This window comes from Pleurodeles waltl, chromosome 2_1 (assembly GCF_031143425.1).
Source record: "Pleurodeles waltl isolate 20211129_DDA chromosome 2_1, aPleWal1.hap1.20221129, whole genome shotgun sequence".
Classification (NCBI taxonomy): domain Eukaryota; kingdom Metazoa; phylum Chordata; class Amphibia; order Caudata; family Salamandridae; genus Pleurodeles; species Pleurodeles waltl.
In genome coordinates this window covers 461,101,545-461,328,061 of record NC_090438.1, presented here as the reverse complement: position 1 = coordinate 461,328,061, position 226,517 = coordinate 461,101,545, and the positions used below count along the sequence as shown (strand labels likewise).

At 45.5% G+C, this 226,517-nt stretch overlaps 1 protein-coding gene across 2 annotated transcripts; it reads left to right on the top strand.

The window, feature by feature from the left end:
• Nucleotides 1-1,901: 1,901 nt before the first annotated feature.
• LOC138258899 (aryl-hydrocarbon-interacting protein-like 1) lies at nt 1,902-203,020 on the top strand. 2 transcript variants are annotated; one of them, XM_069206216.1, is made up of 6 exons: nt 1,902-2,361; nt 54,242-54,415; nt 93,330-93,518; nt 120,331-120,507; nt 174,356-174,497; nt 202,028-203,020. In XM_069206216.1, the coding sequence occupies exons 1-6, from the start codon at nt 2,266-2,268 to the stop codon at nt 202,669-202,671; spliced, it is 1,422 nt and encodes a 473-aa protein (XP_069062317.1). In that variant the 5' UTR covers nt 1,902-2,265; the 3' UTR covers nt 202,672-203,020. The 2 variants fall into 2 exon arrangements, with proteins under 2 accessions (XP_069062317.1, XP_069062325.1); XM_069206224.1 differs by lacking the exon at nt 93,330-93,518.
• The last annotated feature ends 23,497 nt before the right edge of the window (nt 203,021-226,517 follow it).

The window sequence follows — 226,517 nt, the reverse complement described above, 5'->3', positions numbered from 1 at the left end:
TCGACCACAAATAGGAAATTCCAAAGCTGACAAATATCAAAACTAATGTCACCCACTTACCATCACACTCCTATAAATGACAAGTAGGACTTTACCAGGTGGACCTATAGGTATAAGAATGGCCTGTGCACACTAGCGTTATCACAGATATTGGATTATTAAACAGTTGGCTCCTGTGCTCTTTAAAAAAAAAAAAAATAGGCTGACAGTGCCACCACTTGGTGGGCTACATAAATAAGTGCCAATGTCGAGCACTGGCAAACACTAGTACAAATTTAGCACTCTTCTCTGTCGTGATATTTTTTTTCTTTTCCCTTCTACTCACTCTTTTCATTTTGTTCCACCCAGCTGGTTCCTTGCCATTCTTTTGTCTTCTATACTACCCTTCCTTTACTCTCATCTTTTCTATCTTCCAGCTTTCCTCTAATCACCCCCTTCCACCTCTCATCTGTGTGCCAATTCACCTTTTCCTTTTGATCAGATTCTCGAATATTTGATCATGGTCTGAATCCTTTAGCACACAGCTGTGAAAAAGGTGGCCTTGTCTTTTTCAAAACCTCTAATTAAAGGACACTGCCACGTCCAGAGCTGCTAGTTGCTCAACAGCTAATAACATTTGGAGATCCAAGTGCGGTATGCACTCTACCGTTCAAAATGTCTCAAAACATCACGATTATGTGAAACACAAATAATTGTGTTTTTGAGCTTAGGGATACATGACAGCTCAGATTTCTTTTATCGTTGACTGGATATAAAAGTATTTACAGTGCTTACTTTCCCACATTTGGGTTGGAAATAAAAGGCTGAGTAGCAAGATTTAAACTTGTGAAGCCACAGATTGTAGGAGCATCTGGGCAGCAAGTGAATTAGCTAACTAAATTATCTTATCAGTTTAGGACCTGTTACAACAGTGCTGTGATCCATTTCTAGCCACTGATATAGCCAAAAGAGAATGATTTGGCAGTGAATAAAACAGTCATCGGGGCCACAAAGTGCGTTAATGTGTCTTAAATTTCTTTTGATAATATTAGGAGACAAGGGATATTGAGAGTAGGCAGGACAACAGCAGCACGTTGCCAGTCCTTCCACAAGAGAGCCACCGTTTCTGATGAATGTTAGAGAAGCCTGGCTAAAGTCTTTTCACAGCAGGAAAATCGAAACGTGTGACATTGGCAGCTTTTTTTTTTTTTTTAATATAAGCTGAAGGTTAAGCATGATGGCTGTTATCATGCATATGTGAATAGCAGGGTCACAGGTTCCATTGCTGTTCAAGTATCCCAAAGCATTGGTGCTATTTATGAAAGCTAAACAATTCAACTGAGAAAGTGAGGCTCCAGGCGACTTATTGAGAAAAAGCAAAAAAGCTGATTTTCTAATTGTAAAAGGCCTTGGGTGGGCCTTGGGGCTGCCTTGAGAGTGCTTGGCCCACCCCCTAGAACCGGGCCTTATTAGGAGGGAAGGAAGATTGTACATCCTTTAGAGTCAACATGAATAGTAAGTTATTGTCTTGGCTTGTCATGGCACGATAGCTTCTTGATATTTTGTGATACTGCACCCTTAGCCAGATCAGTGCGAGATACATAAATAGTGGTGTTAAATTGAAAGGGTATTACCGGTGACTTGGTAGGTCTGTGTGTGAAGCTGAGGGACAGCCCGGGTGGAGCGTGGCATTCTGCGCTCCTCAAGTTTGACTGACTGGAATGCGATTAGAGCCAAGTAAATCCGGTGTTACAAGGACAGATGGAGAGGATTGAGGATTAGAAAGGCATTCGCATCCTTCAGGGGTTAAAGAGCATCAGACATTCATCAGAAAAAAAGAAAAGGGGCACCGGGGTGCAGGAGCAGAATAAAGAGGCACTCGATGTAAAAAGAAGGTGGTAAACTGGGGATTATAGACTGGAGCGAGAGGGAGATAGATATGTGCACTCTGGGCCTTCACTGAACTCTGGCGTTTGTGACTCTGCCTAATTACCTTGAGTGCCATCTGGAGAGCGTGCTAATTTGAAACAGATCAGCACGAGACAGGATAAGGTTTTGGGGTCAGTCCTTTGTGCATCTATATCCCATAAGGAGGAAAGGTAACTGATATTGCACACACACGTAAATCACCTGGAGGCGGTGAGGAAAGGCAAGAGTGAGGCATGTCGCATAGACTCTTCTAGGAGCAGATATAGTGGCTTGTCCCAGGGTGTAAAGAGAAGAAACAGTTGAGAGAGGCCAGAAGAAAGCGACCTGCCGAAAAGAGGCACGGCCGAAGACGAGGCAATGGACGACATGTTTCTGCTTAACACGGAGGGAGTGAGGAAGAAGATTCTACATGGTGGCCACGGAGACCTACCGGACTTTCAAGATGGCAGCAAGGTAATCTGATAAATTTGGGGCTCCGTTGGGGTGCACATGAGAGCCCAGCTTTTGTTCATATTTGCTTGCGGATATTGACCTGAAACCGAGGTAGCATTTGAATGAACAATTTGACCGCCTTTACGTTCGACCAGCCGTGGCCGAACACCATGGTGTGATTCCTCTGTGATTCACACGGCAAATCTAACACTTTATTGCCTGGGTGCAACAAGCTTGGTATAAGGCCTGGTTTCAATTACAAATGCAACCAGTGACTTGTCTGGGTATAATTAGGCATCATGGCAGCAACTTGATGTTCACATGCGTCAATATACCGCTTTGTTTCTAAGTTGCATGTCAGGAGGAAAAGTTATGGAATTCCTAAAACCGAAATTTACAGTGGGTCACCGCTTTCAGCATTATCGCAATTAATACTGTAACCGACAGCAGGTGGAACAATAAGAACACGTCCCTATAATAAGATCATACACAAGTCTTTGTAGCCATACTTTTGTAAACGTGTGATTTTGTGTGGTTTTTTTTTTTTTTTAATCAGCTAACTCTTCCTATGGAACTGTATTATGAATGGCTAATGGGAGTTCGCGGTTTTAACATAATGTGGTTATTGGTTTCAAATTAAAATGTCGTCCTTGTTTTCTCCAGTAGTGTTGTAATTCTGCCTTTGGTTAAGAGGGAAAGAAAAATCCCTTCGACCCTTGACATATCAGGTGTGTTTCACGGCACAGTCTAAAGTGTTTTTTTTTTATCCACACTGTAGTCATTTGTGCAACTAGAAATGCAGAACATTTTTTTTTTAGCAATGTATACTACTGAGTACTGACTGGTACGTATCAAAATTGTGTACTCGAAATCTTAACTGATGCAAAATGAAACTAAGCAATAAGTGGTTTTGAAAGATGCAGCTGGTTTATTGTCGCCCAGCACCTGGCCCCACGGAGGCGAGTAGGTAACCATTCAGTTTCTTTCTTAACAAGGATTGACAAAACCAATAGGTCTCGGCTTCATGATTTGGTTGCTTTGCGAAAGGTTTTAGGCCATGCTGCACAGCATCTCCAATGCATTTGATGCAACTTGCTTTGCATGTGTGGTGCGTAGGCCTACAAAAATAACGCAGGCACGTTTTTTAGGTCGCGCCTGCAGGCAGTGCGCATGCCTTGTCACTATGGTGACGATCTCTTGTCTCTTAAAAAACATTAAAAAACCCTAAAAAGGGGATTTTAGCCTGCCCACGGCTTGCCATTTGTTGGCATCATTATCAGTTCTTCTTTGGTGTCTTCTAATTTGGCAGCAAGTGCTATGCCCTCACTTCCTTTACCGTGTGTGGTGCATGGACCAAGTACAGATCAATTGAAGTCAATTAGTGCCCACTCGTTATGATTGAGGTACTGTTTTTTATTTTTTGTCTTGTTTTCTACTAGCGCTAATATTGACACTTTACATCAGTACCAGTTACATTATACATTCATTTTTTGTTTTCTAGGCCTGGAGAGATTGGGTGATGTAGTGTCCTGTTGGACACATTCTAGTGTTTTCACCAGCCACTCTGCTGGGGGCTGGCTTCCACACCCATCCATCACAGGCATCACCAGTCAGGTGACCCTGATGATAAAAAGGGCCGGACGCACATGCCCTGGGCCAGTTATCCTACTGTGGTGTCTGTGTCATCTCATAGTAGCATGAGGGCCTAGGGCTCCCAACACTACAGGTGATTTGCCCAGAATCACAGGATGTTGAGGCGGCACTGAGACTGGAGCCTCGTTTCCCAGGTCTGAAGTTGGCAGCCCTGCTTGTAGCGCCACATTCTTCTCCCCCCCCCCCCACCCCCTCCCACCTCTTCCTTCTCCAATATTCTGTATCCCTCATTACTCATAGCAAACATACACCCAACGTGCGGTTCTTGGCAGTACCAGAAATTTGCCACTTGTAGAAAAGACTGCATATTTTAAAATGGTTTATAATCACAAAAAGCGTCTATGTGGAATCAAGTATAATGCATAAACCTTTAATATAAGTATGTGGTGAGCACAGTTTTGTATTAGGCTTTCTGTCTGTCACTTTCCTGCTCTTCCATAAGAAATGTTTGCAGGAGAAGAGCACCGGGGCATCCCAACCGTATGTACCATGCCCTTTCGGTTGCACTTTGATTCACTTTAGGGCTGCAGAAGTTTCCAGAGCCTACACATATCTGCATTAATGTGCCACTATTTGTGCACAAAGGTCTGTGTGCGTGACTATTGACTGTTGCTGATGGGCAAAGAGGGTGCTTTAACTACCGCCCACCAATGTACATCTCCAGGATCTGTTAACTCCTTTATTTCTTTCTCTCTATTGCTCACTTATCCCATTTTTCTTATTATTTCTCTCTCCTGCCTTCTGATTTTTCTCCCCTCTCTTTCACTCACCCTCTCTTAGTACCTCTCATTGATCTCGTTGATCAAATCTTTAGTTGTCTCACCCACTTCTTTCTCTCGTCGCTCCTGCCTCACTCTCACATTCTGCTCTTGTGTTTGCTGCCCTCTCACCACCAGCCCCTCCAAAGCCTTGTCTCACTCATTCACAGACCCTTTCATTACAACTTTATCAGACCCTCTCCTCACCCTTTCACCATCTCACCCATCAATCAGCTTCCCTCTCTCCACTTCCACTGAGTACTCTCATCTTATTTTTCTGTTAGTGACTCACCACCTTTGTCCTAACCCCACAGTTAGTTCCTCTCTTCGCCCCTCACTGTACTTCATCTGTTAGTGGATCACCCTCCTTGTACTGACCCCTCACCTATTTCCTCGATTTGCCCATCACTCAGCGCCCCTCTTTTCACCCCATACCTTATTGTTCTGTTAGTGGTTCACCCTCCTTATTGTGACCCCACCCCAATTCTTCACCACTCCATTCGCCATACATTGGCTAAAGCCCACCTTTGGGGCTTAAACCCCTGACTAACAGCCCCTCTCCTTTGTTTCCCGATCCTCTCCACACCCCCAAACTCACCCACTGTCTCCCAAACCTCACTTATGAACTACTCCCTAGTTATTGTTTATCCAAGTGTTGCCCATTTCCCCTACCCTCCTCTGTTGTTAGCCTCTCTGCTTATCCCTATCTAAGGATGTCCTTTGCTCACCATTCACCCTTCCAATTTACTATCAACATCTTCCACTGTCCTCATATTACCTTTCCTCACTGGCACTCAAACTGGTGGAATTATGCTCTTTTGCTCCACCCCCTCTTATATCCCTTACTACCAACATCTTTTCATCCCTTATTCCTCTTTTCCCATCTCACTGACTGCTTTTACCGCTTTTCCTTCCACTGCTATTCCCTCTGTACAACACTCTCCCCTTCATCACTCATTCCATTGACATTCTTCCCACCTTCAACCCCCCCTTCACCACCTTGCTGTTACCCTTTGTTCACACACCTCTCTGCAGGAGAAGTGTGACTGTGTGTGTGTGTGAGTGTGATGTACCTGAAATGATTTATCCCAGCGTACACTGGAATGCGAGGACGTGTGTTTGTGTGTGTGATATGTGTGCATGTGAGTATATATATTTGTGTTGAGAACTCATCCGTGCGTGTTTGCATTGAAAGTTGTGTGTGCACGCATGAGTGTGTGTATGTCTACTGTGTATGCATTCAAAGATGTGTGTGTGTGTATATTTTAAGATATGGCTGAGGCTGGGTGTTAACCGATCTCTGCGTTTGCATGCAAGAATTGATCGGTCTGTATTTTTGTGTATAAGGAGAATCTTCTTGTGGTGGTGGTATCTGCCTGCGTGTTTTTGTGTATGCATGAAAAGATGGAGAAGGGTGTTTTATTTTGAATGCAAGAATGTATCTTTGTTTTATGTGTGTGTATCAGTCCGCAAGCCCGTGTGTGTGTGTGTGTAGCGGATAGGAGGATTCATCTGTTCAATTATATTGTCTCACCTACGTTTGCGTAACATACATATGCCTTCGGCATGCCTTGTGAAGTTGTGGCCTGTCTTGACTATTAATTTCTCTAATGCTTTTGCACAACTGAGCAGATCGATTTTGTGACAGTTACTGTGTCTAATGCTCTGTGTGTATCAGGGGCTTTTATATGGTGCTGTGGCAGAAACTGAAAGCCATTAGCCGACCATTGTGTGAGGTCCTCTCGGGGTTGGAATCTGTCTAGGAAGAATAGTATGTCATTAGCGACCCTCACAATTATTATTACCGCTTGATAAATATTGTTAGTGACACGATGGGCATCATTTACCTTAAGAGTGAAGAAAACACCATGCCACAGAATTGTGGGGTGAAAACACTCACTACTAGAAACATTTACACAAAAACAAAATACACCACAAATATTAAATCAATGAAAATAATTATATTATTGATTTTGATGTATCCGAGAACCAGACACCTTTGTGGTTTTATTCATGCAGTGTCCTATTCTCCAGTTTAAGGTTCGCTTTCTCTTATAGCGACCAAATACTATAACCTTGGTCTTGTCCTGTTTAATCTTGTGAAAGATTCTCTCGTTATAGTTGTGGAGAGTATTTAATGTGTGCTGCAATCCTGATTTGGTATGATCCATTATAACACTGTCATCCGCGTATTGCAGTAATTGAAGGGAGGTATAGCTGAGTTTTGGTGGACCCAGGCTGCTCTGCAAGGGCTTTCCCCATATCTGCGTGTATAAATTAAAGAGGAGCGGGACTAAGACGCAGCCTTGTTTCAGGCCATCCATGGTCGCAATTCTGGAAGTGACTGTATACGAGCCTATTTTGACACGGGCCCCCGTCTGGGTGTACAGGGAGACAGTAGCCCGCAGCAATTTTTGGGGAAATGCCCCACGCACTGAGTTTACTTCATAGCATTGGTCGCTGTACTTCATCAAAAGCAGCACTATAGTCTATAAAAACAGGCGAAAAGTTGAAGCTGTCCCCTTTGGGCAGCTCGTTGACTTAGTGCAGCGAGAGCTATGATATTATCTATGGTTGATGCCCTTGCTCAGAAGCCAGTTTGAGCCAGTGGAAGTATGTTGTTATCTTGCACCCAGTCATTTAGCTCCTTAATCAGTAACCATGCAGAGGCCTTCCCTTCTAAATCTAGGCTATAATTGGATGCTACTATAGGATCCCACTTCTTGAAGATTGGGCACAGAATTAAACCCCTACATTCCGCTGGAATCTGTGCAATCTGAAAAGCATGATTATACAGGGGTGTTAACAGCTTAGCCAAATCCTTCGCTGCAGATTTGAAAATCCCAGACGGGAGCCCATTTGGTCCGGGGGCACCATCGTTTTTCATTTCTTTAATTAGGTGGCGCACCTGAGTTGAGTTTGTAAATGATGACAGGTTCCCCGTCGGGTGGGTGTCCATTTCCATGGAACTGTAATATATTAGGGCCGCGCTATTGCTCGAGTACAGTGCAGTTACATGAGAAACCCAGTCTTCTTCTGAAATTCCATGTTCTCTAGTACGATACAGAGATTTTAATCTGACATAGTTCCAGAAGCATGTTAGACCTCTTTCCTGGCACATGGTATGTACCTTTACTTATTCCTTTTCTGCAGTAGGGTTCTTCAGGGCACATACCTCCTTTTTATATGTTTTACTGGCTGCACCTAAATATTTGCAGTTATTACTGTACCATGAGGTTTATGAGCGTGCCATGCCCTTCGTAGCTGAATTCGTACTTTTACAAGGACTGGGTTGTATGGCATTGTATCCTGCACATTTCTGGCTTTCTTTGAGGGTAGCATGCTGGCCCCTGATGGTTGGAGAGTCTCCATAAGGTCTGTTAAAAGTGTCTTCCATCTGATGAGTAGTTCATATGGCAGGCATCTTAGGCCTGTTAAGACCTTACTAAGGCATTTCTTCACCGATGAGGTGTCCACAGTCCTCCACTTCAGCCTCCTAATTAGTTTAGATACTTCAGTACCTATGGAAGCACCCACTGTTAGATGTTTCTTAGGTACATGAGATCCAATTTCTATGGTTAATTATAGTGGATTATGGTCGCTTTCTGGCCTATTATGTATATAAAAATTGGCGGAATTGTTAGCCAAATGTTCAGAGATGAACATATTGTCTATTGTGGAGATGCCCCTGAACGTTTGACGATGTGTTTCGTCTGGTACAAGATTTGGAACTCAAGCTGCTGAGACTAGTTGTAATGTGTTCAGCAGAAAGTTCAATTCTTCCTATGCTTTGCTGTCTCTGCTGGCCACTAACTTTGAACCCAGGCCTCTCAGGTTAAGTCACCAGTTAAAAGGACCTCCATGAAGAGGGATTCCAAGCTGTGACAAAGAGTATCTGTTGCATGCTGTTTCAGTATTTTAGCTATGTTATGATAGCAGTTGATCAAAAGCAGAGGCCTTTTCCTGTGACCAATGGTCAGCCCAGTGATTAGTGCCGCATGCAAGGCCAGGGTGCTTTAGTGTTAGGGGCACAACCTTAATTCAGCTGTTTTGTCTGATGTAAATGGAATGACCTCCTGCGGGTCTGCCAAATATGCTTAATTTACTTGCTGGTTTGAAGAGCTCCAAACAACCATAACGTGTTGCTGGGCCTGATGACCACGTTTCCTGCAGGCAGGTGATATTGCTTCCTTGCAAGAATGAAACTGCCAATTTAACATTCCGCACAATTTTATGATTTGCCATGAGGTTATTCTAATCTTGGATTTTCCTAAGGTTACCTGATATTGTTTTGGATCTACAATATACTGGCTAGGAAAGTATCTTATAAGTCCGCCTTTGAACTGCAGTCTGCTCGTTCCAAGTACCAAGTTCGCTTCTCTTTGTTACACAAATGACCTTTCTTTGATTCTGAGCAATTTGGATTTCCAGGTAATTTGTGTTTTTTGTAGCGTTAGGCAGCCAATCATGCATATGGTCCCAGGCCCCTTTTCTACATAATCTCTGGGGGCTAGGCTTCACATGTGGGAGCAGGACATGGGGGTATTTGGGAGGCTGAGGTTTTAAAAGTTCAATCCCCCAGTCCTCGAAGGTCTTAGATTCCCTCAAGATGGCTTCAACAAGATCAGGACTTTGCCACGCAGTTATTGTAGCATCTGTCAAGGCTTTCCCTGGTATCATTGCAAACTTTACCAACGTGATTTTTTCAGAGGTAGTTGTCTTCAGTGCTGGAATACAGTCAGATGGAGTAAGTTCCCTCTATTTAATGTATCATGTACTCCATTTGGGATGTAGTGCGGGATAAATGCAAGATCGAGCTTGTCAGTGATCCTACCTTGATTAAAATCCTTTTGCCTTGACTCGCCGGCCATAGTTCTCCACTGCGAATTCTCCTAATTATATAAGGAAAGACTAACTTGTTCCCAGAGAAGGCAGTGGGCTGCGTCGGTGGCCTGCCGGATGCCCGCTGTGGGCACGGATCATTGCTGAGGGCACCTTCCTCATGGCCATGGTCGTGGGAAGGGGCCATCTGTTGTTCACTTTTGTAGTTGTTCGTTTTTAACACTTGTGTGCAATAGGGGAGATTTTTGTTCGCCAATGCAAGGGGTCTGAGAGATGGCGAGGCTCCATGTGTACAGGTCATGGACTGTTTCACTTGGTCCAATTATTGAGACTTGAGGCCTGATAGAATACTGCTGTAAGCAGGGGTACTTGTAAGAAGATCTCGCCTCGTGGCCCCAATCATTACACGTGCCAGTCTTTTGCTCATTCCCGCATTTATTCATGTTGGGTGCCGATCCACGTTTAGCAGGGTTCAATTCCGGCCAGGGGGACTGCTCAATAGAGTGATTGGACAGTTAAAATCGTGGTTATGTGTGTACATCTGGCTACCCATCGGTTGCACATATATATTAAACAAAGTAGAGGCAAAAGAGGAATCTTGTAGGACCCTGTAGCCCACACCGGAAGGTCGTGCAGAGTAACATGTTTGAGCCACTGAATGTGTTTGAACTCACAGGTAAGATAACATCCATGCCATCTGGGCCATTACTACCTATATGGTCAGAGAAAATTCTGGATAACAGGCTCCCATAACACTCGGAGGTAGTCCCTGCCAATTCCATAAAGGGTGAGGGAGGTGAGTGGTGACGTTTGCTTGTGGGTTTCTTCCACTGGTGGATGAAATTGCTCAGCTGAGCTTTGTTAGAGGGTATTCATTTTCATAATTGTACAGTGGTGTTCTTGCCCCCTTCTACTATTAGCCTGGAACACCAATTTTGAATTACTGCGATAGTGATGACAGGACACACTGCAAATCTTACATCATCAAATTGTTTTTCTAATTCATAACCAGTGGTTCTCTGCAAAACCTACTGCAATGTATTGTGGTCCCAAAGGACACCTACAGTTTTCAGGGAGGGGCCCAAAATGGCTACTCTCCCAGGGGACACCACACCGCCACATCCGACTGATGCTTCACTGGCCTAAAAGGTGGAAATAGGTCAAAGAGTTTTCAAGTTTAAATTTATTATTATTGACTTCACCTGAGTTCTACAATTATCAACTTATAAAACAAATAAAATCAACACACAATAATGAGAGTTCACAATACATATAATTCCACAAATATATTTATATCTCTTTTATTAGAAAATAGGTAAAACATTTAAAAATGTTTAGACTTTAAACATCGTATACTCATTACAGGGATTTTGTAGCAAATCCATCAAAGCTTGGTGCTTCTCTGGATTGTATCTCGGTATTAAAGGTAGTAAATGTTTGTCTCTAACCTATTTTAGTGCGAGACAGGTGCAAAACATGAAACATATTTCGGGGTTCTTTATGGCAGAGATCACAAACAGAAGAGTTTTGGGAATTCTTATTCCACCTTGCTAAGATGATGTTTAGAGGGATATTTCCTAAATGGAGGGACATAGAAAACATCTAATACAATGCGGGATTCGAAAAGAAGAACACGGCTGGGGCGGTCTAAACGAAATATCATTAAATAGTGTTTTATACAATTTTAAAGAAGCACAAAGGCCATAATACATTATGGGGGTCATTTAGTCCCTGGCGGTAAAAAACGCCTACCGCCCGTGCGACGGCCGCCAAAAGATCGTCTCCGCAGCTACCAGCCGTCCGCCATATTATGACCGTAGCTGGAATTCCGCCAGAAGGATGGCGGAGTTCCGGCTACGATCATGGCGTCGGATGGCGGTGAGGTGGTGCTGCCGCCAGCAGCAGCGCCACACCAGTGGACCACCGCCAACCGTATCATGACCCATGAGGCAGCCTGGCGGTGTTCTGCTGGTGGATGCTACTGCTTGCAGCAGCGCCCCGTCAAGTCTCCTGTTGGAGAACCCCCTGCAATCAGGTAAGTTGGGTGCTCCGACAGGGGAGAGGGGTGATTAGTGTGTGTGTGTGGGTGTGTATGTTTGTGTGTGCGTGAATGCGGGTGTGCGTTGTGTGTGGCATGTGTGTATATGTGTGGATGTGTGAGTGCATGTATGTTTTGTTGTGTGAATGCGTGTGTGTCAGTGTGTTTGGATGTGTGTGTGAATGGATGTATGCATGCGTAGGTGCATGTGGGTATGAGTGTGTGTGATGGTGCCTGAAGGTGCATGTATGTTGGGGGAAGGGTCTGGAGAGCGAGGGGGGTGGGGGGAAATCTGGGGAGAGGGAGAGGACAGGGAAGACCCCTATCAGTGACAGGGAATTCCTTCCCTGTCACTGATAGTGCCTACCGCCATGGTTTTCATGGTGGTAAGGAGGCAACGAAAATCATGGCTGTAGGCGGGGTCATAATCCTGCGGGCGGGCTAGTGACGGCCACCTGGCTGGAGACTGAAGTCTCCAGCCCGGTGGCTGTTATCGCATGGCAGACGGAGTGGTACATTGGCGGTTTGGCTTGAGGCAAACCGCCAATGTCATATTATGGGGAAAAGTACAGCCAGCCTGTTGGCAGTACTTTTCTCCATGATACCGCCGTCCGCCAGGTTTATAATGAGGGCCTATGTGTTTAAGTTGCAAAGATTGGGCTCTAACAAAGAGTCAGAGATTCCCTGACGACTATCCCCTTTCACTATTCAATATTACACTTTACTCTTTTAATGATCAAGCTTCTCCCAAAAACTAACTAAGCTGTGGAGTCTTGCAATATTTCTGCTGTAAGGAGGGATCTCAAAGAAGGATTGAGAGCATGAAGCAGTTTATAAACCTGTAGGAAGCTGGCTCTTTATATAGTGGACTAAAATGAGATACACTGTGCAAAGAGTCCAAGCAACCCACAGAGGTATCACAAAGGCACAAATTACATCCCAAATGCTGGTCGAGCAGTTGGGTATATCAGAGGGTAGTGCTAAGCACGCATTCATGCAGTAAGTGAGACACACACTTAATAAAGAAATCCAATACCAATTTATAAAAATAGCACATACTTTTATATAAACTTTGATATCAAGATCACTGGAGTAGGTGAGTACTTTTTGAGTTAATCATTTATGGAGTTTTTAAAAGTAGATGGCGCATTTTTCAGATGCAGTAATGTTATCCTATAGAGGAAGAACAAGCACTGCATACAGATAAAGTACAGTGACTTACAGGACCAATCTCCTGGAATTAGGGTATGTATGGGGCAAGGTACAAGGCCACACCAACAGGTCACCTCAGGCAGCACAGAGATGGCCGGTTGCAGTGCTGCAGTTCAGCGTCAGGTGCCCCATGTAAGTCTATGGGGATAGGCCCAGTCACAAAGTTGCTGCAGGCATGGTCTGAGTCCAGCCTGAGTGCATAACCGAGGGGGGTCTGTTCTTGCGATGCTCGGGGATGTAGAGACACCAGTGGTCCGGTTCTCCGTGGTCCAGGATGTCTGGGTGCAGAGGTGGTTTGGACTGATGGATTTACCATCACCGGAGGTGGTCATGGTGCAGGAGGCCCACAGAAACAGGCTGCAGGCATCGACTGATGGGCCAGTCCGGCCGGACCAGCAGGTAGGCTAGGGTCTCATGAACCTAGGGGACATAGGGATATCATTAAATAGTGTTTTATACAATTTGTGCTGCGCTGGTCCTCTTCTCCCCGGTCTAGGGCGTCGAGGTGCAGGGGTGCAATGAACCGTTGGGTCTGTCTCACCAGAGGCAGTCACGGTGAAGGTGGGGTCTGCAGAATCAAACTGCAGACATCATCGAGAAGTCCACAGAGGGCAAGCTCAGGTGGGCCTCGTCTCTGGAGGCCCTGTGGACGACGCTGACACTGTTGGCCCACTTCAGCTCGGGGTAGGTGGATCGGGAGGGCAGTGGTGATGTTTGCGTCGGGTTTTTGGCGGTCCCGGTCCTCACAGTTCTTTCTTGGGTGCTTGCAGATGCAGGAGCGCAGTTATTCTTGGTGATTGGCGAAGCACTGGCAGCTCTCCCAGTTTCTTGAAGGCTGCGGTGGCAGGACAGGTCAGCTGCTCCCCGAGGGTCAGTGTAGCAGACAAGCCAGCAGGTTTCACTCCAAATCAGTCAAGCTCCTCGGTTCTCGGGTTCAGCAAGCTTCTTGTCCATTCCTTCTTTTACAGCAAAGATCCATGGATCTTACATCAGGGGGTCCCCTAAATACTCAATTTAGGGGGCATTAAAGGGAGTGCAGGGAGGTAGCCAATGGGCTTCTTACCTTGGGGGGTCACTACACTCCCTAGATGACCACTTCCTATGGGGCGTGGGGATTACCCTATCCAGAGTTCCAAAATTCTATCACACGCAAGATGGCAGAATTTCCTATGTTGTGTCCACTTTAGGCTAGCCACCCTAGGGGTGTTCCCAGTATGGAAGTGTGACACACCTGTCCAGGTGCCAGATTGGCCCTGGGACGGGGGGTCGACATCTTCCTCTGAGGAAGGCCAGTTCTGCATATCAAAGGCAGTGGGCTTCTTTGAAGCTCCTGCTTTGGACTGCAGGTCATCTTGTGGGAATTTAATACTAATTGCCGCAGCCTGGAGAGGCTTTTGTTTTTGACCTCTCGAGAGCAAAGGCTCTCCTCTGGGAGGTCAGATTCACGTCTGTTGGTGGTAGGCTGTCCAGAACCAGTCAGTGAGCTCACCAGCAATTGGTAGGTTTTTCAGGGGACACCTCTAAGGTGCCCTCTGTACATGTCTTAATAAATCTATCATTGGAATCAGTGAGGGTTTATTAATACAAGATGTTTGATACCAAACACCCCTAGGTTCAGAGAAGCCATCATGCAGCTGGGGAAGCTGTAGTGACCCTATCAAATTATGTTGGCTAGGGACTACAACACATGTGCTCACTATTCCAAGCTCCAATCTGAGTAATTGTATGGGCAGAGACAAACTTTTAAAACAAAAGTTTCTCAAAATCTTCCCTTCACGTTGATTTAAAAATGATCAGGAGAGAAAAACAACATTCTTGATCAGAAATATATTATTTTTGTAATCACTCTTGATTTGGATAACATGTATCCTCTCATTAGCCTGTTGTACCTCCTCTGGATCTCCTGTCGATCCTCTACCACATAAAATTTGGAAAAACGTTGCATCTGATTCTCTCCTGTTGCTTCACCAGATTTGTTACCAGTCACTGATTACTGTCACTGTCCCTTTGGCCCGGAAGAGAGCTATTGTTTCACCCATTTTAAAGAAGGCCTCTTTGGACCCATTGGTGCTGAGTAACTTCAGACCCATTTCCCTGCTGCCCTTTTCTATAAAACTGCTGAAACAATAGATGAGCCAGAAACTTTCGTGCTATCTGGAATCGCACTCCCTACTAGAGCAAGAACAGTTCAGCTTTAGACCCAGCTGTGGGGCTGAATCAGCTTTAATTATTGCTATGAAAAAGCTTCAGATGTCCGTCACTCACGGTCATTCTGTGATTTAGATTTTTCTTGGTTTATCTGCTGCACCGAAAGGTCAATCATTATATTCTTCTTGACAGACTTGTGGAGGCAGGTACTGATGAGCCTGCTCAGCTCAGACCTATCAGAGCGGGGTCAAGCCATTGCTCTTCGAACTTTTAGTTCCGCCTTTTGGGAGGTGAAACGAGGCATAACCCAAGGGTAGACACTTAGTCCAATCCTGTTTGATCTGTACAAGAGACCTTTGGTGCTCATTAAACCTTACAATATCAGACTACTGAAGTACACAAATGATACCCAATTGACCTTGTCTCTAGAGAGTGACCATCAGAATACGATGGGAAGCTTTCATGATTGTGCAAATGACATTGACAATTCTCTCAAATTTAACAGAGACAAAATTGAATTTTTGCGCTGTTCAGTGGACAAAATACCTCTTGATCTCTATACTCATTTCTGGCCCTTGGCAGCCAAGACGGTACCTACCCCTTTAGAGTCAGTTTGCAATCAGGGAGTCCTTTTTGACAACAAGCTGACCTTGGAAGCACATATTTCTAAAGTGGCAGGGACCCGTTTTGATCTGTGTGGGTTGCAGATAATCCTCCCTTTGATGAACCTATAATTATGCGCTGTGTGATTATGAATAGGCTCTATTACTCCAACTGACTTTTACTGGGTACCCCATAATACCTTGTAAATAGACTCCATAGAGTGCAAGCTGCGGCTGCCAAACTGACCCTGAATTATCCTAGAAGGTCTTTGGTTTCTGTTGCCTTTTAGGAGCTACACTGGCTCCCGGTCAAACAAAGAATTGCCTTTAAATCGCTCTGCATTGTTTTCAAGGCGATTCATGGCCTTGAACCCTATCCTCTACAGCTGGGTTTCCAAAAATATTCTTCTGGGAGACCTGTTCACTCCTCATCTGCTAATTTCATATGTGTCCCTAAATATAAGAAAATGAGACAAAGAGGCCGGACCTTTGAAGTCAAAGCTGCTCAACTCTGGAATCAGGTTCCCATCCATCTCAGACTCTCTGTTGATCTCTATTATTTTAGGAAGGCCTTGAAAACATGGCTGGTCCCTTGATAATCTCCTAATCAATCTCACTTTCTATGCAGTGGTCCATTCTCTCTGGTATTTCTGGCTCTCAGTGCCATGATACCCTTTGGGTGATAAGTGCACTTTATAAATATAAATACAAACACAAATGTATCTGCTTAAAAAATACATTCTGTCCAGGCATAGGTTATGTTTTTTGTAGTGAGAGCCCAGGAATTGCCTACATAAAATTAAATGAATGGAAGAAGGCTGCTAATAACTTGCAGTGAAATGCCCACCGCCTCAAGCTTGAAACAAACATAGTGTATTCCTTTAAAGCATCAACAAGCATGACATGGTGCCGACAAAAGTGAAAACAGGATATGGCGCACATTCGGTGTGCCATGCCTACTGACACTGCATGCAATATATGTAAATCACCTCTACAACAGGCCTTATAGACCTAAAGCAGGGTGTATTAGACAACATGTGTGAACATATCTGCATGAGCAGATATGCCCCTGTGATGTCTGTCAATTTTTAGTCATTACGAGTGAACATTGAAGCCATCTTAGGTATGTACTGGGAATTGGTCAAAAAGAGTGCCCCAGCCACATAATGGCCTCACTGAAACCTACAGTGTTTGGTATCAAACACCTCGTATTAACAAACACTGATTCCTGTGATGGATTTATTAATACATGCACCCAGAGGGTACCTTAGAGGTACCCCCTGAAACCTACTAGCCCTCTAGTGTGCTGGCTGACTGTTACAGTCCAGTCTGCAACCTCAGAGAGGTTTCTGACCCCTGCAAGTGATAGCCCACACCCTCAGAGGCCAGGAACAATGCCTGCTCTGGAGGAAGGTGTTCATTTGCCATGGCAAATGATTTAGCATACCAAGGCCAGGGACTTCAAAGTGTCTTCTGCCTTTGATATGTGACAATTGCATCCCCAGACCTTCAGGATGCCTCCCCCGGCCCTAAGGCCTATTTGGCACCAGGACAGGTTGGAAATTTGCTATACTAGGAGGCGTAGAGTACACCCAGGTCAGACATACCCCTAAGGTAGGCTGCCTAATGTGAGCCACTCTACAAAAATTCTGCCATCTTGCTGATAGCAGAATTTAGGAAATTCGGACAGAGTTATCCGCACTTCCCACAGGAAGTGGTCATATAGGGGACATAGTGACCCCAAGGGTAGGTAGCCCATTGGCTACTACTCTCCACTCCCCTAATGCCCCTACATTTAGTATTTAGGGGGCTCCCTGAATCCAGAACTTCAGATTCCACTGACAAAAAAGAAGAGAACAATGAAGAGCCAATTTCCGCAAGAACTGAAGACTGTTGTGGACTTTGGCTCCAAACCCTGCCTGCCACACAGAAACTCGACAATTGCAAAATACCCAACTTGTCCTGCAGCTGTGCATCTTCCACCAGCCCTGGAGAGTTGCCAGCACTGTACCAGGCAGCCAACATCTCCTTTGGAGTAGAGGAGCTACTCCCCTGCAGCCTCCAGGCACCAACCGCAATGTCCGGTTTAAAGAAGCTGCTGTCCACCAGGTCCACCAAGCAATAGCTGCCCAGAAGAAGGTCAGTACTCTCGCAGATGTCAGATCCATCTACCTGCCAAGCCTGAAGGTGCCATTACCTCCACAAGCCCATCAGCACCAATACCTGAAGTACCGGATCCTTGCTGCAACCAAAGCTTGTTGAAAGTCCAGCCCGGACTCCGACAACTTCACCGACAGCCAGCTGACAGGGGATGTCAGCACTGCAGAGGCCATCCCTGAGAGTGGCCCAGCCGTCCTGCTTTTTGCCTTCCCCTTGCCAGTCCTGACCAACAACAGTGAGTGCCTTCAAGCATGAAAGCCAGCCAACAATAAACACACTGCACCCGAGCTGCCTGGCCCAGACCTAGGGAAACAAACTGCTTCCCCCAGCCCCCATTACCCTCAAGAACCGAGCCCCCCCGTTGGGAGCTCCCGAACTTGTCCCTACGTTCTTCTTTGCAACCTATTTTCAGGTGGCCCACAATTCCTTTCTACCACCTAGCATGCACGGCTACCAATCCGTCCAGCACCTCTACACCCGGACTCACCTGGGAAAATCATACCGATCTGCTGGTGGCACTTTGGCCCTTGTCCCCCTACCATCTCACAACCGAAATGGGTCCCATGGAAACACATCCCAAGTATATGTATGCAGTGAATGTTCTTTCTCCCATAGGAAAGCATTACACCTAAAAACACACTTGTGGTTAAAATTGCTGTAGGAGGCAGGCCTGGTGTGTGGTGGATACCTATGGTACTTACACCAGGTCCAGTTATCCCTTATTAGTGTAGTGCAGGCAATGTCTAGAAGCCAGGCTCTCTAGAGGTAGCTGTGGCTTAGCAGCTAAGGCTTATCTAGGAGACATGCAATATCACTGTAGTCACACATACTCACACACAAAAGAAAATACTCAGGCCCGTATTTATACTTTTTTTGTGCCGCATTTGCGTCGTTTTTTGACGCAAAAACAGCGCAAACTTGCAAAATACCATTGTATTTTGTAGGTTTGCGCCGTTTTGCGTCAAAAAGCGGCGCAAATGCGGCGCTAAAAAAAGTATAAATACGGGCCTCAGTGTTATAAAAATAAAGGTACTTTATTTTGGTGACACAAATACCATACAGACTATACTCTTATAGGAGGTAAGTAATACACAAATTATGTACACTAATATGCAGAAATAGGCATAAAAACAGTTAGAAAATAGTGCAATTAGTGAAAATAACAATAGTTAGAAATGGGCATGGGGTAGCACAAACCATATACTAAGAAAGTGGAATGCGAAAGTCGGGCCCCCATCTAGGCGTGTGTAGAGTGGAGCTGGGAGTACTAGAAAACCCCAAAGCTAATTACAAAAACCCACCCCAGTGACCAGGAAAGCAGGATTAAATCACAGTAACTTTCTCAGAGCACACAGAGAAACGAAAAGAAGAATTATGCAAGAACCAGAAGAGACTGCAGGACACCAGCAGTGGATTCATGGACAAGAAGTCCTGTGGAAGAGGGGACCAAGTCCTAGAAGCACAGAAGAGTCCAGTAAGAGAAGGAGCCCCTGGTAACCCAGATGAAGATGCAAAAGGAGAACCACCAGTGAAGAAGAAAAGTCAGCACTGCACCCAAGAAGACAAAGTTGAGTTCCTGAAGGATGCAAGTGATGTCCCATGCCGGATGGAGGATTGTAGTCGGGTTTGCGTCATCTGAATACGACAACAAGCCTTGGCACATGCAAAGCTCACCGCTAGCGGAAAATGGCGCTGCCTAGGACCAGAAAGAACCAGGAGGACTCTACCTAGAGTGGGAGTCAGAAGGGGCTCTCAGTAACTCAAAGAGACCACATAAGACCAGGCAGTGCACACAGGAGTCCCACAGCACGGGGACAAGAAAGTTGCAGAAGAGGCCCGCGCAGCACTACAACAAAGGCTTCCACGCCGCTGGAGAACCGCTCAGGAAGCTGTTTGTCGCAGGGTAGAGTGTTGGAGGCCAGAGCTTTGAGATGCACGAAGGACTTGGAGGAAGGATGCTAACAAGCCTTGGCAGCTTCAAAAGATGCAGTGCACGGGCGAACTGTCTTGAGGAGGAAAGGTCTTACCTCTACCAAAGTGGGACAGCTGAAAGAGAGGACTGTGGGGACCACTTCAGTCCACCACCCGTGATGCAGTATCCACGCAGCTCAGCAGGAGAGGGGATCCACACAGCCGGTCGTCATCGCAGTAGGTGCCTGCAGAAGCAGGGGAGTGATTTCTTCACTCTTCTGATGCAGGCTTAACCTCTTCTGTGCCTTGGACGAGATGATCTCGTCCAAGGCTACAGTTCCCCTGTGCCTTGGACGAGATCATCTCGTCCATGGCACAGGGGAACTTGGGGGCGTGCTAGCGCGCCCCCTGTGCACCCCCATTCCCCCCCCAAGTCGGGGATGGAAGGGGAAGACCTTCCCCTTCCACCCCCGACCCCCCCCCACCCCCCCCCCCCCCTGTGACGTCAGCGCGCGCGCGCTGATGTGTCACAGGGGCCTCCCTCGTCGCGCTGGAAGCTCTGCTTCCAGCGCGATTGAAAAAGAAATGCAAAAGCATTTCTTTTTCAATCACTTGGGAGGCCTGGAGGGGCTTCAAAGGGAAGGAAAAGTATTTCCTTCCCTTTGAAGTCCCTCCGAGGGTTTCAAAAGCCGGATTGCTTGCAATCCGGCTTTTGAAACCCCACTAGACACCAGGGATTTTTTTTTTTTTCTTAGAAATTGACAAAAGGGAGCGACCCCTTGGGCAAGGGTCGCTCCCAGGGGGGGCATTTTTTTTAAAAGGCCTTTTCTGCCCCCCCCTGGGGGCAGATCGGCCTTATTAGGCCGATCTGCCCCCAGGGGGGGCAGAAACCTCTAGGCACCAGGGACCATTTTTTTTTTTCTTTTTTTTTTTTTGTTTCATTTTTTTTTTATTGAGGTGGGGAGCGACCCCTTAGGCAAGGGTCGTTCCCCTTGGGGGAAAATTATATTTTGCCCATTTCTGCCCCCCTTGGGGGCAGATTGGCCTATTTTGATGAGGCCAATCTGCCCCCAAGGGGGGTAGAAACCACTAGACACCAGGGAGTTTTTTCTTTGCGTGAATTTCACGCCAAGGGAGCGACCACTTAGGCAAGGGTCGCTCCCTGGGGGGGAGGGAAATTTATTTTAGGCCATTTCTGCCCCTCCTGGGGGCAGATCGGCCTATTATTAGGCCGATCTGCCCCCAGGGGGGGAAGAAACCTCTAGGCGCCAGGGCAAATATTTTTTTTGTGTTTTTTTTTTTTGTTCTTTTTTTTTTTTTTTTTAGAGATGGGGAGCGACCCATCAGGCAAGGGTCGCTCCCCTGGGGGGCAAATTGTATTTAGACCATTTCTGCCCCCCTGGGGGCAGATTGGCCGATTTTAGGTCAATCTGCCCCCAAGGGGGCAGAAACCACTAGGCACCGGGGATTGGTTTTTTGGCGCCAATGTCACGCAGGGGGAGCGACCCCGTAGGCAAGGGTCGCTCCCGGGGGGGTGGGGGGAGGTGGAGGTTGGGGGGGCAAATTTATTTTAGGCCATTTCTGCCCCCCCGGGGGACAGATCGGCCTATTATTAGGCCGAACTGCCCCCGGGGGGGGGGGCAGAACAATCTAGGCGCCAGGGCAATTTTTTTTTTGTGTTTTTTTTTTTTTGTTGTTTCTTTTTTTAGAGATGGGGAGCGACCCATCAGGCAAGGGTTGCTCCCCTGGGGGGGCAAATTGTATTTAGACCATTTCTGCCCCCCTGGGGGCAGATTGGCCAATTTTAGGTCAATCTGCCCCCAAGGGGGCAGAAACCACTAGGCACCGGGGATTTGTTTTTTGGCGCCAATGTCACGCAGGGGGAGCGACCCCGTAGGCAAGGGTCGCTCCCGGGGGGGGGGGTGGGGGTTGGGGGGGCAAATTTATTTTAGGCCATTTCTGCCCCCCCGGGGGACAGATCGGCCTATTATTAGGCCGAACTGCCCCCGGGGGGGGGGGCAGAACACTCTAGGCGCCAGGGCAATTTTTTTTTTGTGGTTTTTTTTTTTGTTGTTTCTTTTTTTAGAGATGGGGAGCGACCCATCAGGCAAGGGTCGCTCCCCTGGGGGGGCAAATTGTATTTAGACCATTTCTGCCCCCCTGGGGGCAGATTGGCCAATTTTAGGTCAATCTGCCCCCAAGGGGGCAGAAACCACTAGGCACCGGGGATTTGTTTTTTGGCACCAATGTCACGCAGGGGGAGCGACCCCGTAGGCAAGGGTCGCTCCCGGGGGGGAGTTGGGGGTTGGGGGGGCAAATTTATTTTAGGCCATTTCTGCCCCCCCGGGGGACAGATCGGCCTATTATTAGGCCGAACTGCCCCCCGGGGGGGGGCAGAACACTCTAGGCGCCAGGGCAATTTTTTTTTTGTGTGTTTTTTTTTTTTTGTTTCTTTTTTTAGAGATGGGGAGCGACCCATCAGGCAAGGGTCGCTCCCCTGGGGGGGCAAATTGTATTTAGACCATTTCTGCCCCCCTGGGGGCAGATTGGCCAATTTGAGGTCAATCTGCCCCCAAGGGGGCAGAAACCACTAGGCACCGGGGATTTGTTTTTTGGCGCCAATGTCACGCAGGGGGAGCGACCCCGTAGGCAAGGGTCGCTCCCGGGGGGGGAATGGGGGTTGGGGGGGCAAATTTATTTTAGGCCATTTCTGCCCCCCCGGGGGACAGATCGGCCTATTATTAGGCCGAACTGCCCCCGGGGGGGGGGGGCAGAACACTCTAGGCACCAGGGCAATTTTTTTTGTGTGTTTTTTTTTTTTTGTTGTTTCTTTTTTTAGAGATGGGGAGCGACCCATCAGGCAAGGGTCGCTCCCCTGGGGGGGCAAATTGTATTTAGACCATTTCTACCCCCCTGGGGGCAGATTGGCCAATTTTAGGTCAATCTGCCCCCAAGGGGGCAGAAACCACTAGGCACCGGGGATTTGTTTTTTGGCGCCAATGTCACGCAGGGGGAGCGACCCCGTAGGCAAGGGTCGCTCCCGGGGGGGGGGTGGGGGTTGGGGGGGCAAATTTATTTTAGGCCATTTCTGCCCCCCCAGGGGACAGATCGGCCTATTATTAGGCCGAACTGCCCCCGGGGGGGGGGGGGCAGAACACTCTAGGCACCAGGGCAATTTTTTTTTTAGTGTTTTTTTTTTTTTGTTGTTTCTTTTTTTAGAGATGGGGAGCGACCCATCAGGCAAGGGTCGCTCCCCTGGGGGGGCAAATTGTATTTAGACCATTTCTGCCCCCCTGGGGGCAGATTGGCCAATTTTAGGTCAATCTGCCCCCAAGGGGGCAGAAACCACTAGGCACCGGGGATTTGTTTTTTGGTGCCAATGTCACGCAGGGGGAGCGACCCCGTAGGCAAGGGTCGCTCCCGGCGGGGGAGGGTGGGGGTTGGGGGGGCAAATTTATTTTAGGGCATTTCTGCCCCCCCCCCTCCTGGGGCCGGCTGAGCTACAGGCCAAACACCACAGGTAGGCACCTTGCAAAAAACACCTCTGTTTTCTGTGAAAAAATATGTTGTGTCCACGTTGTGTTTTGGGCCATTTCCTTTTGTGGGCGCTAGGCCTACCCACAGAAGTGATGTACCATTTTTATCGAGAGACTTAGGGGAACGCTGGGTGGAAGGAAATTTGTGGCTCCTCTCAGATTCCAGAACTTTCTGTCACCGAAATGAGAGGAAAAAGTGTTTTTAGGGCCAAATTTTGATGTTTGCAAAGGATTCTGGGTAACATAACCTGGTCAGAGCCCCGCAAGTCACCCCATCTTGGATTCCCCTGGGTTTCTAGTTTTCAAAAATGCACTGGTTTGCTAGGTTTCCTCAGGTGTCGGCTGAGCTACAGGCCAAAATCCACAGGTAGGCACTGCTTTTTATAAAAAAATGTGATGTGTCCACGTTGTGTTTTGGGCCCTTTCCTTTCGTGGGCGCTAGTCCTACCCACACAAGTGAGGTATCATTTTTATCGGGAGACTTGGGGGAACGCTGGGTAGAAGGAAATTTGTGGCTCCTCTCAGATTCCACAACTTTCTGCCACAGAAATGTGAGTAACGTGTATTTTTAGCCAAATTTTGAGGTTTGCAAAGGATTCTGGGTAACAGAACCTGGTCCGAGCCCCGCAAGTCACCCCTCCTTGGATTCCCCTAGGTCTCTAGTTTTCAGAAATGCACAGGTTTGGTAGGTTTCCCTAGGTGCCGGCTGAGCTAGAGGCCAAAATCTACAGGTAGGCACTTCGCAAAAAACACCTCTGTTTTTTTCCAAAATTTAGGATGTGTCCACGTTGCGCTTTGGGGTGTTTCCTGTCGCCGGCGCTAGGCCTACCCACGCAAGTGAGGTATCATTTTTATCAGGAGACTTGGGGGAACGCTGGGTGGAAGGAAATTTGTAGCTCCTCTCAGATTCCAGAACTTTCTGCCACAGAAATGTGAGGGACATGTGTTTTTTTAGCCAAATTTTGAGGTTTGCAAAGGATTCTGGGTAACAGAACCTGGTCCGAGCCCCGCAAGTCACCCCTCCTTGGATTCCCCTAGGTCTCTAGTTTTCAGAAATGCTCAGGTTTGGTAGGTTTCCCTAGGTGCCGGCTGAGCTAGAGGCCAAAATCTACAGGTAGGCACTTCGCAAAAAACACCTCTGTTTTTTTCCAAAATTTAGGATGTGTCCACGTTGCGCTTTGTGGTGTTTCCTGTCGCCGGCGCTAGGCCTACCCACGCAAGTGAGGTATCATTTTTATCGGGAGACTTGGGGGAACGCTGGGTGGAAGGAAATTTGTAGCTCCTCTCAGATTCCAGAACTTTCTGCCACAGAAATGTGAGGGACATGTGTTTTTTTAGCCACATTTTGAGGTTTGCAAAGGATTCTGGGTAACAGAACCTGGTCCGAGCCCCGCAAGTCACCCCTCCTTGGATTCCCCTAGGTCTCTAGTTTTCAGAAATGCACAGGTTTGGTAGGTTTCCCTAGGTGGCGGCTGAGCTAGAGGCCAAAATCTACAGGTAGTCACTTTGCTAAAAACAGCTCTGTTTTCTGTGATATGTCCACGTTGTGTTTTGGGGCATATCCTGTCGCGGGCGCTAGGCCTACCCACACAAGTGAGGTATCATTTTTATCGGGAGACGTGGGGGAACGCTGGGTGGAAGGAAATTTGTGGCTCCTCTCAGATTCCAGAACTTTCTGCCACAGAAATGTGAGGAACATGTGTTTTTTTAGCCAAATTTTGAGATTTGCAAAGGATTCTGGGTAACAGAACCTGGTCCGAGCCCCGCAAGTCACCCCTCCTTGGATTCCCCTAGGTCTCTAGTTTTCAGAAATGCACAGGTTTGGTAGGTTTCCCTAGGTGGCGGCTGAGCTAGAGGCCAAAATCTACAGGTAGTCACTTTGCTAAAAACAGCTCTGTTTTCTGTGATATGTCCACGTTGTGTTTTGGGGCATATCCTGTCGCGGGCGCTAGGCCTACCCACACAAGTGAGGTATAATTTTTATCGGGAGACGTGGGGGAACGCTGGGTGGAAGGAAATTTGTGGCTCCTCTCAGATTCCAGAACTTTCTGCCACAGAAATGTGAGGAACATGTGTTTTTTTAGCCAAATTTTGAGGTTTGCAAAGGATTCTGGGTAACAGAACCTGGTCCGAGCCCCGCAAGTCACCCCTCCTTGGATTCCCCTAGGTCTCTAGTTTTCAGAAATGCACAGCTTTGGTAGGTTTCCCTAGGTGGCGGCTGAGCTAGAGGCCAAAATCTACAGGTAGTCACTTTGCTAAAAACAGCTCTGTTTTCTGTGATATGTCCACGTTGTGTTTTGGGGCATATCCTGTCGCGGGCGCTAGGCCTACCCACACAAGTGAGGTATCATTTTTATCGGGAGACATGGGGGAACGCTGGGTGGAAGGAAATTTGTGGCTCCTCTCAGATTCCAGAACTTTCTGCCACAGAAATGTGAGGAACATGTGTTTTTTTAGCCAAATTTTGAGGTTTGCAAAGGATTCTGGGTAACAGAACCTGGTCCGAGCCCCGCAAGTCACCCCTCCTTGGATTCCCCTAGGTCTCTAGTTTTCAGAAATGCACAGGTTTGGTAGGTTTCCCTAGGTGGCGGCTGAGCTAGAGGCCAAAATCTACAGGTAGTCACTTTGCTAAAAACAGCTCTGTTTTCTGTGATGTGTCCACGTTGTGTTTTGGGGCATATCCTGTCGCGGGTGCTAGGCCTACCCACACAAGTGAGGTATCATTTTTATCGGGAGACTTGGGGGAACATAGATTAGCAAAACAAGTACTATTGCCCCTTGTCTTTCTCTACATTTTTTCCTTCCAAATATAGGAGTGTGTGTAAAAAAGACATCTATTTGAGAAATTCCCTGTAATTCACGTGCTACTATGGTCACCCCGGAATTCAGAGATGTGCAAATAACCACTGCTCCTCAACACCTTATCTTGTGCCCTTTTTGGAAATGCAAAGGTTTTCTTGATAGCAATTTTTTACTCCTTATATTTCAGCAAATGAATTGCTGTATACCCGGTATAGAATGAAAACGCACTGCAGGGTGCAGCTCATTTATTGGCTCTGGGTTCCTCGGGTTCTTGATGAACCTACAAACCCTATATATCCCCGCAACCAGAGGAGTCCAGCAGACGTAACGGTATATTGCTTTCGATAATCTGACATAGCAGGGAAAAGTTACAGAGTAAAACGTAGAGAAAAATTGATGGTTTTTTCACCTCAATTTCAATATTTTTCTTTTTCAGCTGTTATTTTCTGTAGGAAACCCTTGTAGGATCTACACAAATGACCCCTTGCTGAATTCAGAATTTTGTCTACTTTTCAGAAACGTTTAGGTTTCTGGGATCCAGCATTGGTTTCATGACCATTCCTGTCACTGACTGGAAGGAGGCTGAAAGCACAAAAAATTGCACAAATGGGGTATGCCCCAGTAAAATGCCAAAATTGTGTTGAAAAATTGGGTTTTCTGATTCAAGTCTGCCTGTTCCTGAAAGCTGGGAAGCTGCTGAGTTTAGCACCGCAAACCCTTTGTTGATGCCATTTTCAGGGGAAAAACCACAAGCCTTCTTCTGCAGCCACTTTTTCCAATTTTTTTGAAAAAAACGAAATTTTCACTGTATTTTGGCCAATTTCTTGGCCTCCTTCAGGGGAACCCACAAAGTCTGGGTACCTCTAGAATCCCTAGGATGTTGGAAAAAAAGGATGCAAATTTGGCTTGGTTAGCTTATGTGGACAAAAAGTTATGAGGGCCTAAGCGCGAACTGCCCCAAATAGGCAAAAAAAGGCCTGGCACAGGAGGGGGAAAAGGCCTGGCAGCGAAGGGGTTAAGACAGGCTGTCCTCAGAGGATGCACAACCGGGAAACTGTTGCAATTGCTGGCAGAAGCCAGAGATACAATGTTGCAGAAGGCATCTTGCTCCTTTGTTGCAACTTGTAGAGTTCCTGGAGGGTCCAGCTGCAGTTTCTTCAGTGAGAAGTCAAAGTGGAGGATGTAGAGGATCCCTGCTGGAGTCTTGCAATCCTAATCTGAGGAACCACCCAAAAGAGAGACCCCAAATAGCCCTGAAACGGGGATTGGTCACTTAACCAGGTAAGCACCTATCAGGGGAAGGCTCGGATGTCACCTGCTGGCACTGGCCACTCAGATGCTCCTAGATTTCCCTGTCAACCTTGAATCCAAGACGGCAAATCCCAGGGACCCTCTGGAGGAGCTCTGAGCACCACCTTTGGGGTGGTGATGGACAGGGGAGTGGTCACTCTCCTTTCCTTTGTCCAATTTCGCACCAGAGCAGGGACTGGCAGTCCCTGAACGCGTGTAGACTAGGTTATGCAAGGAGGGCACCAAATGTGCCCTTCAATGCATTTCCATTGGCTTGTGGAGGCTACTCTTCTCCAGCCAGTAACACCTATTTCCAAAGGGAGAGGGTGTAACACCCCTCTCCCAAAGGAAATCTTTTGTTCTTCCTTCCTGGGCTTGAGCTTCTCAGGCAACAGGAGGGCAGAAACCTGTCTGTGATGTGGCAGCAGCTGGGGGTGCCTGGAAAACCTCAAAAGGCTGAAATCTCAATACTGGGTGTCCTCTAAGGAGCCCCCAGAGTGCATGGAATCATACAACCAATGCTTGCAAAAGCCTTGGGGTATGATTCCAACATGTTTGATACCGAACATAGGCATGCATTCAGAGTTACCATTATGTAGCTGGACACAGGTACCTATGTCCAGTACATGCATAAAATGGCGTCCCTGCACTCACAAAGCCCGGGAAAATGGGCCTGGAGTTCATGGGGACACCTCTGCTAGTGCAGGGGTACCCTCACACACAGGTACTTTGCACCCTGCCATCACGGCTGGAGGGCCTGCTATAGGGGTGACTTATAAGTAACCTGGTGCAGTGAAAGGGTGCTTGCACGTTTTCATGCAGGCTGCAATGGCATTCCTGCAGAAGCCTTTGCATGGGCTCCCTGTGGGTGGCAAAATGTATGATGCAGTCCATAGGGATCCCCTGGAACTCCAATTCCCTGGGTACCTAGGTACCATACACTAGAGACTTATAAGGGGGCACCAGTATGCCTATTGTGAGTGAAATACTGTGAATACCATAACCAACAACCAAATTTAAGGGAGCAAGACCATAATCACTGGGGTCCTGGTTATCAGGATCCCAGTGAATACAGTCAATCACACTGGCATCAGGCAGAAAATGGGGGTAACCATGCCAAGAAAGAGGGTACTTTCCTACAATTGCTAAAACTGTAAAAAGTCTATTCCGAAAAATTACTTACCTGTTTATGAAGTTCTTGGTCTTAAAATATATTTTAATTCCGGTTACTTTTTCTCTAAATATGTGTGGATCTCCTTTTTGAGTGTGTGCATCATTTATTGTCTGTGTATGCAACAGATGTGTAACACTCCTGTCTGATAAGTTTAAGGCTGCTTGACTACACTACCCCCAGATAGAGCACCTATGGATAGCTAAAGCAAGCCTCTGTCCACTTATAGGGAATACCTGGACTCTTTGCACAGCATACCTGTTTTTGTATACTACAACAGGCTGTTGGAAGGGAGCTCGTTGAAGAAGAAGTAAACATTTTTCTTTACACTCACAATAGATTGAGCAGACAAGGTTTTCATAACATGCTGTTTTTTAAGAGATGCAGGCCCAGATTTATGCTTTTTACCGCAATACTGCACTAACGCAATTTTACGGCTAAACGTTTAGTGCCGGCTTGCGTTATTCAACAATGCCAGCCGGGCGCCAGCTGGCGCTCAACTTGGGCTAGTGTTTACAAGAAAGAAGCTAGGCGGTGGGAGTGGCGGTAGGAAAGGAGGGGTTTGAACATCAAAAATGACGCTAGCCTGGTTAGAGGCAAAAAAAAACCTTTAACCAGACTAGCGACATATCCTGGTGCACAACCAGCAAAAACATGACTCTTGTCTTAGGAAAGACAGGAGTCATGGCCACCACCCCAATGGCCAGCACAGGGGACATTTGTCCCCTGGGCATGGCTATTGCATCCTGTGCCATGCAGGAGGGCCCACGTTAGGGCCCCCGATGGCAGTTTCATTTGTTTTTAAAATACTTACCACTACTTACCCTACTTATCTGGGATGTGATCCCCCATTGTCTGATGTCCCTCTGGTGTGGGTGGGGGTGTACCTGGGGTGTGGGGATGGCACTTGTGGACCCATTTCATGGTGTTTAACTATGGAAATGGGTTCACAGGTCCCATAACGCCTGGTCTGACCCAGGCAATAAATAATGGTGCAAAGCTAGTTTTACACCATTTATTTAGCCCCTCCTCCCAACCATGCATCATTTTAGCACGGAGGGATAAATATGGGTCTATGGGGATAGCACCATTTTTTAAATGGGAACACCTACCTTGCATCTCATTGACGCAAGGTAGGTGCACGCATCCCAAAAATGGTGCAAACTCCTATATTTTTACGTTAGATGTGTCTAACATCAAAATATAAATATAGAGTTAGGTTTGCGCCGAATTTGCTTAAAAAAAAAAAATATTACTCAGACTGCACAACTGAATTATAAGTATGGACCTTGGTTTCTACCTGTGATAACCCCCAGTTTTTTCACTGTGGATCACAGGTTTTTAACCTCTGTTGTGGCTTGAGATTCCTCAGTCAGGTCTCACCTACCGAACGGCTTCCTTTAAATTGATTATGAGCCGCAATCTCCAATGCTGCCCCTTTACCATAATGCCAGATGCTCATACCTGCAGTAAGGGCTCTGAACAGGTGGAGAGTGGCATATCTAAACAATTATGTGCATGCGGAGTGTGAGTTGGGAAGAGTGTTATCTTACTCAACCTGACATCTGTATACAGGAACTGCTATAGCAAATGAAGCTCATTCTAAGTTGGTTTAAATCAACTGGGCACTTAAAGAATCTGAACCATTTATTTTGGGTAAACGCAGGATGTGTAGTATTTTTCAGTTTGTGCATGATAAGTTTAAACTGTATTCAAATTGCAACTTTATATTGGCATTTATACGTTTTCCTGGGTTTAAAATCCAGATCTGTTTATTTTTACAATTTATGTGTTTGTGAATATATTTATGAAAGAGAATACATATCTGAGCTATCCATTAATGCAATTCACCCTTTGAGCTAGATGGCTGAGTGTAATTAATTATTGTACTCACCACCCAAAAGTGGGTACCCGGGGCATTCTCACCCTGGGTGACTTTGTGCAGATGGCACAGGCCACGATGTGTGAGGGCCAGGGGTAGATTGGGGAGCCTGTTGTGGACTTCACCTTTGGCAAATGGAAGCAGGGAAAACATTATTCCTAGGGTGGTGCATCTTTTTAATATGGGTAGATTTCACATTATTTCTGGGTATCATGTCTCAGGGTCCTTGAGAGGTTGTGATGGAAGCTTTGCACACGTTTTGCTCTTCCTGTAGAGATAACCTTATTAGGCTGGGTGTTCTGGAGCAGGCATGGATGGGCATTGTGAGGCCTTAAAGGGAGGCTGCTGGAGGTGTTGTGGCACTGATCACCACTTTATTGCCACAGCAAGGTAGGAGGTGCTCAGGGAGACCCAGGCAATCGGGACAGTAGTGACTGTGTGGGGTATACAGATCAAGTAACCATTAAATAAGAAAAGGCCTTACTTACTGCACAAGGGCATGCTTCTCGGTGTTGGTGCTCAACAGGCAGAGGTGGTTCAGTGGGAGTGATGAAGGCAAGAGTTTGGCCATGATAACAAGTGTAGTTATTTCAGATAGCAGCACCCTTGGTGAAGCAAATGTCTCAGATAGATATGCAATGGTGGAGGGTATACCAAGGGTCACGAAGGTGGCTAGGAGGGGTAAGGAAACTGAGGTAAAACAGAAGAATGGGAGGAGAGGTGGGCAAAAGCATGTGCTTTTAGAGAAAAGGAAACACCCACAGCAATGCCTACACCTACAGCAAGAGAGTTCAAGGGGCATGTAACAACACAAGGGCAGGTAGGGAGAGACAGGAGTATAAGTGTGAGGTAGCACATAGTCAAAAAGGTCAGTGGGTTTGGCTCCAGAAGCAGGAGAAACATACTGCAGACAAACGAGCTGGAGCGGCTTGTGTAGCCAATTGTGATGGTTCCCCTTCTGGTTGGAGTGACCTGAAGGGTGAAGCAAGATTGACCTCAGTCCAAAGGGCTGTCAGTAGTATGCAGATGCCAGCGGCGCACATTACAGCTCCTGGATATTGACCCAAAGGCATGGAAAGGTCCTCCTCAGCCTTTTCATCACCAAGAGATTGTGAAACTTCATGTTTGTCTCGCACGACTATAGGATGTCTGTAATATGGTGGTGATGTTTGAGATGGCGTGAGACCAGTTGTGATTGATTGCTGTGGAATGGAAGAGGCAGATGTGTTCGAGACGGATTATGGTGATTAGAGTAATGACTTGGAAAAGGGTGAGGTGCGTAAGAGTGGGGTGGTCTTGCATGAGGGAAGGAAGGAAGGAAAAGGCTGATGAAGGGTTATAGGTGGACATAAAGAAAGGAAAGAGGAGCTTTGGTGCCTTTCAGAGGTCACATGCAGACAAAAGAAACACCTTAAGATGTGCTTGACAAGTATGGAGGAACTGGTCAGAGGGCAGAGACGTTACCAGTGGTGAAAGAAAGAAACTGCAAAAAGGTATGGGGATAGTGATGGTCAGTTTGGGGGCTGCTGTGTTAAAGACGAAAGACCAAATAAAATCTGTGAGAATGGGTGGGGGCATGATTGAAGTAGAGGGCTGAGAAAGAATGTCCACCAAAAAGGGTATGTAAGGTCAGAAGGTTACAAGTAATGGGAGCTCTAAGGTGAAGAAAATAAGGTCTGCTAAGGAAATACATTGTGTGGATAAGAAGGGTAAAAAAAAGGAAGAAGATATAAAAGGTGAGGTTGAGGAGGGCAAAACAACATAGGAAAAAGCTGTGGTATATGGGCATAGTGATGCCTTTGGGGTGTGATTTATCTGAAAAGACTTAAAACATGATTTGTAAGCATGACTATGTTGATGTATTTAAATTGCTACTCAGGAATTTGCAATTGAAATAAGGGTTCAAGGAGGATGAGTGGGACATAGAGAAATGGCCAAGGGTTCCAATGACAGTCGACAGTTGGACATCAGCTTTTCTAATGTATACTAGCATCTATTGTGAAAAGCATGGGACTGGGTACTTGTGCTTTTAAAACATATGGGTATAATTTGCACTGCGCAAAGGCATTTTAGGGGACATGCATGTTTAAAGGACTATGAGTAATTCAGGGCATGTTTGACAAACATTGGGGGGAATAGATTCAGAATTATGGTTATAATGAATGTCATCAAAGCACCCATTGGCAACAACACATACAAGTGGGCTACCAATTACATTTTGGCCCTTTTTGGATCTGCCCATTCAGCAGGGGATGGGCTCCTAGGTAGAGGACAGGGTTTTAGCATGTTGTGGGTTTAATAAGTTTTTTCCCCTTGCAATTTTACCGTTACAAACATGAGTGTTTTAAATGTGCGTGAAGGCACCCACTGGAGCAGAGCCGTGCTTACAATGGGGATCAGTAGAAACCAGCAGGGGACAGAGGACAGCAGTCTCAACCTATGCCTAAGGGCTCATACTCCAGTTAACGTGGTAAGGTTGAGTTTGAACCTGGAATTGTACCCTGATAGGAAGACGGCCTGATACGAATTCAAGTGGGGGTTTCAAAGGGTTTCGCTTGCGGTATTGTGAGAAATTGTGCTGTTGGTTGACTGGGGTGACTGGACTAAACCACAAAAACCCACAAAATTAACCTGTGCTTGACCCTGGGTAGCTAGGCACAAAAAGCAGTCAGGCTAAACTTAGAGGCAATGAGTTAAGTATCTTTGCAGTACACAAACAGCAACACAGTGAAAACACAACACAATAAAAATCCCAAACCAATTTAGAAAAATAGAGAACATTTTAATACATTATTGGACACTACAACCATGAAAATCCAATTACTAGAATCAGAGGTCTGAATTTTTAAAGTTTAAAGTTCAAAATAGCAAGTCCTCAGTTTTGGAAAATGGCCACCTGGGCACTTTTGCACCATAATCCAGTGTTCAGGAGTGGAGGGAGACCTCTTCGGTGTGCAAGACTCACTCAGACTGGGTTCGGGTACAGGTTTAAGATGGTGGAAGCCTGTTATGTCCCTGTGACTCAAAACTGGAGACCAGCTGAACTAGCCCTTTAGGTCACTTCTGGAGTCCTGGGCGTAGGTGGTGATGCAGGGTCCTGCAGCAGGTCTTGTCTCTGAAGGTCCCGTGCAGGCCCCAGGCAACAAAGCAGTCCTTCTAGGTACAGCAGCAGTCTGGCAGAGTGCACAGCAAGTCACAGCATCAGGCAGTCCTCAGAGTCCTTCCACGGGTCCAGTAGTGAACTGAGGAGCAGGTCTGAGAGTGCTCTTTTTATACCCTGGTGCCCTGCTCCTAGAAGTTGGAAGAAGTTTCCAGAAGGGCTCTCTGAAGTTTCAGGATTTTTCTGCCTCCCCTGCCCTGGCTCTTAGCTGACTGCTCTGACAATACAGGTTTGTTACGCCTATTGTGTGGTGGCAGAGCCCAGCCTATACAGTTGCAAGTGGAGCTGTGCTTAGCTATGCCACCTATCAAATCAGTTAATGGCCAATTCAGGCTCTGCTAATACTCCTATTTTGTGACTGTCTGTTGTAAATTCACAAAGTCCCAACTGTCAGTTACACCCAGTCATGTGACCTAAGGCAGGTTATAGCCATAGAGGGCTAAGGGCAGGAAAATGCCAACTTTTTAAGAGTGTCTTTTTCAAACTAGTGTTGATAAATCTGACTTTATCATCGAAGAGGGTTTATCATTGCAAGTTTCATAGTTACCAATCACAACATATCTACCACCTCCAGTTTAGGAATTACAACTTATTAATTTTAATGAGGAATCCCCAATGTGAATCTACGTGAGGGGTAGGCCTCTCAGTAGTGATAAAAAAAAAATTGGGAGTTTTTCAGTACTGCAACATGTAAAATGAAAAAGTACATGTCCTACATTTTAATTTCACAGCAACCTGCCCTATGGGCTATTTAGGGCCTACCTTAGGGGTGACGTATATGTAATAAAAGGGGAGTTTACAGCTTGGCAAGGGGTTTTAAATGGCAAGTCGACATGAGAGTGGGACACTGCCTTCAGGCTGCAATTGCAGGCCTGGGACAAGTTTTAAGGTGCCACGTAGGTGGGTGGCACAATACAGGGAGTGCAGAATTATTAGGCAAGTTGTATTTTTGAGGATTAATTTTATTATTGAACAACAACCATGTTCTCAATGAACCCAAAAAACTCATTAATATCAAAGCTGAATATTTTTGGAAGTAGTTTTTAGTTTGTTTTTAGTTTTTGCTATGTTAGGGGGATATCTGTGTGTGCAGGTGACTATTACTGTGCATAATTATTAGGCAACTTAACAAAAAAAAATATATACCCATTTCAATTATTTATTATTACCAGTGAAACCAATATAACATCTCAACATTCACAAATATACATTTCTGACATTCACAAACAAAACAAAAACAAATCAGTGACCAATATAGCCACCTTTCTTTGCAAGGACACTCAAAAGCCTACCATCCATGGATTCTGTCAGTGTTTTGATCTGTTCACCATCAACATTGCGTGCAGCAGCAACCACAGCCTCACAGACACTGTTCAGAGAGGTGTACTGTTTTCCCTCCTTGTAAATCTCACATTTGATGATGGACCACAGGTTCTCAATGGGGTTCAGATCAGGTGAACAAGGAGGCCATGTCATTAGATTTCCTTCTTTTATACCCTTTCTTGCCAGCCACGCTGTGGAGTACTTGGACGCGTGTGATGGAGCATTGTCCTGCATGAAAATCATGTTTTTCTTGAAGGATGCAGACTTCTTCCTGTACCACTGCTTGAAGAAGGTGTCTTCCAGGAACTGGCAGTAGGACTGGGAGTTGAGCTTGACTCCATCCTCAACCCGAAAAGGCCCCACAAGCTCATCTTTGATGATACCAGCCCAAACCAGTACTCCACCTCCACCTTGCTGGCGTCTGAGTCGGACTGGAGCTCGCTGCCCTTTACCAATCCAGCCACGGGCCCATCCATCTGGCCCATCAAGACTCACTCTCATTTCATCAGTCCATAAAACCTTAGAAAAATCAGTCTTGAGATATTTCTTGGCCCAGTCTTGACGTATCAGCTTGTGTGTCTTGTTCAGTGGTGGTCGTCTTTCAGCCTTTCTTACCTTGGCCATGTCTCTGAGTATTGCACACCTTGTGCTTTTGGGCACTCCAGTGATGTTGCAGCTCTGAAATATGGCCAAACTGGTGGCAAGTGGCATCGTGGCAGCTGCATGCTTGACTTTTCTCAGTTCATGGGCAGTTATTTTGCGCCTTGGTTTTTCCACACGCTTCTTGCGACCCTGTTGACTATTTTGAATGAAACGCTTGATTGTTCGATGATCACGCTTCAGAAGCTTTGCAATTTTAAGAGTGCTGCATCCCTCTGCAAGATATCTCACTATTTTTGACTTTTCTGAGCCTGTCAAGTCCTTCTTTTGTCCCATTTTGCCAAAGGAAAGGAAGTTGCCTAATAATTATGCACACCTGATATAGGGTGTTGATGTCATTAGACCACACCCCTTCTCATTACAGAGATGCACATCACCTAATATGCTTAATTGGTAGTAGGCTTTCGAGCCTATACAGCTTGGAGTAAGACAACATGCATAAAGAGGATGATGTGGTCAAAATACTCATTTGCCTAATAATTCTGCACTCCCTGTACATACTGCTGACCCACTGGTAGCATTTAATTTACAGGCCCTGGGTATATGGTATAGTACTCTACAAGGCACTTACATGTAGATTAAATGTGCCAATCAGGTATATGCCCATTAAACCATGTTTGAAGGAGAGAGTGCACGCACTTCATCATTGGGTAGTAGTGGTAATGTGTACATAGTCCTGAGGCCAACAGAGCAAAAATCCATACAAAATGGAGACAAGGAGGCAAAACGTTTGAGGGAAGACCACCCTAAGGTTGACAGGTCCAACAGGTATCGATAGCCTAGGTTTCAGAAATGTGTATACTGTTTGAAATCAGTAAGGAAGTCACCACATATTTTTGAGCACAAATGGAGTAAGGAATTGAAAGAGGGGCAGGAATGTGGGACCTTTTCAGGATTGGCCTCTCCCTAACTTGATGATCTTTCCCCTGTTCGGGTAGTGCCCGAAAAGGCCAGAGGAGGGTATTACCTAATACATCATCTTTCATGGACGGAAGGGGCTTCAGTTAATGACTATATAACAGAGGAATATGCTACGGTTGCCAATGCATTGGTGGATGCTGCCATGAAGTTAGTGAGGTGTGGGAGAGGGAGAGGTCCAGGATCGGAGCTTCCAAAAAGTGACATTCAACCAACATTTCGTCTATTGCCTGTCTACCAAGCAGATTTTCCATTGCTGGGGATGCAATTTGGGGAAACATTTTTGTGGTTAATGTTCCATGCATGGGATGTCTGATTTCCTGCTCATTCTTTCAGATGTTTAGCACCTTTCTGATATGGGTTTTCACATAGAGCAGTGACCACAGAATGGTGTCTCATTACCTAGATGATTTTTTGTTTGTGGGGAGGAAAGAGACGAGAATGTCACAAGGTAGTATAGTGTTTAGAGCAATTGTCACATGAGTTGGAGTGCCCTTGGCACCTAACTAAATGGAGGGAATGACAACATCTGGGGACTGAGCTAGCTACAGTGAACATGATTGCTAAGCGACCCAATAGCAAAGTGACTAGCAGGATCCCAGTGAGACAGTAAAAACACACTGACAAACAGTCCAAAAAAGGGAGTAACCATGCAAGAAGAAAGCCACCTTCCTACAAGAGGTGCAAAGAGGCTCACGCCCATGGACAAAGCCAGGCATAAGTTAAATAGGGCATATGCGTTTTTTGACAGCACTTTAGAGAGCCCTCAGAAGACATGGAAGCACCCACGGGAGTCCCAGGACACGGGGACAAAGGAGTTGCAGAATGCGGTTGTCGCAGCACTACACAAAGAGATCCCACACAGCTAGAGAACAACTCAGGGAGCTGAGCATCACAGGATAGAGTGCTGGGGACCTGGGCTACACTGTGCACGAAGGACTTTTGGAAGAAGTGAACAGAAGCCCAAGGAGCAGCAGAACACCCGGTGCACAGGGGTACTGTCTGGCACGGGGAGGCAAGCTCTTACATCCACCAAATTTGGACAGCTGGACCTTTGGACAGTCATGATCACTTCGGTCCACCACAGTGCAAGTGATTCTGCCACACAAATCCAGTAGTCTCATTAGGATAATGAGAGCCTACGCTACAAAAGCGTTTCCAGATGCTCTGGGAGGATACCCTTAACTCTTAACACCTGTTTCCAATGGAAGAGGTTGTAACACCCCTCTCCTAAAGGAAATGCATTGTTCTGCCTTCCTGGGATTGAGCTGCTCAATCCTCAGCATGAAGAACACAGATAAAATAAATTCAGTGAATCGCAGGGTCCTGTCCATTCAACATAAACGTCCATTTAATCTGAAACAAAAACACATGCTTACATTTACTCGTTCCCGCAAATAAAGTGTCAGTACGTGATTTAGGTCTGTATATAGAAAGTTTCCCTAGGTGTTGTGCATCTAGAACTAAGTTCCCTTGTGTTTTAATTGCACTATAAGCATATTCATTCCTGTAAGTCCTTTTCTCTAAGCCTTTTTCTAACTTCTCCTTCAATGCCTTTCTCCTGTCATCTGTGTGATCTAAGAAGCTTTTCTCTAAAGGTATAAGCATGCATGTCAGATTATTCCTGTGCGCATAAGCTGTGCCAAACGTCAATGAAGGTTCAAAGAAACCTCTAACTATTACTATGTCATTATCCCTAGCTACTCTACTCCAATACCTAATTATAGGCACAAACAAAAATACATCATAATTTGAATAAAAGTACTGAATGTTCTCCTAGTTAAAAAAAAATCTTGTTAGTAGCAGACTACAACTTATTCCATATGTTAAGGGCAAGCTATGATATGTAACTCCTTCCTCAACTGATGAAGGAATCTGCGAATACACATAACAATTCCTTGCATCCATCGTCTCAACATACTCACTCAACAAGCGATAGAAGACATTAGAAGAAAGTTCTCTTTACGCATTAGTATCCTCATGCAAATACATCTCGTCTAACCTAAAAGTTTCTATTGCCATTAGTGCAGTAGTCGTCTCAAAAGCAGAAGTATGGTTTGCTTCACTCTTATCAAGAACAGACATACCAACACTCAACACCACAAACACCACCCCACACAATTGCCGAACCAATACTCATATCTTTACAGGGCCTAGTATTTCTACCCTATTGGCTAATGTTACTCATGATCTGTAAAGAATCAGAAAGCAGAAGAAAAATGTAGAAAAACTGCAGCAAAAATTAAAAATAGACAACTCTTCTTCCAGCAGTTATTTACAGCTCTCAGTCTCACTTCCAGGATCCCTTGTCAAAGTCGGTAAGCAGCTTGTCAAAATCAGGTTACAAAAGTCAAATCAGGTTATCAATGTCTCTTCCTGTTGCTTTCAAAGGTCACCTTTTCCAAAAACGTTTTTCTCAGATTGTTTCAACAGTTAAGCTCATCAGCTTCCTTCAAGTGCCAAAATACTGACCCGGAATGTCTCTATCAAAACAAAAAGACATAAATTCTTGCTGCCATTCACTTGTAGTTGCATATGCCCATTCAGGACCTGCGTATTTTCGACTTCCTTTTCTCTTCCTTTTCAACTTTCGATCACCATTCAATTCTTCTTTGTTGTATCTACTTCTTCCTTGAGTATTGCCTCAACAATCAGTTCCTTTTCTCTTTCTATTTGTGACTCCGGCCACTTATCTCCTTTCAGTGGACCTTTTGTCAGTGTTCTCTTCAGAGTCAAACTTGAACCTTCTCCTTGTGCTGCAGTGTTTTCTCTTGACGGACCTGCAATCGGTTTAGGAGGAGTCAGATCACAGTGACTTTGATCCACCTCAACTCCTTTCCCCTCTGGGTCTGGCAATTGTTCTGTTCGTCTCTCAAGATCATCTGCTTCTGGGAAAGGCTCTCCTGCTTCCTCAATTGAGATAGGCTCTCCATCCCCCTCCTGAAGATCTTCTCCTTCGTCTCTCACAGGAGTGACTGAACCAACCTCAACAGGCTCAGATCTGTCTCAGTTACCCTTTGTTTTCTTTCTGGACCTGAGACTTGTTTCACTGTTGTTGGTACTCTCAACAACTCTTCTTCCTCATGATCCAGTGGACATGCCTCTTTCTTCGTGTGACTAGCATGAATCCAGTTTGGAATTCCAGCGCACTTCACAGCTGTAGTAGTTGTCAGAACTACCTGAAATGGTCCCTTCCAACGAGGTTTCGAACACATTTTCCTCACGTGTTTCTGGACCACAACCCAGCCTCCAGCTCTCATATTATGCCCTGGGTTATGGATCGGTAGCACTGTCGTGGCTTCCACCTGCTGAGAAAAAGAGCAAACCACATCAGCCAGACCTTTGCAGTAGTCCAACACCATATCATCTGTAATGTTGACAATTGCATTTGCAGGCACCTCTGGCAACCTCATGGCTCGGCCCATAAGGATTTTGTGCGGCGACAATCCTGTCTTCCTGACGGGTGTGTTTCTCATTGACATCATAACTAAAGGCAATGCGTCAGGCCATTTCAAATTAGTGGACACACACATCTTTGCAACTCTTGACTTCAAGGTACCATTCATCTGTTCTACTAGTCCTGATGCTTCAGGGCGGTAACTACAATGCAACTTCCGCTCTATGTCCAATGCTGCACACAGTAATGTAATTACTTCATTGTTGAAGTGACTTCTCCTATCTGATTCTAAAGAGATCAGAAACCTGAAACGTGGTATCGGATCCCTAAGCAGTAGTTTTGCTACTGTGAGACTGTCATTTCTTTGTGTAAGCTTCAATCCAGTGACTAAAAATGCAAACAGTAACCAACACATATCTCAAACCTCCACACACAGGCATCTCAATAAAATCCATCTGCATTCTGCTGAATGGACCTCCCGCTCTTCCAATGTGGCTCAAATTAACCACTGTCCCTTTAGTTGTTGACAAATGACACAACAATGGCAAACTGCTTCAGTAACCTGTCTAAACTTTGGGTTAAACCAATCATGTTTGAACGACCAAATCATTGTATCTCTCCCAATATGTGCTTGACCATAATACCTTGCCCTTTGAGACAATAGACTAGTTGGCAAAACCAATTGACCCTCTTCCAAAACCAACAATTCATCTAGTCTTTGCACACATTTTATCTTGCTCCATGAACGCTTTTCCTCCCTGTCAGCATTATTCTGCAACATTTTCAATTCCTCCGAGGTGTCAATTACTTTCAATGCATAGCTTGGGCAGGTTTCATCTTCTTCTGATAACATTTCCCTCTTGTCTTTGAATGATATACAGTTCAATGTGTGAAACCTTGCAACTTGATCCGCATATCCATTTCCCAATGAGACAAAGTCCGGGGACTTCAGGTGTGCACTACATTTCACCACGACTATCTTTTCAGGCATTTGAATAGCATGTAACAGTTCTTTAATTCTTTCACCATTTCTCACTGGTGAACCAGAAGAGGTCATGAAACCCCTCTGTGACCACAACTGTCCAAAATCATGGACTATTTTAAATTGATACTGGCTATCCGTATAGACCGTAACTTTCAGCTGCACAGAAACATGGCATGTTCTAGTAGGGACTACCAGTTCCGCTACTTGGGCAGAATACACTTCTCGAAGCCAAGAAGCTTCCAAAATACCAGTAATTGTGCACATAGCATATCCTGCTCACAGTGTCCCTGCATTGTCTCTTAGACATGAAGCATCAACAAAGATAATTTGGTAATTTTCTTCCAATCGCGTGTCTCTAATGTCAGGTCTCGGTTTGGTGCACAAATCAGTTACTTCAAGACAATCTTGCTCGAAATCTTCCAATTTCTCAATTTCAACATTTTCATGTAGAAGAAAGGTTGCCTGGTTCAGCACTGTACATCTTTTCAATGACACATTTGGTGACTCTAGAATACTCATTTTATATCTGGTCAACCTCGCACCAGTCAAATATTGTGTTTTCGTCCTTGTAAGTAGAATCTCAATAGAATGAGGGACCATTATAGTCAGGGGATATCACAATGCCTTCACACTGTGTAAGGCTTTGACCAACCACTGCAACTGCAAGCAAACAACCTGATAAGGCTGCTGCAACTGGGTCCAAAGTAGCTGAAAAATATGCTACTGGGCGGTTTGCACCTCTATGGACTTGTGTCAAGACATACAAAGAACATGCATCACGCTCATGACAAAACAATGTGAAAGGTTTTGTGTAATCAGGCATACCCAAAGCTGGAGCCTTGCACAGACTCTCTCTTAATTCAGTGAACGCTTTCATTCCAGCCTGGTCTAACACTATAGGATCAGTGACTTCCTTGTGAGTCAGCTTCTTCAATGGTCTCGAAATGACTGAAACATTTGGAATCCATTGGGGACAGTAACCTACCATCCTGAAAATCATCCTGACATCTCTTTGTGTGGTCGGGGGACTAATCTACAATATGGTTGTAATCCTTTCTCTGGATATCTTTCTTGAACCCTTCTCAGTCTGGTGACCCAAATATGTCACTTCTTTTTGACAGTATTGCAATTTAAGCGGAGACACTTTGTGGCCATTCTTCCCCAAATGGTTCAACAGGGCAATCGTATTATACTTGCACTCATCCCTTGTTTTGGACGCAATCAGCAAGTCATCAATGTACTGCATCACGGTCGATTGGAAAGGCAATTCTGACTCCAAATTCTTCTTCAAGTTCTGAGTGAATATGGAAGGTGACTCTGAAAACTCTTGAGGAACTCTGCACCAACAGTAAACTCGATCCAAAAATTTTAAACAAAAGAGAAAATGACTATCCTCATGAAGAGGCACAGAAAAGAAGGCTTGCAGCAAATCAATAACAGTGATCCACTCGGCATCACATGGAACCTGAAACATTATCACAGCTGGATTTGGTACTTTAGGACAACATTTGACTACAATCTAATTTATTTTTCTCAAATCCTGGACAATTCAAACTTTCCCACAGGGCTTTTGCAAACCCATTATCGGTGAATTGCATGGACTGTTCAATACTTCCTTCAAAACCCCTTGCTTTACAAAATCAGCAATTATCTGGGCTACTTTCATAGGAACATCTTGTGGCATGCGGTACTGCGGAAGTTGAGGAAAAACTGCATTCGGCTTTACAGTAACTTTAACTGGCTCAACTCCCTTTATCAGACCTACTTCTTTTCCTATCAAATCCCACACTTTCTCCTTAACTGTTCCCTGCAAATCAGGATGAAGCTCTTTCACTGTGAACATCGGGAAAAATTAAATCAGAGGATACTCCTCATTCATATATTTCCCCTGTATCTCTGGGGTTTGGTTATCTTCATCATCACTATTCGTCTGAATTTCAATTCCATCATTTGAACAAGTAATCGAACACTTTGTTTTACACAGAAATCCCAGTAGGGATACTAGACTTGAATCACAGACTACGAATTTGTGCAGTCCCTGGAAGTTGCCATTTTTAACTTGAAGTAGTTCTATAATAGGGTTGGTCAAATACTGATTCGCCACTCCTACAATCTGAACTGTTTTACCTGAAAGGGGCAAATTTGGAACTTCTGCACTTCTCACTGTAGAGCGGGTAGCTCCTGTGTCAACCAAGAATGAAAGTCTATTACCCATAACTTTTCCTTTCACATAGGGACCTCTCTGATCTACTTCTAAGGAAGTTGTAAGCACACATGGCTCCTCATCCAAACTGTCACTCGTCCAATCATCATTTATTCCATTCTCACTTTGTAAAGGGAATTGGTGCACTGTGTTATTACTTTGGTTAAGCTTCTGATCTATGACCTGTTGAGAAAGCATCTTCTGTTGCTGTCCCATTGGGGCTTAAGGTATTTGAATTTGCTGTCTAGGTACCATGGGAACCTGCGGTTGCATTGGCTGCAACTGTGTCATTTGTACACGTGGCATTTGCACCTGCTGCACGGGTTGAAAAGTCTGCATGTGATTCACATTATTCTGAAGATTTGGATTAGGACCTCTCACTCTCGGCCCTTTCATGTTCTGGAATGAATGGTGTAATTACTTTGCTGAACAACACCTTCCTGCACCATCATTGGACCCTCCCGTTCCAATGTTCAACGGCTCCACAAATGTGACATGGCAATAACTTCTTAATTCCCTGCACATCATTCTGAACCCCTGCAGTATCCAAATCTGGACCCCGATTCACATTACTGCCACGACATCTACTTCTCATCTCATTCCCTTGCATTCCTGTTTGAGCTGCTTTAATCTGCATCACCATTGCCTTCTCTTTCACCTTTCTCTGTTTTTACTCAATCTCATCACTACAGTATTTTGCATACTGCAACACCTCAACAATCGGCTTTGCTTTCCAGAAAATTAAATGACTCTTAATTATCTGACCAGTTTCAGGTCTCAACCCTTCACAAATCTGAACACAAATTGAATCATATCTTTTGCCTCAATGGTCTCTGTACCACTGTAATGTTTGAACACCTGCAACAAGCTCTCATAATATGCATGTATCGACTGCTTTGCCTCCTGAGCTGTCCTGTCAGTCCTCTGCCAATCAATATTCTTGGGCGAAATTCTCATTTTCAAAAACTCAATCACCTTTTAGTAACATTTCATTACCTCAGGAGATGGTACACCTGTATTCTTGTCTCTCTCTGGTTTGCTTGGCCAATCTACACTCCTCTTACACTCTATCCACAGATCAGCTGAAGACACTATCTCTAGTAATGTGTTAAAGTCTTCCCACAGGCACTTCGCAAGTTTCACAAACCTGTCTGTCTGCTGATACCACTCTACTGGCTTCTCTCTCAATTTTAGATAATCATTTGTAAATGATAGAATGTCACTTCTGCTCCAAGGGACATTAACAAAGTTCCCTCCTGGAATCTCCCTCATTGGTAAAATGTTGACTAGATCTTTATCCTGCTGCACATTTGCAGTCAGCTCCACAGAATCCCTTTTTCTCTTGTCTCTTTTCTTTACCCATCTGTATTGCCATTTGTCTAGAGCTCCCGAAGTCTGGGCACTCTGAGGCAATTCCTTAAGGTGTGCCTTCATTCCGGCAGATCTCATGTGTTTAAAATCTTTAGCCTCAAAATCTAATCTGTATCTCGTCTTCAAATGCTTCGCTTTTTCTATTTCTGTGCCGTACTTCTCTGCCAGGCCTGCTAGTTTCTGATGCACATTGTTCACTTCCCTCGTAATCTTCGGGCACAAATATCTCAACTCTGCCTCTGTGTAGGATTCTAACCTGTTCACACCCACAGTTCCCTCAATGAGTTCACCCACTCCCATGCTTAGCCTAGCATAATTCAAACACTCCCCTCCCTTAGGAGCACTCTGTGGGGTATTCAGCTTGTCTAACCATTCAGTCAGCTGCTGAGCTGTCAAACCTTGCCACAAAATGTTACCTGCTTGGACTGGTGGCACCTGCTCTGCAAATGTATTCGGTGGCTGTGGTGTCAATTTCAAACTCTGGCTAAGGTTTGACCCTGCCATAGTATCTGGAAGTGCTATGAATGGACTAAGGTCTAACAATGATCTTGATCCGTCGAATGTCTGTCCCACAGGAGAGACTACTCGAGCATTTTCATTATGACCTCCCCTCATTATACTCTGGGACATGGCTGCCTGTTCACCTACAGTCGTTTTCTTCTGTGCAAACAAGGGTACGGCTGGATCAATAGTAACAGGTAGCGATATAGCATCTGGGGTTGGTCTGCCACTTACACTCTGTGGGAGAGTAATTCCCATGTTCTGATTCATTATTGGACTCATGTCTGACTGTGTCCCTGTGACTGGAGTAAATCTTGGCTTTACCTGTGGCTGCACTTGGGGCAGGAAAAATGGAGTTGGTTCTGGCTGAACCAAACATCGTTCTCGGGTAAACCTGTTGCGTAGGCACCATTAAGTTTGAAGTGGTTTCCAAAATGGCCACATCAGGATAAATTCTCTGAACCTGTGGTGGTTCCACCTGATTTTGCATTACAGGAGTAGTAGGCACATTAAGACCTCTCTGCATCGCATTCCGTGTCAAGCTAACATTAACCTGCATCGGATTCATTGTCCCATTAACCTGTGTCGGAGCTGTTGGATCAGCACTGGTCCTCGGATCACTCTCGTGCTGTATATGGCAGTGGGCGATTTCTCAATAACTGTGTAATAAACTCATCATCATCTGATTCCTCCTCCACCGTTGAAGACTTTCTAGCCTCGCTACTTCCGGACGGGCTTCTGTTAGTCTTCCTAGTAGCTTTCCTTCTTTCCTTCTCATTGTCCTCCAAAACAATTCTGTGCAAAGTCTCCATCCCCCAAACTCTCTGAGCACTGTCCCACCTAGCCTCTATTAGTCTTTTCTGCCTTTCTCATTCTCCTCTCGAATTTCTGCTGCTGTCTGGCTACTAGCTCCCAAATTGCTAATGCCTCAAACTGTGCTGGTCTCGGAAGGGACTTTGATTCATATCGCACCAATCTCAAATGCTCCAAAATCCTCAAATTGAACGTCCCATTTCTAGGAAATGCTAAATTCCCATCCTTTTCTGTCAATTTTCACCATTGCTTTATCCAAAGACATGGCGCAACACCCTTCTCTTCCATTACAATGTAAGCAGGTGTACCTTCTGGTGGTGTAGCTTCGCTTATACTCGTTGTAATATGCGTATCTCCCCTTAAAGCACTCTTTAATGCTTTGAAATATTTCTTCTTTTCGACCTTTTGTTATTCAAAATCAAATCAGTAAGTGACCTTTAGTCCCAAGATTCCTTTTACCTACTCTCTCAATTGCCTCTCACGGACAGCTGCCAATCCGTGCGCGACCCTTCTCACTAACCGACCTATCCCAGCGCGGCTCGAAAGACGTCGCACTCACACATACTGCGGCTGACAAAGTTTTGTGGCTTGTCCTCCCAAACTTCAATTCACACAAACTAATGCAAAAATTGTGAGCACTAAGTCAAAAACCAAAAAACAAATCTGCAGGTAAACTACAGGAAACCTAACACAATCGCTTCAGAAACCTTACGGATTTTTTACTGATGGCTCTTTCCACATTTACAGCTACTCCTTCTTTCTTGGTCTCCCAGATTCGCAAGTAAAATTAGACCTGCACATTTTTCTCTCAACTGATCAGTGGATCTGTCCTGGTGCACATAGGACTCGCCAAATCTCAGTCAAAATTTTCTTTCACTCACACTCTGACTTGCCGACCACGCTCAACCGACCTACTAAACCAGCCAGCTTACAACATAAAACCAAGTGTCTCATACACTTTTCAATATACTCCGGAGTCTTAGACTATGCAGGGTCCGTACATCAACAACCACGTGGACAATTTTTAAGCACAAAGCACCACACACATATGAAGTTCAACGTCTTCCCTACTCACACAATGCGGAGTACACACACTCCTTCTACATCTTCATTTGGAGTACGTAAACTCCCTAAACCCTCACAAACCTCACAATTCACCTGCGATTTGCATAAGCTGTGCAAGCGCAATCTACTTCATTCACAGTCACTAGAACGCTGAGAACATCCTCAAACAACCATTAGCAGGATCCAGGATTCATGGGAAAGTCATTTCAGGACTTAGGGGAACATTTTCTCTCCAATTAGCATCATTGAAAAATAAAATCCAAATCTCGATAATAATGTTCCTTCGCCTCTGTTACTATTTCTGGACATCTATTATGGGATGTTAAGGAGACAAACCTTCCCCTCTTTTTACTAACACTGTTAACCCCTGTTTCTCTGTACCGGATGTCTCCCTGCTCTTACTCTCTACTGGACGTCTATGGTGAGCTCTTAAGGAGACTAACCATCAGTCTGCTACCATCTCTGTTCGCGCGTCTGACCTTAATAAGTAACCTTACAGGGGGACGTGAATAGGCTGATGAACCTTTTGACTCGCAATTAAGATCTTCTCACCATAGCTCCAGTATATGCAGACCAGAAATCAATAACCAATGCACATCAATAATCAATTACAATCAATAATATCAACATCCAATGGGGTCAGTAATTGTCACACACTATGACCTTTCAGTCATGAATAACCACACCTTTTAGTAAAAGCTAGAATATTTATTTCCCTATATATTAACAATGCTAAAGACATGTAGATTAATCTCAAAATCAAATGATAGACATACAGAAACAATACTGGCTGTCCAAAGTGGCAGAAGAAACTTAATCTAATCAAAGCTTAAACTACAACACATTCTAAGGTTACAGTGCAAATTAATAACAAAATCAGCAGCGATAAAGTGATTACATACATTGAGTTCAGCAGAGGAATTCATCAAGCATTTTTCCCTATTAGCAGATTTCCATTAGTGAGGATCCTTAACTAACATCAGATTAGCATCAGCATGTTGGGCTTCATGCAAAACAATTCAGTAACATAAATTTGGAAAAACATCTAACTATGGCCCTATCAAAACAGTGGGGTTGGTACCTAGAAAGAAAAAAACAAATATGCATGATAATCAATAGTCTAATTCATAATACCTATCCTCAGTGTGGATTAGCAAGCAGAGTCAGTCTTTGTCCTCAAGACATCAGTCGATCAGCAAGGCATCAGGATTCAGCATCAAAGTTCAGAAAATGCTAAATCTTTAACCATTAAAGTTAAGCATGTCTCTTGTCAAGACACAAAATAGGCAGGAATCTTTTGACATTTCGGCCAACAAGAAAATGAGCAGGACCTGCCTTCTCTCAATGCGGCGTCATTAAATCAAAACTACTATTTCCCAAATCCCTATTGGTCAAGGAATTGCATGTTCACACTTTGTCCAATAAAACTGAAATTCCAAATCTATGAATTCGACTATTACTCCATTCACATGTCATTGATTGGTTGTCCTGCAATGTCCTCATCATTAGGCTCATCAGGAAACAATATTGTTGCAGCTTCCACTCCAGTCAGTATCTCCATTGTTCGCCTCCTGAGAAAGTCAGTCTCACACCCATTACACACAAAGGGGCATATTTATAGTCTGTTTGCGCCGGATTTGCGTCATTGTTTGTTACGCAAATCTAGAGCAAAGCTAACTCCATATTTATATTTTGGAGCTACACACGACAAGCACCAAAGTATTGGAGTTAACATCATTTCATTTTTTGCCTGCAGAAAACTACCTTGCATCAGTGAGATCCAAGGTAGGTGTTCCCGGGCAAAAAATGCCTCAATTTATCCTCCCATTCAAAAATCACACACGGGAGGAGGAGGGCCTTAAATAATGGCACTAAGCCTGCTTAGCGCCATTATTTAATGCCTGGGTATGGGCAGGCGCTAGGGGACCTGTAGGCAGATTTCCAGGGTCGGAGACCATGGAAATTGCCCACAGGTGCCCTTCCCTGTCCCCAGGGACACCCCCACCTATCTCTACCCACACCAGGAGGTCACCCACGAATGGGGGACCCATCCGTAGATAAATCCGGGTGAGTAATTATTTTTTTATTGTCCAGCGCCCCTCGGGCCATGACTTGGGACCCCCTGCATGGCCATGGCACCAAAGGGCTATTTGTCCCCTGGGCATGGCCATTGGGGTGGTGGGCATGGCTCCTGTCTTTACTAAGACAGAAGCCATGCCCATGGGGCTTGTGCGCCAGAAAATGGCGCTACACTGCCAAGAGGCAAATTTCTTTTTGCCTCTAAACAGTGTAGCACCATAAGTTGGAGCAAAAGCCCCGGTTCCCCCTGCGCCTCCTTGCCCTGTTTGCATCCTTTACAAGGGCGCTAACAGGGCCTTAGCGTCGGCTAGCGCTATTCCTTAAATATGGCGCCTGGCTGGCGTCTAGGAAATGCGCTAGCCGGTGCTCTAGTTTTTGCCACAAACCTGCGCTAACGCATGTTTGTGGCAAAAAGTATAAATCAGGGCCAAAATGTTACATTAGCAAGAACAGCATCTTCTAGTAGTCGGTTCTCATGAGAAACTTCTCATCTGCAAGCACATATAAACAATGCAAAATGAAATCACTCTCTAGGACAGCCATTTATTAAACGTTAAGAAATACAGCTTGACATGAGGCCTAGCAACTAGGCCAAGACCTACGCTAAGTTAAGGCGTACAATTAATAAAGCTAAAGTATAATGCATAACCTTTAATATGACATATTACTGCAGTAGTCAAGCATATGTTCAACATTTCACATTAATAATCAATTGATTAGTACAATTCGGGAACATTGGCGGCCACTCATCGTAATCACATTTTCAAATGCGTGCATTATTTTTCTACGTTATTATATTTTCTACATAAGTCTACTATTCAGAATACGTGAACACTCATTAATAATTTTCATTAGAAGACCTGTGCTAGCATAACTCAGGATTCAGCAATATACCACAATAACATTGAATAAATCAATGGCCAGTCAGTGTTTTTACTTTAATGTAAACATATGTAACTACTACAAATAACATCACAAATACATATGAAGTTAAAATTAAATGGTAAAAACATCTGGATCAGCTCCTGTGAGGGTTTGCAAGAAGAACTATGGTGCAACCGGACCCTACAGGTTAATCAGAGGAAGGAACAAACACCATAAACTGTGTCTGTTTCTGAAATTTACAAGCGTATATGCAATGATCTATGTGCCTGTGGGCTACAACATTATAAACCAGCGAAACTTCCTTAGAGACACATAGCACTAATCTCAGCTGTTAAACAAAAAGGCAGACCTACAGGATTTGTTGTGCTTTTCACTATTGGTAACATAGCCCTACACCTTTAACAATCACTTATCACAATCAGTAAATTAGACCTGGAACATTACAATTATCATAAGGTTTCAACCAACATTCAGCCAGACCTAATGCATTCAAAATAGAACGAGGTAGCTCTCAAAATACACACATTGCATGTGGACAGACCTAAAAGTGTAACATGTGAACATAAAACCTTACTAAATATTTAACTAGACTCAAATTTCTTAAACTGGACCGATCCTATCTCTAGATTCCTGGTTGCCTAGCAAACAGGATACTCCCAGTAAAATACATGCCAATGCTATGTTGATGCAGCCAATCAGTCTTTATACTTTTTTGTTTCCTCTCAGATCCCTTGGAGAAAGCGCATTAACCCCTAAAGCGGGTACCCACAGTTTCCAAGGAAGTGTCAGCACTTTTGTGGAGCATCCGCACAATTCCTCCTTGGGGCTGAAGTTGTTGCATGGTCTTCTCAGCTTCCTCACCTGCCTAGCAATTCTCTTTGGTAGTTCTTGTCTGGTGCTGGGATTGCAGCTGTCTTTTCCATTCCTTCTGCCATCCTGTTTTTAAATCGGTCCACTTCAAAAGGCCTTAGACTTCTCAGCATTCTCAGCAGCAAATCAACCAGTTGCAATTTATTTTGATAACCAAATTTTATTGATTTTATGTGGAATAGGAAAATATACAGTGCAGTTGTCTACCCAGCAGATCATTTAGGGATGAGGGGAAAAGACAAAACATTCAGGGCACAAGTACGTGGTAATAAGCCCACCATCTTCCCCAGATCTTTTGTTGTTTAAGGCATCAAATTACTGTGTTGAATGATTCTTCAGGTTTCACACACCGGTCCATTGCCACCCTCCACGTAGCTTGAGACTGGGCATGGGCTGATTTCCAGTGGCACGCTATATCTCACTTTGCAATAATGATGCTGATTCCCACCAGTGTACGTTTCCTCTAGAGCCTCCTACATCTTCCAGGATCCCCAAAAGGGCAATCCAGGGAAAGAAATCAACCGGTTGGGATATTATTTGGAAAAGTGTAGAGAAAATCTTAGCCCAGTCATAGGACAGTTCCAGACCATATGGAAGAACCTGCAGCCATCGATGACGCATCTACAGCATGTAGCACTTGTGAGGGACCCCATCTTCCCAAGCCACCTAGAGGTGAGGTAAGCCACGTGGAAATAACTAATTCTTTTGGGGCCATCTTTGCATCGCACTAGTCACTCGCGTCCAGAAAGCATACCCAGCCCCCCCAACATTCCCTTAGGGCCGTGAAATGGTCAGGAGTATTGGCAATCAGAAATTTGTATATCCATGAAACAGTGCCCCATTCCAGCTGGCCTAGAGTGATTTTGGTTTCCAGGGGGTTGTATTCCGGCAGATCAATCAGTGGGGATGGTAGGTCATCATAGCATGATGCAATTGTAAGTATTTATAGAATTGCGACTTATGTAGCACAAAGTCTGCTTGCAGCTCCGCAAAAGAAGCCATATGGGAACCATTCTAAACGTAACCTAGCTTAGAGATACCAAAAAGGTTCCAGCAATCAAAGCCCTCCAAGAGAACTGTTTGCAGGAGCCAGGTGCCATGCCAAAGATGTGTCTCCTGTGTGGGTCTATGGTCCCAGCAGATCCAGCAGAGGGATGCTCACCAGCACAGGACAGGCACAAGTGTTAACTCGAGCAGTGACCCAGGAAGGGGGTCACCAAAATGCTGATCTTCTAAGCTTTGTCTGCCAATCAGGGACCTCAAGCCAAAAGAAGTGGGACTCCCAGTGGCAAGGTCTCAGGTCAGTCATTGCCATTCCCTTTCATATGTGGACTGCATGCATTTGTGAAATGGGATTTTGGAGGTTTTAGCTCCCTAAAGTAAGACTTGTATTTTTGTGGTGAAACTTTTGAACCAATTCCGTGGGAAGTTCTGAAAACTGTGGAGCAGCTGGGGCAGGAAAATTATTTTAAAGAGAGCTATGCGCCCGAGCAAGCTAGCCCACCTGGCCATGCATTGGGCTTGGGTTATTCATGGGTGAAGGTTGAGGCTCCAGGTCAGCCTCTGTTCTAGTGTTCTCATGAGAACCGACTGCTAGAAGATGATGCTCTTGATAATGTAACATTTTGTGTGTAATGCATGTGAGACTGACTTTCTCAGGAGGAGAACAATGAGGATACTGACTGAAGTAGAAGCTGCAACATTATTGTTACCTGATGAGCCGGATGTTGAGGACATTGCAGGACAACCAATCAATGACATGTGAACGGAGTAATAGTAGAATTCATAGATTTGGAGTTTTAGTTTTATTGGACAAAGTGTGAACATGCGATTCCTTGACCAATAGGGTTTTGGGAAATAGCTTTAGTAGTTTTGATTTGACGACTCTGCACAAAGAGAAGACAGGTTCATTGCCCATTTTTTTGCTGGCCGAAAGGTCAATAGATTCTTGCCTATTTTGCGTCTTAACAAAAGACGTGCTTAACTTTAATGCTTAAAGACTTTGGGGGTCATTCTGACCCTGGCGGCCGGTGACCGCCAGGGTCACGACCACGGGAGCACCGCCAACAGGCTGGCGGTGCTCCCGAGGGCATTCTGACCGCGGCGGTTCAGCCGCGGTCAGAAAGGGTAAACCGGCGGTCTCCCGCCGGTTTACCGCTGCCCCAATGAATCCTCGCCATGGGGATTCAGACACCCCCTACCGCCATCCTGTTCATGGCGGGAAACCCGCCATGAACAGGATGGCGGTAGGAGGTGCCGCGGGGCCCCTGGGGGCCCCTGCAGTGCCCATGCCAATGGCATGGGCACTGCAGGGGCCCCCGTAAGAGGGCCCCGCAAAGTATTTCAGTGTCTGCTTTGCAGACACTGAAATACGCGACGGGTGCAACTGCACCCGTCGCACCCCTGCAACTACGCCGGCTCAATTCTGAGCCGGCGTCCTCGTTGCAGGGGCATTTCTGCTGGGCCGGCGGGCGCTCTTTTGGAGAGCGCCCGCCGGCCCAGCGGAAATGTCTGAATGGCCGCCGCGGTCTTTTGACCGCGGTGCGGTCATTCGGCGGCGGAACCTTGGCGGACGGCCTCCGCCGTCCGCCAAGGTCTGAATCAGGCCCTTTGCATTTTCTGAACTTTGATGCTGAATCCTGATGCCTTGCTGATCGACTGATGTCCTGAGGATGAAGACTGGCTCAGCTTGCTGATCCACACTGAGGACAGGTATTATGAATTAGACTGTTGATTATCATGCATATTTGCTTTTTTTCTTTCTAGGTACCAACCGCACTGTTTTCATAGGGCCATAGTTAGATGTTTTTCCAAATTTATGCTACTAAATTGTTTTGCATGAAGCCCAACACGCTGATGCTAATCTGATGTTAGTTAAGGATCCTCACTAATGGAAATCTGCTAATAGGGAAAAATGCTTGATGAATTCCTCTGCTGAACTCAATGTATGTAATCACTTTGTCGCTGTTGATTTTTGTTTTTAATTTGCACTGTAACCTTAAAATGTGTTGTAGTTCAAGCTTTGATTAGATTACATTTCTTCTGCCGCTTTGGACAGCCAGTATTGTTTCTGTATCTGTTTCATTTGATTTTGAGATTAATCTACAAAATTTTAGCATTGTTAATATAGGGAAATAAATATTCTAACTTTTACTAAAAGACTGAAAGGTCATGGTGTGTGAAAATTACTCACTCCATTGGATGTTAATATTATTAATTGTCATTTATTATTGATGTTGTACATTAGTTATTGATTTCTGACCTGCATATACTGGAGCTATGGTGAGAACATCTTAATTGAGAGTCACAAGGTTCATCGACCTATTCGCGTCCCCTTGTAATGTTTACTTATTAAGGTCAGACGGGCTAACAGTTCCTATACCACAGCACCTCATCGAGTTGGTCTTTGATTGTGCTGCCTTGCTATCCTGAGAATCAAAGTAGTATGTGGTCTCCAGTTTGAGGTTCTTTGGAAAGAGGCCCTAGGACGACATAGGTTAAAAGACTACATTGTCACACTTTGTCCTAGTGCCCCTGACACCAGACTTCTCACTTCTAATTTTATCTACTTTAGACCAAGTGTTACCTATAAAGTAGAATGGTTGCTCTTTACAGCACATACATCTAACACTAACTTTACGTTCCTTTCTTCCTTTTCCTGTATAGCTCACTTTCCATTTCCAGACACTGACAGCAGGGAGGACTGTGATTGATGATAGCCGGAGTGTTGGCATCCCTATGGAGATGATCACTGGAAAACTATTCAAGATGGAGGTGTGGGAGACGTTGCTAACCTCAATGCGTATTGGGGAGGTTGCAGAGTTCTGGTGTGATGTCATTGTGAGTACTGTTCTTGTCCTTGTTCAAGTCACTTCTCATGTGCACTCTCTAGATATTCGCATCAGAGACAAATGTCTGATTATTAATGGTGTATCGCAAATTGATAGAGTACTCTTGGAAACTTTCTATGGTTCCCCTAAAATTGTAAAATAAGGGTAGCAGCTGAACAGATATACATAGGCTTTGGACAAAGTGGGAGTCCCATTAGGAATCGGGGTCCCTGTCCAGCTGGGATACAAGGGCCTAATTTATAAAATGGAATGAAGATGGGGACATAGGTTCTATACGATCTTTGGGTAAAAAGAACTTGAGACTCTTTGGCATACCTGTTTACTTGAAAGTTTCACACTGAGTAGCCTGCTAAAAGTTCATGAATCTAACTTGGTGAAATCTGGATTTCGTCTTGAAAGTTTCTTAATTTGTTTCCTCTAGGATCACATAGATGGTATCACCTCATGCTTTATATTTCCCCATATGTATTTCATTGCCCTGGGTGCCTTCCTCATAGGGGATTACTGGAAGGGGGGTGTGGGTGTATCAGAGAACTCTTGATTTTTGTCCTCTGGCAAATCCTTCATATTCCTTTTGCTTCTCCACTTTCATTTTAAGTCTGGCTAGGTTTAGTTGCTTACCAAAGCTCATGTCAGTACCACTCCCCTTCACACATTTTTTCATTGAAGTATCTTTCGTATATGGATCTGCTCATGGGTTACTGTGCAGTTATAGATTCACTTTTGCAATAAATGCAAAATAGCCTATCTTTGGGGTCTGACAACATTTCCTCTCATTCCTCTTCCTACTAAGAAAGGTGACAACTGTCAGTGCTCTCACCCAGCCATTCGTGCCAAATCTCAGCAGGGGAAGGCAAAGGCAAACAGGCACCAACTGGCCTCTAGCACAGAAAAGAGGACGTGTGAAAATGACAAATGCATGGTGTATCAAGCATTGTTGTGGAGGCAGGGCCATCTTAATTTTGCCTTGAAGTTTGCATTTCATGCCATGGAATGTGAAAGGAAACTCTTCATGCAAGATTGTCACATAAATAGGATTAAACATACAAAAGGTGATGGGGGTTCCTAGCAATAAGTGTAACCAATGGCAGTTGCTCGGGGAAGCATTCCAACCCATCATTTGTTTGCCCACCATGCCACCTCAGATCAGAACTGAACTGGAACGCAAGCAACTGAAGACTGATTTCACCCTAAATGGGGCTCTTCAGCCTGGTGAAGCCTAGTTCCAGAGGTACAGTGAGCAAGGTAACCACATTTGGGCATACCCTTTGCCATTTAGGGTGTTGCACCAAACACACAAAAGGTGATGAGAGGATGATTGTAAAAAGTCTAACCAGTGGCAATCACTCGGGTAGCATTCCAACCCATCATTATTTTGCTCACCTTGCCACCTCAGACTAGACCCAGCCAGAATGACATCGGGGACCATGGACCACACTATGCTCCCCTGAAGCTGGCAGTGATTTATATATTAATTTTCTACTGTGTGATATGAGGAACACAGTGCCAAAACATATACCATCAGAGGAACAGTGAAAGATCAAGACAGTAGCAATAAAGGTGCAGTGTTTACATATGTAGAAAATGTATTCCAGGTTCTTAAAGTAGCATCAGAGAAACAATAAACTACTGTTTGAGTGTTTTGTTTTAATTCATGTCCTTCGGTTCACCAAACGTCAGAAATCTGGTGAAGCAAGTTGTATTGTGATATCTTTATATTTTCTTGTCAATACACGGTGGTTGTGTCTGGCTTGGCTCTAAAATAGAGGACACCTTTCGGGGAACACGATCCGAGCCACCAAAAAATCTGTCATGTAAATGATAAAGCAACGCTATGTAACAGTTGATAAAGATAAATTAGAAATAGGTTATTTCTTGAATGCTTGTGTACTAGATTATATGACAGCAACGACATCTAGTAAAGTAATATTGTTTAAACGTGACCCTTTCCCCACCTTCAGTGCCCTGAGCACTGCCATACATAAACCAAGAGATGTCAGTTATGTCCTTCATATATTTCACCAATGTTATTGTGTGGAGCAAAATCGTTGTCTATTAAAACATACATAAGTGAGTTTTTTATGTAGTGCACATCCTGTGCTGAATTTCTTTAAATTGGTCTCAGATATGACCTTCAATCAAGCTGAGGCTCAGTGAAGGACAGGGACAGTTTGATCAAGTGGGGAGACCAGGATTTGAACCTAGGTTTCCTGGTTACACATTATGCAATAGAATGAAATGAATGAAAGAAAATGCTATTTGATGAGGCAACGTTCACCTGATAACCATTGTGGTGCTACTGAAGTAAAGGAAGAAAAAATATTAAAAAGAAATTAGAAGTGAAGCCACGGGAGACCAATGCTCTAACCAAATGGATGAATACAACATCAATCAATCAATGAATAAAAAGGATTTACATTTTCTTCAAAAAAGGGAATGATCCAGAGTGGGCCCCACAGCTTTGAGGCCACACCAGAGAAAGACATACTTCAGTTACAAGTGAATCTGTGCCTAAGAATTACTGCAAGGACGAAATGAGTAGATTTTAAATTGCATCTTGGGAGGTACCTATTTATTCCCGCCTTAAATGTCAGCGCTCCTTTGTGATAAAGGGCTTGATGCACCAGAGAGAGTGCTTTAAATTAAATTGTCTGTCAAAAGGAAGCCACTGCAAGAGTTTGACCACATAATTTTTCCAGATGACTGGTAGAGTGCTTGTCTTAAAACAAAAAATCTGAATTCAAGTTATGGCAGGCACCAAAATGTCTGCCAGTTCATGCACCACCCTCATGGGGCAGATAATGTCAAGAGACACATATTTAGTAGACATCAGTATCTCACACGTCTTGCCATCTTGAAGATGGGACAGAGTCCTATTCTAGGGGCGGTGGGTCCTTGTTGATACTGTGATACACGGTTTGAACTTTGTAAAATAAGGAAGCAAACTGTTAGATAGTACACGGGTGGAGTGGGTTTATTTGATAAATAAAGAGGACTAGTGTTGGAAATGACCTTTCTGCAGGGTCACCCCCAAACTTTTTGCCTTCCTCCTTCTCTTTTTCTGACCTAATTTTTGCTGGCTTTAGAACTCTGCACAAGTTACCACTGCTAATCAGTACTAAAGTGCATATGCTCTTTCCTTAAAACATGGTGACATTGGCTCATACACAATTGGCTTATTTAATTTACTTGTAAGTCCCTAGTCAAGTGCACTACATGTGCCCAGTGCCTGTAAATTAAATGCTACTAGTTGGCTGCAGCACTGGTTGTGCCACCCACATAAGTAGCCCCCTAACCATGTCTCAGGCCTGCCTCTGCAGTGCCTGTGTGCGCAGGTTCACTGCCACTTCGACTTGGCGTTTAAAGGTACTCCCCTTTTTCTACATATGTCACCCCTAAGGTAGGCCCTAGGTAGCCCTTAGGTCAGGGTGCTATGTAGGTAAAAGGCAGGACATGAACATGTATGTCCTGGTAGTGTAAAACTCCTAAATTCGTTTTACACTGCTGTGAGGCCTGCTCCTTTCATAGAATAGCATTAGGGCTACCCTCATATACTGTTTGAGTGGTAGATCCTGATCTGGAAGGAGTAGCCAGGTCATATTTAGTACGGCCAGAATGGTAATAGAAAATCCTGCTTACTGGTGAGGTTAGATTTTATATTACTATTTTAGAAATGCTACTTTTAGAAAGTGAGCATTTCTCTATGCTCAAATCCTTCTGTGCCTTCCAATCCACGTCTGGCTAGGTTTAGTTGACAGCACCCTTGTGCTTTCACTCACCCAAACACAGGATGCTCAGTCACACTTGCATACATCTGCAAATTGAATGGGTCTTCCTGGGCTGGGAAGGTGGAGGGCTTGACACTTACATGTCAAAGGACAGTAGCCTGCCCTCACACAAAGGACTGCCACACCCCCTACTGGGACCCTTGCAGACAGGATGGAACCCAAAGGGGACCTAATGCACTTCTAAGCCGCTCTTTGAAGTCCCCCCTCACTTCAAAGACACATTTGGGTATATAAACTTGGTCTCTGACCCTACCAACTTAGACACTTCTGAACTCAGACACTTCTGAGGTAGACACTCTACCTCACAGACACTTCCTGGAGAAGAAACCTGAACCAGAACATGCAACCTGCCAAGAAGAACTGCCTGGCTGCCAAAATGACTCAGATAACTTCTTTTTGTGAAGGACTGCTTCCTTGCTGTTGCCCTGCTGCCTTGCTGCTCTCTGGCTGTGATGAAAAGTGCTCTCCAAGGGCTTGGATAGAGCTTACCAGAACCAAAAAGACTTTGGCCCTCATTAGTAACACGGCGGTAAACACCGCACCACCGGCGGGGGCGGTAATAACCGCCAACAGACATGCGCTCCGAACCGCCAAATAATGAACCAACTGAAACACAGGCATCCTGAAAACCACTCACTGCCAGCAGAGGAGTGCCAACAACAATGGCAGAGCCCGCCCACAGGCCGACGGAAAGGCCCTACCCGCCCATCAAATGATGAAGCACCAGACTGCCATCAGTTCTGGGGTGGGAACCACCACCACGCAAAGCAAGACAGAAACAAACCAAATATAAGGAAACACTCACCGGAGGCTCACACAACAGGCCGAAGCAGAAATGGAGAGAGAGTTGCAGGACATGCCAGCCCTGCTCCTTGCCAAAAACCTCAACGACCAAGACCGCCGCCGACGGTAAGCACTGCAACCTACTAAATAAGGGAAGAAAGGGCACAGTTACATACCCGCCCACTCCACCCACCCTGCAATGCTCCCACAACCCTTCACAGCAGCACAAGCCATACATCCCACAGCAAGAGGTACTTACCCGACACAAGGCAAATCCAACCTGCCTAAAGTACATACATGTGCCCAACACCCTTAAACAATGAAACGAGAGACCAAGGATCCAGAGTGTGCCTTAAACAACACAAGCTACACATCAACCTTTATTCTGCTCACTGAGCAACAGACGTGCATATAAGGCCAATGGCCAGTCCATAGGTGAATAAGTCCAAAGGGCCACAATGGCCCCAACTTGACTCCCACAAGTGCAACGGTACTCCACCTCATAGGGGCAACAATGGGACATTCAGGCACCCCAGGGAACAGGGGTGGGGGGTGGTGGGGACTTATGACAGGGAAGGGGGGGGCTTAGATTTCCGAAGGTGGAGTGGGCTTAGGTTTTGTCACAGTAGCTGGTAGAGCGGACTTGGCCTGGGGTACAGCAGATGTTCCTGGGCCAGCATGCGGTCTCTTCCTCACAGAGGAATCTGCTCCTCGATTCTGGGATCTGGCGATCTGATGCTGAATAGGAGGGAGATGAAGCAGTGATGCTGTTGCCTCATGGTGATGCATATTTTTTAATTCATTATTTGCTTTGCATTATAATATAGATACATATATTTGCTGTGTATATTGCAGTAGAGACTCATTTGTACATGTTTTCATTTCATTGCTGTGATAATTTTTAAACACGTGCTTTCAGCATGCTAATTTCGTTTTAAGAACCTTGCGTCGTGAAATAATAAAAGTCTTCTTTGGACTAAGAAGTGCATTCCAGAGATTTTTGTCAGAGCATGAGTGTTTCAGGTCGGTCATTAGTGAAGCAAAACATTTTGTCGTAGTCGGACAGTCTAAAGGGAGGTTGGAAGTTGAAAGTGTACGATTTGAAAAGTGAAAATATGGTTTTATTCAGAGAGTGAAAGGAAATGCTGCAAACCATGTCTGAGAATGTATGTGAAATTAAAATGCCTTATGACGTGTTGGCAAATGTGTTTTCTTGTTTATCAGGACTTTCAAATTTTTGGGATGGGTGCTTTGATAAAACAGAATTAATAACTGTACTTATATGTTTAAAAAAGGTGCTTTTTGAATGGAATGATGACCCTTTTGTTCTTGACAGGAGGGTTTGGATACTTTTGTCTGCTTTCAGAAAAATGTATGAGAGATGTAAGCAGTTAGAACATGAAAATCAGAAATTAAAAGAACAAATTGACCCAAAAAAATACTGTAACTATGCTGTCTTGTCAGAATAAGTTATTACAAGATAAGGCTGATCTCTACCAAGCCATAACAGGGAAATCTGATTTTTCACATTCCAGTAATGAGGAGGTCAAAAAAGGTGGGGGCCAGTGTGAGCTACATGAGCAGAACGTAGTTCGTGTTGAGCCAATTTTTGGATGCAAAATACAGAGTAGCCCACAGTTTTTGGCAGGAGTTGAAATGCATTCTTTATAAGATTACACGCAGCAAGACGTTAAGGATGTTAACGATAAATTCACTGAGCTTTTGCAGAGTAAAATGTGGCCAGGACAAAATGAGATGTTGCCACAGGTATAACAAAAGATTTTGGAGTTTGCTACTTCTCGCACTAAGCAACAGACCCAGCGATTCATGGAATTGTTTGATTTTTAGAAACAGCATGACCCTCATCTGAGTAGAATCTTTACCCTTTGGTACAAAGTGTCAAGAAAAAAACTTGAGTTTGAATGGGGTGAAGAGCAGCAGTGTGCTTTTGATTTGGCAAAATAAATAATTCAACAGGCCTTAGACTTGTGGACAGTGCAGGAAGGAGACATTATGCTACGTGAAACTATCCAGGGACAATATGTAGATTGGAGCAGGTGGCAAAAGCAGAGAAGAACAGGAGTGTCTCAGGGGTTTTGGACTAAAAAAATATTTGATGGGACTTTGAAAAACTGGAGGGAGCATTTAACTGAAGCTCTCCAGATTCTGAATAACAAACAATTACAAAAAGCTGAAACTTCCCTGATGAAAATGGTAACCATGATACGACCGCATGTGGCCACCAACACCATTGGTACCATTGTACTGGGAAACAAAACCTGGAGCTTCAGCTCCTCACAGAGCCACACCAGAATCTGCAGGTATTGACCTAAAAGCATATAAAATTGCCCAACGTGTCATAAGTCCAGTGTATGGAAGATTTGTGAGGAAGGGTCCCAGCCCTTCTGACAGTACAAGAAAAAGGAGGTTTTGATTGCTGCTGCAGCAGAACCTGGGCGTCGTGGGGGCTGCCTCTCTGACCCTCTTGGCACCTACCAGGAGGGCCCCTATTCCTCATGCGCCTCGGCCGGTAAGCCCCGCCCTACCGAGGACATCTTGCTGCCGGCGATGGAGAGCCGCGTGGTCCCACATTGTGCGCCCCCTGGCTCTGCGATCATCGTGCTGGCCTGCGCTGCCTGTGGCTTCACTGGTCAGGTGTTTTGAACCTGGAGATGACTGCGGTAGCGGCCTTTGCCCTGAAGCACGTCGCCTGTTGATGGGCACTGTACCCCCCTCGGCGGGGCCTGGAGGCCCTTCCCTGCCTCATACAGAGAAGCACAATAGGTGGCCACAGTACACTGCATCCTCTTTGGCCGGCTGGCCCCCGTGTGTGTGTTCCTGGGGTGGCATAGTGGCAGCCCGGTCCATTAAACCCACCCACCTTGTCTCCTCTGCTCTGCTGAGCACCGCCCGCCTTCCTTACATCTGGTGGCTTCATGGGAGCCCTCCTGTCCATTCACTGCATGGAATGACTGTGGTTCCCTAATTCCCGACCCTGGTCGTCTGAACATCTGCAATGCAGGTATGCTAGGGATCCTTCGACTCCTCCTACACCGCGGCCTGCCCATGCCATGACCCTGCTGCTGGTGCTCAATTTCTCAGCCTCAACCTCATCGGCCTCTGCCTATTCAAATTTGTAAAGCGTTTCTGCACCGCCCCCGACTGGTCAACGCTCCAGCTTCTGGCATCACTTGGCAACCGTGCACCTGCAGTCTGTGTGGCTTGAGACTTTAACTTTTACCCCTCTACAGGGCAACACAACTTGACACTGGCCTTTTTCAGCCGTGGGGTACCCTTCGCTACTGGTTCATCTCACTGACGTGTGGCATCCTCGAAGTGGGCAAAACGGACCTTAGACAGCGGAGGCTCAACTTTGATAAAACTCGACCTGCTGGGTGAATATCCCACCTAGGTGCGGAAGACCCCACCGACAAAGACACGCCTACGATCTCATCCCAAGATGTGCCCGCCATTATGATAGAGCTCGAGGTGGGATTCCACACAATGGAGGAGAGATTCAACACCATAGCACAGGCTGTATTGACAAACCAGGCAATATTCAGGGAATCAACAATCCACAGAAGCAGAAACAGGTATTATCCTATTTGACTAGACAGAACGTAGGGGTAGCCTTCCTATAAAAGACACACCTGCCCCCCAGCAGCGACCCTCCGTTTCCTAGGAATTTGGGCACACACTGGTATTTTTCCTGTTCCAGTTCCTGTTCCAGGGGCACCTGCGTTCCAGTACACAGGCGTGTCCCCTTCACGTTCCAATCATGCCATTCTGAGCCTGATGGATGATATGTCCTTGTTCGGGGCATTTTTGCATATAAACACGTGCTATTGTTTAATGTCTATGCCCCAAACATGGATGATCCAGTATTTTTCCAAGGATTGGCTACCCACCGGAATGATTGGAAGCGACTCATCTGATAGTAGGGGCGATTTCAATATGCCATATTGCTTGCAACTATATTGCACTAGTGTTCAGCCCAGTGATAAAACTCGGGCTTCTACTATTCTCTAGAACTTCATCAATACCTATGCATGCACGATGCCTGGCGATCCAGATACCCGAACACCTCAGGTTTTACATTCTACTTGGCCCTACATTCGGTATGGTTCCTTTTGACCAGCACTTATCTATGGGTCGCACATATAGCCCCCCTTCCATGGACTCTGTCGGATCATAGTCCTGTTCTTTTTTAGCTACAGATCTCTTCTGGTTGCGACGCAGAAAGCACCTGGAGGTTTCATGGTGGGCCCTCTGAGACCCAGTTTTTCAGGAGGAAATCCTTAAAGCGGTGATGGAGTGTTTTGCCCTGAATACTGGCTCAGTCACCACACAGGTTACTTTGTGGGAAGCCTTCAAGGCTTATAGTCGTGGAGTATGCATTTCCAAACATGTCTGTATCTTACGGGATATAAGGGCCCAGCTCCAACAATGTCCAAACTGAAAAGCAATCAACTCGACTAAAGGGCTTCTTTGTTTTCTAGCCTAATCGCTTGCCAATAATAGTTTTGATAAACTTGCTCTATTTCCGATCTCCTAATTCTCAGGGGAGAGCTTTTTACAGGAAATATCTTTCCTTAATGTCTGTGTAGCGGTATCTTGGATTCCCACCCAAACAATAAATCACGCTGGTTCTTGTTATAAATTATTTGAAGTGAAGTTATTTGCTTGAAAACTTCAGAAGCACCTTTCTTGTTTTCTCTCTTTTACAGGAAATATGGGATCATCGGAAGAAGATGGAAGAGGAGAGCTGTGACTCCGCAGGGTGAAGATCACTGGACCTCAACTGGAGGCTGTCTGGAGGATGAGAAATGCTTGAACTCGACTGGAAGCTGGCTAGAGGACAAGGAACTTTACTTGCACTGGAGACAGCTGAGTGGAGCAATAGGTACGAAGCCAAGCAAGCCCTCAGACTCGCATGCATCCTTAAATAATCAAATGTGAAACATGTGCCTTTTGTCAGTTTATTGCTTGTTAAGGAAATTAGCAATTATCCTCCTGATCGTGGCACATGTTCAATACAGATCACATTGTGAAGAGCACATTTTTTGGCAGTTACAGTCGGCACGAGTTTAGCAGTTGGGATACAATGTGCATAATCAACAAGCATTGGTTTTTAATAAATGAGACATTTAACAAGCATTGGTGATTGCAAACTTGATATTCAAGGATGTAATGAATATACCCAAATAAGTCTGAATGTTGCAAGCAACATCACCTTACTGTAATCAAGCTCTTGGACATGCAAGTGTACCCACAGCACTACTGTCCCCTCTCCTTGTTAAATCTCGCTAATAAAATACTAGCTAAAATACTCGCAGCTAGACTGTCCCTCCTGCTGGAGCGGATCATCGCTCCCACTCAGTCTGGTTTTGTCCCTCACTGCTCGACTTCCCTCAACCTCTGCACCATTCTTTCAGTTCTACATCGGATATCCCCTTTTATCCCCACGGCAGTTGCCCTCTTGGATGCTGAGAAAGCCTTTGACTCTCTGAAGTGGCCCTTCCTTAGGGCAGTTGTGGGTCGACCTGGCGTCCCTTCCCAATTAATATCCTTAATTATGTTATTGTACGCCAACCCCATGGATCGTATACAAGTCAATGGATCACTCACGGATAGTTTTCCGATAATGTGTTGTACCAGACAGGGCTGCCCCTTGCCCCGTCTTCTCTTCAATATCACAATGGACACTTTGGTCCGCCACTTACAAGACTCATAGAGGACTCCAGCTTGCACATGGCCCCCTCTTTCTCGCTTTATACGCAGACAACATCCTACTACCAATCTCGCCCCTCTTATCCAGAATTTCTTTTGCTATGGTAACCTTTGGGGACTACATATTAACTGGTCCAAGTGTGGTGTTCCGCCCACCAAATCCAGCAGTAGCCTTGCTGGCGGGCAGAGGCACATGGGCGGTTCCACCACTGGCCCTGACCCCTAGGAGAACACCACCCGCTGCATTATATGCAATAATATGGCATGGCAGTGTCCTGATGGCGGGCGCTGCCGGAGGTGGAAGCGCCCTTTCCCGTTCCCTGCCGGACAACCTCCTCCCCGGACCAGGTAAGTCAATCGTTCGACAGGGCAGGGGGGTAGGAGGGTGGGGGGGGGGTTGTGTGTGCATGTGTGAATGGGTGTTTTTCTGCATGTGTTTGTGTGTTTATGTGTGTTTGTATGGGTGTGTGTATGCATGTTTGTATGGGTGTGTGTCTGTATGGTTGGATGGGTGTGTGCATGCGTGGTTGAATGCGTGTATGAGTGGTGAGGTGAATGCGAGTATGTATGCATGTGAGTGAATGCGTGTATGTTAGTGTAGGTGAATGAGTGTATGCGTGGTGCGTGTGGGTGTCTGTGTATGTATGCGGGGAAGGGGGAAGAGGGTGCTGTACCTGGAAGGGGTTTTGTGCTTGCTGGGGGGTTGTCTACCAGTGAGAGGGAAGAAATTTGCTGTCACTGGTAGCCTTTCTGCCAGGATTTTCATGGAGGTGCTACAGCAGCAGAAACCCTGGTGGAAAGGCGTCTCCTAATACTGCCTGCGGTCTCCCGTGGACCGCCGGGTCAGAGATGCTCATCTTTGGCCCAGTGGGTCTGACCGCCTAGGCGGTATGAGTGGAGTATGTGGCGTGTTGGCAGAGGCCAGCCTGCCACACTCATAATGTGGTGGTCTTCACCGCCAGCCTCTTGGCGGTGAAAATGCCACCTTTGCCCTGGGCGTCAGAAGACTGCCAGTGTCATAATGACCACCTAAATATTTAGGCATCCGCTTGCATAGGGACAGGGACCCAATACTACAACTTAATTATAGCCTGGCTATGGCTCAGCAAGAAATGCAGGTGTCATGGTGGATAAAACTTTCTCGATCAATGGCTGGATAGGTGGCCATTATAAAAATGGTAATCCTTCTGTGTTTTCCTTTATCTCTTTCTGAATATCCCTACTCCCTTGATGCTTGGTGTCTTCCCCACATTGCGTGGTCATCTTCTGTGCTTGATTTGGGCTGAAGGTCACCCGCTGTTTTGTTGGGCCACCCTGGTGCATTTGTTGGACAGTGGGGGGTTTGGAGTCCCAGATTTCCAACTTTATTATTTGGTAGCTCAGTGTCAATACTCCTTACACTGGTACCAACCAGATACTCATGTCCCATATCTTAAACCTGAGAAAGATCAGGTACATGGCCTCTCCCATTCTCAAATTCTTCTAAAGGGTATTCTACTAGACCCTTGCGACATACAAATGGTTTCCACGATGTGTTGGGCATGGCACCAGCTGCGAAGAACGTTGGGTGGTGGACCCCTCTACTCTTCTGCTATTCCTCTTCATAATAATCCCTGGCTCCCTCCCACACGGGAAGTACTGGTGCAGCGTACGCTCCATCGCTATAACGTGTCCACAGTAGGAGATCTCTTCCTGGATGTCCTCCAGGGCATCAGCAGGCACATAGTATCACCCATATGGACCTTTTCATATTGACAAGATTACATTGTACCCTTTGTTCCCTACTATCCACATACCAATTGGCCCCCGAGGACTTCCCCCCCATTGAAGCATGTAATCTCGGATGAGGAGGGGGACCGATTAGTTTATAGAATGTCTCACTATGAGGCCTGACACTATGACCCGAGTGTGGAAAGCGTGGGGGGAGGAGCTGGGTTCCCCCATTGCTGATAAAATGTGGTCTCATTGATGTTCCCAAATACGAGGCATTTCAATTAATTACCTACATATATGATTGCATTTTAAATTTCTCCACTATTGCTATTTATCCCCTGTGGCTATTGCAAGGTTTGACCGTGACAGGACAGATCATTGTACCTAGCACAACATACCAGGTGCTGATGTTACACATTCCTCCGGGAAGTGTCCAGAGAGTTCTCGCTATTGGATGGCCGTTTACACACATATTTCTTCTATGCTACATATAAGCCTGCAGCCTAACCCTCTCTATGCACTCTTGGGGAACAGCAGAGAATTCCCTCGGCCAATGCGCCAACTTACGTTTATGGCATTCCTGTTGGCTAAGAGGGATGTTGAGATATACTGGGGGGCCATAGGGCTCTGACATCTGTAGACTGGCTTAAAAGCATGATTTTTTGTGATCAAGTCAGTGAAGATTATGCACTCTTTCAACCTCCACGTCCCCTCCCATTGATTTATGGCAACCCTCCGGGATTATCTTTCCAGTCATGATCAAGACTCAGATTAGAGTGGGTCCTACATTCTCCCCTACATAAGTTTATTCACCAGAGATTGCAGTTCTATTCCAATTATGGGTATGTACACATATTGTTTCCTTTTGTTTTTCATTTTGACATTGTGATGATGAGACATGGTGGTTCTGGGAACCTAACGGACAGCGGTGATGTGAGCTATACAAATTTATGATTGTTTATTGTATGTGATTATCTAAAATCTAATAAAAATAAAATTCATATGTATGTATATATATATATATATATATATATATATTCCAAAATCCCTCCTCAAAGAAAGGCAAGTTGCACTCACGAAGTTGCAGTAAGTCGAATTTATTTTCATGACAGCAAGTTTCAGGTCTTAAATCTTTTCATTTGAAACGGCAATCCTGACGCGTTTCAGTCCTCACGACCTTGTTCACAGGAATAAACTGCCAGAGCAGAGCCATGCTGTCTGTTTTTAAGTTATCGTGGCCCCCTAGTGGACCCCCATGATGGTAATAAAATTCATCACGACAGTGACATCTGCCATCAGTTCCTTGCCATAGTGAAAATGCTTTTACACGTTAATACGTTTTTCTAAAACGAGATGAAATGTTCATTTATCAAACGAGGATCACATTAGCAGTTTCCATCATTTCACTGTTTAAACCCTCTATTGGATTCATTTTAATAGATTGCACATGCACTGCATTCTGGAACTCGTGGTCCTCATCATCCATTTTGTAACCCTCCAGTGGGCAATATCATTATTAGAACATTGTCTCATTTGTAACAGTTACTTACTGCGCACTTTGTTTCTCTACAGTCCATTTTTAGGGCTGTGCAGAACCCATTTCCACAGTAAATCCGTGGTGGCAGCCTTCGCCTAAAATAGCGCTCCTCAAGCAATCAAAAACAAAGCTGGTCCTCTTGTAGGCATATGGCGCTCTTTGTTGGTGGTGCAGTCTTTGCGGTAGAAACAAACCGCTAATATGTTCCAAAATCCCTCCTCAAAGAAAGGCAAGTTGCACTCACGAACCTCCACGTCCCCTCCCATTGGTTTATGGCAACCCTCCCGGGATTATCTTTCCACTCATGATCAAGACTCAGATTAGAGTGGGTCCTACATTCTCCCCTACATAAGTTTATTCACCAGAGATTGCAGTTCTATTCCAATTATGGGTATGTACACATATTGTTTCCTTTTGTTTTTCATTTTGACATTGTGATGATGAGACATGGTGGTTCTGGGAACCTAACGGACAGCGGGGATGTGAGATATACAAATGTATGATTGTTTATTGTATGTGATTATCTAAAATCTAATAAAAATAAAATTCAAATATATATATATATATATATATATATATATATATATATATATATATATATATATATATATATATATATATATATACTTTATTAATCCAGTAATAATATTTAATTTTGTAAGCAGTCGGGGACCCTCTGAGTAAGCATCCTGGGCCACCGAGGTCCCCAGACCACAGGTGAAGAACTGCTGCCCTAAGGTTTCCACAGGGGAGTCATGTCGCCTGTGGGTAAGAAAACAATAGATGGACAAAGTTGATGAAACAATTAGGATAACACAAAGTACCTTCTCAAGGGTGAGAGTAGCACATAGAAATTCATCAGCCATCACCAGTAATGACTAAGTAGGCCCCTGGCAAGCACCCTCGCCTGCCTACTCTGTTCTTGTGAGCTAATTTATAGGCAGTAGCAATAGCATCATTCAAATTTGCCTCCATTTTGTAGCCAGGTTTTGGTCATGAAAACAGATCACACTTACACTCTTTCAATAGAAGTTTTATTTCTTGTGTATTTCAGGACTGGGCAGTCATGATGCAAACTACAGTTGATACAACAATTAGATGAATGGATAGGGATCACATGGGCCTTTCTACTACCAACCAGAGACTGTTAGAGGGATACAGCTCTGGATGCTGCCACCCTACAGATTGTGTTCAGTAACAAAGAATCCAATGGGAATCTCGATGACGTGCAGTTCATTGTGGAATATAGGTTAGCAGGCAGGGTTCTCTACATGATCTTTAGGACTCAGTAAAAATGGGTGCAGACAGGCTTGCCACAGACATGCCATAGACATGTCAGCACTATGCATGCATTTATTTGATTGGGTCAGAGGTCCTGGTGTAGCTCTTGAGCTGGACTGTAACCCGAGGAATAAAAATGGCTGCCACGGACTGAACTGGTCTGGTAACAGCCTCACAAGGAGAAAATACAACAATCTGATTATAAACATGATTCTCCTCCAGAATAAATCCATGTATAAAAGACATTTAAACCGTCAATACATAAAAACAAACCGGAATTAATAGCAACCACATTTAGGCGCAGAGAGTAAAATGCAGAGAATAAGACAGGAAAATAGTAATAGAAGTTTAGAGTACAGAAACTGTGGCTTGAATGTGAACAGCAGTAGTTAGGAAGAAACCCTTCTTGCTTCAGTTCAGCTACAGACTGAACTGGATTAATATTACGACTCCCTTTCACCTTCAAAGGACAATAATTTGCGTTCAATTATTTCATAACTTAAATTTATGGATTGTGTTCAATAAATGTCATATCATATGGTAACTTAATCGGACATGATGTAAGTATAGAATGTATTCTTGAGAAAAGTTGAGTGTAAGAGAGTGGAGGATACTAGTTGTATGTTAACCCTATAGTGCGGGTTAGAAAGACCCCTCTGGTGCGTTTTCCATCTTTATCTCCGACGCTTGGGCTGCTCGGAAAGAGCTTCCCGAGCAGTCTGAGGGCTTTTTTCTGTATCCATTTACGAGCGCGCACAGCACGCTGATGTCAATACATACGAAAGTTAAAGTAAAATGACCCAACGGGCTGGTTTCACTTTCTCTGAACCAGTGCTCCCGTGATATCTCAAACCAGAGCACTGATTCTTATGGGAAAGGTATCATTGGAAAAGGAAGAATCTCCCCTTTCCAATGGCTCCTGTTGAAGCAGATATGTTAATTAGAAATATTAATGAGTGTTTATGTGTTTTGATTAACAAGAAAATGATAGAAAAAGTAAACAGAGAAAAATTAATGTATTCGTTTGAAAATGTGCCCACGGAGGTTGGCCTCCGTAAAATTCACGAACTATGCTAAAAATGATTAAAAATATGTGAAATGTTGAAAATTTGTAATAACATTGTAGTAATATGTCATTTTGAGATGCACAACATATGTTTTACATTATATTGTAGAGTTAACTTAGCTGAAGTTGTGGCCTAGTTCTGCCAGGCCTTATGCAGAAGCTGAATAATCATGCACTGTAGAGAAGCAAGCGTGCCGAACTGACCCTGAACTACTCGCTGTTAATAAAGTCTGCTTAGCTAGAATTTTGTGCAATGTACAGACGGACAGGAGATGAGGGAATCAAACTTGCAACATATACTGTGTAGAGCAGATGAGATGTACTTTCCCAGGACTCGAACAATAGAGACACTGAATAGAGAAGAAGATGCAACGTTTTCGATACCTGAAGAGCCGGATGATGAGGACATCGTACAGTGAACCAATCAACAACCTGAGAACGGCGAAATATTAGAATTTGTAGATTTGTAAAATAAAAATTATTGGGTAGAGTCACATCGGACGACTAATTGACCAATTAGGAATTAGGGGATGGACTGGGTAACTTTGATATAATGTCGTGACAAAGGGGTAAATCTTCAGAACTGTTGGGGAGACGTTGGAGGCAGATGATCGGGGAGAGACCTTTGCCGAAATTGATGTGAGACTTTGGCATTGGGCTCATGCTCTTGAGAGCCTGATGCTTTGCTGATCGATTGATGACCTGAAGACGAAGACTGACTTTGTTGCTGATCCATTCTGTGGATAGGTAGCTATGACAATGTGACTGATTAGCTTTTGTGCCCTTCTTTGTAGGTACCAACTGCGCTGTTTATATAGTTTTTCTCTTAGCTTGACGTTTTTCCAAATTCATGTTCTAAATTGTTTTTGCATGAAGTCCCACATGCTAATGCTAATCTAGGTTAGGTAAGGACCCTATGAGTGGCGGTGACAGTGACAAATGATTGACGAACTGGTTGCTGAACTCTGCTATTAATGTTGATATATTCTTCATTGTTGGCTTATGCTGAAGCATTAAAACGTATGGTTTCTCAAGTTCTGATTAGATTATGTTATTGGTGGTCACTAATGAAGTTGATTGAATAAAGTTTTAATTAACTCCATGAAGTAGAATTGTAACTAATAGGGAAATAAAATTGTTAAAACGTATATTGAGTCGTGGTTAATCGAGAATTGTCGATGCTTTGCTTAATGTTTATTGATATGTGCATTTATTATTGATGAACCTTGGTTACTACATAACTAGGATACTCCATGCGAATCAAAAGGTTCATCGGCCTATACACGTCCCCTTGTAAGTTTACTTACTAAGGACCAGGTGCGCTAGCACTCCTCTGCCCAGTGGATCTTTGCTTGGAGATCATCACAGGAGAGTGATCCCAAGCAGTGATCCAACCACTAGACACCAGGGAAAGGTGGAGCAAGAGCTTGTGCTCACCTTTAATTATTTTTATATTGAAGTCATTCTGCCCTCACTGGGGGTCTGTTGGACACAATAGCTCCCAATCTGCTCCCCCAGTGGGGACAGAAAACCCTCTGGACACCAAGAATTACTTTTTTTGGATTATAAGGGTGGGGGCTCCCATCCATATACCCCAAAAATAAAGAAACATTCTTTCTGCTCCCTTCTAGGGGAGACAGAAAGCACACTAGACACCGGAAATTACTGTTTGAAGGACTTTAGGGGTAGGGGCTGCCCAACATGTGCATAGCTATGCCCCCTCACCCCAAAAATGGGGAAACAGTCTTTCTGTCATACCTGGTAGGCAGATGGGGGTCATTACCTCTGATCTACCCACCAGTGTGGAAAGAAAGGCCAGTAGATGCCAGGGATTTTTTTATCCATGGGGTGGGGCTACCCACCATGGGCATGGCCATGCCCTCACCCCAACTAAATGGGGCAACAGTCTTTCCCCCCCCCCCCCGGGAGGCAGATTGTGGTAATTACCCCAGATCTGTCTCCCCGGAGAGGGCGGCAGGAAGCCCACTAGAAGTAAGGGAATGTGTTATTTTTAATATGGGGGTGAGGGTTGCCCAGCATGGGCATGGCTATGTCCCAACCCCAATTAAACGGGTAAACAGTTTTTTTGCCCACTGCCCCCGGGTGGCAGTGGGAAAATTACCCCAGATCTGCCGCTGGGGGACAGAAAGCCCACTACACGCCAGGGATTAAAAAAAAAAATATAGATATATAAAGGGGCGATGGCTGCCCACCATGGGAATGGACATGCCCTCTCCAACTTAGGACCAGATGTAGCAAGGCATTAGCGCCTCGCAAATGGTGAAAAATGCCATTTGCGAGGCGCTAATGCCCTCACGCGATGCAGAAACACATATTGCGAGTCGCTACCGACTCGCAAAATGTGTTTCAGACTCGCCAATAGGAAGGGGTGTTCCCTTCCTATTTGCTAGTCACACCGCGATATAGAGTTGATTTGTGACCGCGATCCACTTGAAGTGGATGGTAACTCATTCGCAAACGGGAAGGGGTCCCCATGGGACCCCTTCCCCTTTGTGAATGCTCACAATAATTTTATTTCAGAGCAGGCAGTGGTCCTATGGACCACTGCCTGCTCTGAAAAAACCTGAAACTAAAAGGTTTCGGTATTTTTTCTATTTGCAGCTCGTTTAAGGAAAACGGGCTGCAAAGAGAAAAAAAAAACTGCTTTATTGAAAAGCAGTCCCGGACATGGTGTTCTGCTGTCTCCAGCAGGCAACCATCCCCGTGAGTGCCCAGACTCGCTATGGGGTCGCAAACTGCGACCCACCTCATAAATATTTATGAGGTCAGTCTGAGACCCCTTTCTGCATTCCCTTTTGCGAGGTGCAAATTGCGAGTCGCTGGGACTCGCAATTTGCACCTCGCAAAAGGGAACCTTCCTACATCTGGCCCTAAATGAGGCAACAGGGTTTCTGCTCCCCTTGGGGGTCAGATTGGGGTAATTGCCCCAGATTTGTCCCCCCTAGGAGGAGCAGAAATCCTACTAGGAGCCAGGGATTTCTATTTTAAGTATGGGGCTGGATCAACATTTTTTCTTCCCCCTCCCTGGGGAGCAGACTGGGGTAATTACCCCAGACATGCCCACCCAGGGGAAGCAAAAGGGGGGGCAGAAACCACACTATGAGCTGGGGATTTATTTTTAAATATAGGGATGGGTTTGCCCAGCATGGGCATGGCTATGCCACAACCCCAAGTAAGTGGGGAAACAGTCTTTCTGCCCTGGGGGATGGTGGGGTAATTTTCCCCAATCTGCCCCCTTGGGGTCAGAAAGCCCACTAGACGCCAAGGGGCATATTTATACTCTGTTTGCGCCGAATGTGCGTCAAACTTTTTGACGCACATTCGGCTCAAACCCTGCCCCATATTTATACTTTGACGTCCGACGCAGCGGGCGTCAAAGTTCCACCATGTGCGCCATTTTTTGGAAGGGGGAACCTGCCTTGCGTTAATTATATGCAAGGTAGGCGTTCCCTTCCAAAAAATGACGTTAAGACCTGTGCCCCATATTTATACTGTGACGTCATTTTGACGCACAGGAGGGGGCAGGCCTTAAAAAACGGCGCCCAGCCTGATGGGCGCCGTTGTTTAACGCCTGGGTCAGGGCAGGCGTTAAGGGACCTGTGGGCTCAGAAGGAGCCCAGAGGTGCCCTCCCATGCCCCCAGGGACACCCCCTGCCACCCTTGCCCACCCCAGGAGGATACCCAAGGATGGAGGGACCCATCCCAGGGAAGTTAAGGTAAGTTCAGGTAATTATTTTTCTTCGGTTTTTTTTGTGACATAGGGGGGCCTGATTTGTGCCCCCCCTACATGCCACTATGCCCAATGACCATGCCCAGGGGACATAAGTCCCCTGGGCATGGCCATTGGGCAAGGGGGCATGACTCCTGTCTTTGCTAAGACAGGAGTCATTTCAATGGGGGTTGGGCGTAAAAAAAAATGGCGCAAATCGGGTTGAGGCCAAAATTTTGCCTCAGACCTGACTTGCCCCATTTTTTGACGCCCAAGCTCCATTTTCCCCTACTCCGGCGCTGCCTGGTGTGAGTCATTTGTTTTGACGCATACCAGTCCGCAGCGCCGGCTAACGTCATTCAATAAATAAGGCGCCCGCATGGCGCTTTGGAATGGCGTTAGCCGGCGTCAAAAAGTATAAATATGGGCCCAAGAATTAAAACATATATATAGGGGTGGGTGATGCCTATCATGGTCATCACTATGCCCCTACCCCCAACTAAATAAGGCTCAGTCTTTCTGCCCCCATCTTTGGGGAAGATTGGGGGTAACCCCCAATCCTTCCCCCCGGTGGGGCCGAAAGCCCACTAGAAACCCAGGATTATTTTCAAATATAGGGATCGGGGCTGTCTAGAATGGGTATGGTTATGCCACCACCCCAAGTAAATGGAGCAGCAGTCTTTAATTGGGTAATTACTCTCGATTTGCACCGCCCAGTGAACAGAATCCCACTGTATGGTAGCAATATATATTTTTTGCAAAATAATGCTGTGGGTCTTTCCCAGCCTCACAAGAGGCTGCACCGTCACCCTAAAACCTCAGCAGTCTTTCTGTTCCCCGGCACACTAAAGCATCCCATCCCAATGGCAAGCGAGAGGGCATTTGATTCTTTTGGGTGTTGTTTTTACAAATGGGCCAGGAGAGTTTGGCTAACTCCCAGTATCATCCCATTTGCAATGGTGAATGGCTGTAGTTTTTGGGCTTGGTTAGGCTGCCCCTGAGGAAAACCTACCAGACCCAGACAGTTCTGAAAACTAGACCCATTAGGGAGTCCAGGGTGGTGTGCTTTGCAGGCATTTCACGTAATTTTCTCATCCACAATGTTCTGCAAACCTCAAATGTTGACTAAAAACACATTTTCCTCACATTTCTGTAATAGAAAGTTCTGGAATATACGGGGAGCTGCAATTTCCTACCACACAGCATTCCCCCAATTCTCCTGATAAAAATGTTACCTCACTTGTGTGGGCTAAGGGATCTAGACACAAAAGGACCGAAAGTGCTGCATGGAGACATCAGCACTAAGGTTAGCTGGGGGCATGCTCAGCTGCCACCCATTGAAACCTACCAACCACAGACAGGCTCCGATTGACCTTGGTTTGATCCATTCTTGTCAAAGGCAGTAGGCCTTCCCACACAAGGGGGCAATGTTTTTATTGGGACAGGTGGGGCAATGCTGGGTGGTAGGACTTTTGTGGATTCCTGCAGATTCCAGAAGTTTCATCACAGAAATGTGTGGAAAATGCATGATTTCAGGCAAAGTTTCAGATTTCCAGGGCATTTGTGGGTAACAAAACCTCATGAGATCCACACATGTCACCCCATCCTGGATTCCCCTAAATATCTAGTTTAAAAAAATGCACAGGCCTGCTATGTTCCCCCAGGTGTCAGCAGAGCTAGAGCCAAAAATCCAGAGCTACCCACTTTGCAAAAAAAAAACTGGTCAGTTTGAGTGGAAAAATATGATGCATGCATGTTGCTTTTTGGGCCGTTTTCTGATGCGGGCACTAGGTCTACCCACGGAAGTGAGGTACCATTTTATTAGATGATGTAAGAGAATGCTGGGTGGAAGGATGTTTGTGGCTCCCCACAGATTTTAGAACTTTCCATCAAGAAATGTGAGGAAAATCTGTTTTTGTCAAAGTTTGAGGCTTGAAAGGGATTCTGGGTAAAACATCCTGGGGAGGGCCATGCAAGTCAGTCCATCCTGGATTCCCTAGGTGTTTTAAAAAATGTACAGGTTTGCTAGGTTTCCCCTTTGTGCCGGCTGAGCTAGGGCCCAAAATCCACAGCTACCTACTTTGCAAAAAAAAAAAATTGAAAAAAAGGTCAATTGTGAGTGGAAAAATGTTAAGTATCCATGCTGTATTTTGGGCATTTTTTGTCACAGACACTAAGCCTGCCCACACAAGTGAGGTACCATTTTTACCAGAAGACGTGAGAGCAGAGAATAGTAGGATATTTGTTATTACCAATTGGATGCTGCTACATTTATGCCTTCCAGATGTAAGTCACTATGTAAGAAAGAAGACCTTTTGAAAAATACCCTCTAAATCATATGCTCCTGCAGTTGCCCACAAGTTCAGAGATGCACAAATAACTATTGTTCCTAGATTCTATATCTTGCCCCCATTTAAGAATACGTAGGTTATCTTGATACCTGTGTTTCACTCTACATACTTCACCATATGGATTGGTCTATACTCAGTAGACAATGAAAAATCATTGTAGGGTGCAGCTCATTTGTTGCCTCTGAATACCTCAAGTTCTTGGAGAACCTAAAAACCCTATAAATGTTCACTACCAAAATGGTCTGGCAAATGTAATAGTACATTGGTTTTGCAAATCGGTAAATGGCTGTTTTTCCTACCCGTTTTCAATATTTATTTATTTCGACACCTAGTTTATTTGGGAAACCCTTAAAGGATCTATACATATGACCTGAATTCAGAATGTTGTCCACATTTCAGAAATATATAGCTTTCCTGGAACACCCATTAGTTTTACACTGGTTTCCAACACAAACTGGAAGTAGGTGGAAAGCACAAATAAATTGAAAAAATGGCTACCTCTTTGAAAAATGCAAAAAGTGTGGGGAAAAATTAAGTGTGTGAAAGCTAGTAAGATGGATACTTTAGCACAGTGATCTGATCATTGATGCAATTTTTATGAAAAGGCTGATACTTTTATCCAAAGTACTTTTTTCCGATTGTTCTCAATAAAAGCACAATTTAGCTATATTTTGGCTATTTTCTCCGTCCCTTTCAGGGGAATTCACAAACTCTTGGTACCTTTGGAATCTCCAGGATGTTGCAAAAGAAGGACACACATTTGTTGTGGATACCTTATGTGGACAAAAGGTTATAGAGGCCTAAGCACTAACTAACTGAAATAGCCAAAAAGTGCTCAGTCCTGAGGGGGTGAGGGGATGGGGGAGGGCAAAGGCCCAGCAGCTGAGGAGTTAATATCACTGCCTTCCCTAATTTAATAACAATATAGGGGGACTGGGCCAGCAGCCTTATTGACAGAAATTACATAGATTAGGAAACTAATGATATCAGTTATTCAGTAAGACATGCAGAATCCTGCATGCAGACACAACAGCGAAGCATCTTTATAGAATGTGTGCACTCAGCTGTCGTGTGTGGATGTTTGACTCTGCTTTATATTAATTCACAAGTCTCAATATAGCAAGGGCCGAGCCTAGAGTAACCACTGCCCTCCAGATCATTATAGGCACTGTTTCCAGCCCTGAACCTTCATATGATAATCTAATGCAGCTTGGTTGTTGTAGTCTCAGTTTGTTTCCATTGAACTGATTAGAGCAGTGATATTCTAAGTACAGTCGGGAGCTGCATGTGGCCCACTTGACTTTTAAATGTGGTTCCCTGCTCAGCAGCATCACTGAGTTACTATTTACTCAACTCAGCACTAATATAAAAATATGTTAAATGAACAGGCAAGCATTTATTTACAGGTTAATTGAGGTTAAAGAAAGGAAGCAACTAAGGTGTTCTGCACCCCTTAACTGTAGGAACACTTTAATTTTTAAATCATCTTGCAGCAAAAGTGTAAAAATGTGATCAAGCTACTGAAAAATTTAGAAAGTATATTTTAGTAACGTGCAGAACCGTTTTACCTTAGTACACCAGAATCTATCAGGGCACTGAGAAATATTTTTTCAAACAAGAATTTAAAAACAGTAATTCTTTCTCCCACTCTGACAACAATGCCAATAGTGAAGGTAGAGGCAAATCATCCATTATTTGCAGTGTTTGGGTGGCCCGGGTTTCTGTTATGCACGAACAGCATTATAGTATATTAATTCAAAGAGTGGAAAAGGTTTTGTACAGTGCTCATCTTGAAGTCATGTATTTTGTGTTCCCTTTATATGTGATATTGAAGAAAGAAGGGAAAGTGAAATAAAACAATTACCTAGGATCACACAATTTGGTAAAGTGGGGAAGGCGGAAGAGCGCCTTACATGTTTGAGATACGGACCAGGCAGACAGAGATCTCCTCTCTTTCAGTGGACCGACCATGGCTATGCTGAAGGCACTGAAATTTTGTCAAGTGGGTGTCATGTTTAAAGCTCCTTCTCTGCAAAGTTTTTTGTTTTTCAATAAGAAATACTAAACCGCTGAGTTCGGTATTAAAAATAAAACAATAATGGCTCTGACATACTGTGAGTTTTCTTCTAATGCCTGATGTTTATTTCCCTTGTTTCCAGTTAGGACTGACAGGCTTTCCCTGATGGACCCAAGCAGAAACAAGCATTTGCAATGCAATAGGTCTCACATTTGCTTGAGTTAGAGCTATTGGCATTGTGAATTCTTAACTGAACTTTTCTTGCCACATAAGTTGGTCAACCCTGCCTCACAATTAGGTCTTTTCCTGCCACATAATTCCAGTGGTCCTGCATATAACTAAAGCACTTCCATTTACCTTCTTCCTCTATCTGCAGAAATAAATGAACATGTTGCCATTTTGCATCCTAATTTGAATCTGTCAAGCTACTTTGTAAAAGTTCCAACAGAATGATAATCTTCCAGTATTCAGGGAATGATACATTTGTAAATTTGATATCAAACTCTAAAGCAGCAGACAGGTTCAAGCAAGATGATTAAAGGAGGATTAAAAACAAAAAAACAGCAAAAGATCAAATAAATTGTTTCAGATTAGGCAGTGGGTTTCTGGTGGAAAGAACATCTTGACAGTTAGGTGCATGTTCTTTGGGAAGCCCCCCGGCTGAGGTGTCATAATCTGAAGCAATGTTGCAGGCAGCAGCTTGTAGCTGCCTGGAATGCAGACGTTAGCAGGACTGTCACAAACTTTACTTGACACTCATTTGTCTCAGTCTGTTTCAGAGCAGAAATGCAGGTGCTGAAGACGTCCTCGGGCTCTGACAACAGCGGTTTGCAGAGAGATGAAGATTGTACTTAGGAGAGTCCTATTTTAGCCAGCTCACAAACTTGCATGCCATCTCCTCATTTGACCTAGAAGGACTCACAAAGGCCTGTTTTTTATTCACAAGTTAAGAATCACATGAATTTATATCAGTCGCTGTATCTATTAATACACCAAATTGTGTCTCTTTTGCTTGATGCGTCTACTTTAAAAGTGCGACCTGCGAGTGTGCGTGCAGTTTTGTGCAAGCATTTGTGGTGGTCACGTGACATAGGGCATTTATGCGTGCGAAGTCCTGGTTCCTTTCCATTAAACAATAACAGGTTAGAACAAGTAAATAAATAAAAAATGGAGGAGGTAAACATAAAGTGTGGCATGCCACGCTGTCACAATGAAAGGAACAGTAATGACTTGTGCTCCACTGAAATGTGGTAGAACAGGTGAAATGTATAGCACAACGACTAAAGCTGCTGACTTTGGAACTGAGGACCCGGGTTCATGTCATGACTTTGGCTCAACACAACTTAATCCTGCTGTGCCTACAAAAAAATAATATGTCCTTGTGTAATGTAGCTGGTACTTATGTAAAGCCTCCAATACCGTTGGGTGGAGTTTGGTCTACTTGGCAAACAAGTCATTAAATAAACACACCAGACAGGCACACTCAATAAACAGAATCCAAACCAAGGAAAGGTGGGAGCCCGGCAGCGGAGAGAGAGCAGTCAAAGAGGGCGCAGCATGAGGAAGAACAAATGTGACCAAGATTACAGCCTTGTTTACAGCGAAGCTAAGTTGAGAGTAAAAATGCTCTGCAAATGAAAAGGGAAGATTCACCGAACAGGTGCAAGAAATGAAGAGGAAAAAAAGTCTCCCAAAGAACAGATTAACACGACAAAGTGTAATTATGCAGTAATTGGTCCCTACTCCCAAACAGAAAAAGGAGGGACAAATAGGCATGACTGGCCAGTAGCAAGCCAGAATTTTTAAATGACGCAGACATGAACAAATGAAATGGCTTTAAGCCCACAGTACAAGTATACTTAAACGTATACGAGAGGCCATACACTTACACTCAACATAAAAAATTAACATTGGAATGACTGTCCTAAATAGGACAAATATTCTGACAAAACAAATATTCAGTGCTTGATTTGTAAAAGTAAGAAGCACCAGGGGACTTGTCAGGAGGCCACTGCAGCTTGCACTACTCATTGCCCCTGTGAGTGCTACCTGTGACACTACCAACACAACTACAAGTGTGATGAGTTGACTTTTAATATACATTAAAGATGACAAATACCTGCTGCACGAGCTGTTCATATAGCTTTGGGTGGCAGTTGTGATGAATTTTCATGTATATTGACTTTTTACACAAGTGTTGTTGTGCTCAATACAAAATTAGACAAACAGTGCCAACATGAGGCAGGCTGTCGTGCGTGCCAGTGTTGACAATAAAGTGCTCGTGCCAAGCACCAGAAATCACCAGCACAAATTAAGCACTGCAGATATTCTGACATATATTTATTCATCTGGCAGCCCTTTGGTGGATGGGCTGTTGGTCAAAGTTTTCCAACATCTGAGGCTCTGCTGTCAGAAACCTCATGCTTCCCTTGACTCTAAGTAGAGCAAATGATCTGCAAATATGGTGGATGGGACATCTGCCACTTGTTGGCCGATGCTCCACATCCATCAAACTGTAAATTACCTCCTCACTGCCCTAACTTTCAGTTGCTTATACATCTTTGGTAACATAGCATAAAAATCATTGTTAAGGCCAACACTTTAGACCTCCGTACGATAAAACACTTCTGTTGGGCTGTGGAAAGTGGGAGGGAGAAGGAATTTGATGGAGGTGGAGATGAAGAAGTGTGAAGAAGGGGACTGACCAGGGGAAAAACTGGGGATTTAACAAAAGGATGTGGTCTGAAAGGCCGGAGGTCTAGGGCAGCCAGTCATGTGCTGGACTGACCTTTAAGGGAAAGAATAAAAGGACCATTGGCTAGGGGTTTGTTAATGGACAAGGAGCTCAGTCTCTAACCTCTGTGAGGCAACTGCGGCTTGGGCACAGACACATGCTGAGCTTGCCAGGAATGGTGTCAAGATGTTTACTGCTCTTTACAAAATAGATTTTGCTTCCTGGAAGGCTTCCCATATGTGGAAAAATGTATATTTTCTGGGCTACATGAAGTAATTTGATCCCACCATTAGATGGCACCCTAACTGCTATGTTACATAGTCTAATAGCAACAGCCATCCTGAAGCTTATGTCATGGTGTATCTTGATGGGGGTAAATGGGGTATCCCACCCGCCAAATAAATGCATTCGCGCATATATACTTCTCAAGAGTTCCAGAAGTTTCTGTTTCGAGTTTCACCTGGGAGAAACATAACTTGCACTGTAGACACATGGCACCCTAAAACCTGTATTTGTGTGTTTTCCTCCACTTTACCCACACACCACTGAGCCAGGAAATAAAGGGGCTAGTTTCTGTGCAGTAAGTCCAGCTGATCTCCACAAAAGTTTCTCTTTTCAAGGTATCCTTATTTCCCTTTCTGTATGGTTATTTCCACTTAGTTATTTTTTCATCAGCAACTTGGCTGGATGCTCACAGGCCTACAATATCAAAATATGTATTTTTGGAGTGAGAAAGTGGAGCGGAGGAGATATGCATTGTTCCCTAGTTAAAAAGCTCAATTGTTACTTGGTGGGGTTTTAGGTAGGAGAATTTGACAAATGGAATAAAAGTACATGACATCTCTCTTTGTATATGTATTTCCTTCAAGTTGCCAGAATACTCTATGCCATCTTGGACACACTTTAATGCTTTCTAGGATTTATAGTCTTAGTTCACTTGAACCAAAGTTTTTACCAATAATTGGAAGGCATCCTTTCCTGTTGTTGGAGAGTGAAGCAGCACAACCAGTAATATGTCCATTGCTCACAGACTCCTGCACTAGCTCCCTCAAATCTAACAAACAACATTTATTAATACCATATCAAATTGTAACCATTGTGTACCTTGAAACCTACTGCTTTACTTACTTTCTAACCCCAGTTTTGTAATATGACCAAACATCACATATTGTGGGAAGCTCAGAAATCAATCCAATGTGTAATGTAACAACAGACTATATTGTGCTGTGTATACTGTTTTGCTCTCCTTCAGTGCTTCACCACTTATCACATTATCTGTTTTTTGTAATATGATTACCACAAGGCCCACCTCACACAAATACTCTTCTGTGTTTATCACTTTGTTTTTAGATGCTCCTGCCACAAAATAAATGTTTTCTATAAAGCACTCTTCCACTCCTTAAAGTCTGGTTCATGCTGTCCCAAATATGTAATAGGGATCCCTGACAAACTGGAAGGGACAGAAACGCATTCTAGTGCGGTGGTTCCCAACCTTTTGACTTCTGTGACCCCCCACTTTATCGGTACTGGAACCTAGTGACCCCCACTGAATAATTATTGGAATCTGGGTACCCCCCCACTAAGTTATTACTGAAATTTGGGGAACTAATCTGTTAATATGATTTAATTTTCCAATCAGTCACAGACTCCCTCAGGAAGCTTTGCGGACCCCCAGGGATCCCCAGACCACAGGTTGGGAATCACTACTCTAGTGCATCAGATGTGTTAACAACCAAGTTATTGTACTTGTTTTGGGCAGTGTGACTTCAGGTTTCACACACATTGGGCCTCATTTACGAGGCCCTATCGGTACACTGCGCCACCGGACCGTCATTTTTTTTTTTATGTTCCGTTGGCTCAGTGTGCCATCCCATATTTAAAAGGCCACGCAAAGCCACCGGGTGTGACTTTTTATGGCCTTGTAAATATGGGCTCCTTTCACGCATAACACTGCGTGAAAGGGACGTTCACTGGGTGTAGCTTGGGGTAGTCCCACGCAACACCTATAGAACGCTGAGGAATCTGATGCATTCCCAGATTTACATGTCTGGGAATACATCAGATTCCTACACCATAGAAGTGATGCAACAGGGAGAAACATGTTTATTTCTCCTCATTTGTTCCTCTTTACATGTGTACTGCATTCTGCAGCACACATGGAAAGAGGAAAACACCTCTCTTGATTGTTTTTGTGTAGGGAGGTTTACCTTCCTGCACAAATGCAATCATCCTCACAGCCCAGGCATCCTTGCACCATGGTGCAAAGGTGCCTGCGTTGGTGCTAGTCAGCAATTTGTGCACATACGCAAGGGGAGAAGACAGAAGTGCGCTGTATCTTGTAGATCTGGTGCATTTCTGCCCTTTCTCGGTGGTGCAGAGAGCCGCAGCAAGACACTTGCTGCGCCGCTCTGAACCACGGGGCTTGCAAATAAGCCCCATTGTGTCCTGGCCTATTGGAGAAGAAATAAGGCACATTTGCGTGTGATTGGTCCCTTTCTGTAATGGTGAAGATAAGGAAAACAAAAGAAGAAGCAAATAAACTAATTCACATTCTTTCTCACATTTCCTTATGCCCCTTTTTTCTGTCTGATTTGCATTATAGCCCTCATTACAACCTTGGCGGTAAATGCCGCCTACCGCCGTGCTGACGGCCACCAACATACAGTGACTACAGTGGTATACCGCTACTGGTATTATGACCCACACAGAGAAATCTACCACTATACAGACACCCACACAAGTCTGCCAGACCCAAGGTCAGTGATAAACTGGCGATACCAAAACTCACACCGTTACGCCAACAGAACTACTCCCACAGTATCAGGACCCACGAATCACCGCGGCGGTCTTTCAACCGCAGTAAACCATTGGCGGTACAGACCGCTGTGCTCAAAATACACACACACACTAACAAAACTACACCACTTTGGAATATTCAAACTACATACACCTGACACACATACACACCCCCACATTGCCCACAACCCTTTCAACAAAAAAAAAGATTGCAAAGAGAGAGAGAGACAAGCCAGGAGCACCCACTCAATCTGAGCCACAGAACACCATCACCCATACACCATCCACGCACTTCACAGCACACACCACAGCACATCACCCCACACATCACCCCACACATCCTCACACATACCACTCACACCACATCCATGGCATCCCAAAGACACCTCAGGTTTTCAGAGGAGGAGCTAAGGGTCATGGCAGAGGAAATCATCCGAGTAGAGCCACAGCTATTCGGATCACAGGTGCAGCAGACGTCCATTGCTAGGAAGATGGCGCTATGGCGGCGAGTCGTGGACAGGGTCAATGTCGTGGGACAGCACCCGAGAACAAGGGATGACATCAGGAAGAGGTGGAACGACCTACGGGAGAAGGTGCCTCCTGTGGTTGCAAGACACCAGGTAGCAGTACAGAGGACTGGCGGTGGACCCCCACCTCCTCCCCCACAACTAACAACATGGGAGGAGCAAGTCTTGGCGATCATGCATCCTGAGGGCCTCGCAGGAGGACTGGACTCGGGTAAGTCAAATCTTTCCTACTGTATCCCCCACCCTACCTTCAAGCCATCACAAACTCCTACCCCTACCCTCACCCCCATCACTCCACCACCTCACATATACCCCACTATCACAACCCACCCATCCCAATACCAAGCCATGCATGCCACACCAATGCATGGACCCCCATCACAGACCTGCATGGATACCCATCACTACAGCATGCCCATTAGAGAGAATCACCATACAGGGAAACACACCCATGCACAAGATGGCACACGCAGATATAATAACACTGCATTTTCATCCCCATTGGACCCCCACTCAACGTCACCGGAGGGGAGGTGCCACGAACATCCAGTCGCCCCACAGAAGAGGCCCACAGTGATGACAGCAGCACTGCACGCCTGGATCACGATGACCAACCCAGCCCATCATGGACCTCTGGACAGTTGGTTACCCTGCCACCGTCCAATACTAGCACAGAGCCTCCCCCCTCAGGAAACACCAGCACAGCACCCACCCAGCTGGCCCATACCACTGTCCCCAGGACACGTCAATCAGCAGTGTGTCTACCACCACAGGGACCCCAGGCAACCCCACAAACCCAAGAAAATAAGGGACCTAGGGTCAATAGCAGTGGGAACACGGTTCAGGGGACAGAGGCACAGGACAACAGGGAAGCTGGGAGGACTGCTGTGCGACAGGGGGAGGACAGGCCCAGGGAACCCACTCTCCACGAGGCACTTGCAGGGATCCTGGGAGCATACCAACATTCCCAGGAGACCTTGGGCCAGATACTGGCCAAGTTGCAGGAGACCCAGCGGCTGCAGGAGGGACAGTACCTGGGAATCAGGGAGGATCTCAAACCCATCCATACCATCCTCGTCACCATTGCAGGGGTACTGACTGACATGGCTAACACCATGAGGGAGGCAGTGGCACAACAACTGGCCCCTGACACTAGCCACACCGATGAACAGCCCTCCACCTCAGCTGGTGCTAGTGGACAGGAGACCCCGCCAGTGGAACAACAGGCCACCAGCATCCCACCCCCTACAGAAAGAGAACCACCCTGCAAACGGTCCCTGTGATCCAGGCAGAAGCCGGAGAACTTTGCCAAGACCCCCGCCAGGAAATAAGACTCTCCTGATTGTCACCCTTCTGTCCCACTCTGTCACCCTGTCCACCTTGAATTGCCATTACTCCCCTTCCTATGCCCCATTGGACAATGCACCTGTGATACCAGGAGACTGGACTCTAACTGTACATTCCTCCACCATCTCCCAGCCCATTGCACATCCTCCTCTACTTATTAGCACTTAAATAAACACCCTTGGAACAAGTACAATTCTGGAGTCTGTCAATTGATTGAAATATGTATTAGCACAACATTCTGAAAACATTGCAATTCATATGTACAGCAATTTATACTTTGGTATGACCTGTAGTGGGCAGCAGTAAACACACCAGGAGCCATAGTGGGGCACATAGATCTGAAAATAGAGATGCCAAAGGGTACAGTAAGTGGCCATAGACATATGGGAATCATGCTGACATGTATACTGTCCAACAGAAAACTGAAAAGTAAAGTGAAGTTACAGTGTCTTACCTGTGTGTCACTGGAAGTTCTGCTGTATGATATTACTTCTGTTGTCCACATCTTCTTCCTCTGCCTCCTCTTCCTCACTGTCCACAGGCTCCACCGCTGCCACAAGACCATCTCCAGGCTCATCCTTCTGCAGAAAAGGCACCTGGCGTCTCAAGGCTAGGTTGTGCAACATGCAACGATGATCTGGCACACCTTCTTGGGTGAGTAGTACAGGGATCCACCTGTCAGATGGAGGTACCGGAACCTGGCCTTCAGGAGGCCGATGGTTCTCTCAATAATCCTCCTTGTTCACCCATGTGCCTCATTGTAACGTTCCTCTGCCCTTGTTCTGCCATTCCTCACTAGGGTCAGTAGCCATGAGAGGTTGGGGTAACCAGAGTCACCTGCAAATATCGAGGGACAACTGTTAGACACACTCTAACCCTTAGGGACAACCCCATACCCAGACACCAACATATACTGGGTGGCGACCTTGGGCTCACCTATTAGCCACACTCGGTGCCTCTGGAGTTGAGACATCACATATGGGATGCCGCTATTCCTCAAGATAAAGGCGTCATGCACAGATCCAGGATACTTGGCATTCACATGGGAGATGTACTGGTCAGCCGTACACACCATCTGCTCATTCATAGAGTGATAGCTTTTTCTATTCCTGAACACCTGTTCTTTTCTCCGGGGGGGGGGGTACAAATGCTACATGGGTACCATCAATGGAACCAATGATCTTGGGGATATGTCCCAGGGCAAAAAAGCCAGCTTTCACTGTGGCCAAATCCTCCACCTGGGGGAATACGATGTAGCTGCGCATGTGTTTCAGCAGGGAAGACAAAACTCTGGTCAACACGTTTGAGAACATTGGCTGAGACATCCCTGATGCCATAGCCACTGTTGTTTGGAAGGAAAACTTGCCAGGAAATGGAGCACTGACAGGACCTGCACTAGAGGGGGGGATAGCTGTGGGATAGCTGACATTAGGTCTGGCTCCAATTGGGCACACAGTTCTTGGATTGTGGCCCGATCAAGTCTGTATGTTAGGATAATGTGTCTGTCCTCCATTGTCGCAAGGTCCACCAGGGGTCTGTACACTGGAGGATGTCTCCATCTCATATTCATCCTCAGCCGTTGAAGCCTAGGGAGGAAAACAGTGAGCAGAAGGTCATATTCACACATCTATTGCAATAATGATGCATCTCTTCATTTACAGAAGCAGTATGTGAATCTGAGAGTCAGTTGATGTGCCAATGTCTGCTGTAACACAGGTGCCATTGCATGTGCCCCCTTGAAATGGTGGCTGCCTGACATGTGAGGAGGGACAAGTGGAAATGAGGTAATTTCACTGGCATTGTGTGCCATTGCGGTAGGCGGTAGACGACCGCCGCACAACTTTGCATTGGTTATCATTGGGCCCTATAGGTTCCAGGAGCCAATGGCGATCTACGCCAGCGGTGACGGTACGCACCTCGGCAGACGTGACCGCCATTTTCCATCTATTCACTCACTTGCTACCTGACCTTCAACAGGAGAGGACCTATACTGCAAGTGCTGCTGTGACCTGTGTCTGGAAGCTACAATGGCTCATGTGTCTGGGGAAAGGGCCCCTGCCTTCACTTCGGAGGAGTTGGAGAGACTTGTGGATGGGGTCCTACCCCAGTACACTTTACTCTATGGTCCTCCAGACAAACAGATGAATACACTGTGAGCATGATGCGTGGGCCATAAATGTATGGAGTGCTCTGTGTGTAAGCCACATGTACGGGGGCTGAGGGGTCCTGGGCAGAGTGCTGCATGTATGGTGGTCAATGTAGGTGCGTTACTGGATGGAAGGGATATGGTGGGCCTTGAGTGTGACAGTCCGGACAGGATTACTAATCCCTTTTCCGCTGTATTTTTCCTGCAGGTCAGCGCCCATCAGAAAAAGGGTATTTGGGGTGCCATCGCTAAGGAGGTGCGGACCCTGGAGGTCTCTGACAGGCGGAGCACCCACTGCCACAAATGGTGGGAGGACCTGGGCCGCTGGGCAAGGAAGACGGCGGAGGCCAACGAGGAAGGGGTGCCCATCGTACCCTGACCCCCTGATGTTCCGCATCCTGGTGGTGGCCTATCCGGAGTTGGATGGGCGCTTGAGGGCATCACAGTAGCCACAAGGGTTGGGTACAAATTCAGATTCATGAGTTGGCGCGCTTTAAGGTTTTACCTGGGTAGGGGATGTGGACTGTGGGTGCCCCTAGGCCAGGGCGAACATGGCAGGGTAGGTCCCTTGTTGGGCAGGCTCTGAAGCACTCCAAACCCAATGGTGTTAGTGGGCATCTACTACTGGGCATGGTCCTATGGGTTTCAGGTGTGCAGCTGATGGCGTTATGCCATGTCCCCCATGGGCTGGTGACTAGCATTGTAACTGGTAGTGCATGGCCTAGTGCAAATGGCAGTTCTCTGTGTGTTGTGTACACCAACAGTAGTGTTGTTGCTGGCATTGACCAAGTGTATCCTCTGTCTCTCCTCCCCCTTTTTGTTTTGTCACTCTGTCCTTTTGTGCATTAGCATAATCTGGCAGAGGAGCAGAGGCACTGGCGACGGAGGGAGCTGCATCCCACATGGCCCATGAGGCCGAATCCACCGAGGGTGAGGGCACCAGTGGGACGGAGGGCGAGGGCTGTACCACGACGGAGACAGGAGGGGACACTACAGACAGCGACGCCTCCTCCGACAGAAGCTCCCTGGCGGTGGTGGACACCACTGTGCCCACCTCAACAACAGGTACAAACGCCACCCCCCCCTACCAGCACCACCCTCCCAGCAGCCCCTCAGCATGTTTCCCGTGCCCGCTCACCCAGGCGGGTGGGCGTCTCCTTCGCCCCAGGCACCTCAGGCCCTGCCCCAGTCAGCCCTGCTGCCCTCAGTGAGGAGGCTATTGACCTCCTGAGATCCCTCAGTGTTGGGCAGTCAACCATTCTGAATGCCATCCAGGGTGTCAAGAGGCATTTGCAACAAACAAATGCATACCTGGAGGGCATTCACTCTGGCGTGGCGACCCGACAGAGAGCATTTCAGGCTCTGGCCTCTGCACTGATGGCAGCCATTGTCCCTGTCTCTAGCCTCCCCCCTCCAACTTCCTCAACCTATTCCCAATACCCTCATCCCCAGCCTATCCCAAGCACACCTTCAGACCAGCATTCACCCAAATCAACATACAGAAGTGGCTCAGGCAAACACAAGCACTGCACTTCATCTCACAGGCACTCACACAAGCACCATCCCGATGCAGACACGCCAACATCCACTGCCTCCACTGTGTCCCCCTCCTCCTCCTCGTCCACCTCCCTCCCAGTAGCGTCTGCACTCACACCTGCATGCACTACATCCTCATCCACTACCTCCATATCCAGCACGCCCATCACTCTACACCCCTCACTGGCAGTCACCACCCCCACATCCATGCACACATCCCCTGTGTCCTCTCCCACTGTGTCTGTGACCCCTCCTCCCAAAGTACACAAACGTAAGCACACACCCACCTAACAGCCATCCACCTCACAACAGCATCCAGCTCATGCACCTGCACCCAAACACAGCAGACTGACACGTCCTGCAAGCACTCCCTCTTCCTCCACTCCCAAACCTTCACCCTCTTCCCGCCCCAATGTCCCTAAGAAGCTTTTCCTAGCCAACATTGACCTGTTTCCTACCCCTCCTCCCCCCGTCCTTCCCCTCAGGCCAGGGTGGCCAAAACCCAGCCCAGCACCTCAGCCACCAAGTCCACATCTGCTGTGGTTCCTGCAGCTGTCAGAGGCTCAAAGGGGGCACCGGTCAGCCCAGCCAGTGTGCCACCAACCCCTGCCAAGGGCAAGAACATTCCGCCACCTGGCAAGGTGAAGAAGGGGACAGCATCCAGCAAGTGGAAGGAGCCACAACCACCCAGCAAGGCAACCTCAAAGACTCCAGCTGCCAGACCCAAGGTGACACCACTATCTGCCAAGGGCAGGAAGGGGCACAAAACACCAGCCAAGGCACTTGAGCTGTCCGAGCCTGCAGGTGAAGGCCCTTGTGGCTACCAGCACAACTGCCAGCACCACCACCTGTACCGTGGGCAGCACCACCGCAAGCACTGCCACCTGCCCCGCTACCTGCACCCCCGCAAGCACCACAACTGTCAGCAGCAGCAAAACCCGTGGACAGCCGTCCAAGGCTGCAGGAGAAGGGCTGGGGCCTCCTCCCACCATTGGCAGCACCCCCACCACCACCGGCACTACCACCACTGTGCAACTGTAGCCGCCGGCAGATGGACTGAAGCCCTGCCTCCATGGACTATCATGCATCCTGACCACTGAAAATCTCGTGACCTGGCACCCCCATGTGCTGCATCACTGGGCACAAAGGCCCCTCCAGAACCAGTGGAAAAAGTAATCCACTCACCCTATCCTTGGCAGGGATGAAGCACACTGGGCACAAAGCCCCCTCTAGAACCAGTGGAGAAAGACATCCACTCACCCTATCCTTGGCAGGATGAAGCACACTGGGCACAAAGCCCCCTCCAGAACCAGTGGAGAATCCATCCACTTGAGAGACTGTGGCCTTGCACTCCCCAGGACCAAGCAGTGGGCAGACCACCCACTTGAGAGACTGTGGTTTTGCACTCCCCAGGAGCACGCAGTGGACAAACCACCAATTTGAGAGACTGTGGCTTTGCACTCCCCAGGAGCAAGCAGTGGGCAAACCACCCACTTGAGAGACTGTGGCTTGGCACTCCCCAGGAGCAAGCAGTGGGCAAAACACCCACTTGAGAGACTGTAGCTTTGCACTCCCCAGGACATCGCTGTACGCATGGAGCCCCCTCCAGGAGCAGTGGCGTTGTACCATCTTCTGGCTGAGGTGCCCCCCCAATCCCTGTCCCCCTGAGGTGCCTGTGTGATTTTGACCTGATGCCCCTGCACTGTTCTCTCCGTATTGAGGCAGGAGTCAAGTGTGGGCTTGGCCTATGTGTTTTGGCCCAGTGGGCCATGGACCTTTTGGGTGGACATTGTCCCGCCTTTTGTACATATTGTATATTTTGCAAATACAGATTTTGAGATATTAACGTATTTCTGAGTCTTTCTAATATAACACTGATTTGACTCAATTACTTTTGTCCTTGCATTATTCCAGAGGGTTACAGGGTGTATATGTAATGTTGCATGTGTTTGTGTGTATGGTGTTGGGGGTGAGGGTGGGGGTGGGGATGTTGCGTGTGTGTGTGTCACTCTCTTTTTCCTTCTCCCTCCCCTGTCTACTAGGTGCTGTACTCACTGTGGTCGCCATCACCGCCGTTGGTACTCCTGATCTATGAGAAGATACACCAGCATGGGCAGGATGTGCAGCTCGGGCTCCATGGCATCCTGGTTCTTTCCTTGAGTGTCGAGAGGTGAGTGGTTTCTCTTCCAAGTACTGTTTCTGCCGTGCTTTTGGTACCACCCTGGAAAAGCTGGCGGATGGGGGTGTTGTAATGGGGTGGGTGATACATTGTCTTCCACCTGGCTGTTGGCGGTTACCGCTGCGGTGTTTGTTGCTACCGCCGTGGCGTTCGGAGTGTTAAAGTGGCTGTGTGTGTTGGCGGATTCCGCCGTGGTCGTGATTCAAATTTGTTTTACCACTGGCCTGTTGACATTATTACCGCCGCTTTAACACCGACCGCCAGGGTTGGAATGAGGACCTATGATAGTTTTATCGTTTCTATTGCATGTAATCTACATACTCATTTATTGACAGCTTTTTCCAACCTAACTGTTTGGATAAGTATGATGGACTTCAAGAATATACTTTTTTCATACTGACATCCATAATACACCCCATACAACCCTGTCTTCCAAAATCCCTAATCCCCCTCAATTTTCACAAGCATCCACCATACCATGTTTAGGTGAGTACACTGGTTTGTTTGTTGGGAAATATTATGCTTTTACCATCAAGTATTGAGGCCATTTGAGGGTTGACGGAGTAGCAGCTGCAACCCCTGGCTTGCCCCTTGCAACTCCTGGCACTGCCTTTCCAACCCCCAGTCCTTAATGGTGGCAAATACAATTCCAGGAACGGAAGGTAAACAGTGCTGCAGTGTGCACTGTTTACTTTCTGCAGCTCCAACTGTGAATAGAGGCAATAGGCTTTTAGTTTAGTAAAATAAATAAAAGCAGCAGTGGAACATATACTCTCCTGAATAGAATAAAACAATGAAATAAACAATACACATTTTTAAACACAATATTACAAGGTTTCAATATTGTGAACATGTGAAAAATGATGTGTTAGAATAAAAACCTCACCTGTGTGCTTTAATGAGTGAGAGTGCCTTCCTTATAAGTGATGCTAATCAAAATATATTTATAACTGAGTTAATTATGTAGTTCACACTCAAAAAATTGTTCACATAAAACAATACAAGTGGGCAATGCCATTATTATTTCATAAATATTTTTGATTCTCTTTCTGAAATATACCAATACATTTTTACATTGAAGTATATATTAGGGAAACCATTGATTTGTGAGAGTTTGTGGTACAAATAACATGGCTTCACAGAAAAAGAAACATAAATGTCTAATGTTCCTATCATGTCAGCAACCTATTTCAAATGAAGGTGGTATATGAAATGGACATATACCTCTGCTACGAACTGTTGTGCAATGATAAGAATGTGTTAAATATGGTTCTTACTTCAACATGCTCATCACTTCCTTGGAGGTTACAATGTTGAATATCATATAATGCTCCTTCCTATTAGATCGAAGGGTGGTTATGTGATATAATATCTGCTGCCCCTGGCATTTTGATGAATTGGTGCACAAGCTAATAAGCATATTGCTACGCTCCTGTTCTGCCATCTCAAAGGCTGAAAGAACTTGAAATGTTAGCCACATGCGAGGCTCTGCTTTGAATTTCATTTCATTCAGGGCAAGATCAGAGAACCTCTTAAAGACCACCATGTCTGGGGGAATGTAAGACAAACATCTGAAATAGGAAGTTGAGATATATCTAAAAGTTGTTCCAACAAATGACAATAGAGATATTTTCTGTTTCAGCACACAGGCATGTATGCTTTGGTTTCCAAGGGCATGCGGAGGATTGCAGAGGGAAAGGATCCTCTGGAAGGGCAGAAGCACCGCTGTGGAATGGGGAACATGTTTGACTATCATACAACAGGTTACAAGGATCTGGATGAACTACAGAAGAGCCCGCAGCCCCTCATCTTCATCATGGAGCTTCTCAAGGTAGATGCATGAGCTGCTTTCCAGAGGACTGTAAAGGGATTAACAGTGACAAAGAGTTTGGAACCATGAAGGAGGATCAGAAACAAGTATAGACAAAAACAATTGGTTTTCCTCTGTAAAGTGTAACTCATTAGTGTGCTGGGCACAAGGTTGCCAAAAGTTTAGTTGTTGTAAGATGTAGTGTGTCAAGAAGAGTAGAGCACTGGCCTTCAGTGTGATTGGTTGTTTCTGCTATTTTTTCCACATAATAACATACACGTCTGTGTGCTTGTATCACACAAAATGCAATAGTATAAACACCCATATTTCATTGAAAAATTTGAGACATATTTCACGATTACCTATGAAATATGGATTTTAACATCCTAGTGACATCCCCCAAAGCACTCTGTAGAACTTTACCATCGTGAAGGGTACTGGAAATTATGCAGCAAAGGAGACTAACCATATTGTAAAAGTAAATACAGGCCCAGCGATTAACCATAATGCTAGAGTAAAGGCAGCCTTGGACATTAAGCATGATGTGAGAGCAAACAGAGGCTTGAGACTAGCCATATTGTCAGAGTAAAGATAGGCTTGTAAACTAACCATAATTTGAAAGTAAAGACTGTTCTGGACATTAAGGTCTGTTGTGTTGTAACACAATGGGAAAGGCCTCAAAATTAAGTATTCTAAAAAGCATCTGTTTACTTTTTATTTGCTTGAAATCATTTGAACTCTGTAGACCCAATTTAAAGTTGTGTTTGTGTTAAAATTAAATGTTCTAAGTAGGTGGTTAAAAAATCCACAAACCAGGGATATTTCCTCCTGGCAGACCCTTTATCTCTAGCAATGGGCCCCCCACAGAACATATGGCAGAATATGTAGATAGTTTTTTACAACCCTTTGTCAAGAACTTCCTGTCCTCTCTGAGATTGCAAGGACTACTTAATAAACTTGAGGATTTCCCATGGGATAGTACTGATTGCAACCATGGATGTTGAAAGTTTATATACATGCATACAAATGGAATGTGGACTTGAAGCACGTAAGTTTCATCTTTTTAAATGCAATGCTAGCTATTTGGAGCACACACTCATGCTGCCAGATATAGCTAGAATGATTTTGCCCAAGAATGGCTTCCTTCACAATTGGACATGGTTTTTATAGAAAGAAGGCACTGCGATGGGCTCCAGATTTGCTCCGTCGAATGGAAACCTTTTTATGGGTTTATTTGAGGCGGAGCATGCCTGGGGTCCCAAAGCACATGAATAGATAGATAACATCATCTTTTATAGACAAAAAGTACATGGTATTCTAATCATATGGAATGGCAGCGTATGTGATCTTTTGGCATATCATTCCTTTTGAATTTAATGTAAAACTCACCTTAAAGCATGACAAACAAAAGACTAAGGCCCTCATTCTGATTCTGGCGGGCGGCGGAGGCCGCCCGCCAGAATTCAGCCCTCCATAATACCGCTCCGCGGTCAAAAGACCGCGGAGGGTATTATGAGTTTTTCTCTGGGCTGGCGGGCGGTCTCCAAAAGACCGCCCGCCAGCCCAGGGAAAAACTCCCTTCCCACGAGGATGCCGGCTCGTAATCGAGCCGGCGGAGTGGGAAGGTGCGACGGGTGCTACTGCACCCGTCGCGTATTTCACTGTCTGCTACGCAGACAGTGAAATACTAGCGGGGCCCTCTTACGGGGGCCCCTGCAGTGCCCATGCCATTGGCATGGGCACTGCAGGGGCCCCCAGGGGCCCCACGACAATCCTTACCGCCATCCTGTTCCTGGAGGGCGAGCCGCCAGGAACAGGATGGCGGGAAGGATTGTCAGAATCCCCTCGGCGGCGCAGCGAGCTGCGCCGCCTTGGAGGATTCTTAGGGGCAGTGGAAAACCGGCGGGAGACCGCCGGTTTTCCCTTTCTGACCGCGGCCAAAGCGCCGCGGTCAGAATGCCCAAGGGAGCACCGCCGGCCTGTCGGCGGTGCTCCCGCCCGCGTTGGCCCTGGCGGTTCTCTACCGCCAGGGTCATAATGAGGCCCTAAATGTTTGGATTTGTATCTATACATACTGAATAATGTTATTAACAGTGATATTTTCAGAAATCCCACTGCCTACAATAGAGTACTTCGTGCCACTAGTGCCCATCCGAAAAAAACATTGAATCCATACCTTATGGTGAAATGATAAGGGCTAGACAAAATTGCTGTGAGGAAAAGGATTTTGAAAAAAGATTATTGGCAATGGAGTGTGATTTCCGGAATAGGGGATATGATGTGGAGATTCTTAAATAGGCTAAAACTAAAGTCAGAAAACTGGATAGAAAATTCACTTTGAGAGAAGATTGTGAAAAAAAGAAAAACAAGGAAAGAAACAAAAGACAAGAAGTACTTTTTTATGACAAAATACAATGTATATAGCAAATATATTCTCAATGTGCACATTTTGGATTCTACCATATTACCGGAAGGCATTTTGCCTAAGAAGCCCAAATAGTTTATTGTAAGGGCAATATATTAAGAAATATGACATGCCCCAGTTATGTTAAAAGTAATTGCAACAAATCAACTATAGAGATATAGTTGCCAGATGAACCTAAAGGTTTCTTCACTTGCGGAGACTCCTCTGTATGCCAAATAGGAGTCAATAAAATAAATAAGTTTAGGTATAGTACTCAGATTGAATATACAATTGAATCATTCATTAATTCCAACACCACTTATGTGGTATATATGTGTTAGGATGTGCATGTGGAAAGCCCTATGTATGCAGCAGTGTTCGGAGTTTATAAATAAGGATAAAGGAACATGTTAGAGCCATAAAAAACTGTGATGAAAGATACACGGTGGCCATGCATATATGTTTGGTTCATCCTGCCAACAAATAAATGTGGTTTCATGGTTTAGAGCACGTAACACATCATGAAAGAGGAGAGAATAGGGAGCTCTCGCTTAGACAAGCAGGAGCAAGATGGATATGTTGTCTAAGAACAGTAGATGAGGGCTTGAACATCAATAGTGAATTTCATCATTTTTTATGAGTTTAAAAGGATAGATTGTAGACAATGGATCATGGAGAGGTAATTCTCAGAATCAAATATGAAACTTACTCCCTCCCTCAATTGTCCATCTCTGTATCATATCTTAATGTTTAGACAGTTTTTAATCCTTTAAGATATATCTTCTAGATATGAATATATATAATATTATTTAAGATACAAACATCCAGTCGAAGATGGCAGCTATTTTTTTAACTGAGTTATGCACACCAGAACATTAGGTTGCTCTTATTTCATGTATACATACTATTCTGAATGACATTTTATAGTATTCTATTATATCATCTATTATTGAAATATCATATTTAATATTGACATCATTACAGACAGAGATATGAGCAAATGAGATCCAAAATGCACATATGTATTCCAAGATGGCCACTGGGACTGTTACAGATCTGAATAACTAGCTAAAGAAGCCGTTACATCACTTTTACTTTGTGAATACAAATAGCATTTTAAAATAAGTGCTCATAATATATAAAAACGTACATGTACAATCCAAGATAAGTACCCTAACGTTTATAGACACAGATAACCAGTTAAAGATGGTCACCCGTTTTCTGAATTCATAGTGTGATTGTGCACACAAGAACATGACATCGTTCTCACTCTGTGAATATATATATAGTATTTTAAAATAAGTGTTCTTAGTACCCCAATATGTTATATATTATTAAAACACTGATATACCTACAAAGATACGAACAAATGATATTGAAAACACACACATGCATTTCAAGATGGCCTTTGCAATTGTCAAAGATATAAATAGTCAGCTAAAGATGACCGTTCATTTCCTAAATGGGGCTATGCATTCGTACATTTGCTCGCTTTGTAGCTATGAGCACAAATAGCATTTTAAACTAATTGTCTGTAATTTTTATTATATTACATGTTAATGAAAGAATGTATTTAATATTGATATGTGCATTTATGGAGACACGAGTTATTGCAATTTGAATTAGATACATGCACTTTAAAATGGCTGCCACAACCCCTTTTGCTTTGCAGAAGTACTTGCAAAAGTTTGAGGTGATAGTAATCACTCCTGAATATAAAGACATGTAAATAAATGTAGGAATATTTTCAGCGATAGCCACAAGACAGGATGCTGTTGTAGAAATACCAGAGAAGGGGCACTTGAGGTAGGAGTTTGTGCCGGTTAGACTAGATTATATAATGCTCTCAAATCTCTTACTTAGGTTACTACATTGCATTTTGTTGGAATATTTTAATATATCATAGTCTGTTGAAGTATTATTAAGAATATGAATGACAATTTAGATGAAAATATGGTAATACGGGTAAATTCCTTTAAAAATATGTACACATTTCTTTTAGGGTGGCCACCATAAACGTATCTTTTTGGGGTAGGTCTGGATAAATACTTTATATGAATGTGATTATTTTTGAAATATAAAAAAGAGTGAAGATAGTCAGAAGTAGCTTTAATGATCGGTACTAGATACAATGTCTTAGTAGAAATGCCTAAGAATGAACATTTGAGTCAGGGGTTTATGTAAATGACTTTAGATTATATAATTTTTCCTTCCCTCAATGTTAAATATTTTGTTTTAGAATGCTTCTCTAAATACTTAGTGGAGTCTGAATTCAAAAACTTAATATATTTAAACTGGGTTTGGTTTGATGAGTTACACAAATGTAAACTATTGTCATACCATTGTTTGTTCTTAGACCTTTCACAACCTTTTCGTTTGTTTGGATAAGGAAATGTGGAATTACGATTATGAGACTATGACCCTCATTACAACAGTGGCGGTAAATGTTGCCTACCACCGTGCTGACGGCTGCCAACATACCGTGCCCGCGGCAGTATTCCGCCACTATACAGACACCCACACAAGTCCACCACACCAAAGGTCAGTGATAAACTGGTGATAGCACAACCCACAACGTTGCGGCAACAGGAATACGCCCACAGTATCACGACCCACGAATCACCATTGGCGGTACACAGCACCACGCTCAAAATACACACACACTTACAAAACTACACCACATTGGACAATTCAAACTACACACACCTGACACACATACACACACCACACCCACACAATCACACCGCTATAAAAAACACACCCACATTACCCACAACCCCTTACAGCGAAAACATCAGGCAGAGAGAGACAAGTCAAGAGCACCCACTCAATCAGAGCCACAGAACACCACCACCCATACACCATTCAGGCACATCACAGCATACACCCCAACACATCACCCCATACATCCTCACACATATCACTTGCACCACATCCATGGCACCCCAAAGACACCCCAGGTTTTCTGAGGAGGAGCTAAGGGCCATGGCAGAGAAAATCATCCGGGTAGAGCCACAGCTATTCGGATCACAGGTGCAGCAGACGTCCATTGCAAGGAAGATGGAGCTATGGCGGAGAATCGGGACAGCACCCAAGAACCAGGGATGACATCAGGAAGAGGTGGAACGACCTATGGGGGAAGGTGCGTTCCATGGTAGCAAGACACCAGGTAGCAGTACAGAGGACTGGCGGTGGACCCCCACCTCCTCCCCCACAACTAACAACATGGGAGGAGCAAGTCTTGGCGATCATGTATCCTGAGGGCCTCGCAGGAGTAGCAGGAGGACTGGATTCTGGTAAGTCAAATTCTAACTACTTTATCCCCTCCACCCTACCTGCATGCCATCACAAACTCCTACCCCTACCCTCACCCCATCATGCCACCACCTCACATATACCCCACTAACACAACCCACCCATCCCGATACCAAGCCCTGCACGCAAAAACAATGCATAGACACCCATCACAGACCTGCATGGACACCCATCACCACAGCATGCCCAGTAGAGAGACTCACCCAGCCCACAAAATCACCACTCACACAAGGCCAAGCTGACAGGGAAATCATCATCATACAGGGAAATACACCCATGCACAAGATGGCACACGCAGACACATTAACAATGCATTTGCATTCCCACAGGACCCATACTCCACGTCACCGGAGAGGAGGTGCCAGCCACATCCAGTCCCCCACCTGAAGAGGCCCACAATGACAACAGCAGCTCTGCACGCCTGGATCAGGATGATCAACCTGGCCCATCTGGAACCTCTGGATAGCCGGTTCCCCTGCCACAGTCCCAACCCACCACAGAGCCTCCCCCTCAGGAAACACCAGCACAGCACCCACCCAGCGGGCCCATGCCACGGTCCCCAGGACACATCAATCAGCAGTGTGTCCACCACTACTGGGACCCCAGGCAACCACACAAACCCAAGACAATCAGGGACCTGGGGTCAGTGGCAGTGGGCACACGGTTCAGGGGACAGAGGCACAGGACAACAGTGAAACTGGGAGGACTGCTCTGTGAAAGGGGGAGGACAGGCCCAGGGAACCGACTCTCCATGAGGCACTCTCCAAACATCCTGGGAGCTTACCAGGAGACCATGGGCTAGATACTGGCCAAGTTGCAGGAGACACAGCGGCTGCAGGAGGGACAGTACCTTGGGATCAGGGAGGTCCTACCAAAAATATACACCATCCTGGTCACTATTGCAGGGGTGCTGGCTGACATGGGCGCCTGACACTAGCCAAACCAAGGAACAGCCTTCCACCTCCGCCGGCGCTAGTGGACAGTAGGCCCTGCCACTGGAACAACAGGCCACCAGCACCCCAACCCTGCAGAAGGAGAACTACCCCGCAAACGGTCCCTGCGATCCAGGCAGAAGCCAGAGAACAGTGCCACGACCCCTGCAAGGAAATAAGACTCTCCTGATTGTCACCCTTCTGTCCCACTCTGTCACCCTGTCCACCTTGAACTGCCATTATTCCCCTTCCTATGCCCCATTGGACAATGCAACTGTGATACCAAGAGACTGGACTCTACCCTGGACTTTCCTCCACCATCACCCCAGCCCCTTGCACATCCCCCTCTACTTATGAGCATCTAAATAAACACCCTTGGAACAAATACCAATCTGTCAAATGATTCACAAATGTATAAGTACAACATTATCAAAGCATTTCAACTCAAATGTACAGTGAAATATACTTTAGGATGACCTTTGGTGGGCAGCAGTACACATAGCAAGAGCCAGAGTGGGGCACAGAGCTCTGCAAATAGAGATTTCAAAGGGAGCAGTCATTGGCCATAGACATAGGGAAAGAGGCTGCCTTGTACAATGTCCAACAGATAACTGAAATGTGTGGAGTTACAGTGTCTTACCTGTGTGTCACTGGAAGTATTGCAGAATTATATTGGTTCTGTTGTCCACATCTTCTTCCTTTGCCTCCTCTTCCTCACTGTCCACAGCCTCCACCGCTGCCACAAGACCATCTCCATGCACATCCTCCTGCAGAAAAGGCACCTGGCGTCTCAAGGCCAGGTTGTGCAACATGCAACATGCAATGATGATCTGGCACGCCTTCTTGGGTAAGTAGTACAGAGATCCACCTGTCAGATGGAGGCACCGGAACCTGGCCTTCAGGAGGCCGAAGATCCTTTCTATAATCCTCCTTGTACGCCCATGTGCCTCATTGTAACGTTCCTCTGCCCTTGTCCTGGCATTTCTCCCTGGGGTCAGTAGCCATGAGAGGTTGGGGTAACCAGAGTCACCTGTAAATATCCAGGGGTACCTGTTCACCACACACTCACCCTTAGGGACAGCCCCATACCCATACACCAATTCATACTGGGTGGGGACCTTTGGCTCACCTATTAGCCACACCCGGTGCCTCTGGAGTTGGCCCATCAGATATGGGATGCTGCTATTCCTCAAGGCATCATGCACAGAGCCAGGATATTTGCCATTCACATGGGAGATGTATTGGTCCACCAAACACACCATCTGCACATTCAGAGAGTGATAGCTTTTTCTATTCCTGTAAACCTGTTCACTTCTCCGGGGGGGGGACAAATGCCACATGTGTACCATCAATGGCACTAATGATGTTAGGGTTAGGTCTCAGAGCCTTCACTGTGGCCAAATCCTCCACCTGGGGATACACAATGTAGCTACATTTGAGTTTCAGCAGGGCAGACAACACTCTGGTCAACACGTTAGAGAACATTGGCTGAGACATCCCTGATGCCATGGCCACTGTGGTTTGGAAGGAACCTCTTGCCAGGAAATAGAGCACTGACAGGAGCTGCACTAGAGGGGGGATTCATGTGGGCTGGCGGATAGCTGACATCAGGTTTGGCTCCAATTTGGCACACAGTTCTTGGATTGTGGCACGATCAAGTCTGTAGGTAATGATAATGTGTCTGTCCTCCATAGTCTCAAGGTCCACCAGGGGTCTGTACACCGGAGGATGCCGCCATCTCATATTCTGCCTCAGCGGTTGAAGCCTGTGGAAGAGAACGGTGTGCAGAGGATCATATTCACACATCTATTGCACTAATGATGATTTGTTTTCTTTACAGTAACAGTATGTGAACTCGAGAGTCAGTTGATGTGCCAATGTCTGCTGTGACGCAGTTAGGTGCCATGCCCTGTGTCCCCCTAAATGGCGGCTGTCTGACCTGTGAGAAAGGACAAGTGGAAATGACGTAATTGCGCTCGCGTTGTGCGCCATTGTGGTAGGTGGTCGATGACCGCTGCGCAAAATCGCATTGGTTATCATTGGGCCCTATGGGTTGCAGGAGCCAATGGCGATATACGCCAGCGGTGACGATACGCACTGCCACGGATGTCACTGCCATTTTCTATCTATTCACTCACTTGCTACCTGACCTTCAACAGGAGAGGACCTACACTGCAAGTGCTGCTGTGACCTGTGTTTGGAACCGACCATGGCTCATGTGTCTGGGGAAAGGGCTCCTGCCTTCACTGTAGAAGAGTTTGAGAAACTGGTGGATGGGGTCCTACCCCAGTACACGTTACTCTACGGTCCTCCAGACAAACAGGTGAGTACACTGTGAGCATTACACTTGGGCCATGAATGTATGGATTGCTGTGTGTGTAAGCCACATGTGGAGGGGGGGTGCTGAGGCGTCCTGGCCAGAGTGCAGCATGTAAGGTGGTCATTTTATGTGCATCAGGGGATGGGTGGGATCTGGTGGGCAATGAGTCTGACGGTCCGGACGGGTGAATAATTTCCTTTTCTGCTATCTTTTCCCTCCAGGTCAGCGCCCACCATAAAAAGGGTATTTGGCATGCCGTCGCCAAGGAGGTGCGGACCGTGGGGATCTTTGACAGGCGGAGCACCCACTGCTGCAAGAGATGGAGGACCTGCGCCGCTAGGCAAAGAAGATGGCGAAGGCCCAGCTGGGACTGGCCTCCCAACGAGGAAGGGGTGCCTATCGCACCATGACCCCCCTGATGTTCCGCATCCTGGCGGTGGCCTATCCAGAGATGGATGGACGCTTGAAGGCATCACAGCAGCCACGAGGGGGTGAGTACACAATCTGAAACCTGACTTTGCTCGCGCTAGGAGGTACCTGGATGGGGGATGTGGGCTGTGGATGCCCCTGGGCCAGGGCCAACATGGCAGGGTAGGTCCCTTGTTGGGCAGGCCCTGGAGCACTCCTACCCCAATAGTGTTAGTGGGCATCTACTACTGGGCAGGGTCCTGTGGGTTTCTAGTGTGCAGATGCTGGTGTTAGGCATTGTACCCCATGGGGTGACCAAGTGTCTCTTCTGTCTCTCCCCCCTTTTTTGTTTCGTCACCTTGTCCTTATGTGCATTAGCATCATCTGGTGGAGGAGCAGAGGCACAAGCGACGTAGGGAGCTGAAAACCACATGGGCCTGGAGGCCGAATCCACTGAGGGCGAGGGCACCAGTGGGATGGAGGGCAAGGGGAGCACCACGACGGGGACAGGAGGAGAGGCCATAGACAGGGACTCCTTCTCCGATGGAAGCTTCCTGGTGGTGGCGGACACCTCTGTGCCCACCCCAACAACAGGTACAGCCGCCACCCCCCCACCAGCACCGCCCTCCCAGCACCCGCTCAGTGTGTTTCCCGTGCCTGCACACCCAGGAGGGTGGGCATCTCCTTCGCCCCAGGCACCTCAGGCCCTGCTCCAGTCAGCCCTGCTGCCCTCAGTGAGGAGGCTATTGACCCTCGGAGATCCCTCACTGTTGGGCAGTCAACCATACTGAATGCCATCCAGGGTGTTGAGAGGCATTTGCAACAAACAAATGCATACCTGGAGGGCATTCACTCTGGTGTGGCGGCCCAACAGAGAGCATTTCAGGCTCTGGCCTCAGCACTGATGGCAGCCCTTGTCCCTGTGTCTAGCCTCCCCCTCCAACCTCCTCTACCCAGATCCATTCCCCTCAACCCCAGCCTATCCCAAGCACACCTTCAGACCAGCATTCACCCACATCACCACACAAAAGTGGCTCAGGCAAACACAAGCACCACACATCACCTCACAGGCACTCACACAAGCACCATACCCATGCAAACACACCAACATCCACTGCCTCCACTGTGACCACCTCCTCCTCTCCGTCCACCTCCCTCCCAGTAGTGTCTACACTCACACCTGCATGCACTACATCTTTATCCACTACCTCCATCACCAGCACACCCATCACAACACACCCCTCACGACCAGTCGCCACCCCCACAACCATGCACACATCCCCTGTGTCCTCTCCCAGTGTGTCTGTGACCCCTCCTCCCAAAGTACATCTTCATCCACTACCTCCATCACCAGCACGCCCATCACAACACACCCCTCATGAGCAGTCACCACCCCAACAATCATGCACACGTCCCCTGTGTCCTCTCCCAGTGTGTCTGTGACCCCTCCTCCCAAAGTACACAAACGCAAGCACCCACCCACCCACCCACCCAACAGCCATCCACCTCTCAACAGCATCCAGCCCATGCACCTTCACCCAAACTCAGCAGACAGATACCTCCTACAACCACTCCCTCTTCCTCCACTCCCAAACCCTCTCCATCTTCCCTTCCCAGTGTGTCTAAAAAACGTTTCCTGGCAAACATTGACCTGTTCCCTACCCCTCCCCCCGTCTTTCCCCTCGGGCCAGGGTGTCCAGAACCCAGGCCAGCACCTCAGCCGCCAAGTCGGCATCCGCTGTGGTACCTGCGACTCACAGAGGCTTAAAGGGGGCAACCGTCAGGCCAGCCAGTGTGCCACCGACCCCTGCAAAGAACCAAACCATTCTGCCACCTGCCAAGGTGAAAAGGGGGACAGCATGCAGCAAGGGCAAGGAGCACGACCCACCCAGCAAGGCCTCCTCCAAAACTCCAGCTACCAGAGCCAAGGTCTCAGGAGCATCTGCCAAGGTGAGGAAGGGGCAGAAAAGCCAATCCAAGGCACTTCAGGCCTCAGAGGCTCCAGGTGAGGGCCTGGTGGCCACCATCAGAACTGAGAGCCCAGCCACCTGTAGCACGGCCAGCACCGCCAGCATCCCCGCCGCAAGCACTGCCACCTGCACCGCCGCTATCACCACTACTGTGGGCAGCAGCATCCCCAGTGGGCAGCCATCCGAGGCTGCAGGAGACAGGCTGGTGCCTTCCTCCACCACTTACAGCACCGCCAGCATCCCCGCCGCAAGCACCGCCACCTGCGCCACTGACAGTAGGACCACTACCAGCAGCAGCAGCCCCAGTGTGTGTCCATCCGAGACTGCAGGAGACGGGCTGGAGCCTCCCACCACCACTGGCAGCACCCCCACCAGCACTGGCACTACCACCAGTTTGCAGCCTTAGTCGCCGCAGGATGGAGTCTGGCCCTGCCTCCATGGAGTATCATGCTACCTCATCCCTGCACATCTCATGCCTCAGACACCCAGGTGAGGGAATGTGAACTACCACAACCCAAGTGCTGCATCACTGGGCACAAAACCCCCTCCAGAACCAGTGGAGATATGAATCAACTCACCCTATCCTTGGCAGGATGAAGCACACTGGGCACAAAGCCACCTCCAGAACCAGTGAAGATACGCATCCACTCACCCTATCCTTGGAAGGATGAAGCACACTGGGCACAAAGCCCCCTCCAGAACCAGTGGAGAAGCCATCCACTTGAGAGACTGTGGCTTTGCACTCCCCAGGACCAAGCAGTGGGCAACCTACCCACTTGAGAGACTGTGGCTTTGTACTCCCCAGGAGCAAGCAGTGGGCAAACCACCCACTTGAGAGACTGTGGCTTTGCACTCCCCAGGACCAAGCAGTGGGGAACCCACCCACTTGAGAGACTGTGGCTTTACACTCCCCAGGACCAAGCAGTGGGCAAACCACCCACTTGAGAGACTGTGGCTTTGCACTCCCCAGGACATCGCTGTGGGCATGGAGCCCCCTCTAGGAGCAGTGGTATTATTCCATCTTCCAGCTGAGGTGCCCCCCCTTCCCCAACCCCCTGAGGTGCCTGTGTGTTTACGACCTGATGCCCCTGCAGTGTTCTCTCCGTATTGAGGCAGGAGTGGGTTTGGCCCATGATTTTTGGCCCACTGACATTTACAAAGGACAATGTACGGCCTTCTGTGCATATTGTAAATACTGTTTTTATATTCGCTACGTGTATCTGCCTATATCAGCGACCCTTGACCCTAGGGTAGGTTGCTTCCCCCGCCGCTGCAGCTCCACCTGCCCATGCTCTTGCCACCTCCAGCAGACCGTAAGTGCTCCTTCGCGCTCCCCCCCTGTCCAGCCCCTCGTTTTCTCTTCTGTCTTCTGTGCTCTCTTCCTTGTCCAATTTCCTTTGTTTTTCTGCTGTCCTCTGTCTTTGTCCAATTTCCTTCGTTTTTCTGCTGTTCTCTCCTTCCAATCTCCTTCGTTTCTCTGCTGTTCTCTGTCCTTGTCCAATCACCTTCGTTTTTCAGCTGTTCTCTCCTTCCAATCTCCTTCGTTTTTCTGCTGTTCTCTCCTTCCAGTCACCTTCGTTTTTCTACTGTTCTCTGTCCGTGTCCAATTTCCTTCGTTTTTCAGCTGTTCTCTCCTTCCAATCTCCTTCGTTTCTCTGCTGTTCTCTGTCCTTGTCCAATCACCTCCATTTTTCTGCTGTTCTCTCCTTCCAATCTCCTTAGTTTTTCTGCTGTTCTCTCCCTGTCCTTGCTCCTTCGTTTCACCCCATCTCCTGTGAATTTTTCCCTTTTTTTTTCACACTTTCCCTTCTTTCTGGGCCCCCCGCCCCCGCCTTCTGCTTTCCCGCCGCTGCCCCCGTGCGGCCCGCCCCCCGCTCCCATTCGTCGCCCTCATCACGAGCTGCCTAGACTACGGAAACACCCTATACGCAGGAATCACCGCAAAACTTCAGAAACGTCTTCAGCATATACAAAACGACTCCGCACGCCTCATCCTCGACGTACCCCGCCACAGCCACATCTCCGCCCACCTGAGACACGTGCACTGGCTACCCGTCAACAAAAGGATCACCTTCAGGCTCCTCACCCACGCACACAAAGCCCTCCACAACAAGGGCCCCGAATACCTCAACCGTCGCCTCACCTTCTACACGCCCACCCGTCAACTTCGTTCCACCAGCCTCGCCCTCGCCACTGTCCCTCGCATCCGCCGAACCACTGCAGGTGGGAAATCCTTCTCCTACCTGGCAGCCAAGACGTGGAATTCCCTCCCCACCCACCTCAGGACCACCCAGGACCACCTCGCCTTCCGGAGGCAGCTCAAGACCTGGCTCTTCGAGCAGCAGTGACCCCCACCCCCTAGCGCCTTGAGACCCTCACGGGTGAGAAGCGTGCTGTATAAATATGATTTGATATTTGTAATATATCACTGATTGGACTCTATTCCTTTTGTCCTTGTGTTCTTCCAGGGGGTTACGGGGTGTAAATGGACTGCTGCTGCATGTGTTTGTGTGTATGGTGTTGTGGGTGGGGGTAGGGGTGTTGCATGTTGTGTGTGTGTGTCACTCTCTTTTTCCTTCCCCCTCCCCAGTGTGCTAGGTGCAGTACTCACCATGGTCGTCGTCGCCGCCGCCTTTGATATCCCTTGTGTATGAGGAGGAAGACTATCATGGGCAGGGCCTGTAACTCGGGCTCCACGGCGTCCTGGTTCTTTGTTGAGTGTCGAGAGGTGAGTAGTTTCCCTTCTGTGTTCTGTTTCCGCTGTGCTTTTGATGGCGTTGGTACCACCCCTGAAAAGCTGGCGGATTGGCAGGTTGTAATGGGGTTGGCGGTACATTGTTTCCTGCCTGTCTGTTGGCTGTGACCTCCGTGGTGTTTGTTGCTACTGCCGTGGCGGTCGGAGTGTTAAAGTGGCTGTCTGTGTTGGGGGTTTCCGCGTGGTTGTGATCCCATTTTGTTTACCGCCGGCCTGTTGGCAGTATTACCGCCGCTTTAACACTGACCTCCAGGGTTGTAATGAGGGCCTATTTAATGTAAAATAGATTTACAGAATGAAACATTGAGGCTTCCTCTTGATTAGCGATTTAAAAACCTAAAATTATATAATGGTTTGGCATGGGAAATGAGCAGTATGAATTAATATGGTTTTGAGGCTCCCAACATACAGGCCGTTAGCAAATAGAATGGTAAATTTTATATTTGTGAAAAGGATTTTTATATATATTTATATGTGTGTGTATATATTTATGGTTTGTTTTTTGTATGGTTGTAACCCTGAATAAGTCCTTGTTGGCTACTATGATCACTATGAATTGGGAAAAACATTTTTTATAGACACTATGAACAATAGAAGAAATTGATCATCATAAATTTTTTTGAATAAAGATTTGTTCCATTAAGAAAGACGTTTTGGAAATCTGTGCCATCCACTACTCTGGAATTAGACTTTGTTGAATCACTTACCTTAATATGGAACACATACGAGTGCTGAGTCTCATGAAAATAAAGGTTTTCCAGGACTTTGTCCTTTTGCTTTGAGGACTAGGAGGGCTGGTCTTCATGTCTTGTGCACCATGCACATGGATGAAATTTAAAATGTATATATCTTCTTATGTGGAAAGGTGCAGCACTAATTGCCTTGGCCCTTCTTTTTTCTTGAATGTGTTCACCAATACAAAAGCAATCTAATGCTCTAAATATAGGTTAAGGTTTTAATAGTCCACACATAAATGGGTAACCCTCCTTTCCCACGTAATTGCAACAGATGTAACCCAACAACTAATTGCCCCACTGAGAAGTTACAACTATCCATAGCACAGTTTAAAATGTTCTACCTAAAAAGGTTGAATTTTACATCTTTAGAACAATTTTTGTGAACAGTTGAACATCCTCCAGGCACATTTAAGGAAAGTGGCGCTGCACCTTTATGTCCCTTAGCATCCCCCTTCTGCCACCATGTGTGCGCCGTATCTAAGATATGACGCACCATGGTGCAGGGTGGGGGCAATAGCATAATTTTTATTGACGCTATTGATGTACTCTGCAGAGTACGTTGGAGCCCATTATAAATAATGAAAGCCCCCTTTTAATGCCTTCTCTGAGCAGGTGTTAAAACTGCTGTAAAAAATCGCTTAGATTTCCTTGTGCCATTTTTTCGCCGTCCCTAAGGGTGGAATGCCCCCTTTGCACACATTATGCCTGATAAAGGTTTACAAAGTGGCGCAATGCATGCATTGCGCCACTTTGTAAATATGCTGCAAGGATTTTGGCCTCGTGAGTGAGTGGGTGTGCGAGTGGCTGAATAGGTGAAAACGTGGGTGTGTAAGTAGCTGTATGAGTGAGTATGTGGCTCCGAGAATAGCTGTATGGGTAAGCGACTGGTTGTATGAGTAGATGTATGGGTGAGTGAGTGGTTGTGTGAGTGCCTGTCTGAGTGAGTGAGTGGGTGGGTGTGTGAGTGGCTCTATGGATGAGTGAGTGGTTGTGTGAGTAGCTGTACGGATCTCTGAATGGGTATGTGAGTGGGTGGGTATATGAGAAATTGTATAAGGGTTTGAGTTGGTGTGTGTTCTTCTGTGGATGATGACATCAGTGATGTCATTTGAGATGTCATCAGTGATGTCACTGACAATGTCATGAGTGATGTAATATGTGAGGCCATAAGCAGTGCATTGCTGGGACATAAGTTATAGTTATCTCAGGTAACTATAAATACTAAATTTCACCAGTTTTGTGTGAGTGAAACGTAAGCCCTAATCCCTGTAACCTTTTTTTTTTTTCTGTGAGCGGGTGTGAGAGTGTCTAAGTCAGTTTGTCAGTGGGTGTTTGAGAGTCTGAGTAGGTCTGTACGTGGGTAAGTGAGTCTCTGAGTGGGTCTGTGAGTAAACACATGAGTGTCTAAGTAGGTCTGTGAGTCAGTGCGTGAGTGTTTGAGTGGGTCTGTGAGTGGATGCATGAGCCTGAGGGGGGGCTGTGAGTGGGTGCATGAATTTCTGAGTGGGTCTGTGAGTGGGTACATAAGTGTCTAAGTGGGTCTGTGAGTGAGTGTTTTAGTCTCTGAGTGGGTCTGTGAATGGGTGCATGAGTGTGTGATTGGGTCTGTGAGTGTGTGAGTCTCTAAGTGGGTCTGTGAGTAGGTATGTGAATGTCTGAGTATGTATGTGAGTAGGCACATGAGTCTCTGAGTGCATCTGTGAGTGAGTGCATGAGTTTCTGAGTGTGTTTGTGAGTGCATGTTTCTCTGAGTGGGTGTGAGATCCTTAGTGGGTCTGTGAGTGGGTGCATGAATGTCTGAAAGGGTCCGCAAATGGGTGCCTGAATAGGTCTGTGAGTGGGTGTGTGAGTGTCTGTTTGGTGTTTCAGACTGTGAGACTGTGAGAATGGGTCACAAAGGAACCTCAGCTGCTCTTTTATCCAAGAAAAGTCCACAGTTTTGCACAAAATGTCTTCCCAAGTGGAGCTCCTTGGGTAGATGTCCAGTACAGATTCTATGCTACAGCTGCGTAATGGTGCACAAGGAAATGTCACCAGTGACCTTGTGTGCATTTTGGCAGTATGATTGTTCCTGGTGCATCTTTATCCAGCTATATGTGATAACATGAGTCCTCCTATAGAGAGTACACCAAGGCTGCAAAGATGTAAATCTCCACCAAACCAAGGTCCTTCCTGTCATCTATGTTATTTAACTGCTTCTTTGTTTTGTGGAGATGTCCTCATATCCCTCAGATTTAAGAATGTGCCACCAAAATTGGCCGGGAAAACACCTTGGGCCCTTTGGTAAGCTGTCCATCATCATGGCAAAAGGGGGAAGACCTTTGCATACTAGTAGGGTGGATGGAGTGGCGCCAAGTGGGCAGAGCTTTCAGGTGATTCCACATTTGCACACTCGTAGCAAATTAAAAGAAGAACCATGGACTCTGCTCTCACTGGGAGAGGACAAGAAAGAACATACTCGTCACAGTCACATACAGATTGTACTCCAATAGATCAACAATGCATTCACCTCCACAAAGGACTTCAGATCATTTTTCCATATGGAATTGCAGAGAAAATACACTTGCTTTGTTTTCACCAAACCAGGAGGTAGAATTATTTGTCCTTTGCAGAAGGCACCTGCTATATTTATATTTGTAAGTGCTTCCTGGTGAGATTTAATTTCTGGGGCCTGGCCACAACTTAATGGGGGTGAGGGGCTGTGCGGCCCCCCACTACCCAGGCCTATGTCCGTCCCAGGGACCCAATCCCCAGGGCCCAGCCTTTATTGAATAGGAAGGGGGCACCCCTCCCTGGGCTGATTTTTGGCCCAGGAACCCCATTCCCTGCGGCCCACCCTTTAAATTAAATATTATTATATATTAGAGGCGGAGGGGAGCTGCATGGCTCCCCTCCCCGGGCCGATACCAGCCCCGGGTGCTCATCCCCTGGGGTCTGGCCATGTCATCTGGGTGCCCCTTGGCACCCACTGTGCATGATGGGGACAATGGGGGAGCCTCAAGGCCCCCGTTCCCCAGCTAGCTCTCATCGTCTGGCAGGAGCCGGCATTGCTATTGCACACAGGGAACTAGCTGCTAAACATGCAGCTCCCTGTGTGCAAGAGCAATCGTTTCATCTCTTTCCCTGCCCGCATCTCTGTGGACAGGTAAAGAGATGAAACATCCGCTTTCAGCGTGCGGGAGCACTTTGACAGCTCCTGCCCACTGGAACCGGAGTGTTTGCTTTTGCTTGATAGGAGCTCTCATAGCAAAAGCAAACCGCTGTGTCCCTGGGGTCCACTCAGCCCCTCCTATGTATTTTGTACATTGTGGCCCACAAAGCCTGGGGGGCACGCAGCCCCTCCTATGTATTTTTTACATTGTGGCCCCAGGACCCAGGTGGTCCAAAGGCCCCACAGGCATAATTACCAAAAACCCAGGGAGGTGATGTTCCCAGAGGCATAAAAATGCCAATGGAGGGAAGCCCCATACACCCCCTCCTTCAATTCAATAAAGGAGGAAGGCCCCTGGGACTTGTAATTCCGTCCAGCTGTTCCAGCTGCAGTCGTGTTCAAAACTCCTATGGAAATTAACATGGGAAACGCACTTTAATTGACCCCCCCCTTCTTTCTGGCCCTGCTGGATGAGCCAAGCCGAAACTTTCCATGTGCAACAAAATTACCAGCACACTTTTTTAGGATAATTTTGTGAAGATCTCTAAAACAACACAAAAGATATAGACAAGTCAAAAAACACTTTGGTCCTAACTATAACTACCTTCTGGTGACCTTCAGTGTCTATATATATATATATATATATATATATATATATATATATATATATATATATATATATGCAGAAATTCAGGGTGCAAGTTATAGTTACCTTAAGGCACGAGTTATAGTTACTTTAGATAACGATAACTATAACTGCTGAATTTCTATGGTTTTGTGCAAGTAAATTCAGACCCTAACTATAACGTCCCTGTAACCTTTTGTTTTTTTCAGTGAATTTCTGTGTTTTTTTTAAAATGTAAATTAATGTTAATTGCTGTATGTTAATCCAACTACTGTCTGGGGCCAGACCCTGGAGCCAATCCTCCTATAACCACCCGACCTTGTGCCATGCATGGACTTTGTCTATGCGTTGCCAGGACCTGTGGCCAACCCCTTATAACCACTCAACCCTGCACCACACCCGGCCTTCGACCATGCTTGGTGGGAGTTGACAGCATGTTCTGGCCACAGGCCAGGACCTGCGGCCAACACCCTTTGACCCCACCAACCCTGTGCCGCATACAGCCTTAGACCATTTGGTGGCAGGGTTTGGCTGCAGGGCCTGGCTGGTGACTGATATCCTGTCTGCTAAAATAAAAATCCCATTATATCCAATAGAATTTAAATTTTGGTGGACTGGATATCCATCACCGTTGCGATGGAGAAACTCCTCCACCAAACTGTAAATAAGGCCTTAAGTGTTGGGGCTGTCTTCGCGTGGGAGATATTATTGTGGTGTGTGCTGCAGTTGAGAATCCCAGTAAGAATTTTTATTAAAAGATCTTTGATGGAGGCTGGATCCATATGGTCAGTGACTTGTATCTGGAGGTGACGCTGAGCTCCTGCAAAAATCTGAGGGGTGAGCTCGTAATCTTAACAGGGCAGTTTATGATGCACAATGCCTTGGTACATGCTGTGAAGAGCTCCGTGGGGAGGCAGAAGAGGGTCTTGCCTTTTATATGATATATCCCAATTAAAGTTAAGATGAGAACAGTCACTGGGAGAGAAAACATAGATAATGCCTGGTCCAGCGTACTGACACACCACAACACAGTCATGATGAACTCCCAGTTTAAATGTACCCACATATTTTACCTACACTAGACTTATTTGTCCTGTCAGAAGATAACCAAGCTGTTTCCTGGGGTGCCTAATACATGCCCAAGGAACCAATAGACATAGGCGGATTCATACTACATGTTGTGGGGATGTGAGCATATCCAGGTGTTTGGGCTTCCATTGTAGAGCTTACGGGTGAAATCTCCGTGTAGTCTCACTTGGCCGCTTGGCGACCTTGCTGGGACAGACGATCAGAACTTTTAAGGTAGATATGTTGTTTAATACCTCTAATAATAGTTAAAGGGAATATATCGATGGGGCGAAAGGCGCGCACAGCATCTGAACCCAAAACATGGCTGCAGGGTGAAAAGAAGTGGGTTATGGATGGACTAAGTTCTTGGTGCGCTGCTAAAGGAAGGACGGCTGAATGGCCTCTGGGAAGGCATTTAATTGACTTTTGAAGTAGAATCAGATGATCTACCGCTGTAGAGAGATGGGCAAACAAAAATGCTGTATGCTAGAAGGGAATAATAGGTACACAGTGAGATTGGGACAAAGCGTGAAGTGGACTGCTGGGTAGCTCCTGATGACTGTGTATGCCTGTCCTCTTGAGAAATTAATGGGCAAATTGGGGGCAGACACCAGTGCACGGATAGGGAAATAGCTTGCTCAGCGGAATATCGTGCTGAGCATTGTCGGATTTGGGGCTTGGAATATTCTAGGCTGCAAGGAATTGTTAAGTGTACAGTATTGTTGTATTGTACTGCTCCAAATGTTCACTGGATTAAGTGACTATGAGTAAAACTTAGAAATTCAGGACACGTTCCACAAATGAGTGTGCTTTGAGAAAAATTGTAAAATGTCCCAAAAAAAAAAGTAAAATCATTAAAGAATTTTTTTTGAAAATATATATATATTTAATTTAATATTACATCTTTATTCACCCTGACATGGTTGATGGGCTTTTATATAGTCAAATATTCATTTTATTTTTTAACGCTTATTATTGTTAAAATTGTTTTAAGCTTGTAAAGTGCTATTGACATCCATAGCCTTTTTTCTGCTTATGGATGGGAGCATCATGAAAGGTGTTAAATGTATTACCTATGGAGTAATCAGCCAAATGTCATGTTTTCAGTGACTTCAGTTATGTTTTGCCAAAGATGGATGGGCGTGGATTCCACTGTGTAAGGAAAGCTTTGCTACCTCTATCGACTGCATTCAGTGAGCATAAGGGTATTGTATCCATCTGGGCGACTTACTGAGAAATGTCGAGGAGAAAAAGGTTTAAAATATTTGACTAGATCTTTGCATACATACACACAGTGAAAAAACAAAAATCTCCAGGACAGTCAAATTAAGGCAGTCAAGGCATCAACTGCTGCTCGTTTTCCGAGCCAGTGAGAGATCATGAGGGCAAGGCTGGATGACTGTTCTTCTAGTTCCTGGGAAGCCGTAGTGCGCCAGTGTGCAGCTGGCTGCTAATGCAACAATAGTGTGCGATGGGCACAGTGGACTTGTGTGCCCACCTTTTGCACTTCTGTGGCATTTTGGTATTAGAGAGGGGACGGCAGAGGCTTGGGCAACCGGTTTTGTAATACAGATCACACTGGCGCACATAAAGAACCAGCATAACTTCAAGAAGGTGTTCTCTCATTTGCATGGACCTGAGGCCCCAAGCAAATGAGGAAGCACTTTGCTTCTGTGCCCATGTAGTATTATAGATGTGGGTGCAGAAGGAAAAAGGTAATCAGCAACTGTATTACACCAAATGACCTGAGGGTGCAACAGGCCTGTGAATCCGCTTTCTGCACTCCTGAGACACTTTGATATTACAGAAAGGGCTACAGATGCTAGTACAGCACCTTTTCTAATAGAGATGTGTGCTGGTGGGATTTCTAGGAGCATTGTCTCATTTGCTTGGGGGTACAGACCCATGCAAATAAGGAGACACTGTGCCTTTGCACCTGTGCTGTATTACAGATGTGGGCTGTGGGGACCCTGTCTGGGGTGGCGATGGATCGGTCAGGTGCTACTGGGCTTCAGCTGTGGGGTTGGGGTCATTTGTCTCTACTGTCCTGGGGTCTAACCTACTATGACTCTGCAAACTCTGCCAAGTACATTCCCTCCAGCACTTGACTATCACTGGTAGCAACGACAAACAGTCACAGATTTCTATGGAATGTAGTGTGGAGTTGCACAAGCTCACAACTCAACAATCACCATCAGCCCAGCAACTGATTTTCCAGCTAACTTTGTCTTATAAAAAAGCCCTTTATTACACATAAAAAGGTACTACATAAGTGATATTGAACAGTCACAATCAAGTGAACAGGGCACTGGGGCTAATGCACCTCAATCTGCTGTCCATTCCCTTCACTGAAGGGTGCCCTCCTTGTATAAATTAGGTGGTTCTCCCCTCTGGGTAAGAATGTCTCCACTAGCATGAATCAAAGTTCAGGTATAGGTTATCCTGATCTAGTATATTTAGTGTGCTCAGTTTATCACAGATCTCATTAGCCTTTGGTGTATCATCACAATGTGTGTCTTTGACACAATGGGCCAAGGCCTGCAGTCAACTGGCAATAGCATGCCGTCTCTTCCCACTACTGGGAGAGAGTGAATTCTCAATCAGACGTGGCCTCCTTCAGCTTCAGTGAGGCTGCAGGGTGGTTGCAGGAACCAACATTGGAGGTTCTCCTGCCAGGAGTTTCAGAAAACCTACAGTTTGTGTGCCCCATGGAGCATGTCTGGTCACTATCACCCTCCTGCGCACATATGAGCATTGTCATCATCTGAAGGTACAATTAGGTAATGTGTGGGTCAAATTGACATGGGATAGCCTGTGGATGTACAGTAGCACAGCAAGAGCAACAGTGCACTTACCTGGTCGCAGAGGCTAGGGTGGAGCAGAATTTGCACTTCCTGGTCACAATGGCACTAACAGAAGCTGTTTAGTTGTTTTCGACTGGACCTGCCACACACAGATCACTCTCCTCCATCCTCAAAGACCTCACCAGCACCGGGGGTTCACTGCATCTGACTCATCCTGGACAGTCATACTTCCTGTGCAGTGGGCAGGCTTCTTCCCTTTCTCAGCAGACATGGTGATTTCAAGGTACCTCAGTTAAATGAACAGTTTATTGTAGCAAAAAGAGCCTTCAGGTAATGTTCTCTCAATCCTGGATGGCTCAGACACAAACTGAGGTTGTCCAGCTGTCTTCTGAGCACTCTTTGGAGGTCTCTATTTCTTGGGCATAGAGAACTTGGAACTGGAATAGCAAGTGGCTCAGTATTTCTCACTTTTATGCAGCACCAGCAGACAGGAGCTGAGGATCTCCTGTCTGCACTTTCAGAATCAGTTTAGGATGGTTCGCCTTTCAAATGTCTTTCTGGGCTGCTCTCTAGACAGCCTTTCTGTAGAGTGATGCTCCTCACAGTGGCTGGTCTCCAGACTGGAGCACCCACAGTACAGGAATACAAGGTGTGAGCTTTCTACACCTGACTGTCAGCCACACTAAACAGTGATCAGGAGAAAATAAATTGGCTGGTCTTACCTAAGAGGTCCATTTCACCTTCAACAACAGAGACTGCATTCCCACCCTTCACCTCCACCATCTACCAATGGGCAGTGCTACAGGAAGCCTAATCATCAGTCTTCTCCCTCCAGCTTCAGGAGTTTCAGCAACAGATTTACACTGTCTGGAAAACAACCTCAACCCCATCTATGTAGGCCTCCATTTCTCTACACACAATGCATGCACCATGCAGGCCATCTACAAAATCATGTTGTACAATACACTTTGCATGTTAGTACTTGAATCTGGGTTAGTGCATAGAAGTGGAACTTCACATGAGTGTGCCAGTAGGCCTCCACTTCAATGACACAGAAAGGTTTTGCTACACTATGGATTCATAAAACCCAATATGCTGCCTTCACTGCTCTGTGTACTAAACTCATGACGGGGACAGTAGTCTACTGTCAGTGAAATGAGGGCATGCTTGATGTGTCGTTCGATGTCACAGGACAAGTATCGTAGCTCACTCATGTCAAGGGAAAGGCCTAGGCCTCTGTGCTCATACTAGATCAGTGTGAGGCTAGGGCCAATTGTTTTTTAAAAACTATACCAGATACTTGCAACTGGGCAGTCAGGGCGGTGGAACACAACAGTGCATCATACAGGGGACATTCCTGTCCCAACACAGATGCAGAAGCAAAGGAACAGTTAGGAGGCACTCTGACTGTTATGTTATGTTATTTTATGTTATTTGGATTTATATAGCGCATAACTGGCCAAAGGCCTCGCAGCACTCAAACTTAAAGCAAAAGCATACAGAAAAAATAAATAAAAGTTCAGACCCTGAATAGCCATGTTTTGAGGACTTTGTGGAAAGATAGTTCATGGTCCATTGCTCGTATGGTAGTCGGCAGCGAGTTCCACAACCTTGCCCCCTTATATGCCAGAGAGCTTCCCCCCATCTGGCTTTCTTCACTTTAGGAATGACTGCCAGATGTGCTGATGAGGATCTAAGTGATCTGTTGGGGATGTAAAAGGTCGCTAATGACCTCAGCATTACAGGACCTTGGTTGTGCAGAGCTCTATGCTTATGGCATAATGTTTTGAACTGTATCCTCTTGTCTACTGGCAGTCAGTGCAGTGATGAAATTCCATCTTTAATGGATTCCTGTTTAGGAATATTAAGTACCAGACGTGCTTTAGCATTTTGGACTCTCTAATCTTTTGATGACATAACCCGGGGAGCCCATAAACAGCGCATTCCCATAATCAATTCGGGAGCCAATTAATGCCTATGCAATTATCCTTCTAGCTGTGAGCGGTATGATGGTAAAGACCCTTCTCAACAATCTAAGAAGGCCAAAAGAGGAAGCCGCTATTTTCTTAGCTTGATGCACCATTAACAATTGTGGATCGAGACAAACCCCTAGACTTTTAATAAAAAATTTAGGTGGGGGTAGAAAACCCATTTCTTCAGTCACGGAAGGATTCATTATGGGCTTTCCTGATTGTCCAAAAATCATCACCTCTGTTTTATTGTCATTCAATTTGAGTTTACTTTTGGTCATCCATGCTGCCACCGTTTGGAGACATGGACCAAATGCTGACTCTATAGAGCAGGAATCCTGTGAAAGAGATATAACTAGTTGTGTGTCATCTGCATAAGACACCAAAGTTAGCCCAAAGGGCTGGACTATTTCTGCCAATGGTAACATGTAAATATTGAATAACGTGGGGCTAAGAGAAGACCCCGGTGGAACTCCACATCTGCTCTCAGTATGATCTGAGAAGTATGACCTATCTAGGACCTGAAAAGACCTATCTTTAACAAATGAATTCATCCAGTCTAGAAGTGTCCCAGATAGTCCAATATCCTGTATCCTATTCATTACTATATACAGGTCTACCGTATCAAAAGCGGCACTGAGGTCTAGAAGAATAATAGCTGTTTCTATGCCCCTATCGAGTCGCTTTTTAACTTCTTCCGTAACAGCAATTAACTCAGTCTTTGTCCCATGTAGTGGTCTGAAGCCCATTTAAGTAGCATGTAGAATGTTATTGGCTTCCAAAAAGATAGACAATTGAGTTTGAACAATTTTTTCAGCTATTTTAGACAGAATCGGCAATAGTGAAATAGGCCTATAGTTACTAAGAAGTTCTGGATCAAGATTAGGCTTCCTTAGCAAAGGCTTGACAATGGCATGTTTCCCCTGCTTCAGCACTATACCAGCAGTCATTGAGAGATTAATGGCATTTGTCATAATAGGAACTGTCATAGGTTTGCCTAGTAGTAGTACCTGGGGAGGAGCTGGATCCAAAGGTGATCCTCATTTAATAGCTTGAATGTGTTTTTTTTACATCATCCTCCAATATCGGAGGAAAAGCCGATAAGGAAGTAGTGTACCCTGATTCTTGTTTAGAAGCCTTCTGTCCCTGGTTCATGACATCAGGAAAGGTTAGGTATGTATCTAGCACTTTTTGTTGGAAATATGATGGAAGATTATTGACATGCTCCTTGGATGCATCCAAAAGTATCTTATTCTCTTGGGGCTGAGTAATCTCATTGATAACGCAGAAGATCTGTTTAGGCGAGTTAGCTGCCTGTTCAATCTTTTCTGTATAGTATCTGGTTTGAGCGGATTTAATTTCAGTATGATAAATCCGAACTGCTTTTTTATATTCATACTTTAAATATTTAGTATGTGACTTCCTCCATCTCCTTTCCCATTTCCTGCATTCTCTTTTGAGCTGCAACAGATGTACCGCGAACCAGGGCAAATTCCGTATACCACATCCCCTTCCTCTAGTGGATAGTGGTAGAAGGACATCCAAACTGTTCACAATCCAGGTGTCAAAAGATTTTGATAGATCCATGACATTATTTTAGCTAGATGGTTGATTCCTTTCAATGCTGTGAATCCAGGCATCAGCATTAAGGTTACGCCAGCACCTGGCAGGTAGAATCATATTATGCACCAATTAATTCCAGTCTAATCAAAAAATGGTCATACCAAGCCAGAGGATAAGAAGCCATAGGTATTAACTCTTTAATGTTTGGAAAAAAAAACATGTGACTGTGTGCCACATAGAGGTATCACACCCTGGGGGTAGTCTTCAGAAAGGGGAAAAGAGGGTCCCAGGTACCTCCCAGGCACCCTTCTGCAGGTGGATGCAGTCTGTCGCTGCACCCGCCTGCAAAGGCTATCTTTGCCCTCTTTTAAATGCAGGCCAGGTTGCCGCCTGCACAGTGAAAGGTGTACTAATATCTCCAAAAAACTGTTCACATTTCATCACAGCTCTGCCCCCACAGCAGACACAGGTTTGCAACTGTGCTGAGAGCAGCACACTCATTGTGATTGGGCACACTGGCCTGCTCTGTGCCCAGCATACTCAGTTAAAGGTGTACCATGGTGCAGTTCAGGCCAGTACACCCTGCCTACGATATGGAAACTGGTAAGAGAAAGATTGGTAGGGAAAGATGCATCAGCAGAGCTTAAGCTAGTGCAAGCTTCATGGGATGTGTGTCAAGCCTTACTACCATACATTTGGTATTCTAATCCAAAGGCACGGGGAAGCCTATCAACAGTACATTTCTAACATTCAAAAAAGTTTCTGTAAATCAGCCCGCTAACAGTAAGTTTCCTTCTCTACTGTCCAATAGGTTGAAGGACCCACCACATACAAGCAAGACGTATGGGCGATGAGCAAAGAAGAGAAACTAAATGCAGTACCTGTTCTACACAACGAGGGAAACCGTCTCGTCAAGCTCAGGAAATACAAGGAGGCTGCAGAAAAATACCAAGAAGCTGTGATCTGCCTTCGCAACGTTCAGGCAAAGGTAAGAGGTTGCTATTGCTTTAATCTTGTAGGAATTATTTCGTGGACATTTCATCCTGGTATGGTGTTTCCTTTCCCAGCCCACCTTGTGCAATAAGTATGACTATTCCTAAGTACTCTTTATTTATGGTTTCAGTGCCACCCTGTGAAATCACTCAATACCCACTGCAGTTAAGGATGGGATTGTCAAATCACTGAACAGCACCATTCAGTAAGGTTTTCAGAATACCCAAAATTAATGTGGAGGAGAAACAAAGTACATTTAATGAATTTCATTGGAGATTGGTGGCATTTTTTTGGTCATTCTGAAAAACCATCTCTAGGAGCATACTTTCTTTACCATTATTTTAAGTGAAATGACTTAATAGATCCAGTAATGAGGGAGATAAAGTTTAGAGCATCATGGTACACTCTCAAATCGCAGAAACCCACTCCTATTACCATTGATATAAAACTTCTTAGAGAAAAGAGATGGCAGACACACAAAATATGCCTAGGCAAAAATTTAGAATTTTATTATTAGACAGATTTTATTGTTAGATACTTTGGACCTCATTACGAGACTGGTGATCTTAAGACCTCCAGCCTTGTGGTGGCGTTCTGGACCGCCGTTGCTGTGATGGTCTTGTTGCGCAGGTTCTCATTATCCTGCTGGCGCGCCTGGTCCTTAGTAAGTAAACTTACAAGGGGACGCGTATAGGCTGATGAACCTTTTGGATCGCATAGAATATCCTAGCTATGTAGTAATCGATGAACATCAGTTATCAACGTAATCAATCAACAATCACTGAGAGAATCATTAAGCGTGAGCCAATATATCAACATTTCATGACTAACCACAACTCAATTATACGTTTTATCAATTTTATTTCCCTTTTTAGTTACAATACCAAGTCATAAGGTTAATTCAAACTTTATTTAATCAGCTCAAAGTTAACTCATTAATGACCACCAATAACATAATCTAATCAGAGCTTCAGAAAACATATGCTCTAAAGCTTCAGCAGAAGCCAACAAAGATGAATATGTCGACATTGATAGCAGAGTTCAGCAATCAGTTCGTCAATCATTTGTCACTGTCAACGCTCCCCCCCCAAGGAACCCTACCTAACCCAAATTAGCATTTAGCATTTGGGACTTCATGCGAAAACAATTTAGAACATGAATTTGTAAAACATCTAGCTAGAAGATAACCTATAAAAACAGCGCAGTTGGTACCTAGAAAGAAAAGGCACAAAAGTTAATCAGTCACATTGTCATAGCTACCTATTCATGAAATGGATCAGCAACAAAGTCAGTATTTGTCTTCAGGTCATCAATCAATCAGCAACGCATCAGGCTCTCAAAAGCTTGAGTCCAACGACATAATCTCGAATCAAGTCTTCTGGCATCAGCATTTCACCCCTCGCATCTGAAGTTTTAGCCCCTTGTCATGACTTTTTATTAGAGGTTTTCAGTCTATCCCCCTAATTTCTAATTGGTCAGTCAATTGGCAGTTATGAATCTAACCTATAATATTAGTTTTACAAATCTATGAATTCTAATATTTCCCCATCCCCAATTCGTTGATTGGTTCACTGTACGATGTCCTCATTACCCGGCTCATCAGGTATCGAAAATGTTGCATCTTCTTCTCCAGTCAGTGCCTCTATTGTTTGAGTCCTGGGAAAGTACATTGAGTCTGTCTTACACCAAACTTGTTACATACCCTAGTCCCTTATCTATTGTTCCTCAGTACATTGCAGAAAATTCTAGCTAAGCAGATTTTATTAACATATGCAGTTCAGGGACAGTTCAATGCACCAGCTTCTCTGCAGTGCGCTAGAAATTCAGCTTCTGTATGAGGTCTGGAAAACTAGGCCACAACTTCGGCTAAGTTAACTCTACAATATAATGCAAAACACACGTTACACATCTTAATATGACATATTACTACATTATTATTATACATTTTCAATATTTCACACATTTTTAGTCCTTTCAGTACAAGTTTGTATAAGTGGCTGCCATTACCTGTGGGCACATTTTCAAACATGCATATTAATTTCTCTCTACGATTAATTTCTCTATGAACTCTTATAAATCATAACATGTAAGCATTTATTAATAATTTCTAATTAGCATATCTGCTTCAACATCCTAATGAGACTACTGGATTCGGGCAGCAGAATCACTTGGACTGCGGGGAGCTGAGTCTGATCCTGCACCATGTGACATCTATCAGCCTAATCCGGGTTTGTTCCGGCTAGCTAGCAGTGCCTCATCTCCACCCAAGAGCAAGGATGATTGTAGCAACCGGGCTCATGACATACATGACTCCTCAGGGGAATCACGGTCACTCAGATCTCATCCATTTCTCTCAGTTACATTCGTCTCACGTATGCAAGGACAATCAGAGGCAGAGTAAAGTTCAATGAGGTTTTATTGAAGTAACTGCATCTTAGATAATAAAACGTGTATTGCAATAACTAGGTTGATGAAGAACAATTAGATTAAAATTGTGACTTGGAGAGTGAAACACAAGAATAATGCTATCATACTGTCACTAAGGTTTGTAGGGATAGTTCCTACCTAAGCTATGTTAGAGCACAGCATGTTAAGCTCTAATTCTGCCTTTCAGTTTCCCCCTGGAAAGACATCATCCCTCATACCTGAGCAAGAGGCCTGTAGTCTACATAAGCAGCTGTCGTGAAACAATTGGTAATCAGCATACAGTCGTGGTTATCTGGCTGGAATCTCCCTCTAACGTACATGGGTCAAAGTAGTGTTTTTATAATAAAACATCTGATGTTCCAAGAAAGGATCCCCACATAAGAGTGTGTATGTTTCTCTGAACACTGGAGACGTAGTTTACCACTTTTGCCGGCAACCTACCTTACTACAGCCTTGACAAAAGCACATAGTGAAATAAATGTCTTGTTTCAGAACGCAGTGCTGACCTAGGCGAATAACAGCTAGACAGAAAAAATAAAACAAGACCGCAAATGTGGGTAGTGTTAAAATAATAAAACAAAGCTGAATAAAATATATCTAGGTTAAAGTGCACAGCTACAGGCCTAATATGCTAATGTAATGTGTATAAAATTATAGCCAAAATGGCTACACAACAGTCCAACTACCACATTGGACCCTGGCCGTCAGACCGCTAGGGTGCCACCTTCGCCTCCGGGATCGGTGATCCCAATGGGTTGACAGCAGGTGGATGTCGCAATCTGCCAGGACAGTGCTGCCATGTGGGTTACGACCTCGTTCTCTGCCAGCCTTTTCATAACGGTTTCACTGTAATGAAAAGGCTGGGGGAGAACAGGTGCAGGAGCCAAAGGAGGTTTCCTGCACTGCCCATGCTGGCTTGGGCAGTGCAGTGGCCCCCCTGCCCACCACCCTAGCAATGTTCACTCTCTGCACAGCAGAGAGTGAACACTGCGAGGGCGCTGGTGCACACTGCAGGTTGAACACTGAGAGGGTGCTGGTGCACACTGCAGGCAACAGCATTACCGCTGACACAATTTTGAGGTGGAAACAATGCTGTTGACTCTTTCCCACTGGGCTTACGGGTGGAAACTGAGGTTTTTGTCTGTCAGTCTAGCAGGAAACACCTAATAGGTCCGGCGTGGTGGTTGCCACTATGGCGGCAGCCACACTGTTGGGAGTTTGGTGGATGGGCCCTCTGTCCTGAACCATATTGATCACTTTTCCCCCGCCTTAAGAGCAGAGAAAAGGCAATGCAAAAACTAGAGCACAGCTGGAGGAGGTCCTATGGATCCCAAAGTAACGCAGCTATATAAGGCTGCTCTTAGAAACATTGGAAGTCCACGAGAGAGCATTTCTTGATCCGTGTTGAGACTACTCCAACACTTCTAAGGAAGTATCTCCTCTGATGCAGTTCAAAGTGCCTCCCTCCCCTCGCCTGTTCGCTGTACTAGGCTTTCAAACTTCTTCGATGACTTGTTGACATCTACTTGTAGTCACATTCCTGCCCTCTCGAGTTTTGTTTAATATAAAAAAACAACACAGTTAAGGAACTGTTGAAATGTAAATCAGGCTCACCCGAGGACCTCTGCCCCACCTAAATCTTAACAATGATAGCACACTATGTAATTCCTTGACTCAACAAGATCTATAACACATCCTTGAAATCTGGCACTTTTCCTGTCCTATGAAAACAAGCTTTCCTTCTCCTTCTCCTGCTCCTAACCTAAAGAGAACCCTAGCATGCTTAGCAATTTCAGACCCATTTCATTACTGCCTCCCCTGCAAAGATCTTGGAGAAGCTGATGAATCATCAACTTTCATACTATATAGAGGCGAATTGTCTGCTCCATGACACTCAATCAGGCTTTCTGGTTGGATAAAGCACCAAAACAGCATTATTGGTGGTGTCTGATTCTGTAAGGAAAGCACTGGACGGAGATGCTTCCGCTATGGTTGTTCTTTTAGACCTGTCGGCAGCGTTCAACATGGTGTCACATTCCATCATGCTGAATAGGTTAAGTCAAATTGGCTTTCAGGGCACATTTCTGTCCTGGAAGAGTGCTCCAAATGAGTTTTTCTCCACCCTTTCTTTTTCTCTTCCAAATCACTAATCTGTTCTGCCCTGACCCCTCTGTGTTTCAACCTCTACTTGGTCCCACTGGCCAGCCTGATTGAATCATGGGGGGTGAAAGTGGTCTCCTTTGAGGATGACGTGGAACTGCTGTTTTCTTTCTGAGAACATTTAGAAGTGGCCTTCCTCAAAGAGTCTTTAAAAGGCGCATCCACTTGGATGGAATGTAATTTTTCAAAACTAAGTGTGGATAAAACAGAGGTTCTCTTTTTCAGCCAGAAGACCCCCTTCCCATCCAAACATCTGGTGGCCAGCAGAATTCAACCTGCCCTTGTGGCCTTCCTCATCTGAAAGGAACCTTGGTGTGCTGTTTGACCTTAACCTTTCCTTTACGACCCACATACAAACAGATCTTTTTGATCTGCTTCATGAAGCTTAGATCTGTTAGGAAGCTGCTACAATTGGTCCTGAAGGAGACCTACACAATTGTGATACATGCCCTTGTGACATCACGTCTTGACTATGCCAAAAGCCTCTATCTGGGATTACCTGCTTTTCTGACCCACAGAGTCCAGATCATTCAGAATGAGGAGGCCAGGCTGATTCGGAAGGTCCTTTTTTGCCAACATGTTTTGCCCCACTTAAAGAAACTATATTGGGTACTGGTGGTAAAAAAGGATTACATTTAAGACCCTCACCCTGGCTTTCAGAGCCCTGGAGTGCAAAGATCCTCCTTATTCGAGAAACAAATGTGGCCTGTACTAACATGAGATATCCCTGAGATCTAAGTACCTCTGGCTTATGCGTGTTCCCAGATTTGCTCAAATCTGGCATGGAGGCAGTCATTTACAGTACTGACGGCAAAGCTTTGTAATTCTTTATTAATTGAACTTTGCATGACCCAGTCTGAGCATTGCTTCAAAAAAGAACTAAAAACTTGGCTCTTTGGCCAGCATTTAGGGCAGATAGTTCAGTTTGTTCTCAATCACTGCTTTGAGCGCCAGGACGCTTCATCCAAAGCAGCTGAGCACTTTACAAAGGCCCTTGGTTGATTGGTCCAAGAGACATTTTTATAAGCATTCTCTTATGTGTATAAGCAAATTACATACATTATGGGGCATATTTAAGAGCCCCTTGCTCTGCCATTGCATCTCTTTTTTTGATGCAACGGCAGTCTAAACCCTGAAATCATATATATGAGGCCACGCAAAGCCACTTTGCATGTCTTTGAATGGGCTCATCGATATGGAGTAAGGCAAGGCAGCGCATATCATTGCGTTGCCTTAATCTGCAAAAGGGAGGCATTCCATGGGCATAGCAGTCGGTGTGCCCACGCAGCATCCATGGATTTTGACGCATCCCCAGATATACAAGACCTTGTAAACATGGGGACTTGCCAAAACCTTACGCCTCCTAAGGGAGGGGTGACGAGGAGAAATATCTTTATTCCTCCTCATTTTTCCCTCTTTCTATTTGTGCTACATTCTGCACCACAGACTGAAAGAAGAAAAAGCCTCATAGGATTGTTTTCGTGCAGGAAGGTGAAAAATAATTGGTTTTATATTAAAACAAATTCCAATGTTATTGAATCTTCATCCTAGTTGTCATAGAGAGAGAAAACGCATACAATGTTCTGTTTTACATTTTTGCTGTACCGGTTTTACGTATATGTGAGTTAAAAGTCTCGTCAAAGCAGAAGAGCATGCATGTTCACATTATTTCTCTTGATTTTTGTATTATATTCCAATAGTGCCTTTGCAACAAAGTACAAATAATTCCCAGTATTTGTAACAGAAAACCGTTCCTCAACCCAACATGTTAATGAATATTATTGTCCTCCATTATACTGACTAATAGCCAAAAGCCTGTGCCTTATAATCAGCAATAAAAGAACACAATGTGTGCAGTAGGAAATATCCTGTACTTATCCAAATGGATGACTCCTCAGTTCTTGCACTTTTTGAATAAATATCTGCCCATAGTTAAAAGCTCCCCTGAGCTGAACCCGGAGAGTCCGCCTCCCACCGTTCCTGTCAGAAGCCTCCAGAATCATCTGTGGCATTTCCCAAGGATCTTTGCTCAGCCCCACGCTCTTCAGCGTTTACATGGCCCCCCCTCGCCAACATCGCACGAACCCACCACATCAACATAGTTTCCTACGCAGACGACACTCAGCTCATCCTCTCCCTCACGAAAGACCCTACAACTACAAAGAACAACCTCCACAACGGACTTCACGCCATCGTCAGCAGGATGGAATCATGCCACCTCAAGTTAAACACAGACAAGACAGAAATCCTCATCTTTGGCACCAACCCCTCAACTTGGAATGACTCCTGGAGGCTCATCTCCCTAGGAACCGCGGCCTCACCCACCACCCACGCACGCAACCTAAGCTTCATCTTGGACTCCACACTCAGCATGACTCAGCAGGTCAATGCCATCTCCTCTTCCTGCTACAACACTCTCTGCATGCTCCGCAAAATCTTCAAGTGGATTCCCGTCAAAACTAGGAAAACTGTCACCCATGCCCTGGTCAGCAGCCGATTGCACTTCGGAAACACCCTATATACCGGAATAACAACCAAACTCCTAACAAAACTGCAAAGAATCAAGAACACATCTGCCCGCCTCATTCTCGACATCCCACGCCGTGACCACATTTCCCCCCACCTCAGAGACCTTCACTGGCTACCAGTATCAAAGAGGATCACCATCAAACTCCTCATCCACGCACACAAGGCCCTCCACAACACAGGCCCAGCCTACCTCAATGACAGACTCACCTTCCACACCCCCACCCGCAATCTTCGCTCCGTCAGCCTCGCCCTCGCCTCCATCCCCCGCATCTGCCGCACCAGTGCCGGAGAAAGGTCCTTCTTCACCTAGCCGCCAAGACCTGGAACTCCCTACCGCTCCACCTTCGCCAGACCCAAGACCTCTTGACATTCAGGAAACGCCTCAAGACATGGCCCTACGACCAGTAGCTCCCCCCCCAGCGCCTTGAGACCCTAACAGGTGATTAGTGCACTCTATAAATCCTTGATTGATTGATTGATTGATTAGATCAATAATGCTAATAACTTCAGATAGGATGAAAAAGCAGTAAGTGTAAATGCAATTGCTGCACTCCCAGAGGAAAAGATTAACAGATTCCATTTATTCACAGAGCAGAACTTGAGATGAGGAATTTTTTCTTTGCGTGAATTTCACGCAAAGGGAGCGACCCCTTAGGCAAGGGTCGCTCCCTGGGGGGGAGGGCAATTTATTTTAGGCCATTTCTGCCCCCCCTATTATTAGGCCGATCTGCCCCCAGGGGGGCAGAAACCTCTAGGCGCCAGGGCAAATGTTTTTTTTGTGGTTTTTTTTTTGTTGTTTCTTTTTTTAGAGATGGGGAGCGACCCATCAGGCAAGGGTCGCTCCCCTGGGGGGCAAATTGTATTTAGACCATTTCTGCCCCCCTGGGGGCAGATTGGCCGATTTTAGGTCAATCTGCCCCCAAGGGGGCAGAAACCACTAGGCACCGGGGATTTGTTTTGTGGCGCCAATGTCACGCAGGGGGAGCGACCCCGTAGGCAAGGGTCGCTCCCGGGTGGGGTGGGGGCCGGGGGGGACAAATTTATTTTAGGCCATTTCTGCCCCCATCGGCCTATTACTAGGCCGAACTGCCCCCAGGGGGGGGCAGAACCCTCAGGGCACCAGGGCAAATTTTTTTATTGTTTTTTTTTTTTTTTCTTTTTTTTTTTCGAGATGGGGAGCGACCCATCAGGCAAGGGTCGCTCCCCTGGTAAGCAAATTGTATTGAGGCCATTTCTGCCCCCCTTGGGTGCAGATTGGCAGATTTTAGGTCAATCTGCCCCCAAAGCGGCAGAAACCACTAGGCACCGGGGATTTGTTTTTTGGCGCCAATGTCACGCAGGGGGAGCGACCCCGTAGGCAAGGGTCGCTCCCGGGGGGGGTGGGGGCTGGGGGGGGAATTTATTTTAGGCCATTTCTGCCCCCCTGGGGGCAGATCGGCCTATTATTAGGCCGAACTGCCCCCAGGGGGGGGCAGAACCCTCAGGGCACCAGGGCAAATTTTTTTGTTGTGTTTTTTTTTTTTTGTTTGTTTGTTTTTTTCGAGATGGGGAGCGACCCATCAGGCAAGGGTCGCTCCCCTGGGGGGCAAATTGTATTTAGGCCATTTCTGCCCCCCTTGGGGGCAGATTGGCAGATTTTAGGTCAATCTGCCCCCAAGGGGGCAGAAACCACTAGGCACCTGGGATTTGATTTTTGGCGCCAATGTCACGCAGGGGGAGCGACCCCGTAGGCAAGGGTCGCTCCCGGGGGGAGGGTGGGGGCAAATTTATTTTAGGCCATTTCTGCCCCCCCTGGGGGCAGATCGGCCTATTATTAGGCCGAACTGCCTCCAGGGGGGGCAGAACCCTCTAGGCACCAGGGAATTTTTTTTTGTTGTGTTGTTTTTTTTTTGTTTGTTTGTTTTTTTCGAGATGGGGAGCGACCCATCAGGCAAGGGTCGCTCCCCTGGGGGGCAAATTGTATTTAGGCCAGGCCGATTTTAGGTCAATCTGCAGAAAACACCAGGCACCGGGGATTTGTTTTTTGGCGCCAATGTCACGTAGGGGGAGCGACCCCGTAGGCAAGGGTCGCTCCCGGGGGAGGTGGGGGCTGGGGGGGGGCAAATTTATTTTAGGCCATTTCTGCCCCCCCTGGGGGCAGATCGGCCTATTATTAGGCCGAACTGCCCCCAGGGGGGGGCAGAACCCTCTAGGCACCAGGGATTTTTTTTTTGTTGTGTTGTTTTTTTTTTGTTTGTTTGTTTTTTTCGAGATGGGGAGCGACCCATCAGGCAAGGGTCGCTCCCCTGGGGGGCAAATTGTATTTAGGCCATTTCTGCCCCCCTTGGGGGCAGATTGGCCTATTTTAGGTCAATGTGCCCACAAGGGGGCAGAAACCACTAGGCACCGGGGATTTGTTTTTTGGCGCCAATGTCACGCAGGGGGAGCGACCCCGTAGGCAAGGGTCGCTCCCGGGGGGGGTGGGGGCTTGGGGGGGGGCAAATTTATTTTAGGCCATTTCTGCCCCCCCGGGGGCAGATCGGCCTATTATTAGGCCAAACTGTCCCCAGGGGGGGGCAGAACCCTCAGGGCACCAGGGCAAATTTTTTTGTTGTGTTTTTTTTTTTTGTTTGTTTGTTTTTTTCGAGATGGGGAGCGACCCATCAGGCAAGGGTCGCTCCCCTGGGGGGCAAATTGTATTTAGGCCATTTCTGCCCCCCTTGGGGGCAGAAACCACTAGGCACCTGGGATTTGATTTTTGCCGCCAATGTCACGCAGGGGGAGCGACCCCGTAGGCAAGGGTCGCTCCCAGGGGGGGGGGGGGCTGGGGGGGGCAAATTTATTTTAGGCCATTTCTGCCCCCCCTGGGGGCAGATCGGCCTATTATTAGGCCGAACTGCCCCCAGGGGGGGCAGAACCCTCTAGGCACCAGGGATTTTTTTTTTGTTCTGTTGTTTTTTTTTTGTTTGTTTGTTTTTTTCGAGATGGGGAGCGACCCATCAGGCAAGAGTCGCTCCCCTGGGGGGCAAATTGTATTTAGGCCATTTCTGCCCCCCTTGGGGGCAGATTGGCCGATTTTAGGTCAATCTGCCCCCAAGGGGGCAGAAACCACTAGGCACCGGGGATTTGTTTTTTGCCGCCAATGTCTCGCAGGGGGAGCGACCCCGTAGGCAAGGGTCGCTCCCGGGGGGGGGGGGGGGGCTCGGGGGGGCAAATTTATTTTAGGCCATTTCTGCCCCCCCTGGGGGCAGATCGGCCTATTATTAGGCTGAACTGCCCCCAGGGGGGGCAGAACCCTCTAGGCACTAGGGAATTTTTTTTTGTTGTGTTGTTTTTTTTTTGTTTGTTTGTTTTTTTCGAGATGGGGAGCGACCCATCAGGCAAGGGTCGCTCCCTTGGGGGGCAAATTGTATTTAGGCCATTTCTGCCCCCCTTGGGGGCAGATTGGCCGATTTTAGGTCAATCTGCCCCCAAGGGGGCAGAAACCACTAGGCACCGGGGATTTGTTTTTTGGCGCCAATGTCACGCAGGGGGAGCGACCCCGTAGGCAAGGGTCGCTCCCGGGGGGGGGGTGGGGGCTGGGGGTGGGCAACTTTGTTTTAGGCCATTTCTGCCCCCCCTGGGGGCAGATCGGCCTATTATTAGGCCGAACTGCCCCCAGGGGGGGGCAGAACCCTCAGGGCACCAGGCAAATTTTTTTGTTGTGTTTTTTTTTTTTTTTTTTTGTTTTTTTCGAGATGGGGAGCGACCGATCAGACAAGGGTCGCTCCCCTGGGGGGCAAATTGTATTTAGGCCATTTCTGCCCCCCTTGGGGGCAGATTGGCAGATTGGCAGATTTTAGGTCAATCTGCCCCCAAGGGGGCAGAAACCACTAGGCACCTGGGATTTGATTTTTGGCGCCAATGTCACGCAGGGAGAGCGACCCCGTAGGCAAGGGTCGCTCCGGGGGGGGTGGTGGGGGCTGGGGGAGGCAAATGTATTTTAGGCCATTTCTGCCCCCCCTGGGGGCAGATCGGCCTATTATTAGGCCGAACTGCCCCCAGGGGGGGCAGAACCCTCTAGGCACCAGGGAATTTTTTTTTGTTGTGTTGTTTTTTTTTTGTTTGTTTGTTTGTTTTTTTCGAGATGGGGAGCGACCCATCAGGCAAGGGTCGCTCCCCTGGGGGGCAAATTGTATTTAGGGCATTTCTGCCCCCCTTGGGGGCAGATTGGCCGATTTTAGGTCAATCTGCCCCCAAGGGGGCAGAAACCACTAGACACCGGGGATTTGTTTTTTGGCGCGAATGTCACGCAGGGGGAGCGACCCCGTAGGCAAGGGTCGCTCCCGGGGGGGGTGGGGGCTGGGGGGGGCAAATTTATTTTAGGCTATTTCTGCCCCCCTTGGGGGCAGATCGGCCTATTATTAGGCCAAACTGCCCCCAGGGGGGGCAGAACCCTCTAGGCACCAGGGATTTTTTTTTTGTTGTGTTGTTTTTTTTTTGTTTGTTTGTTTTTTTCGAGATGGGTAGCGACCCATCAGGCAAGGGTCGCTCCCCTGGGGGGCAAATTGTATTTAGGCCATTTCTGCCCCCCTTGGGGGCAGATTGGCCGATTTTAGGTCAATCTGCCCCCAAGGGGGCAGAAACCACTAGGCATCGGGGATTTGTTTTTTGGCGCCAATGTCACGCAGGGGGAGCGACCCCGTAGGCAAGGGTCGCTCCCGGGGGGGGTGGGGGCTGGGCAAATTTATTTTAGGGCATTTCTGCCCCCCCCCCCTCCCGGGGCCGGCTGAGCTAGAGGCCAAACTCCACAGGTAGGCACTTTGCAAAAAACACCTCTGTTTTCTGTGAAAAAATATGTTCTGTCCACGTTGTGTTTTGGGCCATTTCCTTTCGTGGGCGCTAGGCCTACCCACAGAAGTGAGGTACCATTTTTATTGAGAGACTTAGGGGAACGCTGGGTGGAAGGAAATTTGTGGCTCCTCTCAGATTCCAGAACTTTCTGCCACAGAAATGTGAGGAACATGTGTTTTTTTAGCCACATTTTGAGGTTTGCAAAGGATTCTGGGTAACAGAACCTGGTCCGAGCCCCGCAAGTCACCCCATCTTGGATTCCCCTGGGTCTCTAGTTTTCAGAAATGCACAGGTTTGGTAGGTTTCCCTAGGTGCCGGGTGAGCTACAGGCCAAAATCCACAGGTAGGCACTGTTTTCTTTCAAAAAATGGGATGTGTCCACGTTGCGTTTTGGGGCGTTTCCTGTTGCGGGCGCTAGGCCTACCCACGCAAGTGAGGTATCATTTTTATCGGGAGACTTGGGGGAACGCTGGGTGGAAGGAAATTTGTAGCTCCTCTCAGATTCCAGAACTTTCTGCCACAGAAATGTGAGGAACATGTGTTTTTTTAGCCAAATTTTGAGGTTTGCAAAGGATTCTGGGTAACAGAACCTGGTCCGAGCCCCGCAAGTCACCCCTCCTTGGATTCCCCTAGGTCTCTAGTTTTCAGAAATGCACAGGTTTGGTAGGTTTCCCTAGGTGCCGGCTGAGCTAGAGGCCAAAATCTACAGGTAGGCACTTCGCAAAAAACACCTCTGTTTTTTTCCAAAATTTAGGATGTGTCCACGTTGCGCTTTGGGGTGTTTCCTGTCGCCGGCGCTAGGCCTACCCACGCAAGTGAGGTATCATTTTTATCGGGAGACTTGGGGGAACGCTGGGTGGATGGAAATTTGTAGCTCCTCTCAGATTCCAGAACTTTCTGCCACAGAAATGTGAGGAACATGTGTTTTTTTTAGCCAAATTTTGAGGTTTGCAAAGGATTCTGGGTACCAGAACCTGGTCCGAGCCCCGCAAGTCACCCTTCCTTGGATTCCCCTAGGTCTCTAGTTTTCAGAAATGCACAGGTTTGGTAGGTTCCCCTAGGTGCCGGCTGAGCTAGAGGCCAAAGTCTACAGGTAGGCACTTCGCAAAAAACACCTCTGTTTTTTTCCAAAATTTAGGATGTGTCCACGTTGCGCTTTGGGGTGTTTCCTGTCGCCGGCGCTAGGCCTCCCCACGCAAGTGAGGTATCATTTTTATCGGGAGACTTGGGGGAACGCTGGGTGGAAGGAAATTTGTAGCTCCTCTCAGATTCCAGAACTTTCTGCCACAGAAATGTGAGGAACATGTGTTTTTTTAGCCAAATTTTGAGGTTTGCAAAGGATTATGGGTAACAGAACCTGGTCCGAGCCCCGCAAGTCACCCCTCCTTGGATTCCCCTAGGTCTCTAGTTTTCAGAAATGCACAGGTTTGGTAGGTTTCCCTAGGTGCCGGCTGAGCTAGAGGCCAAAATCTACAGGTAGGCACTTCGCAAAAAACACCTCTGTTTTCTCCCAAAATTTTGGATGTGTCCACGTTACGCTTTGGGGCGTTTCCTGTCGCGGCGCTAGGCCTACCCACACAAGTGAGGTATCATTTTTATCGGGAGACTTGGGGGAACATAGATTAGCAAAACAAGTGCTAATGCCCCATGTCTTTCTCTACATTTTTTCCTTCCAAATATAGGAGAGTGTGTAAAAAAGACATCTATTTGAGAAATTCCCTATAATTCACATGCTTGTATGGTCACCCCGGAATTCAGAGATGTGCAAATAACCACTGCTCCTCAGCACCTTATCTTGTGCCCTTTTTGGAAATGCAAAGGTTTTCTTGATAGCAATTTTTTACTCTTTATATTTCAGCAAATGAATTGCTGTATACCCGGTATAGAATGAAAACGCACTGCAGGGTAGAGCTCATTTATTGGCTCTGGGTTCCTCGGGTTCTTGATGAACCTACAAGCCCTATATATCCCCGCAACCAGAGGAGTCCAGCAGACGTAACAGTATATTGCTTTCCATAATCTGACATTGCAGGGAAAAGTTACAGAGTAAAACGTAGAGAAAAATTGATGTTTTTTTCACCTCAATTTCAATATTTTTCTTTTTCAGCTGTTATTTTCTGTAGGAAACCATTGTAGGATCTACACAAATGACCCCTTGCTGAATTCAGAATTTTGGCTACTTTTCAGAAATGGTTAGGTTTCTGGGATACAGCATTGGTTTCATGCCCATTCCTGTCACTGACTGGAAGGAGGCTGAAAGCACAAAAAATTGCAAAAATGGGGTATGCCCCAGTAAAATGTCAAAATTGTGTTGAAAAATTGGGTTTTCTGATTCAAGTCTGCCTGTTCCTGAAAGCTAGGAAGCTAGGAAGCTGCTGAGTTTAGCACTGCAAACCCTTTGTTGATGCCATTTTCAGGGGGAAATCCACAAGCCTTCTTCTGCAGCCACTTTTTCCAATTTTTTTGAAAAAAACAAAATCTTCACTGTATTTTGGCCAATTTCTTGGCCTCCTTCAAGGGAACCCACAAAGTCTGGGTACCTCTAGAATCCCTAGGATGTTGGAAAAAAAGGACGCAAATTTGGCTTGGTTAGCTTATGTGGACAAAAAGTTATGAGGGCCTAAGCGCGAACTGCCCCAAATAGGCAAAAAAAGGCCTGGCACAGGAGGGGGAAAAGGCCTGGCAGCGAAGGGGTTAAAAGATCAATAACAACTGTACAAACAACAGTAACAGATACAATTAATATATGAACTAAATCACAATAAAATGTTCAAATACAATACTGCTTACAGTTATAATACTGAAAACAATATTCAAATAACAATATTTTTAAAAACATTACTGTGGTTTCTCGTATTTGAGCTGGAGCCATAACTATAAATCTCTGTGTATGTGTGTGTGTGTGTGTGTGTGTGTGTGTGTATAATATTTAGCTTCCCAAACAAATATAAAAGTTAAACACAGTATTTCCTCTTTCTTTTAGTGCTGGTAAAAAAACTCTTCTACAATTATGATGCTGCTCTTAGACCATTAGTCAGCTGTTAGACCTGGCCTCCTTGGCGTAGTCTCCCCTATCTTTTTGCCTCTGCTTCCTATGTTTTGACTGCGTGCTGGACTTTGTTTTTGCTGGTTTTGGTATTCTGGGCACTTTACCACTGCTGACCAGTGCTAAAGTGCAAGTGTTCTCTGTATAAATTGTATGTGTAATTGGCTTTTCCATAATTGGCATATTTCATGTACCTGGAAGTCAATAGTAAAGTGCACTGGAGGTGCCCTGGGCCTTAAATCAAATGCTTCTAGTTGGCCCGAAGCACTGATTGTGCCACCCACATGAGTAGCCCTGCAAACATGGCTCAGACCTGCCACTGCAGTATCTGTGTGTGCAGTTTTAAACTGCCAGCTCGACCTGGCAAGTGTGCCCACTTGCTAGGCCCAAACCTTCCCTTTTTGTTCATGTAAGGCACCCCTAAAGTAGGCCCTAGGTAGCCCCATGGGCAGGGTGCAGTATATGTTAAATGTGGGACATGTATTGATGTATTTTATATGTCCTAACAGTGAAATACTGCCAAATTTGTTTTTCACTGTTGCAAGGCCTATCTTTCTCATAGATTAACACTGGGGCTGTCTTTAAATATCTTTTAAGTGCAATTTCCCTTTGGGAGCAGAGCGAGATTTGGAGTTTGGTATCTATGAACTCACAATTCAGAAATGCATCTTTTGGCAAAGTTGGTTTTTAGATTGTCAGTTTGAAAATGCCACTTTTAGAAAGTGGGCATTTTCTTGCTTAAACCATTCTTTGACTCTCCCTGCTTGTGTAGTCCCTGTCTGGGTCAGGCTGACGGTTGGTCTGTTCTTGAATCCCCACTAGACAGTGACACAAATGGAGCTGGGGTGTAGCCTGTATGTCTTGATGGGTCATCTGGGCTAGAATGGAGGGAGGAGTGGTGCATGCCCTCACACAATGAAGTCTCCAACCCCCTGGTGTGTGTCTGGGGCCAGGCCTGGGCAAGGCAGGATCTTGTAAACAACAGAGACTTTCCATTGAAGTTGTCCTACTTCAAAGGCAGGAAGAGGTATCATTAGTGGACCAAAAACCCCAGATTTTCAGATTACTTCTGGAACTAAGAGGAACCTCTGCCAAGGAGAAAAGCTGAAGAGCCTGAAGAGGCGTACTGCCCCTTTGCCTGTGACTGTGCTTTGCTGGGTTGGCCTGCAGTTGCTGCTTCTGCCTGAAAGAGAACAAACACTGGTCTTTGTGGTATACTACTACTTGCGAAGTGTCTCCAAGGGCTTGGACTGAGCCTGCCTGCTGTTTTGAAGTCTCAGGGCCATCAAAGACTTCCTCTGCCAGCACCTGAACTCTCTGCTGAGACTCCTGTCCTGCCAAGCGGTGCCCTATCCAGTCTGAAGAACACAATTTCAGAGTGGTTCATCATTTTCTATTTCAATTTTCAGAGTTCAACAGCAATGCCAGGACTGTTCTGCAGTGAGCATGTGACTTATAAAGTGTAGAAAACTGCAGGAACCACTTGGGCTAACCACGACTCATATACCACACACCCCTCCACCAGACCGAACAATCTCCAGCTAAATGATAACATTTAAATCTCCACTTGAAAGGTGAAGCTGGTGGAACAAAGCCTGAAAATTTCAGCGCACCACCTGCAACGTGGCTGTCAACAAGACACACCACCTGCATCACGGCTGAGAAATCGATGTACCACCTGCATCATGGCTGGGAAAAAAGACGCATCACCTACATTGCGGCTGGAGAAATGACACAACACCTGCTTGCAGCTGCTGAAAATAATGCAATCCTCACGCATCGTGGTTTTCCATCACTGCGTGGCCGGATTTTGCACACATCATTGCTGGGCATCAAATTCAACATGAACCTGCACAGATCCGAGGTGCCGCGTCCGGAAATCAATGCATTGCTCTCTTGTGGGAGAGAAAAACAACACATTGCCTACCTGACCGGAGAAGGAACGATGCACGGCATCAATTTTGAGTAAGGAATCAACGCATCGCTGACTTTTCTGATGCACACTCGCCCGTGCGGCTTTACACAAACCAAGGCCCGTATTTATACTTTTTTAGAGCCGCATTTGCGCCACTTTTTGACGCAAAAGTGGTGCAAACTTACGAAATACAATTGAATTTTGCAAATTTGTGCAGGTTTTGCATAAAAAAATGACGCAAACGCGGTGCTCAAAAAGTTTAAATATGGGCCCAGGTTCTTTATGCAACAAAAAATTTTCCATTGTTTTCTATGGAGTAATGTTCTATTAGTTTCAAAATTCATAACTTTCCTTGTGCATGCTGGATTTTTGTCGTTTTGGTCTTGTTTGATCAGATAAATATTGACTATTGTTCTAAACTGGTGTGGTGTCCATTTTGTAGTTATTTCACTATCACTGTGTGTGTTGGTACAAATACTTTACACATTGCCTCTGAGATAAGCCTAACTGCTTGTGCCAAGCTACCAACGGGGTGAGCAGGGTTGTTCTAAGGATGTATCTCCATTACCCTGACTAGAGTGAGGGTCCCTGCTTGTACAGAGTGCAAACTGACCACCAGAGACCCTATTTCTAACATCAGCGCTCCTGACAAGCCACCCTTCCAGGACCATCTGTGATGTAAACATCTACCAAGGAATCCTCCAGAGTGTGTTAAAAGTAACATTGTAAACACAGAACCCTGTCAGCAAAAAGTTACACTGTCCCACATTGCACTCTATTTTCTTTCTATGCATATGTTTTATTACACCTACTCTATAGCGTCATTCTAGAATATTTTTTATTTCCTTACAATGTACTTGATATTTAATATTTGATTTATAATAGTAAACATAGTGGCATAAAACACATTTTATTTATTAACACAACAAAAACACACATTTCTCATAAACACTTACAGACAGATCTGCAGTCTCAGACAAACAATGAAAGCTAAATTATTGATGCTCATATGCTCTAAATTTTTATAAAGAGTACTAAAATTAACTAATAAATCGTGTAATATAAAGAATAATTATTGAGCAACATGTGTGACATGTTCCTATATTGTCATCTTGGGGTGAAGGTGATAACTGACCTTGTGGTTTGTAAACGTTCCTAGAACCATTCGATGGCAATGTTAGCCCATATTGCACGAATTACAACATTACCTATTATGTATTCTCTTTCTCTCTCTCTACAAAAGCACTTAAACTCACCACTTACACCCTAAAGTAACTATAACATGCACCCTGACATGCCCAGAGTTGTTATCAATAAAGTAATTTCAGATGTTGCATTGATGTTATCAATGATGTCATGGAACATGCCTTGACTGATGTAATATGTGAGGTAATCAGCAGTGCATGGCATGGGCATGTGTTATAGGGCCTGATTACGAGTATGGCAGTCTAAAGACTGCCAGACTTGCGGTGGAGTTTGGACCGCCATAGCTGTGGCCAAAAGACCAATGGGGTGATGACGTTCATGGTTGTAATCAGCCATGGCGTCACTGAAGTCATCGCCACTGTGCTGATTACAACCATGTTCTATGCCAGCCTTTTCGTGTGGTTTGACCACCATGAAAAGGCTGGTGGAGAACCAGTGCAGGGGGACACAGGGGGCCCCTATACTACCCATGCCCACAGCAGCCGGAGCCATAACTCCATAAAACCAGTACGTTCCTGAGGGCAGCTGCTGTATTGAAAGTTTCAGGGTGATTAATCAAGCGGGGACCAAGAAAAAAGTGGGTTCCCAAAACGTGTTTTCACCAGGCAGTTTCCTATAGGGTTGTAGACATGACTACAGCCCAAACTGCTAGACAGAATTACACCAAATTTGGCAGAAAGCTAGCTCTTGGTCCAGAAAGAGCCGTTTTGTGATTTGGTGTAAATCTGTTCAGTAGTTTTTAAGTTATTAAAGAAAAAACAAATTTGTATATCTAGGACACTGATCGTCAATGGATCCAACAGATCTCATGCTCAGATCTGATTGGCTGCCAACACTTCAACCAGTAAGTGTTGGCATCCATTTTGGGACTTGGACTCACCGCATGGCCCCTGCCCCATTCCACTAAGTGGCCGGGTCCTGGGGGCTGGGGTCCTGGGGCCACTATTGCCCCATGGAGGGGTCCGCATGGCCCCCTCTGTTTACACTAATTGCTGGGCCCCGGGGATGAGGTCCTCAAGGCCAAAGTTTGCCTGGGGATGGGGGAAGTGTATAACACCTCCCCTTCCACTAATTGGCTCAGCTCGTTGAGGGGGACCTCGTGCCCCCCTCTTTAGTAATTGGGTGGCCTTGGGGCCGTAAGTGGCATGAGGAGGGGGGTTTGTGCCCCCCTCCTGATTTGCCTACTTATGGGGGGGTGGGTCACAGGGCCTGTCTGCAGGCCATGCCTTACGGCCGACTCCCTGCTAAGCATAGCCTAAGGCTGCATGATGCATGGGGGTGGGTGCCTGCAGGGGGTTGACTGCAGGACCTGGCCATGCGGCCAACGCATGCTATGCATAGCCAAAGGCTGTGTGTGGAGTGGGGTTGGGTGTCTACGGAGGTTGGATTAACGTAAGGTAGTTAAGTATTACTTAATGCTAAAAATAAACCTAGAAATTCACTGACAAAAACAAAGGTTACAGGGATGTTCTAGTTAGGAAATAGATTTTAAAAACCTTAGAAATTCTAACAAAAAAACAACGTTTTGAGTGACTTTATAGTTACGTTCAGATTTTGCATGCACAAAACCATTGAAATTCAACAGTTATAGTTATACTTATCACAAGACACTGTAACTCGTGCCCTAAGGCAACTATAACTTGCACCAAGAAACACAGTTTAAAAAAAATCTTCTTCAAAACAGAGAGGAGAAAATTGGTTAAAACAAATGTTTAAAAACTACTTCCTAAGTGGACATTTATGATCCTGGACAGGCCTGGCCTGTACAGCCCTGCTTGTCTCATAGGAATAAATAACCACTTGCATAAGCAGCAAAAAAGGGCTTTGTTTAGAAATGCTGGGATGTTATCTGCTTCTGCTGTGAGTACCTGGGCAGGTACAATGTCACCAGGTTGAAAAGATGTGGACATGCCTCAGGAGTTTCACAAGCTCTGCAGCACGGGCTTAACTCAGCGAGTGCAAAGCATTCAGAGTGCATAGCTCTCAAACGTTGCCCCATCCCAGTGGTGCTCATGGAGTATTGATTGTTCCCACTACCCCTGCTGAACTCTATTGTTATGTATGTTACATATTTGGCAGACACTTTTGTAGGAGGCTGGCCTGGTTTGTAGTGGGTACCTAAGGATCTTACACCTTGTACAAGGTCCAGTTATCCGTTATTAGTGAATGTAGTCAGTGTCTAGAAGCCAGGCTGTCTAGAGGTAGCTGTAGGTAGAGAAGCCAAGGCTGAACTAGGAGACATGCAAAGCTCATGCAATACCACAGTGGTCACACAGTACTCACACACATGAAAGACAATACTCAGTGTTACCAAAAATAAAGGTATTTTATTTTAGTGACACAATGCCAAAAATACTTTGGAGACTATGCTTCCTTAGGAGGTAAGTACATTACACAATATATACACTAGTAACCAAAAACAGGTAAGTAAATAGAAAATAGTGCAAGCAGTGAAAATCACAATAGGTTGCAATGGGCCTAGGGGGAACCCAAACCATGTACTAAAATAGTGAAATGCGAAAGTCAGTTTCCCTCCTAGGCAAGTGTAGTGTGTAGAGGGCTGCTGGGAGTGTAAGAAAACACCAAAGGTAAGTATATAACCCCACCCCAGAGCCCATGAAAGAAGGAGTAAAAGACAGCAAGTTTCCTAAAACACACTAGAAGTCATGATAGAAGATTATGCAAGAACCAGAAGAGACTGCATGACACCAACTATGGATTCTTGGACCTGAAGCCCTGTGGAAGATAAGGACCAAGTCCAAGAAGCACTGAAGAGTCCATGGAGAACAGGAGCCCCTGCTAACCTGATGAAGGGGGAAAATTAGAACCATCAGTGAGAAGACAAAGTCAGTATTGCACCAAAGAAGATAGGGGCAGGTTCCTGGTTGGTGCAGAAGATGTTCCATACTAGATAGATAAATAAAGTCTGGTTTGTGTTGCTGGATTCCGCCAACAATCCTTGCCACACGCAAAGCTTGTGGTTACCGAAAAATGGTGCTGTCCAGTACCAGAAGGGACCTGGTGGCCTCTACCCAGAAGGGGGAGAAAAAAGGGCTCTCAGCAATTCAGAGAGCCCTCAGAAGACCAGGCAGAGCACACAGGAGTCCCACAGCATGGGGCCAAAGGAGGTGCAAATGGAGGCCCATGCAGCATGACACAAAGGATTCCCGTGCAGCCGGAGAACCACTCAGGAAGTAGTGCATCGCAGGATTGATGATGGGGGTCTAAGCTGTGCTGTACATGAAGAACTTCTTGGAAGGACACACACAAGCCTTGGCAACTGCAAGTCATGCTGGTGCATGCAGGTACTGTCCTGCGTGGGGAGGCAAGCTCTTACCTCCACTAATCTTGGACAGCTGGATGATGGGACTGTCGGAGTCACTTTAGTCCACCACCCGTGTCACTGGATTCATGCCTGTCATCTGGAGAAGGGCCCCAAGCCACCAGTCATCACTGCAGAGTGGTGCCTGCTGAAGCAGGGAAGTGACCTAAGTCACTCCATGGGGGAGATTCCTTTGGTTTCTCTGGTGCAGGTTGAAACAAGGCAGTCCTCGGAGGATGCACAACCTTGAAACTGTTGCAGTTGCTGGCAGGAGCTAAAGATACAATGTTGCAGAAGTCACCTTTGCTTCTTTGTTGCAGTTTCATAGAGTTCCTGGAGCAGTCAGCGGTTGATCCATTGGTAGAAGATGAAGAAAAGGATGCAGAGGATTCCTGCTGGAGTCTTGCAATCTGAATATAAAGAAACACCCAGAGGAGAGACCCTAAATAGCCCTGAGAGGGGGATTGGTCACCTAACCAGGTAACCACCTATCAGGAGGGGTCTCAGACATCAACTGCTGGCACTGGCCACTCAGAGGCTCCCAGAGTGCCCCACCAACTTGGAATCCAAGATGGCAAAACCCAGGGACACTCTAGAGGAGCTCTGGGCACCACCTCTGGGGTGGTGATGGACAGGGGAATGATCACTTCCCTTTCCTTTGTCCAGTTTCATACCAGAGCAGGAACTGGGGGTCCCCGAACCAGTGTGGACTGGATTATGCAAGGAGGGCACCATCTGTGCCCTTCAAAGCATTTCCAGAGGCTTTGGGAGGATACCCCTCCCATGCCTGTGACACCTATTTCCAAAGGGAGAGGGTGTACCACTCCTCTTCTAAAGAAAATGCATTGTTCTTCCTTCCTGTGATTGAGCTGCTGAACCCCGAGGATGGCAGAAGCCTGTCTGTGAGGTGGCAGCAGCTGGGGCTGCAGTGAAAACCTCAGAAGGCTGGTATGGCAGTACTGGTGGTCCACTGTGGAGCCCCCAGAGTGCATGGGACTGTGCAACCAATACTGGAATCAGTATTGGGGTACAATCCCCAGTTGTTAGACACCTTACATGGCCATATTCTGAGTTACCATTGTGAAGCTGTGCATAGGTATTGACCTGTGTACAGTGCACACTTAAAATGGCGTCCCCGCACTTACAAAGTCCAGGAAAATGGGCCTGGACAATGTGGGGGCACCTCTGCTAGTGCAGGGGTGCCCTCACACATAGGTACTTTGCACCCAGACTTCAGGGTCTGAAGACCTAGCATATAGGTGACTTCTAAGTAACCTTGTGCAGTGAAAATGGCTGTGAAAAAGTGCATGCACTTTTTTACAAAGGCTGCAATGTCACTCCTGTAGAAGTCTTTGTATGGGGTCCTTATGGGAGGCAAAAGAAATGCTGCAGCCCGTATGGAACCCCTGGAACCCCAATGCCCTGGCTGGGTACCTAGGTACCATATACTAGGGACTTATAAGCGGGGTCCAGTATGCCAATTTGGAGCACAATACTGAGTTACCAGTATGTAAGGATGAATTTGGAACCAGAGAAAGCATAAACACTGGAGTTCTGGTTAGCAGGACTCCAGTGACACAGTTAAGCATACTGACAAAAACAGTGAAACAGACTGACAAGTAGGCCACAAACCATGAGCACTGGGGTCCTGGCTAGCAGGATTCCAGTGACACAGTTAAAGCACACTGTTAAACACTGATGAACAGTAGAAAGAGGCTACTTTCTCACAACTTCTTTCCCACCAGGACTCACCTGAACAATTTGCCAGATCAAGGACTCCCTGTATGACTGAGGTTGCTGACGTGTAGGTACAGGAGTATTGTTCTCATCTGAATCAGATGTTGACATTCTGATCACATTAACATTCAATAATAACAGCCCAAGTGAAAAAGAACTCTGTACAACACATTAGAACAAAATGCATAAGTGTGGGATCTTGCGAGCCTCCCGCGACAGCGATCACACACCTTAAAAATAGATGTACATTGTGAAAACAAACAGGGGCATATTTACAAGAAACTGGTGCATAGGTGTAAATTTTTCTTGCGCCGCCCCTGTCCCACCTAACAACACCATGGGTGCTCCCTATTTACAATGCCGCACACCAGGGTGGTCGTTAGTACAATAGCGTCCGAATTTTTTATGCTATTGTGGCTATTGTTGCTGCACTAGCATGAGAAATGTTGACGCTAGTGCAGCAAAGTGCAAGGAGGCCCATAGTTTTCTATGGGTATGTAATTTTAACACCTGCTTTGAGCAGGCTTTAAAAATGACGCCAAAAATGGTGCAGTGAGTTCTTGTAGTTTTCACTGTGCAATTTTTGCGGGCCTCATAGAGCCAGAATTGCCCCCCTTGCATACATTATTCCTAGTGTGGCATAATGTGGTGCAAGGGGGTGCAAAGTGGTGCAATCCGGGCACTGAGCCACTTTGTAAATACTGTGTGGCAAAAAAGCCTTCCTAACGCCATATTAGTGTAAAAGTTGCTAATGTGACGCAGAAAGGCGTTAGGGGCTTGTAAATATGTCCCATAGTTTACAGTATAGGAAAAACTGATCAGTGTTGTTTTTAAATATAAAAATTAAGTTTATGTAAAGCTACATAAAAAGACTATGAAAGCTTTGCTGGGAATATTTACACAAACCAAGAAGTTGAACATTCTCAGCTCAAAGATTGTTGAATAGTTAGTGTCTACATATTCTTTTTTTTTTTTTAAATCCTAGCAATTCACTGAAAAAAACAAAGGTTAAAGTCATGTTATAGTTACATGTAACAAAATTATGTTTTTATGATTAAAAAAAAAACCTTAGCAATGCACCGAAAAAGTCAAAGGTTAAAGTAGCGTTGTAGATAGGCGAATTTCTCAGTGAAAGTTTTAACATTTCGAAATGAAAACAAACACAGAAATTCAACAGGTATAGTTATCAACAACGCCTATAACTTGTGCCCCCACCATGCACTGCTTACATATGACATCACTCATGACATGTTCTACAACATTATTTATGACATCGACATTGGACACATATAAACATTGTTAGATATTGCAAATTTTTTAATGTCTTTGATTCTGATGTTTGTGTTCATGTGCAATGGAAATGAGATATTTAATGTATTGCTTTTTGTTATTTAGTCACAGATGATGCATTCAAATGTTTTCTTCCTTGAGCATTCTTCACGATTAACGAACAATCATTATTGCCATGAAGCCACACAGTTATATGGGCTATTGGTGTGTACAGGTCTTACCTATTATCTCCCTTCTGAGGTTCAATCCATTTGCCCTCCTTTAAAGTACACGTTGATCCCCAAGTTGGGTATCCTGGGGCTTTTTATGACTTTGGTGGGCGGAAAAGTCTGTCCGCCAAAGTCCCTACGGGTAGGTTGCCGTCAGTGTGGCAGCCTCCCCACCAGGCCCATTATGAGTTTCCCACTGGGTCAGCAGGTGGAAACACAGTTTCCGCCCACTGGTCCAGCGAGAAATGACTTACAGCATTGTCTCCGACTCATAATAGAGCCATCGGCAATGTTGTAGTGCATAGGGTGCACCTGCACCCATTCCAATGCTTACTGTCTGCAAAGCTGGCCAGGGGGACCCCTGTGCTGCCCATGCCAAGTCAAGCCTATTTTCACCTCATTCCATCAGGGAAGGGCTGGTTTACAGAATCATGCAAATGCACTGTGCCCTTAAAGCCTGAATTTGTTCTTCCTTATCAGGGGGTGCCAAGGTTTGTCTGAACCCAGGTGAGCCTTTAGTTATTGGAACCACCCTAATGCGCATTTATAATCAGTATTACACCAGCAAACATGGTCGTAAATCTTCCATCACACAGACTGTTTGTGTCTTTTGTCCTCATGAAGGCCCTTTTGATGCAGTAGAAAAAACACCACAAAAACGGCCAAAACATTGACAATACATATTGTTATGCCCTACATTTACTCTGAACACAGTGATAAGTATACACGATGGATGATTGTTATAATGGCTGGTGTTTAACAGAAGTTTAAAAAGTTAGAGGGGTAGCACATCAGTTTAATTATTTTATGTTTTTTTTAATGTGTTATATAAAGTCACTTTGCGTTGTCACTTCAAGTTTCATATCACCCATAAAACAGTATTGCTGAAATTAGTTTTCTGTAACCCTCATTATATGAATGATAATATGCAAAGTGATTTGGACTTTTTTGTGTTGGGAATCATTTATTGATAAGTCTCAGTTATGTAAAGTGTACAATAATTCCTTATTTCTGACATTTTATCCATGCGGAGTAAGGACACTCCCTCCAAAACAGTAAATAAAACCTTCCCCAGTGTTTTAGTGGGCTTTCTGCCCTCCCAAGAGGGAAAAATTGGGGGTTAACATCACCTAGGTCTCCACCATGGGCAGCAGAAAGACTGTTGTTCCTGAGGGTGAAGAGGGAGCCTATGCCAAAGAGGGTCATTCACCCCAAGACAATAGACTCAGAAATTCCAGGTTATTTACTGGGCTTGCTAATCCCGGGGGTATTTTGGGGGGAAACAACTCCTATCTCCCTCAGGGGCAAAAAGAGTTTTGTGCCCAGGGGAGGGGAAAGCACAAGCCCATGCTAATCGGGGGCTGCTCCCCCTCCCAAAAACAATTCCCTGGTGCCTATTGTAGTTTCTGCTATCCAGCGGACACAGCCATTGGCCCAAGACCTCCACAGGCAACAATATTGAGCTGTGTTCGCTGCAGTAACATCCACCTTCTGCCATGCCGACTTCATCCGGCAGTCGTGGGCGATTACTAATGTCCAGTGGAGTAGGTCAGGCACCTGCCATTTTAGAGGCATACAATGGTGTGAATGGCAATTTTGAATGTGTCACAATTCCAAATATGTTGTTCAGGCGATCATGAGTGCTGGCCTTGTCGTATCATTTAGGTTGTTTGATTTCGTAATCACATTATTATAACATCAAGCACAGATAACAACATAATGAGGGGCACAGCCCCCAGTCCCTCCTCCATGGGTAACGTAGGAGTTGTGGCATTGAATAACAGTCCGAGTGGCAAGTTACATACAAACATTGTTGCCGTCCAGATAGATGATGCGTACACATATGTTTAAAAGCAAGGGACAAACGTGTCACTTATGTGTAATTGTGAGTGGTGATGTATACTGTGTATCATGTCCTCTGCTACTCACATGCCAATCAACTGTTCGCAAATGACATGTATGATGTATCTTGCAAGGGACACATTGAATGACATTCATGCTCTACTTTTTTCCTGCATAGTTATCCTGGGAGGGGAAGGATCAGACAACCTCCTGTGTACAGTCCACTGGCAGATCTTCAGGCCATGGACAAAAGACATATCACCCAGATCCATTGCCTGGATAGGCAGACAATTATGTCATCACTTGGAGCCAGACCTGATGCCAGCCATCGGTCATCCAGATAGCATACCACCCATCACTCAAGTCATGGCAGTGTTGAACGTCTGGCCACAGGGTCCTTCCAAAATACAGAGGTAGTTTCTGCTGGGATGTCACAGGCCATGTTCAGTCTGGTCTTGAAGGATGTGCTGTCAGCAATGTTGAAACACATGGACAGCTACATTCAGTTTCCTCAACCAGAGGATTTTGCTCATGTGAAGATTGAGTTCTATGGTTTGGCACACATCCCACATGTGGTGGGAGCCATTGATGGTACGCATGTTGTCTTGGTTCAGCTCATGGCAATGAACAGGTCTATTGGAACAGGAAGAACTACCATTCCATCAGTTTGTTTGGCAGACCTCTACATTTTCTAGGTATGTGCCCTTTATCCAGGTTCAGTCCTTGATGCCTTCATCATGTGAAACAGCGCTACTCTACAGCTGATGGCACAACTGTAGCCAGAGATGGCCTGGCTGGTTGGTAAGTCACATATGTAATGTGTGTTTCTATGCTATGTCTGCTGCTAGTGAGATGCTGCTTGAGACGTAAGGATTGCATACATGTCGCATTCCTTTACAGGGGACTCTGCATACCCAAACACTCCATGGTTGTTGACACCGGTGAGGAACCCAACTACGTTGGGGAAGTTGGCTTCAATGAGGCTCATGGAAGAACAGGGCGTGTTGTTAAGTGGGCTTTTGGGCTCCTGAAAGCCAGATTTCATAGCATTGGCAAGAAAGGTAGAGCCATACTCTATTCACCTGGAAAAGTGCGTAAGATCATTGTGGCCTGCAGCATGCTCAACAACATTGCCCTGAGGCAAAATATCCCATATATTCCAGATGAGGGGGAGCTAGGTTTGCCACTGGGTAAGCCTCCTGAATTGCCAAGTGAGGATGGTAGTTATGAGGATGAAGGTGGTGACCTGCAGACACATCTCATTGATCACTACTTCACTTGAATAAAAGTATGTGATTTTATGTGATTACTACGACTGTATGGGGAACTGTAGGGGTCAGGATGTGTTGAGAAGGGTGTCTCTGTTTTCTGGAGACAGGGCATCTCATGCTATGCATCATACAGCCAAGGTTTGGTGGCTAAGTCAGACATGAAAATGTGACTCTCTTGTAGATCTTCTTTGTTTGGGTCAGTCACTGAGTGGATCAGCATAAGTTTTAAATTAGGTTTGGGTCTTATGTATGCCTTTACCTGTCTAAACTCCTTATATATCATTCTTTCCTTCAGCTCTCTCACCATACCATCCTCATGTGGGAATTTGGGAGTTGTGCCATTGGCAGGAAGCTGTTGCTGGTCTGTGAAGTGGACATGGATTGATCCAGTTAATGTCGGTCACAGATTTTAGGTGTATGAGTCCTGTGCCCAAGCTGCCTGGACAGTGGGCTGGCAGGAATCTGAGATACACAATAGACTTGTTAACTGTAGTGTCTTGGTCCAATGGTCTCATGTGTTTGATCATGTGGCCTTGTAACGTGTCATCCTGTGCAAACCATGCCTTCTACCGTCACATTGTGTTGACATTGATCCTGTATGATCTATTAGTGGCTGACAATGTGTTTCTTCATTGCATGCTGGTGTGCCTGTGCCACACCACTGACACAGGTTTGTGACATTCCAACAGATGCTTGCTCATTGTAATGGAAAGGAGCTGGGCTCATGCAATGTTGCACTGCACTCTGTCTGTGCCATGGCATATGTTAAGTTGGCAGACCTGGTTTTGGTGTGTGATAAGTTCAAACGGGTGACAAAACCCCACAGTCAGTTAGCCTAATCTAAAGGACAAGGTCTGACAAGGCCCTTTCTTGTGTGGTCTGGGGGACGGTACATTTGGGATATCTGGCCTGACTCAAAATGGCTAAGACGTTATTGGCTGCGACTGTCCGAAGTCTGAAAACAGCCTAAGTGCAATGCAGTACAATAAAACATTTGGTGTCACACTTGTGACACTGTGTTGCTAGTCATCCTCAGTATGACAGTACCTGAAACATCTCCCTCCATCCATTACCTTCTTATCTCTTACTCAAGTGTTTCACATGTGATTAGCATTCAACATTTCAGACAGTTGAAAAAATAGTAGTAGGCAGTGTTTTAGTGATGGGTGTGTTTATTTACATTACTACAGAAATCAACAATGAGGCTGGAATAGAACAAAAAGAAGTAAGGTGAATGGATTAGTCATGGTGGAGGCAATCAAAAGAGTAGAGGTCACAACATTTGAAGTCCAAAGTCCAGTGTCCTAATAGCATGAAACATGGAAAGTGGTTAAGGAACAGTCAACAGAGTGAATCTGTGGTACACAAAGGCGTGATATCAGGAAGTGGTCACTTGATGGCAGTGGTTGGTGTCATACCATCTGCACCTTGTGGATGCTTGCAGGACGTCCCTGCTTGTGGGGGCTCAGCGACCACAGAGGCAGGGGTGTCTGAGTCGGGTGCTTCCTCTGGCTGAGCTTCCCTTCCAGTGGCTGGCACCGATGAAGGGCCTGGTGTAGATGGACCAAAGGAAGGGGTAGGATGTTGTTGTAGAACCCTGGTCAGGGTAGTGCTAATGTCCCTCAGCACCCTGATTAGGGAGGCCATGTTGGTATTGTGGGCCTCCCACTGTTCACTCATTTCCCGATGGAAATCCCTCTGTAGCTCCTTGATTTCCCTGAGTTCAGTTAGTACCTGGCCCATCACGCCATGGGAATGTGGTAGGCACCCAAGACCTGGCCGATGGTATACTGGCCAGGGGCATTACCAGCAACTTCTTGCTGTTGCACTACACCATCCCTCCCACACACCCTACCTCCACGTGCCTGCGCCCTTGGTGCAGCCTGTCCTCCTCCCACTGGTTCCAGGTCCTTCATTGTCGGAGTTGGCTGCTTGTGACCCAGGATCCTGGACTGGGGGGCAAGGTGTTGGTGAAGGTTTGGAGGGGACCAGCAGCCTGCGATGTAGAGGCCACAGGGCTGGGAGGAGTCGATTTGGTCAGGCTGAGGCTGACCAGTGTCGTCTGACCAGGTTGTCTGGATGTGCCAGGACCATCCTCAATGTCCAGCGGTCCATGAGTGGTGTCCTCACCAAGGGCTACATCAATAGGGAAGTGGCAGTCTCCTCAGGGGTGTCTGTAGTTGCAGTGACAACTCGACCTGCTGATGTGAGGGAGACAATGTTAGTGGTTTTATTGTGACATCTATCTCCAATAGTTAAGGGTGACAATGGACCAACACCATGTTCACATGTGGTCTGCTGCATTCCCTTATATGAAAGCTGCACATCTTCTCATTTGGAACAGCCTGACATGGGAGTCACATACCAATTCCAGTTCAGTGACCTAGAATTATTAGCTGTTGGAGTGATGGTAATGGACTAATCTCTTGCCTGCAGTGCAGGCAGGAAATCGGCTGGGCAGAATGTTGTTTGAGTCATCTTGCAACCTAGTTTTCTGTCATGCAGGCATTGGCAGAACCTTGGCTAAAAAGTGATGGTTGTCATCCTGTGTTCAGTGCATTGTGGATGTATCTAATGCTACTGCTATACAGATGACACATCTTGGGGCCTTACATCTGTCTTACCTGTTTTTCCAGACATTTTGAGCTGTCCTTCCTGTCTACACTATTTTCATCTTGGCATAGCATCTCAAGATGGATCTGGGTGTGTGGCCACATTAAAAGGTGTACCATGACCTGTATCCTTGTCCCTCCGAGGTGTCTCAGGTTCATTAGTGGGTTCACGCACAGTGGCACAATGTCATATGGACAATGGCATGGTGCTTGGGGTTGTATGGCTGGCCCTCCTGGGATTCACAGTGACGTTACTCACATCACAACTCACATTTCACATTGTCTGTCCTCTAAGGTGAGAAGACTTCCGTAGCAAGTATACTTGCAAGGTTTTTTTAACATATGAAGCATTTGCTGGGTCATTGGATTGGGCAGACAGAGCCTCCTGGCCTTAGCAGTCATGTGGCTCCCTGTACTACATGGAGTTGTTCAGTGTGACTCACCCAGGCGCGTGCACCTCATTTGTGTATTCCCAGGAAAAGGTATTTGTCAGGTGTACAGTGGACTGTTGCTTGGAGTGAGAGTAAGGGATCCTCCTATGGGTTCTAGCCATTTCTCTCCCTGTAGCACACACACTGTAAATTTGTCCTCCTGTCAGGTGAGTACTGTTCAATGGGGGAGTAGAGGGAGAAGGGTGTTTTGTATCAGGGTACACTGTGTTGGCTTTGTGGGGAAGTTGACACTAGTATTGTCCCCTGGCCTTGGTATTTCTGTCAGTGCCTGACCTACACACACTGTACAGTTGTCCCCCTTTCAGGTGAGTACCATTCACGAGGGAATAGCAGTATAAGGTAATTTTGAATGTGGTATAATGTTCTGGTTTTGGTAATGGTAGAACAGAGTGTGCTGGGAATTGTTGTGCTGTGATTCCATGTGCTACACACAGTATACATGGATGTGGCTATCCCAGGTGAGTCTAGTTCCCATGTGAGATGGCAGACAGTGGTCTTTGGACAGGTGGTGAGTGGGCTGGTGAGTGGGTTGACAGTGAAAGTGGGCAAAGACGATCAGCGAGCATGTATGACAATATATTTGTGTGCTATTTTTGTTGTTGTAACTTACCCGACTTGTCTCCCCAAGTATTCCTGTCAAACCCTCAGGATGCAGGATGACCATGACCTTCTCCTCCCATGATGTGAGCTGTAGGGGGGGGAACCAATGCCAGTCTTCAGGACCGCAAGCTGTTGCCTGGACGCTTCTTGCCCCTGATGTTGTTCCACCTCTTCGTGATGTTGTCCATTGTGCATGGGGAGCTGCCTACGGAACTTACTCTATCGACGATCCTTTTCCACATTTCCATTTGCCTCGTGATAGTACTTTGCTGAATAATTGTGGCTCTACTCTAATGATTTCATCCACCATGACTCTTAACTCGTCATCTGTATAACAGGGATTTTTCTGGTGTGACATGGTGGTGATGGAAAAAAATGGGTGGGTGTTGGGTGCTTATCAGGTGATGGGAAGTGATTAGAGTGGGAATGTGCAACTAGATGGGATGGGTGTGTGTTGAGGATGTAGGATATGTTGTTGTGATTGTTGGAAGGGTGCCTAATCTAAGGTTTTGGAATTTTTCTTTTTTGTGCTTTCTTGTTGGGTCTGGCTGTGAGAGTTGCAAAGGATTGTGGTGTGTGAAGTGGTGTGTTTTATAGTGTGGTTTGCAGGTGTGTCAGGTGTGTGAATGTGTGTCACTTGGGTCATTTTCAAATCCATCCAATGTGGTGTGGTGTGGTGTATTTCTGTGGTGACTGCCAACCGCCGTGGTTCAGACTGCCATTGGAGGACTGCCATTACAATTTTGACTTCTAATAGGTTCAGTGGTTGGTTGATGGGTTGGCAGTGCTGGGGGTCGGGCTGCCTATTTCCCACCCTCTAGAGTCCTGGTAGGGTCGATTTTTTTGGCTCGGTTTTGACGGTGCTGGCTGTGTAACTCGTAATACGGCGGTCTGTGTGACTGCCAACATGGTGGCCTTTTGGTGACCACCACTATGGCTGTCTCGTGGTCCGACTGCTAAAGTCTCTTTGCATGGGACAATAAACTAAATCAGTGCCCGTTAAGTGTGTGCTAGTACTTGTAGTTTAAAAAATTGTTCAGCTCTTGGGACTATTGGGCTTATTTAGAGATATGTTGGAAAGCCCGCTGTTTGCCAGGAGGCAGAGGTCATGATCTTTCCCACCCTGACATATTAATTCTTGCTATATTTAGAGATGTCCACCTGCCTGACTGAGATCTCTATGCCTTCAGGAGCTGCAGCCACAGCAGTTTCTCTGACAGTATACTAAGATTTATGTGGCTGCGCTGCAAACTTTTTTGTTTTTTAAGAACAAACTATCAAAGTGGTGTTTGTTTTTGAAAACCTCATCGCAAAGGGAAAACTGTCCCTGCGGACAGTTTTCCCTTTGAGCATTATATTCTGTGGCCTTGAAGGGGAGCAGACAGTGGTCCTGAGAACTACTCCTCACTCTCTTTCATTCTTTTTGCAGTTGCAATCCCTACTCATCCATTCCTTTGGCAGTTGCAATCCCTACTCATCCATTCCTTTGGCAGTTGCAATCCCCATGATGTTATATACTTCTGGTACTTAGATACTAATAGGTACAAGTCTCCTTATTTCAAAATAACCATCCATTAATAATAAAATCCTTTGGCGATACTGATGATGTTAAGCTTATCAAATACTTTTCATTTATCACATGACTTAGGCCCTCATTACGACATCGGCGGTTTTCGGGCAAGACCGCCATGCGAAATGCTGGCACCATACCAGCGACAGCCATTTTACGAGTCACCAAGAACCAACTGCCCAAATACTGCCACAAAACCAACACCGCCATGCTGCCCGACGGCGAAATGGTGTCTGACCTACCACCGGCCCCGCCACACTGACCCCATTCCGAGCGCCCTATTACGAGTCAGTTTTAAGCACAGCGGAACATGCATTGTGGTATCCCAATAACGGTTTGCACTGCCGTGGTACAAAAAGGCACCACCAATAGTAGTGAATACCACTTTGGACAGATCGGATCCTCCACACCTGAAACACATACACACACATCACACACACCTGCTCACGATACCATATAACACCCCCCACACACCCACAATACTTTGCAACTACCACGACCAGCCACAGAGCCATGAGCCACGAAGCACACCCCATACCCAACAAACACCTGCACATTGAACACTTTGCACATACCACCACCATAACCCACCAGCATCCACATCCAAATACCACCAATCAGCCGCACTGCAATCTACCCGCATAGCACACACACCCACAACATGTCATGCCAGAAGCACCCATGCTTCACAGACAATGAGTTGCGGGTCATGGTGCATGAGATCGTCAGAGTAGGGCCACAACTGATGGGAGTTCAGGTCCAGCAAACATAATTGTCCAGGAAAACGGAGTTATGGCAGAGGATAGTTGACAGGGTCAATTCAGTCGACACCTATCCACGCACAAGGGAGGATATCAGGCAGAGGTGGAACGACCTCAGGGGAACGGTCCGTTCCATGGTGTCCAGGCACCAGATCGCCCTCAACAAGACTGACAGTGGGCCCCTGCCTCCTCCCCTGGACTTAACATCCTGGGAGGAGAAGGTCTTGGACATCATGCATCTGGAGGGCCTCATTGGTCTCAACAGAGGTCTTTACACTGGTAAGTCAACAATACCCCCCAGGCACAACCACTCCTACTCAGCATGCCTACCCACCACCCATCACTCGCCTATCCATCCCATCCGACACTTCTGCAACCCCACAATCACCCCACGCTCCTCCCCTGCCTGCCACACCACCCCTCTCCCCCCATCCCCACACACTCCCCCCCAATGCACAGATAACAATCACAATGTGAAGAACCACAACTCCCACAATGCATCATAACCCACACAGATAAAATTCACTGCACCACTTCACAGTGCACGGACAACCATGTCACAGCCAACACCTACTGATTGCTACAACTGCCTCCCAACATATGACAATGACAGCAATGCCAACCACCTTCCACAACCCACCGTGGCACAATCCCCATACCCAAATCCTTGTCTGCAGTGCTGCAGCTGTCATTGCTATCACTGGGAAGGAAATCAAGCCACTGCATGCACCACACCATGAAAATGGCAACTAGACATCCACATCCAATCTGGACGTCTAGATGGGGATGGGTTGCCTGGGCCATCTGGGGCGACTGGTCAGTCCACTCCCAGCAGCCCCACCCTGGAAACACCGGACTCCCCCTCCCATGTGGCTACAACACCTCAGCCAGACCATTCTCCCCAAACCTGTGCCCCAGGGACCTCACAATCAGAAGTGTGCCCCACAGTACAGGGGCCAGAGTCAAGGGAACACACCCTTGGCAATGAAGGGCTGGTGCTACTGGGAGGTGACACACTGTGCCAGGAGAACAGGCACGGGGGCTAGGGGCAGTGGGAGAGGATCAGTGGTCTAAGGATCGTGGCAGCCACAACAACTGACTGCCCAGGAGCCCCTCACCCAAATCCTGGGTACATACCACCAAACCCAGGACACCCTGGCCCAGATCCTCGCCACTGTGAAGGAGACCCTGAGGCTGCAGAGTGAATACCATCAGGAGGCCATGCAGCAGTGGCAGACCCAAAATGCCACCATGGCCTCCATGGCAGGGGTGCTGAAAGAACTCACCACCATCCTGCGTGAGTCAATCTCCCACCAGCAGACCCCTTCCATTAGCCACATCCCACCTGAGCCATCCACGTCAGCAGCAGCTAGAGGAATGGAGGCCCTGCCACAGGACCCGCAGGACACCAGCACCCCTACCCCTGTAGCCGCCGAGCCCCCACTCAAGCGAGGACATCCCATCAGACATCCAGCCGGAACTGATGCCAAGACCATCTCCAGGAAATGACCTTCTCCTGAACATTCTCCCTTGTGTGTCACTGAGGCACCCTGTTGACTGTCCACTATAATCTCTCCATTCGCCCATGGCCACCATACTGGACCTTGACTACCCACAGCTGGCCCAAGTACTCTGATGATCCCACCCGCCATGACCCCACTCATCACCCCTTGCAATTGTACCTCCCAAATAAACACCATTGTGCACAGTTAATGCCTACGTCTTTATTGTCATGAGTATGAAAGATACTGGCATCACATTTAATATTTAACCCAATGTCCTGCAAATGTGTGTGTGTGAGTGACAGAGGGGGAGCAATATGTAGCAAGGATAACATTATAGTAGGCAGTGGCTGGAGAGATGGGTCAAGGGAGGCAACAGGTGAGGCAGGGACCAGAGGGCATCACAACAATGTCCTGAAATTAGAACAAGACAGGAACATCAATCACTATAGGCATCACATATGCCAAATCAGCACACATGCACTGTAAGTACAGGAAGCCAAGGCAGAGATGGCAACTCAAGTCCAAAAACATATGGCCATAACAAACCCACATTCCCAAGACATACCTCCCAAATGGTCCCTTCCTCACAGCAAACAGAACTACACGTTAGGCAGTTCACACTACCACGAACATTAATGTTGCACCGCCTCCTAATGTCGAATCCCAGGACAGGATGCAATAGAGAGGAAACCACCTAGTGTAGCACACATATTGCACTGGATTTGGCAGTTCAGGGAACAATGGTTCTGCACATATATGTCACAAGTGCAGCAACACAACAACAGGATGAGAATAGCACTGACCTGTGTACAGTAAGAACCCAACTCATGGCCACATGTAACCCCCAACCCACCCAGAGTCAGAGCTCCAATATGTCCTGTTATTACAGACAGCAGGTGGTAGCATTGCAGAAGGCAGATGGTGGAACACGACACATACCATACATATGACACATACATGTATCTCAGTGGAAGTATTGTCGTATCAGCTCTGCTCTGGAGGCAGCTGCATCCTCATCATCTTCCTCCTCATCACTCCCCATGTCCCCTTCATCAGCCACTGGTACAGCTGCCACCTCTTCTGCATCCAGCGATGGGATGTGACATCTTAGGTCCAGATTGTGTAGCATGCAGCAAGCAACAATAATCTGGCACACTTTCTGTGGTTTGTAGAGTAGGGCACCTCCAGAGATGTGCAGACACTGGAATCTGGCCTTCAGCAGGCCAAGGGTCCGCTCAACCACCCGTCTTGTCCTACCGTGGGCCTCATTGTAACTGTTTTCTGTAGTTGTAGTCGGATGTCTCATGGGTGTCAGTAGCCAAGGAAGGGTGGGATAGCCAGAGACACCTGTGTGCACAGAGTTAAGAGCCATGTCACAACCAGGAGGGTGTAGTGCAGGTTGTGAAGAGTGTTGAAAGCATAGGAGCACACATATGAAAGGATACCAATGAACCAGGCCTGGTCTGTGGTGGTGCCATCATGTGTTGATGATGCTGTTCTGCAGAATGTAGGAGTCATGCACAGACCCGGGGAACCTGGCTGTCACTTGTGTGATATATTGGTCATCCAGACACACCACCTGCACACTGGTGGAATAGAAATCATTACAGTTCCTGTACACTTTTTCACTCTTCCTGGGTGGCACCAGAACAATGTGGGTGCAATAATATGGCCCCTATCACATGAGGGACATGTGCAGATCATAGAAGGTGGCTTTGACAGTGGATAAATCAGCACGATGTGGGAACCTGATGCAGCTGCGCATAAGTTGTAGCAGGGCACATATGACGTCCCTCAGGATGTTGCTGAACATGGGCTGTGACATCCCTGCCGCCAAACCCACTGTCATCTGGAAGGACCCTGAGGCAAGGAAGTGGAGAACTGAAAACACCTGTGCTATGGGAGAGATGGAATTGGGATGATGAATGGCAGGCAATAGATCCGGCTCCAACTGGGTCAGCAGCTCCATGATGGTCTGACAGTTCAGACGATAGGTCTATATGATGTGCCACTCTTCCAGGGTGGCAAGGTCGACTAGGGGCCTGTACACCGGAGAATTCCCCTTCCTCAACCTTCCACCGTACCTGCAAATAGAAGGGAGTAAAAATCATGATGTGCAGCATTGACTGTGTGGACGCAGTTGAGCTGTGCCCAGTTCACAAAATTTCACCCATGACGAATCTTAAATGCACCCTCAATACACATTGCAGGTGTTAAATGGCAGCCGCCTTTCCTGCATGCACTGGACAGATGGACGTAAGCTCACCCTGCTGGCATAACATGTCATGGCAGTAGGCGGTCTAAACCGCCGTGCAACTCCTCATTGGTTAACATGGTTGCCTATGGGAGACAGGAGTCAATGGTGATCGCTGCTGGCGTTGATGGTGATGTCCGCAGTGGCCGTGACCGCCATTTAATGTGCTCATGCTCACTTGACTTCTAACAGTCATGCACAGAAGACCTCCACTGCGTGTGCTGCTGTGCTCTGACTGTGGTAGCCAAGATGCCACGTCCTGCAGGAGATAGGGCCCAGCCTTCACCTAGGAGGAATTGGAGAAGCTTGTGGAAGGGGTCCTACCCTTATATGGACAGTTGTAGGGGGCACCAGATTAGCAGGTGAGGCCAATGTGACTGTCCTGTCTGTGAGTGGTGCATATGGGAATGGCGGCCTTAGGACGAGGCAGATTGATTGGAAAATGGACATGGGTGAGGAGTCTGAGCCTACGTGGATTGATGACATGTGAGTGTGGTTGTGAGATATGTGCTGTCCACTGCTGTCCCTGTGATGCCACTCTACATTACTTTTCCCTTCTGTCTGTGTCACCCATGCAGGTCAGTGCCCATCAGAAGAAGAGGGTATGGCATGCCATTGGCAAGTAATTGCGGACCCTGGGGGTCCATGCCCAGCAGAGCACCCACTGCAGAAAGGTGGGAGGTCCTGAGATGCTGGGCCCAGAAGACCGCAGAGGCCCAGCTGGGGATGTCCTTCCAACATGGGAGGGGTGCCCGTCGGACCCTGACCACACTGATGGCCCGCATTTTGATGGTGGCCTACCCTGAGGTGGATGGGCGCTTGAGGGTAGCACAGCAGCCACGAGGGGGTGAGTACACACACTCACTTATGATATGTGTTGCCACAGTGGCTCTGGGTGTGCACTATTGAGAAACTGTAGCTGGGGAGGATTGGTATCATAGATGTGTAGCCATGCAGTCAGTGAATGGAGGGACAGTTAGCTCTAATGTGGTATCTGTGTTGTCACCTACTCCCAAGTGCTAGGCAGCACATGCCAACTTGATCATTGCATCTGTGGTGTCAGGCCAATGTAATCAGTGGATGCCAACCACTGTGCCAGGGGTGAATGTAGTGTCTTCAGTCTGCTGCCAGGTACTGTATGTGTAGTGAGGTAAGGCGGGCCAAGATGTCACTGTGCAATTTGACTATGACCTAGTTGGCATGCCAACTAGCCAAGCAGGATTTTGTTGGTTCTGTACTCCAGGAATAGTGTCGCTCTACAGGCATGGGAAGTGGGCAGGTCCTGGGCAGGTGTGGTGAGTATGCCTCTCATCATGTACACGATTGCGTCTGAATCAGCTTCAGAGGCATACATGTGCATTGCTGTGGTGTCCCCCATAGTATTCCATTGTTGTAGCATGTGTAGGTGAGGGCATGGCGTGTCATGGCATGGCATGGCATCAGAAGATGATGTATTTACTCTGTTTGACTGCTGTGCTAGCACTGACCGATTGCACCCTGTCTCTCTCACTCCCATACACCCTCGCTCCCTGTTCTCCTCTGTCTTTTTGTGCATCAGCATCATCTGGTGAAGGAGAAGGGGCACCGGCTAGTGGGGATGCTGCAGCCCATGGGACCCAGGTGGGTGGTACTAGCGGAGCCGAGGGGAGTGCCAGGGGGGAGACAGGATCGACAACAACATCTTCGGATTCCTCCTCCAATGGATGCTCCCTGGTGGTGGCGGACCCATCTGGGATCATCCCAGCACCATCCTTGTCCGCCATCCCCCCTTACCAGCACTGCCCTCCCTGTAGCTCCCCACCCAGTTTCCTGTGCCCACTCACCCAAGAGGGTGGGCATCTCCTTCACCGCAGGCTCCTTTGTCCTTGCCCCAGCCAGCCCTGCTGCCTTCAATGAGGAGGCTGTTGACCTCCTGACGTCTATCTCTGTGGGGCAGACAACCATCATGAATGCCATCCAGGGACTGGCATCCCAGATGCAGGAGACCAATGCTTTCCTGGAAGGCATTCACGGTGCATGGTCTGGCCTGCAGCGATCATTTCAGACTCTGGCCTTCTCCTTGACGGCAGCCATTGTCCCTTCTTCTTCCGACCCCCCCTCCAGCTACCTGTTGCCAGACCTACATCCCTCTCCCATCCAACGCACACCTACTGACCCACATGCATTCACATCAACAGACATGGTATGCAAGGACAGACACAAACACCACCATCACCACCACGCACACAAACCACATTCAGAGGCAGACATGCCAACATCCACTCCTATCACCAACTCCCCTGCCACCTCCCCCTGACAGTCACAATACCACTCACACCTGCAGTCAGCACCTCATCAGTCCCAGATCCTGCCACATGTACCCTCACTCTCACCGTCACCACAATATCAGACCCCCATACATGCACCCCATACACCACATGCGCACACACCATGACTATCAACATCCCCACATGCAGCACATCCACCATACCTGCAGACACCACCCCAACATTCACTCACACATCCCCTGCCATCTCCCTACATCTCCTCCCCCCTCCTCCCAGTACATCTAAACGCCCACACTCACACACCCAACAGCCACCCAGTACACACATGGCATCCACCTATGCACCTGCACCCAAGTCACCTCTACGTACACACCTCACAACCATACCCTCTCACTCCACTCCCGAATCTCCTTTCCGTGACCTACCTTTTGCCCCTAAGAAACGTTTCCTGACAGAGTTTTCCCTGTTCCCCACCACTGTCCCAGTCCCTGTCCCCCCCAAGCACCCTGCAACGCTTCCCAGACCCCTGCTTTCCACTTCCTAGGCCTCCCCTGGTCATTGCCATGCCCATCCCCTGCCTAAGACTTCCACCCCCACCAAGTCCACAGTTGTCCCCCCAACCGAAGGCCAAGCCCACTCCCACTCCTTCTACTTCGAAGGCCAAGCCCAACTCCCTCCCTCCAGGCTAAATCAGAACCTTCCAGGGACAAGCCTAAGGAGCCCCCCCAAGTCCAATACCCCCAACTCACCCCTGAGGTGCCTGCATGCCCCATCGATGCCCCTGCCCTGTGGAAGCCAGCACTGTGCAGTCAGGAGTCAAGTTAGGGTGTGCTACTGGCCCTCGTGTGCTTGGGGCACTGCAGGACTTTGGGAGTTGCCCTTGGTCCCCTTTGTACATAGTTATTATTTTGAGTTTTAACTTTTTTCATATATCTGCACCACTGCACCATTAGTGTCGATATTAACAATGTTGTTGTGGCTTTCGTTCAACGTGTAGGTGTGGTGAATGTGCGATTTTGCGTGTCTGTATGTTGTGTGTGTGTGTGTACTAATATCCTTCCCTCCAGTGTGTGCTAGGTTGGTATACTTACGGTTGCTGGTCCTGGAGGTCAATGGGCCAGCAGGAGCATTGCTAAGACTTGCAATTCGCATGCCATGGCACCTGCGGATGTGCCTGTGCTCCTGAAGGTGAGTGTTCCCTTGTATGTTGTTCGTTTCCGGCATGCTTTTCATGGTGGGGAGACCGCCCTGGAAATCCTGGCGGTGTGCAACCACATAATACGGCCGTGGGAAACTGCCTGACCGCTGGCCTGGAGATTCCTGCTGCTGCCTGCGGTGGTCCATTCACACTGGTGGTTCAGACGGAAACCTGGCTGTGTTCTGCAGTTGCCTTACCCCTACTCGTAATGTGGCGGTCTTCAAAACCAGGTCTGAGACAGTGGGACTGCCACTTCCCCCACGGCAGTCCACAGACCGCCATACTGGTAATGAGGGCTTTAGTCTTTTCCCATATCATATTTTGATCTCTGATTGTAAAATGCAAACAAGACTTTCCTGTATGAAGTGTAATTTCTTGTTTAGCCACTTAACAATTGTGCTTGCAGTGTGCAATGCTAGTGCTGGGTTAAAGGCTCCTACTAGCGATAATCTGAGCAAGCATTTCTCAGTTTGCTTTGGTTAAATTAATTTCAAGTTCAAAGATCCTTTTCAGCGTTGCACAAGCAGAGTTAAGAATAATTTAATATACCCCTTTCCCCTGTAACTTCAATATGAAAGTTACATGTTGGTAGTCAGCATTAACTCTGGGTTGGTCAGGAAAGAGGAATGCCTGGTAAAGGGAAGACTAGAGTCTCAACAATTTTCATATTTTTATAACTTTCATTCTCCTGCAAAAACTAATTAAAAGGGCAAATGCATAAACAACAGTAAAGTACAAAAGAGAAAAACAATAAACTTACTACCATAAAAAATAATATGTATGCCTGTCTGTAACTAAAAGAGGTCATAATGAAGCAAGGAGCAGTTATTCTCACATCAGAATTTATTAAAGGAGTGAATTGAAGTCACTCTGTACGCAAGAGGTGCAACTTCTTCGAACTCACGGGAACACCTTGACGGTTTGCATGATAAATGCAAGAGTGGCCAAAAGGAACTGAGCTATGACAGCAAAGGGACACATTTACTAACATTCCACACAACCCATTGCAGCAAGGCAACTTGCTGTGTGAAAAGGAGACGTCAGAAATGTGCCATATTTACAAAGATATGATGCATTTCTTCTGCCTTCTTGCTCTAATGTACCGTGTGCTGCCTAGTACTAGTGTAGGCACCCTTGCGAAAGTGCCTGCATTACAAATGGGATGGTTTTTGTGCAATAAAGACCACCTTCCTGCACATAAAGAATCATTCAATGCATTTTCCTTTTTCTATGTGTGATGTGGAATGCCACTACGTTTCCCCTTTGTTTTTTATTTTTATCTAACTGGATTACAAAATGTTAGAAAAATGTTGTAATAAGGTTTTGTTTTAAATTTGATAATCAGCTAACAGATGTTTATGTTATTGTTTATCAATTCAACATACATCACAGCAGAACAAACTATTAACAGTCTTTGAAATTTAAAACAAACAGAAGAAAGAAGGGCAGTGTAGGAAGAAGACAGAGAAGTCAGCGTACAGCAAAGGAGAAAGAAGATGGCAGCGAATAAAAAAGACAGAGAAGACGGCATGTGGTGAAGAAGAAAGAAGGTGGCAGCGAAGAAAGAAGACAGAGAAGACGGCATGTGGCAAAGAAGAAAGAAGACTGCAACAAAGGTAGTGGATTAGTCTGCAGATGGATATGAAAGTGTGTAGTCATGTTCTTGTACTCTTTGGCATGTGCTTTACATACAACTAAAAGCACCTGTATTCCATTTAATATACACATAATTAGTTATGAGTCCCAAGATGTGTTCCAAAATTACTCTTATTTATTATTTCTTCACTTTTGTTCCAGCCAAGTCAACACGTGTTTCATCTAGGTTATATCTCCCCTTGACTTCCTCAGGACATATAAGGCTGTGAACAGTGTATACAGTAGTACATATAATATTTTAACATAAATAAAATGCAGAGCTGCATAATAATGTATACACCCTAATTACATAGTGCCTGGTGGAAATCAACACACTAGTGATCAATATACATTACTGTGAAAACCTTGTTATTCTCCCATATATTAAAATCAAAGTCTATTGTGATGTGTCAATAAACCATATCCAAAAACCATGTGTTCCAAAAACATGCACACATAGGTGAAGTCCCTCAACACAACCTACTGGTGTACAGTATTTAAGTACTCCTGATATTTAAACTACCAAAATTACCAAATACCTACTCAAATAAAAAACTTCCAGATATTTTTTTCTCTATATGATCCTTTCCATCATCTGTTCAATTCTTCCTGTCCCAATCTCAAACTTATGTATTATCCAATCAGGTTAATTAGATAAATATATTAATATTACTGATTATTTATTAAGTATGAAGTGTACCATATTATGCTTATACACTTGCTTACCTCCTTATCAGCTAAATTAACTGTTCTAATTATACCAATCTGGATGCATCCTTTAAAGCGTATCCTATAACATAAATTAACACTTCAGAAAATGGCCAACATTGTAAGCCTGTTAGTCTATATCAAGCGTTCCACTGAAGCGCTTCATTGAAACGCTTCCAATTGTGTATTAAACTTACCTCCTTGTATGTTGCTTTTCAAACTATTAGCACCGCGATTATGCGTTCGGCAAAGAATACCGAGTACGCGTCTCCATACTCTATAAATAGCCCCTCCTTCGTAGTATTTGACAGAGAGAAAGGACTTCTATATTTACTACGACTTCCACAGAAGTCTCTCAACGCTCGTCGGTGAACTGTTATATCCACTATATATAGCCTCGTGCCTGATGTAGCCAAATAGAAAATACTTTGTACACATATTTATTTACCCCTCTCTCAATAATTGTTATTCCAATTGAAGTTGCATCCACATACCTGAACAGTCATTCCTTAGATATAGTGAAAAACAAGACTAATTGAATAAATGAATAAAGTAAAATAGTACTGAAATTATTGTCAACCTATATATCTGTATGTATATATCTAAGCAGCCCTATTTTGTTATACCTAACTCTTATGTTTATCCACTGACTGGTCTCATATTCAATATGTACAGAACATTCCAGTGTATATCTTATGCTGTTCCTTTTTGTATTCACAATCTGAATAACAAACATTAAGTTCTTATTCTCCTTGTGTGTGCATAAGTTTGTTCCACATATCAACATTGTTATATATAGATCATCTCTCGCCTATATAATATTCCAATTCATGATCAGAATTTAATCCACATTCTACTGCTCTTAGTTTCATAATCCACAATAACTCCTTCCTCCTTAATGATTGTTACTTGTTACGTCCTCGTGGATCTATCTTAATATGTTCGAAAGCAAATAATTGTAATTCTTTATGTACATCTTGTGCTCTACAACCCCTCATATGTGTTACAATAGGATATCTTACATCATCATGCTTAATAGCTCTCAAATGTTCTGCAATTCTTTTCTTAAGTAGACGAATTGTACTACCAACATAAATCTGTTCACATTTACAAATCAATATATATATTACATGAGTAGTATTGTAATTAATATATGTCTGAATTAAATATCTCTTATTATCAACTCCAACAAAGTCTTTCTGTGCTTGATATGCCCATTTACAAACTCCGCAACTGCCACATTTATAAAAACCTTTGTTATATGTATCCAAGCAATTAGTGTCTACTGGTCTATTTGGGTAGCTAGTACATAAAGAACTACTCCCTGTTGCTCTCTACCCAATTTGGCCGTGCCTGCTCACCCAAGAGGGTGGTCGTCTCCTTTGCCGCAGCCATCTCAGCCCCAGCCCCAGTTACCCCTGCTACCCTGAGTGAGGAGACTATTCACCTCCTGAGGAGTATCTCTGTGGGGCAGTCAGCCATTGTGAATGCTATCCAGGGGTTTGCTTGCCAACTTCAACACACCAATGCTTTCCTGGAAGGTATTCATAGTACCATGTCTGGCCTGTAGAGATCTTTTCAGGCTCTGACCTCTTTACTGACAGCAGCCAATCGCCCCCTACATTCCTCCACCTCCCTCTTCCCAATCCAAATCCCCTATTTCACTACCTGTCCCAAGCACACAGACACATCCGCACACATCCAACTCAACACACACAAGCAGGACACATTGACACAAACACCACAAGACACACTGGCACGCAGGCATTCAGGCACTCAACATACACACACAAACACCACATCAGCCACCACTTCACCACACATCCCCAGCACCCCCACTGATCCACACGCCACATCCAGCATACCCACAGACACCACCACAACAGCCAGTGACACATCCACCACACCCACCATAAACCCAGACACCAGCACAACACCCACAGACATATCCACCACATCAACCATACTTGCTGACACCACCCTAACACACACAGACACAACCACAACAACCACCATAACCACAGACACCATCCCAACAGACACCACTACATCCAGCATACCCACAGATACCGCCCCAACAGACACACACATCCACCACTCCCACATCACCTAGCACCTCCACCTCCCAGCCCCCTAGACACACAAATACCTGCACTCACACATGCAACAGACACCACATAAACAGAAGCATACCTCACACATGTACACATCCAAGGCATCTACACCCACTTATAAGAGAAACACTCCCTCAACTTCCAAATCCTCAGCCCCTTCTGAAGACCCTCCCTGTTTTACCAAAGGGAATTTCCTTTTTGAGCTTGCCCTTTCTCCTCTTACCTCTAGCTCCCTCTCCCTAACCCAAGAGGCCCCCAAACACATTCCAACCCATCCCTTCTACATCGAAGTCCTCCTCTGTCACACCTGCGCCCCCCTGCAAGCACTCCTACCCCTCCCCCAAGAAAAGGCCCACCCCTCCAAAGAAAAAGACCCCTCTTTGAAACCGAAACCAACTCGTCCCAAATCTGACCCCACCCCACCCAAGGATGATCCCTGAGGTGCCTGCCTGCCCACTTAATCCCTCTTCCTTTGGAGGTTCCCTGGCAGTGATTAGAGTCAAGTGTGGGCATAGTAATGTGCATGGACATCTAATTGGATTGGCCAATGTTCTAACTCATTTGGATAGAATAATCCTAAATTGTTGTTTTTTGGGGTACACATTTCGCCTGCCATTCCTTTTCTACCTTTATGTTGTTCCACAGTAACTTGTGTTGTATGCCTACAGTTGTGTGTGTTTCAGCCTGATTGCTGATCCATTTGCTATTGTTTGCAATATGTGACTTTGTGGGCAGTGCTGGTATCACCCGAGACAAAGGTAGATGTTGACTGTATAGATATGTGGGTGTTAATCAAAATGGGGTGCCATTGTAGTGCATTATATTTGGAATGGTAAGTATTTCATCTTTTGTTGTCCAATGTCAGCATGTATGGTGTTAGACTTGCTCCCTGATATGGATTGTACATTCATCTAATGTGTGAAAGCTAGAGGTTATTTTGTCCACACATGGGAGGGTATTTAATTGTGATAGCTTCCTTTGCATTTGGTTGAGAATGTGTCCATTTTGATGTGTGTACCTTGCAGCTACTTCATCTAGATATATGACCCATGCTGTTGCTGTTATGTTTGCTTTCTTGACTTGCACACTATGCAAATAGGCATGTCACTTGGCTCTACTATTGTTTGTCCCTAGGATACATGAAGGGCCACTTCCTGAGCAAATGTTGTTTTAGGGACACGTGCACAGTGAAATGTGTCCCAGGGCAGCATCCTTCCATGAGTGCTCCTGATGCCCCCATCCCTATTGTGCAGGTATTGTGTGCATAGTGAACTTTGGATATTTGTCTCTCCAACTTTTGTGCATCCCATTGACCTTCCAATGTGTTGCAATGTAGTGATCTGTGGGTCTATTGGAGGGCTGTTTCGTGGGAGGGGTGTTTGTGTTCTAAGACACATCAATACATATTTGTGTTCAATCTGATGACCGTCCATGGCATGTGTGCAAGGGTGTCAGTTGAATTGGTAGATGTGATGTTGATGTAGTGTTGCTGATGTGTGACACAATGTTGTGTACACCTCACTGTCCCTGTGCCTGGGATGGGCAGACGTGTGTTTTTGTGTAGAGTTGCAGTGCAGGTGCAGTGTCAGTGACCTGCCCAAAGGAGGCTGTTTGTGGCTGTGAATGTGTCATTCTTTGTGAATGACTCCGACTGTGCACACAACGACTTGTGTACTTGGTGCCCATAGCGTGCCCTCGTATCATGTGGATGACGGCGCGACAATCTGTTGTTGAAATTAATCACACAGGTAGGTGTGTGTACTTACCGTCTGTTTCATCCACGGCAGCAAGACGTGTGTGATGGGTTTCATGACGACACAGGACGTGTAACACTGCCTGCAGGTGAGTTGCTTCTTTTATTCTTGTTGTTTCTGCCAGCCAGGACGTGGTGGTTGGACCACCATGATCACATTCGATAGCTCGATCTTCATAACGAGCCCGGCAGAAACACTGCATCCACTGACCTGTTTGGCCTGCCTTGAGACCAATTTGATCTGCGCTGCCTGGCAGTGCTGGCAGAGCCATGGTAGTCTTTGCTCTATGGGCCCGCCAACATCATAACAGAGTGGTCCGATCGCCAAGCCCATGGGGTTGGCGGCGCCACCGCCATGGCGGTGCATGGACCGCCAAACTCATAATCAGGCCCTTTGGGGGTCATTCTGACCCCCGCGGGCGGCGGAAGCCGCCCGGCTGGCAGGAACCGCCAGAAGACCGTACCGCGGTCAAAAGACCGCGGCGGTCATTCTGACTTTCCCGCTGGGCTGGCGGGCGACCGCCAAAAGGCCGCCCGCCCGCCCGCCCAGCGGGAAAGCCCCAGCAACGAGGAAGCAGGCTCCGAATGGAGCCGGCGGAGTTGCTGGTGTGCGACGGGTGCAGTTGTCCCCGTCGCGAGGCAGACACTGAAAATCTGAATGGGGCCCTGTTAGGGGGCCCCTGAAGTGCCCATGCCAGCGGCATGGGCACTGCAGGGGCCCCCCGGGGCCCCACGACACCCGTTCCCGCCATCCTGTTCCTGGCGGTTTTTACCGCCATGACCAGGATGGCGGGAAGGGGGTCGGAATCCCCATGGCGGCGCTGCTTGCAGCGCCGCCGTGGAGGATTCCCTGGGGCAGCGGGAAACCGGCGGGAACCCTTTTCTGACCACGGCTTTACCGCCGCGGTCAGAATTGCCCCAGAAGCACCGCCAGCCTGTTGGCAGTGCTTCCGCGGTCGTTGGCCCTGGCGGTCCATGACCGCCAGGTTCAGAATGATCCCCTTAGTCTTTTATGTATCACATTTTTATTTCTGATTATAAAATACAAACAAGACTTTGCGATACTCCAAATGTCAATGAGATCAAGCATTTCTCAGTTTGATTTGGATAAATTAGTTTTAGGTTCGAAAATCCATTTCGATGTCTCCCAAGCATAATTAAGAATAATCTATTATACACCTTTCTCTTTTAACTTCAATATGAAAGTTATATGTTGATAGTCAGCATTAACTCTGGGTTGAACAGGAAAGAGGAATGCCTTAACAATTTTCCTATTTCCATTACTATCATTCACTATAAAAACTAATTAAAAGGGCAAATGCAGAAACAACAACAAAGTACAAAAGAGAAAAACAAGAAACTGGCTACCATAATAAATTATGTGTATGCTCTGTCTGTAAATAAAAGAAGACACCAAGAAGCAAGGAGCAGTTATTCTCACATCAGAATTTATGGAAGGAGAGTATTAAAGAGGGGCCACTATTTGATACTTACTCGAACACCTTGATGGTTTTTATCATAAATTCAAGAGTGGAAAAAGGGAACAGAGCTATGACAGCAAAGGGCCACATTCTTTGACAAATTTGCATTTAATTTGGAAGAGAGGTACCGTGTTTAATTTCCTCTTGATGTATCAAATTTTGTCAGATCCATCAATAAGGTGTGTGTTTTGTTAAATTGGGTCATATCACCGTTGGTTTGCTAGCGTTGGCATTGAATAATGGATCTCCTTGAAATCTGAGTTACCCGATCTGGACCTAACATTTATAGAGTGTACCAAATTTCAGTCAGTTTCATTAAAGGGGAGAACAGACAGAGTGAGAGAGGTTGTCAACAAGTGATCCATTCGCAATAACTTTCAGTATCTCAACTTCCAAGCATTTCTCACAAACGACACCAAAGTTATTAGCAAATCAAAATGTTTTTGACAGCCTACTTTATCTTTGTCCCATTCAACAGATATACATTAATGTTGAGATGCCATTACTACTCCTACCATTGTTCAGAGCTGCCTCACTTCATGCAGGTTTTTCAAATAGTGCAAATGTTATAATGAACACTTTTTAACCTCCTTTTAAATTTTTGCACTGTATTGACGAATACAGATGGCATTCAGAAGTGAATGAGAGGGTCAGTCAAAGCTTTTGAAGGTTCAGGTTAGAGGCTATTGAGACTTGGCAAGGTCTACATGAGTCATTTAAGGGTCACCAATATTGACAGGTGGGTGCAAGAAGACAGGTTGAGCTTGCCTTTGAGAAAGCTGAGGTCCAGTAGCAGAGTTTGAGGAGGGTTTACTTACCAGGTTGAGCACTGGTATAACGGGTCAGAGCGTCAGCAGAGTGGGTCTGAGGGTCAATGGAGGGCAAATGTGAGCTGTAGAGGGGCTGATTGTCAACTGATGTTTTCGAATGGCCAATCATTAGTCGCCTGAAGATTGTCTCAGGACCAGCTGAGGGCATCCCAGGACTGGCTGAGGATTTCTAAGGATGCCTGGGAACATGCTTATGACTGGCAGAGGTATATGTTGGGATTTGAAATATTTGCAAGGGTTGGGAGAATGTCTGTGAGGGCCAGATGATGATCTGTGAAACAGTGTAATGTTGAAGTAAAAGATTTGTGAGGGTCAGCTGAGGTAAAGTACGGGATAGCTGAAGTTTTCTGATACCCAAGTGATAATACGTGATGATAAGCTGAGAACCCTCTGAACAACAGGCTCAAAGTGACTGAATTCAGTCTGAGGGACCCCTAGTAGCTACATGGGGAAGTCCAGGGACCTGTACAAGATTGATGATGGGTAGGATGGCATGTAGTGGGACTCTGAAGGGTGAAAGAGGATATTTTGAAAATGACAGGTCCAAGTAGAAAAACCCTATCCCAGTCCATGAAATAAGCCCCTACTTCCATCCATCCTTCTTCATTCACTGTTGAGGGTCAGTAAGTCACCACAATAGGCCCCCTAATATTATTTTAGTTTCCTGCTACCCCTGCTACACTTGACCTCTGTGTGAGTCAAGCTTGCATTGCAGCTGACTGTGAAAAATGCCCACACTGCTGCTAACATTGCTATTCCCAGCCTTTTTTTTTTAGAGAATACTTGTCCTGGTACTGCTCACACTAAAACTGTTCTGTGAGTGGGTGTTTGGGCAAAACATTGAGTTGCAAGTATCGGGAGACAGAAATATTGGAAATAAAATATCATGCTACAAAAATACTGTGATGCAAAACATATTGTTGTCAAGAATATCGCTTTTATAGGTAAGTTATATTGATTTTAGGAATTGTGTTATTTTGTTATCTTTTTCAGTAATATAGTTGTAAACTATTTCAATTTGTTTTAGTTCATACATTAATTCTATGTGTTACTATTGTTTGTATAATTATTTTTTTTAATGTAGTTTGTAATTTTAAGTAATTTAGAATCTTTTATTTAATTGTTAATAGTAATTTATAGTGCTGTAGCAGGTTGTTGGGTTTGTAGAGTGATAGGTTTGAAAGTTAAGTAATAATTATTTATGTATTATTTTTTTTATTTAAATAAGTGATTGATATTAATTATGTAACACTAGTTTAATTTTGGAATACATTAGGTGCCAGTTGCTCAGTTTGTAGATGTATGTGTTCAGAAATTAAATAATAACTAATTAAGAATTAATTCTTAATTTATAATTAATTATTTAATGGATTAATAATTATGTAGATTGTACAAAACCTATATATTAAAGTTACATTTTAGGTGTGGGCTGCTAGGTTTGTAGTGGTGTAGGGTGGGAAGTCAATTAAGTAATAAATAATTAACCATGACTTCTTAATTAATTATTTAATTGATTATCAATTATGTAAATTGTGCTATACATATTTGTTTTAATATTATTTTAGCAGAGGGCTGCTAAGTTTCTAGGGAAATAGGGTGAGAGGTTAATTAAGCAATAATTATTTAGTATAATATTATTTTTAATAGTAAAGATTTATTAAAATTATTTTCAAAATAGTCAATCATTACTATTTAAATAAATAATTATTTCTATTGATAATTAGTATTAATTATTATTAATTGTGTAACTTTTGTTTTCTATTTTTTAATAAAGATATATATTTATGTTAATTAATTATGTCTATATTAAGTGTATCATATTTTTTTCTAAATTAATAGGGTTATTCAAATATGTAATAAGTTTGAAGTGATGTACTTTCCCTAATGTAGCTTAGACTGGGATGTAAAAAGTAAATGTAACCCCCCTGAAGTCCAACACTTTCCCTACTGTTGCTTAAACTGGAATGGGAATAGTAAATTTAACTCCTCTGAATTCCAACACTTTCCCTACTGTTGCGCTGTTTAAAGTAAAATAGTAAATGTAGCCCCTCTGAACTCCAACACTTTCCCTACCTTTACCATGACTGGAGTAGGAATAGTAAATTTAACCCCTATAAAGTTTCCCTGCTGTTGCACTGACTGGAGTAGTAAATTCAACTCTTCCAAAGTCTAACACTTTCCCTAATGTTGCATTGTTTGGAGTGTTAATAGTTAATCTAACAACCTCCAATGTCCAACACTTTGCCTATTTTTGTGCTGTTTAGAGTGGGAATGGTAAATTTAAACCATCTGAGTTCCTACCCTTTCCCTACTGTTACATAAACTGGAGTGGGACTAGTGTATCAAACATTACCAGACGCCAATATTTTTCCTATTATTGTTTCTTCTTCTAATTCTTTTTTAATTAAATTATTATTTGTGGTTTTATTTGTTTATTTTCTAATTTCATATTTTTTAAATTCTTGATATTTAAAACATTTGTATAATATTTGTTGTAATTGAGTTTTGCGTTTTTTAAATTGTTTATATTTTCTTTATTTGGTAATTTTAATAATATTTGTAATTGAATTGTTAATAAATGTACATACACACTTTTATATGTGTGTGTTTTCTATAAGTATTTATATAGAGTTAATTATTAGTACAATTTATGTAGTTTAAAGTATAATAATAGTATATACTAAAATATTTACAATTTGCTCCTTTAAACCTTAAAACTATATAAATATTTAAAAAAAGATATTTGTGTATGTTTTTGGATGACATTAGTATTAAACAATATTTTATTTCCTATATTTTTGTACTTACCTTTTTAAGTATAGACACACAATATTTTGGTTAACGATATTTTTGACACTGTATTTGTATTAAATGATATTGATTACCTCGATATTGTGTCAGTGACCCCTGTGGGTGAGAGAAGTTTGTATTACTGCTGCTGTCGTATATATTGTTACCACACTTTACAATTACTGTTTGGGGCGTGCGGTGAGGATGTGTACCATGTTTTCCTCCCATTTTTTAATTTAGCCACAAAAACATGACTTTACTTTTTTTGCTATCCCTGGTGTATTTAATGACATCATTAAACATTTTCGCAGGATTTGCCAATTGTGAGAGGGAAACAGGTCAAATTTTCACTGAAGGGAGTTTGGCATAACAAAGTTTCAAGAGTGCTTTCCTTCAACATTAATAGAGAAATATTTGCACCGGACATTGCCAGTTCCTCTTAATCTTCATTTTTTCCCCACATGCAATATATGTGGAGCTATGCACTTTCCAAGAAACAGTTTTTGTAACTCAAATCTTATTCATGACATGTGTGTCTATTTATTGGGGTGAGGATTAATGGCCAATTACGTTAGCTCTTCCACGCTTTCCCTAGTACTTTGGAAAAAATATAGTAATATCACATTGCTCCATTAGAATATTATGCTTATATCCCAGTTTCCAAGTCAGATCCTTCCTTCAGCACCTACAACAAGGTTGCTTATCTTTGTATGAGTCATCTGTGTCAAAAGGTGTGCTGAAGTCTAAGAAGGCCACATCAAGTGTATCCCCTTTGTTTTATTCACGAACACCAATCTTTTAATTGACATACTTATGGTGGAACCACATTGCCATTATGCTATTAAAACTGTAGCATTATAGTCCGCTTCTAGCTTAGTTATACTCCTGTGACTCGGGCCTATAACTAGTATGATGGCCTTTAGCGACTGGTATAACTTGAGAGAGATGTTTTCTAATGGTATTACCATTAAACTAGGAGAAACAGAAAGACAATAATTGAAATGTTGGAGGAAAGGGTCTATAACAGCTATTAGTGCTTCATTCCAGTATTCTAATTTAATTTAGTGTGCAGACCTCCCTCTCACAAGTGATGCTGTCAAGGTATTGTAAGAAATGTAATCTGCACTAAACAGACAATCTTTACTGGTTAGATAATAGCTGATTGCCATCTCCCTTCTATTTTGTTGACTGTGAAAAAACTGCCTGCCATTTTGTTTGGAATGTCACCTGTCTCTGGAAAGCAAGAGAATAAAGGTATTGGTGATGCTGAAAGCAACGTAAAAGACAAGCCTTCCTACAGTGAAACATTTAAAATAACACATTTTAGACATGAACATCAGTATATCCTCCTTCTGTGTTTTGTCCACTTTCCCCCTGTCTGTTCATTGTCTCTCCCATTATTTAGTGTATTGTAGAGGAGTTGGGTCTTTAACTGAGCACCGAGCTCAAAGCGAAGTGAGCTGAAAAGAGCCAATTATGTATGTGGATTGTATGGATTCAGTCTTCTGTATGATTTATACTAAATGTACTGCTTTTGTTGAACACAGGAAAAACCCTGGGATGAAGACTGGATGAGACTGGATAGTCTCATCACCCCTCTCGTTCTCAATTACTGTCAGTGCCAGCTGGAGCTCAGGGAGTATTATGAGGTTCTGGAGCACACCACGGAAATCCTGCACAAGCACGGTGGTAAGTGTGCTTGCCTTCTATGTGGTTGTCACAATGCCAAGGAACAATAAAATAGGTAAACTGAAAATTGTATATATGAAATTTATTCAGCAATGACACCGTCTGTGAAAGTGTTCAGTGCACCAATATTGGGCTCAAATCATGTATCGAATGGTAAAAAGGGTATACATTTCATCCACCAGAATGTTCCTTTTGGAGCAAATTTCCAACATTTATGGAATTATTACCAAACTCTTGGAGTATGTCCAGAAAGCTAAAACAGTCCCAGTTCTCCAGCAGTACTAACATAAGTAGAAATTATGCATGGATATTTTCTATCAGATGGAAACTGTCAGTGCATTAGCATAGTTACATTTATTTAATTTGTTTCTCAACTTAAAAATATCTTTCAGTAAAGGATTCTTCACTTGAAAATATTTTCCTCTTGGAGGAATCCTTTCTACACACCTCCCTTAATTTTTAAAGAGCATCCTTCCTAATTTGACACTGGGAAAGCTGTTATTCCAGTCCTTCAAAGCAGTATATTGCGAGCATAACCAGGGTGGAAAACTACCTATTTCACCTACTAAGGCTGTCATAAGACGTGGCCTGGTACTCCCTCTGGTAACTCAAGAGTGTGCAGATAAAGTATTTTAATGAACAGAACGTACTTCAGTATAGCTCAGCTGGATAGAGCATGCATATTGCTGTTGAACATGCAAACATGTGCAACATTGTGGTGCAGAAACACCATGTTTAACAAAGGCAAACATTTGATAGGCTTGGCCACACTAGAGACTGTTATGTGTTACTCTGATCCCAATGCCAGTCCATGGGTGCAGGTACAAGAAATTGAACAACAGGTAGCAGAGTTTGGAGAACAATATGAATAGTTTTTTCATTATGAACTGCGCTGCCTCAAGGGCTTTAAACACAGGATAAGGTTAAAGAAAGAAGCAATACTTGTTGCTGCAAAGGTTAGGCAAATTCCAGTGAACATACACTATTGTGTCAGTAAAGAATTAAGAAAACTCATTGACTTGAGTGAAAGAACCTGTGGAAGTCACACAGTGGTTGGATCTCATTCTTATTGCCAGGAGGACAAGTGGCAATATTCACAATATTGACCGAAGTGAACTCAATCAAAATATAATTGTGGATACATTTACCCTCCCAAATACTGATGAGATTGTAACAACAGTGGCTGGGGTGAAGTATTTCACCACTTTTGATCTAACATCGGCCTGCTATCTGGTTGAGTTAGACAATTGTTCTCAAAACCTAACTGCTTTCATCACATAAATAACACACTACAAATCTAAAGACGCAATTTGATCTACCTTCTACTTCCTCTATTTTCCAGGGCAACATGACAAACTTTCTGAATGGATTACCATGTGCTCAGTGTTATCAAGACAACCTTCTGATTTTTTATAATACAATGGAGGAACATGATGCTTGGTTTTAGGAAAGTTGATGGAAGTAGGAGTAACATAAAAAAGGGATAAGTTTAGGGTTTGTGTTTTAGAAGTGAACTATTTAGGTCATCATATTTCTAGTGGAGGTGTGACACCCAAGAAGTATCTGGTGAATGTGATTGTAAATATAAAAAAGTGTGTTATAAGGATGAGTTGGTGTCATTTTTGGGCATGGTAGAGCATTCTAATGAGTTCATAAAAGTATATGCTGACAAATCTGTGGTTTTAAAAGCCTTGGTTAGCAAGAATTTTAACAAAGAATGTCGAGGAGTTGTATGTACTAAAATTGGAGTGCACCAAGTTAACAGGAGATGAGACCTTAATTGTCATAGATGCCTGATCCAGAGATTTAGGAGAAGTTTTACTCCATAGTAGACAGGTGGTAGACAAATTGATGGCATGTGCTTCCTGATGTGTGAGAGGATCAGAATTGAACTACTCCATAATTGAGAGGGAAGATCTGGCTATTTTCTGGACATTAAAGAAGTCAGGAATCTAGTGTGGGACACTAAATTAAAAATTTGTACTGATCACAAACCCCTGAAGGACATGTTCATTAAGAAGGAACTAGGGCCCATCTTTAAACTTTTTTAGTGCTGCATTTGCGTGATATTTTGATGCAAAAGCGGGGCAAACTTGTAAAATACTATAGTATTTTGTAAATTCACGCCATTTTGCGTCAAAAAGCGGCACAAATGCAGCGCTAAAAAAGTATAAGTATGGGCCTAGATTCTATCTCATCAAGAATAAGGAGATGGGTGATTGCTCTTCAAGAGTTTGATTTCTGCATGGAATGCTTTCCTGGAGTAAACATGTATCAACATATTGGTTGTCCAATTTCATTGCTTGTTCTGACAAGGATGATATACAAGAAAGGGTGCTGTAGTAGAGGAAGATTGGAAATCTGAAATTATATTGTGACTCCTGCACACTCTGTCTGTTGGGTTGCTTTTAGGCATAAACCTTCCATTTGATCAAGTTAGCTCCTCCTGGAAAATTCTGACTCTTCACACCTCACTTTGCAGGCTTCAAAAACATAAACCTGGTTTGGAGCAATGATGCAATAATGGAAAGTTTGCTCTCCTGGTTCCGTAGTCCTCTCTTCCTACAGTTGTGTACAGGGATCATTGCTGTCAATCTGACAATATGAGTCAGATATTGGTTATGGACTTATAGACCTTTGAAGCCAAAGTGGGATGCCAGAGTTATTCAGAAAATCTGCCACACTGAAAAGCTTGTGTGCTCTGGAGGAACATTGTGTCCTCATTGTTGAACAGATTTTACAAGCTACTGCCTCTACAATTATACTATTGCTGACTGGTTTTGGGTTAATGTGTAATGGGCTCAAACACAGAGCTGCATCTGCTACCACTGCCAAGGGAGACAGCAAAACATGGGAATTGGGTGATGTTCAGTTTTCTCTAAGAGTAGTGGAATCCTACTCTGGACAAATGTTATGGGTTGGGCAACATACTCAACCACTAGATACACAAAGTTTGAGGTGTGTGTCTGGAAGGGTGTATGTGCTGGCGGGTATGGCCAAGATTGACATAGCTAGTGTACACAAAGGAGAACACAACTTAGTGCAGCACATACTCAGGTTACACATTAATCCCTTCATTCAGAGGTCCACCCAAGAACCACACACTCCCAGGCACACACAATATACATTACTTATTTATGCATGCCCAATGCTTGATGAAAACAAGAGACCCCTTTTATGGAGACTGAAGAGATTTACTTCAGATTAGAATGTCGTAGTTTGGACTCTTGCTCTGAGCAAGACTGCTGGTCTCAGGATGACAGTACTTTCGTTTGTAGGTGACTAAGTTTCTTCCTACAACTAGTTGTAACTGTTGTCCAAACCTTACCGGCTTACTAGCAGTACCTCACCAGAAACACAATAGTAAAAGGTGATTTGTAGCAGTCGCTTACGCATGGACTCAAAGTAATATCTCTCAGGGTTGTCGTGGTTAAACGGAAATTACCCTTTTCTCACAGATTTATTATGTCTCAGACAAACAAAGGCAATAACACAGATGCAGTGAAGTTATAATAGTTTTTATTCAACATAACTGCAATTTGTGATAAGTTGCATGAACTGCAATGATTAGGATAATGAATATACCAAGCAACAGTATTGTAAAGAAGAGAGTCATTGTTATAAAGACCCCCACCATTGTGCACCATATTAAAGAAATATATGTATATGTATAAGATGGAATAAGCCCTAATACCCTAAGGAAAATAGGTCTAACCCCCTACCTAAAAGGAGAGCTGGATTCGTTAAACCTAACCTGCCAAAGCCGTGTCCATTAGAGGAGCCCCCAACCCTTGTTACCTTGGAATGAGGTCTCTATCTCAGACTCTGCAGGGACACAAAGACTGGGTCAGCGTCAAGATGACTGCAGCATCGGTATCAGCGATGGTGGTGATGCCCTCTGGTCGGAATCCCTCTGATTATCTGTCTAAAAGTGTGTTGTATTTATACAGATCTACAAGGTCCCCTGACATAAGTGTTATTCATAACAATAGATAACAGGCATGCTTGGGACGGCAATTAATATCAACAATCCCTCAAAAGTATAGAGAGGGAAAATCCCTAAGTGTGAATGCCTACTGTATGTTTGTCTTTTGTGCTTGATCTTGACGCCTTGGCGCAGTGACACTGATAATAGAACCCATAACAAGTGGCCTAACTATAAACAAGGGCGCCATCTTAACGGAAATAAATAATTAAATGGACTAAGACAGAGCAAGCTAAGTAGTCTAAAAGTCACTGGGTGACGGGGGCACGAGTTTACAAGCCTACGGCTAAGCTAACTCCTGTTATCCCGCTAAAACAAACTAGGATTCACTACACCCTCCCCATTGCCATAACAGGTATGATGAAGGTAAAGAAACCCAACCGCTAAAAAAGCTGCTACTGAACTAAAAGCCAAAAAACAAAAACGAAAACTCAAGCTAAAAAAATGTACTTAATGTCAAAAATAAATGCTGTGTGTTAAAATTTGTTTAAAAAACATACAGAGATGTTAATATCAACCATGACAAGTATAGCAAACCTTTAGTATAATCGCTAGTTTTTAGAACCGGGAACTGGCAATCAAATTCATCAAACTATGTGCTATATGCAGGATCTTGAAGAATGTCATCGAAGTCACCATTCAAGGATCTTAAAAAAGAGTCAACATTGTCGGAAGTGAAATTGAGAGCTGGACGGACAAACGGATCCACAGAGCAGAAGTGAGCCATATTCATCGGTGTTTCGACACTTGCTGCAGCGTCCTCATTCATGTTAGATCGTACAACAGAAGGCTCATAGGTGGCCTCGCGGAGCAACCTCAGTCTCAAGGGGCATGACCGTGTATGAACCCTTATCGGGGACATCAGCAGTTCGTGGTCCACAGGAGATGTTGGTGGAACAGCAAGACAGACCATAGGCAGATGTTCAAAGAGACACCATATGCAGCGGAACACCGGTTGTACACACCATAGTAGAGGCCGGAATGACAATGACCAGTCAAACTCCAGTTCCACCAGCAAAGGTGTACCGAAGATCCGAACCATGCGTTCACAGCACAGCGGGGTTGATGGGAGCGGCTCCATTGCTCTGTGTCGCTGGAAAAAAACAACCACAGCGAATCAGAAAAAATAGCAGTAGCAGTCCGCCAATTAAAGCCAAAATAATTGGAAAGCCACCAAACACACTGGAAAAGAGAGAATGGATGGCTGATGGGATGACTCCGAAGACAGTCTGGAAGATGGACACGAAACCAGACCCGACGGCCTTAAAGAAATGAACAATCCCAGCTGTGCTTGAAGCATTGAATATTCTGGATACCAACTCTCCAAAGTGTTTGGGGAAATCGGTATTGAAAAGGGATTGTATCTCGGCTGATGATCTCGCAATCTGGAGAGCATACGTCTCTTTTGCAGATGTCAAGGCGACCTGTTTTTGAAACAATAGCGCCTTCAGTCTACTCAACTTGTCATAGTTCACATTAATAGTATCAATGTGGGGCCACATTTCAGATACTTGTATCTCTCGTGTGGGGGGAAACAAAACATGGCCACAACACGTAACGACCTTCGTGACTGAGATTGCGTAGGCAAATCCAGGTCGCAAGCCGCAACAGCTGTCATCGCTCAGTAGAACATAACTCCCATTAGAAAGTACATGAAACACTGAACGAATCAAGGGGACGGGAGTACCCTTCAGAAAACAGGCCAAATTCGCGACCCCCGCATTGCAAAGACCGTGAAGAGACACCTGTTTGCATATCATGGAATGACGAACAGTAGTCTCACATTCACTTCCGCTAAGAAAGACCTCCTGTTCACCGTTCAGACATTCACACTCAAAGGGCAACTCCCACTCTTCCTTAATAAAGCTATCTCCTAGCCGTTCATATCGTCCCACTGCAAGATGTTTCAGGCAGCTCGAGAAACGAAAGGTCGAAAACGGTAAATTAATAATGCTGTGTAAGAGCCAGATAGTTGAAGGACTCTCTGCTACCGTGAAGGGCAACTTATCTAATTTCTCTACTTGAAGCAAGGTGAACCGAGCCTCCCTTTTAGCCATTGTCTCTTGTTCCCTGGAAAAATTAAAAGCAGCGAATAGTTCACTCCCATTAATGTATTTCCATGGAATGTGGCCACTTCTCAGTGTCTGCAATGCCCAACCCAGCTGCATGATGGAACGTTGCTGTGTTTGTCCATGATATAACCGGGACAAATCAGTCTGAGTGATATCAATAGCAGATTACACTATATTTGATAGTGAATAAATCCTGTTGGATAGCGTGTTCATGCCATTGTCGACAACAGCCAATGTTTTTTCCAAATTCTCCTTATCAAGTTGCCTTAAACGTGCAGCAGCCTCAATTTGAGAAAGCTTCCAAATCTCATTATACATAGCATATAAAAACCGTTTTGAGCGTTGTTTCCTAGGACCCAATAGGAAATCTTGTAAATCTATTCTGTCAGAAAGAGTGTTCAGGTGTTGTTTAACCGCTGTTAAAGTGTTCGTCTGCACCCATTGCTGGCACAGCTTACCCACACTGTATGTTGTAATTATACCAGTATGTTGACCTGATAGAAAGCGAGGGTCTGGCCTATGAATGGAAAAAAACCCTGAAGAGTTCAAAAAACGCCTCTGACACTCATTAGTGTCGGTTGGCCATACCAACCATCCCCCGGGACGGGAAAGTGAAGAATTATAAGCACCAGCCTTAACCATTGCATCTAGCCTGTCCTCTGAAACATTAAGAAAGTGTTGCCAATCTTAAAATTTTGTCGCTGTAGGGATATTGGGGGTGTATAGATCTTTAATTTTTGCTAACCCCAGACATGATGCGTTCCCCATACACTCTTCAAATCGATAGTGTTCTTCCAATATTTGTAACCCTCAATCGAGAGTCTGGAAACAAAGGGATCTGAATAAATCAGTTTTGTATCTGTTAGCAAAAGTTTTCTAAATTGTGCTGTAGGTAATTTAAAATAATATGATTCAGCTTTTTTTGTATCATGCCCAGAAAATTATGTGAATTTGTCACTGTAATACTGTGGACTCCCCACCTGTGGTGTTGAACAATGTTCCTATTGTGTGTAGTTAAAGAGAGGCCTATATCTAGTTGCACGGTGCAGGTAGTGATGTCCCCAATTGTTATAGCAGAACATTTCCCCATAATTCATTGTATAATCATATACATCATCACTTCCAAAAGCTGAGTAGTCCTTCATTTCAGATAGCATTGAATCAACCGTTTGGACATCCCAATCATCAGAGACAACATTAGGTGTAATAACATCAGACATTGAAATTTTGAACACGTATGGTATTTGAATTATCTCTGTAGGCCCGTATATATTGAACGGAACTTTGTCCCATACAATCCCATCAGGAATCGGGATAGCTGTAATATTGACAGGGGACAAATCACGTCGGACCTTATGTGATGAATGATGTGGTGTTAAAATTACATCAACAGGCTCCCCAGAGGAGCGATCAGCCATATAGTGACCATTAATTAGTAAAAAGAAAACAGTCACAAAACCGATCCATAAAAACAATGCAATAAATGTCAAACAGAACCAGAGATAGTTCCATGGATATATCAAATAGTTCTTCTTAAGCCATCAATAGAATTTGCTACCTCTCGAAAGATTGTCAGTTTCAGTTGAGGATGAATCTGAAGAAAAATCATCAATGTCTACAAAATAGCCAGAGGAAGTCTCCGCAAACACAGGACCCATCGAATTTTCATCCACTGTCCGTGGAAGTTCTTGATAGACAACGTTATTAGTTGTGGAAGTGTTCGTGTAAAATACAGCCAAATCCTGATGCAGGGTGCTCTCCGAAGTTGTCACTGGAACCAATAAAAGTTCATTTTCCGCCCTCCCCATGGTCGAAGAAGCGTCTGGAACAGCTGTCGACATAGTTGCATAGTCAGCAGTAGTGATATTCATCCTACCATGTAGATGGATGTCCTGTTGGGTAGTGAGAGGGGATCGGGAACTACCCAAGGGACCTCCTGGTCTACTGTGAAGAATCGGCCACATGGTGTAATTTGATGTCATCAACGGAGATGAATCTGTTTGATTTCGAACCAGACAACGGTGGAAGGATGACAGTCCTGGTGCCTTTTATCCCCAAGACCGTTACAGGTGCTCTGTATGATGGACCAAATTCTTTTTTTCACAGCGATCTTCTCACGAACCAGATCCCAACGTTAGGAATCGAGCCAGTCGAAGTTTTCGCCAATTCCCTTATTCCCAAGGTGGCAGCACTTACAGATGATTTATCATCACGGAATTGTTGAAGCTCCTGTAAAACAGCGAGACGTTCTTTTATGTCAAATGGTGTTTCTGCTGCCACCATACCAGGGGCATCTAGATCGGGGACATACATAGGTGTCCCAAAGAGAACCTCATATGGAGACTTTCCCCCCAAGGACCGTCTTGGCAGATTATTCAGTGCTCTCTGGACCCCATACAGGTGATGTAACCAACTGCGGCCTGAACCTAATACTCAAGCTGTTAAGGACTGCTTTAGATCACGATTCCGCCTCTCCACGACCGAATTTCCCTCGGGATGGTATGGTGAGGAGTAATGGAGTTCAACACCCATCGTTCTCATGGTGTCCCTGAAAGCTTTAGGGGCAAATGCAGGGCCCTGGTCCGAATGGAATGCTGCAACCGCATATGTACTGATAAAGATCAGCAAATCTTTTATAACAGTCCGGGCGTCAGCCGACCGCTGTGGCCATACCCACAGGAATCTAGAACAGGAATCTACAGCCACTAGAATGCATTTATATGCACCATCAGGCTGCAAGGGACCACAATGGTCCAGGTACACACAATGGAGTGGCTTATCTGACACTAAGAGAGAAGTCTGCGGAGGGCGTTTGATATTGGAGCCCTTAATCTGTTGACAAATGTCACAGCAAAGGACATACTGTTTAGTCCGTCTGCATAGACCAGGCCACCAGTACCGTTGTTGTAGAATGGTGATAGTGGCCTGTATTCCAGCATGTGCAGAAGCGACACCTTCATGTGCAGCTGTAATTAGCCCCAATCTTTGGTCTTCATTTGGGATCACTCGATCACCTACATCAGGAATTGTTGCAAAAGCAACATTATTTGCACTGATATGGTAAGTATAGTTCGTAGGGTATCCTTTCGGAAGGGTCTTGCCTGCAGCCGAAGCTTTAACGGCAATCAGTATTTCATTATCCAACCTCGTCCGAGAATGAGTCACTGCAGCCACAGAAGCCGTAGCTACTGATGCTTTGGCTGCTTCATCAGCCAACGTATTACCGGCAACGTGTATTCCTACACGTTGGTGCCCTAATGTATGAACTACATGGACACATGGTAGCTTATCCTTAAGATCAGCCACCCTTCCCCACAACATTTTGTGTTTAATGGTGTTCCCTTTAGAAACCCTAAACCCGTTCAGTTTCCAATGATTGAGATATTCATTGTATGACTGGACGCAGTAATATGAATCACAGACGATCAAAGTCTGTGTTCCTGGCTCCGAATGTTCGAGCGCTAGAAGAAGAGACTTTAGCTCGGCCAACTGGGCTGTACAGTCCCCTAAGGTCTGAGTGTAGGTATTGTGAGGATGGAAAACTCCGTCTTCCATTACCCCGCACACGGCTGCGCAAGCTGCCGAGTATTGATGTTTAGTACCCACAGCCGGTTGTGCCGATCCGTCAGTATAAATGAGGGTATCATAACTGTCTATTGGTAATATGTGTAAAGGAGTGGGGTACTCCTGTTCATACTGGAGAAATTCTTGCGTCTGAAGTCTTGGGTCAAACACATAATCAACATCAGTGGCGGTCAGAGACGTTGCACATTGAATCCAGTGTGGATGTAATGCCTTAGCATTTGGAACGCTCGATTTAGTGACAGCCTCTAAGGCCGGCACCGGGGAGACAACAATAATACGTTTCCCCTGGGCAAATGGCCTCTACTTTATGACAGCCATCTGAACTGCTGTCAGAATTTTTTCAGTAGGAGCAAAACGTTTCTCAGCATTGGAGTACAAATGTGATTTGTATGCGATGGGCACCGTGTCACCCTCATTAAAGGTGACATAGGTAAATTCACGGGCACCAGCTATTATTCTGATGACCAAATTTGTTTTATTGTCAAGTGTGTATAAATGTCTAGCTTCCAGCATGTCCCGTTGTAGGTCCCTAAGGATGTGTGTGTGTTCAAGCGTCCATCGCCTGCTAGAAAAATTGGGCTGAATTAAGTCATAAAGTGGTTTGATGCGTTCAGCATAATCTGGAATGTATGTTCTGTCAAAATTAAAGAAACCCAGTAATGACTGTAATTTCTTAAGTGTGTTTGGAGGCTGTAGCTGAGCACACTTTTTTAGGAAGTGCGGGCCAGGCTCTTTCCCTCGTTTGATAGTTCATATCCTAGGAACAATACACTAAGAAATGCTATCTTGCTTTTCTTAAAATTAAATTTATAGCCGAAGGCTGCAAATCCCAAAATAATCCGTTCCACCCTTGCAAGGTGAATGTCGAGGGTGTCGTCAGTGAGATAGATGTCATCCACATAGGATAATGCATCGGAATCAAGCTTGTGCAAGATTGATGTTACACGGGCCGAAAACAGTCCTGGGCTGTTTTTATAGCCTTGGGGTAAACGACAAAAGCGTTTCTGAGAGCCAAAGGAAAATGCACTTAGGTCCCTACTTTCATGTGCTAAATTCTGGCAGAAAAACCCATTAGATATATCCAATGTAGTTTTATATTTTTTACGCACTATATTATTCACCAGCGCTGTGCTGTGTGAATTTTGTATAGCATATGTGCGTGTATGACTATTCAAGTGTCTATAATCAACCACTATTCTATATGAATGATCAGGTTTCGCAACGGGAAATAGCGGATTATTCATTGCCGATGTACAGGGCTCAATTACTCCCTGGTATTCAAGATGTGACAGTATCTCCGTCACTGGAGTTTTCGCTTCATGTTTAACAGGGTATTGTGGCTGCGGGTGTGGTGTAGACCGAACGGGAATAACATGACAAGGAGAGTCCTTGTCCCAACCTACATGATTACGGTATAGTGCAGGTGCCTGCGCTAAAGCCCATTCAGCAGCAGAGGCTTTTTTGTCTGCCTCTGGAACAAGATCGGAGAAAGAAGGCAAAATGACATCTTCCCCATGTGGGAGCTTGCGGACATGTTCAGGTGGCCAGTCTCTCTCGGCCAACAGGATATCACTAGTAAGTTCATCCCAACATATTACACTAATAATGCGTTCCACGTCTCCCTCTATCTGAATCGTTAAATCATAAACCCGATCGGGTGGGAGAACGCGGCCATCCGCTGTCTCAACCGCGATGTAATATCTAGTTGCTGTCACATCCAGATGATCTTTAAGACTCTGGCGACATATCGTGGCCTCTGCCGCACTGTCCAACAGAGTTACTGCCCACCTCTTGTTCCTCAACAGTGTTCTCAATACTACTGGCATTTTTAACGGTCAGTGCTGCCACTTTCTTCTTTTTAAATTGTGGCTTTTGTTGAGGAGTCTTTTCTTCTTTTTTAATGGTAGACTGCGGCAAGTCTTTCTTTTCTTTCACGTATTCCGGACGTCGATCTTGACGGCCCCCTCTCTCGCTACGTTTATCCGGTGCGTCCTGAAAGGAACGAGAGGGACGTGAATCAGTATATCTGTCTGGAGTTCTAATGTTATCCCTATTCCTGAGATTATACCTCCGTTCGGGGTACTCCGGATGTGGAGAATCAGCTCTTTTATTTCTCCTATCTTTGAAATCTTTTTGTTTGTCCCAGCGCTTTTTAGAGCACTCTTGTGCTTGCTTCGTACCTTCCTTATGGGCGGTACTTCGAATGTCCAATTTTTTAGGTTTGGCTCCCAACCCATCCTGTCCTATACTAGTATAGGTATCGGATATTATTTTCGGTAGCTGTCTCTCTCGTTCCACATTTGGAGTTTCCTGGAGACGCTGGCGTATTACCAGTGCCACCGCTTCCCCTTTAATGTTACTTAGTATTATCGAGGAGACGGCGTCAAAGTTATGCATCAATTTCATCCCCAGATCCAGGGCCGGTGCAGCCCCATGCTCATTTTGTATTTGTTTTAACACTTCCGGTAAATTGGCAAGTGTAGGGGTACCATGTGTGGTAGTATATACGGCAGCGAAGACTGTACCCCAAGTGGCACATTCATCCACCGAGGGAACCATCCCGAATGGCAAGCACATAGTGAGCAATCTATGTTTCTCCTGTGGCCCCGTATGGGGGAACACAGCTTCCAGCTGATTTGTTTTCTGAGCAATCCAGAACGGTATTTTTTCTCGTTCCATGGGCACTTTACCCATTATAGTATGCACTGTTTGTGGATTAATCCCAGTAGCCAATTGATATCCACCAGCTACTGGTGGTGCTGGACGCGCTGGTGTAGTGTTCAATGTTCGCATTACGAACTGAACCAATCGTCTATATAATGCCACTAATTCATTATATAATATTCTCAAATCTACAATCGGCATAGTCTGTATGCCTGGGTGAGGTGTATATGTGGCAAACATGGGCCATGTAGGCCCTTCATTACTTAAAGGACCTAGCCTTACCCGTCGTAGTACATGTGGTAGGGCGCCTTCAAACCAGTTCTGATGCTCTTGATATGTGAGCGATATCTCATGATACTGGTATGCTTCGTATCTTACTGGTAAGTCCGCAATGTTATAAGTGTGAAATGTGTGCGTTCATTGGTCAGCCTCAGGAAAGGCAACCCAACAGTAAAATGTTTCTGTTTGGTAAGCTTCAGTTGCTTCTATAATCAGAGTAACCTCCCCGCCCTCTTCCGTAAGGCCATGCGCTAATAAATGTTGTGTAAGTGCATGTCTAGCATTTGCAGGAATGTCTATGGTATTAGCCATAGTTGTTTAGAGAAACGGAACACCAAAATAGGGGAAGTTTTTCGTTTTGTGAGTTCGAGCTCGAACAACCTACAGCCTAATTAGGTGTTACCTGTTCGGCTGAGGAGGATTCTCCCAAAGACCACGGACGTCTCCGTATAATGGTACTGAGGGAGCCTGTTGTCTGTGAGACAGTGATAGTCAGGGTATCCGTAAATTAGTGCCTAAACACCATCGTTGGTGGCGCCATGTCGTAGTTTGGACTTTTGCTCTGAGCAAGACTGCTGGTCTAAGGATGACAGTACTTTCATTTGTAGGTGACTAAGTTTCTTCCTACAACTAGTTGTAACTGTTGTCCAAACCTTACCGGCTTACTAGCAGTACCTCACCAGAAACACAATAGTAAAAGGTGATTTGTAGCAGTCGCTTACGCATGGACTCAAAGTAATATCTCTCAGGGTTGTCGTGGTTAAACAGAAATTACCCTTTTCTCACAGATTCATTATGTCTCATACAAACAAAGGCAATAACACAGATGCAGTGAAGTTATAATAGTTTTTATTCAACATAACTGCAATTTGTGATAAGTTGCATGAACTGCAATGATTAGGATAATGAATATACCAAGCAACAGTATTGTGAAGAAGAGAGTCATTGTTATAAAGACCCCCACCATTGTGCAACATATGAAAGAAATATATGTATATGTATAAGATGGAATAAGCCCTAATACCCTATGGAAAATAGGTCTAACCTCCTACCTAAAAGGAGAGCTGGGTTCGTTAAACCTAATCTGCCAAAGCCGTGTCCATGAGAGGAGCCCCCAACCCTTGTTACCTTGGAATGAGGTCTCTATCTCAGACTCCGCAGGGACACGAAGACTGGGTCAGCGTCAAGATGACTGCAGCATCAGTATCAGCGATGGTGGCGATGCCCTCTGGTCGGAATCCCTCTGATTATCTGACTAAAAGTGTGTTGTATTTATACAGATCTACAAGGTCCCCTGACATAAGTGGTATTCATAACAATAGATAACAGGCATGCTTGGGACGGCAATTAATATCAACAATCCCTCGAAAGTATAGAGAGGGAAAATCCCTAAGTGTGAATGCCTACTGTATGTTTGTCTTTCGTGCTTGATCTTGACGCCCTGGCGCAGTGACACTGATAATAGAACCCATAACAAGTGGCCTAACTATAAACAAGGCCGCCATCTTAACGGAAATAAATAATTAAATTGACTAAGACAGAGCAAGCTAAGTAGGCTAAAAGTCACTGGGTGACGGGGGCACGAGTTTACAAGCCTACGGCTAAACTAACTCCTGTTATCCCGCTAAAACAAACTAGGATTCACTACAAGAACATTGGAAGTTGGCAGCTCCATTGAAAACAATGGAGTGCTGCAGGCTTTTACTGGCCGGTAAAAGCCCGCAGCGCCAACATTCCAATGTTCGCTTTGTTCACAGCAGCAGCTGTGAACAAAGCCTCACGGAGCCCAAGGGGATTTTAATCCCCTCGGGCTCCGTGAGCAATTTGTTTTTTTAAATAGAACATTCTGCCCTGAGTGGCAGAATGTTCTAATAGCCTTAGAACCCGCCGTAGCGGGCTCTACCGGCAATTAAAGGCCCTTTCCCTTGTTAAATGCCCTCGCCTTCGGCTCAGGCATTTAACGCGGGAGAGGGCCTTTAATAGCCGGTAGAGCCCGCAACGGCGGGTTCTAATGCTATAGTACAGGAAAGCAGCCTCCCGACTGGGATCACCCAGGGTCAACAGTTGCCCTCATGTAAGGATTAACATTGACAGGTGGTTAATCCATTGCTGACATTAGCACTAGGCCTGCCCACCCAAGTGAGGTACCATTATTTTGGGAGATTCGGAGGAATGCTGGGTGGAAGGAGATTTGTGGCTCCTCTCAGATCCAGAACTTTCTATCACCGAAATGTGAGGGAAAAGTGTCTTTTTTTGCCAAATGTTGAGGGCTGGGTGACAGAACCTGGTTAGAGCCCCACAACTCACCCCATTCTAAATTTCCCTAGATGTCTAGTTTTAAAAAATGTATAGGTTTGATAGGTTTCCTTAGGTACCGGCTGAGCTAGAGGCCAAAGACCACAGCTAGGCACTTTGCAAAAAACACGTCAGTTTTCTTTGGGGAAAAAGTGATGTGTCCACCTTGTGTTTTGGGGCACTAGGCCTACGCACACAAGTGAGGTATAATTTTTATCAGGAGACATGGGGGAATGCTGGATGGAAGGAAGTTTATGGCTCCTCTCAGATTCCAGAACTTTGCAGCACTGAAATCTGAGGGAAAAGTGTTTTTTTTGCAAAATGTTGAGGTTTGCAAAGGAATCCGGGTAACAGAACCTGGTGAGAGCCCCACAACTCACCCCATTCTGAATTCCCCTAGGTGTCTAGTTTCCAAAAATATACAGGTTTACTAGGTTTCCATAGGTGCCGGCTGAGCTAGAGGCCAAAATCCACAGCTAGGCACTTTGCAAAAAAGAGGTGAGTTTTCTTTGGTTGGGAAAATGTGATGTGTCCATATTGTGTTTTGGCGCATTTCCTGTCGTGGGCACTAGGCATACCCACACAAGTGAGATACCATTTTTATAAGGAGACTTGGGGGAATGCTGGTTTGAAGGATGTTTGTGGCTCCTCTGAGATTCCAGAACTTTGCAGCACCAAAATCTGAGGGAAAAGTGTTATTTTGCTCAATTTTGAGGTTTGCAAAGGATTCTGGGTAACAGAACCTGGTGAGAGCCCCACAGGTCACCCCATCCTGGATCCCCTTAGGTGTCTAGTTTTAAAAAAAAGTACGGGTTTGGTAGGTTTCCCTAGGTGCCGGCTGAGCTAGAGGCCAAAATCCACAGCTAGGCACTTTCCCCCAAAACACGTCAGATTTCAATGTAAAAATGTGATAACCCCCCTGGAACAGGGACAAAAAGGTAATACAAAAAAGGAGGAATCCAGAAGGAAAAAATAAATAAAGACACAACTAACCAAGCGAAAACCACAATTTCTCACAGGAACTTAATTTCTTTTAATGTAATCAAACTAATTAAATCATAGTGTCAACGAATCACCTGTGCAACTAAAAAACTAACTAAACAAACTAACCCACCAGATAAAATCTAAATATATACAAATCTTATACATAAAGCACCGTAATATAAAGCAAAAGGCTGCTTAAACCATCCAGTGGCAAGCAGTAGCAGAAACAGATAGTGACCGTAGTCCAAGGGGAGTATCTGGCCTCAGTGAGGGAAAACCAATCACTGGAACAAAGTCCGATACAGTCCTCAAGTTATAAATCCAATAATTCAGAAATTCCGTTGGTCACTCCTTTGAGATAACAGTCAAACTGCTTGCCACAAACGACCCACCGCCGTCCCTGCGTGGAAACTAAACGACGCATCAACCGTGTGCGGCCCGAGAAATCGACGCACACCCCTTTGTTTCCACGCTTCTCCTCCTCTGTGGCCCTTTGCGGAGATTTTTCACTCAAACCAGGTACTTTGTGCTTTTAAAAGACTTAAGACACTATGGGGTCATTACAACTTTAGCCGCCCGCCAAGCTGTAACCGCCGGATGGCCGCAAATGCGGCCGCGTGCCCATTTGGACATCCCCTTGGGCCGCAACATGAGAGACGGCTCCAAATGGAGCTGGCAGTGTTGCGGCCGTGCGACGTGTGCAGTTGCACCCGTCATGCTTTTCACTGTCTGCATAGCAGACAGTGAAAAGCCGCATGGGGCCCTGTCAGGGGGCCCCTGCACTGCCCATGCCAGTGGCATGGGCAGTGCAGTGGCCCCCAGGGGCCCCACGACTCCCCTTACCGCCAGCCTTTTCCTGGCGGTTCAGACCAGAGAGGAGAGAGAGTTTCAGTTGCAAATGGCAAGGCTAAAAATTGAGGCTCAACAGGAGGAAAGGAGGGCAGAGAGAGAAGCCAAGCAAGCAGAGGCTGAAAGAGCAGCCAAACAGATTGAAGCTGAAAGAGCTGAAGCTGCAGCTGAGAGAGAGCCTTGGCTGAGAAGAAACTATTGTTGGGTCATGAACTGAGTCTCAAGGAGCTGGAGATCAAGGCGAGACAGTCTGAGTCCAGCAGTAATGGTGGCAGCATACAGACAGGACCTGCTGGAGAAAAGAAGGTTCGTATACCCCAAAATGTGGTGCCCGGTTTTGTGGTGGGAGATGACATAGTTAAGTGGCTAGCTGCTTATGAAGTTGCACTAGGGGCTCATGCAGTTCCTGAAGGGCAATGGGGTACTGCTATGTGGAGTTATGTGCCAGCACTGGGGAGGGACACACTTCTGGATCCAAAGGATCGCAACACATACCCACTTCAGAAAGCCATTTTACTTGCCAAATTTGGGCTGACCCCTGAGGGATACAGTGAGAGGTTCAGGCCCAGCACCAAACAGTCCACACAAGCATGGGTAGATTCCTTTGACTTTTCCAGTAAGGCACTAAATGGATGGGTGTGGGCAGCAAAGTAGATGATTACAAAGGGTTATATGACTTGATTCTGAGAGAGCATATGCTCAGTATTTCTTTTACAGAGTTGCGCCAGCACTTGGTATATAGTAAGCTGACTGACCCCAGGAAGCTTGCTGAGGAGGCGGACCTCTGGGTTAGCACCAGAGTGTCCAAAAAGGCATCTGCGGGGGACTCCCACAAAGGTGGTCAGGGTTCCCAACAGAAGAAAGAGGGGGGAGAAAAACATAAAGATAAGGAGTTCTCAAAAGGCCCCCAAAAGAATTCCCAAGGGGGGAAGGTGGATACCATTCCTCTTCTAGGTTTGCAAAGAAACCAGGGTATTTTGATAAAGCATTAGGGAAGTTCATCCCCAAATGTTTAGAGTGCTACCAGTTTGGACACTCTAAGGGCAACTCCCAGTGCCTCAAGAGGGTACAGTCCACCACTGGACAGACACCTGGGTTGGCTAGTGTAGCACTCGGGGGGAGACAGTCCCAGTTAGCTTTGGGGAGTAGGCAGAGGTTTCCCTAGTGTCCATGGGAGAAAGAGAGATGGTGCCTAAAGCCCACATGCCAGAAAATACTTCAAAGTATAGGCAGTGGGTCACCATTGATGGGCAAAGGGTGGAGGCTCTGCGTGACAGAGGAGCCAGTATGACTACTGTCAAGAGTCAGCTGGTGTCATCAGTGCAGATAGTCCCAAATACATTCCACCAGGTCATAGTCGCTGACAATCTACTACTGGTGGCTCTGGTTCCCATTGAGTGGGGGGGGGGTATCTGGTACTCTGAAAGTAGCTGTGAGTCCTGCCATGCCTGTAGATTGTCTGTTAGGCAATGATCTTGAGCATACTTCCTGGAAGGAGGTAGAGCTCAGATCCCAACTGGAAATGTTAGGTTTGCCTGAGTGGGTCTGCATGACCACACGGTCCATGGCTGCCCGGGAAGGGAGTCAAGGGCGTCTGGAGCCTGGAACAATGGCCCAGACAGCTGCCAAGAGGAAGGGCAAGAGGCGTGGGAAACCCGCCTCAAGTGTTCCCACGGTGGTGGACAGGCCCCTGAGGAGGAGGAGGCCCCTGAGCCAACTGGGGAGGACATAGCCCACCTGGGTAACCTACCTGAACTTGCTGGCTGGCAAGTAGAGGGTGGGACAACCAGGGCAGAATTCTGCAAAGCGCAGAAGGAATGCCTAACCCTTGAGGATCTGAGGCGACAGGCCACAGCCCAAGCAGCAGGTGACGCCTCTGGCACTCACCATATTTACTGGGAGAATGATCTCCTTTACAGTGAGCCTAAGGTTCCAGGTCCTGGGGCAGCACGTGTGCTGATGGTCCCCCAGTGTTACAGGGCCTTACTACTGGGTCTGGCTCACAACATCCCCCTGGCAGGACACCTGGGCCAAGACAAGACCTTTAACAGGTTTGTCACCCACTTCCAGTGGCCCAGAATGAGGATAGCCTCAGATAATTTCTGCAGAGCTTGCCCCACCTGCCAGGCTAGTGGGAAGACAGGGAAACAGCGTAAGGCTCCTCTGCTCCCACTCCCGGTCATTGGCAACCCCTTTGAAAGCGTGGGCATCGACATTGTTGGTCCCTTGGACCTCAAAACTGCCTTGGGCAACAGGTTTATCCTGATTTTGGTGGACCATGCCACCCGCTATCCAGAGGCCATCCCTCTGAGCACAGTGACTGCATCAATGGTGACCAGAGCCCTGTTGGGAATATTTATGCATGTGGGATTCCCTAAGGAGGTTGTGTCTGACAGAGGCACAAACTTCATGTCTGCGTACATGAACTCCATGTGGGATGAGTGTGGGGTGACCTACCGGTTTACCACCCCTTATCATCCTCAATCCATTGGGCTTGTTGAGAGATTCAACAAGACCCTGAAGGGCATGATTAGTGGCCTGACTGAATCCATGAGGCGTAAGTGGGACATCCTCTTACCAAGCCTGGTGTTTGCTTACAGAGAGGTGCCCCAGAAAGGGGTGGGGTTCAGCCCCTTTGAGCTTCACTATGGTCACCCTGTCAGGGAACCTCTAAGCATTGTTAAAGAGGGCTGGGAGAAAGCTCCCAAAACACCTCCCAGGATGTGGTCAGCTACATGCTGGCCCTCCGCAACCAAACCCAACGCTTCTGGAAGCAAGCCAAAAGTAACCTGGAGGCCAGTCAAGAGGTGATGAAGGAGTGGTATGACCGGAAGACCACTCTGGTTGAGTTCTCACCTGGAGACAAAGTTTGGGTGATGGAGCCAGTAGAGCCCAGGGCTCTCCAGGATCGCTGGACTGGCCACTTTGAGATGAAGGAGCATAAAGGGGAGGCCACTTACCTAGTGGACCTCAAGACCCCTAGGCACCCCCTAAGGGTCCTCGATCACAACCGGCTTAAACCTCACTTTGAGAGGTCTGAGGTCAGTATGCCCCTGGTCACAGATGAGGGCATGGAAGAGGAGAGTGAACCTCTCCCCGACCTCCTCTCTGCCAAAGAAGGTGATGGGTCAGTGGAGGGTGTCATTCTCTCTCTGACTCCCTGTCTCTAAACCAGAGAGGAGACTGCTATGAGCTGTTAGAGCAGTTCTCCTCCCTGTTCTCCCTTACTCCTGGACTGACCCACCTATGTGTTCATGACATTGACACGGGTGACAGTCCCCCTGTGAAGAACAAAATTTACAGGTTATCGGATAAGGTGAAGGCCAGCATCAAGGAGGAGGTATCCAAGATGTTGACTTTAGGGGTTATTGAGAAATCCAGTAGTCCCTGGGCCAGCCCTGTGGTGTTGGTTCCTAAAGCTAGTGCCTCCGGTGCGAAGCCAGAACTCAGGTTCTGTGTGGACTACCAGGGTCTCAACTCAGTCACACGGACCGATGCTCACCCCATCCCCCGAGCGGATGAGCTCGTTGACAGACTAGGCACTGCCAAGTTACTGAGTACGTTTGATCTTACTTCAGGGTACTGCCAGATCGCCCTAACTGAGGGGGCTAATGAGAGATCAGCATTTTCCACACCTGATGGCCATTACCAGTTCCGGGTGATGCCATTTGGGTTGAAAAATGCCCCCGCTACCTTCCAACAGTTGGTTAACGGGGTCCTAGCTGGGAAGGATGCCTACTGTGCAGCTTACCTGGATGACATAGCTGTCTACAGTTCCAGCTGGGAGGAACACCTGCTCCACCTCAAGGAGGTGCTTCAGGCTCTGCGACAGGCAGGCCTGACCATCAAGGCTAGTAAGTGCCAGATTGGGCAGGGTTCCGTGGTGTACTTGGGACACCTAGTAGGTGGTGGCAAAGTGCAGCCACTCCAGGCCAAGATTGAAACTATCAAGGCCTGGCAACCACCTAGAACACAGACTGAGGTGAGAGCCTTTTTAGGCCTCACTGGATACTACCGCAGATTCGTCAAGGCCTATGGTACCATTGTGTCACCCTTGACAGAACTCACTTCCAAGAAACAACCTAGTTTGGAGAATTGGACAGAGGCTTGTCAGAAGGCCTTTGATTCTCTGAAAGAAAGCCATGTGCACGACCCCGTGCTCAAGGCCCCTGACTACTCCCAGGAATTTATTGTGCAGACAGACGCTTCAGAGCATGGCATAGGGGCTGTTCTAGCACAGCTAAATGAGGAGGGCTCAGACCAACCAGTAGCCTTTAGCAGAAGGCTATTACCACAGGAACAGAGGTGGAGTGCTATTGAGAGAGAAGCATTTGCTGTGGTCTGGGCACTGAAGGAGTTAAGACCCTGCCTGTTTGGGACTCACTTCCGGGTTCAGACAGACTACAGGCCCCTCAGGTGGCTCATGCAGATGAGGGGTGAAAATCCAAAACTCTTGAGGTGGTCTATTTCCCAACAGGGGATGGACTTTACGGTGGAGCATCGCCCAGGGATTGACCACGCCAACGCTGATGGTCTCTCCAGATACATCCGCCTTAGTGATGAGAGCTCCCAGGAGGTTGGGTAGCTTTCCCCACTTTCAGCTGGGGGGGGACACATGTTAGACCTGACAGCCTTAGGGTGGTCACCCCTAACTTTTTTCCTGCCTCCTTCCACTTTTTGGACACTGTTTTTGCTGGTTTTTAGACTCTGCTAACCAGTGCTAAAGTGCATATGCTCTCTCCCTTTAAACATGGTAACATTGGATCATACCCAATTGGACTATTTAATTTACTTATAAGTCCGTAGTAATGTTCACTGTATGTGCCCCAGGGCCTGTAGATTGAATGCTACCAGTGGGCCTGCAGCACTGGTTGTGCCACCCACTTAAGTAGCCCCGTAACCTTGTCTCAGGCCTGCCATTGCAAGGCCTGTGTGTGCAGTTTCACTGCCACTTCGACTTGGCATTTAAAAGTACTTGCTAAGCCTAAAACTCCCCTTTTTCTACACATAAGTCACCCCTAAGGTGTGCCCTAGGTAACCCCTAGAACAGGGTGCTGTGTGGGTAAAAGGCAGGACATGTACCTGTGTAGTTTACATGTCCTGGTAGTGTAAAACTCCTAAATTCGTTTTTACACTACTGTGAGGCCTGCTCCCTTCATAGGCTACATTGGGGCTGCCCTCATACATTATTGAAGTGGTAGCTGCTGATCTGAAAGGAGTAGGAAGGTCATATTTAGTATGGCCAGAATGGTAATACACAATCCTGCTGACTGGTAAAGTTGGATTTAATATTACTATTTTAGAAATGCCACTTTTAGAAAGTGAGCATTTCTATGCACTTAAATCTTTCTGTGCCTTACAATCCATGTCTGGCTGGGTTTAGTGGACAGCTCCTTGTGCATTCACTCAGACACCCCCCAAACACAGGGTACTCAGCCTCACTTGCATACATCTGCATTTTGAATGGGTCTTCCTGGGCTGGGAGGGTGGAGGGCCTGCTCTCACACAAAGGACTGCCACACCCCCTACTGGGAGCCTGGCAGACAGGATTGCACTGAAAGTGGACCTGGTGCACTTCTATGCCACTCTTTGAAGTCTCCCCCACTTCAAAGGCACATTTGGGTATAAAACAGGGTCTCTGCCCTACCACCTCAGACACTTCCTGGAGAAGAAACTTGTAACAAGAACCTGCATTCTGCTAAGAAGAACTGCCTGGCTGCCCAAAGGACTCACCTGACTGCTTTCTGTGAAGGACTGCTGCCTTGCTGTTGCCCTGCTGCCTTGCTGTTCCCTGGCTGTGGTGAAGAAGTGCTCTCCAAGGGCTTGGATAGAGCTTGCCTCCTGTTCCCTGAAGACTCAGGACCAAAAAGACTTCTCTATTGCAACCGGACTCCTTGTGTGGCGAAAATTCGACGCACAGCTTGCTAAAAACAATGCACAGCCTGTTCCGCGGTGAAAAATTCACCGCACGCCGAACTGGGAAGATGCGGCTCGACTTCGCAAGGAAAACATCGACGCAGCGCCTGTGGTGCGACAGGAACTTCGACGCACAGCCCACCAGATCGACGCACAGCACACAAGATCGACGCACAGCCGACCTGGGACGACGACGCCCGACTTCCAGAGGGGAAATCGACACAGCGCCTGCCGTGAGGGAGAAATTTCCCTGCACCGCCCACCGGAACGACGCAGAGCTTGTCAACAAGCCCAGGACTCCACGCACAGACCCCAGGGCATCTGAAAACCCCGCAACCCGAAGAGGATCCACGACTGAGCACCGGAAAACGATGCACAGCCATCCCTGCGTAGAAACTAAACGACGCATCGACTGTGTGCCGCCCGAGAAATCGACTCACATACCCCTTTGTTTTCACTCTTCTCCTCTGCGGCCCTTTGCAGAGATTTTTCACTCAAACCAGGTACTTTGTGCTTGAAAGAGACTTTGGGGGTCAGTATGACGCTGGCGGTAAATTGGCGGTAACACCGCCAACAGGCTGCGGTGTTCCGCCAGCTATTATGACCGTGGCGCAATAGCCACGGCCATACCGCCGGCACCTCCAACATACCGCGTCAGGATCCCCAGGGCAGCGGTGTAAGCACCGCTGCCCTGGGGATTATGAGTCCCCGACCGCCAGCCTGTCCGTGGCGGTAAACACCGCCATGGAAAGGCTGGCGGTAAGGGGGACTTGGGGTGCCCCTGGGGGCCCCTACACTGCCCATGCACTTGGCATGGGCAGTGCAGGGGCCCCCAGGCATAGCCCCGTCGTGCATTTCACTGCCCGAAAAAGGCTGGCGGTCGGGGACTCGTAATCCCCTGGGCAGCGCTTCTAGCAGCGCTGCCCAGGCGGATTATCACTGCTGTCCCAAATCTGGCGGTATACCGCCGGCCCAAATCTGCTCTATTACGAGCCGGCAGCAATGTTGATGTGACTTTTCTGCTGGGCCCAGCGGAAAAGTCATAATAGGGAGCCAGGAATACCGCAGGCAATGGCGGTATTCTGGCTCCCGCAGCCTCTGCGGTCTTTTAGTAAGACCGCCAAGGTTGTAATGAGGCCCTTTGTTTGCTTTTAAATGACTTAAGACACTTTATATCACTTTTAAGTGATATCTTCACAGTTTCTTATTGCATCTTTGATCGTTTTGACCTGCAAATATCCAGATAAATATTATATATTTTTCTAAACACTGTGGTGTATTTTTGTAGTGCTATATTGTATTATTGTATGATTTATTGCACAAATACTTTACACATTGCCTTCTAAGTTAAGCCTGACTGCTCAGTGCCAAGCTACCAGAGGGTGGGCCCAGGATAATTTGGATTGTGTGTGACTTACCCTGACTAGAGTGAGGGTCCTTGCTTGGACAGGGGGTAACCTGACTGCCAACCAAAGACCCCATTTCTAACAATATGCATATGCCTGACCTTGCTCATGGTGCGCAGAAGGCTCTTACGGAATCTGTTTAATTCCAACCGAGTGAGAACATGCCATCAAGCCTTGCTGTTCTGGTTGCAGGGCCAGAGCCCTTAAGTAATGGCATGCTTGATTAAATGCATTATCGCAGAATAGCCATATAAAGCAGTTGCACAATCGAATGGAGGAATCACATCCTAAACGTTCAGCCTCCACTCATCTGCACCTTTTAAGCACGGCACTTTGCACATTTAAAGGGGTTGAATCAAAAGTTGTCAAGGAATTGCATGAACACTGCATCTTTTATCCACCTCACTAGTTAAACTGTGTTCTTCTCTCTGTTTTGTTTGTGGCATTCTATTACGGATGGCATGTGCTTGTCTCTATTAAGGAGACTGAAGGGTGGGTCCTTAGGGAATAACATGCAGTAGGCACTTTATTTGTTATATCTGGCTAAAGCACATGACTCTTCACAGCTGTTGCAGCTGTGATTATACTTAAGGACATCTTGGAGGAGAGCACGCACTGGATTGCATAAGCACAAGTTGAACCTCTCTGGGTATTTACAGATGTGCCCCTACTTTGCCATTTGGTGCTCCCCCTCTTGCTTCCACTTACTGTGCAATAGTTTTTTAAGTAGTATTAATATTACGGTGCAAACAGCTTTGCGCACCAGCATTTTAATTTAAGCTCACAAGTATGACTTAGGATATTTCGCAGAAGTTTTTTTTTTTTTAGTTATTACAGGTTGATACACAGACTTTTTCTGAGGTGTTCTTAATCTGGTAGAGTGTCTGTTTTACCAGTCGTTCCCGCTGAGTACTAACTTTTAAGCAGTAGTAAGGTCAACATCATTGAGCACATGCACTAGCTTGGCCAGCATGTATACAGAGGAACGATCAGGATACTTACAATGAGACCTTATTTTCGATTAGTTTAACTCTCACTTTAGTTCTATCAACAAATTATTAGATCCTAAGCAGCAGCCAGGTTAACTCCCGAAGAAATCATGCATCTGTAGCATATTCTGCATACATTTTGGGGGTGATTCTCACCCTGGCGGGCGGCGGAGGCCGCCCGCCAGAGTTCCCCCCTCCAAAATACCGCTCCGCGGTCGAAAGACCGCTGAGGGCATTTTGGGTTTTGCACTGGGCTGGCGGGCGACCGCCAAAAGGCCGCCCGCCAGCCCAGTGCAAAACACCCTTCCCACGAGGACGCCGGCTCAGAATTGAGCCGGCGGAGTGGGAAGGTGCGACGGGTGCAGTGGCACCCGTCGCGTATTTCATTGTCTGCAAAGCAGACACTGAAATACAAGTTGGGGCCCTCTTACGGGGGCCCCTGCAGTGCCCATGCCATTGGCCCCACGTCACCCCATACCGCCATCCTGTTCCTGGCGGGCGAACCGCCAGGAACAGGATGGCGGTATGGGGTGTCAGAATCCTCCATGGCGGCGCAGCGAGCTGCGCCGCCATAGAGGATTCATTTGGGCAGCGGAAAACCGGCGGTAGACCGCCGGTTTTCCGCATCTGACCGCGGCCAAACCGCCGCGGTCAGAATGCCCTGCGGGGCACCGCCAGCCTGTTGGCGGTGCTCCCGCCAACCCTGGCCCCGGTGGTCCATGACCGCCGGGGTCAGAATGACCCCCTTTATCTGTTAATATTGTGTCTGTTTGTTTCTTTTGTTTTGTTTTTATTCATATCATGTAAGGTTTTAAGTAACCATATCATGATTAATAATATATGTCAAATGATCTCGAACAAAAAGCAAACGTTACATGAAGCAGCTATAGGAGGATTGTATCTTTGTTGAGGTCACGTGCAGTTAAAATGGCGACCTCCCTGAAAATGTGCAAGGGCAATGTGACCTAGCTTTTCCAAGCCATGCATAGAACTTTTATCCCAGCAATCTCCTCACTAATCTCCACAAACTGTAGTCGTAATCCTACAACAAGTAGATTTATGACTTGTGATGTATAGGTTTGTGAATGTTCGTAGAGTAATAAACATGTTTTAGATAGTTTAAGAGGAACATGTTTTGTAGTTTAGAGGATATGCTTTATTTACACTATTGCAAAATTACAGCATGCATACACTTAATTCATCACAAAATAATGAATATTAGTGACATACTTATCATATAGACAAATGCATATTTTTTTCTATGAAAGACAGTATACCTGTTGATGTGTGTTCATTTATGTACTTGGATTCCGGTATGTCTTTTGTTCTGTGCTCCAGGATGCCTGTACGCCTGTTGGTCTGTGTGCATGGGTTCCCATATATGTCTTTATGGTCTGTGTGCAGAGCTACTATGTGCTTGACAGTCAGTGTGCATTGGTGTCTGTATGACTCTTGGTCTGTGTGCTTGAGTGCGTGAATGTTTGTGGCATTTATGCATTTGTATGTACCGGTTGGGTTATGTGTGTCTTTAGGGGAATTGTTTTGTGGCTACATACACAATTATGTACCTCTTTGTCTGACTGCCGATCCCTGTCAGTCCGACCCCCTCCCATCTATCCCCCACCTGTTTCTTGGTCTATGTGTATTTGTACGTAGATTGTCTGTGATTGAATATGTTGTTTGAGTAAGTTGTTGGTCACTGAACATGTTTCTATAAGTATTGTCTGTGTACAAGGGTACCTGTACACGTACTGGTCTATGTGCATGAATACATGCATGTCTTTAGATTTGTGTCCTTGTGTCTGAATGCCAGTTAGACTCTATGTGAGCAGGTGTCCTCCAGGTTTGTTTGCATATGTGCATAAATGTCTAGTTGTCTTGTTCTGCGTGCCCAGGAACACATAGGTCTGTTGGCCTGCGCGTTCAGATGATCATAGGCCTGTTGGCCTGGGTGCATTGATCGCATATACATGTGAGCTTCTATTCATGGGTGTCTGTAGATGTGTTCGTCTGTGTCTGAATTATTTTAGGTGTGCGCATGTATGTGTGCATTGTGTGTCAAGAGTGCATGTATGGTTTTTGGATGTACACCTACCACACAAAACCAAACCTATTTGGCTTTGTCAATGTATACTTTTTTAACTCAGGCAACACGATTTGCCACAAGTATGGTGTTATATTTTCACTTTTAATGCATTATTACCAGAAGATGTGCCTTAAAACAAATATAAAAGCTAAGCGTGAAAATTGTAGAATATGTCATCAAGATAGTCTAAACCTTACACAGTCTAAGCGACCATGGCATGAATATGGCACTTCTTCACTGATCATTGGTAATATCCTCATCTTTGCCCTGTTTAGCCTGTCACCTCCACAAACTGTTGGAGGACATTGTGGCAACTTTAGCATTTTGCCAACTACTAAGAAATGTTTTAGGGTTTGGGAATTCATTGTCAGTTTCAGTTAGCCAGGCTAGTCATTCTTTTCGTTTTTCCTCCCCTTTTAGATAACGTGAAAGCATATTACAAGCGGGCAAAGGCTCACTCCGCCGTGTGGAATGAGAAGGAGGCCCGTGAAGACTTTTTGAGAGTTGCCCACTTGGATCCATCTCTGTCAGGAGCCGTGAAGAGGGAACTGATGCAGTTAGGCGAGAGAATGAGGAGAAAGGAGGTGGAAGAGCGGCAGAAATTACAACAACTCTTTCAAAGACCTCTGCCTGAAAAGGAAGGACGTTTGGAGGTCGAAGAAGAGAAGCCCACACAAGAGCGAGAATATGAGGAAACAGAGGAGCAAGGGGCAGACACGGAGAGAGAAAGCGCAGGAGGCAACGATTTCTTGACACACGAAGGAGGAGAAAAGACCATCGATGGGCCATCTAAGACAGAGCCTGATAAGGACTCGCCCGCAGAGGAGGACTTAGGGAAATATAATGAAACTTCGGTGGCAACACGGAAAAGGGTAGGGTGCACGACCCCGGAAGCCGATGATAATTGGAAAGGAGATGAAGGTGTGGTGAAGGAAGGTGAAACTGACCATGATCAACCAGAAAGAGCTGAGAGTGAAATTCTGCATTTAGAGGATGGAGCGGTTGTTGTCCAAAATTCAGAATCAGGTAGTGAAAATGATGAAGGCAAGAACATTGAGAACTGAAAGCAAATCCTTGTTTTTTTGTTTTTGTTTTTTTGGTATATCTTGAATATTTGATTGAATGAAGTGTCTGGCCGTGCGCCATCCAGAGTGAGGAATGCCAGATGACACAAATGTCTGTGTTTTAAGGCAGCATGTATTCCCTTTATTAATACATATTTTCAAATAGTTTCAAATATTAAAATACGATAACAATATTAGGGCAGGATAACAAAATAAAGAATGTGAAGGTAAACCCACAAAGAAAGAGTATACACTTTTTCACTAACATTAGTGGTGTCTAGATTTTTCCCTCAGTATGCTCATCACCATGGTTGGATCTGAAACCAGGGATGGCATTTCTCAAGGAACATTGGGATTTTATTTGTTCCTAGATTATGTATTTTTTGGTTTTCTTGGACTGGAATCATAGTTATTTGGCGAGTCACCAGCACAGGGCGTGTGCATTTTCAGGAATATATTCATATGTGGCATTCAAATAGGGGATGACCCTTTCCCTGTATCCACCCGCGACTTGGAAGATGAATCAAATATGCTCATGCCTCTGGGCTGCTCTTAGCTACCTATGCAAGGTAAGGCATGACACCCAGAGTTAGTTTAGAGAACATTCGGAGGCTGTTATCACACACAATCAGGATTTTATTTAAATGATGCTTTTTTACTGCCTTATATTTATTGTCAGTGATGGCTAAAGGTAAAGAGATGGCAATTACATATTAATATAAGGCTCCTCCGACCTTCATCCTGGACCACTTTTTAATTCGAGAAACCTTGTGAGTAGTTACTAACAACATAATATAAAACGAAGGACTTACTAGACAGGAAAGAAAAACCCTTAATTGAACGCACAGGCTACTTGCCTGAAACGAGAAACAAAGTAGAATCTGAATGCAGCCAGCCTGCCTGTGGCATGGTCTTCAGAATCAGAGCTCTCTCCGTTTGTGGGGGAGGTGGGACCCTCTTGAGAGCTTTTAGCTGAAAGCAAAGAAGAGGCCAAACACTGGCCCTCTCCATTGCTCATGGTTGCGGTGTTAGATAAGATTGTTTTTTTATTAGTGATTTTCCAAACCTGGAGAGCATTTCTGTATTATGTTTCAAATGTTTGATGAGGATCAATACTACGTTAGTTCCTGTCTGCAGCGCAGACTGAACAAAAAAACGTCGAGCCAGAATCCAACTGGAGAAATTACTGGTGGTTAAGGTTATTTAATTCATCATACCATCCATATCTTTTTTTTTGTGTGCAAAATATACTTGTTAGTTTTCTTTATCCAAAACAATAAAATGACAGTAAACATGCACACGCCCAAGCCCCGAAGCCCGCTTCACGCAACCGTCCACCTGTCTGCTCCCACCCCATTCTCATCTTGAGGCGTGGACTCCTCCACCAGTGCTACCATGTCATTGTCTGTCAAACCATGATATGACCTCCACTGCCCCCACAGAACTCCTCAAACTAATGGGGGCAACCTCTTCCCTCGTACACCACCCATTCTGCCTCTCTGCATCTAGTCATCCCCACTCTCCATTCCTCCATTGTGTGGAACCATTTCTGACTCCCCTGGCCCGGTCTCTCTTTGCCATCACAAACCCTGACATGCAAAACAGCAACTGCTTCCAAAGGAGATCCACATCATTTGGTGTACCTAAAAGCATGAACTGGGCTGTTGTATGGACATCAATCAACAGCATAAACTCCAACTCATTGGCAAGATCACCCCAATAAGAGCTCACTCCGAGGCAGTTCCACATTGTATGCATAACGGTACCCACCACCACACCACACCCAAGGCCAATATGGCTAACCCTCCACCATATCCTGCGGAGACGGGACTGATTATAGTAGGTCCTATGAAGGATTTTGAACTATATTAGCCTCAACCTAGCAGGGATGGCAACTTCCTGAGGTGCTGCCTCCCAGTCTATATCCTCTAGGGGGCCAACATCTGCCTCACACCATGTGCAGAGCTTCCCAAGAGTATCCTGGCTGTTTTTCAGGATAACTTTGTATAGCTGGGACACCAGCTTATTCATTATCTATCCTCCCAGAACCCAGGATTCTAAAGGACTGCCCTCTTGAAGAGCTTCCCCCAGGATCCCTTTCACTCTCACAGCATTGGAGAGCTGTAGATACCAATACTGCTGAGTAGAGGCCAGAGCATACTCCTGTTGCAGTGCTTCAAATGTTTTGAGATCACCAGATCACCCACTGTCTATATTCTAATCCACTCCCATCAATGGAAGCCAGTGAGCCTACTCCCCTCTGGCAAAATCGTGCCTCTCCACCGAGGAGTAGCCAGTGTCTGTCTCCCCTGCTACCCCAGGTCTCTCAGTGAATCATCCCACAACCTCACCATCACCCGGGTGGGGCCCTGCAGAACCTCTGGGCCTGCTTCCCATAGAAGTAGTGGAGATAGGTCTTACGTTCCATGGCTGCACACGCTACATTGTATGGCAGTTCACTGTGTAGGCCGTGCCTTCATGCATTAATAATCTGCAGCTGCACTGCCCTGTGGGTAGTGCTCATCCCCCAATGTAAACCGAGGGGTACAGTGTCCACAGCGCCACTCTGAGGATGAGAACCGGAAAGGGGGTATTCTGCAGCACATAAAGTAGCTTCAGCAGGGTGATCATCTTATACAAAACTGCTCAGTCCGTCAGGGAAAGTGCCGACCACCACTCGGCATCTACCTGTAAACCTCCCAGTATTCTCCACAAATTGAGCTCCAGGAAGAGCTCCATCTCAGTTGTGACCTCTATACCCAGCTAATGAAAGCTCATCCTTGTTTGCCAGGGGGCACCCAGTGGAGCCCTCCAACCCACCAATCGCCCAGCTGATAAAGCACTGACTTGTCTCTGTTGATGCCCTGAATATGTCTAAAAATCCCGTAACACTGATAGTACCTAAGGAAGCGACTAGTCAGGATCAACTACATAAACCAATGCATCGTCAGCATAAAGGGACGCCTTCTCTGGGGGGCATCCCTCACATGGGGATCCCCACAATGTCAGCTCTACATTGCACCCAGCACACCAAGGGTTCCAGACAAAGCGCAAACAACAAAGGTGAAAACGGACATCCTTGTCTTGTACAGCACCCAAGTGCAAGTGACTCTGATAAGACTCCCTTTACCCATACTGCTGCAGTAGGCATCATATTCAGAAGATCCAACCAGCAACAGAACTAAGGCACAAAGCCAAATTGTATCAGCGTTTCCAGCACGTACTACCAATCAATGGTGTCAAACACTTTCTCTGTGTCTAAAGACAGTGTCACCCCGGGTTCACTGTCGGCCTTAACCCTTACCTTACCACAACTGCATTCACTGCAGATTTAACTGTGTCAACTGTTCTGGCATAAAGGCCGTATGGTACAGGTGGACCAAGCCCATAATCACCCGCAGGAGCCTGGTAGCTAGGTTTTTGGCAAGACTCTTACTCTCCATATTCAACAAAGAGATAGCTGATATGAAGAACAGGAGTTTGCCTGTCCTTTCCTTCAGGGATCCCCACGTTAATACCATGATTGAGATCCTTAGGCAGTGCCCCTTCATCATGCACAGCTTCAAACAACCAGAGGAGGTGTGGATTAACCAGGGAGCTGAAACATGTATACAGCTCAACCGGAAAGCCATATGCCCTAGAAGTCTTCCCTGGCATCATCACTTGCATTGTTGACTCAAACTTTTCCACCAACAAATCCTCCTCTATGTCATGACGGCTGACCTCATCCAACATCGGGTCAGGCACCTCCCCCAGTAAAGCCTCCTCATCCTCCTCTGAGTGGTCCTGATGGGTGGTTTACAATGCCGGTAGTCAGCGAATGCCTGAGCTATCACTACATCTGTCCATGCCAGGCCTCTTCCCTCCATCCGTCACTTTTTATTCTTCTCAGTGAGTAACTCTAAATAAGATACATTTCCTCAGACACTGGCTCTGTGGATACACGTCCAAAATATGTCTGGGTGATTATGTTTGCATGCAAAGGGGACATGGCTAAAAAGATTGAACACTGTGTAATAGAAAATAATGTCTAGCTGAAATGCTGCAAAGAGTAATTCTAAGTGGCTAAGATTAAATCTGCTGATCCATTGACCACCTTTTGTTTTTTCAAAAATCTATCACTAGCAACTTACTATAAACATCAACTGCCATCATATGGCATCAAAATGTACATTCCAGACCTTGATGGTCCAGACATTGTGGCGGCAGTCAAGCCCTTTGACATAAATGCATGTTGTGCTGTCTTACAGGATCTACAAATCTTCCTGGACAACCAATCCCACAAACAGTTGGAGACTCCTGCTTCTGCAGGAATTAAGGAGAAACCAGAACCTTCTGGCTGGATTCCACAAGTTGGGTATCTCATGCGAGAGAAGGTGGGGGTGAAGAAGGTGTTTGGCCCATCATACTGAGCACTGGTGCCATTCCTTGTCATTCAAGGTACAAGAACTGTAATCTTGCCACGCTTGCTGGTTCTGAAGACAATTGTTTTGTCTTCATTGATCACATCAAGCTACATCATGTGGCCGATTCTAAACAGTTGAGGGGAGGGTTTGGAGAATGAACTTCAGTTGATTCCCAATGCTGCTACAAATATCAGACACATGACTAAAGTAAGTACTTTACTTACTACTGCGTCTTTTGCAGCTGATGTTGTTTCTATAGATTCACCTCTTTTGGATTTTTCTGATCCTGTTACAGTGCCTCCAGAACCAGTTTTTCAACGTACTGCTTCTGGTTATTATGTTGGTCCAGATGATTTTTTTTCTGACTCTTTGGATAATTCCTCAGTTTTAGATACTGAAACTGGCTGAAACTGACCTACCTGGTCCCGTCTTGGATATAGGTAGGATAACACTAACCTATGGTCGATGAGGTGTCGACGCCTCACTCATCTTCACATAAACTGAAAAGAGACTTGTCCCTTGTGAATATTTCAGCTGTTCTAGTAACTGATGGAATTGTTTGGAACAAAGTACCTTATGATATATTTGGTTCTACGGAAATTCTGCAGATTCCTTATGTGTTTAGGGTTTCTATGGATGATGTAAGTGTACCTGGGATACAGTCTGAAGATTGGGCTGTTGAAACTGTAAAATCAATGTTCTCAGAGCTGGAATAATATACTGTTTTTGAATCAGAGAACCTGTATTTAAATTCTGCTAAGTATGGTGAAACGCTCTGTTGCCATCATTCTGGGCATCACTATGAAGTTAGTGTTCAGAGGACACTTTTTAATTATACACAATGGGAACAGTGTCTGACTCCCACACAAGGGAGCTCAAAAACATATAGGGATGAATTTACATATTTTTCAGGATATGATACATCTGATCCGAAATCGTTTTGTTTTTAAACTAATAGCTACACCACCAAATAAATATATGCTTACACAAACTAATCAAACTAAGCTAATATACACAGATTTGTTTGTCACACAGTTAGATGTGAAAGGCTACGATTATTGGAAGGATAAAATTGACATGAAATCAATTTGGGCAACCAAACCTTGGCAAGTTCAGGGTACAGCCGCCTTATTTCGAGCCTGCTTAATTCCAACACAAATGATTTTTCTAAATGTTACAGTTCAGCAGACTGCGTGTCTGGGACTTGCCAAAATTAAAGACATGAATGCAGCAAACATTTCCTCTAATGCCCCATTTGACAATTGGAAATATCTAATAAATTATACTGCAGAACAACTCAATAGTATGTTGCAGAATGGTACATTTACCTCCACACTTTCAGGTCCTAACAGTTTTCTGTTGTGGCCAGTAGACACAAATGGTTGCTATGCTCCTTTTTTGAAAATTCCGCACTGGGGTTGAAGGCAAGTAGATCTGACCCTCGTTATTCTCACTCTCAACATTCAGTTATAGTCACCACTTATTCGGTGGAGAAATTGTGACAACAATGGTTGAAACTTTCCACACAGTCTCCAGTAAAACAGCATCTTTCTGTCCTGTCGGAAGACATGGACCTCTCTGATTTCTTATTGAGTCCTAGGTCTTTGCATTCCTCAATAGGATTTGTTTATGCACATGTAATGAAATTAGTAAATTATCACAAATGTAAGCTGCCACACGCTTAAGACATATTGATCAAGATAGTTTGGGTAAAGTACTTTCTATTGCTGATAATTGTAAGAATACATTGTCTTCTCGCATTTACCATTTGAATACCATAGTGCCATCTGTTATTGATATCATGCAAAGTGACATGTCTTCATTATTTCATGGGAAAAGTCAACTTAGATCTATCAAACAGTTTAGCTGGACACTCCAAATTCCTAAGAATGATTGCGTTCCATGGTGTTATCTTAATTTGACACAGCTATTCCTGCCTTTTAATCTGACACATACACAAAGACTCATGACTAAAAAGATGCTAAAGACACCATGTGGTATCTAAAAAAAAATAGGCCACCTCCCATTCACAATAGCTGAAACATCTTCCACCGTATGGTTAATGCATGGCATAATATCTTTGGAAATTTCAAACTTTCAGTTTACTGCTTGCATGGAACAGTTCCCTGTCAGTAGATAGGAACACCTAGGAGGCAGCTTTATTCATGAGTTATGGTCACTCCCATTTTCCCATCATTGTGAACAAGCCCACAAAGAGGTGTTCCTTACTGGAAAGGAATGTGACTCTTCTGTCGGTCACTCACTCATTTGTAAACATATTACTATTCATAGAACATTAATTTGTCCTGTTTTCTAAAATGAATACCAGCACCTTCAATTCCCCCCCTTGTTACAGTCCTTTCAAATGGAAACTACTTAATGTTAAGTGACCAGGACTATTGCTGAGTGAAGGCCAAGATCCCATATGTTTTATCAATCTCCCAGATAGCGACCTGCTGTAATAACTTGCTCTTCCCTTCCATTCAAGGGGGTTTTGGCAGATTGTAACAAGCTAAACAGACTCAAAGCACTATTGTTTGAAAAAGATGTAGCATTAACATCTGCTTGAGAAAGTTTCGAATTAAAAGTTGCAAGTACATCCAATGAAATACAGTCCTTGTTAAACACCAATCTCCCACTACATTTAGGCGAGTTAGTCCACCGAATATTTAATGCGTCAAATATGCCTGGTGTAGCACACTTTTTAAAGTTATTGGGACTGACTTGGTCAGTTTCTTCCAGAAAATCTTTGGAGTTATACCTGCCTTTCTACATTCTCTTGTTTTTAAGTGTGTTCGGAGCCATACCTTTGGTATTCCTCATTTTCAGAATTTTGTTCTATTCTTGCTACTCTGCAATGGATGTTCCATTCCAAAGCTCACTGGTAATGCAACTACCATTGTACCAACTGTGCCATGAGCACATATTACGAATCATTGGATCTCCCATGCTCCAGAAACTGAACACTGACTGGTCATTGTCATTCCGACCACCTGGTTTACCTGCATACAACCCGTGTTTCATTGCTTGTGGTGCCCCTTGGAATGGGCACTGGATGTCTGGTAGCTCTGCAAATGCTGGTTCCTGTGGACATTATCCTGTTGATGAGTTCTATAACAACGCATTTTTAGAGTTGTCCCATGAACTTATGACTGCTTCATAATGTGCAGTACAAGCCACTCCTTTCAGGGTAGATTGGTGCTTCAGCACCGGGATTACTGAACTCTGGCTCTGACAACAGGATGCAGGAGAACAGGCTATTTCCTCAACATCGTCTGATAATGAGGAGCATGTCTGTTCTTTTGAGCTTTTCAATTGGGCAATTGCGGAATCATTGTCTGCAGAAATGGAATCCGTTCTGGATTCACTAAACATTGATCTTGTGCAATATATCTCAAATTCCTCCAGATCTACTCAAATTTAGTGACGTTTTCCAAATTTACATGTTATATTTTTTATTATGATTATCATTTTTTTGTATAATGTGCTTTTTAGTATGGCTTTGACTATGCTTATCTTGGCTTGTGATTTTTTTATTATTTTGTTAGTCGCTAAGTTACTTTCCCGAACAAGGGTGTGGTGTAGTAAGTTCCTTTCTGGACCTACATTGGTCCTTTCTTATTTATACATACTATAGGTTTTTAAACTGCCTCTGCTTTACACGGTTACACATCACACATTTGTTTTTGTGACACAATATTATTTTAGAAGTACGCTGCACATGTTATTTGGTTCTTCTCGGGATTCAGTCTGGACATTTTGTACAAAATCGAACAACACGGTGCGCTGTTTTCATGTTATCGGTTAGCAATAACTCCTAACATTTTTAAACATTTTTTAACAAGGGCACGGCTACTGTTTTCCAACACAGCATTTCTTATCATATAAACCTAGACTTGCCTTCTGGAAAACAGAGAGGAGGATTCTTACAGAGAGACTGGTCATGGAACTGGCATTACAACCTTCGGTAAACTGAGTTTATTTACACTTACCATGCATACCACCTAACTACAAAGTACCAGGTATGGTGTCCGGTGCTAATCCCAGAGATCACTGATATAGCCCTGTGCTCACATGGTGAGGATAGACTTAGAAAGATCTATCATTTATCATGTCAGGGCTTTTCATTGTACACAGTTTGCTAGTAATGTTGAATACTTTGCTTAGTTGTATATGTTTCTTAATAGCAGCACACTTGCTTCATAATAGAGCACAGTAGTTTCAATAAATATTGTAAACTTTCCTTGTGTCTTTTTTTGTGTTTAATGTGGACATGCATGAGTGAGAAGTGAAAGGTGATGATCTGTTTCCACGATTACCTTGAGGACTAGAGTGTTGTGCTCTGGGTTTCCAATTCACCTGTTACTCAGCTTAATTTTGTGATGCCTTATCTAATAGTCAGCATGTCATATGGAATCCCCAGGTCCTTCCAATTTTTCCTGTGACGAGTTCAAAGGGACAGTGAGAAAAGTGTGCCCTATCTAGAGCAGATATTCCTTTGTCCCAATATAAAGGTCATTCGCTTTCTAAATAGAGAGGAAGGAGCATCTGCCTAAATAGGAAGGACATGGCATCTGCCATTTTTACCAGATGTCCTGCATCTACCAAACTCAATATATGGCCGAATTTGTTGTAGTGGTCAAGACTGCAGATTGTCAAATGGACAGTGACTGGAAACATTGCCACTTTTCTGAGTGTCCAGTGGAATAAAAAAGTGAATTTTGTTACTCTTATGATGAGTCCTTTATCTCAGATGTACTCTACAATTAATGATTTGAGATCTCCAAACGTATGGACATAGGACAGTAGCTTGAAGAGTATGGGGATGGCCCAAAGCAGTTCTAGCCCAAAGTCTACACACATAATATTTTTAATTGAATTTGGCTGTGTAGGGGGCATCAGAGAGCCGAAGCAAAGATGGCTTCTTGAATAGGGAGCTCTGGCGGCCCACCACTAAAATTGCTGCCAATCTGCTAACATCTTCAGATATAGCGTACTGATAACCATCAGATGCCCCTTAGGCCTTAGGGCCAGTGGACACTCTCCACACCTGTTCAGGCTGATATTTGAGGGTGAAGCGGTCCAGCATGGCAGGAGAGTGCAGTTGTGGGACTGCTACAGCCAGTGGTACAGTGCTGCTGCCCCCTGGTGGTGCCGAGACCCATACCTAATACTGGAGTGCCCAGGGGCCATGTGGTGTTCAAGAGATGGGCCGGTGCTAGGCATGGGCAGCTGCCCAGGACCCCACACTCAGCCCGTCCACATGGGGTGTCACCAGTGTTCCTACCTGACCTGGGCTTTGCACATATATTGCCGCAATACGAGGCCCACGGGAGGGTCGCCTCTCTCTCCTGGGCTTCTCAGGCATGTATAGTGCTGCAAGGAACAAGGCAAGGGGCTCAGCTCCCCTGGGCCACAAAGCACTAGACCACATCTCGAGGCCCAGGGGAGTGGTCCCTTCTCTCATGGACTTCGACCTCCCCACCACACAGGATGCTGTCCCAATGCTGAGACACCATAAATGCGAAGCCCCATATGCATCTAACAGGTTTGCCCTGCATTTTTTAATCCTTTCTGCTGCCCATTCAAAGGCCCAACATGATACCTATTGTCCCTCATTATGGTGCTGTAGGAGGCTGGACTGGCTTGTAGTGGGCACCAAGGGGTACTTGCACCTTGCACCAGGCCCAGTTATCCCTTATTAGTATATAGGGTGTCTAGCAGCTTAGGCTGATAGATAATGGTAGCTTAGCATAGCAGCTTAGGCTGAACTAGGAGACGTGTGAAGCTAATACAGTACCACTTAGTGTCATATGCACAATATCATAAGAAAACACAATACACAGTTATACTAAAAATAAAGGTACTTTATTTTTATGACAATATGCCAAAGTATCTTAGAGTGTACCCTCAGTGAGAGGATAGGAAATATACACAAGATATATATACACAATAGCAAAAATATGCAGTATAGTCTTAGAAAACAGTGCAAACAATGTATAGTTACAATAGGATGCAATGGGGACACATAGGGATAGGGGCAACACAAACCATATACTCCAAAAGTGGAATGCGAACCACGAATGGACCCCAAACCTATGTGACCTTGTAGAGGGTCTCTGGGACTATTAGAAAATAGTGAGAGTTAGAAAAATAACCCTCCCCAAGACCCTGAAAAGTGAGTGAAAAGTGCACTAAAGTTCCCCCAAGGACAAAGAAGTCGTGATAGAGGAATAATGCAGGAAAGACACAAACCAACAATGCAACAACGATGGATTTCCAATCTAGGGTACCTGTGGAACAAGGGGACTGATGACGCAGAAAAAGAAGGTCCGACATATATTCATGTATACCGTGTAATCGAAAACACATAATGAAGTGTGATTTTAGTAAAAGAAATAATGTACGAGGGAAATTGTGCCCTCGGGGTACTTCGCCATCATTATAAACGAGCTTTATTAATCATGAAGTATTAAAATTGTACTAATCCGTCATAATCGCAAATGTATGCCATGATTTCTTGTTTGAAAACTGTTTTGCTTAGCTTAAATTTAGTACAGGCTTTGGCCTAGTTGCCTGGTTTCAAATTCTAACTGCGTGATTCTTTTTTTTCTTGAACTAATGAAACAAATATTCTTGCTTGAAGTTGTATTTTTCCAGTAGAAACTGGCTGGTGCACTTATCTCCAAGGTTTCGTGCTAGGCCGGTTACATCCCCTTTGATACAAGGTCAGTCTCTGCAGGTGCGGACAATGGAGGTACAGATAGTAAAATAATTGGCAAACCATGATACAATTCGTGTTCCAAGGCGCCAAGGACAGTGTATGCATAAATGGGCGCTAATAAAAGACAATTTTGATTGGACAATTTGAAGCCAACCTATGAACCCTCCAATGGAAGACCCTACAGAATTTGGAATGTTTCTTACTTAAACCCACCGGACAAAGAGAAGTCAGCCATTTTCCTCGATGCCAGTTTGAAGCCTGATGCCAAACTCCATTTTGGACGATACCCTGATGCCCTTTTCTCTATCTGAGAGAAAGAGACTTTGACAATTCTCACCCTAGAGACTTTAACTTTGATTTGCCCCCGTCTTGCCCATGCAGTAACTTTGCCCTATTCTCCTTGCCGCTGCAAGGAAACTTGCCCTTAACTTTGCCCCTTTGAAATTTGCCCCATGCTGATCAACCGGTACCTGAAGGACGAAGACTTTTCTTGAATGCTGATTGTATTTGGTAAATATGAAAGGATAAATGTATTATGCATTGTGTTTTTCCTTTTAGGTACCAACTGCTATTTTGATAGGATCCTAGCTAGAAGTTTTCCAAATTTGTGTTGACTAAATTCGTTTTGCATGAAGTCCCACATGCCAATGGTAATTAGAGGTTAGTCGAGGTATTCATTCAATGTATCATGAAGAATTGAAATCTTGTTATGCTGACCGAATGTATGCAATTAGTCAAATACAGTTAGTCACATTGGTGATTTGCATTGCTATAGCAGAGTGTATCATTATTCAGATTTTGCGTAGATTGCGTTTCTTCCGCCGTTATGGACAGCTAGTAATGTTCATATACATATATCAATTGGTTTTGAGACATATATATATTGTGCTAGCTTTGTTAATATAGGGAAATAAATTCACTAACTTTTAATAAACTGGTGTGGTTATTCATGACTGAAAGGTCATGGTGCGCCGAAATACCAACTGTTATTGATTTCTGATGTGTTGCATTGATCTATTAATTGTGTACTGACTACCGATTGCAACAGTTATTGATTATTGATCTGAGTGACTTGACTATTGAGGATGAGGAGAGCCCGACTCGGTTAAAAGATTCACCGACCTCCAACGTGTCCAGGTACAGGTAATTTATCAGGGCTGGACGCGTTATCAGTAGATGGTAGCAGAGATTGATGGTTTAGCCCTTTGGGACCCCATCCGAACAATAGACAGAGTCAGGTTAGAATTTTCTTTGATAAAACAAGTCGGAGAGATGATGATGCCCTAAGTCCCCAATGACTTTCCCGGGATCTCGGAGCTTGCGAATGAGGAACATGAAGGTATGAGAATGGTCTCAGCATTTCTAGTGACGGTATGAGTGAAGTTAGGGTTTCGCGCTTGCACAGCTTATCGCCGCAGATTAATTGAGAAGTCTGTGAGGATTTAAGGAGTTAAAAGATATTAGAGGAGTGTTCCTCCAAAGGTGTGAGAGTAGGGAAGTCGTCGAACTTCATGTGTGTGTAGCGCTTTGAGCAGAAAAATTGTCCACGTGGTTGTTGATGTTGAGACGGGCCCTGCGAGGTCAAGAGACTCCGGAGTATGTTGAAAAGTGTATGTGACACTTGTTTGATGTTGTGATCTGGTCGGTTTAATAGGTTGATCAGGCGTGGTCAACAAGTCGGTATGAATGTTGCAGAGTAAAAGAAAACTTCGACTTTGAGATTTGACGAATTCTAAAGTGCACTAGAATAGTTCATTGATCAGTTGAGAGTAAAGTTTGCGGGTCAAATTTTGCTTGCGAAAGTGGGAAACCGAGAAAGATGGAATAACTGCCGAGGCTAGTGAAAAATCCCTAAGGTTACTGAAGCGATTGTATTACCTTTCCTGTAGTAAACCGACAGATCTGTTTTATTCTTTTGGTTAAGTGCTCGCATTATATTGCAGAAATTAGTTTATGAGTGAAGCCGAATGAAAAGAGGACAAGCCGCAGGACTTTGTCAGCCGCAGTGTGTGAGTGTGACGTCACTAGGAGCCGCGCTGGGATAGGTCGGTTGGTGAGAAGGGTCGCGCACGGATTGGACGCAGTCCGTGAAGCGCAATTGGGAGGGGAAAGGCAAGCGAAGAGTATTCCGGGAATTAAAGTCACTTATTGATTACATATTTTTAGAAAAACAAAAGACGGAAAGATGAAATTTTTCAAAGCATTCAAGAGTGCCATGAGGGGAGATGTTTATATTAAAGCCAATGTAGGAGAAGAAACACCGCCTGAGGGTACACCAGCTTACATCGTCATTGAAGAAAAGGGTGTAGCGCCGTGTCTTTGGCTAAAGCAATGGTGCAAATTAACAGAAAAACATGGAAGTGTAGCGTTCCCTATCCACGGGTCGTTTAACCTAAGGGTTTTAGAAAATCTGAGGTTTGCGCTATACGACATGAAAGTACCCCCAAGGCCAGCACAGTTTGAGGCATTGGCAATTTGGGAGCTAGTCGCTAGAAATCAACAACAAAAGAAATTTGAGACAAGAATAAGGAAAGTAGAAAAGACCCTAGCGGATGCTAGATGGGACAGCACACAAAAGGTTTGGAGATCAGACGTATTGCGGGGAATTAAATTGTTTCCAGCGATTGCCGAGGAAGAGGAGACGGAAGGAAGGAAAGCCACCTGTAAGACAAACAGGAGTCAGTCCAGGGAGGGAGAGAGCAATAGAAACTCGAAAAGAGGAGACGAGTCAGATGATGAGGAGTTCATTATACAATTACTGAATGATCGCCCACCACCATATGTGGAAAGCGAAAAAGGCTCAAGCATTAGTACTGCCCCTCCAGAACCAATACAGGGTAATGTGACGCCAAATTTGAGAAGATCTCAGAGGCCGAGCAGTTCCGACATGCCTTTGTCACCACGGATACCACGGGTTCAGAGGATGTACCCAGACGTGCCAACATTGAAACCTGCTGATAACTATCAGCCACAGGTTCAAAGGCATTGTTGTGATGAGCATAATGTGGGAATGACTTCCGATTCAATGGCGCAGGGAGGACAAAACTATCAAAGACCGACATTGATTCAAGCTGAATCAACACAGTTCCCCCACAGCAGACACAAGAAGTGCGAGTAGTAGAAAGCCAGTTAGGTATGCCAGCAATGATGAACCACAATGTGGGGATTAATATGCCACAGAATTCGGGGAACAGACAGAATCCAGATGCGATATCTCTACCTATCACTGTAGGTCCACCAGTACCACTGTACATACAGGCAAATTCAAGCACCAGCGACCAAGGGTTAATGATACAGAATGGGACAGGGAGAAGATGCATAGAAACCACTCCAGAGACAACTCCGATAGCGGCACTGCCAAATGGATCTGGGTCCTTGTCGGAATTTAGTCCAATTCCAATTTGTGCTCCGTCAACCGTGGTAAGGTCACATCCACCACTATTAGTACCGTTAACATCACAGACTGAAACATTACAGAAACCGTCAATGGCAGTTGACGTAACTGCTACATTGATGGGACTGAACGCGCAACAGCTAACACAATGGTTTAACAGCCTGAACTCCCCACAGAGTGTATCTAGCGGGAAGGGAGAAGAATACCTGAATAAAATAAGGTTGGGTATGGAGGCAGATGAATTGGTTGAGGGAACAATGGGTTTGAACAGATTAGAATCATACACGGAGGAAGAACTAAGATACATGTGCCCTAGGATTACAAGAGAAGTGAGCAGCATACATAAGAAATTACAAGAAATTGCAGACAGACACGAGATTGATATAGGTAAGACTAAACACCTGAGTAGAAGTTACAGGTTAGATTTCGACACAAAAGACTTCGAACACATGAGATCCGCAGGGATGAAAACACACCTTAAAGAGATACTGCAGAGTGCACAGGTCTGGAGATGTTTAGACAAGTGGGAAAGCAGGTGGTTCAAGAAAAAGGATAAAAAGAAGGAAAATACTTCAGAACGAAGTGAGAAAAAACAACAGAATGACGATCTGATAACCATGTTACCAATGAGAGAGACAGCAGGGGGAAAACTTGTGCATGTACCATGGCACAGGTGCGATATTCAATCCTTTACGGACGACTTTCCCAAATTGAGAGAAAAACCGATCGAGTGGTATCAACAAACAGATAGATTTGTGAAACTCGCGAAGTGTCTCTGGGAAGACCTGAATACCTTATTTGAGATTGTGGTTCCGGCTGATTTGTGGGAAGATTGTAAAAGGGCTGTAGGTTGGCCGACGAGTGAACCAGAGAGAGATAGGGACACAGGTGCGCCATCACCTACGGTAATGAGTTTGTACCACAAGGTGATCGAGCACTTGAAAACCAAGGTTGCGTCGAAAAATGTGGATTGGCAGAGAATTGACAGAACAGCCCAAGAGGTTAAAGAGTCTATACATGCGTACTACGAGAGATTGTTGAAGGCGTTTAAAAATTACAGTGGCACGGAAACGATTGAGCCAAAGGACATGCTTTATTTTGTGTTCAGGTTTGTGGAAGGGCTGAGACCTGAAATTAGCCAGATGATTAAATCGCATTTGATTTGTTGGCAGTCAAAGTCGATCGATGAAGTGTTGAACTATGCAAAATACTGCAGTGATGAGATTGAGACAAAGCAGAAAAGATTGAAGGAAAAGGTGATGGTGATGCGCCTCAGAGCAGCTCAGACAGGTTAACAAGGATTGCAAGGGTTTCAACAACAGATGCCGCAGCAGCAGCATCAGGGAAATGCTATGTTTCAGCCGCAGATGAGAGGCAGAGGCCGAGGAGGTCTTGTGAATAATGGTCCTGATTTGAATACCGTTATGATTCCAAATGGTATACAGGCAATGAAGAAGGTGATGCCATGTCACACGTGCGGAATTGTCGGGCATTGGAAACGGGAGTGCCCAATGATGGTGCAGGAAGGTGTAGGTCAGCAAAACAATGATGTCAATGCATTTCAAACTATGAGAGGACCGAAACTGGGAGGTCCGAACCCAAATTTTCAAAACAATATGAATCAGATGCAGGGTCTACAACCCATGCAACCGCAACAGGTGCAAATGCCCCGTGTGCAAATGACACAATTGCAGCCAATGCAACAGCAGTTTCCCATGGTACCTAATCAGCAAATGCAAATACCCTTAGCACCAATGAATCAGCAGCAAGCAATGCTTCCTCAACAGGTCACGGGTCAGGGAATGAGTCAAAATGACACAGTACACCAATTCCCACTACACAGCGAGAATGGAATAAACGATGTATGGGAGAGTGGAAGTTCAGATGAGGAGGGAAATTGTGTGCTTGCAGCATCCTTGGAAGTTGATCAAAAGGGTCCGTATGTGGAGGGAAGAGTTATGGGTCATCGTGTTTCATTCTTGGTTGACACAGGAGCCGCACGTTCAACTGTTAGGAGCATTGAAGTACCAAATTTGCCACTCTCAGGGAGAACAGTTCAAGTAGTGGGAGTAGCAAACAGGTACCTGACGAACCCAATCACAGATCCAGTACAAGTCAGAATTGGTAACTATCAAGGGTCACATAATTTTGTGGTATGTGACTCAAGCCCGATATCACTGTTAGGGAGAGACCTATTGTGCAAATTGGGATGTTCGATTATGTGTTCGAACGATGGAATTAGAATTCAGACGAGCAGTGATGTGGAAGAAGAGGACAGTGTAGAAGGGGATGAGATGGAAACTGTCGATGAAGAGTATCCTCTGATTACCCTTTTTCCGATGATCACTGAAGCAGACATTCCAGCTGAATTACAGGAAACAGTCGGAAAAGAAGTGTGGGATATGACAGGAAAAGAGGTGGGATTGGTGAAAGGAGTGGAACCAGTGAAAGTGACCGTAAAACCCAATGTAACCTTTCCCCAGACCCCACAGTACCATATGGCACAAGACACCCTCATGAAAGTCGCCCAACTCATTGACGAGGTTGTAAAACAGGGAGTACTGAAAGAAGTGTTAAGCAGTCCATGTAATTCACCAATCATGGGACTAATAAAGCCAAGTGGAAAGGTCCGAATTGTGCAGGACTTGAGGAAAATAAATGACATAATAATTAAATGCTGCCCTGTAGTACCAAATCCAGCTGTGATAATGTTTCAAGTCCCTTGCGATGCCGAATGGTTCTCAGTCATCGACTTGTCCCAAGCATTCTTTTCGGTGCCTCTTCATGAGGACAGCCAATTTCTCTTTTGTTTCAAATTCTTAGACAGAGTTTACAGTTGGTGTCGAATTCCTCAAGGGTTTTCGGAGTCACCGTCAATTTTCAATCTCTTGAGAGAGTTAATACCACGTTTCGGATTCCCGATCTCTTTAGAATCAGATAGGGGAAGTCACTTTAATAATGAAGTAATAAAATTGCTTTGTGCAGCACTGAACATTGAGCAAAAGCTTCATTGTAGCTACCGCCCTGAAGCATCAGGTTTAGTGGAACAAATGAATGGCACATTGAAATCAAGAATGGCGAAAATATGCGCATCAACAAACTTGAAATGGCCCGACGCATTGCCTTTGGTGTTAATGTCAATGAGAAACACCCCTGACCGAAAAACTGGACTGTCTCCACACGAGCTTCTCATGGGCAGAGCTATGAGACTTCCAGCAGTTCCTGCAAATGCACTTTTGAATATTACAGATGATATGGTGTTAGACTACTGCAAAGGTCTAGCTGATGTGGTTCGCTCTTTCTCTCACCAGGTGGAGGCAACCACCTTGCCACCGATCCAAGGTCCAGGACACACCCTGAAAGCAGGTGACTGGGTCGTGATAAAGAAGCACGTGAGGAAGTCGTGTTTGGAACCCCGTTGGAAAGGACCTTTCCAAGTGATTCTGACGACTACCACCGCTGTGAAGTGTGCGGGAGTTCCCAACTGGATTCACGCCAGTCACACAAAGAGGGTGTTGTGTCCCACAGATGAGGAAGTTGAAGCGCTGAAATTACCAGTACCTGATAACAAAGTGCCAAGCACTGAGACAGAGCGAACAAGGACTAGAAGCGAACAGGCAGAAATAGAGGAGGGAGAAATATTCTCTGAGGACGAAGCAACTGATTTACTTGGGGAAGACCAAGGAGAAGCCTCAGACAGCGACGAAGCAGCTGAAGGTAACAAAGAGCCTGAAGCAGCTGAGAGTGACAAAGAGCCTGAAGAAAGTAACGGTGACAAAGGGCTCAAAACAGGTGAAGAAGCAGGAGAGCCTGATCAGAGGAGGGCTTTCCCAGAAGCAGACGATACAGAAAAAGAAAAGGAAAATCTGATTGACTCCCCAGAAGGAGGGGACAAGGCAGAACAGAACGAAACTGCTCAAACTTCTTCAGAAGAGATCGCAGGTCCATCAAGTGGACACAGTGCAAAGAGAAGACCGAGCATATCACCAGTAAAACTAAGAACTAGAGAAACGTTGAACGACAGTGAAGGGCCAAGAGTGAAAGAGAAAAGAAAGGAAGTGTCTGTCGTAGTACCAACACCAAGTGAAGAAAAGGACTTGGCCAAAGAGGAAAGTACCAGTGAGAAAGAATCAAAGAGAGATGCAAAACTGAAAAGAAAAAGGATACCGAGCAGGAGGTATTCCGGTCCGGAGTAGGCATACGTAGCCAATAACGATTGGTCAGACAAATTCGTATCCCTCAGCCTTGAGAACGAAGAGGCAGAACTTCATTTTGGAAATAAAAACTTTATGGACTCTGTTGATTGAAACCATTGATCACTTGATTGACTTTTCACCCGGCTAAGACATTGCGAACTTGATTGACTTTGAAACCGATTTTGAGACAACGCTGCTAACCGATAAGAAACTAAGCTGCTAAAGAAAACTGTGTGAACATTGAACTCGTTCAGCTTTGTAAATACCTGCAACTAAGAGAGAAAAAAAAAACGCTTTGATAAAGTGTCTTCAGCTTTCTGATTCTATACAGATCATGACTAGCTTCACTACACAGGGGCGTAAAATAAAGTATTGTAAATACATGTGTATAGGCTTACTGACCGCATGCGTACTAATAATTGTAGCAATAGTTCTTGGAATGCATGGTAAAAGTGAGAGTGAGACGAATGATGCTTCTACTTCTAAACCTATTATCATTACTGAACTAACAGCTCTCAAGAGACTCGAGCAAGACGAGAGACACTTGCATGATAAGAAGGAACTTTCATCTAACGTTTTCTATCGCTTACTGAGTGAGTATGTTGAGACCATGGATGCGAAAGATTGCTATGTGTGTACACAAATACCTACCTCAGTAGTGGAGGGGGTAACGTATCACAGCATGCCTCTTACGTATGGAATTACATGTAGTATAGTAGCTTCCAGATTTTATGCTCAAAAAGACATTCATTATTTCTATACTAATTACGATGTTACATTTGCATATGTCCCCATAATAGGGCACCTAAGTAAGATAGCTAGAGATTGGTCTGCCAAATTAATGAGGGAATTTTTCGAACCAATGTCACCTTTCTACACAGCCCACGCACATAGAGAGAACCTTACATGCTTGCTTTCACCAGTAGAAATAGAATTTTTAGACCGCACTGACGACAGAAAGAACGAAATGAAGGAGAAATTAGAGAAGGAATTGCACGAAAGGACGTCTGTAGATAATTATGCTTTTGCCGCAATAAAGACACAAGGGAAAATAGCTTTAGATACATTGCATGTGGGAAGATTTTGTATACATAGATTTCCAACATATTATGACACAGTTTTTGTGGGAACGAGTGAATGTAAACACACCTACGCATTTCAACAAAAGTGGACGTTCATGCTGAATGGACAAGACCCAGTTATTCCTGGAGTATATTATATTTGTGGACTCAACGCCTATTATCGTCTTCCTAAAGGATGGTATGGGAGGTGTTATTTGGGAATATTGTTCCCAAAGGTTTACCAACTAGATGACTTAAAGAAATTTCCAAGGCTGTCTGAATCACATCGTGTTCAGAAAAGGGAGACAGCTGCTGGTGTGGTAGGAGATATATTTGGAGCTATGATTCCTTCAGTAGGAGTCATATTGAATTCAATCAAAATACGAAAGTTGTCTACTATTGTGGATAACATGTTGACAAAGTTTTCGGGAGCTATAATCCTGATGGATGCTGAACTCGCTGCAGAAAGAGCTATGACTCTTCAAAATCGGCTTGCCTTAGACATTCTTTTAGCAAAGGATGGCGGCGTTTGCAAAATGCTTGGCACGCGTCACTGTTGTACATATATACCCGACAACAGTGGAAAAATTAGAACGATGCTTCCAAATTTAACTAGAGAAAGTATAGATTTAAAGGAATTGAAAGAACCCGGAGTTTGGGAGAAAGTTGGAAAAGGACTTGCTTCTGTGGGAAATTGGCTCAGCAACGTTTGGAACGGATTGTTATTAAAGATAATAAAGGGAATATTAATAGTGTTAATTTGTTTATTAGGTCCTTGGGGAATATGGAAAACTATTAAAATAATAAAAGCAAGGAACAAAAGAAAGAGAGAGGAGAAAATAGAAAACAAAATGGTGGAAATATATAGAGAAAAATCAAAAGGGACTAAAAGAAAAAGGGAATTGACTGAAGTGCCAAATTACTATACAGAATTTTAATGGAATAAAATTTGTGGGTAGATTTGATGTGATGACATAATTAGTCATCAGAGGAGGGATTGATGACGCAGAAAAAGAAGGTCCGACATATATTCATGTATACCGTGTAATCGAAAACACATAATGAAGTGTGATTTTAGTAAAAGAAATAATGTACGAGGGAAATTGTGCCCTCGGGGTACTTCGCCATCATTATAAACGAGCTTTATTAATCATGAAGTATTAAAATTGTACTAATCCGTCATAATCGCAAATGTATGCCATGATTTCTTGTTTGAAAACTGTTTTGCTTAGCTTAAATTTAGTACAGGCTTTGGCCTAGTTGCCTGGTTTCAAATTCTAACTGCGTGATTCTTTTTTTTCTTGAACTAATGAAACAAATATTCTTGCTTGAAGTTGTATTTTTCCAGTAGAAACTGGCTGGTGCACTTATCTCCAAGGTTTCGTGCTAGGCCGGTTACATCCCCTTTGATACAAGGTCAGTCTCTGCAGGTGCGGACAATGGAGGTACAGATAGTAAAATAATTGGCAAACCATGATACAATTCGTGTTCCAAGGCGCCAAGGACAGTGTATGCATAAATGGGCGCTAATAAAAGACAATTTTGATTGGACAATTTGAAGCCAACCTATGAACCCTCCAATGGAAGACCCTACAGAATTTGGAATGTTTCTTACTTAAACCCACCGGACAAAGAGAAGTCAGCCATTTTCCTCGATGCCAGTTTGAAGCCTGATGCCAGACTCCATTTTGGACGATACCCTGATGCCCTTTTCGCTATCTGAGAGAAAGAGACTTTGACAATTCTCACCCTAGAGACTTTAACTTTGATTTGCCCCCGTCTTGCCCATGCAGTAACTTTGCCCTATTCTCCTTGCCGCTGCAAGGAAACTTGCCCTTAACTTTGCCCCTTTGAAATTTGCCCCATGCTGATCAACCGGTACCTGAAGGACGAAGACTTTTCTTGAATGCTGATTGTATTTGGTAAATATGAAAGGATAAATGTATTATGCATTGTGTTTTTCCTTTTAGGTACCAACTGCTATTTTGATAGGATCCTAGCTAGAAGTTTTCCAAATTTGTGTTGACTAAATTCGTTTTGCATGAAGTCCCACATGCCAATGGTAATTAGAGGTTAGTCGAGGTATTCATTCAATGTATCATGAAGAATTGAAATCTTGTTATGCTGACCGAATGTATGCAATTAGTCAAATACAGTTAGTCACATTGGTGATTTGCATTGCTATAGCAGAGTGTATCATTATTCAGATTTTGCGTAGATTGCGTTTCTTCCGCCGTTATGGACAGCTAGTAATGTTCATATACATATATCAATTGGTTTTGAGACCTATATATATCGTGCTAGCTTTGTTAATATAGGGAAATAAATTCACTAACTTTTAATAAACTGGTGTGGTTATTCATGACTGAAAGGTCATGGTGCGCCGAAATACCAACTGTTATTGATTTCTGATGTGTTGCATTGATCTATTAATTGAGTACTGACTACCGATTGCAACAGTTATTGATTATTGATCTGAGTGACTTGACTATTGAGGATGAGGAGAGCCCGACTCGGTTAAAAGATTCACCGACCTCCAACGTGTCCAGGTACAGGTAATTTATCAGGGCTGGATGCGTTATCAGGACCAAGTCCAAAAGTCACAAGCAAGTTGGAGATGGGCATATGCCCAGGAAAAGCCAGCTGTGGATGCAAAGAAGCTTCTACTGGACAGAAGAAGCTGAGGTTTCTGCAGGAACGAAAAGGGCTAGAGACTTCCCCTTTGGTGGACGGATCCCTCTCGCCGTGGAGAGTCGTGCAGAAGTGTTTTCCCACCGAAAGAACACCAACAAGCCTTACTAGCTGCAAATCGTGCGGTTAGCGTTTTTTGGGACGCTGCTGTGGCCCAGGAGGGACCAGGAGGTCGCAAATTGGACCAGGAGGTAGAGGGGACGTCGAGCAAGACAAGGAGCCCTCTTAGCAGCAGGTAGCACCAGGAGAAGTGCCAGAAACAGGCACTACGAGGATGCATGAAACGGTGCTCACCCGCAGTTACACAAAGGAGTCCTACGTCGCCGGAGACCAACTTAGAAAGTAGTGCAATGCAGGTTAGAGTGCCGTGGACCCAGGCTTGGCTGTGCACAAAGGATTTCCGCCGGAAGTGCACAGGGGCCGGAGTAGTTGCAAAAGACGCAGTTTCCAACAATGCAGTCTGGCGTGGGGAGGCAAGGACTTACCTCCACCAAACTTGGACTGAAGAGTCACTGGACTGTGGGAGTCACTTGGACAGAGTTGCTGGATTCAAGGGACCTCGCTCGTCGTGCTGAGAGGAGACCCAAGGGACCAGTAATGCAGCTTTTTGGTGCCTGCGGTTGCAGGGGGAAGATTCCGTCGAACCACGGGAGATTTCTTCTGAGCTTCTAGTGCAGAGAGGAGGCAGACTACCCCCACAGCATGCACCACCAGGAAAACAGTCAAGAAGGCGGCAGGATCAGCGTTACAGAGTTGCAGTAGTCGTCTTTGCTACTATGTTGCAGTTTTGCAGGCTTCCAGCGCGGTCAGCAGTCTATTCCTTGGCAGAAGGTGAAGAGAGAGATGCAGAGGAACTCGGCTGAGCTCTTGCATTCGTTATCTAAAGTTTCCCCAGAGACAGAGACCCTAAATAGCCAGAAAAGAGGGTTTGGCTACCTAGGAGAGAGGATAGGCTAGCAACACCTGAAGGAGCCTATCAGAAGGAGTCTCTGACGTCACCTGGTGGCACTGGCCACTCAGAGCAGTCCAGTGTGCCAGCAGCACCTCTGTTTCCAAGATGGCAGAGGTCTGGAGCACACTGGAGGAGCTCTGGACACCTCCCAGGGGAGGTGCAGGTCAGGGGAGTGGTCACTCACCTTTCCTTTGTCCAGTTTCACGCCAGAGCAGGGCTAAGGGGGTCCCCTGAACCGGTGTAGACTGGCTTATGCAGAATTGGGCACATCTGTGCCCAAGAAAGCATTTCCAGAGGCTGGGGGAGGCTACTCCTCCCCTGCCTTCACACCATTTTCCAAAGGGAGAGGGTGTAACACCCTCTCTCAGAGGAAGTCCTTTGTTCTGCCATCCTGGGCCAGGCCTGGCTGGACCCCAGGAGGG

Bases quoted from the DNA above. Each gene is read 5' to 3' on its own strand.
- LOC138258899 (XM_069206216.1), top strand. From the start codon at position 2,266: ATGGACGACATGTTTCTGCTTAACACGGAGGGAGTGAGGAAGAAGATT. The intron at 54,416-93,329 runs GTGAGTACTGTT...TTTCTGTTTCAG, and splicing joins AGTTCTGGTGTGATGTCATT to CACACAGGCATGTATGCTTT. The intron at 93,519-120,330 runs GTAGATGCATGA...ACTGTCCAATAG, and splicing joins TCATCATGGAGCTTCTCAAG to GTTGAAGGACCCACCACATA.